Below are 230,256 nucleotides of genomic sequence, written 5' to 3'. Positions count from 1 at the left end.
TGTATCGGGGCTTGTGAAGCAAACAGGAAAAAGAGCGACCACTTCTTATTGCACGATGATCACGCGCACCGTGCCGATAAATGAATATTAGCCCTGTGGCACAGTATTATTCAGGCGCTCACTTAGGGTGATATCTAGATGGCAGAATATCGAACTACTAAGCTATGCGGCACAGCATAGCTCAGGCGCTGATTTTCGGCGACACCTAGTGGCATGAAACGGAAACCATTGAATCATGCGGCGCAGCATCCTTCAGGCGTCTTTACATGTGACATCTAGTGGTAGAATATGGAACTGTCGTGTCGTGCGGCACAGCATCCTTCAGGTGTCTACGCACGTGACATCTAGTGGCCAAATATGGAATTGTCGTGTCGTGCGGCACAGCATATTTCAGGCGTGTACGCACGTGACATCTAGTGGCAGAATATGGAACTGTTGTGTCGTGCGGCACAGCATCCTTCAGGCGTCTACGCACGTGACATCTAGTGGCAGAATATGGAACTGTCGTGTCGTGCGGCACAGCATGCCTCAGGCGCTTACTTATATGGACATTGGACATCTAGTCACTAGTGACTAAAAGCGGAAATACCTTGTCGTGCAGCACAGCATGCTCATGCGCAATGCGCATGGTCAGGGTGGCATCTAACGACGGAAAGCGGAACTGTCATGTTAAAGGTAGTGTGCCACCTTTGAAAGATTTCCCATTTTATTTTTCCTAGGATAAGAAGCTTCTGTTTTTACCTAATATCGCAAAAAAAAATCAAAAATGGGCCTGGAATAGTGCCTTTTTCGCCTAAAAGTTTATCGGTTTTTAGATATGTATAACAACTGTAGTGGGCTCACCTGCAAACAGGCGTCGGGCAACAATCGCGAATGCGGCGCACTTGTGACAATAAGCAAAGGTCATTATAGTGTTACGACCATACGACGTACGGGAATGAGTTATCAGCTGTCTAATCGTAGACAACACAATGTCGAGCCTTAAACTGTAAGCCCGTATTGGTATTGTTTCTTTTATTTGGCTGTCGAACATTATTTATGGTTTGAAATATGATTTTATGTAAAATAATTGATATGAAAAAGCCGTCTTATAAGTTATGACCCCATTTCACCACACGCAAGTGGCAGAAATGACAATGATCAGCTGACGCATTTTTCTTGGCCGAAGTCAGAGCGCGCAGCCCGACGCACCACCACCGCACCACAAAGTATGAGCAGAAGCCGCGCCCAAAGCCAGGGCCCCGGTAACGTGAGGTAGCCGAGTCGGGGCAGCGTGCGCTGACCCAAGGCGGGGCCGCAGCTTTGGGCGCGGTCTACCGCATCCCCGCGGGCAGCCCCGGGCTATCACATGACACCGGGAGGACGCGCGGCTCCGGCTTGGGTCAGCGCACGCTGCCCTGACTCGGCTACCTCACGTTACCGGGGCCCTGGATTTGGGCGTGGTCTACCGCACCACCTAACAGGCGTGTTCGAAACCGCAGGAGCTGATGATGAACGGGTTTATCGAAACTTGATTGGATGAGCATATCGGTAATAGCGATTTCAGTGTGTGCATTTATTGTTCATAGTGGTGTGAAATGTGGTTGGGGTACGACCGACAACCCGTCGGAGCGAATTTTGCACTGGGGTACTCAAAATTTGAAGAATTTAAGACGTTTCCATGAGTTTTGAAGGTATGGATAAGTTCTAAAAATCCAGTTCTCCTTATCTGGGCCATTAACTCCATACGGTCCAAGAAAGCTGGCACACTACCTTTAAGCGGCACAGTATGTAACTTTGTGCTTTTTCCGTGCAGCCGACAATGCATGGGGTGGAAATGCTGTGTGACAGTAAGAAGTACAAAACACTTCGCAGTTCCCCGCCAGGCTACTACATGCCACAAACAGCACAACGATAGATATAAGATCAGTGGGTACGCCAGGTATGTAGGTAAATGTACTTACCTTCCATGATTTCGTAGCTTGCAGCGCGGTGCGAATTACTTGTATACGTAGGTACAGATGCTTGCTAGTTCCAGTTTCACTGCTTGATTACTGAGTGAATGCCGGATCCGCTATGTGGATGGCACCAACGAATCAACACCACAATATGTCAGTACCGATGCTTGAAACAATTTGCTATTTCAATTGAGATTGCCGTTTCCATTTTCCGTTTGGGCACTTTGCCACCCATCCCTCGCACGGCGCACCAATGCTTTCAAGGTAAGGTGCTCAGTTTGCGTGAGCTGACTGCGTGAGTCGCACATTTGCTGTTTACGTGCACTGTGCAGCCATTTTCACACTCCCGGCAGAAACGACTGGCGTGTGGTGCTGGTGCAGCAGCTCCTACACATCCACCGTTACCGCCGCCTGGTGGAATTTCTCAAAAGCTGCCTGTTGAGAGAGTCAAGTTGCAGTGGTGGCGGTAAGAAAATAAACGAAGTGCGTGAGTGTGTGTAATAGCGCATTTATACACAAGCCACCGTGGATGAGTGGTTATGGATTATATGGTGCCAGGGTGTCTAAGCTTAGGGATTGAATGAGCTACCCAATGCCTTATGCTTATGATTAATTCGGGAAATTCGGGAATCGGGAAAATTGTGTCCTTGAAAGTGTACATAGAGCAGATAACCTCAGCATACACCAAAGTGAAAAAACTCAACACTGAAAAGAACATGTTACGAGCTGTGAGTCCCTTCATCGAACCCTTCATGTCAAAAAGATTCCAAGGTAATCGGGTGTGATTTATGCAACCTCAGTCACGTAAAAGTTGGCTGAGACCACCATCCGAGCGTGGGCTAAATTATTTCTTCCGGTGTAGGTCAGGAGGCCGGAGCTTTTGAGGGGCTGTATCAGTTCTATAGCCTTGGGCTGTATGGGGACATTTTCGGGACATTTTCTGATGTGATGTGCAGTCAAACAAGCCCAATACTTCCCCTATCATTCCGTAAAACGGTCCTGAAACGGTGTATACGGTACAGTCCACAGTAAATAAACCAAAAATAGTTTAGAATTGAGCTACATCAGTATAGTTATACCTTAAAATTGTGAACCATTCAAACATTTGTTTTGCTATTGGGCTATCATCAGGTAGGGACAGGCGGCATTCAGACGCAGACCATGCCCTTCCAGAAGCCAGAAGGCTATGTTATGTAAGCAATGCTGGACGGTTCCTTCGGTTGGCTACAAAGCACTGATGGTTCATGACTCAGTAGTTAGCCATGGACCATCAGTGACGTACAACGGCTTCAAACAAATGTTGCGCTCGTGGACGGGTCCATGAGAGCGTATAGTGCACCTTCAAATCAACAGTTGCCAGCCGAGCGGCTTTCAATAAATGAGGCTGCCCTGTCTAGCTTGAGCAAGATCAATCCGACTAAGTCCAGTTAAGGAGAGCAACGGTCATGTGAAATTCTCGGCTTGGTCACAGCTGTCAGAAGCTGTCCGTCTCACTCTCTCGGTGTTTACGTCGGACGGCGCCGGCGGCACGCGTCGATCAGCTGGTGGCCGCGAGGAATTCCTCGCCTGCCACATAACTGGTCCTAGCCTGATAAGACTGGTTACTTTCGGAAGTGCATTTCAGGAAGGAAGTACATTTCAGGAAGTACATTTCAGGAAGTACATTTCAGGAAGTGCTCTCATTTCATTGTTAATGTACTAGAGTGCAGTAATGACTTGCAATTATTTCTAGTGAGATATGGCTCTCCCTGGACCAACGTGTCTCAGTGTAGATGTTTTCCAGTTGCATTGCAGTTAAGTGTTGTTCCCAGGGCTGCGGAGTCGGGGTAGGAGTCGGAGTCGGTCGGTGTCGACAGTTCTTCTCGGTGTCGGGGTCGGAGTCGATTTTTTTTAAGTCGGAGTCGGAGTCAATTTTGAGTCGGAGTCGATTTTTGGAAGTCAGAGTAGGAGTCGGAATCGGAGTCACCGAAAATTCATGCATCGACTTCGCAGACCTGCCTAGTTGGAGTCGGATTCGGTCGTAGTCAACAGTTCTACCCGGAGTCGGAGTCGATTTTAGGAAGCCAGATTTGGAGTCGCAGTATAGAGTCACCAAAAATGCCGCTTTTCGCCAATAGCTTCTAAGCGCGTTGAGCCAGCAACGTCAAATATTTAGACTTTCAGTACCTTATCATACATTGCTTCGACATATTCCTTGAAAATTTGAGCAAAATCCGTAGGAAAATATTTGAAAAAATTACGGTTTAGTGACGTCACGTCACACCATTTGGGCTTCAAAAACAGCAAAACTTCAAACGCCTCTAACATCTTCAGTTTTTTTTTCTGGAATCAAGACGTAACAAAAATGTACGTGATTCTGCTTTGTGTTTCGAATGGGTATCTCGTTTTTTTGCCCCTTTAAACAACTGTTTTCTAATCATTATTAGCAGTTTTCACGACGGGCTATCCGGCGAGTGCACCTAATTTGACCAAATCTGCACCTTATCTGCACCAGATGTGCACCAAATGTGTACCATATGGTCGTCGTGAAAACGGCTATTAAGTCCAAAATTTTGAGATTATAAAAACCCGGATATATGCTAGAGAGATAGTGCGAGACGTGAGCATCATCTACATTCCAATTTTTAGAAGAATCGGCTAAAAACTGTAGGAGTTATTCAACGTTTATGACGTCAAGACAATCACATTTTTCAAAAAATAATCTTTTGGAAGTTCCATACCTTGTAACGGAACAAAAAAAGCATCATTCGATTTTCGTGAACAAAAAAAACTGCATCATATACCTAGACACCTTGTTGAGCTTTAAGAATCAACTTTGAAATTTAACCTCACTTGACCTGACCTTGACCTGACCTGGACCTGAATTTATCCAAATATGGTCAATATGCAATTGAGTATGTGCATTTAATTTTATGAATACAATGACCCATAGAATATGTATCGCACATGTCTTTTTCTATATTTCGCTTTTGGTGACCTAATCTGACCTTAACATTGACCTTTGCATGACATCGTCTGCAGCGCATCTTATGGTAGTCCAAGAACATGTTTTGCGTAAACAATCTCAATCCATTTTTTCGGCACCTGCGCTCCAAAGCCGATAAGGTATAAACTTGTATTGTGTACCCTTGACCTGACCTTGACCTGACCTCTCACCTACTAAAGTAAACACATTTTAGCGACAAAGGTCCGTCTTGAGTAGAGATTTTGAGTGCCGTTTTTCCATCTTTCTACGACCATCAGTTCGGAAGTTAGACGGGGGGCAGAATAGACCCCCTTCTCCCCCAGTAGGGAGCGTACTGCTGAATAGTGAGTAGCCCAGCGGAGCGCGGGTTAAAAACAGGTGATTTTCATTTAGCTGTACCTAAAACTCACCGCTTTGAAAATCCTGATGATTAAACCTAATCATTTTAGATGACCGAGTTTCATTTTTTCTGGAAAATGAAATTCTGTTGATTAATACGTCACCCCATGAGCATGAACTGCAGCATTGCGGTCACTGATTAGTGCCAGTTTAAACCAGCTAGCCAACCACGTGTGCCTCTTTAGCAGTGTCTCAGTCTAAACATTGGATGACCGGCGCCGTACCCACACTTCCCGCTCACATGGTGTCGGCGGAGTGCGACGGTCTCCCCGCCCCCTCCCTCCCCCGCCCCCGGCGTTTATAAGCGGTCGCGTGCCCCGAGAAAGCAGTCATTCCGCACACGTCTGTCGCTTGGACAAATCACCTTCCCGGCGTGGGTCGCTCTCGGCCACCCAGCTGAGACTTTTGGTTCAGTTGTGGGAGATCTGTAATCAACAGTCAATAGACATGGGATCGGCTCGTGAAATAGAGGCGCAGGGAAGTGGCACTTCTCATGTGAAACCACGCCTTTGGGCACAGGTGAGTTCGAGTGTGGTGCTTTGATTTTGTGCAATTGTGTCAAATACAGTTCAATCATTTTTTTGGCTACATTGTTGTCAATTACGCTTATCTTCTCACTATCGTCTCACCAAGGAACGATTTCCTTTTGATTAGCCAGTGATTGCAACAATGACATAAAATATTGTTCGATTATTTTTATTTTTATTGCATGATTTTCTCTATTCTCGCAGTTTCTGGCAGTGATTGGAGCCTCGATGGCCGTCGGTGGCTGGGCCGTCGGCATCGGAATCGGCAGTCTCTGCGTGGACCAGCTGTCTCGTGGCATCGGAGGATTCGTCCTCACCGAGGAGCAGCAAGTGTGGATAGGTGAGGTAAAACCCAGCAGGCCGTTCTAAGATTTTAAGACAACACACTATTCGTGGCTTGGTAACCTTTCACAAAGCCGATTGTTACTATTTGCGCAAAAGCTCAGATCGCTAATCGCTACCATTGATTAAAAGGTTAAAAATATTGAATAGCACCAACAAATTTCATTTCACAGGCATTTGGCACCTTTTGCCACGCCACTCAAACCTAAAACGTAAATCAACACACTTCATAACTTATCATTAAATAGCCAAACTCATTCATTTATAAGTGTCATGGCTCCTGATGCTAAGTTATTGAACATAGGCTTCGGGACTAATCCGTTGTTTCTTGTTTCCGCAGTGAGCTCAAACTTTCTGGGAACAGTAGTCGGATCAGCGGTGGCCGGGAAGCTGTCGAAACGGTTCGGAGCGCGCAACACCATGCTCTGGTGCTGCGTGCCCACCGTGGCCGGCTTCATCGTCACAGCCTTCGCCAAGTGCTACAACACACTGCTCATCGGACGCCTGATAGTCGGCCTCTTCTCCGGACCGGCCTTCGTGCTGCACGTGTTCTACATCAGCGCCGTGGCCTCGCCTCAGTACCGGGGCTTCCTGGCACTGCTGCCCGACATCGTCTACATGGTGTACGTCATCCTGAGCCTGGTTCTCGGAGTCTACTTCCCCTGGTGGTGGGCGGCGATCATCAGTGCAGCGCTGTTCGCCCTGCCCACGGCCGTGGCGCTCCTGATAGCTCCGTCAGATCCCGTGTACCTGCTGCGCACTGGTCGGCTCAGCGAGGCGAAAGAAGCAGCGCGCTTCTTCGGCCTACCTCTGCCGGATCCAGAGCCCAACACTTCAGGGGAAATTGCGCCTCGGAAGTCGACGTGGACGCTGGTGAAGCAGCCGCGCCACTACCGTCCGCTGCTGCTGTCGGCGGCGCTGCTGCTCGGCGTCGCCTTCTGCGGCTACATGGCCGTGCTCAGCTACTCGCTCGTGTTCCTGCGCACACTCGGGTCGACGCTGGACGCCACCGTGGTCAGCGTGCTTCTCTGCGTCATCCGCATCGTGGCCGTCGGCCTGGTCTCCGTCCTCATCGACCGACTGGGCCGGCGCGTGCTGCTGCTCTTCTCGGCGGCCGGCATGACCATTAGCTATCTCGGCTTGGCCGCTTATTTCTACATCCCATCGCTGGCCCCCTACACGCAAATGCCTCTTGTCATGCTCATCCTGGCCATCTCGTTCTTCTGCATGGGCGTCGGCCCGGTGCCGTGGTGCGTCATCGGCGAGATCGTGCCGGCGCGCCTGAGCGACGCCGGCGGCGCGGCGCTGGTGCTCTTCTACAACATAACCTCGCTGGCCGGCGTGCAGGTGTTCCCGGGCCTTCTGGCGGCGCTGGGCATAGGCGGTGTGTTCGCGGCGCACGCGGGCGTCACGGGCGCCATCCTGCTGCTGGTGGCGGCCGCCGTGCCGGAGACGCGCGGCCTGAGCCTGCAGCAGATCGAGGAGCTGTTCGAGGACAAAGAGGAGGGATACACACTGGTGACAGCTCTGCCGATCTCACCGGCCTACAGTACGTTTAGCAGTACCCGCGGAGGCTGACCTCACTTTAATGGCACTGGAATTAATAGGACGCTTGTCGTCTTTTGAGCGAACACTCTGTGCATAGGGTTCATCGTATTTGATGTTTTACAAAGTTGTGTGGTTGCAGAAGATTTGCCGGTTATCGACATAAGGCTTGCCAGAGAAAGGTTTGTTAGGATGGTTATATTTGTCTGGAGTGCTGTACTGATTTTTGTTGTGAACTACTTGCCGTTTCATGTCTCGTTTGCTGTGAAGGATTCGGCTCTGGGCCAGTCATTGTGATATAGGACGCATGGGAAATATTGAGGAGAATCTCATTCTGCTTCCCATTAGCATCTCTCAGGTACACATTTGTATATAGATCATTATCATTCTGTTGTGTCAAGCTCGCGGTTGCACCACAGCTTTACATTTGTCTTGTGTGTTGTGTATTTTGTAATTGATGTCTATTGTCATTGCAATGACACGTAAAATATACATCATAAGTACCTAACAAGTTTCACCTGAGGAACAGTAACTTAAGAAGTTACTTGCCAAACAAGAATAATGGTCAAAAATGCTTATGACAAACCAGATCTATCCGTTTTTTTATCCACAAACCGCTGGGGGGGGGGGGGGGGGGGCATAAAGTTGTCCCCTTTACGTTTTGTAGAATATCCCCGAAATCTGATGAGCAACGAACGTGAAACTTGGCATAGCTTAAAATGAATACCTAGACAATGTTTGGGAAATGTTTGGTGGCTGCAGCACTTGAGATGACGGTGACGTCATAAAGTTTTGTCATTTTCCGATATGGACCGTTTCTGATATTGCTGAGCATGAAACTCAACTGTAAATGAACTAGACAGCACCCGCTGTCATCCTAAAACATCTAAGCACATTTACAACTAGTTTACTGACCAATAATCGGTCCTCTATATTCGATCTCATCGTGAGGAAAACTGAGAGTCGCAAATCTATAATTTGACTTCTGACGTCACTGTGACGTCATTTTAAATCGATTAGACACCAAAGTTGAACACAACCTTGGCTAGGTATTCAGAAAGATGTGTGCAAAGTTTCGCCTTTCTAACTATCTCACCGCGTTGCCACGATATCGTCGCAGAAGTAAAGCGGGGCAACAACCCTCGCCAGGCCAGGGCCTTTCTCCTAATGCGGACGGCCAGGGACAGATGGGTCTATATAGAAGATCTCACCCCTATGCAAATTTGGTTGCTCTAGGTCAATATCTAGCGGGGTTTTGAGGGGTATAGATCAAATTAAAAAATTGCTAGAAAAGGTCAAAAGTTTTGTCGCTTATAACTTTTGATCTAGTTAAGCTAAAAAAGCACCAGTGAACTCAGCACGTCCGTGCGCAGCGCATCGAATAGTGTATCTACCTTGTTACAAGTTTAAGTGGACTTAAAGTTTTTCTAGCTTGAAGTGAACTTGAATAAATTGATTAAGTTCAAGTTAACCAAATTGCATCATATCGCGTATCATTCGATTCGGCTAATCCCAAGGATCACAATAGCCGTGTTTACATAGGGTTTCCTTAATCTTCCCCTATTTCTCCCCTATTTTCAGATCGAATTTTAGGCATCATAGCGATCGCGTGTAACGTTGCTATGGGCGCTATTGTTGTTAGAAGCATACAAAGCATCGTTTATGCTGTAAACAATATAAATTGGGCTTATTTAATACTCGAAATTCAACAATTCATATTAGCCGTTTTCACGACGGAACTTTCGCAGAGGAACTTATTTGATACCTGAAAAGTACCTACTCTTTGAGGCCTTAACATCCCTCAAACTGAAATATTTTATGTTCAAAATAATTTTAGAAGTTTAAATCCGGGCATTCTTTGCCCTCAAATCACTTATTTATTTACAAACACAGCAATTTTCGGTTCTAGTAGCCCACCTTTCGACTATGAGGTATCAAATCAGCGTGGCAACTTGCTCCCTCTCTGCTCCCTCGGGTATCTAATTCCGGAATTCTTAAAAACAATGAAAGTATTTATCGAGTTCTCTTTTATACCTATTCAGTTATGTTTTAAAGGTAGTGTGCCAGCTTTCTTGGACCGTATGGAGTTAATGGCCCAGATAAGGAGAACCGGATTTTTAGTACTTATCCATACCTTCAAAACTCATGGAAACGTCTTAAATTCTTCAAATTTTGAGTACCCCAGTGCGAAATTCGCCCCGACGGGTTGTCGGTCGTACCCCAACCACATTTCACACCACTATGAACAATAAATGCACACACTGAAATCGCTATTACCGATATGCTCATCCAATCAAGTTTCGATAAACCCGTTCATCATCAGCTCCTGCGGTTTCGAACACGCCTGTTAGGTGGTGCGGTAGACCACGCCCAAAGCCAGGGCCCCGGTAACGTGAGGTAGCCGAGTCAGGGCAGTGTGCGCTGACCCAAGCCGGAGCCACGCGTCCTCCCGGTGTCATGTGATAGCCCGGGGCTGCCCGCGGGGATGCGGTAGACCGCGCCCAAAGCTGCGGCCCCGGCTTGGGTCAGCGCACGCTGCCCCGACTCGGCTACCTCACGTTACCGGGGCCCTGGCTTTGGGCGCGGCTTCTGCTCATACTTTGTGGTGCGGTGGTGGTGCGTCGGGCTGCGCGCTCTGACTTCGGCCAAGAAAAATGCGTCAGCTGATCATTGTCATTTCTGCCACTTGCGTGTGGTGAAATGGGGTCATAACTTATAAGACGGCTTTTTCATATCAATTATTTTACATAAAATCATATTTCAAACCATAAATAATGTTCGACAGCCAAATAAAAGAAACAATACCAATACGGGCTTACAGTTTAAGGCTCGACATTGTGTTGTCTACGATTAGACAGCTGATAACTCATTCCCGTACGTCGTATGGTCGTAACACTATAATGACCTTTGCTTATTGTCACAAGTGCGCCGCATTCGCGATTGTTGCCCGACGCCTGTTTGCAGGTGAGCCCACTACAGTTGTTATACATATCTAAAAACCGATAAACTTTTAGGCGAAAAAGGCACTATTCCAGGCCCATTTTTGATTTTTTTTTTTGCGATATTAGGTAAAAACAGAAGCTTCTTATCCTAGGAAAAATAAAATGGGAAATCTTTCAAAGGTGGCACACTACCTTTAATGGTGATTAAAATATGACAAATTTTTTAATTACATTTCACATAAGAAAAACACGCAAAACAATGAAACAAAAATAACTACGGTGTAAATAACCAATCAGCACCTCAGTAGGATATGACTTCATACAAGAATGGTGTTGAAGGCCGTTTGCAGTCCCGGCCGGTAGGTCACGTGACCGCCGGGAGCCTCGGGTCACGCGGCGGTCGGGAGTCGGACGCGGGACGTGGTCGCGGGTGGACGCGCGGGGCATCATGCTTTGCTTTGCTTGCTTTGTCAACTTAACTCTAGAACGCCTAGGGGGGGGGGGTTGTATCAACCCCCCCCCCTGAGGTTTTTTCGAAGTGCACGCTAAACGGCTTGTCGTAGCGGGCTGAAATTTTCAATACCCTTTGGGGCAACCTTTGCGCATCTTTTGCCGAAAAAAAATTGATCGGGTCATGTCAGGTCACGGAGTTATGACGTCATAAGAGGTACAGCCTCCGGCCGGATTTTCACAAACTGAGTGCCAACGCCCGAGGTTTCCTGCCGGTGGTGCCGACATCGGTTGATGGATCGTGATGAAACTTCCCATGCATGTTGGGGCAAGTATTGGCTATCATATGGTATAAGAAATTTGACCGGGTCAGGTCAGGTCACGGAGCTATGACGTCACAAGAGGAACAGCGTCCGGTACTATTTTTGAAAAGCGCCCGAACCACTTTTTTGCTAATTCTTGTCACCTCAATGGGAATATGCAGCAATATTAGCTTCTATAGGGAGCAAATGGACCTCCCAAATCCAAAAATACAATCAGATTTCAAAAATTTAAATTTTGATTTTTCGAATTTCTGCCGCCGACTGTGACCTTGCCGACTTCCGGCGCTCCCAACGCGCCATTTTTAGAGCTAGGGAAACGAAATACATACCAAACGATAGAGAATTGATCAAGGAACACGATAGTGAAGGTTTCAAGTCGATATCTCCCACCGTTTTGCCGCAATCGCCGCCGAAAGTTGAAAAAAGTCTATTTTTCCGAAAATTTGACCTTTGACCGGTCAAAAGTAGGTCAAATGTTGACCTAGGACCAAAAAATATACCACCAATCGCGAGATCTCGTTGAGAGCAATCCGTTGGTTTTTTCCGCTAAGCTCTACGACCTTCCGTTTCGAAACGCCAGGGGGGGTCGTAACAACCCCCCCCTGGTCGTTCGTGTTATGAGAAATGGCCTGGTCGTGCGAGGGTTAATATAACTTACGATCGCATACGTGTGAAACCCAAACACTGCTCAGTGCCCTTAGAAATTGAGTTTTGGAAAGCTCAAGTCCCTATAGCTCCTCAGGTCGGCAACAGTTGAAGCCTCATCTGGACTAGTGAAAAAAGCGAGGGTAAGGAACCTTGTGTTGCTTTTTCTTTTACCGTTATAATTATCTCAAACCATCACAATGTTGAGTTGCCACATTGTCTGGTTCACTACATTCGTGTAAAACTTGGTGAAGGCTGGTGGCTCAAAGAAAGGTGAAGATATTTCTTTAAGTGCCTAATCCGTGAAATATCCCGGCTTTACAAATCTACACTTTTCATTTTTTCCACGATACATTTTTTAAAATTGTTAAAATTTATTCAACATTTGTTAAAATCGGGGCTTTGGTTTTGTGTAAACTAGATCATAAAGTTTACTATAGTTTTGTGCAAAACCTGGTGGCTGAAGAAAATAGTAATTTTGCTAAAATGATGTGCGGAAATTTGTTGCTTTCCAATTTCCAAATCAAATTACTCATACCTATATTTCATTCAAAATTAGGAGGCATTATTACTGTTTGTTTTTTTTGCAACATGAACTGAGTTTGGGTACAGTGCTCCGGAAACGTTGTGGAACTTTAAGCTAGCTAGAGCAGTTTCCATAAAAATTGTTTAGATAGTTGACATGGCATGTTGACAACGGTTTTGCTGTTTCTAAAAAAGTGAAAAATATTTTCCTGCATTAAACAGACAAGGCATTTTATTCTCATAAGCTATCGAATGTGTGTGCGTGTGTGTGTGTTTTTTAAGCTGTCAATTGTAACTTCAGTTACTTCACTTTAGAACATATTGCCCAGAATGCGTCACTGATCATGAGCTGGTATATCATATCATATGTAGCAAATACATAAATGGGAATAGTGTGTCATGAATTTTTGTGCATGCTTCTGGATCATCTGTAATTACATCAAAGGCTCGGCTCAAGAGTGTCCTGCCGACCAGCTTATGCCCAACCCTTTCTGTCCGCAGAACGTCTTCCGTCGCCTGCGACTCCCGCACGCCGTTTGCGCCCCGGCCGTCCGTATCGGTCTTCGCGCTGCGAGCCGCGCTGCTGGAGTTCGCGACGGCGTCGTGGAGCTCCCATCGGGACAACGTGTGATGCCCGCGTCGAGCTTATAAGCCGTGAGCTTCGATTGGCGGCTCACGCGGTCACCAGCTGTATGTACAGCCAGTGGCGCAGCCAGGGGGGGGTCAGAGGGTCAGCTGACCCCCCCCGAAATTTCTGTCAGGGGCCCGCTCGAGAGAGAGAGAGAGAGAGAGAGAGAGAGAGAGAGAGAGAGAGAGAGAGAGAGAGAGAGAGAGAGAGAGAGAGAGAGAAGAGAGAGAGAGAGAGGAGAGAGAGAGAGAGAGAGAGAGAGAGAGAGAGAGAGAGAGAGAGAGAGGAGAGAGAGGTCTTAATCTAACCGGACGAGAGAACTGGCCCGGGCCCCTGGGAGAATGGGCTCGGGCCCCCTGAGTGGATGGGTCCGGGCCCCGGGAGAACAGGCCCCGGGCCCCGGGTGGACGGGGCCCGGACCCCCGGTTGGATGGGGCCGGGCCCCCGGGAGAACGGGCCCGGGCCCCGGGAGAACTGGCCCGGGCCCCTTGGAGAACGGGCCCGGGGCCCCCGTGGATGGGTTCGGGGCCTCAGGAGAACGGGCCCCGGGTGGACGGGGCCCGTTGGATGGGGCCCGGGCCCCCGGGAAAACTGGCTCGGGCCCCTGGGAGAACGGGCCCGGACCCCCTGGGTGGATGGGGCCCGGGCCCCCGTGGATGGGTCCGGGTCCCCGGGAGAACGGGCCCGGGCCTCCCGGAGAACGGGACCAGGCCCCCGGGAGAACTGGCCCGGGCCCTCGGCCTCGGGAGAACGGGCCCGGGCCCTCGGGAGAACGGACCCGGGCCCCCGGGAGAACGGGCCCTGGGCCCCCCGTGGATGGGTCCGGGCCCCGGGAGAACGGGCCCCGGGTGGACGGGGCCCGTTGGATGGGGCCCGGGCCCCCGGGAGAACTGGCTCGGGCCCCTGGGAGAACGGGCCCGGACCCCCTGGGTGGATGGGGCCCGGGCCCCCGTGGATGGGTCCGGGTCCCCCGGAGAACGGGCCCGGGCCTCCCGGAGAACGGGCCCAGGCCCCCGGGAGAACTGGCCCGGGCCCTCGGCCTCGGGAGAACGGGCCCGGGCCCTCGGGAGAACGGACCCGGGCCCCCGGGAGAACGGGCCCCGGCCCCCCCGTGGATGGGTCCGGGCCCCGGGAGAACGGGCCCCGGGTGGACGGGGCCCGGACCCCCGGTGGGATGGGGCTCGGGCCCCCGGGAGAACTGGCTCGGGCCCCTGGGAGAACGGGCCCGGACCCCCTGGGTGGATGGGGCCCGGGCCTCCGTGGATGGGTCCGGGTCCCCGGGAGAACGGGCCCGGGCCTCCCGGAGAACGGGCCCGGGCCCCCGGGAGAACTGGCCCGGGCCCTCGGGAGAACGGGCCCGGGCCCCGCGAGAACGGGCCCCGGGCCCCCCGTGAATGGGTCCGGGGCCCCGGGAGAACGGGCCCCGGGTGGACGGGGCCCGGAGCCCCAGGTGGACGTGGCCCGGGCCCCCGTGTGGATAGGGCCCGCGCCCCCGTGTGGATAGGGCCCGGGTCCCCGGTTGAATGGGGCCTGCTAGGGTGACCCGCTTGCTCCGCAACGCGAATAAGGGGTATTTTCGATCGGTGGGCGTTTGGTTGGTCTTGTGTTCGTGGGTTATGTATCCATTTCGGTCGATTGCTTTTTGACGGCTAAGCATTTTGGTTTAGGAAAAAATATCCATTGCATCGAGGTACTGGTGTCTGATAGGTAAGCGTTCTACTATATACGTGCTATATACCATGTCATGTGTAGTTTATAACAAACGTTGACGTAGGTTATTGAAAAATGAAAGCCATCGATGAGTTACTATGTAGAGGTTTGAAACATTTATATTTTTAAGAATACTGCTGCTCGTCATGCAAAAGCGATGGTTGGATTTTGGACAAAATTGAATGCTCTTTCCAACTGCCATTTTCAACGCTCAAACGTACCAGTTTATGCAGTAAAACCTGTGTAATTAAGTAAGTCATTAACAAATACCATTTTCTCCAGCGGTTTGTTCCACCTTGTTTTTGATCAATTAGCTTTTCACAATTTTTCCATGCGAGGCTGTGCATTTCTTTTGCCAACAGGCGTTGTTAGAACCCGCTCCGTCAAACGGTCACCCGAAAATAGCATTAAGTCCCAAATCTGTCCGAAACGTCAATTTTCCAGCATAAGTGCCCTCACGGGTGCACGATGCGCGTGCCATCCCTGCACCGCACACCATTCGATAGCCCGTTCGATTCCCTACACGATACTGTGTTCCCCGTGCCGATCGGGCCCACGGTTACCGAGCCATACTGCACGGGACCGGACCAGTGTCGGGCAAATTCAGCCATTTTCGCACGATTTTGCAAGCCGATTTATGCATGCATTGTAAAGTCTATGACGCGAATTTCCACTTTTTAAGCACGCGCCATGTGCTCGCTATCGATCCGATCGAGCTGAGACCCTCAAAGGCACGTTGCCCATCCTTGATCTATAAATCGCGCAAATTTCAGCGCACTAGGTGCAACGGTCTGGCCTGTACCCCGCGCTTAGTAACACCATGCCGGGACCTCGATAGCAGACAGAATCTACGTCACCACATCACCACACCACAACAAACCCGGCCCAAGGCAATACATTTCCCATATGAGCGCGTTAACCCTCGCCGGCACAGGCCATTCCTGAGTCATTTTGCGTCCTTCGACGGCACAAGGGGAGGGTGGTACGAGCCCCCCCCGCGTTTGGCCCATGATCGAGCTAAAGCTTCGCGGAAAAAAAAACGAGCGTGTTGCCCGTGACGAGAGTAAGCCGATGATACTCAATTTTAAGGTTCTTGGTCATTGGTTGACCTTCCAGGCCAGGTCAATGACCCAAAAATCGGGAAAATCGGGACCTGTTAGAACGTCGTAAAGTGTGGCTGCTATAGGGTTTTTTCAGGATGCTGATCACGAATAGTTCTCATGTTAGTTTTGATCACAGATGATGTCTTTATGCATTTAGGTCAGGTCGGGTCAGGTCAGGTCAGGTCAACCAGTAGGCGTCGTGACGCGTATTCGTAATACGTGTCAACCACCTCTGACAGCTTCGTAACATGTTACGAAGTCATCAAAACTACTTCGTAAATGTTCAAATGGTTGCTAAATTCGGATTCAGCTCCAAAAACTAGCCTAGAAACATGTATAATTCGAAATATTACCGAGGTCATCATAGGTCAATGACCTGACCTGACCTTCAGGTGACCTTGACACCCACCCTAATGCATGGGAGCAGCATCAACTAACATGTTTGAACGCTTGAAATCACGAAAAGATTGCAAACGCGCGGCTAATGCGAGCCGGCATACGCCGAATCGCGATTCTGGCCAAACATGTCTCGGAAAGTAGGTCACAGGTCAAAGGTCATTTGAGTCAGGGTCATGCAATTTCTAGGGTAGGTGTAAAACTGATAAACGCGAGGGTACTCAATGTGTTGTCGCGATCGGCCGCTTTTTACGCGAGTTATTCGCGAAAAACTTCTTGTGAGCGAATTCACGTAATGAAGAAGGATAAAGGCACAATCTTCTACAGCAGCCAATAGATGACTTAGGTCTTGGGACAGGCACATGGAACTTCTTAAATCTTGTCCGATCGATAGAAGCAGGCAACAGCTCCGTTTGCATATATGCTATGCATATTGCGGAAGGGGCACATTTCGGCCTCGAAAGATAAGAATTCATACCTCATAGCAACATATTTCTGTCATGGTCAATTCGCGTAGAAATTGAACACCGGGTGATTACCGAGCTATTGTTTTATCAAAATTTTCCGATTCAAACTCGCTCAGGGTTGTCGTGTAGGTAAAGGGGGCCCGCTCAGCAGAATGCGTATGAAATATGGAAAGATTCTGAAAAAAATGGGTGGGGGCCCGCACACTAGGGGGCCCGCTTTGGAGGGGATGACCCCCCGAAACGAAATCCTGGCTGCGCCACTGTGTACAGCCTCGGCCCCGACGACCCCGCTAATGGCCGAGACCGGCATACCCCCTGCATGGGTCCGCTGTCCGGCGCAGCGCTGGCCGCCCGCATGTTACGTTTGGCTGTATCGCTGCCCAGCGGGAGCGCGCTCCACGCTGCGGTAGAGGTAGGGGAAGGAGGGTGAATTGCGCCACCTTAAGGAAAAACGCTAATTGTAAGAAAACCGCTGGAGATATAAGCATGCACTGGTAACCATTTCAAAGAGGAACTCATTGGCTACGATTAAGAGCCTCCCGATCAATTAAGAATGTTTCGTTTGCTTCTGACAGCTGCTTTTTCAGAAATATGCAAAAGGGCGCATTTGCCAACAACTGCTGTAAATTGCGCCAGGGGGATGGCGCAATTAGAACCCAATTGCGCCCTATACTTTAACATGGCTAAGCGAATGAGACGGAATGCATACACCCCGGCAGTCTAATGTCATTGCGGCTTACTTTAACATTCATAATGTTATTCTCGCTGGTTAAATAATAAATGTAGGTGTAAATCGCGATGTTTTTTTGCCCAGGTAGATAACTTTACATGTGTCCGTACGCTTGTAAAAGTGTAACGAAAACGTTTACTGTAACCGACTAGATATATGTGAACGTATGCGCCCATACGGTTACATTTTCAATCGTTTCTCTCAAAGTTAATAATTTTTATCGTTTCGACAGCTTTACGACATCAATTTTTACTTTTTATCATAGCTGTCACCTCTCACGCCATCTCACGAGTCCATGTTGAAAATGTCGTATTTTGTCAATTACACCACAACTTCGTAGCCTAAATGACGGCTACATTAGTTATAAGTTTGACGATAGAAATAATTTGCGGACTGACGACAGCGGTTTGCTCCCCTGCCTGACATTAAACTACTTCTTTACTGCAATCAGTTAATGATGCATTCATACTGTCGTGATACAATAGCTACACCATTAGGTATTCTATTTGCGCCCCCATGGCGCAATTGCCATGGGCGCAATTAGAATTGAGGTACTTTTTAATAAAAGCGTAGAAGTTATCATAAAGATGTTGAAGGAAGTTTACTGTTTCAGTGAAATATAATGAACAACGTTTTTTTCTATCAAAATATCACTCTGAAAATCACACAAATACCACAAATTTTTATAGCCAACGGTTCAAAATACTGCAAAAAAGCTAAGAAAACGCCGTAACATCTTTGATGGCGTAATGAGCCTTGCTGATTGGCTTCATCGGGGAGCTTGGGCCATAAAAGAAACTATCCAGGGGGGAAAATAATGTTTTCGAACACAAAATTCAAAACATGCCATTGAATCCGTGGGAATGGTGGTGGGCGCAATTGGTTAGGAGGGCGCAATACACCCACTTTCCCCTACACGTTGCGACCCGACTGAGGACCGCAACCGGATGGTGAGACGTCGGCCTCTGCGCCCTGGCCGGGGTAGGCGTGACCGACGTCACAGTGGAGGAACACCCAAACAAGACCAGCCCACCGTCGGAGCAGCATGGAAATATCATGTTCTGCCTGGACGTCGGACCCGGCGGCCGCAGAGCACCTGCACACGTGCGGAGAGGGGCGCTGGAGGCGCGGCTTCTGACATCCCGCGGCGCGGCTGCTGGCAATACCTGACAACGGCGGCAATGGAGGCGGTTGGGAACAGCTGCAGCAATGGTGATGGCGGTGATGGCGACATGGCGGTTTGGGACTTCATCTCAGCGCGGCCGCCGCCCAGGCGCCGCTGCGCCCGGCTGCTCAGCCACCTACCGGATGGCGGGGTGGCCCTTACGGCCCTCACGCCCGTTCGGTCTGCGGCCACGTTCTGGGGTGGCGGTCGCGGGGTTAGCGGCGTTGGACTTCGTCCTTTATCCAGACTGCACCGTACCATCTGAACGGATGGATCTGCCAAGAAAGATGACATCCAAGGCGGCTATGAGGCGATCACAAAGCTTCAGCAAGAGCTTCTCCTTCATGGGGCCGGCCGGCCGTTAACCCGCGCCCCACTGGGGTCTGTGTATAACACGCCCTACTGGGGGGGGGGGGGGGGGGCTATTCATAGCCCCCCCTCCTAACTCCGAAACTACTGGGCCGATCGTCAAAATTCAAACGGCGTCTGATAGCCCCGGAAAAACTGTCAAGCGAAACCTAATTTCATTGACCTCGAGGTCACCGATGACGTCACAGGTCAGGTCAAAATAAAAATTATTAGCATTTTGGCTTGTTCACATTTTGGGCTCTGGCCGCCGTCTTACAAGTCAGATCATGCTCATTTTTGGTTTCCACACTCGTGAACAGATGCTTTAGATACCTTGAGGGTACCAAACTTGTACTTTGATTTTCAGGTCAGGGTCAGGTCATCACAGGTCACGGAAATAGTATATCATGCGTCGGTCACGTGACACATGTTTTATGGTCCGTTTAGGCCATAGATTTCGAATTTGATGTCGTCTGTGTCATTTGAGGTCATTTTGAGTCGAATTTAGCTTAGGTCAGGTCACTTTCAGGTCAAAAAAAGGTCAAATTTTGAAGTTAAAATTTTTCAACAAAAAAGGTGTCTATTGGATGCAGTTTGAGCTCAGGAACACGATGGTGCCATTTATATTGGTGTACGATGTCTAATACGTACTGAAAAATTGATTTGAAAAATTAATAATTGTGAATTCTTTGCCATAATGCGTATAACTTGGCCATTTTTGAAGATATTTAGCTAAAACTTGCTATAGTTAGTCATAATCATGCGTTCTGTCACATATATTCCGGTTTTTACGAAAAGTCAAAAACTTTTTGAAAAAAATACAAAAATATAAATTTTGAATATTATTATGTGAAATTTTCGAAATTTTCGAAATTTTGAAAATCCGAGATAGCAGTTTGATAGCGCGGTCAATTCTGAGTCCTTTCATGCAAAGAAATTGGATCTAGCTTAAAAACTGAGCTCTTGGGAGCGATTGCCGTGGTTCAATGTTTTGCGTCGAAATTGGACGAACATGACGTCACTCTGACGTCATTTCCGGCCGACCTATGGTAGCTACGAAGTTCAAATTTTGACACAAGGTGTCAAATTGATGCAGCTAAGGGTACCGAAAGTTTGGCGTCGATCCGTCAAGCGGTTTGAAAGTTATTGCGGAAAAACGGGAGGGGGGGCTATAAATAGCCCCCCCCCCCAGTGGGGCGCGGGTTAAGTCGCAACACCGGCTGCCGAGTGCCAACAGCTGCGTGCGCTGGCGCCGACGCGTTGTGGGCCGCGCTGCTGACGCTCAAGCTGCGATATCAACCATCTATGAATAAGTGGCAGCGGTGGCGGCTTGTCAGTTGTTAACGTGCCTTTGCAGACGTTGTGAATAGCTCGCGTTGGAATCGCATGGTTGGCAACACCACGCAAGCTAAAATGGGCTTCCTTGATGAACCTACTTTTTAAGCATTGTAGCCTTTGTAATTTTTGATGTTTTGCAGCTTTGCTGTAGGTATCATAGGCGTAGGAACAGGGGGGGCCAGGTGGGCAGGTGCCCACCCACTTTTCGAGGTGGGGGGGCCAACCATGTGTTTTGGCCCACCCACTTTTTACTCGAGGCCCCTCGCCTCGATTTGAGAGGAAGTCGTCACCTTCCAGAATAAACAAACTCGGTAAAAGTAAGTTCCACGAATCCCCACGCACGGACTCCAAGGGGCCGTGATGGATCCAAGGAGGCCCTCTGTTCATACTTGTCAGTCGAAGCCCCTGAGACTAATGGCCTGAGAGGCCCTAGTGGATCTGAGGAGGCCCCAATATCCACACTGGAGGCCCCTGACACTGGCGGTCTGGGAGGCCCCTCTATCCACACTAGTCAGAGGTCTGAGACTGGTGGTCTGGGAGGCCCCTCCATCCACACTAGTCAGAATAGGCCCCTGACACTGGCGGTCTAGCCGAGGCCCCCTACCCTCACTAGTCAGAGGAGGCCCCTCTGTCCTCAATAGTCAGAAGAGGCCCCTGAGACTGATAGTCTGGGAGGCCTATCCATCTACACTGTAGTCAGAGGAGGCCCCTGAGACTGATGACCTGAGAGGCCCTTATAATCACACCAAGCAGAAGAGGCCCATGAGACTGATGGACTGAGAGGCCCTTCTATTCATACTGGCCACAGGAGACACCCAAAACTTTCGGTCTGGGAGGTCCCTCAATCCGGCACCAGTCAGAAGAGTCCCCTGAGACTGATGGCCTGGGAAGCCCTTATATTCACACTAGGACTAGGCAGAGGAGGCCCCTGAGACTGATGGTATGAGAGGCCCTCATATTCACACCAGTCAGAAGAGGCCCCCGAGGCTGATGGCTGTGAGGCCCTTCTGTTCATATAACTGGCCACTGCAGGCCCCTGAAACCGGTGGTCTGGGAGGGCCCTCTATCCAAACTAGTCAGAAGAGGCCCCTGAGACCGATGGTCTGAGAGGCTCTTATATTCATACTGGCCACAAGAGGCCCCTGAGACTGATAGTCAGAGAGGTCCACTCCTAATGAATCTGAGGGGGCCCTCTATCCACATTTACACTTTTCTAGGGAGGCCCCCGAGACTGATGGTCTGAGAGACCCTTTTATTTATACTGTCCACAGGAGCCCCCTGAGATTAATGGTCTGAGAGGCTCTTCTATTTATACTAACCAGAAGAGGCCCCTAGGATTGATGGTCTAACGGGCCCTTCTATTTATACTAGGGGCATTCCACGTCAAATCGAACAAAAATCGGCTGTTTTGCACCTTACCATCAGCGATTTCATTATAAATTTGTGAGCGAGTTCCTGTGTCGCCCCGGACATTACATTGATGTTTTTTGCACATTCTGACCACAGGTCTTCTAAATATAGGGCATCAAATTTTTTACAAAATGTTGCATCTTTATATTTTTGAACGACCATAACTTTGGTTGTACTTGTTTGATTTGAATGAAATAAACCTTACTGTTTAGGTAATTTCTTAAGCATTTGTTTAGAATTGCATCGACTTAAATATATGACCTTGAAATTTGCTTAACTCTGTTCTTAAGCACAAAAATTGAAATAGCAAAAAACACGCCACCTTCGATTTGGCTCATTTTCATATATTTTATTGCCTACCATATTGTTAACAAGCTGTGAAAAAATTAGAGTGGGCCATTCATAAGTTTTGAAGAAAATGGCACATATGCAAACGTATGTTAGCACGCGCAGTGGAGGGGGAAGAGTGAATTTCGCCCCACCCCTCCTGTTTTTCGCCAATATCTCATAATATTGATGCGAAATTACTTATGGCTACCTGTCCAGAATTGAATGGCACATCTCATCGTGCAAGCAATAAGAAAATCGGTTCACAACTGTTCTAGTAATAGCGGTGTAAAGTGAACATCCTGGCAGCCGGCGCCGACCGCTACGCGCCGCCTGAATTGTAGACTGTGCCGGGACGGAACGGAACGGTTCCGTCTTTACATCGCGCTCCTTACCGCTGATTACGTTCGATTCGCGTCAAATTTTGTGAGAAGACTAAGAAATGTACAGGCAATCTTATGGTGAAAAAATTCTGAAAATAGGTTGGTAAACAATTGAAATATGAACGTGTAAACACAAAATTGTGACTGCTGCGTTTCCCGCGTCGGCCGATCCCGCCTCAGCCGGCGACATGTTACTCTTAGCAGGACTCTAACTGCCATATTTATTATCGGATTAACTAGAAATTCCCCATACATACTCAAAAATGTATGTTCTTTCGTATAGTGAAGATCAGAAGACGTGAAGATATCGTTGCGTGATAATGTTTTCGTTGAATTTATGTCATGATGCATTTCCACACGGCTCAAAATTCACCGCAAAATACCGTTTGCCTGAGACACTTTTACAATGGAACGTGAATGCTTGACAACGATGACTATGCATTTCCATTCTCGCAGAGTTTGGGATATCACTAATCAGCAATCATTCATTTCAGAAAGTGTACACAAGCAAGCATGTCTTGACTCTGTCTTTCAAGGTCACGCGCGGTTGCGTGATGTTCATGCATGAAAACGGCGTTTGCCGCGAAAGTTATGAATGGCCCACTCCAATTTTTTCACAGATGGTTAGGAACATTGTGACGGACATAATATGTAAAAATTACTCAAATCGAAGGTGGCGTGTTTTTTGCTATTTAAATTTTTCTGTTTTAATTCAAGGTCAAATGCATTTCAAGGTCACTTCAATTTAATTTTATAATTAAAAATCAAAGCCTTATCAATTGCCTACAAGACCCTGTTAATATCATTTTGATACCAGAAAAGGAACCAGAGTTATAAGCATTTAAAAAAATGATGTCTGGCATTTTTGGCTATATTCGATGACCTATATCTCGGCGATACGTTATCAAATTTCGAAAATATTATACGTAACTCAGTTTTGAACCATGCCCAGTCTGCCTACAAATTTTCAGAAAAATCGAAGGGGATGACGGATTTTGGTGTTTGATTTGACGTGGAATGCCCCACTAGCCAGAGGAGGCCCATGAGACTGATTGTCTGAGAGGCCCTTCTATTCAAACTAGGCAGATGAGGCCCCTGAGAATGACAGTCCGAAGAGCCATGCGGCGGCAACTGGTCGTGGCCATATTTCGGCTCGGTAGGGCCCCACAGAGCTCATGAGAGCACCTCAAGGGCTCCTAAGTAGCCACGCTTATCCCCATAAGGGTGCCACGCCGGCTTCTGAAGGCTCCTTGTAGGCATCTAAGGGCCCTTTCCGGCCTCTAACGGCTCCACCCGCCTGTGATGGCTCCACACCAGTGTTTATGAGCGCCACACAACGGCGCCTTTGAGGGTCATACTAGTGTCTCTTAGGGCCCTATATCGGTGGCTCTGTGGGCCACCACACCTTTGCATCTCAAGGCTATATAGGTACATCTGAAGGACCCACACCGACACTCACTGCTCTCACTCAAGCTCTCACTGAGCTCTAATGTCCATGTCCCGGCCTCTGAGGGATTTAAGCCAGCGCATTCATAGCTCCACACCAGCAATTGTAAGGGCTTCACACTGAAGTATCTGAGGTTTCCACACCGGTGTCTCTAAGGGCCACATACCGGCATCTCTGAGGGCCCCATACCGGCGTCTCCGAGGGTCCACATCTGGCGGGCACCCATCAGCGACTGAAGGTCCCACACTGTCGACTCTGAGAGCCCCAACTGCGTCTGGGAGCAACATGCCGTCTTTAAGAACCACAGCGGCTCCTCCGTCGAAAGATGGGCGTCTGCATGCCAAAGGGGAGCGGTTCTGAGACAGTAGGGCACCTACGTGCAATAGAGGGGCGCCTATGAAGCCCATAGGGGCGCCTCAATGCGGAAGAGGGGTGCCTCTGAGGCCTACATAGGTATGGGCGTCCACATGCAATAGAGGTCTGCAACAATTGATCAATGCCATGGGGGTGCATTCATAAGAAACAGGGGCGCCGGCATGGCAAAGAGAGGCGCCTTCAAGTGTCCATAAAAGAGAGACGCCTATGATAAGCGCACATTGTGTGCGACAATGGGGCGACTGTGGGACATATAGGGATGTCTCTGATGACTATACATAGGGCGCTTATATGCCAAAGAGGGCGCCTATGAAGCTAATGGGGGCACCTGGGAAACGAGGAGGACATTTGTGTAAGGGTTTTCAGGGGTCATGCGCCGTTAGCGGCAAATAGATTCTAAAAAAATCGGAGGGGGAATAAGTTTTAAAAATGGTGCGGACTTTTCGCACTGTTCGCTTACGCGGTTACGCCCCTGGGTACATCTGCCCGATCTCAGAAGCTAGATTTGGAGGTCATACTTGAAAGCAGCCAGCAGGACGAGGCAAAAGTTGGAGGCCCCTGAAAATAGGAGGCCCCCTGGAAAAGGAGGCCCCTTGACTGGGTGGCCCACCCACTTCTCATGACGTTCCTACGCCCGTGGTAGGTATTATTTTCTACATATACAGGGTGATCCAAAAAATTTGGAACTCCTAACTTAAAATGTCTATAAGTCCGAAAGTATTCACTTTATTGACAAATTGCGAACTCCATTAGAAAGAGCATTAAATTCTCTATAAAATCACGTCAAATTGGTGCATGTTTGTTGTAAAGCATTGGCACACTATTAGATTTTGGAATGAGCGTCAGAAAACTGAGTGAAACGAAATCGCCAAATTTAACAATGCGCTGAAATCCGTTAGCACTCTATCTGTTGTCTTTTTGCGAATAACACCACTTCCAAATTCAATTTTATTTCATGAAAGTTAACACAGAAGCACACAGTAGAACAGATACACGCGTCCTAACTTCCGCTGTTCATCACAGCATGTGCTCAACGCGAGCTCCGGGGGCCGTCACGCAGGCCTGCAGTTGCTTGGGGACAGCTCCGACTGCGCGGGCCAGCAGTCTCTGGGACAACTGGTCCCAGCAGGCTGTCAGCCTTTCCTTTCCTTACAACAGCACGTGAATGAGCTCTTTTTATTGATGAACCTCCAACAAGCGACATGGTCAGAACAGCAAACCGTCAATCACTGATTTGCGCATAATGTTCAAAACCGTTTCACTGAGTTTCGTGACACAAATTTTATAGGCATATGTCTCGGGCAATATTTATAAAAATAAGTAAGTACAATCAACTTGGTTTTATAGAGAATTGAACGCTCTTTCTAATGGTGTTTGCAATTTAAAAATCAAGTAAAATTTCCTGACTTACAGACATTTTAAGTTAGGGGTTCCAATTTTTTTGGATCACCCTGTATACTGTATAGGCACTCACGTGCTTTGAATCGCGCAATGCAATTGAACCATGGTAAAGACAATGATAAATGAACTGAGAGCTGACATGCCCCATGCTTTTTGTGTGTGTGTGTGTTTTTTTTTTTTTTTTTTGGCGAGTCGATAAAAGTGGTTTTGGACACTGGATGAGTTTTTAGGGGTGTGATGAGGGGGAATGTAATTCCACAGACCTTTTGTCAGATTCACCAATGCAGTAGGTCTGTGCGGTATTTAGATATCAAAGCATTCTTTGAAAGTCGTGAATAGGGCAACTGAGTACCTACCTATAGCCGTGATATCCCCTCACAAAAACTTCTTTTAAATAACTGGGGATAAGTACATAAGCAGAGTAATTGCTATTACGAACACCTAGGTATCACAATGCTGAGCGAATAGGACACTGGCGGATCCAGACTTGCGTTTTGGGGGGGGCCAACTCATGCAGGAGCCAAACCTAGGGTACCCCCAAATCCTGTTTTCTCATCGGATTTAGGCCACTTATTTTTCGTCACAGCCCTGACACTATGAATATTTTTTTTTAAACTAAAAATAAAAATATATAAATGGTAGCCCACCCGACCCATGCCTTTATATTACTTTGTAAACACTTACCATTGCTTTTGTCGACCAGTTAACCCGCTTCGAGTCAGTGCTTGGGTCCCTTTGCGGGCCGGGAGGTGGTAAAACGGGAGGTGGTCTAACTCGGCTCCTGGGCCAGGCACTGATTGAACTGTGCTTCATTATCGCTTGGGGGAGGGGGCAAACGGGCCACTTTAGGCCTCTGGGAAGGGGGCATGGCCCTAAATGCCCCCTCCCTGGAGCCGCCAGTGTAAGAGACCATTGGAGCTGCAGTTGAGTACCTCAGACGTCAGGGTACGTCCTCAGATGTATAGGACTCGCATGGAGATCTCTTATGCTATAGTGGACTGAAAGGACCCAAAGGAGCCTGTCTAGGGCTCCCGGAGATAGACGTGGGCCCTCAGAAGCCCGCCAGAGCCCCCAATGAGGGATAAGTGAGGGATACCAAGTGCCTGCAATTGCATATTGCATAAGCCATAACGCCATTACAAATCAATATAATATGTACCAGTGGCAGATCCAAGGGGGGCCACATGGGTCATGACCCCCCTTGGTGCCCGGGGGCACCACAGGCCTGTCAGGGGCACCACCGGCCTAGCAGGGGCACCACCAGCCCGCCAGGGGCACCACAGGCCTAACAAGGGCACCACGGGCCTGTGAGGGGCCCCACAGGCTTGTCAGGGGCACTCCAGGTCTGTCAGGGACACCAGAGACCTGCCAGGGGCGCCGCCGGCCTCGCAGGGGCACCATGGGCCTGTCAGGGGCACCACAGTCCTGTCAGGGCCCAGGGGCACCAGCGGCCTAGCAGGGGCACCACAGGCCTGCCAGGGGCACCACCGGTCTAGCAGGGGCACCACCGGCCTCGCAGGGGCACCATGGGCCTGTCAGGGGCCCCACCGACCTCGCAGGGGTACCACCGGCCTCGCAGGTATCACGGCATCACGCAGGGGCACCTTGGGCCTGTCGGGGGCATCACGGGCCTGTTGGGGGCACTTTAGGCTTGTCAGGGGCACCACAGTCCTGCCAGGTCCCAGGGGCATCAGCAGCCTAGCAGGGGCACCCTAGGCCCGCCAGAGGCACCACAGGCCTGCCAGGGTCCAGGGGCACCACAGACCTACCAAGGGCACCACGGGTCTGTCAGGGGCACCTCAGGCTCCCGTGCCCCCCCCCCCCCCCCGGATCCGCCAGTGATGCCACACCACGCGAAACACCGCCAACTCCCAGCTACCACGCCTTAAACACGTGCCAACAAGTCTTTTTTGAAGGTCGACTCCACTCGCGCAACTTTTGACTGACCCTCACTGCTACCATATTGCTTCCATATACTGCTGTGGAAAGCTTTACTTCACCAAGTGGCTAAAAACCTCCATCAAGGTATATTTTCTTAGCAATTTTTCTTACGTTTTGGGGGGGGCCAAACAGGCCACTTTAGGCCTTTGGGGGGGGCCATGGCCCCCGTGGCCCCCCCCCCTGGATCCGCCAGTGGAATAGGAAAATCTATAGATGGAGAATTGTGCCGCGTTACGGGTGCTCGGGCGCAGCCAATCCAGCGTTACCCCAGCGGTGACCTTGACCCGCATCGTCTGTCTCGGCTCCAAAGCCAAACCGGCGTGGAATTGGGTCTTGGGAGCGCTCGAGCACTCATGGTCCAGCGCAATTCTCCACCTGAATCCATTCCTGATACACATTTGCTTGCTCATAGTCATGTAACCCCGGTAAATTCATCTAACTTTCATATTGGTCGCTCCATAGACAGATGGCCACAGATATCAACTTAAAAGGCCATTGTTGCATTCATTTAGTGGAGATCATTAAAGAGCCGTGATAGGCCACAAGTCGCGTGACATCATACGTGTAACAACCAATGACGTCGGCCTGCAAAACCCAATGGAAGCGGCTAGCAGCGTGCAGTAAAACAGGGCGCTGCTTTCTAAATGTCTGTCGTGCGCCATAAATGAATATATATTTTGGGGTGCGGTTATTTTTTCTCATCTTAGTTTGCAATTTTGGCGCGATTTCGACAATTTCTGGCGCATTCCACTTATTTACTTTAGCGGCCATAGGGCAATGGTTTACTAACGGGAGATGTTGTGAATTGCAGCAGCAATACTTGGAATATAAAGAAGAAGTGAAGCAATTATGATACCTATTATTTTTTATAATGACAGAAGGAACATGGAAGAAAAAGACATTTTTTGCAGCATGTGAAAACAAGGAAGTAGAATGAAAAAAGGGCTGCTACTTTTCATGCGCCCGAAACCAGCCACCTCATCATCATAGCATGGTAATGATAGTTTAAGTTAATGTTAAAAAAGAATAGGAGCTGCTTCAAAGGTCTTTGTGATGCCTCAAAGCCGTTAAGTCAAGTCAGGCAATAGGCATGCTCTTACAGACTGAACGTTCAAGTTACGAGACCCCATCATAGGTACCAATCCAGTGGCTGGTGCTTGAGCTTGTCAAATACCTAAATGTTTTGCTCAGAAATTGTTTGCTTTATTGGTTTCTTGAGTTTCACCAGATAAAGATACAAGGTTGGTTGATTTGGTGTTAGTTATCCATATTAAAGTGCACTGTTTGTGACAAGATTATGGAAATTGTAACCTCAATAATGAAATTTCATGCTGTCAAAGCTATGAGATGTTGCCTTGAGTTTGATATCAGACAAACATGGATTGAAGCTGTTTTCTAAAAAACTGCTTTTTGGTAACTTTCACCTCATAATTTGTATTTATTCAATCTCAGAATGGGAGCAAGGCTGAATCACAATTATCTTTTGGGAAATGCTCTACAAAACTGCATTGTTTTTATTTCTGTGGCATAATTTTGTACCTAATTCAAAGACTTTCTCTGGTGTAGTTTGTAAGATTGTTTGAACTTCTACTTTCTGACCTGTTTGGTGCTAATAAATCCTGCAACCTATTTGGCTTATTTATCCATCTCTCTTGCCATTTCTACATATTTCATGTCAGTCTTTTGCATAAATATTGTGTAGTTAACATACTTCATGATATACAAATGAATGGTACCTACCTATAGAGGCTCGATGTGGGTAAATGAGAACCAATGCACCTATATTTTTTTTTACAATGGCATCAAGTCCTCTTGTCACGGCCATGGATATCACAGAAGATTTTACTGAACTGCGCAAGAGAATCCTGTGCAAGGAAATGTTTTGCATGATTTAGCTTAACAGCATAAATTTTATTTTCCCAGTTGCATTGGAGCTCTGCTGGAGTTTGCTGATGACAGCATGCTGAAGGGCTGAAGCTGGTAGCTCTGGCAGGAGTCCAGTGTCCACCAGCTCAAGATCCGACGCCGCCGCGTCGCCGCCGTGCGGCACTCCGCGGAGACGGGGACGGCGGTCATGATTGAAGACACCGCATTTCCCGCCTGGACGGTCGGAGACTGGTAATCCCTCCGGTGAGCCGCACACCGTGGAGCTACTGCACCGCGCGTGTCCACCCGCAGCGCAGTGCCAGCAACGGTGCCGTGAGCGCGACATCTGCGTGCATATGACGCAGTGCGACTGTCACGACTCGCGGCTCAGTGTTCTGTCAGTGTGACAGTGCGGCTCGCGTTCGTTTTAGCGAGGTGCTCTGTTGTATATAACCACCTTGATGGAGATCTATGTGCTGCCGCTTGAGTTTCATTGTACAGTCTTATGCATCAAACTAGCGTAAGTAAATGGCTGTCAGAGGTCAATTTGAAGCGCAATTAGTACCCATAACCCAGCTGGGTTGAGCGAGTCATGTGACAAGTCCCGATGAACGTACTGTTTCGATGTCGTCAGTCGTAGACTTTTGTAAACCATTCGTTTCGGAGCTCTGTGTTGTGTTGTTCGGGACCGCAGTTGGTTGAGCAGTTTGCTTTATGCGTCGTACGCTGACAGAACGCTGGTCGTACACAAGTCATGTGTTTCCTTTCGCCCCTAATGGGTTACTGCGGTACCTATGCAGTTGGAATGTGTCTCGAGACACTAACTGGTTGCACTTGGTTGTGAAAATGACACTAGCTGGTCGCACTTGGTTTCAAGCTGCGCTTGGAAATCGTGCAATTTTATTTGCATTTTGCAATGCAATTTTATTGCCGTTACCGTATTGGTAGATAGTGTCAGACTCAGAAGTTGGCCATTTGATGCGTTGTCACTTGTCAGACGCTGTTGCCTTAGTACTGACAAATTGATGGGCCGCGTTTGTGTTCCTGTTAAGAAACGGATCTCAATATAAGGTGATTCAGAGGTAGGAACCTGAATGCATTCGTTCAGACTTTTCATTTTATGGGGATGCACTGTTTCATGAGGATGAGCAAGAACGAGCATGGCTCTGGTTGAGCGAAGCGCAATCGATATTTGTTATCGTGTTTGTAGACTGTGGCCACATTTACATCACTATTTAACACCACGCACCAGCATTATTTAAACTGCTTGAACCTATACTTCATTTCGCTAAAATTCGGGGTCGTCAACCTACGGTCCGTGGCCGTTACGTTTGGCCAATAACTAGATTTTATACATATTAACTGGTTCATATAATCACAGCATGATGCCCCGGACAATTTTTATTTGATTCACGGATAATGAATGTAGGTATCCCAGTACCGCACAAACTGAGACTGAAACTGGACAACTCGCTTTTCGAGGTTCAAGTATTAACTATTATCTTCAGATGTTATGGTATGGTAAGCATTTAATGTTCGAAGAAAATGGTCAGCGTTAGCAGTGCTAAGCGGGTATTATGAGCTTTCAATTATTTCAATATTTGTTTAGGCTATTATTCTTGTGGTATCTCCTGTCAATTTCACGCGGAACATATAGTATTATCTTACAATCGCGGTAACTACCTACATATTTTCTGCCGGTTACTGTTAATTATTATCATTGATTCGTAATATTTCACTACGAGCGTGGCTCGATTCACATCGTTATTATATTGGCATTCAAGATTTAAGAATGAAAATCTTACATCAAAATGTCAATATGCAAAAAAAGTTCTAAAAATTGCAGCAGTTTTGTGAATCAAAAATAGCTGTAAAATAGGCCAATATAACTTCAACAACAGTGCGCCGAGAAACGTCTAAAAACGCGTAAACAAAAACTAAGATGTAAAAAAATAACTGCACCCATATTTTGTAGTGTGGCAACTCAGTATCTTTTTTTAACTATTGTACTAGTATTTAATAATTTCATAATTTTATAATTGTGCTTACGCTTTATGTTGATGTTAGTGATAAATCCTTAGATAAAGTAAATCGATGTGATATTTAATAGAAAAATAGCAAACTAACGCGCCATTCATTCGAAAGCTGGTAAACCTACTAAAAAGAACTACTAAAATTCCTGAGGCACCAAAGGATTAAATTGGTATCAAATAGATGCCTGCTATTCCGTCGTGAAAACGGCCATTTTGAAGTATTTTTATCCTGCCCTTCAATTCCCTCTTTAAGCGACAAATAGGGGAGGATTTGGTAGCGTAGCGCCTTTCCAAAAGCTGCTACGCTACCATATCCAGTGGTTCTCAAACTACCACATCACAAAAGCGGCGTGCTGATTGGCCGGCAGTTCCGAATCGTCCGACTGGTGGTCCCCGACTCGACAAGCGCACGTGCGCCGACTGAGGATTTTTAAGTGGCATTAACGCATAAACCAGGGCATATTTTAACATACTGACTGCGTCCCATTTTGGGACGCAGCCCCCTGCCTTTGGGACGTAGCACTCGCGAAATTTGGACCACTGCGTCCCACACTGAAATGTCACGGTTTCAGCGGAAAAGTGCAAGCAATAATAATTAGCCCTCGCCGGCACAGGCCATTTTGAGTCCTTCGACGGCACAAGGGGGGGGGGGGGGTTGGTACGACCCCCCCCCCTCGCGTTTGGCCCCTGATTGAGCTAGAGCTTCGCGGAAAAAACGAGCGTGTTGCCCGTCACGAGAGGAAGCCGATGATACCCAATTTTAAGGTCCTAGGTCATCGAGTGACCTTCCAGGTCAGGTCAATGACCGGAAAACCGGGAAAATCGGGACCTGTTAGAAAGTCGTAAAGTGTGGCTGCTATGTGGTTTTCCGGGGTGCTGATCACGAATATCGTGTTAGTTTTGATCAGAGATGATGTCTTTAAGCATTTAGACCAGGTCAGGTCAGGTCAGGTCAGGTCAGGTCAACCGGTAGGGGTTGTGACGGGTATTCGTAATACGTGTCAACCGCCTCGGATAGCTTCGTTACATGTTACGAAGGCACCAAAACTACTTCGTAAATGTTCAAATGGTTGCTAAATTCGAATTCAGCTCCAAAAACTAGCCTAGAAACATGTAAAACTCGAAAAAGTGAACCGAGGTCACCCGAGGTCACCAAAGGTCAATGACCTGACCTGACCTTCAGGTGACCTTGACACCCACCCTAATGCATGGGAGCAACATCAAATCACATGTTTGAACGTTTGAAACCACGAAAAGCTTGCAAACGCGCGGCTAATGCGAGCCGACATGCGCCGAACCGCGATTTCGGCCAAACATGGTCACAGAAAAGAGGTCACAGGTCAAAGGTCATTGGGTTCAGGGTCATGAAATTTTCAGGGTAGGTGTAAAATTGATCAATGCGAGGGTACTGAAAGTTTCGTCGCGATCGGCCGCTTTTTACGCGAGTTATTCGCGAAAAACCTTAGGGGGGGGGGGTTGCATCAACCCCCCTGTGCCGGCATGCCTCGGTCTTTTACTATGCAACAGATGTTGCCTTTCTGATGGCTTTGTGCCCTGATTTACTATGCACCTAAGCACATACATGCGCTCTCCAGTCCTTGTGCCCTGCCCTATCCTAGGGTCGTACACCTTGTTATGTCCCATGCCCTACTATACCCCTAGGATATGTGACCTGCGCAGTACCCTGTCCTAAGGTCTTATACCTTACCCTGCCCTTCCTTCAGGCCTTGCGCCCTGCTCTGCATTCAGGCCCTGTGACCCTCTCTGCTCTGCCCAGTGCCCTCAAACCCGATACCCTGTTGTCTTCCCGTCTTAAGGACCCCTTCGGTGCTGCTGCTGGTTCGGTGCTGGGTCCGGATTTCGGGAAAATTGTGCATATCTAGTCCTGTTCCTTGCCCTGCCCTCAGATCCAATAATACTGATATTGATAAAAAAATCAAATGTAAGACTTCAGCTAAAGCTGGAGAAGATTATCCATCCCTGGACCTGGGCGGAACCCAGGGAGGCGAGGCGGGTTATCACAAGCAACATAAGTGTCACCTTTAATCCCCTCCGCTCCCCCTCCCCTGTGGCACCATCCGCCGCCCACCACCCATTCATGATTCACATTCGCGTAGTCGCCGTGCTGGACCTGTCGGAGCCGAGGCGGACGTGCGAGCCTGGATGTTAGGCTGGCCCGGGCGGAATCGGCGCCCGCCCTTCCGGGGATTCCCGGCCATTGAAACCAAGGCCGTATAAGAGAGGTAGAATCATCCCGCGATTTCCAATGGACCGGTCGCTAAGCATTAGCGTGACGTCACTGGTGGAGACCGGGCGGCGCCCAGCTCCAAGCTGTACGTCGGGTACATTTGGCACCGTATAGTTGCTATTACTGAACGACGAACGTAACGACAACTAATGACTCTTTTCAACCGCTGGTTTTGGTTTTGTGTTTTTTTTACTCACCTAAAGCTGATTTCCTTGCCGGTACATTGCCGACTCGAGCCCCAGGGTTGACAATCATGGGATATGGGTCGGATGGGCGACCTCGCGACGGGAGGAGGAACGATTGCAATTGTTGTGTTCCGCACCGCCGATTGCATTCTCTATCTGCACCCGGGGGGAGGGGAAGCAGGGGGCACGTGCCCCCATCGGATCAGGGGGCCTCTCGGGCCAGAGGCCCCCTGATCTGAAAAGAGGGGCCTTGCGACGCCAATTGGCGGCTGAGGGTCCACGCTGGCATCTTTCGACTCAGAAGGGCCCCACAGGGCTCGGAAGAACACCTTATGTGCTCCGAAGAGCCACACTTCTCTCCATAAGAGCCCCACACCGGCTTTTTAGTGTCCCTTGTCGGCCTTTGAGTGCCCCTTGCCGGCTTCTCAGGGCCTATTGGCGACCTCTGAGGGCCCTTACCGGCCTATCAGGGACCAGCAGCTCTAAGGGTTCCACACACGCCTGCGATGACCCCCTAAACCAGTGCAGTGGTTGAAGGCCCCCACAACGGCGCCTGCGAGGGCCCTCACCGGCGGCTGTGAATGCCCCACACCGGTGCCTAGCTGAGGGCCCAACACTGCCACCTCTGAGTGCAACCGGCACCCCTGAATGAGGTCCCGAAACCAGTGCTTCTTAAGATCATATATCGGCGGCTCTGGGGGCTCAACGCCGGAGCCGCATCGGACGGCCACTCACCGGTGACTTTTGAAGGCCCCACACCGACGACTCTGAGGGCCCCACTGGCGTCTGAGTGTACCTTGCTGGTCTCTAAGGACTCCACAGGGCTCCCGAAGGCACCACAGACCTCTTGAGAGCCCCTTGTCGGTCTCTGAGAGCCCCTGTCGGCCTGTAAAGGGTTCGAGCCAGCAGCTCTAAGGGTCCCACACCGGCCTGTGACAACCCCACACTGCAGTGTCTCTGAGGGCCCACAACAACTGTGAGGAGTGAGGACCCTCACCGGCGCCTCTGAGGGCCCACAGCGGCACCTCTGGGGGCCCGCACCAATGCCTCTGAGAGCATCACACCGGTACCTGTGAGGGCCCACACCAGTGCCTCCAAAGGCTTCATAACCGGCGGCCCTGAGGGGCCTACACGTGTGATTTTGAGGGGCGTACCGAAGGCACCACACAATCCCTTAGTCTCGCTGAGCCTCTATCCCAATGGCATACCGGCTTCTATCCCAATTCCGGCTCAACTAATTATCAGCCCCCCTCCCCCCTCCATGGGTCAGCAGCGCCGCGCCGGTGTCGGGGGCCAGCGCCATCGGGGCGGCAGTCGGCCACGCGCACTCAGTGGTTAGCGTTTAGCACCGGCGGCTAGCGCACGCCCGGTGTGTTCTCGGCCGTGAGCCACTCCAAAACGGCTGCAGTAACTGGTCGATATAGGTAGTAAGCAGATGCAGAGATGCAGCTGGATAAGGTATGTGCCCTTTCCGATCGAAGCATGTGCCCTATGCCACCTTTGGGACGCAGTAAAAAATCCTTAAAATATGCCCTGGCATAAACGGCAGAAAGTCAATGCAGAAATTCGACAGGTGCGGTGTTCTGATATTGCCGTGGATGTGATTACACCTACTTGAATAATAGCTCAGCAGTCAGCCGTTTAAAGTATGTTAAATGCCAGATAGTTTTCTGATTTTTCTTGCTTTGAGCTTTCATGTGCTATCACTTTTACCTCAGTGTCTAGTCTGGAAGCTATTTGGGAGAGCCCTAAAGGTAAGTAAAAATTGCAAACTGCTTCTAGAATGACTTAGTTGCGCCATATTTGTAGTGAAGCGAGGTAAAGGAGACAGAGGATTCCTTTATAAGGGACATTTAGGAGACAAATAGGGGAAGATTAAGGGAACCCTATGTAAACACGGTTAATGACACCATTTTTAAGCTCTAGCCTCATTGTGAGGCAAGTTGTTGACAAAAACGTAGTTTGACCTCATTTGACCTCAGATGACCCGACCTAAGTTTTTTCAGCAAGGAAACACATAAGTCATCTTCAATTGAGCTAAAAAAAAAAACACACACACAAAAACGTTGAATTGGAGCATATTTTTACAATTTGAGCTATTTGGACACATTTTCTTAGAAATTGTCGTGACCTCTAGATGACCTCAGGTCACCCGAACTTGAAAAACGTGGACGTATGCTATACAACTCGGTGAGCTTAGCCTATCCTGTCAGCTTGAATAAAATCGATGAACAACTCTAGATTTCATTGGCAAAATAGTGCATTTTCAGCGCCATTTTGACCATGTGCCGTTTTTTGTGACCTTGTGACCTGACCTGAGGTCACTGGAACACAAAACTCCTAGTATACGTGTCAAATGGCTGCCCTAAGTTGTGTCTGAAATTTGGTGGCCATAAGTTTTACGGTTCTTACGCTATAAGCGATGAACTCAGCGATTCCGTTGCCGCTAATGTAGTCCAATTTTACCCTAACATTGTATCGGTTCTGGTGACCTGGTGACCTGACCTGAAATGGCAGAGACCTGAAATGTTTATGGAAGGTGCCAAAAGGTTGCCTTTGGGGAATGCTAAATTTTACGTTACTTGCGAAAAAAACCTGAGGGGGTTGCATCACCCCGGCGAGGGTAAAAACGGTCATGTGTGCCTATATCCTTCGATATGTCACGCTTTTCTGAGTTTAATTGGTGGATTTTTCTACTCCCTAACCTAAGTTGATCAGAAGAAATGGACGCAAAATCTAAGGACCTAATGCATGACGTCACACTTGGTCAACATTCAACAATGCAACAGTTAGGCGTCAAACCGTGTAAGGAGGGTATGAAATCATGATTACATGTGCTACTCCCTTTAGATCATTTCCGACACCGTAATACCAGTTTTTGTTTCACACATTGACCTACCTAGGTTTTGCTAATGATGACTTGATGTCTGATGATGACTTGAATCAGCTGGCCTCAGGTGACTAATGAAAAATCAAAGGGATGTGCTCTGTGAATACTCGCGGGAGAATACTACGCTCCGTAAGTCTCATCTCTCCATGGAAGATTCTGTGGCATTTCAGGCTAGGGCACTTGGGGGCGAATTCGATGGATTTTCGGTTACTTCGAAACTGGCACCGACTACGGCTCCACCTGTCTTCAAAAGGTTATCAAATGTAGCATTTTGCAGGAGTCAACACGCATGGAACATGACTTTGAACCATTCAATATTCAGATTCAGGGGTTGGGGTCTGAAAAATTTTGGCGACACCAACTCCAACTCCGATTTCGGGCAAAACTATCGACTACGACAGACATCGGCTCCGTCTCCACAGCCTTGCAGTGAGGGGTCTGCGAAATTACGACATTTTAGTACCATGCACTTATGACGTCCTAGGTCAGTGATCTGACCTGACCTAAATTGTGTCACAGGATTTGGTTTGCATCAAAGATCAGGTATGCCAACTTTAAGCTTTTTGTCGCCAACGCGTTCCGAGAATAGCGCGAAAAATCCTCAGAAGTGGCAGTTGACACCAACCCACTTCCCTTTGGCCGGAGAAGTTATGACAAACTTTGCGCTCCAAGTCAAGATAATACCGGCTTGAGAATGATACTACCTATACACCGGCTTGAGAATGAGCAAATTCAACTGCTGCAATATATCACCTATGTATAATAATTTTGTGTATTCCTATGTATATTTTGTAACAACGTTGTCTCTTGACGGCAAATTTGTCTGATCGTCTTTTTTTAGCATTCTGACAGAATAAAACTCGTAAAAAATGATAAATATGACAAAGATAAGAGATGTAAATAAAAGATAGCGACGATAAACTAGACCTCGCAATTTTTACCAGGACTGGTAGTGGGCAGTGGCTAGTATCGACATTTTTCTGCCTGACAACTAATTCTGACATATGTAAGGGGATGGCCCGTGACTGTGACGTAAGTCATCATGCACCTTGAGTGGCAGAGCTCTGTCGTCAATCTCGTCGCTGCCGAGTTCCCGACAGATAATAAATGGTCGTCGGCAGATGAAGCACCCGCAGCACGCCAACAGAGGGTCTGGAGTCCGTCGCCCGCTCCGCAACTCAAGCTTGGACGTGGGTCCCGCCTAATGTTTGGACAAGAGCCGCGGAGGAATGGTCATCCACCAATCCAGCTCCAGCTGGTGCTAGTCACGGCCAATCAAATTAGTTCGCCGAAGGCGAGGTCTTAAGTCACGTGGTTGACATGTGCGATTTCAGTTCTAACCACGTGGGTGTCGGTGGTAACTAGCCGGGTCTGGTTTGGTCTTGATTGCTAGCCATCAGCTGGAATGCAGTTCTCGCGGGTATTGATGTTCTTATGTAAGAGGTTCAAAGTATTTGCACGGCTAAGGGTCAATGTACTGCGAGCGATTTGAATTGTCCATTTATTGCAATAATCAAAATGAGCAAATCGACCCAGTCAAATGTCAACTTCCTACTAAGCATTTCAGTGACTCTTATGACCGATATCGCACTCTCTTTTAACAGATGTTGGACTTAAGTGCAAAAAAAAAAGATATACAGTCACATGAAAGGAATAAAAGCTCTCTTTCTATAAACATATGTCCTCAGACACTTGAAAATAAAATGACAATGACAGGTTACACGTAAAAGGATATATTGGCTGCCTTTCACATGGTTTATAATATTGATCTCATCGTCTCACATGCATTTGTAGGCATATATTTATGCAAGAATAAGTATTAATAACTCGAAGGCAGGCAAGCCCATGATATGAAGAAGTACCTATGTATGCGTAAATGTAAGGATTCATAGATGACGATAACAGTATTTAACCCGCGCATGACTGGGGCATTTTCCATAACGCGAGTGACTGGGGGGGGGGGGCTCTGCAGGCCCCCCCCCCTCACTATCTCCGAAACTACTGGGCCGATCGTCAAAATTCAAACGGCGTCTGATAGCCCTGGAAAAACTGTCGAACGAAACCTATTTTCATTGACCTGAAGGTCACCGATGACGTCACAGGTCAGGTCAAAGTAAAAATTATCGACATTTTTGCTAGTTCACAATTTGGGCTCTGACCGCCGGCTAACAAGTCCGATCAGGCTGATTTTTTGTCTACGCACTCCTTGATAGATGCCCTAGATACCCTGAGGGTAACGAACTTTTACTTCGAATTTTTAAGGTCAAGGTCACTGGTCAGGTCATCCTAGGTCACGAAAATTGTATGTCATGTATCGGTCACGTGACGCATGTTTGATGGTCCCTTTTACTCGTATATTTCGTAAATAGTGTCGTCTGTGTCATTTGATCTCATTGTCAGCTCAATTTACCGGAAGTCAGGTCACTTTCAGGTCAGAAAAGGTCAAATCTTGAAAATGATTTTTTTTTTCAACCAAAAAGGTGCCCATCAGATGCAGTTTGAGCTCAGGAACACGATAGGGCCATTTTATATTGCTGTACAACGTCAAAAATGCACTAAAATGGATTTGAAAAATATGTTATTGTAAAGTTTTGACAATAATGCAAATAACTTGGCTATTTTTGAAGATATTGGACTAAAAATTGCTAGTGTAGTTCATCAGAGTGCATTCTATCACATATATTCTGGTTTTTGCGACAAATCGAGAACTTTTTGAAAAAAAATAAAACATATTTTTTTGTTATTGTAAAAACATTTTTTTTCAAAATTTTCAAAATTTTGAAAATTCGACATAGCATTTTGATAGATGAGTGTATTTATAGCCCACTCATGCAAAGAAAATGGATCTAGCTTTAAAACTAAGCTCTTGAGAGCGTTTGCCGTAATTCAATATTTTGCATCAAAATTGGGCGACATGACGTCACTCTGACGTCATTTTTGGCCAAATTTTGGTAGTAAGAAAATTGAAATTTGAACACAAGGTGTCAAATTAATGCCGCTGAAGGTACTGCAAGTTTCGTGCTGATCCGTCAAACGGTTCAGAAGATATTGCTGAAAAACGGGAGGGGGGCTCTGTAGAGCCCCCCCCCCCCCAGTCATGCGCGGGATAACGCATGTTTGTGTTTGTACAGTCTGTCTTAAAAGATTCTGATTCTGTCTTTCTAGATTCTGTAAGATGAATAAAATACATAGAAAGGTATATTTATCACTAACAAATCATACTCGTATCTACCTACTATAGATTTATATTGTCAATGATATTTGAGGTGCCATGTAAAATGCAAGAAACATCTAAATCATCCGCATATAGGTTATAGCATTCAAAAATAGGTTATCAGTCACCTATCACTGTTTTCAAGAATGGGTCGTCTTTGGCTGAACTGGTGAAATAAAATATGATGCAGTATCTAGCACGCATTCATCTGGAAAACTATCCCGGCCATAAATATCTCCATTTCGGCAGGACCGCCGCGCTGTTGAGTCGCTCCGTTTGACAGCTGGACACAGGACGGCCGGGAGACGCGTGTCTCCCGAGGGCGGCGCGTGCCGGCGCGGCGGGGTGTGCCGGGGATCCAGTTACAGCTGGATCCCGTCATACGGCGGGCGGCGGGCCCGACAGGTCGGCGCCGCCAGCGGACGGGCAGGGCAGTAGGGCGGGGGATGCAAGAGGTGTCTTCTTTGATATTGTTGATTGGTAAATAAAATAACTGTATTGAAGCGTTGTAACAGTATTTACAGGCTACCAGGTTCATTATTGCAGCAAAAAGTTTGCCATCGAAAGATTATAAACAAATATAGATATATTAACTGGATTTAATGAGCCGCAAAATGCGCCGAAAATAGGTTGTCTAGCCCTACTTATCTTAAGTTGCTTTGCAATATCTAAGCCATTGGATACATGCGCACCCAGCCTACCTTTATGTTTCACAGTTCCCATACATTGCGCTTCATGCAATATTAATCGTGTCTTTGCAAGCACCAACCGCATTTGACTGACCTATACCTAATTGTGGTATCACAGACAATTACACTTCAAATACAACGTATCATTCATCGAGTGAATATTGATCGAACATCACGGGTTGTAATCACCTTTGATTATCAGAAGCTATATAAAATACATCCCCATAATAACCATAAAATAATATCATGTAATACTTTGGTCGCTTTTTCTAATACACGCTGTCTTAAGTACCTGCTAGATTATTTTTACCACGACCCTCTCAAGAAAAATATTATGTTGCAAACATAATAAATCTCATGAACAAAAGGGAACGTAGTTATTTTATTGCTATCCAGCAGCACAATTTCACGACAGAAAAAATAAAAGTGCCAGCCTCTTCCATACCCACTTTTATCAAATTCTTTAAGTCTATTCTAGAATTTTACTTTTGTTTCAGAGTACGCATTTCTGGTTTAATCATTTCTCTCATTGGTACCGCATCTAGCCAACTCTTCTACAAATGATAACATCAGGTTTCTGAAAAAAAGGCTAGTGATTAAGAAAAAATCCGAAGTCTGAAAATTCAACCATTATTTTACATCACTACCTACACTTGGGGCGTTCCACGACAAATCGACAAGTGCCCTGCACCCTCATATTTTATTTTTTGCTTAAAATTGGTCTAATGGGTTGTGATGGGCGGGGAAGCCAGCTGTGGCAAGGATTTTTTTCTTCGAACAACGGTTTCCGAGATATAGCCTCGGGCAATTCCTGGAGTTCGCGCTGCAGCCCTATGTTTGGCGGCCTATAACTCAGAAACTATTGGTTTTTTACTATAAAAACTCAACATGGTTCAACTCACAATCAACCAACAAACATTTTGGCTATCTCGGATTTTCAATTTTTGAAAATTTTGATCACGTGACCTTTTGTCCTATTTTTCGAAGAGTGACCTTGATATTTTCCCCACTGAAAGTTGCCATTTTGTCTGATGACGATTGAAGCCTTATCAATTGTCATTCATATGCGATAATAAAAAAAGTGGTTATCGCCCTGCGTTGACCTCAGGTCAGGTCATTTTTATGACCTGTCCATTACTACGAGCGGGAGCGACAGCGAGATCTCGAGAATAAAGCAAGATAGCGACAAGCGGTAAACGGTGCAGGGTACACACGGATAAGGTCTATAATTTTTACTCAGGTCATTTTCAGGTCAGGTCAAAGATGACGTCACAGGAGCTAAAAGGAAGTCAAAATAGCGGCACTATACATATATATGAAGTTTTTCTCGAATAACTTTCAAGGTATCCCAGCTAGGAACAAACTAATAGCACCATCGTGATCCTCTCGTCGATCCGCATCGAAACATATGTATGTTGACCTCGAAAGGTCGAAAGGTCAAAAGTTGACATTAGGTCACGTGATCTAAGGTCAACTTTTGACCTTTCGACCTTTCGAGGTCAACATACATATGTTTCGATGCGGATCGACGAGAGGATCACGATGGTGCTATTAGTTTGCTCCTAGCTGGGATACCTTGAAAGTTATTCGAGAAAAACTTCATATATATGTATAGTGCCGCTATTTTGACTTCCTTTTAGCTCCTGTGACGTCATCTTTGACCTGACCTGAAAATGACCTGAGTAAAAATTATAGACCTTATCCGTGTGTACCCTGCACCGTTTACCGCTTGTCGCTATCTTGCTTTATTCTCGAGATCTCGCTGTCGCTCCCGCTCGTAGTAATGGACAGGTCATAAAAATGACCTGACCTGAGGTCAACGCAGGGCGATAACCACTTTTTTTATTATCGCATATGAATGACAATTGATAAGGCTTCAATCGTCATCAGACAAAATTGCAACTTTCAGTGGGGAAAATATCAAGGTCACTCTTCGAAAAATAGGACAAAAGGTCACGTGATCAAAATTTTCAAAAATTGAAAATCCGAGATAGCCAAAATGTTTGTTGGTTGATTGTGAGTTGAACCATGTTGAGTTTTTATAGTAAAAAACCAATAGATTCTGAGTTATAGGCCGCCAAACATAGGGCTGCAGCGCGAACTCCAAGAATTGCCCGAGGCTATATCTCGGAAACCGTTGTTCGAAGAAAAAAATCCTTCCCACAGCTGGCTTCCCCGCCCATCACAACCCCTTACACCAGTTTTCAACGAAGAATAAAATATGAGGGTGCAAATTTAATTTTCTATTTGTCGATTTGTCGTGGAACGCCCCACTTGTCTACTCAATCTCTGCAGATTTCGGTAAATTCCAACTTCCAAGCTCTGCTTAATCTACATTCTGAATACCATAAAACTAAATGTTTTGTTCTTAAGTTTTCCCCCAACAGAAGGAAAAGGCAGAAGTCAATGTAAATGTAATGTCAATGTCAATGTAATTCCCCCAACAGAAGTCAATGTAAGTACTATGTATGAGCATATGCTCGACTCTCCCCAGAGTAGAATTACAATTACAAAACAATTACAATTGCGCTTGCAATTACAATTACGTGAATAATTACTCTCTGCTAGTATAAAACAACACAAATCCAGCTTTAAACAGTCTTAAGCTCAGTAAACAAAAAAAGCTAACACAAATCAAAGATTGCCAAGACACACGGTTCCCAAAAACTTGAAACAATAAACACTAGTAACTGTTTTATTTTCATTTCACCCAGAAATGATAAAATGTTTGCCTGTAATCCTAAAAAAGCAATGTTGCGTTACTGAGCTAAAAGGCACTTTGTCGTCTGCCGATAACTACTTAGTCATACATAGAATAAAGTAACTGCCACCGATTACAATGTGCTTCACGGTGAAAATAAAAAATCGCCGAAAAAAATCTGAATATACCCAACACCATAACCCAACTTCGAAGAGCTCTAACTTGATCTTTTGTCTCGTACTTTATCAGGACTGATAATGCAGACAGCCGTTAGCTTTCGCTGAAGGTGCTGTACCCGACTGGGGTGCCCACGGCCGTCACTAGCGTGTACTCCTCGTCCTTGTCCTCGAACAGCTCCTCGATCTGCTGCAGGCTCAGGCCGCGCGTCTCCGGCACGGCGGCCGCCACCAGCAGCAGGATGGCGCCCGTGACGCCCGCGTGCGCCGCGAACACACCGCCGATGCCCAGCGCCGCCAGCAACGGCGGGAACACCTGCACACCGATCAGCGAGGTTATGTTGTAGAAGAGCACCAGCGCCGCGCCGCCGGCGTCGCTCAGACGCGCCGGCACGATCTCGCCGATGACGCACCACGGCACCGGGCCAACGCCCATGCAGAAGAACGAGATGGCCAGGATGAGCGCCAGCAGCGGCATGTGCGTGAACTGAGCCAGCGACGGGATGTAGAAGTAGGCGGCCAGCGCGAGGTAGCTGGCCGTCATGCCGGCCGCCGAGAAGAGCAGCAGCACGCGCCGGCCCAGTCGGTCGATGAGGACGGAGACCAGGCCGACGGCCACGATGCGGATGACGCAGAGAAGCACGCTGACCACGGTGGCGTCCAGCGTCGACCCGAGTGTGCGCAGAAACACGAGTGAGTAGCTGAGCACGGCCATGTAGCCGCAGAAGGCGACGCCGAGCAGCAGCGCCGCCGACAGCAGCAGCGGACGGTAGTGGCGCGGCTGTTTCACCAGCGTCCACGTCGACTTGTGGGACACGCCCTCTTCTGTGGTGGTCGGCGCCAGGTCTGGAAGTGGCACTCCGAAGAACTTAGCAGCCTTTTTGGCCTCTCGGAGCCGACCAGTGCGCAGCAGGTACACGGGATCTGACGGAACGATCAGGAGCGCCACGGCCGTGGGCAGGGCAAACAGTGCCGCACTGATGATCGCCGCCCACCACCAGGGGAAGTAGACTCCGAGAACCAGGCTCAGGATGACGTACACCATGTAGACGATGTCGGGCAGCAGCGCCAGGAAGCCCCGGTACTGCGGCGAGGCCACGGCGCTGATGTAGAACACGTGCAGCACGAAGGCCGGTCCGGAGAATAGGCCCACTATCAGGCGTCCGATGAGCAGTGTGTTGTAGCACTTGGCGAAGGCCGTGACGATGAAGCCGGCCACGGCGGGCACGCAGCACCAGAGCATGGTGTTGCGCGCTCCGAACCGCTTCGACAGCTTCCCGGCCACCGCCGAGCCGGCCACCGTACCGATGTAGTTGGAGGTCACTGTGAAAAAGACAGCAAGTTGTTATTTTCTGCATAGGAGCAGCCGACCCTCATAAGCCCTTAGTTTTGGAATTGCTTTTGAAGCCATCACAGCAATAAACAAAAGTGCTCGAAAGTAAAAGGCATCTCGAACAAAGCTCGCGAAAATTAAGGGCAATGTGTGTCTTTAATTAAGAAGTGCTTTCACGTAGTTCAAGCCACAAACTAACCTATCCATACTTGTTGATCTTCAGTTAGGACAAATCCTCCGATTCCACGAGACAGCTGGTCCACGCAGAGACTGCCAACTCCAATGCCGACGGCCCAACCTCCGACGGCCATCGAGGCTCCCAAAGTGGCCAGAAACTGTGAAAAAAGACAGACAGATCAGTCCTGGAAAAGCATCTGCGTCGCTTAGAAAAGGCGACCGTGGTATTGACATTGATATTGATATTGTTGCCGCATCAAAATTGACCTTACGGTTCTCAAGATATTGACGGGGACAACGGCCCCCAAGAGCTAGCGTATATTCCGCAGAGTTGACCAGTAACAGGGCTCATTGGGCAAGAACTTCACGGAAAACCAGCGTGTGCAACGCTACAAATGCAACGACTGATATCTGGTGTTAACAACGACTGTTATCTGGTGTTATCTCGGTCCTCCTCTCTGTGCTGCCCCGGAGCATGCGCATGTCCCACTTTCACAAGTGGGTCCAGGGCTTGAACGCCCCGAGACATGCCTATTTTTTTTTTATAGTTGCTGCGATGTTAAAAAAATACCGCTACTGTTGTCCGTTTGCGATAAAATCCTGTGCCAATGCTGTGTGCTTGGTTCTGTTCCCGGTGAAATATATGTCTTTAGTCTGGTGTTAATGTTTCGGGTCAAATGATAGGTCAGGTCAAGGGTCTTAATGCAAGAGTTGTGGAATATTACGGATGGCTGACGATTATAACTACATCCATGACGATGGGGTTCTTGTAGCATGTCATTACAAATAACATTTCACTCGGAGTCTAATTGCTGGGCCTTTTCCAACCCATTTACCCGCGCATGACTGGGGGAGGGGGTTCTACAGAGCCCCCTCCCGTTTTTCGGCAATATCTTCCAAACCATTTAACGTATATCAACACGACAGTTGTGGTACCTTCAGTTGCATCAACTTGACACCTTGTGTCCGAATTTCAACTTTTTAGCTGCCATAGGTGGGCCGAAAATGACGTCAGAGTGACGAAATGTCTCCCGAAATATTGAACTACAGCAATCGCTCTGAAGAGATCAGTTTTTGAGCTAGATCTAACTTCTTTGCATGAATGGACTTAAATTAAAAATATACAATTGCAAAAATATATATTCTGATTTTTTCAAAACGTTTTTGACGTTTCAAAAAAAAACTGAAATAGGTATATGTAATAGACCACCCATCGATGACTTTCTCTGGAAAGTTTTATCCCAATACCTTCAAAAATGGCGCTAAGTTATACGCAATTTAGTAAAAATTTCGCAAATGGATAATTTTCTTATCCATTTTGCAGTACGCTTTTGACACCATACAGCAATATAAGCAGCACCATCGTGTTCCTTAGCTCAACTTGCATCTGATAAACACATTTTATGTTGAAAAAAAAAATAATTTTCAAAATTTGACCTTTTTGACTTGAAAGTGACCTGACCTCATGGGAAGATTCGGCTGAAATTGAACTCAAATGACATGGACGACATTGTTTTCGAAATCCTTAAGTAAAATGGGTCATAAAACATGCGTCACCTGACAGATACATGATACACAATTTTCGTAACCTAATTAGGATGACCTGGCCTTGACCTTATAAATTCGAAGTACAAGTTCGGTACCCCCAGGGTCATTTTTTATTATTTCGCCACCACATCACACATGCACCCACACACAGTAACAAGAAGGACAATGCACATCACAATGGCACCCAGCAACATCTCTCATAAAACATATACACTCATTAACATATACCTTGTGGCCCGCCTGGCCAGGCCGGGACGGTGACACACGTCAAAACCGTCCCGGCCCCGGGGGGGGGGGTCTCTAGGCCCCCCTATGCCCCCCGGCCGGGGAGAGCTATAGGGTACATGCCTAAGATACACCCCCAGGGTATCTTAGGCATATATCAAGGAGTGCGTAAACCAAAAATGAGCCTGATCGGACTTGTTAGCCGGCGGCCAGAGCCTAAATTGTGAAGAAGCCAAAATGCTGATAGTTTTTACTTTGACTTGACCTATGACGTCATCAGTGACCTCGAGGTCAATAAAATTAGGTTCGTCTCGACAGTTTTCCAGGGCTATCAGACGCCGTTTGAATTTTGACGATCGGCCCAGTAACTATGCTTCGGAAACAGGAGGGGGGCTCTCTAGAGCCTCCCCCCCCTCAGTCACTAGCGTTATGGAAAATACCCCAGTATGAGTAATGCGCGGGTTAACTGAGTTTAGTCAAAAGCTGAGTCAGAAGTTGATTTGAGTCTAAATCCAGAAAAAAACTCAGATGAACTCAACCGACTTTAGCGAAGTTTGATAGGATGACGGCTTAAGGTTAACAATACAAAACGCATGCATCTGACCTATAAAGTCATGAACGCTTAACTGAAAACCAATGCTAAAAAATATTAGTCATGAAGATTTACTGTGAATTCTATTGTATTTCCATTGCTCAGAAGATGATCCTCCAATAAAGATCGATTAGGGGACAACATAGCCCTTTTCCGGTAAGTCAGGCTACAGATAAAAGGCAGGCTTGTAAGATGCTTTTGAAGCTTTCGACACTGTATTGTTCTTGATATCTGGATGATTGATTGGTCAAAATAGTTTTACGCTGTCATAAAAGGCTAGAATAACAAGACACATTTTTTAAAAGAACGGACGAGCAAAATGTAGCGCCATGCGTTTCTATAAGCTAGCGTTATCCGAAACATGCCATTTATGTACGGAGATATTTGTTGAAATCTACAGGTAACTGACAGACACGGTGTTTGAATCAGGTGACACCAGCCACCCATATTTTCCCATATTTGGTTTAACCAGAAATATTTGTGTCAGAAGATCGGGAGAACTGTACGTGCACGTATCTCACCTGTGCCCATAGCCGGGGCCTGAGTTCTCCGCCGCCGCTCCCATGCGCCCCCGCACCTCCACTGGAATGAGCCATGACTTTTGACGAGGATCCAGTTCGGCAAGAGGTCAATCACTTTGTGTTCACTCAATACTGTCCGTAATCGGGAGGTCCTTTCCACGGTGGTGACCTGATACGCTCTGACACGAAACGGCAGAGCGACATTGGTCCGGCAGACAGATGTCTAGCAAATGACTGCTTCCTAGGGTTACGCGTCTGCTTATAAACGTCGGCGGGCGTCGTCCAATGCGGTCAGCGCGAAGTGACGAGTTTCGACAGTCGTCGGACGGGCAGTGTTTAGACTAAGAGCCACGGGCAGGGTATGGTCGCCTATCCAGTTTGAGCTGCCGATGAGCTGCCATTAGGCGAGCTAACTAGTTAGCTAGTGGGAGGTGGAAGAGGATCATGTGAAACTCTGTTGCTGAGTGACAGATTTTCTGAGCAACACATGGCTGATGCAGCCTTGCATTTGAAGTCCTGTTGAGCTTCTTTGGAACTCGTGGGAAAAATTATTTTTGCCCAAACATATTTTTATTCTTATTCAGAGACTTCGTACTATTATTGATGAAAAATAAATGAAACATGCATTTAAATTTCATTTCTGGTATAAAAAGACATAAAAATTCTGACAGAGATGTGTTTTATGCCATGCTCACACGCGATCCAGGGTTTGTCTGATGGCATAAATTGCCTTTGTTCTAGAGCTGAATAATGCAGTAAGTCACATTTTTGCTTAACAGTGAAAATAGCAAATTACAGACGGTCTAATCCTTTTTATAGATGTTTTACACAATAGGTAATATGCAACAAATTTATGTTCAAATATAAAAGCATAGTCCTCTTATAAGCCCCATGGTTGCCGCTCAAATAATGAGCATAACTGTTTTACGTTTTTCCTAATGCGCCATATTCATCAATAAAAATTGAAATACTTATACAATATCCGAATTATCATCCTTTTATAAAGTGCAATCAACTGAAAATATCTGAATTATCCAGCGATATGTCAAACCACAAGACAAGGCGAGGAAAAATGTAACATTCATATAAAAACTTGTTCAAGTTGTTGTAGGCGAGCAATGGCATCTTTGAGCGTCATCATAAGTAGAAAAGTATGTATAAATAACCTTATGCTCATTCTTTGCACTTTTTTGTTGAAATTGAATAATTAAACAAAATCATTGATATATTTCGGCTTGCGCCATCTTCAGAATGTACAGAAACAATTGTCGACACAAACAAACAAAATTCGATTCCATCAATCAATAAATCGTGCAGCGCTTCAATCAGCTCCTTGATGAGAGAATAATTTCATATATACATGGCTCTCGAAATAACGATGCGCCGTCCATGATATCTACGATACATGTACAATATACAACACACAAGATCAATATACAATATACAAAATAACAACATAGAATCTGCATGAATCATCACATTGTTTGGCGCAGCCTAAATCAACGGCACAATCAGACAGTAGTTGTCACAATCAATTTGTGGATATGTACAATATAGTTATGTGGGGGTGTACGATGGACGCTGCAGAAGTGGCCAGGATGAAGTTTGGGTGTTCAAACATGGTTTTTGGTTCCTTATTTCCACTGATTCGGATATTTTTAAATCAGCGACGTCTTTACACACTCTTTCAATGGAGATTTTGAATGACGATGATGTGATTGTACATGATGGGTGTCTTTGGGTGACGTGATCCCCAAGAGGGGTGTTTTTTGCCTTGTTCTTAGCGTCACGAAAGTGTTCATTGAATCTGTCACGGATGCGCCTTTTTGTTTCGCCAATGTAAATAGTACTTTCATTGTCACAAAGATTACATGTAATTTTGTAGACGGCATTTTTGATGTGACAGCGGCCTGGGAGCCCTGCTTCGCATGTGGCACAGCGTTTGGCACCAGCAGGGCACGGGGGGCTTTCCAGCGCTGACCTCACGATCAAGATTTATCACCCAGAGCGTACGCAATATAGCGTATGTATTCAAGAACAACAAGACTGTAGAAAAGCGTCGCAAAAACTTCTGCAGACAACTTCTTAGCGAGTCGATCAAAGATGCCTTCCGAACTCAAGCTTTCAGACATCGAGAAGCAAGGCGTCTTGATCGGGAAGCAGCTTCACACGAGCATTACGACCTTACACGTCACCTAGCTAGACAGGTGTATGAAGACACCTCACGGACTTCAGCCAGCACTCATGGTAAGAAGTTTCTCACCTTGCGGCAAGAAATCAGCATCAGTGACACCTCCACTGTGAAACGAAGGACGAGCCCTGATCGAGAGAGAAGCGACGCCAGTGACCTCAACCGGACGGCGTACACCAACCAAAACGACGAAGATGGGACGATTGGAGCCGGCCACGAACGATCGACATCGAGAAGACCGACAAGAACCAGGAGCAAGAACTACAAGAACCAGAACCAGCGACGACCGCCAGAAGAAAACGACCGTCTGGTCAGCACTGACCTGCAAACGCCTCCGTCGACCTCACCAGTGGCCCCAGGAACCGAGGAGCTGTGGTTTGATTGCCGCAGTGACCCGATGCCACACCTGCATCCGACCTGCAGAGACACTACAGTAACATCTGCGCGTGATACCGTAACGCCTGGAGGTAAGAACTTCCCTCTGCAAAACTCCAACTCCACCCGTGATAACGTAAAACCAGCGATACTTGGCGAGATCACAAGCCTCTTGTCGACCTCCCCAGTAAACGGTTGTTCGAGTCTATTGCCCGGTGGCTGCGTGGGCACTGAACCTCTCGAAAAGTGGTATGATTGCTTGTCAGATGTGATACAGCTGCAGGCTGACCAAAGACTAGCCAGCGACTCAGGGGACGATACAAAAATGTGCGCCTTGCGTGTAGCCCCGGATGCTGACGGGGATATCTGGCATGACTGTCTTGGAGAAAGCGATTTCAATGATATCGACTGTGTGAATAGCACCCGTGACCAAACAGGACCCACCCGCAGAAAGTCTTATCCCTCCAGCACAGCCCCTGATCCATTCAGTAATCGCGATAAGTTTGTTAACATGACCGATAAGATGCTTCCCGACCAGCTGGTAGATTTGCTTAGCAAGGGCCCTAATTTCGCTCTCACACGATCAGTGAACAGGAAAGTGATCAAAGAAGTAGAGATCGGCCTTGAGAGGGGTGTTTTTGCCTTGCGTTGGAAAAAGCATATTGAAAAAAGAAAGTCAAACCTGCATCCTAGTGCCAACAGTTCTGAGTCAGATAACGGTACTGTAGCATCAAATACGGATCAGCAAGATGAAGGTGATTCAAATACCCCTGAACCAGACATCGACCTTGACCCAGACTTGACCCAGGGAGCAAAACACAAACTGAAATTGACACCAAAGTTTAGCGACACTGACACTCGGGCGGCACCTTTCGCTGACAGCAGCACAGAGAAGTCATTCAAAGTTCTCAAGCAAAAAGTCATGACCATCTACAAAAATCACAAAACTACATCAGAGCCCAACCATGGGCCTCATGACAGTAAAATGTTAAAACAGCTGGGCGAGGATCCAGATATCATAGTAAAACGTTCAGACAAGTGTAAGAGCCTGGTACTGCTATCAAAAAACGAATACTTACAAAAAGCAGAAAAAATAACCAAAGAATATGAAAGCGTGCCTAAAAATCCTACTACTAAATTGGAAGCTCAAACAAAAAGACTTATCAAAGATACGTTAGCAAACAAGGTACCCGACAAAGTCATCAAAAGCGTAATGCCCTCCGGAAGTCGTACAGCTGAGATCTATGGTCTCCCAAAAACACATAAGCCAGACGCACCACTCAGACCTATCGTCTCAGCATGCGGAGACCCCCTGGACAAGTTAGCATGGCTTCTGGAAAGGATAATTACGCAGCTACTGACCTTTGTGCCGGCCCATTTGACAAACACAGACGACTATCTAGACAGACTACGGACCCAGTTTCCCCAAGGACTGCCAAAAGATTGTATAGTGTTTTCAGTTGACGTGACCAACCTCTACGGAAATATTCCCACCCACGAGGCAATCACAGCTACCTTGAATCTTATGAACAGACACTTGGACGATATTGACACTTGTGGACTCACTGTAAAGGACATCGACTCCCTCCTTAGACATTGTCTCAGCAACAACTACATTCGATTTGGTCAAAAATACTTCAAACAGACAGAGGGAGTGGCGATGGGATCCAGGATCGCCCCACCGCTAGCCATTATGTTCATGGACGCAGTAGAATCGATGATACTCACCTCTCCAAATTCAAAGTATCAGCCTATGACGTACATGAGATATATCGACGACATTCTCGGTATTTGGACACACGGACCGGACAAACTAGACGAATACTTCCGATTCCTCAACAACTTTCACCCAGCCCTAAAGTTCACGATAGAGAGGACCGACCAAACTCCAAACAGATGCATACCATACCTTGACACCATGATCAGAGTGAAAGAAGACGGCTCTTACAGCACTGAGCTCTACATCAAACCTATGACAGCCCCCATCATCATTCACTACACGTCAGCACACCCGATGCAATGCAAACGCTCTGTACTACACTCTCAGCTTCTACGCGCCAAACGACTAGGTTCTGATAGACAAGCACAAGAACGGGGCATGGGACTCATGGAATCACTGTTCAGACACAATGGATACCCGAACAGACTCATTCAAAGCACTAAACACAAAATCATGTATCACAGACAAAGATCAAAAAGACGAAACACTAAGCAACGAGACACCGACACGACTTACATATCTCTCCCCTACATAGACGAGACCCTTGCACGACGAGTCAACGGGGTAGTGCGCTCATGTGGCGTACAGGCACGTATCGCGTGGACCAGTGGGAAAACGGTGGCCAAACACATCGTGAGGTCAGCGCTGGAAAGCCCCCCGTGCCCTGCTGGTGCCAAACGCTGTGCCACATGCGAAGCAGGGCTCCCAGGCCGCTGTCACATCAAAAATGCCGTCTACAAAATTACATGTAATCTTTGTGACAATGAAAGTACTATTTACATTGGCGAAACAAAAAGGCGCATCCGTGACAGATTCAATGAACACTTTCGTGACGCTAAGAACAAGGCAAAAAACACCCCTCTTGGGGATCACGTCACCCAAAGACACCCATCATGTACAATCACATCATCGTCATTCAAAATCTCCATTGAAAGAGTGTGTAAAGACGTCGCTGATTTAAAAATATCCGAATCAGTGGAAATAAGGAACCAAAAACCATGTTTGAACACCCAAACTTCATCCTGGCCACTTCTGCAGCGTCCATCGTACACCCCCACATAACTATATTGTACATATCCACAAATTGATTGTGACAACTACTGTCTGATTGTGCCGTTGATTTAGGCTGCGCCAAACAATGTGATGATTCATGCAGATTCTATGTTGTTATTTTGTATATTGTATATTGATCTTGTGTGTTGTATATTGTACATGTATCGTAGATATCATGGACGGCGCATCGTTATTTCGAGAGCCATGTATATATGAAATTATTCTCTCATCAAGGAGCTGATTGAAGCGCTGCACGATTTATTGATTGATGGAATCGAATTTTGTTTGTTTGTGTCGACAATTGTTTCTGTACATTCTGAAGATGGCGCAAGCCGAAATATATCAATGATTTTGTTTAATTATTCAATTTCAACAAAAAAGTGCAAAGAATGAGCATAAGGTTATTTATACATACTTTTCTTCATATAAAAATGTCGCTTAGGTATGGTTACACTCAAGTTTTTCGTGTCTCATCGTGCATTTTTATGCATTCCTCTTGATTCAAAATGTCCCATTTGCAGAACATAAGAAAAAATACGCTCACTAGGCAACTAGGCAGCAATACGTTTTATTTGTTGCGCATTATTTAAAGCATTCCCAAACTCACACAAAATTATCAGTACCTTTTTCAGTGGCCCTGTTCCAAAAGAAGCCTTGACAACCCGATCAACTGGGACCTGCGCCCGGTCTTTGCTGTCACTGGACTGAACCGGGTCCGACCGGTCCCTGGTTCTCATCACGGCTCGACAGTCGTCCCCACCATGGCCAGCAGGAGACGTACGGAGGTGACAGCGGAGAGGAGAGGAACCCTTAGATAATCCAGACGCGTCAATGTCAACAGACGACCACAAACCGTCGCTGCAGTTTGGAGGGTCGTGCGCTGCCGTGAACTGGCTTACGGTGTGTGGTCGACGCCCAACGGAGTTAAAAAGGAGTTCAGTAATGTGCGTCCGTCACCTGGCCCAACGACAAGTTGTTTCGTGAATCCTTTAGAAGGTATGTGTCAGTCTTGAAGACAGCTTCGAATGGTACGCACATCGTTCTGTTAGGGCCAAGTAAAGCTGCATATACCACGACACTGTGTATGTATTGTGCTTCCAGCGACCGAAGACCAAGCACGGACACGGCGACCCGCCGACTGACCCAGTCCGGTCACGGTCGCGCCCTTATATAACCACGGCACAGAGCGCATGCGCGGTGACCGCGCGGCGGTCAGGTGGTTCGCCGGCCGGACGGCCGGGCCGCCGACCCATCCTGTTCCACGGCCCCACACGGCCGGTCCGCGGTCACAATATCCCAACACTCCTCCCCCCATAAAAGAAACGTTTCCACTTGGTCAAGTAACAAAGAAACGCGACACACTACGCGACCGGAACGCGACCGGAAATACAAGCTGATTCAGACACTGGTGATGCGCATCGAGAGCATCCGAGGCCTAGGATTGAAAACGATCTGGGGGGAGCGACACTCTGCCAGACCTGGTCACATACGCGCCCCGCACAGATGTACCCCCATTCCCCACCTGATCTCGGGCCCGCCGGCAGAGGTAGTACAACGCCAGTGGATCCGGTCCAGTCTCCTCGGACCCCGTCTGCTTCCTGGGACGCGTTTCTGTGGCTGTGTCCGATGCGTCGTCCCTCCGGGTGCTTCCAGACGTTTCCTGTTTGTGGGACTCCCGTTCCACAGCTGGCTTTAGCTGGTTGAAGTGCAGAGCCTTTTCCTTGCCCTTGTCGTCACGGACGAGGTACGTTACTCCTCTCTCTCCTCCGAGGCGGCCGATGATGGTGCCCGGGCCTTTGTAGTACAGTCCCAGTTTCGGCTTCCCGCCGACCGAGACCCTATTATCCCGAATCCATACCCGGTCACCAGCCTCGAACCCTTTTCCGCTCGCGCGCTGGTTGAATCGGGTCGCAACCTCCGTAGCACTGGCCCGGGTTTTCCTGATAGTCGTCTGATAAGCCTCTGAAATGGCCTTTAGACGCTCTTCAAGGTAGCACCGGATATTTACCGCCCGATCCGGAGGGTTGATGACCGCATCGAGTGGCGTTTTCGGGTGGAATCCGTGCAGCAGAAAGAACGGGGAATATCCGGTGACGCTGTGCACAGAGGTGTTGTAGGCCATGCAGTACGCCTTGATGTCAGCGTCCCAGCTCGCTCCTTGAGGGTCAACGTATTTGGCGACCATGTCCTTGAGTGTTCTCATAAAACGCTCTACCATACCATCACTCTCAGGGTGATAGGGCGTTGTACGCGTTTTCTGGATGCCCAGTCGCTTGCACATGCACTGGAACAATGCAGACTCAAATTGGCCTCCTTGGTCCGAGTGAATCCTGTCTGGCACCCCCATGTCGTAAACCCAATCCAACAGCACCGTGGTTACGGTTTCGGCATCCTGCCGTCTGACTGGGTACACTCGGACGTATTTAGAAAAATAGTCCATGATGACTACTGCATATCGGTTGCCATTCTTCGACAGCGGCATCTCAGTGATGTCAATCGCAATTCTGCGGAATGGTTGACTCGTGACCTCCGTCACCAGAGGAGCCCGTTTCTTCGGTGCAGGGCGATGGCGCCGTTGGCAAAGGTCACACGTGCTGCAGTACCGACGGATGTCCGCGAACATGCCGGGCCAGAGGAAGCGCTGTCGCACTCTTTCCGTTGTTCGACTCCGTCCCAAGTGTGCGGACGTCGGATGGTCATGGGCGAGCGTCATGATTCTTGATCGCATCGAATCGGGGACCAGGGCCCGGAAGCCCCACTTCGTCCTCATGCCGAGAACGCCCTCCCGCACTTCGAGCTGCGTCCAGCTCCCACGCAGTAGCTCCCACTCGGCGACAGGGTGATCGGGCGGTGGTTCCCGACTGCCCAGACAGGCGTTCCGCATGACACTGAGGACCTCGTCCTCTTGTTGCGCCGTCTGCAACTCCGATTGTCCTGGTGCTTCGGTGATTAGGCGTCCCGCCTGGTCACCCTTCGCACTAGGTGGCGCAGTAGGCAGTGCGCAGACTTGGTCAAGTTCTGCTGCGCCTCGAGTCTTCCCCACACATTCCTCCTCTTCACCAGAAGCAGGTTCTTGGGCTCTTGTAGCTGCGGTATGCACGGGTGCTTGACCGGCTTCGGCGGGACAAGACTTGCTGCGCTTGCCCGTCCAGACATTGCCGTTGACTGGTCGCTGCCGGGACATCGCATCGGCATTGCCGTGATCACGGCCCGGCCGGACAACCACCCGGAACTGGTAAGAGCTCAGCTCGATGGCCCACCGGCCACGTCTTCCCGTCCCGTCCCGTTCCACATTGATGGACTCCGGTACACCCGTGAGTGGTTTGTGATCGGTCACGACTTCGAATTCTGCTCCAACTGTGTACTGGTTGAATCGCCGGATGGCGTGAACGATGGCCCAGAGTTCTTTATCATATGTTGGCCATCTGCGCTGTTGCATTGTCAGCACCTTACTGTCGTAGGCGATGACTCTCTCCGTGTCACCCACCCTCTCCGCGAGCACTGAACCGACTGCAGAGTCGGATGCATCCGTGTACAAGACGAATGTACCACGGAACGTAGGGAGGGCTAACACTGGAGGTGCAGTCAGCGCCTGCTTCAGACTCTCAAAAGCTGCTTCAGCTTCCGGCGTCCACGTCAGGTGGTCACCCACCACCTTGGCTTCCCTCAGCGGCTTCGTGAGATCCATGTATTGTGGGACAAAACGGCTGTAATATCCGCACAATCCGAGGAAGCTCTTCATGCCATCCTCCGTCTTCAGTGGAGCCCAGTCGAGTATCTTCTGGATGTTATGTGGGTCTGGTAGGAGTCCCTCCTTTGCGACCCGGTGACCGAGGAACGTAACTTCGCGCTTTGCGAGGCGGCACTTTTCTGGTTTGAGCTTCAGCTTCGCCGACCTCACTCGCTTGAAGACATCACGGAGCGTTGCGATGTGCTCGTCCTCGGATCTGCTTGCTATGATGATGTCATCAAGGTAGACTAAACAGCGTTTCGAGTCCAGACCTGCAAGCACCAGTTCCATGAGTCGCTGGAATGTGGCTCCAGCATTTTTGAGACCCATGGCCATCACCCTGAACTGATGGAGTCCTTTGCCCGTGGAGAACGCCGTCTTTTCTCGGTCCTCTGTGGCCAGCGGGACCTGCCAGTAACCGGTCGCCATGTCGAGCGTCGTGTACCACGTTGCCCCCGCTAGGGTATCCAACGCCTCGTCGACCCTCGGCAGAGGATGCGCACATCCGCGAGTTCGGCTGTTGATCGCGCGGAGATCGACGCAGAAGCGGAAACTACCATCTTTCTTTCTGGCCAGGACGACTGGGGAGCACCACGGACTTGTACTCTCTTCAATTATTCCATCTTTCATCATCTACGTCTTCTGCATCTCGACTTGCTCGCGGAGTTTAACTGGTACCCGCCGTGGTCTCTGCTTCACGGGAGCCTCCTCCCCTGTGTCGATGTGGTATTCGAGCGAATCTGTCTTGCCAATATCACCCGCATACTGACTGAAGATGTCTGCATATTCGCTGAGAATGGTTCTGAACTTCTCCTTTCCTTCCGCTGAGAAGTCAGATCCGTCCACATCAAGTACTTCTGTCACCGTCGTATTCTGACGCCTTTCTGTTCTGCAGCTCACATCATCAACGTCGTCATCATCACTGTCCCCAACGCCTCCGTCTGCAACCAGGCACAGCTTGTACTCGCAGTCCTTCTCGTTTGTGGCATCATAAAATGTCCCTAGGTCGCTGCCTCTGAGAACACGGACTTCTTCAGACCCAACATTTGTCAAAATGATCGAGACGCACCCGTCGTCGTCTGCAACGACCAGAGCCCTTGGAGTCAGGAGTCCCTCCCGCTCCGCTACGGTTGATGGCTCGAATATCCCGGCTGCACCCATTTCATCACTCTGCACGCCGTCCACTCTCTCCAGCTTACCAGCTACCACGCACTCTGACCGTGCTGGAATGACGACGTTCGACAGTAATCGCACTCCCGCACGTCTTGGTCGAACCTGCTCCCGGCTCGGCAGGGGAACGCTCATGGTTCCAATCTTGAATGAACCATCGTCGTCGTCAATGACCGTGCGATGCATGCACGTGAAGTCGCGACCTAGTATCACGTCGTACACGAGGTCGTCTGCCACGGTCACTACCGGGCATCGGAAGCTGACCCCATCAATGCATAATGAGAGGTTTTCCAACTCACCAACTATCTGGAGGGAGGTACCTCCCGCTCCGATAGCATTGCGCGCGCTCGGGCTGAGCCGGATTGTTCTTAGTGCTGGATTCCCCTCATAAAATCCTTTTCGCATCATGGTGAAGTCGGCACCAGTGTCCACCAGCGCCCATGTCGGAGCGCCGTGAATGACGACCCGAACGGCCGACGCCGTGAGTGGGGACGCTTTAGAGAGGACTGGGACCTGTCCCACGGCTCCAGTCCGGTTCAGTTTTCCTGATGCGCACCGGCGCCCCGCCGGGGATCAGCAGCTCTTGTCTCGGAGTGGCCTCCGCCAGTGCTGCCACCCTGGAAGTATTGGCACCCCGCCATCCAGTGGCCCTGCTGCCCACAACATAAGCAGAGCGGCAGCGCGCGCCCGTCCCTTGTCGACGGCAATGAAATGGGGCAGTGTCGCTTGAGGTGACCCAATTCTCCACAGCCGAAGCATCTGACGCTAGGTGAACCACGGCTACGCTCGGGGCAGTCTCGCTGAAAATGACCCGGCTGCTCGCAGCGGTAGCACCGGGGAAGTCGGCGAGACTTACTCGCATCAGTTGTCGTCTTCGGCGCCATTGTCATGGCCGATATCGACTCGTGTAGTCCGTGAATGTGATCTTCGATGGCTGTGAGCCGGTTGTTGTCCGTCACAGTCTTTTCTGCTTGACCCACGGTTGCTTCACCCCCGACCGGGCGGACCGCCCCGATGACGTCGATCTCATGATTTTGCACTGCCTTGATCGTCTTCCTCGTCTCCTCGAATTCTTTACTAACGCGTACCGCGTCAGTCAGTGTGGATACGTTTTGGCTGATTAACCTCTCTTGCAATTGCGTGTCACGGAGGCCACAGATGAATCGGCCGCACTGGAATCCCTCCATAGCGCTGTGATCGCTGGGCAGAGCCGGCTGGGCTAGCCCACTCAGCTCTCTGATCCTGGCTGAGAAGTCTTCAACAGACTCCGAAGGTGACTGGCAAACTCGGTTGAGTTCGGCATGAGCCTGCAACGTGCTTATTTGCCGACCGAACCGACTTTTCAGCGCTTCAACCACCCTGCCGTAGTCCTTCCGTGACTCTTCGGTGAGTGACGCGAATGTGTCCAGTGCGACTCCGTCCAAAAGACCCACCATAGCCGCCAGCCGGTCCCCGGCTTTCATGCTCGCCGTCTGAGCTTCGAATCGGCGGAACCATTTCTGCCACACTTCCCCCGCCTCTCCACTAAATTTCGAGGCTCTTGAAAGGAAAATGGTAGATAAATCCATAGTTTGTTATACTGAACTCTACTGGAGAGAACCTCTCATCACCCAAAGTCTCTACTCACCGGCTCCGTCCACTTTTCCACCGTGAGCTTGCGCAGGCCGTCACAGAACTCTCACAGCAATCTTCTTTCTTAAAAACTCATATGCAGCCCATTTACGTTATTGGTCCTACCGACCGCGCCAAAATATGTTAGGGCCAAGTAAAGCTGCATATACCACGACACTGTGTATTGTGCTTTCAGCGACCGAAGACCAAGCACGGACACGGCGACCCGCCGACTGACCCAGTACGGTCACGGTCGCGCCCTTATATAACCACGGCACAGAGCGCATGCGCGGTGACCGCGCGGCGGTCAGGTGGCTCGCCGGCCGGACGGCCGGGCCGCCGACCCATCCTGTTCCACGGCCCCACACGGCCGGTCCGCGGTCACAATATCCCAACAGTTCCTACTACATTTTGGAAAATGTTTATCTAGTAAACTGCCATTTGCCAGAAAGTGCATCGCCGATGTGGTGATGCGACATCTCACGAATCATGGCACCCATCTCTCGCGCCTAATGACTGGAATGCCGAAGCCAGACTGTGCTGCTGACTGGACACTGGACAGCGGCTGCTTCGAAAAATCGGCCGGAGGAGGTATCACCACACCTGCACTCGTTGGAACTGGTTCAAACTGTATGACGCGAGTGACAGCTTCTACGGGCGGTGGTAGGCAATGTCTCAGGGGAGGAAAATAGAACCGTGTGTGGAAGAGCAGCTTCTTCTGTTGACACTGAACATTCGTCGAATGGAAGGTTTTTCGTGAGCCAAAACGGCGAAGCACACTTTGAGGTAATAATACAGATAACTTGTGAACTGCCTGCGAAAAGGGGCACGTTGTTCACTGTGGTGGAGTGGCGCACACGCGCGACAAATCGACTCCTCTCTTGCCCGACTAACCGGGCAGTCGGGTCTTTTGCTGTCCTCATGCCCCGCGCGACAGTCGAGACTATCTGCCAAGGATCGTGGATGGGGATGCAGTATAGAACAGAGGGATTTAACCGCACACAGTTAGCCGAAGGTCCTATTACCGTGCAATGTGCATGAGTGATTTGGAATTGTGTTTGATCACACGCAATAAATTTTTATCTATTAATTATGTTAATTTGTGTGCCACCAATCAGCTTTGTTCTTATTATCGTAATTTGTTTCCGTCTTATCATAGCTTTTGGTATTTCAACCTTTTATCGAACCCCCTTAAAACGAATAACTAATTGAATAACCTGCATCACAAGAAGACAGCATTTGTACCGTAATCCTACCATCAAAATCAGCCGTAAGAAATAATTAAGGTGGCAAAAATTATTTAGCAAAATAAAAGAGAAAAGATGCAGGCTTCGGTTCAACAGTGACACGGATTGAGAAACTGTTAGTCACGGTGCAGCATTGAAGTTTCTCGTCAAACACAGAACGTAGCAGGCGACGTGTTTACAGCAATGGCAAAAGATTTCGTGATTTCGTAGATAGTTGACTCTCCGGTCTGTGAACCTCAACCTTGCTTCAAATTACAGTTTATTTGTGAAATTCGTGACAACTGTGATCAAATCCCAAAACACAAGCAAGTAAACAGCTGAGGTATCACTCGAAATGTCGCATGTGGTGTCCGCCTACCTTTATCACGCTGGTTGAAATTACGCAATAAACGATGCTGATGCTTTTTGCAAGTTCCACAGGGAATCGGTAAAACAATGCAGAACGACAGCATTCACGCAGACTCAGAAGAGTGACGGCATCTGTGAGAGGTATACAGTTATTCAGCTGATCGTGCTTTGCTGTCAGCAGTAGGGTCTGTTTAAGTTCCTTGCTTCCCTGATTCCTCTCCCTCCGTGTGACATGGTTGCTAACTACTCGTATTTAGTCAATCATACCAAAACTTTCCGAGTTTCGCTTCCAAAACGTTTTTGTATGTGTTCTATGCATTGCATATATTTATTTTCACTTGTGACACATAAACAAATCCAGAAACCACGCGTCATGACACAAAATGACATTCAGCGGATCTCAACAAAGGTGCAGGACATGCACGACAATAACAATATGTTACAAAAACGAGGATGATATGGGATGTATGCAAGGTGAGCATCACGTCAAAAATATCACGCAACAGGAAGCCACTATCATTTCACTTAAACAACCAGCTCATAAAATTCATCAAAGCAGGATTTACAAAATCGACAACGGCTCCCATACATCACAAATATAAAACACGGAAGGGTGAAACACCCTTCCCACAAACACTGTCTTTTGGATAGCAATATCAGCTAAAGGCCAAGGTATGTCTCGAAAGTTGCTAGCTTTCGCTAAAAGTGCTGTACCCGACTGGGGTGCCCACGGCCGTCACCAGCGTGTACTCCTCGTCCTTGTCCTCGAACAGCTCCTCGATCTGCTGCAGGCTCAGGCCGCGCGTCTCCGGCACGGCGGCCGCCACCAGCAGCAGGATGGCGCCCGTGACGCCCGCGTGCGCCGCGAACACACCGCCTATGCCCAGCGCCGCCAGCAACGGCGGGAACACCTGCACGCCGATCAGCGAGGTTATGTTGTAGAAGAGCACCAGCGCCGCGCCGCCGGCGTCGCTCAGACGCGCCGGCACGATCTCGCCGATGACGCACCACGGCACCGGGCCGACGCCCATGCAGAAGAACGAGATGGCCAGGATGAGCGCCAGCAGCGGCATGTGCGTGAACTGAGCCAGCGATGGGATGTAGAAGTAGGCGGCCAGCGCTAGGTAGCTGGCCGTCATGCCGGCAGCCGAGAAGAGCAGCAGCACGCGCCGGCCCAGTCGGTCGATGAGGACGGAGACCAGGCCGACGGCCACGATGCGGATGACGCAGAGAAGCACGCTGACCACGGTGGCGTCCAGCGTCGACCCGAGTGTGCGCAGAAACACGAGCGAGTAGCTGAGCACGGCCATGTAGCCGCAGAAGGCGACGCCGAGCAGCAGCGCCGCCGACAGCAGCAGCGGACGGTAGTAGCGCGGCTGCTTCACCAGCGTCCACGTCGACTTGTGGGACACGCCCTCTTCTGTGGTGGTCGGCGCCAGGTCTGGAAGTGGTACTCCGAAGAACTTAGCAGCCTTCTTGGCCTCGCTGAGCCGACCAGTGCGCAGCAGGTATACAGGATCTGACGGAGCTATCAGGAGTGCCACGGCCGTGGGTAGGGCGAACAGCGCTGCACTGATGATCGCCGCCCACCACCAGGGGAAGTAGACTCCGAGAACCAGGCTCAGGATGACGTACACCATGTAGACGATGTCGGGCAGCAGTGCCAGGAAGCCCCGGTACTGAGGCGAGGCCACGGCGCTGATGTAGAACACGTGCAGCACGAAGGCCGGTCCGGAGAAGAGGCCGACTATCAGGCGTCCGATGAGCAGTGTGTTGTAGCACTTGGCGAAGGCCGTGACGATGAAGCCGGCCACGGCGGGCACGCAGCACCAGAGCATGGTGTTGCGCGCTCCGAACCGCTTCGACAGCTTCCCGGCCACCGCCGAGCCGGCCACCGTACCGATGTAGTTCGACGTCACTGTGAAAACGAGACGGCGAGCGATATGTCAAATTCGGCAAAAGGTAAGCCACTTTTTTAAGTTTTGACGTAGCATCGAAACATTTGAATAGAAAAATCGTGGGAACTGCACTTATTGCAGAAAATTATAGAGTAATAATATTGCTGATAGGTTGACCGAACATAAGCGGCTCTGTTTGTATATAGTGTTAAGCAAAGTCGGCAGAATATTTCTCACGATGCACATAATATATTTATTAAATATTGAAATTGAATTCATTGAATTAATCTCTATATCACAAATGTAGTTCATCAATTTCAACCACGGTAACTCACCAATCCACACTTGCTGCTCCTCGGTGAGGACGAATCCTCCGATTCCCCGAGACAGCTGGTCCACGCAGAGACTGCCGATTCCGATGCCGACGGCCCACCCACCGACGGCCATCGAGGCTCCCAGAGTGGCCAAGAACTGTGGAAAACACAATCTGCTTAGACAAAAGGACACTAAATAAAGCGTAACCAATTGTTAAACGGGTGACGTTGAAGTATTCAGGGCTTTACATGAACAAAGATATATAATGTAGGTATAGTTGAGGGAAAACAGGAGCTGAAATGCAAAACAAACTACCACCGGAGTGAATAATAATAACAGTACAAGCAGGCAAAAGATGTGTACAATCTCAATGCGTATAAATGTCTCACCTGTGCCCAAAGTCGGGGTCTGATGGGAGCTCTGCTGCTTCCCTGCACCTCCTCCTCACGGACACGACCCATGACTCGCTACCGTCGTTTGCAGACTAGTGATCCTCTAAAAACAAAGGCCTCGGAGACGGTCCGGAGTGGGGTGCGACTCGTTCTCCCGCCGACTGATGACTGACGAATGGCCGCCATCTTCAGGCTCGCGACCGCTTATAAACGCCGGGGACCGTCGCCCTCCTCCGTCACTACCGGGGTGCTGAGATGGTCGGCCGATGTTTAGACTAAGATGCGGCAGAGGAGCGTGCCAATCTAGATTAAACTGGATGATACCCTAGCTCCCAGGACCTTAGGAATGAAACATTAAAAGACCATGTGTCGTTTTTGGTTATTTGACTTGCTTGATATATGATCACTACATTTTGCACGCTTGCAAGTAAAACTCGTCTGTTATTTTGGGGCCGTGCACGGTTTACATTGTGCATCCTCTTTTGTTAGACATTCATTGACCAAGTAAAATGATGGTAACTTAGTCTTGAGGCCAATTTTTAGGTCTGTGACTTTGCAATGCAAAGCCATGTTCATAGTCGTATTGCATGTGAGCAACGTCCTTTCTCATTGGGTTAACGCCCTGGCGATTTCGGTCACACATTTCATATGCTATGCTATACAGTACCTACTTTACAGTGTACATGAAGTACACTGTACACTACCTAAGGTAAATAATTATGGCAAGGTCCAGCTACGAATCACAAGGGTGGATTGGACCATTCATCTTACTGAGGCACATGCTTGCTCGCAGTATAAAAAGCAATCAAAGTTTCCAAGTTGACTGATGTTCGTTCTTTGATCAGTTTAGAGCGTCCGAACTTCATCGCCAGTCGGCAAGAGTATCGCGATTTATGTTTTTGGGATATGATACAATAATTGCGGTCTCTAGCTAAGCAGTTTCCTTATTCTCCTAAACCACACCATGGAATAAAATGGTGAGGTCTAGTTGCCAATCCGAACTCAATCATTGAAGATTTCAATCGGAGAGGTAAATTTTTATTTGATTCAGGAGCTTGCTACCACTTTTAAAATAATTCATAAACAATATAGTTATAAAATTGCAATAGCCGTCTTCACGAGTCAAAATATCTTCATACTATTAATTTTTCAGTATTTTGATCGAACATAAGATCTGATGATTTGAAAAATAAGGTTTATAAGCATTTGTGCAGCCCAAAATGACAGCTTTGCTGAAACATACTGAGCCTGATTTGACCAAAAACGCACCTAATCTGACCAAATATGCACCCAATCTGCACAAAATGTGTACCAGATGGCCGTTGTGAAAATGGCTATTAACAAATTCAATGTTTCTATCTTACATTACTAACCAATCTATTTATCTATTTCAATTATAAATTAATATCACCTTCTGAAAAGTTTCCATATAACCCTGCATAGATTCCCACTCCAGCCATTAAAGTGAAAACGTTGCTGAGCTGTGACATTTTTTTACCGTTCAGACTCAAGAGGCTCAAGTCACGACTTGGTTCGGTGACTTGCAGTAAGACCCAAGAAGTGCGAGGTGCCAAAAATCCGCATTTGATTAAAACCCTATTATCTCAAAATATCAGCTTTCTACCTTCAATGCATTTTCATCAATCACAAGGAATCCTTTTGGCGGAGGGCGTTTTGCAATTCATGGCATTCCAGCTCCTCCAACACAGACTGCATGTATTATCATGACAGTGACCTTTGAGCTGATAATATCTGCGACTATTGACATCTCTCCCCATCTGCCACATGAGCCTCTGCCCGTCCACTGGCGGCGCCGACCTGTCGGGCCCGCCGCCCGCCGTATGACGGGATCCAGCTGTAACTGGATCCCCGGCACACCCCGCCGGCACGCGCCACCCCCGGGAGACACGCGTCTCCCGGCCGTCCAGCCGCCAAAAGAACTAAAGTCGCCGCAGGTTGTTTGCAGCGGCGGCGCCAATACAGAGATAGAAAGATAAATTATACGCCGACATGACCTTGCACAAGGCTGGATATCTATTGCGCTATCGCAGCGACACCAAAGGCTGAAGGAAGCCTCTTGTTTATACACATCTGGCTAATGTCTTGATATGAAAGCGATAAGCACGATAGTGTGAGCGCACTTGCTGAAGAATATGTGTGAAAGAGACCGATCATATATCAGATTGGCACATATGACTTACAATCAAACACATTGCAATGGTGAACAAGTAGGTACCTGGGTTTGTTGATTTTAGAAGAACTAATCCGAATTTATCTACCGTCTTTTTTCTATCTTCACGACGTACCAATCTCATCGTCATCAGTCATCGCATTCAGTTAATACAGACCTTTCCCATTCTCCCCTTTCCTGAGCTGGTGGTCCAATGTCAATGTTACCTTTTTCTGACTTATATGTTATGTAAGTAGGTATAAACCGTGAGATATGATGCAATTCGCGCAAATCGCGCGAATATGATGCAAATCTATTAACTTTTCCTGGGCTCTTATTTGTGATTATCCATTCTTTGAGGCGAGCAAATAATCAGGTTCGTTCTCAATCAAATTTTGGATATGGATTGTAATGATAATTTCGCAGTTAAATTTAAAGACCTGTCGTAGCCCCCGCTCGACATTTTGTCATTTCTAATATCTTTTCTGTTCGTCATGCGAGCGTCATGCAAGTACGGCATTCATGGGGGACATGGTTGCTGCAGAACAACTAAACCGTTTAGTAATGCGTCACTGCGATTCAGATCCTAAAGCATACTGAGGTAATGCATGACATCTGTATATCCGAATGTCATGAATCATCCATGAGGTATATGCAATGTGCATGTCTGCCCTCCTTGCCAAACACCGCGGGGAACTCCTTGACTAGAGCAGTTCATCCAGTTCAAACTAGATTAGCAGTGCACGCTGCTCCGTCACGTTCTAGTCTAAACATCAGCCGACGATACTCAGCACCCGGTAGTGACGGAGGAGGGCGACGATGCCCGGCGTTTATAAGCGGTCGCGTGCCTGAAGATGGACATCCGTCTTCACCATCCTCAGAACAAACCCATCCACATCCCCCTCACGCTCTCTTTCCGGGCTGGCAGTCACCCCAACTGACAACCGGCGCGGTGGGTGAAGTTGGGTCCTCACCAGGACCTGTAAATCATCTCTGGGGTGACCATTAGGGATGCGGTTGGACTGTCCCCACGGGGCGATCAGGTCCCATCGGGATGGTTCGCCTCCACGGATCACTGCCGGTGTCGCGCAGTCCGCACAGTCCAATCTCTAGGCTCTAATAAAATAACCCTTAGTTATCTATGGGATTTATCATCACGGCTGCGGGACGCCGAACTGGTAGCCGGTTACCATTGCCTCTCTACGCAGGACCATAGCCATTATAATATTAGGTGTTCAAATTTTATACAAAATGGGTTTCCTTCTAGCTTCATAAGATCGGACCTTTTTGGTGGGAACAGAAGCGCCAAATAAAAATACACGATGATAAATCATGTTATCACGAATACGATTCACAAATCACCTGCCTTGAAGCCTGTAAGCAGCCTTCGCTCCGCCTCCTAGCATGTGCTGCACCAAGGTGTCTCATATTGTGTCTGTCAGAGCTCAATATGACGCCTAGGTTTGTGACCATAGCACGTAAACACGAAACGGCACTGCCCAATCGAACTGGTCCGTTACTGGTTTCTTGAGGGTTCTTGAACCCAGTGAGGACACTGGTACTCTGTCCCTAATTATTTATCTTCGGCATAAGCAATGAATAGTAAGCAGCGTCACACTCTTACGTAAAAAATACATGGAGTTATTGCATCAACACTCGAGGAAAAAGTACCTCATAACTCCAAACCTTCTTAAAAACACGGCGGCATTCCGCACGATAATTATTCATCGAGATTAAACCGGACCCGTCCGGTTGACACTACTGACCACATCCCGGCGCCTCGGCCTCACATGGCACCCACGTGGACCGTCCCTCCCTCCCCTCCCCATCCCCCACCATCCCCCGGCTCTATTGGCTAGCCCGGTCCAGCTCCGTCCGGATTGGTCGCCTCTGCTCCCCGCGGGATTTGTCCAGCCATTCGGGCAGGCCCAGTCCCACGTCTGGCTTCTGGCGGTGCTCGCGGCCGCCGGCGGGTCTCCGGCGTCCACAAACGGTCCCCGGGGAGCGCGGACGCGGCCATCAGTGAGTTGTGTGACGCGTGGAGTGCGCCGGTCAGTCGCCTGTTCTGCGGGCCGACCCCGGCCGCCGCGCCGCCGCCTGCGCTGACCTCTCCGACACAGTGCGGCAGGTCAGGAGCCATGGGTCGGACCACCGAGGGAGAGCCACAGGGCAGCAATGACGCCCCGCTCCAGCCTCGGCTATGGGCTCAGGTAAGTTTCGGTTTGCGATGTAGCTATTCTATGCCATTGAAGCAATTTCTAAGCATATCATACCTTACCTTTTGAAATCGATTCGTCTACAAAAGTTGGAATGCATGTGGATTGTGCACACACCGTATCTACTTCTCTAACGTATATTCCGTTTTTAATAAAGTCAAACTTTTAATTTACCTATAACACCCTCCCCCCAAAAAAAGTTAAAACATAGCCAATACTCTAAATTTTTAATCCATCTGAGATAGCAATTTGAAAGAGAAAGCAGAATCACGTAAAAGTGTTTTTTACGCCTTGATTCCTCAAAAACTGAAGATGGTACCTATGGGTGTTGGAAGTTTTACGTTTTTTCAAGCAGAAATTCCGTTATACATGACATCACTAAAACGCCCTTTTCTCAAACTTCCACTACAGATTCCGCTCAAATTTTTAGGTAACATATCAAGTTGATGTATGATAAGGTACTGAAAGTTTGACGTTACTGCTTCACGCGCTTGGAAGTAATTGGCGAAAAACCGAAGGAGGCAATTTCTACCCCCCCCCCCCCCCCCAGTATGACGCCGTTTAATAACAGATGCTGATAAGCTACCAGAGAATTTTGGTATCAGGTGAGGTGGCGGAGTTACATAGAAAAAGGTGTGGGCAATGTACTAATTAAACAAATACCAGTGAACGTAAATAGCTTTATTTTTTTCGTCGAGTGAAATCTAACGTTCCTTATAGTTCTTGGCCACTCTGGGAGCCTCGATGGCCGTCGGTGGATGGGCCGTCGGCATCGGAATCGGCAGTCTCTGCGTGGACCAGCTGTCTCGTGGCATCGGAGGATTCGTCCTAACTGCAGAACAACAAGTGTGGATAGGTGAGTTATAAAAGTGTGCTTTCTGTAGAAAAGAACCCTTGCTACACTAATAAGTGACCTTTCACATCAAAAGATTAGGTATCTATGAAGATTAACGTCTACTATCGATGAAATTGTGGATTGGACAAGAGGTGAAATGCTCTTCAGAAAACTTTGCTAACAGATACAGAAATTGACCGCTCATCATAATTTCCTTTAAAAGGAACAAGGCATTGCAATAACGCACCCTTCAAGAACTGTGTCGTACTTTTTATTTCTACGATACCTTTCATCCTTGTCGATTCTGCCACATGTTGCGGATGCAGGCAAACAAAAGGTTAAAAAAAACTCCATAATTCTTGGATGTTCAAACTAACCGTCCTCGTTTCTTCTTTTCGCAGTAACCTCAAACTTCCTGGGAACAGTAGTCGGATCAGCGGTGGCCGGGAAGCTGTCAAAGCGGTTCGGGGCGCGCAACACCATGCTCTGGTGTTGCGTGCCCGCGGTGGCCGGCTTCATCGTCACGGCCTTCGCCAAGTGCTACAACACACTGCTCATCGGACGCCTGATAGTGGGCCTCTTCTCCGGACCGGCCTTCGTGCTGCACGTGTTCTACATCAGCGCCGTGGCCTCGCCGCAGTACCGGGGCTTCCTGGCGCTGCTGCCCGACATCGTCTACATGGTGTACGTCATCCTGAGTCTGGTTCTTGGAGTCTACTTCCCCTGGTGGTGGGCGGCGATCATCAGTGCGGCGCTGTTTGCCCTGCCCACGGCCGTAGCGCTCCTGATAGCTCCGTCAGATCCCGTGTATCTGCTGCGCACTGGTCGGCTCATCGAAGCGAAAAAGGCAGCCCGTTTCTTTGGAATACGTCTGCCAAATCCTGAGCCGACCACTACAGAAGAGGGTGTTTCCCACAAGTCGACGTGGACGCTGGTGAAGCAGCCGCGCCACTACCGTCCGCTGCTGCTGTCGGCGGCGCTGCTGCTCGGCGTCGCCTTCTGCGGCTACATGGCCGTGCTCAGCTACTCGCTCGTGTTTCTGCGCACACTCGGGTCGACGCTGGACGCCACCGTGGTCAGCGTGCTTCTCTGCGTCATCCGCATCGTGGCCGTCGGCCTGGTCTCCGTCCTCATCGACCGACTGGGCCGGCGCGTGCTGCTGCTCTTCTCGGCGGCCGGCATGACGGCCAGCTACCTCGCGCTGGCCGCCTACTTCTACATCCCATCGCTGGCTCAGTTCACGCACATGCCGCTGCTGGCGCTCATCCTGGCCATCTCGTTCTTCTGCATGGGCGTCGGCCCGGTGCCGTGGTGCGTCATCGGCGAGATCGTGCCGGCGCGTCTGAGCGACGCCGGCGGCGCGGCGCTGGTGCTCTTCTACAACATAACCTCGCTGATCGGTGTGCAGGTGTTCCCGCCGTTGCTGGCGGCGCTGGGCATCGGCGGTGTGTTCGCGGCGCACGCGGGCGTCACGGGCGCCATCCTGCTGCTGGTGGCGGCCGCCGTGCCGGAGACGCGCGGCCTGAGCCTGCAGCAGATCGAGGAGCTGTTCGAGGACAAAGACGAGGAGTACACGCTGGTGACGGCCGTGGGCACCCCTGTCGGGTACAACACTTTTAGCGGTGCCTGACAATCGCCAAGACATGACGGTGATAACCCGACATTTCTGCCGTCTCCAGGACGACGACATTTGGTCTTTCAACCAGCTTTGCTCTTCTGATTGCGTGATCTCGATAATCTTTTTACAGTTTCAAAGTAACTAGGTAGAAGAATGACATTTTAGCTATCTTTCTTAAACTCATCTGTAATATGTGCCATTATCGTTGGCTGTGGAAAGCGGAGCGGATGTTTAATGAGAGGGGTTGTTTTAGCCTCATACCGCTGTGAGGACGGCTGTTCACCATTTTAGGCCATTAGCTATTGCAAGCTGCAGCATGAACATCTGTACGCCAGTTCATTGTCATCGTTTTTTTTTTTAGGTTAGTTACGCCCTAGCGATGGTATGGCGAATTTTCTTATGAATGTATGTGCCTTCTCTTATTTTGACGTGAATTGTGGACACTGAGGTTTGCTACCATTGCGTAATAAATACCAGATCATTAATAAACCTTTTCACTTATGACTTTATTTGAGGGACGATGAATACCTTGTGGAATGGATACTGAATAAAAATTATGAGTGTCCGAAAGCAGCACATTACTAGTCAAGCGTTAATCGGCCCCATCCGTGGCATGGAGGACATTAGAAGACGAATCGGCGACGACCGTGGCGCTGGCCCCGGGTGACTGATCACGCACAACGGCTCGGGTGTCGATGTCAGGGGGGCCGTCACCCACCCACGGTGAGGGTCACAGCGGGGCAGGTCGGTCTCACCCCTCCCCCCCCCCTCCTCCGATCCCCGGAAGCTGTTATTTGGTTGAGCCTGTTAGAGCTTCCGCGGGGCGGCCGTAGCTTATTATGATGTGCCCCGAGTGGAGGAATCATAAGCGATGCTCAGGGTCACAAGGGTTACTTTGGCTATATGGAATCGGGTTGAAGACACGAGCATTATATGCTTTTCTAGACTGCGACACCACGGAGTTGGAGGTCAGATGCAGACGCATGTGCAACCATTGCAACAATGTTCACAAAACCACCACGCCCCTTCCGTGGCAAACTGCAATGACATAGACCACACTCTGTCCTGCCTGTGGCGTGGAGCACTCGCCCAGAAACCAGCTAAAACAATTGAACGACCCAAATGGCCACCGAAACGCTTCGTCGACGCAGCGCCGCGACCTTGTCACGGGACCTCTGTGCCACCGACGCCGGCGATAATTGTAACGGCAGTCATGTGTAGCAGACGGTGACGGCGATGCGCTTATGAGGGCAGAGGTGCAGGACATCCTTATATGACCTCCTACATGACGCAGGTGAGACAGGTGGAGCTAAAATGCCCTTCGGAAGAAGTGTTCAGAACGCCGCTAATGGGTGTAATTTTCTTTCATGTAGGTAGTTGCTGCTTGTTGTCCAGCAGACTAACACCAAGGATTTATTTGTATTTGGTGCCTTGGCTGAATCAAAATGAGTATTTATTATCATGGGTTGTAGATTGGAGACTGAGCAGGGTCGCATGCTTTTTTCAGGTCCATTGTTCGCGTTGCTGATGGGAGAAGCTGCACGTACTCAGGCCCTGGCTATCGTCTGATAACTAGTTATTATAGATATAGTATTTCGTAGAAGAATAACCGTATGCTCACTATCTTTTCACAATCCAAAATTAGCCTAAAATGAATGAATATATTTCGGAAACGTTCCTTCTTCAGTTCAAAAGTTAACTATACAAGGCACAGAAATGTACAAATTATTGAACGTCACAAAAGCGCCGAATTAACTGATCCCACCAATCCGTTGGAATATATTTCGGAAACGTTCCTTCTTCAGTTCAAAAGTTAACTATACAAGGCACAGAAATGTACAGATTATTGAACGTCACAAAAGCGCCGAATTAACTGATCCCACCAACGGATTGGTGGGATCAGTTAATTCGGCGCTTTTGTGATGTTCAATAATTTGTACATTTCTGTGCCTTGTATATGTAGTTAACTTTTGAACTGATGAAGGAACGTTTCCGAAATATATTCATTCATTTTAGGCTAATTCTGGATTGTGAAAAGATAGTGAGCATACGGTTATTCTTCTACGATATTCAATCATGCTGCTCATTCTAGTACTTCGCCACCTTATTAGATATAGTATTGTATTGGGACCGTATTAGAGCCGGCGATAATCACGGAACATTAGTGTCGGGGCAGACTGCGGCGGGGCAGACTGCGGCGACCCCTAGGAAGAACAACTAGGGAGAACAACATTCGACAGATGGCAGCACTAGACGAGATAATCAGGCAATACTTTAATATTAATGGGAAAGAAATCATGCCAATGTTTGCCCTCACCAAGCATGTTACCACGACAATGGAAGAATGTAGTGTAGTACCCCTCCCCGGGCCCGCCGCGGGCTGGTAGCGGCGGACGGAGCCGGTCCGACCTTTGGCCGGCCGGGTCAGGTAACCGGGACGGCCGCGCCGCGGCGCCGCGCCCGGGCCGGCCGGGAGACGGAGTCGGGTGCCCGCCGGCGAGCCGTCGGCAAGGGCGCGGGGCACATTAGTCGAGTTGAATGTTCACTGTTCAGTCTTGAGTGCGAGTGATGTATGTGTGAATCGATATGTGAGCAGCAAAATCCAACAAGAAAACAAATTCGTGAAAGAAAGGCAACGCTGGCAAACATCACCACCATAGTCTTCCTACGCCGAACGAGTTCCACACCAACGTGCATCAGCGAGAGTAAAACTAGGATCCTACTGTGGTCGCGATGGCCCCTCGCCAGCGCACAAAACTGCAGGTATGTTACTGGACATTCCCTGCTACCTAACTAGGTCTGTCGACGGCTTTCACCGCGTGCATGGGGAGATTACCCCCCCCCCCGGCGCCGGGCGCCATTTTGTCTCGCCCGTTCCTCGCCGCGTCCCATAACACGCCGGTGGTGATTGCCACTTGCACCTTACTCACTCACGTGATCGCTAACGGCGATTCAATATAGCATACATGATAAGAGTTTGCCCCCATCGCGCCCCCCCCCCCTAGCCGAGGCCGGGCGCCGTGCGCCACATTACTGACCATAACGAGCCCCACACTGACTGCAATCAGGTGTCTCACCACCTGCAATGTGCCTGGGGAGCAGCTCACCCCGGTGTGATTTGCTCAGTGTATGAAACTGTGACTTTCTGTACATTTATCTTGTGCCCGGCCAACCAGGATGACCTCCTCTTCCGTACCTACAATGGTTCTTTCCACCAATGTCATTGCTTGCCTGGCCCCAGTCATTGACGTTTCTTAGCCTGCCATGCATTTTTAGCCCTATATACTCTTTGTTTGCCTGGCATCAGTATTGATGTCCATGGCCTACGCCCAATGCCCTGTCGCCCTGACGCCATCTTGGCGGGTCCGACCAGCCATAGCGTGATCGTGACGTCAGCTCTACGTGGCACTTCCAACGCTGGTAGCGCCGCGGGCGGCGGCAGCAACAATAGCTACTGATGGTCACGTGGTTGCCAGCGGCGCAGGCGCGGGCGTGTGACACTTGACCGTCCTCCGCACCGGGGGCGGCCGGGTGACTCATCCGGCGTGACGTCAGCTGCCCTTGAAAAGGCCATGACGGGCCTGCGGCCGGCGGTCGGACTGCCGTTGATCGGGGGTGTTGCCTTTCACCGGTCTGCAGCGGACCGACTGGGGGTCAGGTCACTGCTGGCAATGTGCCACACTGTGGATGCACGTATGCCTGCTGCTATGCTGCATTGCCGCCATGAGCCTGTCCACCGACCGTATACCTACACGGAACGCGCACCTACCTGACACCAGTTGGCAGCGCCAGACTGTGACGCAAAGATGCATTTCCGACCCGGCGCCAAGGCTGAGAAATAATATGGGGTCGGCAGACACCCCTTCCGGCGGCGCCTGTTTGCAGTAGTGGCCCTGTCCCATCCCCTCACCTGTCCACTTAGACTCCCCTACAGACATCAAGGGCTGTTTGTGATAGCTGCATCTACACACATGCACGGCTGTCCGCGATAGCCCCACCTACAAACAGGCACGGCTGTCCGCGATAGCCTCACCTACAAAAAGGCACGGCTGTCCGCGATAGCCTCACATGCCGACATGACATGCACGGCTGTCCGCGATAGTCTCACCCGCAGACGTGCGTGGCTGTCCGCGATAGCCTCACCTGCAGACATGGACGGCTGTCCGCGATGGCCCCACATTGTCACACGTCAGGCTGTCCGCGATAGCCTCACCTACAAAAAGGCACGGCTGTCCGCGATAGCCTCACCTGCAGACATGCACGGCTGTCCGCGATAGCCTCACATACCGACATGCACGGCTGTCCGCGATAGTCTCACCTGCAGACGTGCACGGCTGTCCGCGATAGCCTCACCTGCAGACATGCACGGCTGTCCGCGATAGCCTCACATACCGACGATAGTCTCACCTGCAGACGTGCGCGGCTGCCCGCGATAGCCTCACCTGCAGACATGGACGGCTGTCCACAATAGCCTCACATGCCGCCATCCACAGCTGTCCGCGATAGTCTCACCTACAGACGTGCGTGGCTGTCCGCGATAGCCTCACCAGCAGACATGGACGGCTGTCCGCGACGGCCCCACATTGTCACACGTCAGGCTGTCCGCGATAGCCTCACCTACAAAAAGGCACGGCTGTCCGCGATGGCCCCACATTGTAACGTCAGGCTGTCCGCGATAGCCTCACCTACAAGAAGGCGCGGCTGTCCGCGATAGCCTCACCTGCAGGCATGCACGGCTGTCCGCGATGGCCTCACCTGAAGACATGGACGGCTGTCCGCGATGGCCCCACATTGTAACCCGTCAGGCTGCCCGCGATAGCCTCACCTACAAAAAGGCACGGCTGTCCGCGATAGCCTCACCTGCAGACATGCACGGCTGTCCGCGATAGCCTCACCTGCAGACATGGACGGCTGTCCGCGTTGGTCCCACATTGTGACACGTCAGGCTGTCGGCGATAGCCTCACCTAAAAAAGGCACGGTTGTCCGCGATAGCCTCACCTGCAGACATGGCCGGCTGTCCGCGATGGCCGCACATTGTAACACGTCAGGCTGTCCGCGATAGCCCTACCTACATACATGCAAGGCTGTCCGAGACCTCACCTCCAGACATGCACGGCTGTCCGCGATAGCGAGGATAAGAAAGGCACGGCTGTCCGCGATAGCCTCACCTGCACACATGCACAGCTATCCGCGATAGTCTCACCTGCAGACGTGCACGGCTGTCCGCGATAGCCTCACCTACAAAGGCACGGCTGTCCGCGATAGCCTCACATGCCGACATGCACGACTGTCCGCGATAGTCTCACCTGCAGACGTGCTCGGCTGTCCGCGATAGCCTCACCTGCAGACATGGACGGCTGTCCGCGATAACCCCACATTGTAACACGTCAGGCTGTCCGCGATAGCCTCACATGCCGACATGCACGGCTGTCCGCGATAGTCTCACCTGCAGACATGCGTGGCTGTCCGCGATAGCCTCACCTGCAGACAAGGACGGCTGTCCACGATGGCCCCACACTGTAACACGTCAGGCTGTCCGCTATAGCCTCACCTACAAAAAGGCACGGCTGTCCGCGATAGCCTCACCTACAAAAAGGCACGGCTGTCCGCGATAGCCTCACCTGCAGACATGCACGGCTGTCCGCGATAGCCTCACCTGCAGACATGGACGGCTGTCCTCGATGGCCCCACATTGTAACACGTCAGGCTGTCCGCAATAGCCTCACCTAAAAAAAAGGCACGGTTGTCCGCGATAGCCTCACCTGCAGACATGGCCGGCTGTCCGCGATGGCCCCACATTGTGACACGTCAGGCTGTCCGCGATAGCCCTACCTACATACATGCAAGTCTGTCCGAGATAGCCCCACCTATAGACATGCCCGGCTGTCCGCGATAGCCTCACCTCCAGACATGCACGGCTGTCCGCGATAGCGAGGCTACAAAAAGGACGGCTGTCCGCGATAGCCTCACCTGCAGACATGCACGGCTGTCCGCGAGTCTCACCTGCAGACGTGCACGGCTGCCCGCGATAGCATCACATGTAGACATGGACGGCTGTCCGCGATGGCCCCACATTATGACATGTCAGGCTGTCCGCGATAGCCCTACCTACATACATGCAGGGCTGTCCGAGATAGCCCCACCTATAGACATGCCCGACTGTCCGCGATAGTCTCACCTCCAGACATGCCCGGCGTTCCGCGATAGCGAGGCTACAAGGCACGACTGTCCGCGGTAGCCTCACCTGCAGACATGCACATTGCACGGCTGTCCGCGATAGTCACACCTGCAGACGTGCACGGCTGTCCGCGATGGCCTCACCTGCAGACGTGGACGGTTGTCCGCGATGGCCCCACATTGTGACAGGTCAGGCTGTCCGCGCTACCCCCTGCCTACATACATGCAGGGCTGTCTGCGATAGCCCCACCTAAAAAATGCCCGGCTGTCCGCGATAGCCCTACCTACATACATGCAGGGCTGTCCGCGATCGCCCCACCTACGTACATGCAGGGCTGTCCGCGATAGCCCCGGGCCGTCCACGATAGCCCCACATCCATCCATGCAGGGCCGTTCGCGATAGCCCCACCTGTAGACATGCCCGGCTGTCCGCGATAGCCCCCACATTGTGCTACACCAGGCTGTCCGCGATTGCCCACTTAGACATGGAGGCTGTCCGCATAACCCACCTGGTCACCTACGGCTCTCGTGACCATTCACTGCCGTTCACTGTGATCTCACAGTCTGGCTCTCGCCAAAAAAAAAAAACTATCCGTTAGGTGCTCCACAATTAACACCCTCAGTGAGGTGGCCCGTTACACATCCTTTAGCCTGTAAGTACCAGTGCCCGATATGTACTTACGACAACTACAGAATGCCACCATACACTTCGAGTTGTGCTGCCACCAGGTGGCAGTGCACCCTGCACCTGGCCTGTCGCTGGGGCTGGGCGGTAACCTAACATAAATGTTCACTCCACAGCTAGTTCGGCCCGCCAGCCCAGCCGGCTCGCCATTCGCCACCAACTGCGACTTCCCTCTTCCCGTTTATTACCCAGGCGACAGACGGCCGCGCCCCCTCCGCCTCAACCCACTGCCAGTGAACCCGCTCTCGTGTCAAGGCCGGCTACGGCAGCCGACACCGACAGCCGTGGCTCTCCCGCCGACGCAGACATCTCGGTTAGTTCGGGCGGATGCTTCCCGAGACCCGGCCGTCGACTGTCCATCGCAGGCCGCGCCACCGCCGGGCCGGCAGGTCTCCGCCCACTGCAGTACGCACCACTAACGGACCATCCGACTCTGCAGGCGGGCGCTCCGCCGCAGCAGCACCGGCTCGACCTGAGCCGGCTCGGCTGCAGGAGGCTCAGCCACAGCCGGCTCGGCTGCAGGGGGCTCAGTCCCCGTCTGCTCCGTGGCGTGCTGCAGTGTCTCAGGCACAGCACGCACGGTCGTTCCATTGTCTACAACCGCGTCAGCGCCGTCCTCAGTTGCCTCCCAGTGACAGTCCACGTACAATGGCGGCCCGTCATCGACACTGTCACTGTCCCCGTCGCCGTCATCGACACTGTCACTGTCCCCGTCGCTGTCCTGCCGGTCACATCGGTGACGAACGTTTCTGACGTGCCATGGGACCCCATCGACCTCGACTACCTGTCGCGACACCAAGCCCGTCACCGTCCCGCGCCGTGACATATCTGTGCAGCGTGTCCCACGTCGGCGCACCCACACCCTGTCCCCCACTCTGAGACGCGCCCCGTCAGATACAAGTGGGGGTGACCCCACAGCCTCCGTGGCGTCAGATAGCGGCGGCCTAACACGACACCGGTCGTCAGACTCGGGTGAGTGCCGCTCGCTAGCTTCAGCGGCGTCAGACGGCGCGGACCGAATACAATCCCGCACGGTGTACTGATACACCCCGGATGCCGGGGCGGACTCTGCCGTCACTCCATCGCGCGGGGTCACGTTGTAAATGTGAACCGCTTCGGCCACGGTACACTGGCGCCTCGCGGCGATGACTTTGATTGTCCGATGGCACCGCTCCACCACACCATTCCCGCCTGGCTCGTGGACAGCTCGGAATCTGAGAGCCACTCTCCACCGCGCCGCGAGCACAGCCATATGACGGCCACGGAACACCGTGTCATTGTCTGTCAGGATCTCCTCAGGGGCTCCGCGCTCGAGAAATGGCTGCTCTAGGTGGCCAACGCTCTCGTTGGCGTTGGCGCGACGCAGCGAGCGCCACACGCAGAAGCGCGATGGCCCACAGTCAATGACGGTGAGGTAGTTCTGTCCGCGGTGATGGGTGACGTCGATGGATATGCGCTGCCACGGGACAGACACGCCGAGCGAGCCATGTCTCCACCGCACCGGGGCCGGGTCAATCGAGCGGCACGCGTCACAGTTCTCCACCACAGCACGAGCCATAGCCCGGGTGACGTCACGCGACACATCACGGCGGGCAAAGTACAATGTCCGACGGACACCGGGGTGGCCGGCCCGATCGTGTGACTGGCACACGGCTGCACGGAGCTCGTCCGCCGTACCGCTGTCGGCACGCCCAGCGGCGGCACCGGCCAGAGGCGGCGGCTCGGAGACGACCGCCGCACTGACTCCGGGCGATGGAGACTCGCACTCTCGAGTCACACTCACGTTACGAAGCCAGTCTTTGGGGACTCGCGTCAGTGCGTCAGCTCGGTTCTCAGCCGACCGCACGAGCGTCACCGACAGTCGTAGCCGCAGCTCACCGACCAGCTGACAGATGATCCCCACACGTCGCCGAATCATCAGCTCCCCGTGCGCCTTTGTTCTGAGGCGCGCGCGGCCGCTGATGGCGTCATCAAGCCAGCGATGAACAGTGGCCGAGTCGGTGCGGAGATCGATTGTCCGCGCTCCCCAGGCGACAGCCAGGTTGACGCCTCGGTTGGCGGCGTCCAGCTCGGCCATGTTGATGTGCGTGGCCTCATTATGTCTTAGCCAGCACGCGTCCTCGATGACGTCACCGTCCGCTGACTCCAGCACGACTCCGGTGGCCAAGGAGCTGGCGTCCGTCCAAACAGCCATGGCGTCACCCTCAACGCACCACGTGCCGCGGGCTGGGTCGTCACCATTCAAGCGGCCTGCAACATAGTCTAGCTGAGCACGCAGCGCTGCGTCATCGGTGACGTCATCCCACGCCCGAGTACATCCTTTTGGCGGTCCTTTGGCGTCTTTCAGCTACGCAAGAAGGAATCGGCAGACGCAGACACCTGGGCGAGCGAGGAGGGGAAGTCGAGACCGTGTTTCCGCCAAAAGGGAAAACAACCAAGGTAGGTGGTAGGTAACTACACCTGCGCTATCTACATCAGCTGCCCCGCATGACACTAATGGGACCGTATTAGAGCCGGCGATAATCACGGAACATTAGTGTCGGGGCAGACTGCGGCGGGGCAGACTGCGGCGACCCCTAGGAAGAACAACTAGGGAGAACAACATTCGACAGATGGCAGCACTAGACGAGATAATCAGGCAATACTTTAATATTAATGGGAAAGAAATCATGCCAATGTTTGCCCTCACCAAGCATGTTACCACGACAATGGAAGAATGTAGTGTAGTACCCCTCCCCGGGCCCGCCGCGGGCTGGTAGCGGCGGACGGAGCCGGTCCGACCTTTGGCCGGCCGGGTCAGGTAACCGGGACGGCCGCGCCGCGGCGCCGCGCCCGGGCCGGCCGGGAGACGGAGTCGGGTGCCCGCCGGCGAGCCGTCGGCAAGGGCGCGGGGCACATTAGTCGAGTTGAATGTTCACTGTTCAGTCTTGAGTGCGAGTGATGTATGTGTGAATCGATATGTGAGCAGCAAAATCCAACAAGAAAACAAATCCGTGAAAGAAAGGCAACGCTGGCAAACATCACCACCATAGTCTTCCTACGCCGAACGAGTTCCACACCAACGTGCATCAGCGAGAGTAAAACTAGGATCCTAACAGACCCACCCACCGCCCCACCGTCACCCCATTCCTTCCCAAGTCTCCTTCCCCTCCGCTCGGGGCGTCTTTCAGCTACGCAAGAAGGAATCGGCAGACGCAGACACCTGGGCGAGCGAGGAGGGGAAGTCGAGACCGTGTTTCCGCCAAAAGGGAAAACAACCAAGGTAGGTGGTAGGTAACTACACCTGCGCTATCTACATCAGCTGCCCCGCATGACACTAATAGTAGTTAAGGTATTTGTGACATAGCACGCAGTCGGTACCCGGAGCATGCTTTTAGAACCTGTTTGTGAATCCTGTTTGCAATGAGGCACACTCATTTAAGTCGCTAAATGATGCAGGTATGCATTCATATGAATTAACCACCAGCCTATTAGATAAGATAGCATGAGCATTTCTTGAAAATGGCAAAAAGAATGCTACATTAGTTCCTTTTGTAACGAAATACGTTTTTGAACCGTTATAAGTCATTACTTATTCCTGGCAATATTTGAGCCAGAACAATTGCATCAACATTTCTTTCGGAGACAGCAAAGTTTCGCTTGTGTTTTGTTTGATGAAACTGGAATATCATACAATAACAAACAGAGCATTTCCAGCTTAAACCGTTATAACCGCTTCAAATACTTATTAACCACAAAAAAGGAGCGGAAGCGTCGCGATAAATGAATGGCAGGTCTCGTCATTCCACGCTGCTGAGCACACAGACCTTGAAGTCTCGGAGAGATTCTTCGGTCAAAACCTTCCACATCGTCAAGGGTATTTTTTACAGACCGACAACGTGTTTTGTCAAACAAAAACTACAAGGCAGGGATAAGATAAGGTAAATCATACGATTAATTGCAATAGGCAATTGCGATTTACCTTTATACCTTGCTATATTATTTGCACCTTCACTAAAAAAAAACGCGAATATACCTATACACACAATGACTGACTCGGGCTGCATAATGCATTCGCTCAACACTTAACCCGCACCCTTTACCCTGTGGTTTTTCGCAAATATCTCAAAACGGCAGCGCGGAGCGCCGCCGTTTTTGCATACCTTATCATATATCTTTTCTGCATGTGTGTTGTGAAAATTTCAGACCAAGGTCGCTCAAGTCAGGTTACCCATGCACTTAAAGTGAGCTCACCTCACAAAAAGTTTCAATGTTTGTCAAAGCTACACCAAGTGACCAATCACTTTGAAACTTTCAGCGATTGATAAAAGAAACAATAACTTCTTTATGTAAAAAAAACTATCTCAAAATGTTTACATCGGTGACCTAGGGTCAGGTCAATATTGAGACCTCCCCATTACGAGTATAAGTCAACGGGTGAAAATTGAAAGTGTCTCTATTGGACGAACGTCATTCTAAACACTCTCAAACGCTGAATTACAAGTAGCAATGACACATTGAACTGAAAATGGCACCCGTGACCCCTGTTGATGCCCCTGAGGTCATCTCAGGTCACAAATAGTGTATAACAGTTTTTCGCGAATAGCTTTTGATAGAGGCATGCTAGAGCAGTAAAAATGCCTTAGGATGTGTTCGTTCAGCTCGACGATATGGGTCGACTGATATTCAACATGACCTTCCCGGTCAATTCATGACCTTGATCTGTGGTCAAATTTTCAAGTTGGCTTTCCAAGGCCAAATTATAGTTCATTCATGCGTCTTGACGAGAGGAAAACGATGCCGTAAAAGTACACTGTAAAAAATATTGACGAGCTATGTGTCAAAACAAGGGTCTCGAAACAGTCACCAGGTTGTCAATGCTTCCGGTACCTACCACTTGACTAGTTACCGCTTAGTTAGCTTACAGGCTGAGAACTATCCAGATCGTTATGATCCGGTATTGTAATGATACCCTAGGTGTACCTTTGTTTTGAAGTGCTGAATTAACTATCAAGGTTGTTTGACGTTTGTTTTCGCCTCAATCCGAAACGAGGAAGACCCTCATCAAATTATTAGGTTAAAGCCAGCCTCAGGATGATCAAAATACTAGGGGTAGTTTTGTCATAGTAATCTGTGAAGGTTGAGGAACAAGCCGTAGCAATGCACTCGTCACTCAAGGTATATAAAAACACTAGGTAACACCGAAAAATTCCTTCAACATGAAGGCAACGGGTTCAGGTCTTGACAACTAGTGCTAGCATGATTTGCAAGATACTTGCTACGTAACTACTTTACAGATTTTCCTAATACTTTGCTATTACTTATGTTTCGCGATTTAATAAAGACATATTTTTAGTTATCCTCATTAAAATTCGTTCTTGCCAAGAAATTTGTAATTTCACGGTATGACATCATGCCTTCAGGAAGCCTCGGATATCTCAGTATCTAGGCAGTGAACCTACTTAATTCTGATGTTTTTAGAAATGAAATTGATTTTTGCATTCTCTTGATATGAACTTTTTGGAAAACAACAGAAAAACATTAAATTATCGCTTTTCAAAGTGCCATTTTGTGCTTGATAAGAAGTGATGGCCCTTAGACAGAGCGTTCCTATAAAAAATCTAGAGTGAGCTGGCCTCTATAAAAATTAAAATTAGCACCAGTATTTAATTGTCTGTTAGATGTTAATTTTCATTAAGCTTAAGGTTCTACGGAAAAAGGCGAAATTCGCCCCTAAAGGCTTCAATGTCTGAATGAAAAAAGGCACTATGGTAAAGAGGTAGTTGAAAAATGGGAGGGAGCTGGCCTCTACAAGTTGTTGATTGAGATAGATTAGCGTATTGACTTTCGATTGATATACCTCATTAAGCATATGGTTTTACGGAAAATGGCTAAATTTGTCGAAAACTATCTCGTTTTTGTTATAAACCGTATATTAGAAATGGCGACGTGCGCCACTTCCGTCGCCGACGCCATTTGGACGCCATGTTGCCCGAGATTTGAGCGCTTGTACGCCTTGGCTTCTAAATTTCAAGATGAATATTGAAGGCAGAAGACGGCGTTGTGCATATGGGGGGCACGCACTGATTTCAAGTGAGTCGGAAGTGCCAAAATTGAACAAGATTGGTTCCAAGTACGTTTCGAAGTCCGTCATTCAGGCCCTGGGAATGGGTGACCCTGGCAAGCTTGCTGGACGATACCTGTGTCATAAGTGTATTTCCTATGGCAGGTCGCAGATGAAAATTGTTCAGGTGAGATTACTTGACTGATGTGTTGGCTCATAGCTGGGCTCTCCATTGATGTTTGCAGTGTGAATTTACTCTTGTGCTGTGCAGATTCACAGGAATTTGTATCAGTCTGGGAGGTTTGGTCAATCAGTCATTTTTATCATATGCTATTTTTGTCACATGTGCTAAAAATGACAACGATTCTGCTATTTTTGGGAGCGATCCAGTCTGCAAAACGTGGCAGGGTTCGACAAGATCTGGTTGGGGCAGACACATGCTGCGTTCGGATGGGCGGTTTCGTTTTTTCATCGGGGATCAGGTACTCTCTTTGCAGACGTCACCCGAGCTGCCATATCTATGTCTCACTTGCGCAACAATTGTCTTTTCATGGTTAAATATATAACAAAACATATCTAACCTGACCTTACCTTACCTACAACCTACAACCTAACCTACCAACCTACAACCTAACCTACCAACCTACAACCTACCAACCTACCTAACTGGATATGGCAGCTCGGGTGATGTCTGCTAAGAGAATCCCAGGGAATATTCCTCAGACCGTTTGGGCAGGCTTCTACGGAGAGTGCGCAAAAACTGTAGCCACTAGGTATATCTCACTCTGCATTATATCTCACTCTGCATCACGCAAAGCCCTTTGTCCTGGTATTGTATCTAGCCTTGAAATTTATTTTAATTTGATTGTTTTAATACGTCTCGCCCGAATGTGTAGCTTACTACATATCTGGGTTGTGTATATAAGTACTTTGACGGCATTTTTTCTATCCTTAAACAATAAACATTCATGGTTTACTCGTAATGAAGACATTGGTCTTTTTTATATATATTAAGTGTTACCCACTCACACTCACCTCTTTTGTGTTATAATAGACTTTAATTACCTCACTCTGATAAACTATGTTTTGTTTCACTTCTTTGATTTCACTGGGTGACCCGGTAATGGTAAAAAACAATAAATATTAGACCTGTTGTCACAGTGGTTAAGTTATACCCCGCACCTTTAATGCCCACCTAATCGACTTTTTTTTAGGTATTTTACCAACCACTGTTTCTATTTCAGTTGAGAGGCATGGGTGCGGCGAACACCAACCCCACGGCAGTGGAGGCCAAGAACCGCCTCCGCCTGCTCCTCATAGGAGCTGCGCCGACAGTGGCCGCCGCAACCCACGATGACCCGCGCGAGTCCGGGGCCTCAGTACTGCTGGAGGAGAAGGAGCCGACTTACCTGAGCGCCACGACGCTGGACCTGGACCACGAGCCGCCAGTGGAGCCAGAGGTGCCGGACGCGGACGTCACCGCGGTGGAGAACCTGGTGACCGCCCGCCAGCCGTGTCCGGGACCCGCAGCCAGCGCCGGCGCCGCCCCGCCACCTGCAAGCCTTCCCTCTGGAGCAACCGGTGTCGCCAGTCTCTCCAGGCAGGCGCTGGCGTACGTCGCGGGGTACGTGGCCGCTAAGTGCGCCACAGTGGACAGCACGCTCGGCAAGATCACGTCCGATGCCAGCGAGGTACCCCGTGACGAGCGCTACGCCTGGATTGACACCCTCAGCCGCGGCGGCCTCACGGTGCCCAGCGCGCGGTGGCTCGATGAGGTTGAGCAGCTGGAGGTGCTGTTCACCACGATGCACGGAGGAGATGTCGACCGCGGCCCCGGCGTCGTTAGGCGACTTGCCGAGGCTGCTGCGCTGAAGTTCCCGCAGCTGCATCCATACGTACTGAGGAAGTACGCTATGACTAGGACGCAGCTGCGGGTACGTGAGATCCGGCGCCTCATCGGCGACAGAGAACGTCTCCGAAAGGAGCAGCCTACCTGCAGCCGGGAGGCCAAGCGTGCGCGCCTGTACGTGCATCCTGGTGATTAGACTTCAGCGTGGCCCTGCTTTGTGTGCCGCGCCGGCTGTGGCGGAAGCCGGCGGCGGCGTGCCACAAGACTTTAGCGTGGCCTCGCTTTGTGTGCTGCGCCGCTGCGCTGGCTGTGGTTGGAGCCGGCGGCGGCGTGCCGCAAGACTTTAGCGTGGCCTCGCTTTGTGTGCTGCGCCGCTGCGCTGACTGTGGCGGGAGCCGGCGGCGGCGTGCCGCAAGACTTTAGCGTGGCCTCGCTTTGTGTGCTGCGCCGCTGCGCTGGCTGTGGTTGGAGCCGGCGGTGGCGTGCCGCAAGACTTTAGCGTGGCCCTGCTTTGTGTGCTGCGCCGCTGTGCTGGCTGTGGTTGGAGCCGGCGGCGGCGTGCCGCAAGACTTTAGCGTGGTCTCGCTTTGTGTGCTGCGCCGCTGTGCTGGCTGTGGCGGGAGCCGGCGGCGGCGTGCCGCAAGACTTTAGCGTGGCCTCGCTTTGTGTGCTGCGCCGCTGCGCTGGCTGTGGCGGGAGCCGGCGGCGGCGTGCCGCAAGACTTTAGCGTGGCCTCGCTTTGTGTGCTGCGCCCCTGCGCTGGCTGTGGCGGGAGCCGGCGGCGGCGTGCCGCAAGACTTTTATGGTATTGGTGATCAATGATCATTCACATTCGTGATCGTGGTAACCTCGGTTATTTGCCGTTTGTGAGACTGTTTGGCGCGGTGAGAACTGATATTTGCAGAGCTGAGTTCGGACCGAGCATGTTGGTTCTGCGCTGTTGGTTACTACTCTGTGCTCGTGGTAAATTCACATTATCATTTATACAATTAATGACAGCTCAAGTTTCGCCTCAGTTTTGCGTGTGAGTGGTGAAGCTTGTTTCCGTTTTAAAGTCGTTAATGTGTGTTTTGTGCGCATATTTTTAACCCGGACTTCTTGAAGCATTGAGATGAATATACGAATCGCTGGGAGGGATGCAGATTTTTGGCTCCTCATCAAACTTCCGAATGGATGGTCGAGACAGATTTTTTTGGTGCATTCTCCATCAGTAGGTCAACAAGTCACGTCGATGTCAGGTTAAGTCTGAGACAAGTCACTGCATTGGGTTTAGAGACCAGCTAACGTCATTCAATATTGGAGCGTCCGAGTTCTTAAATGTATGTGGAAACCACTGAACTCTAATGGTGGAAACCGATTTCGCTGCGTGTGGTGGGAGGGTGCTAGCAGCGGCCGTGAAACGTCGCTCACGACGACGTACAGTACGCCGGGATGTCATATAATTAAAACTTTCAGAAAGCGCGTTCTCTCGGCCTTCATTTACACTGGAGATAATAGGTGGACAACCAGCACCATTTCAGAGTTATTTTATTTACAGAAGCGGTTTTGCATCAAAGTCCCTGCCGTAAGTGTTGTGTCTATGCCTGCCGCTGGATATTCGGCATCAGGGATATATAGTTGCGGATGTAAAATAAGAAGCGATGCCAAAATTAGATCAACCAGGAAAGCGACTCTGCTAAATTCAATTCTATCCATTTTCTCACAAATACGCCTATGCTTTACTACGCGGATAATATGCTATTTCTATTTACTGGTAAAGACTCAATTTATAATTTAAGCCTTTTGATAGCTACTTGATTATACATTGAATAACACATTATAATGATTATATTTTGACACAATGTAATAATATAAAGTGTCAATTTATAATAATAGAATTTGAAACATTGGTTAATTTTTAATGTGAACGATATGTACCGTACGCAACTGTTCAAAAGCAGCACACGCATCAATCAGCTGACGCCACATTCCCGGTGGCGCTGCTCACGGTGCACGCCTGTCGTCACTAAACCAGCCTGAGATTATTCGCCAGGTAGCGGCTGCGTTTCCCTACTTGCTGAATCATGTTAGCAACTTTCCATTTCCAGACACTTTTTACGGCAAATAAATTGTTGGGTTATTTGGAAGGTGAATGACAATTTTATTTCTATAAGTCAATACATTTGTATTTCCGATTGCCCTAAAACTTTTTTTTTAATCGTTTGCGGTAGGTTTTTATTGTTCGCAATAAAGTTGCGCACCTGTGAATCCTTCACTTAATGCGTTCCCGGCTTCCCGGCGCCAGCTGTTGCGCTGTGCCGTGCCGCGTTCGGTCGGGGGTGCGCGAGTCTGTGCAGTGCGAGTGTTTATCACTGGGCAAACCTGTATCGTTTCCATTTGTGCAGTGTCTAGTTATGAAGAATTGCTTGCCGATATCAGTCGGTGACACACCAGGGAAATAAGCTAAAATTAGAGCACTCTATTTATTGCTCCCGCTACTTCACCGTCTCCCATAGGGTCCTGTGTTGAGCTGGTGTCGAGGCTCTAAAAATGACGCCGATTTTTGCACCCTTCTCACGAAAACCGCTCGGACCGCCTGGAAACCAATTGTTCCGCTCTAAAAATTTCATGATCGACGGGAAAATGAATGAGGAAAAGATTGGTCCTGAAATAATTCTGAACTCCCTGTAGAACATATCGAAATATGGCTGCAAACTAGGAGCATGTCAAAATCGACAAAACATTACAAATAAACTTACCGGGATTTTTTATTTTCCATGCATTTGTGTATGAAATCAGTCGGTTTTTCGGAAAGATCATCTTCTGTTTAATAAATAATTCCACAATTGCAATCGAGAAAAAAAAACATTTCCGCTGTGACAACAGTTTTGGCATTGTGCCAGTAGTGTGGCGTGCGCGGTGCTGCGTGGTCGTCGGGGCGGAGTTGTGAGTATTTTCGGTGTTTTAAATGGTTGATGGCCATTTGAACCAGCTTCATATTATTTCCTACAAATTTTTGCATCAAATTATTGCTTTGAAAGACCATTGAAACCCCTTATCTCTTCATGAAACACGATCATATTCATCGTCGACGAAAATGGCGCGGGACTCCATGTGCATTCCGATCGAAATAAATCGTAAATTAAATAATATTCGATGATAAGTATCATATTCTAGTGACACATTTTCATAAAATAAGGCATAAACTTTGCAAGGAAGTCAACATTGGATAATTGGATTCTTATTTTGCTCACATATCCTTGTAGTAGTCAAATGGCTCAATTGTTAGATAGATGTAAGCATATGTTTTGGCTTGATGTTTGCTGTGAAACCACCCAGCCACTTGCTGGTTGAGTGGTTTTCTGATAATTACCTGATAATCATTTCTCCTTTTCCTTAAAAGAAACTAAAATTCCTTTCAAAGTAATCCATTTTAAGGAAAGGCGGCTTGCTCATTGGCATTTCATGTTCTTGTTTTGTTATTGCAGGCAGTATTTTGATACAATAATGCAATATGAATTTTTTGCAATAATAAAACCTAAGACAAACTTAGTTAATGTGTCAATCAAACACCCAACAGAAAGATTGTGAGTCCTTGTGACGTGAAGTAGAATATTCTATGAATGTGTTATATAGAATATGCCAAATATTAAATTAATTATTATTTGATACTGGTAGCTGAGCAGGTGAATTATGCCACAATATAATTTCATTTTCTGGTTTTGAAATAGCCGGCAGTATTTTACTTCAACAAATGTAATATACATAGAATACATGTTGTTATGTTACCTATGTTAAAAGTTTAATAACAGCCAACAGAAGGAGCTGTTTCAGCAGATAATGTTTGTACCTTATGCATTACCTTTCTTTTCTGCAGGACCATGCTTCCGCTGGGTGGTCGACATTTGCCTCCTGAAGAAGTTGAGCAACATGAAGACCACCAGATGAGGTGTCTGCAGTTCATGTGGAACTCTGCAGACTACAAGTGTTATGTCAACCACAACCAAAGTGCTGTGATCATGGAGGCATGAACCTCATGACAACACTTCAGATTTGCAGTTGAACCAAAGTGTGATTCAAACCACCTGTGGCATCTCACTCAATGTGTGAACAGTGTGATTATTGTGCAGTGTTCAGCTGCAACTAAGACATTTATTAGTGACTTGTTTTGCAATTAGCCACCAAAAGCATTTTTTGGGCTGGCTGCTGTAATTTGGTTGTGCACTGTGCAATAGTGGTAGTGTTTTGTCACTTGTCAAGTTGTCAGTTGTGCATGTTGCATGTTTCTCTTCCCTCGGCCCTCATTATCAGTTAAGTGGTGAATTGGCATCACTCAGTCTCCCCAGATCTCCATTGACTGTCTGTCAACCACCTAACTTGAGATGGTATTTGCTAATAGCGTCAGAAAAGAAGTGATGGTAGACATTTTTAGGAATATGAGCTCCGTTTCATGCGTGTTCCAGTGGTCATTTTGTCACATGTCCCATAGTGTAATAAATGGAAACTGTTGTTCCCTTTTGAAGGTACTCGCGGATGCAGAAAGCGTTGGGCCTAATTATTAAACGCACCCTCCTATCAGCGACGCACGAAATCGACAAATATCATCCTTTTTAGAACAGGAGGAAACGAAAACTTGTGAACATAGCTGTACCTACAACATGAACAGTGCATAAGGAATTGAAATTCTGGGAGTTTTTGAAATTCGAAGAAACTCAAGTTGTCGACAGGTATGCCCCCTTGCACGTCAAAGACCGCCTAAAAAACAAACGTCTACAAATGAAGGCAGTATTCGTATGTTCGTTGTAATTGCAGCAGCCTAGCAACATGTATTGCGGTCCGATGGCGAATTGCACTCGTGCTCAAAAACTATGCCGGTAACTGCCAATGCACTTAGGTCATAGGTGAGGAGAGGAAGGGTTATGTCATATGTCAACATCATAGAAATGGCTTCATCTGAGCTGTGCCTATTGTACATAATTCAACCAATCTATGCATTTCGTTTCTTGCAATCTACTCATGCTTTCACTCCAGCTTCAGAGTAATCATCCCATATTGTACGTCTTAAGATATTGATTTCTATGGCGGTTTGCAATTACTAGCCACGTCTCACCTCAGTTTGGTGGCCCCGCATCGGCCCACTCGGCCGCTCTAAAATTGACTTACGGAGGAGGATGGTGGCTTTTATTTTAGCTTCTCCGCCGACTGCGGGGAGCGCCGTCGCCGAGGTAGGAGCAATAATTAGCTTATGTTTGGGACTAATTTCCACGCTTAATCAACATTTTAATGTTATTTTAATTAATTCATGTTAATCCTTGACGCATTCTCTTTCTATTGATACCATCCACCGGTCTGAGAATTACTGCCTTGCTGCGTAAGGGCCGATAAAAGATCACGCTTTTAGGGGTATCTCTTCAACATGGGGCAGGAGCAATAAATAGAGTGCTCTAATTTTAGCTTATTTCCCTGGTATGTCACCAACTGATATATGACCTGCAGTGATCGACGTTCTGATTCAATAACTTGCCATAAGCCATTATTCTCAACGAAATCGCGCAGAGACGTTTGCAAAGTTGTCGAGGGGGGGCGAAACAAGAGCGATTTTAAATGAATTGCTCTCCATGCAGTGCAATAGGACTTAGGTTTAATTTTTCGAAAGTTGTGGAGCCGCCCCCGGTGTCCGGCCTGGCCAACTCTCTCAAGAACCGACAGCTAACGGAACACTGAAGTTTCACTACGACGATTTCCGCCAAAGTTATGAAGAAAGGGCAAGTGCAAGAAGTACAAAACTTCTCTTGGTAATCAAAACTTAGGTTTGGCAAATTCCAAACCCTAAGTCACTACAACTGTGGATAAATAAGCTGGTTATTGACGGCCAAGCTCTGGCCAATCTGAGGTTCAGACCTATCATCAAGTTCATGAGGCAGCTGCGGTTGGGCGGCTCACGGGCTCCACTGCATAGGCTCAGACAGGTACTCTACAAAATGTCGTCTGTGTTCTTAGGTTCAGATCTATCGATAGGTATGTGCATGCTTCTGATTCGATTGATAACTGTAAACGGGCGCTGGAAGTGAAAGATTCGCTTGATATACGAAAGGTGCATTGCAAGAAAGCATATTATTTCAGAAATACACTTTCATTTTATCTTGAGCGTTTTTGGAATGGGCCGGATGAATTCGTCATCAAACTGGTAAGGGATTTCGTTTGAAGACCACCGATATTTAATAATATGATGGTCTTCAAACGAATTCGCTGGCAAATTCGATGACTGGATTGGGCGGCGTAGGATCTGCTGGTCATCTGACTATGGGTTGAGCAATACGTTAGTTTTGACCTAGTTTGAGCTTCATTCGTGAAGTAGGAACAAGACGATGCTTCTTTTGAGCATCGTCACTAAACAAGCCGCCCTCGTTTTGACATTGTTTTTCGTTATTATTGTTACTAGGTACTTTGTTATCATACACAGCATTAACGAGGACCTGCTTCCAAAACAAGGCAGAAACGCTCCAGCTATTTTTGGGACGTGGTAAAAACTAACCGACACCTGGTAACTGTCATCTGACGAACACAAAACAAGCCAGGGGCTCGCAGCGTGTGTCAAAAGTAGGATGCAAAACTAGTCTGTACCCCCGACATTTAGCGTTGAGAATCATTTGACGAGGGGCTAGTCAATATTTTTTACAGTGTAAGCTCGTGCAAGATTTGAGTCAAAAGTGATTGCAGAAAAAAAAACAGTTTCCGCAAAAATCGTTTATTTTGGCAGTTCTAGACCCATGCAGGCAAAACCGTTGAGCTATAAGCAAATCTTAAAGAAATATTCAGAAAGAACGATAATAGGACTATCGAATGCGCTTTTCCGGGCGCTCTATATTATTTAGGGGCCGGGAACACCGCCCTTTGGGGAACACCGCCCACCCCGATATCAGAAATATAAAAAGGTCTAGGGCGACAGTTGACTGTCTTTTACCAGCGTGACGACAACAGCAGTGCAGGTATGGGCAGTGCACCGCATTGGTTTATAGGTGATTTGCGAGAAATTCTTAATTTTACGGTTCTTAAATATGTTTTATACTATTTCTAGCATAATAAGCAAAAGAAAACTGATCTTATTTGACAGACATTAGTCCTGAAGTAGTATTTTTTTGCAATAACTAGGACTCATCCGAGCATTACGTGCTCCTGCTCGAGAGAAATTTTGGTCGTGCTGCCATATTTAAGGATTTTTAGAAAAATGCAGACACTTGGGTTACACCGCCCACATGGTATTTTTTTTTTTTTAGTACATTGTGACACCTAACCAAGGAGTGGCGCATTTCAAATAAAGAAAGAACGTTGTTGCTATGTTTTCTTTTTAGAGGATAATTAAGAATTTCGAGGAAAAGGAAATTTTGGGACTTTTAGTCGTCTAATTACATAAATAAGTACATTGTACTTACATACCAGGGATATGATAAAATCGTTTCCACTGTATTTCATAAATATACCAAAACGACTCAAATTTGCGATAAGGAGAACCACTTAATAGTCCAGCGATCTGCACATTTCGTTGCCTGCTGAGCTTGGGCGGTGTTACCCAACGGTCGGTGCTACCCCGAAAATTGTAGACATTTACTAAATGTGGAATAATGCAATTATGAACGACAGTACAAGAAAACAATTGGTTGAAATGTACCTATGTAGAATTGATGCGACAATCCAATGAAACTGAGAGATTGATCATTTGGCCAAAAATTACGTGACTAGACCCCAAATGGTTAAGGGGGTCGGTGTTCCCCCGTCTTCCCTACCTATATAGCTTTTGTGTTTCCGAGATATGCGCCGGTCTGTTGAAAATTGTCGACATTCGGCCTGAAAATCGGCGAAATTTGACCTTTAATGATCTCTAGTGACCTGACCTTTGACCTGACCAGAAAATTCACCTAAGTAATTTCGCCATTATTTTTGACGCGCTTTTGAACGCCGCCTTCCCTGTATTGTTACGTGGCCCAAGAGCCGAGTTAGAAGGGAGGGGTGTTCAAACACCCCCTCCCCTCAGCAGGGCGTGGAAATCCAGTAACCCCAGCAGGGCGCGGGTTATGACCTCATGGCATCACGCAAAAGAAAACTGCGTCGCTCTGTTCTTCGCTGACACACACCAAGATCTCCGGCTTGGTCATCATATTTCAAGCAGAAAACCACACCTATGACCTAATGGCACAGCAGAAGAAATGCGTTGTAGCCTTACGAGTTTGTGGTGATCATTTGACGCGGATGACGGCTGTATACATAATTGCACTAACAAGAAGCCATCAATGACACCCGCAGAGTCGGCAGAATCATTATCGCGTGCAACAAATCCGGGTTCAATGCGTTGACGGCTTTATGCTCTTCCTTCATTACCTTCATTATCTTCGTATTTGAATAATCCTCAGTGTTTTTATGCCTAGGCCAAGCTTCACTTTGTTTTAACCCGATGGAAGGCACAATTTTAACAAGATGGTGCGTAGTAAGAAAAGGTTTAAGTGATTGCAAGGCAGTTACGTGTCAGTTGGAATCGCTTTCGCGAAGCTATCAAATATTGTCATGTGCTACACTACACGACAGCATGGCTGCATTTGTGTGAGCGTTATTCTAGATCCCCCTATATATACGTGTTGATCAAGACCTAAGCCTGCACCCTGACCCACCCTGCGTAGTTAGCACGCTGAATCATCATCATTATCCCGCGCCCCGTTGGGCTCTGCCGAGCAACGCGCCCGGTTGGGGGGGCCATTTTGGCCCCCCCCTAAGATCTCGAGAACCAAGCAACATAGCGACAAGCGGTAAACGGCGTTGGATAGCCCCAACGGGGAACTACCTTGTGACCCAATTTTATTGACCTAGGTCAAACCGATGACGTCACAGGTCAGGTCAAAGGTCCAATTTTCACCGTTTACAGGCACTTCAAGAAATGCGTTGTAAAATCGAGTAAAATGCATTTCATTGAAAATCATCGATGGGGAAATGTTCTTCAAACACATAGGGGAGATCCGTGTAAGACGCCCAGGGTCGGTAAGAGGCCCCATCGCTTTTTTTACCAAACCAATAATGTTATTTATTTTTTAATGTTCTTGTAAAGCAGAAGCCCTCTTGAAACAACAACTCACGAAACCTGAGGTATCAGGTGCGTCGCAGCGACTTTTGGTAAGCCTGTTTCTGTTTTTGCCCCTTTACTTGCTAGATATATGCATCTTTATCACCCTTATATATCTGAAAAAACAATGGCTATCAAATGCAATCTTATCTCATCGAAATTGTCACATGTTAGCTTCAAAATAGACCATGTTCTGGTGCGCTGCAAATGTCTCATAAACCATAAATATTGTGACGTTAAAACACTGCATTTTTTTAAGAGGCCCTCCCTTCGAGGATTATAAAACGCCCCCCGATAAAAAACGCCCCCGATGCTAAAACGCCTGCACCTGCGGCAGGCGTGCAGCATTCTTTTTTCAAGGAGTTTGTTTTTGTTTCCTTTTTTCTGTTTCTTTTTCTAGAGGTAATAGGTACAATTTTCGTTGGTCATCAGCGTTTGGTTGTGCTAGTTTTCGCATTGTTCGAGCGCTTTGGAAGTGTTATTGGTTTCGATAACACCGTATTTGCTTAGCTTTTCGAAATAAAAGGCCTTGCAGCTGTGTTCGCAAAACGTCTTTTACAAGTCGACTTGCCTTGTTAAACGCCCGAGGGGGGGGGGCGTCTTACCATACCCATAGTGTAAGAGGCCCTTTTGCAACTTTTTCCAAAATGTTAAAGTTTACGGTTTGTGTACCCCCTAGATTCATTTTGAATGCAAATATGTATGGGAAAATGATGCATGCTCACAGCGCATGCACACGTTAGCTCTTAAATATTATCAGTTGTCTAAAAATAGCAACTGAGCTTAAGGGGGGGCCTCCTGCACCACTCTCCCCTATTTTGCTATTTGAGGTCACTGATACCAGGTCAGGTCACAGAGGTCAGGTCACGGGAGGGTCACAATATGAAAGTGTCGTGTGATACATGTTTTATGGTCCATTTTACATGACAAATGCGATTATATGGGTCAGGCAGCCTTTGGGGCCAGCTTAGATCACGTTTTGGTCAAGGTCAGGTCAAGGTCAGGTCAAGGTCAGGTCAAATTAGGTCAAATTTCAAAGTTAATATTTTTGCATAAAATGGGTATCGAATCGATGCAGCTCGTCACGGGGAGTTCAATGGTGGTCTTTGTTTTGCCGTACGAGCTCTAGAATTGCTAAAAATTGAGTTCAAAAATTTGACGTCATCATTTTTGAACAGTTTTTTCGCTATAACTTGGCCAAAAAACGAGATATCGATCTGAAATTTGGTATGTATATAGAAGAGCGCTGGGACTATCACATATATTCCGGTTTTTTAGAAATTCGGAAAATTTTTGGATTTTTTCAAAGTTTTTCTAAAAAAAACAATTTTTTGATTTTTTTTGGGTCAAAAACCAAAAATTTTGAAAATCCGAGATAGCAGTTTTGTAGCGCCGCCTTTTGTCTACTAGACCATATAAAGAACTTTGAAATTGCTTGATAACTGTAGATTTGGTGAGCGTTTCAAGATTGCATGTTTTTTGCTCATTTTTGCTCGAACATGACCTCAGTTTGACCTCAATAACTCCTGACCTAAGGTGACCTAAGACTTGAAATTTGGTGTGAAGGTGTCAAATTGATGCCCGGGAAGGTACTGAAAATTTGGCGGCGCTGCGCGCCGCCGTTTTCTTGCTATTCAGGAAAAACCACAGGGGGGGGCCAAAATGGCCCCCCCCCAACGGGGCGAGGGTTATCACGCACCCTCACAGCTTCCCAATAACCCACCTATAACCCGCGTCACTCTCCATTTTACGATCGAGTTCCTGTGTATGCCCACGCGGCTCGTAGCGTGCTTCTCCACTAGTGGCACCCTGAGGCGCAGCAGAGCGCGCAGTGGGCCTTCGCCGAGCCCGACACGACCTGTCGACACGGTGGCTGCCCCAGCCGGGGGCGGCGAGCCCCGATCGCCCGCGGCGGCGGCGCTCCGGAGTCACCGGCGCATAAGAGCGCTGTGTGCGTCCTTCGGCGTGAAGAGCTGTGACGACGGGCGCAGGATGCGGGTCCTATCCACGGTGCTGCTGGTGCTTGGAGCGGTGGGGTGTGTGCTGGGCACGGAGGTGATCTGCTACTGGGCCTCATGGACCTCCTACCGGACAGGTCAGTCGGGACGGCGATCGCATTAATAAAGGTGTAATTAATTATGTTCAAGGGTTAATGTGATGAGTGATGACGCAGGTAAATATCTGCGTTTGACTAATTACGCAATTCATAAATGCAACAACCTACATGTAAAATTATATCTATTCTTGAGGCATATTCAGACCACAATTGAATGGGAAAGGCGCTTAATTTAGACGGCGCCGTGCTGGAGAATGTGCCCAACCGACTAATCCCCGTCGCCCGACTTAAAAACATTTGAGATGTCAACTTGGAAATTTTCAGCACTTCATCCAGCATCAGTTGGAGATTGGATTGCTTACTTTTACTGGTTTAATTTTTATTTTAAGTTTTTTTTTTGTATGTCATATCTTCCTAAAGTCGGCAATTTCGACAGATATTGGCTAAAAGTTAACGCAATAGATTAATGAATTGATTTCAAAAATCCAAAATCAATGAGATCGCCTAAACTCAGGTTTTGAAGACGAGTGGTTAATACAAGCAAATACCAACTGAACTTTTGATTAAAAATTGAAGCAGGTACTCAAATGGTCAAATAAGCGACTTCAACTTCTTGCGGTCGCACTTCGGATTGGCCGTTCCGCCCCGCATCACCCGGCGGCCGGCTGCGTACCTACTTTTCTTGCGGTGCCTCACGAAAGAGTAGAAATCGTGAAAACGGGCATGTCCTGTAGGCTTCCCAGGGTGATGAACGAGATTTTGCAGCGATGTGATGAGGTCGACATAGTTCATGATTCTTTATCTCGCGTCAGGTCTTGTGTTTTAAGATGTGTTATAAAAAAGGCACGATGAGGCACTGGACGTCGACCGATAACAAATGAAATGAAGACTTGCCTGAGCAGGACAGAACGTTACGCTCTGGCCCAAGATATCATCCAATTATCGTCATTAGCGTATCTACTTCAGCACAATGAAACGTCAGCTATGGAATGCTTATTATTGAAAACGCAAAGCCATGTCTAATGCTAATTATCATGAACATAAATAGGGAGGTACTTGTAGGTGTTCCATAAGCAAAAGACGTAACATACTGCCATTTGTACAGGGCACGGTAAGGTGACCGTGGATGACCTGGACCCCACCAAATGCACCATCTACATCTACGCGTTCGCCACGCTGGACGAGCGGACGCTGACCATGCAGCCGTTTGACATACACCTGGATATCGACCAGAGGGTGAGATGCTCACCAAGAGGGACGGGTTAACTCCCGTCGCGGGCTCGGTTATAAAATAAATAGCTTTGCTGAATGGTCGATGTTATGTACTTAGTCAGAAGCGTGTCGCCTTCTGTATGTGACATGTTCTCACGTTTCCAAAATAGAGACCTTAGGGCTAGGGCAAGAGAAATCACGAAACCCAGTGAACAATGTAATGTTTGCAACCAGTCACTATGCTCGAAGTCAATTAGCCTCATTTTGTGAGACATTATATTCATTATAAACCCGTTCAAACTTCGATTACCTTCAGATATGTCGGTAGATGTTTCCGTCACCGAAAGAAAAAGTACCTAACATTCGCTTATGAAGACTGACTTCCAGTAATTAACCCGCGCCCCAGTGGCGGTTTCAGCCAACTTCGCCCTAGTGGGGGGGGGGGGGGCATATGTTACCATCCACCTCTCACTCAAAAACTAAGAGGGCTAGAAAGACGCAGTAAAAAGCAGTCGATAGCTCTCAATGCGTACGTTTGAAAGTATTTCAGTCATTTTTTCACCTTAGAGCAATATTGGGGTCACCAGAGGTCATCAAAGGTCAAATTTGCCAATTGTCATTATATTTTTCAGAAAACATGCCGCCATCTCAGGAACTACGGTAGCTAGAAAAACGCATGGAAAAGCAATCGATAGCTTTTGAACTCTTCTTTTGAAAAGGTCATTATCAATATTGACCTCAGGTCAACGGTTTAGCCTCCAGAGGGCAAAAACTCCAAAAATAGCTGTTTTTACGAAAAGTGTTTTTCGACAATAACTTTCGACTACAAAAGGCCACGACATTTCTATTGCCAGAATCGTGTTACCCTCGCCGAGACGCGTCGAATGAGTTATAATTTGACCTTGAAAGGTCAACTTAAAAATTTGACCTCAGGTCAAGGTCATGACCTGACCGGAAAAGGTCATGTTGCATATCAGTCGATGCGTCTCAACAAGACAAACACAATGAGACCATCCCCAGCGTTCTATCTCTTTCTAATCGCGAGTTATTGGCAAAAATCTGTTTGTAGCCTCAAATGACCTCGGATGACCTTTCTAGAGGCTATCAGCAAAAATGACACTTTGGTCATCACGAGTGGACTAAATCATTGTGATTCTGAAATATTTGGACTGTTCCTATGCGTACACACGGATGTAGAGGCATTTTCATTTTTCTCCATTGACTTGTAATGGAAAGGTCACGCCACTGACCTGACTAGGTCACGGATATAAAAAATCCGAGATATACAAATTGTAGGCGCCCATAACAGCATGCAATCCACCAAGTTTAAAACCTTTCTGACAAACACTGCAGGCTGGACATGATTGCAAACTTTTTTAGGCTTGGTCAGTTAACTTGACCTGGTGACCTGACCTGACATGACCTGGGGTCAAAAATTTCACACAATGTCCAAAATTGATGTACCAAAAGCTACCGCAGGCGGCGCGGCGCTACGCGCCGCGGATTTTTATTCACACGCAAAAAAAACGCGACAGGGTGGTAACATATGCCCCCCCCCCCCACTGGGGCGAAGGTTAATTAATCTATCATGTTACCTAGATCCAAACCACCTGCAGGGATATGAGCGGTTCGTGGCTCTCAAGGAGCGCAACCCTCGCCTGCGAGTGCTGCTCGCTCTGGGAGGCTACAACGACTCTGGTCCCAAATACTCGCGAATGCTGGCCAGCCGCGAGCGGCGCAACAAATTCGTGCGTCGTGCCGTCGCCCTTCTCCGTCAGTACGGCTTTGACGGGCTGGACCTCGACTACGAATACCCCACGGCAGCCGACAAGCCGCACTTCGCCAAACTGGTGGCGGAGCTGAAGCGCGCCTTCCGGCCTTACGACATGTGGCTTTCCACCGCCACACCAGCCACCAGAGAGCGAATCGACGAGGGCTTCGACGTGCCGGCCATCGCCTCTGAGATTGACATGATTCACGTAATGGCATACGACTTCCATGGCAGCTGGGAAAGCACCGCTGACCACCACTCGCCGCTGCTGCCCCGTGCGTCCGACAACGGCCGTGGATTCGACGTGGAGACTACCGTCCACCACTGGCTCCGACGCGGCGCTCCGGCGGCCAAACTGGCGCTGGGCGTGCCGCTCTACGGCCGCTCGTGGACCGTGCCCGGCCCGGATAAGAGGCCGTCTGTGGCGGCGGGCACGGGGCCCGGCCGGGCGGGGCCGTATAGCCGAGAGCCTGGTACATTGACCTATCTGGAGATCTGCGAGAAAATCCACGACGGCTGGAACGCCGTGCAGGTGAGGGATACATAATCAGATGGTTTAACTTTCAAAGCCGATTGCTATAAAACAATAATATCGCTCTTGGCTAGCTCACAGGCCACAGTGCATTTGAGCATTCATGCACAACATGGCCTGTAACATGAAAATAGGCAGGTAACTTAAATCGATCGATAAAACTGAAGAGAAAGGTCAGACTCGCGCACAAACATTTCCATTACCTACACTTTATTTTTTATCTCCCCTTCCTCTCTCTCTCTCTCTCTCCTCTCTCTCTCTCTCTCTCTCTCTCTCTCTCTCTCTCTCTCTCTCTCTCTCTCTCGCTCTCTCCCTCGTCGACCATCTGACACCCCCCCTTCCGCTCACAGGACCCCAGCGGCCGGGCAGGACCTCACGCCTTCTCCGGCGACCAGTGGGTGGGATTCGACGATCCCTCCACAGCTGCCAGGAAGACCCTGTTCGCGCTCAGCCTGGGCCTCGGCGGGATGATGGTCTGGGACGTCGGATCGGAAGACGTCAGGTGAGTAGACTGCGACTTGCGAGCCCCTATTTAACGCTGAACGTTGAACGTTCATTGAATGATGCGTGACTTTTAGTGACGCTTGTTTATTATCTGTGTCGGCCGTTTACTAAGTACCTAAACGGCTCGCCACATTCTTAACCTAAGACTGGCAGCATTTTACGAAAACTGGCAGTTATTCCTCATGGCTCATTTGAATATTGATGCAATTTTAACTAAGATAATCGCGTTATACCGCCCATTGTCCATCCGCAGGGACGTGTGTGGCGGCGGACCGTGGCCCATGCTGACAGCCATTAACGCCTATCTGGAGCTGGCTGGGAGTGCGACCGCAGTGAGCCCTACACAGCGACCGGCAGTGACGGCCAGACCGACCCAGGTCACCACTGTCGTCAATACGGGAGCGGGTGCCGGCAGATGTGAGTGCAGGGACGCATAAAGAGAAGTACAAGCACCTACCTAAGCTGTGACAACTGTCAACTAAATACATAGGTACCTGCAATAGGAGCCGCCGACTCCTGACTATAGTGAAGCATTGCGTTGGCTAGAGGGGTCGAAATGATTATTTAGTGATTATAAAAACATCCCGTCTTAAATTATTGGGGGTTTAAAATGACAGTGGCAATGCATGTTTCCTCCTTCGCGGCTTTCACATATAAGTTCGGTCGTTCGGTACAAACTACAAGTCACAAATCTTGTGATAGCAGATCTTTGAGAGAAGAACGTGAGCAGTGGGCACCCAGCCTTTTCAGTCCTGGGTCAGAGCGATTGTCACTGGTCACTACCCTAAGACTTCGATCAAAGGTGTAAAAAAGTGAAAGGTTCTAATAACCCCCTCTTCCCCAATAGTCAGCTGTCCCCGTGACGGCGTGTTCGCCGACCCGGCCGACTGCACACGTTTCTACGTGTGCTCCTCTGAGAGACGCAGCTGCCCCGCGGGCACGGCGTTCAGTAGTCGCTCAGGGACCTGTCAGAGAACGGTGCCAGAGTGTCCGACGGTGGCGAGCGCCGGGCCGCCCGCCACCACCACGACGACTACCAGGAGACCAGCGGGCAGATGTGAGTGCACGGGTGATTCTTGATCATGTAGCTAAAAGTTAGAAGTTGGGTATATATCGATGTGTTGACGTAACGGAAAAAATACATTGGGATATGACGGGCAACAATTCGCTTGGTACGGTATCCAGCCACAATGCGCTGGAGTGCTCGTATGCGGTTGTCAACTATCGCCTCATTTTCAAGTGACCCTATTCATATCCTCGGGGAAGGGTATCCCGAACGTTAGCTGTAAAACCAATGTATTTGTTCCTAAACAAAAAAGGGTGCTAATCACCTAATCTCGCACCGTAAATCCATAGATCGATGGAACTGCTTGGAGGTCGCATTATTCAGCTTGGGGGCACCAAAATCCAAATGTATCGAAAGCTACACCTGGCGGTCACAGTCGTAACTACTACTCCCTTACTTGATCGCAAAAGAACTTGCGGCGCTACATTCGGGCAGATGACATCTCGGAACCCAGTCATGAGTCAACAAAATACAACCAAAGTTGCTTGGTCCTCATTTTCAACTGGTTTGAACGCCCATTCGAGTTACTTTCGGCTACCAGTACGATATTCACACCTGAACAATGTATATTTCTGGAAGGCGTTTGGTTCTAATTGCACACACAAGCCTGTGACATTTATGAATGACCGTTTTCATCCGTTATTGTTTCAGTCACCTGCCCGCGGCCCAACGGCCTGTACCCGGACCCCTACAGCTGCCGTCGGTTCTTCTTCTGCCAGAACGGCAAGGCCGAGTCGACTGCGTGCCCGGCCAACACCGGCTGGGACAGCCAGATCGGCGCCTGCAACTGGCTCTACAACATCGACTGCCAGGACTAGGCCGGCGTCGGACGGACGGCGTCAGGGGGGCCGAGAAGGAGTGAGACGACTTGATGTGGATGTGTTCGGGCTGTAATATTGCAGCGAAGTGTGTCGATTCGTGAGAATAAATCACATCGAACGGTAACATCGTAAATAACTATCATCGCTATTCAAGTGCGGATCATGTGACGAAGTAGACTAATTGTTTATGACAGACTGTCTTGTCACCGGCGTGCTGCTGTCAGACAACCGCATCCTCCATGTGTGTGAATGCGTCATTTGCAAATATAGGTACTTCAGATTCATCTTGTGTGGGAAGTTGAGCTATCATCTTCAACCATTGCCAGTTCAGAACTCAGTCACATGTGAATTTCCACAAACAAGATCAATTGAGACAAATGTATTTTAAATAAATAAATATGACGATGGAGAGTTCTCAACTTCTAGATATAACGATGCTTCACATGACAGTGACCTCAGCGAATGGTGGAATGATTATCCAGAAAATATCATTTGTCATATTAGTTGCTTTAAGACTTCCTATAAGATTCCACACATTTTTTGGAGGTGGACAATCGAAGCTGATGAATGATCCACTTAGGAGATTGTTAATTCGGGCAATCGCCAGGTAGGCAACGCACTTGACCTACTCCAGGTCAATATTATTATCAAACACTTGTGACTATTAAACCCGCAAAGCGATAGAGAGCATTGGCAGGGACAAACTACAAACAGTCCTATCGGCGCTTCGAGTGACATTTCTAGATTAAAATACCCCTGCCAAAGCAGGTACCGGGCAGGTGCAAGTGGCAAATGCTCTCAGCATATTCAAATCTACGCACTCCTGAGGATTTATTCCACGACCTACAGGGCATAAAACTGCTCGCTGTCTTCTGCTCGAGCACCTTGCTTGAACTGTGACCTAACCGCATCTCTTTCCGTGACGTTCTAATGCGTCCTAGACGTTTGCCCTAGCGGCGGAAGGCGCCGCAACTTCGGCCTCATCAACTGGTGCTGAATCCTTCCTGTTCGAAGATGAGCTGGATGGCGTCATGCACATCCCTGCAGTCGAAGTCGGGCTGGAGCAGACGCTGGTCCACCGGCAGAAAGTCTCGCGGCGAGTGGTCGCTCTCCCACTTTCGCTCGCCGCCGGGACCGAAATGGACGCCAGTCTGGACGAGCACGCTGTAGCAGCGCTCGGCATGGCTGCGGTGCTCCTTGAGCGTTCCGTCCCGGTTGAGCAGGCTGTAGTTTCGCTGCTGTGGTACCGGCTCCGGAGTGAACCGATTCTCCAGGAACTGGTTGTAGAGATTGGCGCCGAATACGTCGGCGTTGACGTTGTCGCCGATGCAGTAGATGTGGCGGATGGGGTTGCTGTTGCCGGCCTTCTCCGCCTGCGCCTCTACCTTGCTGACGGCGTAGTGGTAGGTGATCTCACACGGCTTTCCGACCAGGGCCGAGTAGGTTAGGGTGTGGCCGGTGATCTTACGATACAGCGCCTCCAGACAGGTGAGGAACGCACCGTGACCGAAGCGCGGCATGGGCGCGCCGGCCATCCACTGCAGGTCCATGTTGCACGCCAGCACGGGCAGGTGGGGCAGCGGTGGCTGGTCGACTCTGTACAGCGGCAGGCCGTCCGACATGAGCACATCCACCAGCAGCTGGAGGGAGGTCTCCCAGCGCACCGGCTCTCCCAGCAGCACCACGGCCTCGATCGGCGGGAAGCTCGCGTTGGACGGTACCGTCATCCAGGTGCGCCGCGAGTGATCCACCACGTCCAGCGCCGGGAACTGACGGCGGAACGAGTCGATCGTGCACACGTTGGTGAAGCCCAGGTTGAGCGCGATCGCCTCGACGGGGCCCTGCCCGGAGACGAGAACGTGCTTGTGGTGGTACTGAGTAAACCATTTGAGTGGCGAGTGAGCCATCACCACCTGGTCGGACGAGATGGGCAGGCCCAGCCACTCCGACAGCTGCTCCGCCTTGTGGTACTTGAGGTTGTTACTAGCGTTCGTGACGAACGTGGTCGGCACGCGGAAGTTACCAGACGAGTCCACCAGCTCGCGGAACGCGTGCACCGCAGCGGGGATCACATCTCTACCGCGAGCGATAACGCCGTCAATGTCGAACACGAGACCGAACGTGGGCTTTGCCGGGTCGGCCTTGGCCACGGGTGCCTCGCTGGGGGCGCTGGTGCTGCATAGTTTGGCCAGCAGAGAGCGGTGCTGGCAGACAGTGGGGTGAAGCGGTCTTAGTCTGCTCCACATATTGACTTACTGTGAGTTGACACTTGGCAGTGATAGTTTGAATGTCTCCTGGTGCTGGCAGCACTGATGGACAAAATATATCCTGAGCTGAGACTTCTTGATTTATGAAGAATAAAATTTCTCTTTACTTGAAGAACTATTGCATGTAGAGAAACACCCAACTTGTCTTGTAAAACAGGCACACTTGGCCAATCATTTTCTGCAAAAAGAACAGGTTTCATTCAATCATACATACCTATCTGGAATATAATTTCTAATACAAAAAAATGTCAGCATGGATGAACTAGCAATGATGGGCCCAGGCCCCAGGTGACCCACTATGCAATGCTTGATGTAAATGCACCATTGCTGAATGCACCAAGCCAAGGAATCAGAAAAGGTAAGATGTCTGGTGGCAGGTGGCCTCAGATCAAGATCAGATCAGCATAACACCTCAGCTTACAACAGTGAGCAGATCCTTTTAAATTTATAACTTAAGACTGATGTGAAACAAAACAAAAATAAAAAAGGTATCATGAGGCAAATATGCATACAGCAGGTCAATATACAGGTCAATTTATCAGCATGGCAGCATGGCTAACAGCAGTGAGCAAGTAGCTTGGTGATTAACTCCTTTTGCACCCTTTACAAACTGAAGAAATTCACAAAAAAAATGGACAAAAGGACACATTCTTCTGAGGTTGAAACATGAAACCACACATAAAAAAGCTATGATACTTTTTACAAAAAAATTATAAGTTAAGCCCAATCACATGTTTAGTCAGCCAGGTGGTGTTACTTTTGGTAGGTAAGGTTAGGTCCTGGTCAGGTTGGTCAGGTTAGAATTTAGATTAGATTTCGTTATTTCTGCTTGTAGTGTATCTGGCTCATTTAGCATTAAATAATCATATGAAAAATCATATCATATGTGATTGAAATATGGTTTTTGACAATATCAGTCGGGGGAGGTTTGGTCAATCGTTGTCATTTTTAGCACGTGCTATTTTTGTCACACGTGCTAAAAATGACAACGATTCTGCTATTTTTGACAACGATGAGGCCGATTTCACTCCTCAGCGAGGAAATCAAGATTTTGGAAAGATAAACACTGATTTTGGAAAAGAAGTGCTGCCACCTGGTGCAAGACGAAGAAGCCAGCTATAATATGCCCGTTATTTGTATGGTAGTTTGTTTTGTGGCCTGAAGTTGGAACTTAAAATTGAAGCATCCGAAAATGATCGATATTGATCGAAAACATGATGTTGATGAAAAAAATAATATTTTAAGTTGAGAGAGGAGGCCATTTTATCCAGATGCAGTAGTTTACTTCTTGAAATTATTTTTGCTAATGACGGCTGCTAATTATCCCTCATTACATGGCAGTCGTCGTAAGCAAAAATAATTTCAAGAAGTAAACCACCGCATCTGGATAAAATGGCCTCCTCTCTCAACTTAATAAATTATTTTTTTCATCAACATCATGATTTCGATCAATATCGATCATTTTCGGATGCTTCAATTTAAAGTTCCAACTTAAGGCCACAAAAAAGGGTATACTTCAACGTTGGACTACCATACAAACAACGGCCATATTAAAGCTGGTTTCTTCTTCTTGCACCAGGTGGCAGCACTTCTTTTCCAAAATCAGTGCTTGTATTTCCAAAATCGTGATTTCCTCGCTGAGGAGTGAAATCGGCTTCATCGTTGCTAAAAATAGCTGATAGCGTTGTCATTTTTAGCACATGGTTGCCAAAAATGGCATGTGCTGAAAATGACAACGATTGACCAAACCTCCCCCGACTGATATGGGTGGTTTTAATTCCATTTTGAGCCTAGGGTGCAAAAGGGCAATTGCACTACGTTTCTTTTGAATTTATAGCTTAAGACTGATGTGAAACAAAATACAAAAAAAAGGCAACATGAGGCAAATACCTATGCATTACCGCAGGTTGCTTGACATACACAAATACTTTTTTACAAAGGTGTCTGACAAATTGTTTGTCTATTAAAAATGATTGAAAAACAACTGCAGTAGTTGAATTGACAGGCATTAGGTATTCATTAGAATTCTTAAGATTTAAGAATAGATTTAGTCTATGGAAAACGATTTAAAAACAAATGGAACAGTCCTCACTTGGGGGTGTTTAGCATACTGCAGCAAAATTTATGAGTCAAATATAGGTTGGGCTTGGAAAATCTTAAAAAAAGCAATAATGGGGAACTTCAATTCAAATCATCATTATGAACTTAACTATGCCAATTCAATTGCCACTGCTGTGGATGGCGATTAAAATGTATGTTGCATTAAATAAAATGTATTGAATTGCCAATGCCAATGCTGTGGATTGTGATTAAAATGTATGCTAGCAAAAGCTGAAACAGGGCGCCGGTTATCCAACTGTGATACTCTTGCTAAAAATGTTAATCGAAAAACACAAATTAGCAAGAAAATTAATATAAAAACCAAAACACCCACACAACTATCACCTAAGCCATCCACAGGCGGCCAGGCCCAAAGAGAACTAACCAATTTATGGCAATTTGTATATAAAATTCAATCTTGTCTCAGATGCGCAGCGAACGACACTTTTCTGCCCAAGATAGTTGCAATAATGCTACGTCATTGAAATTGAAGTCTGCCCTAAAAATTTTTGGTAACACATTAGTTTTGTGCCTGAAAAAACTCAAAATATTGTTTTATATTAAATTTAATTCGTTTTTTTTCTTTTTGAAACCTTAAAACATTTAAAATCACTTCCTGACCATTTTTATTCAAATACCGATGATGTCATATTCAGTTTAGTAATCGATGCTTGGTATTTGTTCCACTGACATCAAATATTGAACCTTGATGCTTCATCAGAAAATTGCGTCGTCGATGGTGAAAACTGCTGAAAATACGCGAGAATCGTTGTGCTGGTGTGTTATCAACATCTGAATTATCGTATGGTATTCAAATTTCGATAGTGGCACGTCATTTTGATCAATTTTGCCAACCACGTCTATCGTGTATTGATAGGATTGATCCGCATCCCGCATGATGAAAATTGAAATGAGCTTTGTTGGATGAAACGGCCTCTTGATCACACAGATCACTATTGGTCTGATGTGAATCATTGTCAATTCTGATGCTAGATCATTAGTTCAATGATGAATCGCTGAACTGAACAATGAGAAATCGCTGTTCGATCATTTGATCTTTACAATTATCAATTCAGTCCCAAATCTTGTTCGAGATGGCGCTATAGGTACCGGTTTGCGTACCTATTTTTAATATAGATGTCGCGTCGGTCGCTACCGGTCGTCACTGGCCTCTGTCCGGTACACCGCATACCAAGGCTATATAAACCAGGTAGAACGTTCCCGACGAAAAAGTGGTGACAAGCGATAATTAGTAGCCGCGACCCTCACTTGTTCAAAACTATATCCGCAAGCAGCATTTACAGGCTAGCGGAAATCGACCAATCGGCGTTCGGCAATACTCGACGCTGATTGGCCCGATGCTCGTGACGAAATTGCGGGGGACTGTAGCTATTCCCCTATGGCGTTTAATAGACTTACGGCTTTTGAAGGGGATTTATACCAGTTTTTGTTGGGTTTGAGGCCATTTTTGAGCTTGGATATTCTTTCTGTGACTTTTGACTGTGTAATAACGACATTTAATCATGACATTCTATATACTACCGGTGTCACATCGGCCAAAAAGACCGTAAGTACATGGGATAGACGGACCACTGCTGATGGGGCCACACATGTCGGCGTGTGGTCATCGGAGGTCCGTGAGGGTTCGACATAGACCCTTCATGGGTCGGTATAGGCCCGGTGGGTCCAGTGTGCAAGCCTATCGGGGGCCGGTGCTGACCCAACAGGGCCCAGTGGCATATAATGTAAGGCTGTCTAGGCCGACGTTGAGGGCTCATGGGGGCCATATAGGACCAATAGGGACCACATCAGTCAATCAGGGGCCATTTAGGCCAATAAAGGCACTTCAGGGGACTTGAAAAGGTCATTCAAGAGCTGTGGTGGGCCCATGAGGGGACGGCATTGGTCCAGCAGGTGCAGTCAGGGGATGTTGTACGGGTTTCTCAGTGGCCCATTTGGGCATATCAGTGACCAATTTGGACCCAGCAGAGGGCTTTGTAGACCTATCAGGGGCTGGTGATGGTTCATCAGGGGCCAGCGTTAGTCCATCGGGGCACGGCACATGCCCATCAGAGGTAATTGCGAGCCCACGCTGAACAATGATGGCCCTTCAACGGCCCCTAATGGATCTACATTGACCCATGGGCCATGATGTGTCATGTATGCCCCTATGACAGGCCTACTCAGACCCCTGATGGACATTCCCGGCCTCTGATGACCCTATACTGAATGCTAAAGGGGCTCTAAGTTTCTCCAATAACCCTTCGTCAACCCATTATTACCATACGCTGGCACTAGGGGCCCCACATCAGCCGCAGGGCAGTCCGTGCCATGACAGCATGTCTTTTCGGCCGATATTACATCGGTAATATTTATTAAAATCATGATTTTATGGTGTCATTATATAGCTAACAGTCATAAGAAATATATTTCAACTCGAAAACAGCTCCAAACAGCATATAATTTTAAAGAAACTCCTCCGAAATCCAAAAGCCTATTCGGGTCCATAGAGAATAACTGCGGTCCCCCGCAATTTCGTCACGAGCGTCGGACCAATCAGCGTCGAGTACTGCCGAGCGCTGATTGGTGAATTTTCCGCTAGCGTGTAAGTACTGCTCGCGGAACAAGAGTTCGTCGACAATCCTCCACAAACGTCTGTCACCATTTTTCGTAATGCTAAACAGCCGGAGCGTACCGCATATTTACGTCTGGACAACGAGTTGCGTTGGAGAGGCCGAAAATAGTGGCGATTTCAGGACCGCAAGAATGGACCGTCATTGGAATGATTCTTTTTTAAACCGTGCACTGTTTTCGGCCGGAATTTAATAGTTACTACAAAATATTTTGTAATTACGTTTCCACCAAGAATGAATGCCATCAGGGCTAAATTTTTAATACTATTGCATTTTGTCAAGAAGCATATAGTGCTGTTATATTGCAGTTTTAGCGCGTTTGTTACAAAATATGAAGCGAATAATCGTCAGTGTAATTCATCAACAGTGCCAGAAGACTATATATGGCCTTGGCCAGAAGTTAACTTGAGGGAAAGCTATGCTAATTGCTCTTGTCCATCCACTAAAATTTGCTTTAAAATTTGCTTTATTTTGCTTTGTGTATTCCTAAAGGAGAGGGAACTATTTCATTTGTGCCTTCATGTCAGAATTGAAGGTGGATCATTCATCATTATATTTTCAACGCAGTTTACAAACAAGCATTTGGTCTTTCTCGTTTATAAGCAGTGGCTAAGAAAAGGTTGATCAATCCTGAAATTCAGTCATCGTACCTCAACTTGGCAGCAAGATCCCCCAAGGACAGAGGATATATTGTATACATGTCCTGTAAATCAAAACAAACAAGCATTTGGTCTTTCTCATATATAAGCAGTGGCTAAGAAAAGGTTGATCAATCCTGAAATTCAGTCATCATACCTCAACTTGGCAGCAAGATCCCCCAAGGACAGAGGATATATTGTAAACCTGTCCTGTTAATCAAAACATTTTTGTGCCTTCAAAGGCTTAAGTAATCTGTGGTGTGTTCGGAGTTAGGCTATATGGCCGTTTTTGTTGTATGTTTATGTGGAGATTGAATATAACTGTGACCCTGTGCTTGTTTGTATACTTACGGTCAAACAGGGAACAGCACATTCACATAACATACTCTACTCACCTAGCACCTAACTCATAGCTGTACCCTGCAGGATCTGTACTTGTTCATGTCTCGAGCATTATAACAAAGCACTAAAGTAGCTTAGTAATCATTTCCCACATTTTCTGAGCATCTAACATGACATACAGCAGTGCAGAGCAGCTTCAGAGAAGAAACACTTTAAATGCACAGACTCACACCAGCCACCCAATTAGCCAGTTCCTCTGTTTCTGACTGTTTCCCTGGACACAGCTTGGCAATGTGAGCTAACTTTTGGCAAGTTGAAGGTTAGCAGGTAAGATTGAGTTAGGGTGAGTACCTACCTATAACTGGGTGCTACTGCCATGCAGGTCTTGGGTAGGCTGCAAATATGTGTGATGATTGAGGTTAGGTCAGCTGTCAGGTTAGTCAGGTTCAGGTATGCTCATTGCTCAGGTCACATTTTTATGGACATTTGGCAATTTAAAAAACTAACAATCTGATCTAATCTAACCCAACTAAACATACACAACTACTGACTATAGGAACTGAGCACCTACCTACTTGTGCCTACATCTCATACCATGTCAAAGTAGAGTTCATTGGTGGAAGATTACCCTCAGTACTTTTTATCCCAGCCCTGTGAAGAAAACTAATACTTCTAAGCTCTGAGTCACTGCTGGCCATCCACAGGAAGAAATGCTGAGACTGAGAGCTTTGCAATTGTATATTGGACCAATAATGACTAGACTATCACGAATGACTAGGAACACATAATATGATCACATCGTTGCATGGATTGTCACATTGACAATTTTACTACAATCCTTTTTTAAAGGGACCCTCCCACCTTAACATTAGATTTGAGTTGAGATAGCCAAATTGGTGGCCATGGCCTGAAAATACCGGTTTGGGCACTCACAACATCGAAAAATGCTTTAATTCGGAGATATCGAATTTCAAACTTGCAGTTTTCGGATTCTAAGGGGCTAATGCATTGGTATGCCCCCTTAGAATTTGTGACGTCAGCGGAGATCTAACTATTTTAAATCTTTTACTAAAACGTTTGGTAGCACGCGGTGGTATATGCTGCTTTGCGCGCAACAAATGCCGCACTTTCAAATAAAGTCGCTAGGAACAGCAGAGATCCCAAAAAGTAAACAAAAGTAAAAGTCTAATATCTTGAAAACCGGTGAATATTTTTCGATGAAATTTGGTAGATATTCGTTTTTGCTCTTTCTGAACCGAGCGACATCACTTTCATGCCAATTCATTAACTTTTTTGAAGGTGGGAGGGTCCCTTTAAAGAAATACAGTGATGATGATTAACATCAAAATCAACATAAAGTGGATTTAGTGATCCAAGCTTTCTCCTGGCCAGTAGCAATGGAATGATCGCATGTTTCATTTGCCAGACACTGAGTACCTGATGCACATTACAATCTGCATAGCAACTAAGCATAGTAAAACTGCCCAAGTCCATTCATTCTAGATTTTAACTTGATAGTTAGCACTAATTTATCTTGCTGTTGTAAGTTATCATTCAATATTCATACCAATACATCAATATGCGCTCATCAGTCAACATTTTCTGGCATGATCCTGCTCAGCGTGCCCTTCAGTATTGCTCCAAGGTCTGCAATATTATAGCTTGTTTTTGGACAATAAGCTCTTTTAATTTTACTTTTCCTTGCTGATATATGAGCCCGATCAACTTACGTTTATCAATCAAAATTTCATAACTTGTTCAACTTGATATTGATATTGCTCAGTAGTCAGGACCTCTGTCAGCCTCCTGGATACTTCAGATTGTTTTCAGTCAACATGCTTCTTAAATATGATATAAGTCAATCTTAAGGGATTCAAAACATCCAACAAAACGACGTACAAGAGCAAGAAAACCACCAGATAAACTAAAAAATGGCCTTGGAACAGAGCCAAGTTGTGTGCTCCATTTGTTTGTTTACAATGATTGTAGTGCTGGATGTATTTTTAGGACTCTGAACGTCGGCTTACAAAAAAATGAAACGTTTTTACAAAAGTTGTAAGGCAAGTAATATTTATCTGAAAGAACTAAAATATTCAAAAGCCAAACACTATGAAATACATGAATCGGAACGAAAAAGTAACCAAAAAATCCAGCCTAATCACCGGCTCCTAAAACTGCAACACAATCAGCACTTTTCCCCGCAACTCGTTGTCCAGACGTAAATATGCGAGCGTACCCCCCTGCCGCATACCAAGGCCCGCATTGGCCCGCATACACAACCATCAGTCCCACGCACAAGGGGGAAAAGCTCAAATTATTGAGCGCTCAAAAAATTGAGCGGGCCCCATTATGAAGGAATAGGCGAAGCGATGGTATTTTACAATGCCTCTAGCGTCACACTACGGGAAATATCGTATCCAAATAAGGTATCAATGGCAAGAGAGAGCAACAAGGTTTCTTCTCGAACACTCGCCGTGATAATTTATATCGGTGTTTTTGGAAAGAAAATGCCCTAAAGACGCTCAACTTTTTGAGCGCCACTTGTCGTTCGGGACCGCGATACTCAATAAATTGAGCGCCACGACAGACGACAGTCAGCTGGCGCTCAAAAAATTGAGTGCCGGCCAGCATCTACACTCAATTTATTGAGCCTTCTCCGTGACAGGTGAAGCCGGTACTGGATGCCATTTTTGATGTTATGTTCGTTGAAATACGTTAAACTGAGTTGAAACAGAAATGCAGGAAGTTTAATGCTACGTGGTACCTAAACAGGGGCGTAGGCAGGGGGGGGGGGCCACTGGGCCATGGCCCCCCCCTTGGGCGCCGAAGGCGCCCTTTGCGATTGGAGGGCGCCGAAGGCGCCCTCCAATCGCAAATGCAATTGTGATATAATCGAATCGAAAAACAATCGCGACTGGAGGGCGCCCTCCAATCGCGAATGTGTTTACAGGGAAAATACGGATGGAGGGCGCCCTCGGAGGACGCCCATTCCAAATACGCCCTCCAAATACGGTTGGAGGGCTCCCTCGGGCGCCCTCCAACCACATTTGTAGGCTGTAGCTCTCTAAGCGTAACGGTGGTCGCCTATGTAAGCCGCTGTCCTGTAAATAAGCGCCCTCTCACCCGAAGGCGCCCTCCTGTAGGTCGCCACCCTGCTACATATTGCCGCCCTTCTGCTGATCGGCGTCCTCATAATTATTGGCGCTCTCCTACCTATTGCGCCCTCATGTGAAATTTTGAAGGCCGCCTTTCTCCCTTTTGGCACCCTCTTGTTCAGTGCCGCCCTCCTACCTATTGGTTCCCTAGTCCTTCCTGTTGAATGTTAATCGGGGCCCTTCTCCTATTGGCGCCCTCGTGTAGATCGCCGCCCTCCTAACCACTGGCACCCTCCTGTTGATCACCGCCCTCCTATCCACTGGCACCTTCCTGTTGACTAGCGCCCTCCGCACAGACGCCCTCCTGTTCGTGTCATCCTCTTGAGCAAAGGCGCCCTCCTCACCATTGCCACCCCCATTTTAATCGTCACCCTTCCGCTCATTGGCGACTTCCAGTTGATGACCGCCCTCCCACCTATTGGCGACCTCTTGTTGATCGCCACCCTCCTATTGGTGCTCTCCTGTTCCTCGCCACCCTCTTACCTGGTGGCGCCCTCCTGTTGATTGTTGATCGGCGCCCTCCTACCTATTGGTGCCCTCCTGTTGATCGCTGCCCTTCTATCCATTGGCGCCCTCCTGCTGCTCGCCAACTTCCTACCTATCGGTGCCCTACTGTCGAAACTCGGGATGTTGATCGGGGCTCTTCTACCTATTAGTGCCCTCCTGTGGATCGCAGCCCTTCTACCTATTGGCAACATCCGTTGATCGCTGCCCTCCTATCATTTATTTACTCCTTTGGCATATTTTTCAACTTAGTCGTTCTATTGCACATAGTTGATGTCTTGCCTGTGAAAACTGCCACAAATGAACGTGCATTCAGCACAATGAATGAAGTATCTATACCTACCAAAACTATCTACGCTCTACGATGCATAAAACACGTCTTTGGTCTTAACGGATTGATCCTACTTTACGTGCATCATGGCATCTATATGGATTACGATTAAGTATTGTCAACAGGTTCGGGCGCAACAGCAGGCATCTGAAGTTTCGGTGATTGAAACTGGTTATGTGGGTACACTGTATGCATCTGTGAGAAGGCTATGAAGGCTGGTCTGAGGTAATTTGGATGATGTTTACGCATCTCGCGCTCCGGTATCAATCCGATACGGTGATCTGGTGCGTAGATATGCCACCGCCAATAAACTTTTATACATCGACACCCATGAGCCAAGCTTTCTGTACAGTTTGTGTGGCAGCGGCCCGACCAAACCTTAGGTATTTTTTACACCTTCAAATTTGGTAAAAGAGCGAGAGGAGCTTTGAACAGTGATCGTATAAAAGGCGTGCCTAAAAAGCGGAGGAAAAGGTTGTTTTCAAAAATTTCGCGCGCCTTCGGCGCAGCATTTCAAGAACACTTGACCTTTTGTGACCTGGAGTATAAAGAATACACACGATGCAAAATCAATGCAGCACGACCTATACGAGGTTACGCAAAAAAAAAACTGGTGGCATGGTAAAAAACGCCTCCCAGCCCCCCAACCCCCACTGAGCGATTTTTTATCTCGCGACCGTATGGCGCCCTCCTTGGGTGAGGTGGCGCCCTCCAAACCCTTGGCCCCCCCCTTCGCGATTTTCTAAATACGCCGCTGTACCTAAACTTCTCACAAACCCATGGCATCATGTCACATTTTCCGCTAGTAGTTTTATCGGTCGCCTTTCGGATTCGGCACACCTCAAATAATTATACAGGGCTTGAATAATCCGTATGAATACTGTATTGATATTTTCTGACTGTACTGGGAGAAGGGAATACGTGATTACAGAAAGATATCCACCCACGCTTGAATATTGGAGAATTATACAGGAAAAACTGTATTGCCACGGTTACAACTTACAAGGCCATCGGCCGCAAACAAACAAAAATACTATACAATGTGGGTTAGATTCACAAACATCATCAAGTGTGGAACACAGAGACGAGCAAAACAACATCACATTATCGCATGCCAGCCCGACCACATTGGAACCGGGTGACCTTCGACCGGAACCTGCGTCTTGCCAGCATACATCACAAAAGCAGGAGGCAGTGTCGTACTGCTTTGATCCAAAATATGCCATATAACAAATGATATAAACGACCTAAGCTCGGACTAAGCTTATCATTATCAAATCCTTAACATGTAAAAGACGAATGGAAACATCGAGTCTCAGACCAGCAGTAGCAACCATCACAGTAGCAACATCACAAAGAACACGCGGCATTATCAGACAGCCGTTTTGTTATCGGGCTACAGGCGGCGACGGCGTGGTTGCAGACCAGCTGCGAGGTAGCGGCGTGCGGGCAAAAGGCGCGGGCACACCTCCATGTGGCCGTGCGGACAGTGCGCGGTCGGCGTCGCATAGTGGGCGCCGGGCGGCATCGGGCTGTCCCGGGGCCGTCGAAGCCGCACAGGTTGTCGGCGCATGTGGGCGCGCGCGGTCACCACGGCCAGCTGCTCACCACCAGCACAGACTGCGCAGCGTCGCCGCTCCGCCGGCCAGAACACGCAGACAACCCTTCTTGCAGTCGCACAAAACGTCGCCAAACTCATTCACCTGCTCCACCATGTTGTTGATGTCACCGAGTCGTTCAAGTTGTGGCTCGTGCCGTCGAGCATGACCTGCCCGATCGGACACGGGTCAGCGGCTTCTGCTCCAGCGAAGTCTTCATCTTGGTGACGTCTTGCTGATCTCCACAAAGGCTGAGCAGATGACCTTACCCACAGGGATGGCCGACGTCCTCGCCAGCCACCGCTTGGTTGTGCAGACCTGCCAGAAAAAGAAAAGCTGTTTGGTGATCTCAAACGATTTTTTTCTTTATGCAGTGGAACAAAATGGAAAATATGTCATACAACAGGAACTAAAAAAAGATGCAGCCTAGGTCGTCTAAGAAATGGGTGCAACATTGATAAAATTCTTCCTTGAATGAATTCTACAAATGCTTTTGATAAAATGCGTGGTGATTATAAGGAGACCACTTTACTATAAAATTGCTCAGGATTCCCTATCTGGACCTATCAAAAAATCCTGACTGCACACCAACAATGAGCATTAAATCCGAAACCTCTACCAGGTACTTAGGGATAATTAAATTCTGATTCAGGAAAATATTTCACATCATACAAATAAAAACCTTTACTATATTGAAACTGAAAATGTGATGCCGATCCAGTGACCTAAGGGTCTCAAAGTATAATAATGAATTAATCTATTATAAATTTGGTGGTGACTGCCAACTGGCGTCTGGCAGCCTAGACCTTGAGGCTTGAAAGTGGCCTTCCTTTTCCGTTGACTCCGATCCTCCAGATGGAAATGATATATAGGATCATTTTTATCTTATTTCAAATGAGCCAGTCAGCAAAGTGGCTATCCTGTTTCAGCATTCACACACACAATAGTTGACTGTCAGTCTGTCATGCTGTCAGTGTTGTGAAGTAATGAAGGAGTTGAGTTTTGTTGATTATAAATTGTGATGTTATGTAAAGGACTGGAAAATGAATGTGAAAACTATGGACACATATTGGCAGAGTATTGTCACTTACTATCAGGACATATGGATAGAGAATACATTCAAATTAATAAGAAATGCCAAATATCAAGGTACTCAATCACTGATAGCAGTGGACTATCATATGTTTTAATGTCAATTATATGAAAGTTAAGACTGAAACTACCTTTTACTTCATCATACCTAATGAAAAATTGTGTGAAGAAAACATTCACAGCCTCTTTGAAGCACTTAGACCACTAAAAAACAAAAATTTTCACGTAAATATGTTGTGTCTCTTTCCCTCAAAACATCATATCGGATGGCGCCACTTTCGTCGACAGTTACTTATCTGCACGCAAATCGAGGAAAACGTGAATTGATTGACGTTTACGTGTTTCCAAATTTAAAATCACAGCATATTCAAACTTTTCAGTGTACCTTTTAACATCTAAATATAACTAAAACGATAAAAACTTACCTTCAACACAAGGACGACGACAACCACCCGACCGGAGACGTCGCGACGAAATAAACAAACGGCGCCGCCAAATGAAAAATATTCTCCAATATGGGTGATGTGAAATTGAGTCGCAATCATTTTGGGTAGTATGAAAAATGCTCTTTCCAACAGAACCCTAGTAAAAAACGTGAATGGACAAAAAATAACTTTTATTTCGACATAAATATTGGCCTGTTTTTAAGGCATCCTGGTATGCCGTAAGATTTCGACCTAGAAATTGGTGTTCCCCCAATCATTGAAGCTTGAGCAGTGAAAAATATGAAAGCCTAATCTGTTTTGCATCATTAGTGATTCTCCTAGGGTGTTGCCATTTCTCCCTAGGTGTTGCGAGTTGCTTTTGCAAAACGTGTTCCTGAAACGGCTCAATTTTTTGAGCCCTCAGCATTACGCCTATGGGGGCCTCTGACGTCACACGCTCAATATTTTGAGCGCTCAATAATTTGAGCTTTTCCCCCTTGTGCGTGGGACTGCCATTGCCTTGCCCTTGAGGCATCGACGCAGAAGCATTACCAAAATAAACACCCGAACCCAAACACAGACCATGAACCTTGTATAGCATAAGGTGTGGCTTACTCCACCGGAGCACAACTCATATCTTCCACTCACCACTCACCAGTCACCAATACACAAGGTAGGTACCCGCACTCCATTTCAGACGAGCAAACTCGGCGGTGACTCTCAAGTCTCAAGTCTCACATCCTCACACCCCTGTAATCACTCGACCTCCACTCGCGCAGTTTGGCGCAGTGCCCTCACCGGAGCCATGGGCGTGTTTGTGGGTGTGGACGTGGGCACGGGCAGCGTCCGTGCGGCCGTGTTCGAGGCGGACGGCCGACTTCTGGCCTCGCACTCGCTGCCCATCGCCACCTGGAGTCCCCAGCCTGACCTGTACCAGCAGGACTCGGAGGCAATATGGAACGCCTGCTGCACCTCGGTCAAGGTAAACGCGGTGGCTTAGATCGCGATTATTGTAGAATAGTAGGTAGGTACGTTTGTTATTAGTGTATGACCGAGGACGGCTTTTGCGCTCGACCGCGATATTGTTTTATCAATTGTTTCGCATGGATAATGGAAGGATTCTGTCTAAAATCTGAATCATTTATTATCGCAGATCGTCATGTTATTTGACCCTAACGGGATTCCCGACTCGCCGCCCGTTATGTGTTCTATCCGGCCTGATCGTGTCACCGTGTGCTTGTATCGTATCTCTCCCGATCTTGGGCTCGTATCCCCGCCCGGTCTGAGTGTTCGTATCCCTCCCGACGGTGTTTTCTTATCCTGTCCAGCCTTCGCTCATATCCGCCCGTTCTTTGTATTCGCATCACTCCGGTCCGTGTATTCGTGTCCCGCCCCAAAATTTTTACATCTCGCCCGGTCTGTGTTCGTATCCGGCCCGATCGTGTGTTCGAATCCCGCCCGGTCTCTGTTTTCAGACAGCTCTGTCGGAGAGCGGCGCCGACCCGGCCACGGTGCTCGGTATCGGGTTCGACGCCACCTGCTCGCTGGTTGTTCTCGACACTGATCTGCGACCGCTCACCGTCAGCCCTCAGGGTACCTACGTTTTTTTCGGTGGCGATTAGCGACACTTGCCGGCTCTCACTCGCTCATTAGGATTCATGATGGTCGATGGATGTTGATATTTACACACAAACGCAGATTTGGGACCATAACCCTCGCCGGCACAGGCCATTTTGCGTCCTTCGACGGCACAAGGAGAGGGGGGGGGGGGTGGCACGACCCCCCCCTCGCGTTTGGTCCCTGATCGAGCTAGAGCTTCGCAGAAAAAAACGAGCGTGTTGCCCGTCATGAGAGGAAGCCGATGATATCCAATTTTAAGTTCCTAGGTCATCGGGTGACCTTCCAGGTCAGGTCAATGACATGAAAATCGGGAAAATCGGGACCTGTCAGAAAGTCGTTAAGTGAGGCTGCTATGGGGTTTTCCGGGGTGCTGATCACGAATATCGTGTTAGTTTTGATCAGAGATGACATGTTTTTAAGCATTTAGATCAGGTCGGGTCAGGTCAGGTCAACCGGTAGGGGTCGTGACGGGTATTCGTAATACGTGTCAACCGCCTCTGACAGCTTCGTAACATATTACGAAGGCACCAAAACTACTTCGTAAATGTTCAAATGGCTGCTAAATTCGAAATCAGCTCCAAAAACTAGCCTAGAAACATGTAAACTCGAAAAAGTGAACCGAGGTCACCAAAGGTCAATGACCTGACCTGACCTTCAGGTGACCTTGACATCGACCCTTATGCATGGGAGCAACATCGAATCACATGTTTGAACGCTTGAAACCTCGAAAAGCTTGCAAACGCGCGGCTAATGCGACCTGACATGCGCCGAATCGCGATTCCGGCCAAACATCGTCTCGGAAAGTAGGTTACAGGTCAAAGATCATTTGAGTCAGGGTCATGAAATTTTCAGGTTAGGTGTAAAATTGATCAATGTGAGGGTGCTGAAAGTTTCGTCGCGATCGGCCGCTTTTTACGCGAGTTATTTGCGAAAAAAATCCTAGCCCCCCCTCCCCCCCGCGCCGGCGAGGGATAATGGAAATAGCCGTATTCCATGAAATGTGTAAGTAACGTGCTACATTGGTGATTTTAAGTATTATGATGCCATGTTTTTTTCTAACCGTATGTTTTGGCGTTAATTAGATCCTTACTTTAGTCAGTAATCTGTCCGTCGCCGTTTTCTTATATTTACGTCAACACTGCAGTGCAGTGCACTGCACGACTACGCCAACACTGCCAACACTGTCCACTACCGCACAGGCGAGCCGGACCAGAATATCATCGTCTGGATGGACCACCGGGCGGTGGAGGAGGCCAAACTCATCAACAGCCTCGGCCACCCGGTGCTGAAGTCGGTCGGGGGCACCATCTCGCCCGAGATGCAGACGCCCAAGCTGCTGTGGCTGCAGCAGCACATGCCCGACACCTGGCATCGGGCCGGCATGTTCTTCGACCTGCCCGACTTCCTGACGTGGAAGGCCACCGGATCGCTCACCAGGTGCGATAACGTTGATGTTAACACGTGGTTATCCGTTTCTCTCGTTATTTCATTATCATTTTACATACATCAACAGTACTCTAACTGTAACCTTTCATCTGATTTCCTCTCCGGTTAATCCGTACTGTTGATCGTTTTTTTTTAAGCAATTTCGATTGCGCGAAACGCCTTGTGATTAAATTGACTCGTGAACGCGTGGTAAAGAGGTGAGATACCGTGTTTTACGTTTTTGAGATACCAATCTACGCCGATTCATACCCCCCATTTTTTCACACTTACCTATCCACATTTGAGGCACTTTTTGACATCCCAGAATTCTTACCTCGCAGGTCCCTCTGCACCGTCGTGTGTAAATGGACGTACCAGGCCGGTGACAAGGAGACGGAGGGATGGGACAGGACCTACTTTGAACAGATCGGGCTCGGCGGCCTAGCGGAGGAGGGATGGAAACGTATCGGTACGTATGATGAAGCTTAGCATTCCCGAAAGACAGATTGTAACGTAAATTTTGTAACTTGAAGTTCGAGAAGTATGTAGTAGCGTTCGTAATTGTCTTGCATGCGACATTGTATTCTGCTTTAGTGTGGGTAGGTATGCTTTGTAGAAGTTGAATTCCCTATGCTCTTAGCACCTTGTTTTGCTATTCTTTTCCGATCGGTTGTTGTATTACTGAAGCATTGCTGAATTATTATATGAGATGATTACGCAAACCAAATTCAGCCCATATTTACCGACCACGCCCGCTGTATCCCGGTCAGGCACGGAGGTGGCGGCGCCGGGCTCACCCCTAGGTGAAGGTGTAACTGAGGAGGCCGCCGAGCGTCTGGGAGTGCCGGCCGGTACCCCTGTGGGTGCGGCGCTCATTGACGCGCACGCCGGCGGCCTTGGCCTGATGGCTATCAGAGACCAGTTCGAGGACCCCTGCACCAGACTCGGTGAGTGTAGAGTCGGGAGAGGTAAGGGTTGCGACTTGAGACTCTCCTGCCGTAGGAAGCGTGTGCCTAGTTCACGGCCAATATCAAAACCACACGCTGCCATTCGAGTATCCGTGAATGTTGCATAGAACTGGATAATGTCGACTTGTCACAATATTTTCTTACGTAAAAATCGTTTAGTGGCACGGGCTCAGATTTACATGCTCATCGTGTCTATATTGTAAAGTGAGCGCTGCAAAATTGTCTCATTTCATCTCACACCCAGTCTGTATTCTTTCCCTAGTCCTGACCAAACACTTTGAGCGGCTGATCCTCACACCCATTCGTTCCACCGCAGGCATCATCGCCGGCACATCCTCGTGCTTCATGGCGGTGAGCCGGGAGCCCTGTCCGGTCTCCGGTGTGTGGGGTCCCTACTGGAGCGCCATGCTGCCCGGTCTATGGCTCAGCGAGGGAGGTCAGAGCGCCTCGGGACGCCTGCTGGAGTATGTCATCAACAGCCACCCGCTGGGCCAGGCGGCGACTGAGAACAACAGGTGGGTGTTTGGATAGGAGGCTGAGGCCGAGGTATCTCGGTATGACAGTTTGATCGCTTGAATGAATAGTTGCGACTTGGCGCTTGGGCTATGCAATATGTATGTGTACAAGGGCATAGGCCTGGTAAACGACTATGCGACGATATAACGGCGATACTTCCGTCAGATACTCTTCGATTTTCAACCTTTTCCCAAGAAATTGATAACGACGCCTAATCATGCTGTCATGTAAAAATTTCAATAAAATACGTCTTGTCTAATCTTATTGTCCAATGTGTCCCACGACAGGCCTGTTCAGGAAGACCTGGAGGAACTGCTGTCGACTATGGCCAAAGATCGGGGACTCTCGGACGTAACGCTGCTCACCAGTGATCTCCACGTGTACCCGGATCACCATGGCAACCGGTCACCGCACGCCGACACCACTCTTCGGGGAATGGTGGGCAGGCTGACATTTTGCGCTAAATTCTCCGCGAAAACGTCATACGACACAATGAGAAAGGTTCAATACCTACCAGTAAAACGCCTTTTGGGCGAAGAACGAGCGAGCGAGATAGTGAGCCCTGCACGTGCAGAAGGGCGAGAGGGTTCTTCCAACGGGCTTGTGCAAAGCACCCTTCTAACCGGTCGCTAGCGGTGTACCAAATTTGAACGCAATCGGCCCAGCCGTTCCTGAGATCTGGAAGCGGCATTCTGCACGTGCGCACGTGCAAACGGGGTCCAAAATGACTTTTGCACGGCACCCTACTAACCGGTCCCAAACCGTGTACCAAATTTGAGCGCAATCGGCCCAGCCGTTCTCGAGATCTGGAAACGCCCCCTGCACGTGCGCACGTGCAGTAGCACCCTAACCACAACACATGGGAATGCATTGCCTGGTGGGTGCCTACTAGTGGTGCCAATTTCATGAAATTTCAATTCCAATTCCGATCCAATTCCAAGAAATTGCCAAGTATATTTCCAATTTTGTCCAAAGCGGGGGCTATTCCAATTTTTAACGATTTTTGCATTTTTTTGCGTAAATTTTAAAAGTGTTTAAAAGCGTTTTAAAGGCCTCCGTTTTAAAATTTTAAATTTTAAAGGCCTTGTGTTCCGATTAATTTCCAAAAAATGTTAAGAATTCCGTCCAAATTCCAAATTGGAATTGGACAAAAATTGGAATTCCAAGAAAAGAAATTCCGATTGGCACCAATAGTGCCTACCTGTATGCCAAGTTTCAGCGAAATCGCCCCAGTAATTACCGAGTTACTGAAATGGGAACAAATTTGGCACCTCTTATTGTTGTATTTTGCACGTGCAGTGGGGGTCACTCACATAGATGAAGAGTATCCGACCTTTGGTAGAAGGGATGCAGCTACCCTATAAAAATGACCGCAAGACAATCGCTCAAGCCGCTGCTGAGATATGGGCCTCTCAAAATCATTACTTTTGCAAAACTGCTTGAACACCCTCGACTTTTCACGTGGCACGTGCCACTGCGGTCACTGAGATGTATCAAAAGTAGTCAATTACGGGGTAGAAGGGATGGGGCTACCCAGCAAAAAAGACCGCAGGCCATTCGGTCCAGCGGTTGCTGAGATATAAGCCTCTCAAAAGCGTTACAGGCCGGGCCGGGCCGGGCCGCTCATACTGAGATTTTTCCGTTATATTGAAAAGACTTCGCTTCGCTCGCTGCGCTCGCTCGCTCGTAATAACAGTCGATCGAATCCAGAATCCTCTTCGACTTTTCGGTTGCACCGTCCAAAATTAAAGTTTTATTATGCATGCTAAAAGTACAGTAAAATTGTTGTGGGAGATAGGTGGTAGACCTTCGATGACATCGGATATTCCTTTTACTCGATGGATCCACTCTGAACATTCGATTCCCCGTTCCCCGATTCCCGTTTAGGCACTAACGGACAACGCTATGCCATGTTTCGATTAGGATGAGGTTTATTTTGTTTCTTCCTCAGGTCAGCGGTTTGACGCTGGATACGGGCCGACAGAGCCTGGCCAAATACTATCTCGCCCACCTACAGGCCATCTGCGTACGTATCTGAAATCTGAATCAAACATAACATACAAGCCATAGTAATATGAATAACTAGTTATGTAATGTAATTCAAAACCTAGGCCACACATGAAATCGCTACATCGAGCTGAAGTTCGAAATAAAACACATTCAGCTCTAAGAAAGTATCTAGCTTTTCATAACTTACTCGATTTTAGCTTTGTTTTCTTTCTTTGTCGTTTGTACCAACCTGACTACGATTGTAAAACTCTGCCCCAAAAGTCAAACCCTGACGCACCGAATCATCCCCTGTCTGCAGTACGGCTCTCGGTCTATCGTGGAAGCTCTGAGTTCGGGTGGCCACCGGATCGAGGCGGTCTACATCTGCGGAGGAATCGCCAAGTCGTCCCTGTTCGTTCAGACGCTGGCCGACGTTCTCGGTACGTCTATGGAGGGGGGAGGAGGGGGGGGGGGAGATCTGGAGTGCTGTGATAGCGTGAGTAAGAGGCGAAATTATAAATAGGACGGTGGATGCCTGGTTTGCTGTCTGTGGGGCTGGCTATCGCCGGTTGGTGCATATTATACCGTGAGAGGTCTCGAACAAATCTGTCGATTTCGTTTCGTCCTTTTTTCGTTTGGGGAAATATGTAGAGTCGCAGGAGATGTAGCGTGCGATCGTAGAGTCGCACGTGTAAAGGATATTACTTTCCCGTGACCTGTGACTCTTCCCGATGACCTGTCCCTCTATGTAGGACGTGTTCTCGTGACCCAGACCCGATGTTCCCCTCTTCAGGTGTTCCCGTGACCTGTCCCTCTATGTAGGTGTTCTCGTGACCCCGATGTACCCCTCCCCAGGTGTTCCCGTGACCTGCCCCTCCCAGCCGGAGGCGGTGCTACTCGGAGCGGCAATGCTCGGCGCCGTCGCCTCAGGGCTGACCCTGGACGATGTCAGAGGTCAAATCTGCCGTACAAAGGAAGAAAGCCGTAAGCGCCACTTTTACCGAAAATGAGTTATTGGTATCATTGGAATCGTCATGTTATTCTGCATCTAACCATATACATTACACAGATATTAAATGATTTTATACCAAGTTATACAAGAATAAAATATTTCAAAATAACCTTATGTCACATAAAGCATTTTATAATACTGGCAAATAAACGTATCTTTGACAAAAAAACGTATGATCAACGAAAAATCGGCTAAAACTCGGAGTAACCATGGATAAAAGACGCAAGTGCTCAGTTACGTTTATTTGCCACCATACATTGTCAACATGGTACAACGGAAAATAAACTTACAGATGGATATACGTTTATTTGCCTTGGTAGAAACCGAAAAAATGCACTTACGTTTATCTTCCATTCTGGAAAGGATTGTCCGACAATTTCGGCCAGCCGTATGTGGGCGTATACGTTTATTTTCCTGGTCACCCTGCCGAATTTCTAATGGCAAAAAGACGTACGATGGACTTACGGTTTTTATCCATTGTCAGTATACCCGTCCCCAAGCAAAATGGCAAGCTCGATGGACATACGTTTATTTGCCATAGCACCTGGAGGTTCCTGGAGGCCGGTGCCGGTGCTGGCCCCCGCGGCCGAGGCACCGTCCGTGCCGGGGCTGGCCCCTGTGGCAGGACCGCCGCCCGTGCCGGTGCTGGTCCCTGTGTCAGGACCGCCGCCCGTGCCGGTGCTGGCCCACACGGACGAGGCACCGTCCGTGCCGGGGCTGGCCCCTGTGACAGGACCGCCGCCCGTGCCGGTGCTGGCCCCCGCGGCCGAGGCGCCGCCCGTGCCGGGGCTGGATCCCGTGTCAGGACCGCCGCCCGTGCCGGGGCTGGCCCCTGTGACAGGACCGCCGCCCGTGTCGGTGCTGGCCCCCGCGGCCGAGGAGCCGCTCGTGCCGGGGCTGGCCCCTGTGTCAGGACCGCCGCCCGTGCCGGTGCTGGTCCCCGCGGCCGAGGCGCCGCCCGTGCCGGGGCTGGAGCCGGTGCTGGCCCCCACGGCCGAGGCGCCGTCCGTGCCGGTGACTGCGGTGCTGCCGGCGTTGGCGGTAACACTTCCCACTGGCATTGACGGTAGCGGAGACCACGCGGGAATGGGCTCCATCCAGGGAGCAGAGACAAGCATGGACACATCCTGGGGCATCGTCTTGGATGATTCAGCGGTGGAACTGGACGATATCAATATGCTGTGCGCCATTGGCTCCAGCATGGACATGGACGCAGGTGAAACGTCCATCACTGGCGATGCAACGAACGGGGACTATGAACCTGAGCGATATTCCCAGAACGATGCCGGAGCTAGCAGTGCACCAGTACCGACCACACCAGACGACCAGACGCACACACCTGACGACCCGGCGCACACATCCCCGAGGAGACCTCGGACAATGGAACAACAGATACATGCATATGCTGCGAAACATGCTGTATTATCCCCGCCGCCTGCGTGCGCTGATGGACGCTGTCCCAACGGTTGTGCCGAAAAGGTCAGTGAAACTGACAGGCGCAGGATAAACAAAGAGGTAAACAACATGCCAACTGAGGTAAGAAGAGAGTGGATCTGTGCCCACGTGATGGAACTAGATGTAAAGCGCTGCCGGAAGCGTAAGGCAGAAGAGGGTGGTGACACTGGAGGCTCTAGGCGGAAGAGGACGAGGGAATGGTATCTCCCGTCAGACCGGAGGAAAATCAAGGTGTGCAAGGGATATTTCCTTACCTCACTGGGGATGAAACCTACCAACGACACGCCGGTGCGGAATGCGCTGGAAAGGGAAGACATGACGGCGGTTGCACCCAAGGACAGACGAGGTGACAGCGCAGCAGCCAACAAGTGTGACCGCGAGGCCATAAAGGAGCATATCATGTCCTTCGAGCCCGCAGTGCCGCATTATAGATACCTCCATGCGCCGAACAGAAGGTATCTTCCGCCCGAACTGTCTGTATGCAAGATGTACAGGGACTTTAAAGCCAGTCGTGAGAGTGCATGTTCTTTTGAAACGTACCGGAAGGTCCTCAAGGACCTCAACATCGGCTTTACGCACCTGTCCGGGGAGGAATGTGAGACCTGCAAGCTTGAAGCTGCACGCGGTACACAAAGGAGAGTGCAGCGAGACGGAAGGCGACGGCGGATGCGAGGTCTGCACAAGACACAGAGGTCACATGGCACAGGCTCGACGAGCAAGACAGGAATATCGCTATGATGCCGAACGCGACTGGGACGACAACGAGCTGGTGCTGAGTGCGGATATGATGAAAGTTTGCATGCTTCCAATCCTGCCGCACAAGACCTGTCTCTTCACCAGACGCATCGTGGCGTACAACGAGACATTCAGCTTGATCCAGTCTACTGACAAGAGGAGGAGCAGGGCAAACAAGGAGAGAGGCCTGGCGGTGCTTTGGCACGAGGGGGTCTCAGAGCGAAAGGCGGGTGACGTAGCAAGCTCCTATCTGGCCCTCATCAAGGCCAACCGAGACACGAAGCAGTTCACCATCTTCTGCGACAACTGCTCTTCGCAAAATAAGTGCTGGGTGGTGCTGTCAGTTCTCCTGCATGCTGTGCAGTCAAGTGACCTGGCTGTTCAGCAAATCACGCTGAAATCTCACCACCGGACATACGGCGATGTCAGCAGACGCCGATCATCAAGTCATAAACAAAAGCATAAAGCGAAAGAAGTCAATCGAGGATTTCAATGACTTCGTTGAGACTGTCGCAAGCACGGGCCTGCGGGTGAAGAACATGAGCGGCACAGACTTCGTCGAGGCGGAGAACGTGTTCAGTGAGGCGAAGATTCGCTTACTCCAGGGCATAGAGGCACGCCCGTATCTCCGAGACTTCCAGGTGGTGCAAGTGAGGAAAGGGTCAGGACTGCTCTACACAAAGAGCAGCTTCGACCAGAGTGACTGGAAGACGTACAACCTGCTCAAAGCCAAAGTCAGCATCGACCGTCCCCTGAAGATGCGGGAGAAGGAGCGGTGTGTCAACAAGCAGAAGATCGACCAGCTGTGCGACAACCTGCTCAGCTTGATCAGCAGCCACAAGCGGTCCTTCTGGGTGACTCTGAAGGAAAACGCCAAGACGAGTGTGCGGGATCTGATTGGCTAGGCAGACGAGAAAGCAATACACAGGCTTGCAGACTCGCAACGCATCGAGGACCACACAAATGATTCAGTTAGTCGCGAAGGACTTGTCGAGTCCGTTTTTCTATTATCCCGCATTCGATTGCGGTACACGAGTTTCAGTTGTTCGCGGGTGAATTGTTAGGCCCGTTGTTGTTACCCCGCATTCGATTGCGGCACACAACATTCAGTGGGTCGCGGATGGATTTTTAAATCAATTTTATTGTTACCCTGTATTTGACTGTTCTCTGCCAGTGAGTACTCAGTCTGGCTGTTCTGTGCAATGACAGCCGTCACTGTGACTGTCACTGTCACTGTGACAGCTCTGACTGTGCAGTGTTTAATACACATATTGTTATATTCAATATCACCCAAAGTTCACAGCACCCTGTTGTTTTACAGCTGTGCCTGAATACACGCCATTGTGTGATTTTCAATACATCTTCATTCATTCATTCATTCATTTCTTTCACTTCCGGTGGAGCATACGTCTTTTTTATGGTCGTTTTGGCGAAGCGTGGACAATATCGACAAAGGGCAGAAAATCGGACAGTGGACTTACGTTTCTGATATAGTCAGTAAGATTGCAATAGCCAGGAAGCACCCAAAATAGAAAACGTATGTTGTTAGATACGGTTTTATGCGCGTAGATTATTAGTCATGGTGACCAAGGCAAGAAAACGTATAGGAACCGTATCCGCCACCTTCCGTGTCGGCTGTGACTTACGTTTTTTTGCCTCGACATTTTTCTCGAGATTGGGTTAATACGCAAAGGCAATTAAACTTTTTCGAATTATCTCGATAGGTTTATATTTTTAAAAATAAAATCATATACCAATGTCATGCCCGTTCAAAGGCGGTTATTTTGATACCCAATTTACACAAAAGAATGCAGCAAGTTTTCATGTGTTGCGCAAAACACGAAAAAATGCTCTCCTGTAAAATTTGTTCAATGGCGCTTACGGTTTTCTTCCTTTGCACGGCAGAAATAAGCGGCGCGGGCACCAGCGTGTCACCCCGACCGGAACTGGAGATGTGAGTAACTTAGTTGCGCTGTACTGGGCGCACTGCAGGAATTGGGCGGGATTCGGGGATCAGCTCACAGTGAAAATGTTCTGAGCAATCGTTACATGTTTCGGCAGCTGGGTGACGATGAAGTTACTATCTTCATGCAGGTTGTTCTTTTGATTTACAACTATGTGTTGTAATAGGGAATGGGTCAATGATCGTTTAGCGTTCTGAAGTAGTAAATCGTTTTATTTCCTGTATTTTCAGTTTTTTTCTTCAATTCTCTGTGAAACCTATCGTTAATGGTATGGCATTTTCGTTTCATGTTTGATATTTGTATTTCTCGTGTCCCGAAAATCATAGCTAAAGTCGATATTTTTCCGTTTTAAAATATGTTGATGCACAACACAACCCAGAAGCAAAGGAAACAGAGTTAATTAACGGAAAACTTATTGCATTGTCGATTAAAGCCTCGATAGTTGTGTTGACGCTGTTGTTTCTTTCAGGTTCCATTTGAAGAAGTACAAAGTTTTCCAGAAGATGCACCGCGATCAGCTGACTTATAAGGAGATCATGGAAGGGTCTATGAAGTAAAAACTCAGGCCTGGCGGAATATAACTAAACTACCGCATCTGGTGGGTTTTTGTGTGAGTTGAGCTCACTGCTTATATGCTATGGTGCATATATTTTTGATATTTTTGCCTTTCAAAGGTTGATCATGACGACCTAATTATGCAATGTGCAATTTAAGGCTACGAGCTTACGACCAAGCCGTTTCGCAGGAACGGTATGTGGATTGTGGGGGTATGGGGATAGGACGAGTCGCGGGCTCGAATCTATAGTTCACAGGTGAAACGTGAGCGTTACATAAGTATGTGTTTGAGGGTGACAACATTTTATGTGACTAATTGTCCGAATGATTTCATTGAATGGGAAATAAACGATATAATAAATAAATAAACGATGATAGCTGCATTTGAAACGGATGCGTAATTTTTATCCATACTTACCCATATAAGGTATCCGATCCGATATCACCGTGGATAGCTTGAACTGCTGTGTCGTGTTTCAGCTTGGTATCTGCTTTTAATCGTAGAAGCTAAGCTGGAGTATGCTATGCACTTATATGCAGTGCATACCGCAGATCATATGCGTGCACACTGCACAGGGCATACTATGCACGCTCGTCTAGGGTCGTGCACAAGCTAAAAACTGGGCGCGGACAAGCCGACTGCGACTGCATTTCTTCTGTCTTCCGTGAATGACTGTTGTGGAGGGCGGATGGTCTGTGTAGTGCTACGCAGAAGTCCCTTTCACCAGGCTGTAATTCTACTACTCAAAGAACAGAGGCCAGAGGGGCGTTTGTTTTGATGAAACTGATGCGGTCACAGAGTAGGAGGAAATGAGCTGGTCGAGAAGTGGAGTAATTGCACTCGGACGTAACAACAAACACGTGGTAGCATCCTTTGCAGTTTGTGCTAATTTTCAACCAGCACGTCGCAACTCGCCGGACGCCGATGCCGGCCAAATACTCGCCCAGCTGCGGCAGGAGCCGCCCTAACAAGAGCGCCTGGACAGTGGACAGCCGGTTGCTGGTTTGTCCGGTAAAACGGCAGCCGGCCAACATCGTGGTACCGGGGGCGAACCGTGGTTGTGTTTGCAGCAGAGCTAGGACTAGAGGGAGATGTGTAAAAAATATATAAGCATATTTTAGCTCGGACCACGCGTTACTGGCTACCAAAGTGCGTTAGAAATCAAGTAAAATTACCTTTGTTTGGCAGCGCATATGGCTGCAAAAAAATAGCGACAGATCTGGTATCTGAGTTTCGTTCAAAACATATTCAATTAGATGTATCATCTGCGAACGGTGACAATTCGTGACATGTATGGAATCTTGAACGCGAGCCATACCAGCGTGCATGAGCAGAGTTCTGAACATATTTTTGTGCTTCATAAAACCTACATTATTTGTTGTGGGACATGCCATGGCAATGTGCTTTTGATGCTCGTGCATAGAAACTTAGATGGGATTAGGCATCAATATATGGTAGATTTTTATTGCAATTTATTGCTACCGATCGTTTCATCACTAGCTCGTACAAATAGCCATGGTCATGGAGAGAATAGTAAAAACGGCGGTCGTTCTAAGGAATAATTGGAAAAAGTCCGTCTTTGCTTCCCTATGTGCACTGTATGGTGGTAACTATGCTGTTGGAAAATATCGGTAAGTGTTATGCGCTGGATGGAGCCATCACACATATATCAAAGCTCCTTGCCTGCAGATAAAGCTATCGGATATGATTTCCTGTGTAGTCTAGTTTTTGTCGACTGTCGGGTCTCCACGTGTCATAGCAGTGTGGTGGCTTGGTTTCTACAGTGCCCTAGTTTCTACCTACTGTCTATATTCTAATGCTCAAGTGACACACTCACCAGTAAGCTTTTGTTGCACATACCTGTGGGGATTTTTCGTAGCAAATTGTGTGCAATTTGTCAGTTTTTTATTTCTCTAGTGGTATTGGAATTGCAAATGTCTGATTCAAACCAGTTAATGTCTCTTTATGTCTTAATATGAATATTCTCAATCAAATCATCTGTCTTTTTCAGGGAAGCATTGTATATGCATGAGATATGTTTGGAAGCAAAGGCTTTTGGAGATGCTCCTCTCCCAACAACTGCTAAGCCACGCCATGTGACAGTCATTTTGAACCCGGCTGCCAATGATGGGTGAGTCCAGCTGTGACACCATGCTACACCAACAGCTTATGAATCAATTATCATGCTTATTTCTCAATAGTCCACATTGACATGAAATATGAATCATTTTTTTTCTTCAAAAAGATGGTGCATGCACACAAAAAAATGAACCAAGTAAGCCAGATACAGATTTGCTGTTGTTACTATAGCTGTTATAGCTTTGCCTGAGGAAATAATGGCCATTTGAAGTTTAAGGTGTGGTTTCATAAGGAGCTGTGGTAGCTGCAAATGGAATCTCCCAACCTGTTTTCTCATCAGCATATTACAGCAGGCTGAATGCAGTGGTCCTTAAGCTGTCCTTAGGCTCATTTTCATATGACCACACTGTTTGATAACCCTGCATCTCATTAAAGGAAGTGCCGTGCGATGTTCGACAAATACTGTGGACCACTGCTCAACCTGGCTGGCCTGAAGGTTGGCATCATCAAAACGGAGAAGGAAGGGCAGGCTAAGGACATCATGGAGATAATGGACAACACAGATGCAGTGATTGTGGCTGGCGGCGATGGCACTGTGGCCGAGGTGGGTGCTGAGTCTGCGCTGGCCGCTGGCATTGCAGTTGTTGTGATGGCAGGGCTGTAAGTTGTTAATTCTTAGTTGCTGAAACATGCTAGACTCACAAGTATATGAATAAGAAAATGAAATAGTTGATGTTTGGCTTCATGATAGAACTTTGGTTTTCACTTGGTTGAATGTCACAGAAAGAAATTATCCTGGATCTCGATATCATTTTGTTTTTTGTCTTACTAAGAAATCTCAGTTTCTAGTTTCTAAGCATCACTGATGGCACCCACACCACCCCTAGGTGGTGACGGGTCTGCTGCGCCGCGCGGACCGCGCCCAGGCCGTACAGCGCCTGCCCCTGGCGCTGATCCCGCTGGGCGACACGAGCGGCTCGGCGACGGCGCTGCTGCCGCCCGGGGAGGACAGCCCGGCGCGGCGCATCACGCAGGCCACCATGGCGCTGGTACGGGACACGGTCCGTCCGCTGGACGCCATGGAGGTGCAGGCTCTCGAGGTGAGGAGACGTTGATCATTGAATCGAAACGTTTGAGAGTTGGATTATAAGCATCGTTGCAGTTCGAGAAGAAAATTCCGGAGATCTGTGCCTATCATCGTTGTACTTTTCGATACATAATATGTTTCTATCGGCTACCTTATCCTAATCCACCGTCATAACTATTGTAATTTTAAGTGTTTACATGCATGGAACATAAAAATATGATTAGGTTTGTGATTCTGTTTTCCATTGATGATGGTGCTCCAGACGGAGGCGGAGGTTCCGGGCAGGCCGGTGTACCTGCTCTCAAACATCACCTGGGGCGCCTTCCGCGACGTGCAGGCCCGCGTCAGCAAGTACTGGTACTGGGGCGGCCTCAAGGAACGCATGGCCTACGTCTTCGCCGTCTTCAAAAGTGAGCAACTGCTCTGGATTATTTAGTTACCCCCCGGTTATTGGATCTCTTGAGATGTCCAGGTGCGTTTCACCCATCAGACAGTTGGTATTCGTTAGTTTTATTTTTCATGTTGCATCAACCGAGGTGTGTACTGTGTAGTAGTGAGTTTTTTCATCGATGGGCCTTTGTTGACCTGATTCCGTCACTGACTTCAGACCTCACCTGGAGTTGTAACGGCGACATGGAGTACACGGCCTACTGCGCCGGCTGCAGCCGCTGTTACGCGGAGCAGAAACAGCAGCAGCAGGAGCGGGCGGCAGCCGAGCAGCAGCAGCAGCAGCAGGCCAGGGCCGGCCGCTGGTGGTCTCGCTTCATCCCGCAGCCCAAGCCGACAGCGCCGCCGCAGCCCGGTAAGCAACATGTCCATTTTGTTCGCAGCAATAGGTCCATTTTGTCCAACCTTGAAGCATATGGAATCCGAAATCAAGTGAGCATTCTTCCGTCGTACGAGTGCCGCGCACCTGATATTGTATTCTAGGCTGCTTATGATCTCTCGTCGTAATTCCTGCCAGTCCGCACTCAAGTGTACCTTTCCTCCTTTTCGCAGAAAGCGCCGTGTCTGAGGACTTTTCGTCGGTGGATAACCCGGACTGCGGCGTGTGGCACCGCAGACCGGTGTCCACCATCGACTGGAGTCTGCGCACCAGACACGCGGCCGCGGAAGGCGCCGGACCCGGGCTCCATCTTCGGCTAGGTGAGAGCTGATGGTGCTCGGGGAGACATGGGACATCTGGTGCTTCTGAGTGATCATCAGAATTCGTTTTCTTTACTAATTGAAAAGTGGCAGTCAGTAATGTCTCGAAACGTGTGATATTGGTCAGCTATTCTAGCATTACGGCACTATCAATATGTTAAATAATGTTAAATAATGTTCTGTTAAATAACGCTCACTGTTCTTAGCACTATTTGGCAATGAATTTCATCTGAACCTCTTTGCGCAGGTCCGTCTGAGATGTCATCCTCCGAGTTCATCTCGGAAGGCTGGAGCCGGATGGGAGGCTCCGAGCCGTCCGGTACTGAGCGGCTGACCGTGGACCAGGTGCGGCTGGTGCCCACTCCGGAGGTTAGTGACACTGGGGACGGTGGTCTGTTTCGGAATGCGTGGTTGGGTGTCAATGACGTGAGAGACACTGCACTGCGGGTGGATCATGTCTTGGTTGGGGTGGATCAGGATCGCAGGGTCAGTGCCATGAATTTCAATGCAGCACTTGACTGCTTGGATGCGGTGATTTGAAGTACGAGGGCGCTTTGATTTCGCGAGCTTTCAGGTTTTGATGTTTTATTTTGCTGTATCGGCCATGCTCGCTGGTAATCATCGAACTCCAGGCACTGCTTGACTATTCTCGCAGTATCACAACGTCTTTAATCCGCTGACCACACCTCCCCCACTACACCAGGAGCGGAGCGCCAGTGTCACCGCGCCAACCACTACCGACTCCACCTCCACACCCGCCGAGCCGCCAGCCAACACGCGCTGGTTCGGTTTCGACGGTGAGGAGTTCGAGGTCCGACCGGTACTGATCCGGCTACTGCCTCGGGCCGTACGCGTCTTCACAGAGAGGGATACGGAACAGACGGCGCCGGTCCCCAGCTAGCGACCACCCAGGTACTGGGGAGGCGGTGAGCTAGGGTAATACCGAGTGGGTCCGGGCGTTCTGTGGATGAGGGTGTGTGGAAAGTGATAGTGATTGATCGGTGAATATGTTTGTGCGAGTGGTTCCTGATGTACAGTGTACTTTGTTATGCGGAAATGTTGACCGGCCATTTCGTAATTGCCGGGGTGGATTTCAGACGTTGCGTTGTTGAAAGGACATTGCCGTAGGGTTGATTGACACAGACTATTTTGTAGGCAATTATGTGTCTTCAGGAAAATAATACAATACTGCGTTTTATTGTAAATCATATTGTACTTTTGGTAATTTTTAGTTTCATATTGATAAAAATACAAGCGAATAAACTTTTTTAATTTGACGCGATTGCTCATTATCTAGGAACGTAATATAATCCCGATAAAAATAAACGTGGGGTTTTCCGGTTTTCCACAAACCCTGAACAACATCGTCCTCAATCCACTGATTCGAGGTACCTTCAAATTGGCGCTCAAACACAAGCTCTTCTTTCAAATATATTACTACACATTTCAAGCGTCGCGTGCGCTTGACACCGAACCAGTGATTGTGCCATTTGGTACATACACTTAACGAACACAGTGACTGGCCAAGGTTGTACTATACTCGCGTGTCATTGGTTAATGGGCCCATGGTTATAACATTGTTACCCGCACCTCGGCAGCCGCGGTTAAAATGGCAGTGAAGCGGGCTAGCAGAAAGCATAAAGTAGCGTAACGCAGATAACCAAGTACGTGACTTGCCTAACACGCAACTGATGTGCAAACATACATAGCGAGAGTGACCTACCCTGTTAAAATGAGTTTAAACGTTTACGACAAAAATGAGGCAAGAATCAACGCACACAAAACAAAAACCCGCAACGGGAACAAAATGAACACAATTCGTATGCACCATTGGACGGTGTGATATCCGACGATTAACATCACAGACATGTTCAGTGAGCATTGTAGCACAAAGAACCTACAAATTACACAAATTCCACACACACACACGATCTACATAGTGCCTCCTATCTACTTCTGAGTGACTTTGAACACATGATTGTCTGACCATCAGACACTGAGGCAATTATTCAAATATACCAACTGTAAAGACGGGTAAGACACTTGGTGATTATCCCATGTGTAAAGGAGTAAAACATCGCGACAAATGGCAAACCCCTTGCTCGTGCATCCGTGAATGACCACACGGGTGAGTTGGACACCCACGGTTATAGCGTTATTGACTGATGGTGGTGGTGGAATCAGGAATCAGAGATAACCAACGCACAATGTTCACAAATAAAATTTGACAATAACAAACGAGAAAAATACACGAACCACTACTAAAAATAACAACTACCTACTTCGAAACAATCTTTGGTTTTTAAGTATTCTCGTCCCAAAAACACTCGAATGAGAACTCAGCAATAATTATAGCATTCAACCAAACGAATCCATAGTTCGGAGCGTCAGTTGGCCCCTAAGTTTAGAATTTGTGGTTGAAACTTTTAAGGTTCACGTTGAGTTTCTTGTTCGAATGTAGGATATATTGCATAAAAAGAAACGTACCCTAGGCGGTAATTCGATGTCCAGATGTCCATTTGCGTGCTAACATTGATTTGCCTATACCAATCAAGGCCCTATATACCTAGCCTAGCAGGTCCAAAATCAAGTAAAAATGCAATGCATAAAATAGCAAAGCCATACAAGCAAAGCAGAAAGCAAGGCAAGGTACATATGTATAAGAAAAACAAAACGGTTCAAATGAGACTTATCAACTATGTTGTTGAGGTGCAGGGCCCTCTAGTCACCTATGCGAAATGTAAATGAGTGACAGAAAGTAGATAGTAATTATGCGAAACGTATGTTCATTAAAAATGATTTGAACAGAAGCCTTAATTGCACACATCAGTATTGATTGGAATGTTAATGAAAGGCAACCCTAAGTAAACATCAGGTTTCACTGGAAGTTGTGTTACACACAGATCTCTAATGCTCGATAAGTCGATGACTCAATAATGACTCGTCGTCTGCAAATGGTCCAGAAATACGCTGTGTTCAGTCGTATTGTCATCAAGCTCGATGTTTCAGTTTTTCAGATCCCTTCTCATTCCCAGTCCCTTTGAACAGTATCAAAGGTCTCTATAAAATCCGTCTGTCCAGCCCATCACATGCCTATCATTGTTCCTTGCGTTGTTTCCTCTGCAGAACGTACGCCCTGAGGTAGAAGTTGCCGAAGAGGCCGATCATGGTGAGCGCATAGAAGACGCTGTACGCGCAGAAGCCGTGTCGCAGGTAGCCGACACCGGCGTGTGCCAGGCCAATACCGAACTGGGCGATCTGCAGCTGCGTCATCCGCTTCTTCCAGGCCACAGGAATGGATACAGACGCAGAGGTGAGCCTGCGTTGGCGCGGTGGGAAAACAGGGTGTGATAATAAGAGAGGCAGAGTAACAGAAACAGAACGCCGATAGATAAACTCACTTCAATCATGAAGTGGTCAGAAGACCTCAAATCCTGAAACCAGTATAACGCCTTTTGGGGCGACTAACGGAGCGAGCGAGAGGGTGGGCCTTGCACGTGCGAAATTGCGAGGGGGCACCTCCAACTGACTTGTGCACGGCACCCTTCTAACCGGTCTCTAGCGATGTGCCAAATTTGGGCACAATCGGCCCAGCCGTTCTCGAGATCTGGAAGCGGCACCCTGCACGTGCGCACGTGCAAAATGGGTCCCAACTGACTTGTGCACGGCACCCTACTAACCGGTCCCTAACTGTGTACCAAATTTGAGCGCAATCGGTCGAGCCTTTCTCGAGATCTGGAAACGACCCCTGCACGTGCGCACGTGCAGCAGCGCCCCAACTCTGACACATGGATATGCAGTGCCTAGTGGGTGCCTACCTACATGCCAACTTTCAGCGCAATCGGCCAAGTAGTTACCGAGATATTGCAACAATTACAAAACGGACACCTCTTCGTTTTGCACGTGGCACGTGCATAAGGGGTCACCCACATGCATCAGGAATAGTCCAATACTTGGTAGAAGGAATGAAGCTACCCTACAAAAATTACCGCGTGTAAATCGGTCAAGTGGTTGCTGAGATATAAGCCTCGCAAAAGCGTGACCACGGCCGGCCGGCCGGCCGGCCGCTCATACTCAGAAATTTCCGCTAATCTAAGGAAAGACTACGCTCGCTTCGCTCGCTCCGTAACAACGTTACCTAACGACTTTTCCTTCCGGGTAAGCCACCAGACCTATCAGTACCCTTTTTTAAGCAACATGATGAAACAGCGGCGCGCTTGATCTAGACTATACGCATTGTGTCTGTTATAATCAAATTATTATGTGGCTGCATTATGCATATCGAGGGACAAATCATATCCCAAGACCACTAGGAACATTGACAACTCGTAAATCGCACTTCAGGTCACCACTCACCATGCATCTCACACGCCCTTTGAAGAGGTCGTTACTTACCCGTAATAGGCGTACAAGCAGACATGTACGAAGGCGTTGATCATCACCGGGAACGAGATGGCCGGCCACGGCGCCAGGTGGTAGAAGTAGTCGGTCAGCAGCACCATGCTGGCGTGGTGGTACACGTGCAGGAACGTGATCTGGCCAGTCTTGTGACGCAGCATCATGAACGCCTGAAAATGTATGAAATTTAATATCTAACGAAGGATGTCTGTTGATGATAAGAAAACGAGGCATGAAAGAGGACATAGTTATTTGAGAAATGATACGCACAGTACGAAGTAATTTTTACACCTTCGGCCAACTGAAAATTAACTGGGGAGTTTCCACATGGCACAGCAAGGCACGATCAGTGCGTGCGGTGATGAGCACGTACCGTGTCCAGTAGCTCTGCCACCTTGAGCAGCCAGTAGAGCAGAGCAGCAGCTTCGATGCGCCGTTCCCGCTCCTTGCTGTAGAAACGGTCACAGCGCAGCAGAGCCAGCGCAAACATGAGGCAGCAGGCACCGTTTGCAGCAGACATGGAGTAGTTGTAGACGACCATCAACTGAGAAAAATATAGGATGCATAGGTAATTATCATCTCATTATCCTCTCTCATTTTTATTTCTAATTCGGTGCTTAGAGGTCAGGAAAATGCTGGTTGACACTATCATGATGGCTGACGTTCATGTAGAGTGTAGGCCTAAGCAGTTTCAACCAATGCGATAAGTCACAAACCTACTACGTAGAACAACATGTAACTATTGCTATGTTAGCATTGTAATGGAGGGAAAGGAAGCAGTACATACTCACATTGTTTAGTTGTATTGGCTTCACATGTTGTTTCCATTTCTTGGATAATGCCACCATTAATAGGTATACCACAGTGAACTTGAATGAAACAGAGGCAAGTGTATATCTGGCAAAAGCTTCAACACTATAGTTGGTGACAGCCATTTTCAGTGAAATCTGAAAGATATACAGGGTGTTTAAATGATGGATGACATATATAAATGAATGAACAGAAGATCTGCCCCACCAACTCTACTCAAGGCAATTTTCTGAGGGAAATTCAACATATTTGTTAATATGTACCTATTGTAGGTATTTAAAATAGCGAAATCATGTGTGGTTCAGTAAATGGCATAAGATCGCCAATGACCACTATAGACCGGGCGCCCAACACCCCCCAAATGGCATAAGATAGTTCACAAAGATATTTATACAGTTTGCTTAAACCTCGGAACATGATAACATGCTAGATAGTCATGCAAGCCTGCACAGCTCCCTGTAGGTCCAGCTACTTCATAAAAAATCACTGAAAAGTGGCATTTTTTGTATCCCTCTCCTTGGTTGAAAACCTTCCTGTGATGTCTGCTCTACTATAGTCTCTTCCATGTCAATTGCCAAGCTTGCGGCCAAAGTGCTCAGCCGAAAGCAGTGCGTGATTTCTGTAAATACAGTTTTTACATTAAAATACGCAAATTATTGATTGAAGGAGCAAACTGCTGATGGAACTCTGGCTGCAAGCTTGATATGGAACAGGCTATAAGGTTGTATGCTGAGACCTGCTCATTCCAATTCTTTTCATTAATCGGTTGTCAAGTTCTTGCTAAACACTGCATTTTCATGCCTGAGTGGATAATTAATTGAGACTACCTTTTCCAATAACTTAGGCAGGTTCGACTTCAAATGACAAGGCAGTATTTAGAAAACAATGAAGTGTTTAGACTTTAGAAACCAACTAATCCAGGTTGAGATAGGAAGGGTAGGTATTTCTCAACCCTGGTTTGAATTTTCCTCTAATGAAACATGCATTTAAATAAAAGCTTAATAGCTTAAAAAGTAGAATAGCTTACTGGATATGAGGATCTTTAATCAATACTCGAAGTCAAAGCGATTTTCAACTAAAAACTAAAAAATAACATTTGCATGCCATGGGGCCCCCATCACAGGGTAGCATTTCGTCGCTGCAGCTGTTCAGCTTTTGCTGACTCTAGCTACCGTTTCCGACATCTCTGTTGTCTGAATGGATGGACGACTGCTGACGTCTTTTGTGCTGACTTTTGAGTGGTCCATTTCATCTGCAAACGTACACATTTTTACCATTCGAACATGTTGGAAACATTTCGTAAATGAATCAGCTGCGCATTGTTTACATTCGTGATGTGCTTCCATATTATCTTTACGTCACTACCATATGACGTTTTCTTTGAAACGGCTTTATATGAGGTAGAGGAGCCTCAACAAGATTGAGAATTGAGATGCTTCCCGAGATGCTTGTTCACATCGTCCGGACTCTCTAGTCATCTACATTACAGCCATGTGATCATGACTGCAGACAACTAAATGCAACTGTTAGTAATACCACAGTGTATATAAATACAGTGGCGGCCACAGTGTATAGTAATACCAGTAGCGGCGGAACACCTTCAATTAAAGGGGGGCACTGCCGACTTTTGGTCCCATTCTTTCCATGCAACGCCCATAGGGCTAATGTTAAAATGCCAAAATCAAAGGGGGGCACGGTGCCCTGGTGCCCTCCCCGTTCCGCCGCCTGTGAGTAATACTAGGTACCGGTTGTCGGCTCTATCAATTTATCAATCGCTATTCGCCTGCCCGCAGTTGACGAGACTCGAGACCTTCGATTTTCGAATGATCCAGTCTCTACAGTCGATTACGGCTGCCCGCGTCGTTCACGGGATGCGACATGAAACCGCAGACCACGCAGGCCACACCACAGTCGGCTATGCGGCTATGTAATTGTATAGGTATCCGTCGGTCGGATACATGACCCCGTTCGAATTATTAGTGCTTGTCTTTTCCCGATGATCGTTGCTCGATGATCTGAATTTACGGTTAACTGAATTTCAGAATACGGTTGCTCGATGATCTGAACTGTGGGATAACTAACTCGGGTCGAAGTGAGCTGTTACACAGGTCACAACTTCACCGTGCTAGGATAAATCAATCATGCATACACTTGTATTAGCGCTCACATTTTGAACCCAAAGTTATATTAGTCTCGAATGTTTTGAATTTACTCAAAATTTTGCGAATTGAATTGACCACGTCCCACGAGCCATCCATCTCTCGTTGAGCTAGTGGGCATAAAAGCAAAGCGAAACATTGATCCTCTTCCAATTTCCGAATTTTGTGACTATAGGTACATACCTACTAATCCTCTCTTGGACATATAGAAGATATGGAACCATGGAAGAATATCTAATGTATATTAGTCAGTCTTCGATTAATAGAAACAGGAGTTAAAAAAAAAAATAGTTCGTTCTAATAGGCCTACACTTGGCCTGAAACTTCCGTGAATTTCTAAGGTAAGGTAAAGTGAGGTATTAATCCGCGCCCTGCTGGGGGGGGGGAGGTTGTTTGAACCCCCCCCCCCTCTGTGGTTTTTCGCGAATATCTCAGCGCGAAGCGCCGCCGTTTTTGGTACACCTTATCATAATCAACTCTACACATGTTGTGAAACTTTCAGACCAAGGTCGTTCAAGGTCAGGTCACCAGGTCACTTTAAGTGACCTCACCTAATAAAAGTTTCAATGTCTGCCATAGCTACACCGAGTGACCGATCGTGTTGAAACTTTCAGCGATTGCTGAGAGCAATAGCATGCACAAAATGCCTATCTCAGAATTTTGATATCGATGACCTAAGGTCAGGTTAATTTTGCGACCTCCCTATTACTTACCTATAAGTCAATGGGAGAAAACTGAAATGCGCCGCTTTTGGACGAACGCCATTACAAATACTCCTTAACCCTATTACTGGTGGGGGGTGGGGGTGGGGGGGGGGGGGAATCGGCCCCCACCTGTAGTTTTTTTGCTCTCGACGGAAAACCACTCTAGCTAGGGGCTTGAAATTTGGTGACTTTTCCTTGCCATTCATTGGACACATTGTGTCATTTTTTTTAGTTTTTAGCCAGGGTTTGGTGTTTGTTTAATTTTTCAAATAAACAAACATAAACAAACTGTTCACGAACAAATGTGTTCGCGAACAAGTGACGTCATCGGTCAAATTTTGGTAAGCAAACAACGAACAGTTCGCGAACGTTCATGAACTGTTCGCGAACACGGTAAAGAGGGGGCAGATAAGACCCCCTCCTTAGCCATTTCGCTCCTAATTGACCTAATTGACTCCTAAAAATTTGACAGTGTCAAATTTTCAAGTCTACCGTTTAAGGTCAAGTTATAGTTCATTCGATGCGTCTTGACAAGAGGAACGCGATGCCGGTAAAAGTAACCTCATGCATGGCTTGGGTCAAAAGTTATTGCAGAAAAACTGTTTCCGAAAAACAGGCTATTTTGCAGTTTTTGCCCCCTGCAGGCAAAACCGTTGACGTTAGGTCAAATCTGAGATGATTACCCAGAAAGGGCGTTTATAGGGCTATCGAATGCGCTTTTCTGCGGTACTGCAGCTCTATTGGTTTCCGAGTTATGCGTTGGCTTCTTGGAAATTGTCGACACTTGACCTGAAAATCGTCGAAATTTCGCCTTCAATGACCTGTGGTGACCTGACCTCTGGCTTGACCAAAAAAGTGAACGAAGTGCTTTTGTCATTATTTTTGGCGCTCTTTCGAACGTCGCCTTTTGCGTATCGCTACGTGGCCCAGGAGCCGAGTTAGAAAGGGAGTGTTAAAAAACTCCCCCCAGCAGGGCGTGGAATCCAGGACCCCCAGTAGGGCGCGGATTAATAACAAACGATTTATTTTTAATTGGAAGTGAGGAGGACCACGGCCAGGTCCCACACCCTGATAAGTGGCTAACTACGCTGGACCTGCTGTGGGTCAGAGGCGGAGCCCGGCGCATTCTCCCCTCCTCTGTCGCTCCAGGCCTCTGTCCAGAAACACCAGACACATCCGGGAACGCAGACACTGGCCGCCAGACTCCCCGCGCGCCCTCCTGCGCGCCCCTTGACCTGTCGGACAAGACGCAGATGCTGGAAAGACCTCCGCAGCGCCAGTGGCGGTCCCAGCAATCCCCAGTGAGAGTCCATCAACACCAGTGGGCCTGGTCTTTATGTAACTTAGCCCTGGATCCGACGGGCATTAAGCTGATTTCTGCAATAGACTCAAGTTGATGGTGATATTTGAAAGCTATGAATTATACCCTCAGTGAAGTTTTATCCATAATGTCGCGTCATTTATGTCATAGTCGGCGCTCGGCTACACAAACCCCACCGGACGGTGTCCGCCTGGGGCGTCTCGTCGGCTCCGCAGCCGTCGGTTCACGCCCCCTGGCGGCGCCTCTGGTGTGCTGTATATGTTATCGTCAGACCTCGGGACTGACCGGCGGCCGCTGTCCTCTCCGGTCCGCGGCGCGGCGCGTCGACAGGCGACGAGTGTCGCTCGACGCTCTGTGACCGACGGGCGACAGTGACACGTCCGTGACGCTGTCCGTGACGGTGTCCGTGACGGTATTCGTGAGTCCCGTGACACGGCGGACTCGCGGTGCCCGTGTCGTGTAACGAGGTGTTTGTTGGGGCATTGAGCCTCATCTCGGCTGGACCGAGGACTGGAGGCACCATGGGGCCTCCCGGGGTGCTGGGGGTGCTAGCACTTCTGCTGGTGCTGCAGCTCGCGGCATGCCAAAGTAAGTACTGCCGTCACATGGGGATGGTAAGAAGGGCTTAGAGCTTAGCGGCTAAGAAGGGGCTTATTGACAATATTCTTGACCAGGACTGCACGAATGTGGCAGCACGTTTAGGTCTACGAATGATGCTTAGTAGTCGGTGTTCGATGATGCGACTGAGGTGATCGATGCAATGCTGCGCTTTCCTCTCCCTTTTTGCCCTAAAACAGATATAAACGGCGCATTTTCACTCGTGTAGCGTCATACGTATATGCGTAATTATGCGTTACATAAGATCTCATCGTTGCCTGTGCGATGCTGCTGCCCTAGGGTGCCCTAATGTGCCAATTCCCATGCACCTTGCACCTTGGATATCATTCGAGATAAGATTCCGTAATACCAGGCAAAGTGAAATAAATATGTCGAAATAAACGCCCATCTCTGGGAAAGACACGGGTGAAATCAATTATTATTGAGCGAGAAGAGCCCAGTTTTCCCCAAGTTCGACCGCCTCCGGCATACGCTAATATATAGTCACATATAGTCATTACATATATAGTCATTATATAGTTATGGTCACATCCATCGGTAGTTACTCAAGTGACAAAAGTCACGCCACAGGTCAGGTGAAGTGGGTGATCGGGTCGGTCCGTGACGAGGGCTCGTTACACCGTACACGCTCGGCTTTCAATCCGGTCGTCTTCCCGGAATTCCCCATGAATGGAACTGGGCTCTCGAACTGCTCAACAAGTCTAGGATGGCATAGGTTTGTAGCTACGATCCGGACTGCGCAGTCATTGAAAATCTGAACGTTATAATTACAAATGATAATTTTGAGTTACCTTATGTTAACTTTATCAATTCATGGCTGTATTTCGCAATGTAGGCGTTGAGGCCGGCGTCCGTCAAACGGTAAGCAAACTGATTTTTACACATTTTTTTCAGTCAGCACTTCTTTTAAAAAACACACTTTGCCCCTTTGTTATGGATCATGACTAACACAGCCACGTGCATAGGTTCACTCCAGTGGACTTTGTAAAGGCGGCAGCTACTTCTGCGAAGGTAACTTATGTGTGTCGTTTGTAAATATAACATAGACCATAAAGTGGTTCTCAAGAGGCAATTTACCCTGACTCACACATCGTATTATTTACAGATAGGCACGTGTATGCTGTTGTTAGGTACGAATAAAACCAAAACGTAAAATTAACTTCAAAACATAGATTTACCCGCGCCCCACTGGGGGGGGGGGGGGGTGGCTATTCATAGCCTCCCTCCCGTTTTCTGCAATAACTTCCAAGCCGCTTGACGTTTCGACGCCAAACTTTCAGTACCTTCGGCTGCATCAATTTGACACCTTGTGTCAAAATATGAACTTAGCTACCATAGGTCGGCCGGAAATGACGTCAGAGTGACGTCATGTTCGGTCGATTTCGACGCAAAACATTGAACCACGGCAATCGCTCCCAAGGGCCAAGACCTCAGTTTTTAAGCTAGATCCAATATCTTTGCATGAAAAGACTCAGAATAGACTGCGCTATCAAACTGCTATCTCGGATTTTCAAAATTTTGAAAATTTCGAAAATATTAGAAAATAAAATTCAAAATTTATATTTTTATATTTTTTCAAAAAGTTTTTGGCATTTCGAAAAAAACGGAAAATTTGTGATAGAACGCATGCTTATAACTTACTCTAGCAAGTTTTAGCTAAATATTTTCAAAAATGGCCAAGTTATAGGTACGCATTATTGCAAAAATTCACAATTATTTATTTTCCAAATCAATTTTTCCGTCCGTATTTGACATCGTACACCAATATAAATAGCACCATCGTGTTCCTGAGCTCAAACTGCATTTAATAGACACCTTTTTTGTTGAAAAATTTCAACTTCAAAATTTGACCTGTTTTGACCTGAAAGTGACCTGACCTAAGCTGAATTCGACTCAAAATGACCTCGAATGACTCAGACGACATCAAATTCGAAATATATAGCCTACATGGACCATAAAACATGTGTCACGTGACCGACGTATGATATAATATTTCTATGACCTGTGATGACCTGACTTTGACCTGAAAGTCAAAGTACAAGTTTGGTACCCTCAGGGTATCTAAAGCATCTGTTCACGAGTGTGTAAACCAAAAATGAGCTTGATCTGACTTGTAAGACGGCAGCCGCCGGCCAGAGCCCAAAATGTGAACAAGCCAAAATGTTAATAGTTTTTACTTTGACCTGACCTATGACGTCATCGATGACCTCGAGGTCAATGAAATTAGGTTTCGTTCGACAGTTTTTCCGGGGCTATCAGACGCCGTTTGAATTTTGACGATCGGCCCAGTAGTTTCGAAGTTAGGAGGGGGGCTATGAAGAGCCCCCCCCCCCCCCCCAGTAGGGCGTGTTATACGCAGACCCCAGTGGGGTGCGATATATCTTGATCATTTTTCGCTGCACAAAGCCCTGATCTCATCGATGGACAGTGGAGCATGACTTGAGACATCTAACCAGCTCAGCATTTCGTGGTAGATACTGGCCTCTGTTTATACATACAAACGCCGAGTGATTGAGATTGCCGAGTCCGCACGTGTTAAACCGCAGAGCTTCGCTGTCTGAGGCTCAGGGTCACCATGGGTCGTTTAAATTAAACAATATCACGGCTTTCGTCATATCCAGGCCAGGCCAGCTATGCCTCTATCAGAGTGACGGCTGTGTCCACTGGCGGATCCAGGGGGGGGGGGCCACGGGGGCCATGGCCCCCCCCCCAAAGGCCTAAAGTGGCCTGTTTGGCCCCCCCCCCAAAACGCCAGAAAAATTGTTAAGAAAATATACCTTGATGGAGGTTTTTAGCCACTTGGTGAAGTAAAGCTTTCCACAGCATAATATGGAAGCAATATAGTAGCAGTGAGGGTCAGTCAAAAGTTGCGCGAGCGGAGTCGACCTTAAAAAAAAAGACTGTTGTTGGCACGTGTTTATGGCGCGGCAGCTGGTAGTTGGCGGTGTTTCGCGTGGTGTGGCATCACTGGCGGATCTGGGGGGGGGGGGCACGGGAGCCTGAGGTGCCCCTGACAGGCCCGTGGTGCCCTTGCTAGGCCTGTGGTGCCCCTGGACCCTGGCAGGCCTGTGGTACAGTCCACAGCAGAAGTAATGTGGGGTTTCAGTCATGGGTATGTTCTGCTTCTGAAGCTTAGGAACGATTAGCCAGACTACAATGAAACTTTGAATGTAGCTTATATGTATCGTCACCCTTGCAGCTGCAACTTTAGCTATTGACATCTTCTTTTCAATCACTTCGCATTAAACAATCGCCAGTCAAAGCCAACCGTTGAGTTTGGTAAAACCCTACATTACTTTAGCGGTGGGCTGTACCTCTGGCGGGCCTAGGGTGCCCCTGCTAGGCTGCTGATGCCCCTGGGACCTGACAGGACTGTGGTGCCCCTGACAAGCCTAAAGTGCCCCCAACAGGCCCGTGATGCCCCCGACAGGCCCAAGGTGCCCCTGCGTGATGCCGTGATGCCTGCGAGGCCGGTGGTGCCCCCTGCGAGGCCGGTGGGGCCCCTGACAGGCCCATGGTGCCCCTGCTAGACCGGTGGTGCCCCTGGCAGGCCTGTGGTGCCCCTGCTAGGCCGCTGGTGCCCCTGCTAGGCCGCTGGTGCCCCTGGGCCCTGACAGGACTGTGGTGCCCCTGACAGGCCCAAGGTGCCCCTGCAAGGCCGGTGGTGCCCCTGTAAGGCCTGTGGTACCCCTGCTAGGCCTCTGGTGTCCCTGACAGGCCCATGGTGCCCCTGCGAGGGCCGGCGGCGCCCCTGGCAGGTCTCTGGTGTCCCTGACAGACCTGGGGTGCCCCTGACAAGCCTGTGGGGCCCCTCACAGGCCCGTGGTGCCCTTGCTAGGCCTGTGGTGCCCCTGGCGGGCTGGTGGTGCCCCTACTAGGCCGGTGGTGCCCCTGACAGGCCTGTGGTGCCCCCGGGCACCAAGGGGGTCATGACCCATGTGCCCCCCTTGGATCTGCCACTGATGCATAATATATTGATTTATAAAGGCGTTATGGCTTATGCAATATGCAATTGCAGGCACTTGGTATCCCTCACTTATCCCTCATTGGGGCTCTGGCGGGCTCCTGAGGGCCCACGTCTATCTCCGGGAGCCCATATAGACAGGCTCCTTTGGGTCCTTTCAGTACACTATAGCATAAGAGGTCTCCATGCGAGTCCTATACATACATCTGAGGGCGTACCCTGATGTCTGAGGTACCCAACTGCAGCTCCAATGGTCTCTTCTTACACTGGCGGATCCAGGGAGGGGGCATTTAGGGCCATGCCCCCTTCCCAGAGGCCTAAAGTGGCCCGTTTTCCCCCTCCCCCAAACGATAATGAAACATAGTTCAATCAGGGCGTGGCCCAGGAGCCGAGTTAGACAGGGCTGTTTTACCACCTCCCGGCCCGCAAAGGGACCCAAGCACTGACTCGAAGCGGGTTAAAGAGACCCTCCCACCTTCAAAAAAGTTAATGAATTGGCATGAAAGTGATGTCGCTAGGTTCAGAAAGGGCGAAAACGAATATCCACCAAATTTTATCGAAAAATATTCACCGGTTTTCAAGAGACTTTTATTTTTGTTTACTTTTTGGGATATCCGCTGCTGTTCCTAGCGACTTTATTTGAAAGTGCGGCATTTGTTGCGCGCAAAGCAGCCTATACCACCGCATGCTACCAAACGTTTTAGTAAAATATTAAAAAATCATTAGATCTCCGCTGACGTCACACATTCAGAGGGGTATCCAAAAGCATTAGCCCCTCTGAATCAAAATGCTGCAATTTTGAAATTCAATATTTCCGATTTAAGGCATTTCTCGATGTTGTGAGTGCGTGCCGAAACCGGTAATTGTGAGCCAGGGACCCCATTTTGGCTATCTCAGCTCAAATCTAATGTTAAGGTGGGAGGGTCCCTTTAACTGGTCGATAAAAACAATGGTAAGTGTTTACAAAGTAATATAAAGGCATGGGTCGGGTGGGCTACCATTTATATATTTTTCTTTTTAGTTAAAAAAAAATTCATCGTGTCAGGGCTGTGACGAAAAATAAGTGGCCTAAATCCGATGAGAAAACAGGATTTGGGGGTACCCTAGGTTTGGCTCCTGCATGAGTTGGCCCCCCCCCCCCCCAAAACGCAAGCCTGGATCCGCCAGTGGCTGTGTCATCGTTTTTTTTTTTTGCATCAATCCAATCCTGCAGAATTATCAGCATTGTAGCACTTGTGCTGGGGTGACTAAATAGGGCTTCTGCATTTGCAGTCCTATGATGGTTTGCCTAGGGCCTAAGGGGAATACCTCTCGATACACATCCTTGCAATCTGCAACTTTGCACCGTCTGTATGTATATCATTGTATGTTTTCCTTTGACTAGAGCTGGCCATTCCAACGCGGTAGTAGTTCTCTAGCTTTTAAATAACTTTGGGATACATTTTAGACGCTTGAACCATGTAAGGTATCTGCCAGACGCTTAAGCACGTAAGACAGAAGAAAAACATATTTCATGCATTTGGATTATTGGACTAGGTGTGTCCTGTGTGATGACAAATGGTATCTGTGTATATAGTGTGACTTTAAATGTAAGGTTGCATTTACATTCTATGCACGGTCTCAAGACTCAGCTGTTCTTTACACTGTAAACTCATTTTAACAAACGTTTGTTACTTTTACAAGGAAAATTATTTAGCGCAAATCCCCGCACCCTTTGCCATGTCATCGAACGACCCTATTGTTTGTCATGGTAGTTGTTCTTACAACCCACTCCCATGTAGTTCGTTAGACTAGCGACCAAAGTTTGCTTTGTCATTGTTGTGTGAACGACTGTGTTCCTAGTTATAATCATGCGGCTACTAGGTAAAGACCTGCGCATGTTTGCATTTAACAGGGCTGAGCCGTGTACTTGTTCAGTCAAATCAATGCAAATCTTAGTTAGCATAGTAATGTCTACGTGCAGCAAACCTGTACTTGTAAGCAATCTACTAGTCTCAGGCTTGTAACGTTTTACAAAGACCTCCCTTGTATTCGTCAGTTTTCTCCACAAATCGCAGGTCGCCGCTCTGCAGTCTCATTATTACAGCAAAACAGCATTACTGAAAGTAGGTCATGTATTTAAAATGGTACATACACATTACACACACAATGGTGATGACACTGATGACCCAAGGGGCAAGGGCAATAACGCATGCGAAAAGGCAATGAGCGTCATCACTTACGAGTACACTGTAGAATCACACGTTTACATGCATTAGGTTTGAGTTAAGATAGTCATCTTGGGTTCCCTGCCTCGCAATAACTGGTTTGGGGACTCGCAACATCGAGGAATGCCTTGATTCGGAAATATGTTATTTCTAAGTCTGCGGAACACGAATTTTAAGGGGCAAACCCATTCGAATCTAAGGGGCATTCAAATTCATTACCCCCTTGGAATTCAGGTGCTTTTTCATTTTTAGACTGCTTGAGTTTCTGCAGTTTGCTGTCTTCAGTGTAGCGACCCTTGCTTTGCAAGCTGGAGCTTTCGCTCCTGATGAACGCCTGAAAGAAAGCATCGCTATATTATAGCACATGCAGAACAATATGGCCTGGAGCAGAACACATTGTGCTTACTTCCATACATTAACATCACGCACTTATTCAGCAAATTTCTGATTAAATCTGCATTACTATCAGTTGGAAGACATACATTTCATTAAAAAATGACAAAAACGACCGAACACTGTTATCACCTACCATTTTTCACGGAAGTGAGCAGGAGGCCACATCACTGCACGGCGGTTGGTGCGCAACTGAAACTTTCAAATTGAAACGGCCGGAAACGTTTTTGGCGCCACCTATATAACAAGTAACAGCTTTGTGTATGTTACTACTAACACGTCTAACTAGCGTAACTAAGTCCGTGTTGCAAAGGTGTAGCTGATACCTTCGACAAGGACATAGATAACATAAGTATGTATCAGTATTTTTGCAATGGTGTAGCTGGTTCTTTCGACAAGGATATACATTACAAATCATAAGCAAATCTATGTTCCATATTACGAATAAGACCCTGGTAGTTTTCACAATAGCCTCCATAATCCTTGTCAATTTTATGAATGGTCGACTAGGTGCTGGGGCTGATACTTATATTTGCCCTGTTGATTCAACCAACTATGACAAGATATTCGTTGTTCGACATAACCTTTATTAGTATTTTTGACAAACGCTCGTCGTTGTACGACAACCCCTTGTCAAAATGAGTTTACAGTGTAGCTCATGATGTGTGATGCATAGAATGGCGGGTCTCTTCATATCCTCGGTTGCCTAGCATCCTTTGATAGTAAATGGAATTGATTATAATTGTGAGCCCAACCACAAATTTTGGGGAATGCCGCTCCCCTCGTCCTCGCCTGAGTCGCTATCTATATTCACTACAATAATTATGGCTGTCATCAGGCTTTGTTTGGGCTTGTGCAACCCCAACCTTGATTCATGTTCGAATGACACACCCACTAACGTTCCACACGTCTTAAGAGTTTGTATTCCTTAAACTCAACTCCAAAGTCCCACTTCAAAGTTCAACAGCTCAATTCTTCTGAAGTGGCGTCGCAGGTGCCCTGTTATCGTTTCATTTCTCAGTACGTCACATGGGTTGTATTGACTTGTCTTCGTGACGTGTGACCGCCGGGTCAGTTGATTGTTTGTCATACCGATGTGGTGACGGTCTGACCCCTGTGGCTCCTGAGACACCGATCGGGCTCGGCTAGCCGTGTGGTCACTGATTGATTATGGCGCACCTGTGGAGCGAGCACCTGGCCTGATAACGTGTCCGTCGGGCGGTGACCGGGCAGTGGCGTTACCTTTGTAAACACTACGATCATACAATCTAAATTTATATGTCAACTTCGCATCCCTGCTCTTTTGTTCTGGTTTCAACATCAGATCAGGCACTTATGGGTACGAATCAAGGTGTAGTGCGATATTTTTTAACTTTGGTATTTTGTATATCGGTTTCGTATGCAACTATAGATCTAAGTGACGTTTTCAAATAGTACCTATCGATAGCTTGGAGTGACGTGAAACTTTGTTTTGTTTCAGATCCATTTATTCCTGTAACTGATACGTGCTCCATTCAAAGATGCGAAGGTAAGAAAATGCGGGATTTTCCATCCTGATTTCGGATAAAAAGTTTTATAAACCTGTCACATAATTAGCGTGAATTTAGGCTGGTAATCGTCCATACACCCACTTTTCATGGGCTTGCAAATTGATTTCTTGTTAGGTTAACGAGCTTATACATGCGTACTGCGCATTTATCCTGTAAATTGTAATAAAAAGACTGCAAAACTTCAAAATAAAACGCCTGTCGTTTTCCCAACTTTTTATTAAATCGAGGTCGCTTTTCGCCCGACAATTATTTCTTCACTCTGACGACGCCGTATTACTGCATTATACCCGCTATTCTAGAGCCTACAAAATTCAAGTACACAGTGGGAGAGTCGTACCGGTACAAGTACTCGGCGAGTACTGCCAGCACGGTACTGGGCGTCACCAGGAAAAGTACCAACCTCACTCTGGAGTGTGACGTCATCGTGCACGTCATCACGCCCTGCGAACACGCCATCACGGTAAGCGTGTGACATGTGCTGCTTCGACTTACTCGAGTATGCGAATGAATATGCAGGAACAACCGTTCTATTCCAACACAGCCGTTGCTGTTATAGGTGTGTGTTGTGTTTTGCACCGTTTCTTGATGCATTTCTTTTTTTTTTTGTCAAATTTGCCGAGCTTGGTTCTCTCGGGCTATTTGATCGAGAACCTTTCTGACATGAAGTCATCATAAGTCATCATATTGGGATGGGATGATAAGAGGTCGAGGAGACATTGGGGTAGGTAGGCATACCAGAGACTCCTGGCGTTTTGCCATTTGTCAAACCATGACAGGATCAGGTACAGCCTTTTCAGCCATCATTGTACGAATTTTTAATTTACTTGGCATTTATGTCAGGAACAGGCAGTTTTTAGACCAACATATTCCTATTTTGTTTTCCCAGTGCACCTCGGCGCCGGCCGTAAACGCCGTGTCAGTTAGGCTAACCCGCCGGACACGCGTGTCATGCGGTGCAGTATCACCCACAGCATACAGCGTCAGGACATCGAGAAGCGAACGGCTCATTACACTGTGCGCTCACGTCGTAACCTTTTACCTTCACACCCCCATGTGTCTATCATCCACAGATTGAGAACGTGCAGCTGAACACAGTCGCCGAAGACCAGGGATCGACAGTGGACAGGAACATTGAGAGCGACAGCTTCTCATCGCCGCTGGAGTCCTACCACTTGAGGTAATGAAAACACAGCTTTTACGAAAAATAGCGGTACTGACTACTGTAATTACGTTTTTAATAATTTGTCTTTCTAAAAATCATACCTTGAAATTCACTCGTTAGTCGTTCATTGCACGCCAGTTGTTGAAAATGTAATTAGTATGTACTAATTTGTCCACTGCTTTCGCTGCCACAATCGTACCGAATTATCGAATCAAGGCCATGCAGTGAGGTCCATCTCGGTTCACTCCTAGCTCAGCTCTGACTCATTCCTACACTCCCCCGACCGGCCGGATAAAGCCTATTGCAGTACTGATTGAAACCATTCGCTGACGGCACCGGCGGATTCCCTTCTGTCCACACCCTCTACCAGCTGAAACAGCACGTGCTGTTCAACGCCGCGACACGTGTTTTGCGCCTTTCCTCCCTCTCCCCCCTCTCTCTCTCTCTCTCTCTCTCTCTCTCTTTCTCTCTCTCCCCCTCTCTCTCCCTCTCTCTCTATCTCCATCTTTATCTCTATCTCTATCTCTATCTCTCTCTCGCTCCCTTCCTCTGACGTCCTCATACGACACATGTCTTTCATGACATATGACACTTTTTATCTCTCGTTGCTTGTAGGTATGGCTTCCACGACGGTGTTGTGGATGCGATATGCCCGGAGAATGGAGACCCAACCTGGTCCGTCAACGTCAAAAGGGGAATCGTCTCGACGCTGCAGAACTCGATGGACAGAATCGACCTTGACTACAGCGATGTCGAGGTAAGGATCAGTGACAGAAAACTGGATCCGTAATCAGCCCAGCTACATTCAAAGGTCCGGGAGGAACTATTGCTAAAAATCAGGATATTTCACGCTTTCGCGACTCAATGCATTTCTTGTTATCTTGTAGCATAATTCTACTATGCAAATTGCAAACAACCCATTTCCCAGGTCATGCATCCTGTTTTCTGTAAATTTATCCCATCATTTTTTAAGTGTTACAGCATTATTGTTTTAGCACTTCAGTGGCAAATCTCATGAAAGCACAGTCAGGTTTTCTCTCTTCCTAGTTCCTTATGACCATAGTCTTCAACGGTAGTGCGCTGCAATCGGTGATTCTCGGACCTTTTCAGGGGCAACCTCACTGGCTTTCATCGTGACGATCGTGACGTCACCGGTTACTGTCTATTACTACGTGACGTCACTGGATTCTGTTTGTTACAGCGTGACGTCACTGGTGACTGCCCGGTGTCGTACGCTGTGGAGGGAACCGACGGCGCGGCGCTGGTCATCTCCAAGAAGCGTGACCTGAACGCGTGTGTGGGCCGGTTCGCGCACACCTCGCATATCCAGGGAGTCGGGTACAGCATCAAATCGGTAGGTGGAGCGATCAGACTGATAGCATTCAACAATCACAACTAGTCTGTAGAGTAGGTATACCATAAACTTTTGACATTACGATAGTTAGTTCATTGTTAGAGCTGAGTAGAACATGAACAAAATTGTGTTTAATTTTCACTCCATTTCACCTAATGTGTGATGATACTCACACAGCAATTTACTCATCTTCCCTCGACCACAATATCTGACACCCCCCCCCCCCCCTACCTCATCTGCCCTCCAGCCGGTGCAGAACATCCCCGTAGTGGCGAGTACCAGCACGTGCCGTCAGAAGGTGCTGACCAACCGCCTGACGAGCGTCATCTGCGAGGAACGTCACCTGCTGAAACCGTTCTCCAACGACGAGTCGGGAGCCGTCACCATCACCTCACAGAACCTGACCCTGGTGCCGGAAGACACTGCCAATGCCGGGGTTTCTGAATGTGAGTTGGTGTAGGGGAGGGAAAGAAGGGAAGAGAGAGAGAGAGCGAGAGAGAGAGAGAGAGGGGGGGCGGGAGGGAGGGAGAGACGCTACCGCTAGAGAGAGGGAGAGAGGGGGAAGAGAGAGAAATGTGTTTTGCGCGATTGGGAGAAAAAAATTCGTAGACTCATTAGAATGTGGACACGCTTTATGTCGATATAAGGCTTGCAAATATTTATGCAGTCTGAATGTATTTTATAATACTTTGGCTTATTTTGTATAAGAAATACATGCGACGAAGGGCTGTGTTCTCTGTTTTTTAGACGTGATTAAGAACCGTGACACGCTGCTATATAACCACCTGCCAGCCAAGTCGGCCTCCCACACCCGGGAGAAGTCGCTGGCTGACGCCAAGGCGCTCGTCGAGGAGCTGTGTGAAAACGTGAGAGCCATACTGAGGCGTCAGACGATTCAAAGCGGATGGAGCGACACACATGCGATTAGCTCAGTCACAGACTTCTCTCTATATATAGAGAGAGAAGAAGATCTCTATATATAGAGAAGTCTGTGGCTCAGTCATCAGCTGGCTGCTGCCTTGGGGTTTTGTGTCATGAATTTATATTTGTCATCTCAAAACCTTAACATTAAATTGTTTATTCTATTTACGGATACGTTTTGAATTGACTTCCTAAGGAGTAAGGTTTCACCTGTTTTTTTTTTTTTTTAGATAAAAATCCTTCAAATACTAGAAAATATCGCGCCGTAACAATCTTCAAATCAATATCGTGTTGTTGACAGGACTCTGAGGTGCGTGTGGAGTCGACCACCAAGTTTTCTCAGCTGATTGACGACCTGCGGGGGATGACGCACGCTGAGATCAGGGCCCTGCACCAGCACAGCCCGAGCATCTGCCGACACGGACAGTGAGTTGGAGACAAATGGAGACTTAGAGAGACAGAGGCGAGCAGGGCTCACTCGGGGGTGCGTTATAGCATGTGGCTGATGATCTCAAGCTATGTAATGCTTTTAGTAGAAGAAAATGACTGTCTGCCTTGCGTTGTGACGGAATTTCCTTCTCGTTGCGGCATATTTGAATAAACGACGATCTCATGCATCAGAGTATGCCTAGATTAGGCTACCAACCGTAGCCAATATTATATTTTGTTGAACCTCTCTGTTACTCGTTGCCTCACTCCACCGTTCATCCCTCGCGTGTCTCGCTCTCACAGGCAGCTGATCGAGGACGCGCTACCGGTGGTATCCACGGCCGGATCGCTGAACCTGATGACCGACCTCATTGTCGACGGCAAGGTCACCGACCGGGTCGCCAACACCTGGCTGCTGGCGCTCAACTTCATACCCAGGTGCGGAGAACATTGTGTGGTGATTGATACTTTGTTTAAAAGTATAAATGCATAGTCTCCTGTAAAGGTCAATTACTGAGCAGTTTTGCATTGGTAACCCGTGCGTCTTAGTAGTTGCGCTGCTACGAATTATATCTACGCCATTGATATGCATTATATGCAAACGATTTTTTTTTTCGAGAACACTTGGCACATATAGTTAATATGGTAGCTGCCGAAGGTGTGTTTAAATGTCACCATCTCGTTCTCAGTGTCGACCAGGAGATGCTTCGTATCGCCTCCGGCCTTTTGGAGGTTCGGAACCCGGCCGTGGCGACCCGCGCGCGGCTGGCAGCGGGCGCAGTGCTCTACCAGTACTGCCGTCAGCACGAAAAGTGCGACAGAGACAGTGTGGCTCTGGAGACGATGGAGCAGCTGGTTCGACCGCTCGGTGCCGACTGTCGGGCGAACAGTGAGGAGGAGGAAAGGAAGGTAAGGAGCGTGAGAGGGCTGTCTTCTGTTGGACGTGGTGTGGGGAAGACGTGGTATGATTTTCTGCATGACATTAATTATTGTCTCCATACGTGAAATATGTCGAGTTTGATAATCGACTTATGCCTCCTATCAACCTTGTAACTGATCTATCGGTACGTCATTATGCATTTATTTTACATGGATTGATGTGCCTTGCTAAACATGGAACTGGATTTGAAATAGTCTGAAGTTACCTATTTTATTTATTATAAATTGCTGGTTCCGGTTGTGACGCTTGTATCCGTTCCTATTCAAGTATTCAACTTTAATCTTAGTTATTCCAATGAGCTGCATTGTACGTTTCATTCCTTTACATCTTTCCGCAATCTTGATCTCCCTGCACTAACATCTACCCCCATCCCACTCCTTACCTTCGGTCAGGTGCTGCTGACGCTGCGAGCGGCCGGTAATGCCGGTCTCTCCCCGCCGTCCGTGGTCGACACGCTCAACGAGTGCTTCATGAGCCGCGACAACCCGGCCAGGATCAAGGTGGCTGCCATCGAGGCGTTCAGGTGAGAGGATGGGCTGTGGCTGCGAACTTTGGAGGTGGACGTAAATGGTCCTGCTGGTTTATGATTTGTTTCATTCTCTTTTTGTGAAACTCCAGTGGCTGAGCTTTGACGCACTCGTGATCCGGATCAGCAACTTTAAATCGTATAATATTTCTCGAACTCTTCGTTACAGGTTATAATTCAGAGTGGATTAGGCTATATTATCAGTTAATCTCTTATTCTAATTTTCATATATTGGCCAACTTTCATGGATTAGCTCATACACTTTTGCTGATCCGGATCACAGGTGCCCATGGAAACCGGGCTGTTGTCATCATTGCCCTTACAACTCCCAAAATGATAATGATTTACTTACCAGTATAACGCCTTTTGGGGCGACTAACGGAGCGAGCGAGAGGGTGAGCCTTGCACGTGCGAAATTTCGAGGGGGTACCTCCAGCTGACTTATGCACGGCACCCTACTAACCGGTCTCTAGCGATGTGCCAAATTTGAGCACAATCGGCCCAGCCGTTCTCGAGATCTGGAAGCGGCACCCTGCACCTGCGCACGTGCAAAATGGGTCCCAACTGACTTTTGCACGGCACCCTACTAACCGGTCCCTAACCATGTGCCAAATTTGAGCGCTATCGGTCCAGCCGTTCTCGAGATCTGGAATCGACCCCTGCACGTGCGCACGTGCAGCAGCACCCCAACTCTGGCACATGGATATGCATTGCCTAGTGGGTGCCTACCTACATGCCAACTTTCAGCGCAATCGGCCAAGTAGTTACCGAGATATTGCAACAATTACAAAAGTGACACCTCTTCGTTTTGCACGTTGCACGTGCATAAGGGGTCACCCACATCCATTGGGAATAGTCCAATACTTGGTAGAAGGAATGAAGCTACCCTACAAAAATTACCGCATGTAAATCGGTCAAGTGGTTGCTGAGATATAAGCGTCGCAGAATCGTAACCACGGCCGGCCGGCCCGGCCGGCCGCTCATACTCAGAAATTTCCGTTATTCTACGTAAGACTCCGCTCGCTTCGCTCGCTCCGTAACCAGTATAGCGCCTTTTGGGGCGACTAACGGAGCGAGCGAGAGGGTGAGCCTTGCACGTGCGAAATTTTGAGGGGGTACCTCCAGCTGACTTGTGCACGGCACCCTACTAACCGGTCTCTAGCGATGTGCCAAATTTGAGCACAATCGGCCCAGCCGTTCTCGAGATCTGGAAGCGGCACCCTGCACGTGCGCACGTGCAAAATGGGTCCCAACTGACTTTTGCACGGCACCCTACTAACCGGTCCCTAACCATGTACCAAATTTGAGCGCCATCGGTCCAACCGTTCTCGAGATCTGGAAACGACCCCTGCACGTGCGCACGTGCAGCAGCACCCCAACTCTGGCACATGGATATGCAGTGCCTAGTGGGTGCCTACCTACATGCCAACTTTCAGCGCAATCGGCCAAGTAGTTACCGAGATATTGCAACAATTACAAAAGTGACACCTCTTCGTTTTGCACGTGGCACGTGCATAAGGGGTCACCCACATGCATCGGGAATAGTCCAATACTTGGTAGAAGGAATGAAGCTACCCCACAAAAATTACCGCATGTAAATCGGTCAAGTGATTGCTGAGATATAAGCCTCGCAAAAGCGTGACCACGGCCGGCCGGCCGCTCATACTCAGAAATTTCCGTTATTCTACGTAAGACTCCGCTCGCTTCGCTCGCTCCGTAATAAATACCTACTCCAAACCTTGTTCAAAACTCAAAGAACATACGAGCAATGAACCCCGTCACCAGTTTTGCTAAACATTGGTCCATTTTAAAGGAGGTCTTTTTGACAACTCTCCCTCGATCGTCCTATCTTCTGACGTGACTTCCCCCTCTCCCCACAGACGGTTCAGCTGCACGGTGCGCCGCGATTTCATGCGGGCCGTGTTCAGAGACATGGCTGAAGACAGCGAGGTGCGAATCGCCGCCTATCTGGGCCTGATGCGGTGCCCGTCGCACCAGGAAGTGGGCCTGGTACGCGCCGCCCTCGAGCGGGAACAGGTCAACCAAGGTGGGTACTGGGGTGCAGTGGTGGTAGATGTGATGCACGGAGTGAGCAGTCTCGGCAGTCTAATACAGGATTACAAGACGTGTTCGCTATAGCAACTGAGGTGTTCCCTATCGCGATTTCATTCAGACCAGCTGGACTTCACGTAAAAGAAGTAGACTACGGAAATGCGTAATACGATAGGCTGCCGCCGCAATGGGTTTGAGCTTTGTAAGTGCTTGGTCTTTCCATTCAAAACATCGTTCAGACGATATTTTGCCTCGTTTTATAAATGCAATCTCAACATTTTTTGATCCTGCTAATCGCCTCTTGCAGTGGGCTCGTTCGTGTGGACCCACCTGATGAACCTGCAGGAGACGGCCTCCCCCTACCAGCTGGAGGTCCAGGGACTTCTCGCCGATCTCCACCTGCAGAACAAGTTCAGCATCGACACACGCAAGTACTCGAGGAACTTTGAGATCTCCGGCTTCAACTCCGAGTACCACGTGGGCGCGTCGCTGGACTCGAACCTCGTCTACAGCTCCAAAAGCTACATCCCACGCTCGCTCAACTCCAACCTGACGCTGCAGATGTTTGGCGAGAGCGTGAACCTGCTGGAGGTAAGACTTGGGCTTTCGGGTACATGAGATGGCCTAATGAAGCACGGTGATTTGCTTTTAAAGCAGCCAGGGACTGTCATAAATGATAAAATGCGTACACATATGTACTTGTTGCACGTATTTTGAACGTACCGATATTTGTATGATGCGTATATATTTTGTATGATGCGTACTTACCCTGGGATATACTTTGAAAATAAATGGGAAGCTTCATGGCTCATGGTGCTTGATGTAACTGAGTATGAATCGTCATTCGGTCGCCAGTTATATTCACAATGCGCAAACCAACCAGGAGCTGGCTGGATGTTGGTCAATTCAGCATTTCTTTCCCGTTAAGGAAAGGTAGGTATGGGACCATCGCGAAAGTTGCCGAGCCAGGCTAGCCAGGAGACTGACCACGCCGCCATTCTATTTCAGGTCGGAGCCCGAGTCGAGGGCATGGAGCGTCTCGTGGAGTCGGTGTTTGCGCCCGGCGGAGGGCTCCATAACGCCGCGCCCGAGCCGCTCTTCCGGAGTCGCCGCGACGCCACCCAGCGGGAGAAACTGGAGAAGATAAAGGCCGACTTTGACGCAGCAGGCAGGATGGGCGACCCGCAGGCATTCTTCCACATGAAGGTATAAATGGCAACGTGTAGAGTTCATCTTTGTTACCTTTTTTGTGAGGTGCTTCGTTTCGTTTCGTGTGTAAGTGTTTGTTATGATTATTTAGAGAATAGCTCAGCAGCTAAGAATTTACGGGAACCGACTCATATTACGGGAGCCTTGTGGAACTGCTTTTATTATCAATGCACAAGCATATGCATGTGCTCATTTTGATATTCAGGCTGCCCCATCTGCTTGTGCTATTCCACGATCAACCAGAACTAGAAGAGACAGTTTTCCACACTTTTGCTAAATTTGGGTAAGCAATAAGCATGCTACCCAGTGTTTGGGCGCGTTGGTGTTTGTCATTGGGTGTTTGGACACGTTTGTTGTTTGTTTCGCCAGGTGTTTGGACATGAGGTGGACGGCGTGGATCTGCGGAGCTCGGACGCTAACAGAGTGACCGGGTGGCTGACCGAAAACGGTCCGGGGGAGTGGATCAAGTGGCTGGGAAGCACAGAGGTGGGTGAGATTGGCGGTCGGTAACCTGTCAGTGGCGGTAATGATACGAGTCGCTAGGTGTTGCAGTTTATCTATCAATAATTAGGAAAAACTCCAAAGATATATATTGTCGCCGTTCAATAGACATAAAACAGCCAGAATCGCAAGGTAAATACTTATGTACGACCTCGGTGTTTTGCTGCCGAAATAGTTGCAGTGCCAAAGATATGACGCCTAACGGAGTTTAACCCTATTCCTGGCGGGGGGGGGGGGGCCTCAGGAGCCCCCCCCCCTGAGGTTTTTTGGTAATTTCTCCCAAACGCGTTGAGCTAGGAAGCTCAAATTTTCTGACTTTTCCTAAAAGGCTTCTACGCAACATGTCTAAAAATTTTGAGTTGATCTGACCTCAGGTCAGGTCACCAGAGGCGGTTTGGTGACCCTACCTCAGAAAAGTTTGCAATCACGCCAGAGCTAGAGTTTTTGACCGATCAATTTCTTCTCTTCAGGGTTTAGTTAGGGTACCAGTATGTGCAATTTGTATATCTCGGAATTTTGATATCGGTGACCTAAGGTCAGGTCAATTTCGCGACCTCCCCATTATAAGTCAATGGGGGAAAAATCAACTCCCTGTTTTTACCACTAAAACGGGTCGGAATGGCCCCATATACCATACATGACTTCATATACGATCAACCTTCACTACCTTGAGGTCTGTTTTGCTGTTGGGCAGCTGTGAGGTCATGTGACGTCATCAAAGGTCACCAAAGGTTTTTGGCCAATAACTCCGTACAGGAACAAGATACAGACGCGTGGATGGTCTCATTGTGTTCAGCTCGTCAAGACGCATCGAATGATATACATGATGACCTCGAGGTCACGTGACCTGAGGTCAACCTTTGACCTTGACCTTTCGAGGTCAACATATATATCTTTCGATGCGGATTGACGAGAGGATCACGACGATGCCCTTAGTTTGTTCCTATCTTGACTAATTCGAAAGTTATCCGAGAAAAACTCTCTCCATATCTAGCGCCGCCATTTTGTCTTTTTCGACCCCTGTGACGTCATCTTTGACCTGACCTGAAAATGACCTTTGTAAAAATTGTAGATCTTGGCCGTGCGTATCCGATGCCGTTTACCGCTTGTCGCTATCTTGCTTCGTTCTCGAGATCTCAGGGGGGGGGCCGAATCGGCCCCCCCCCCCGCCAGTTTCTTGTCCCGGCGGAGCCCGCCAGGAATAGGGTTAATATTATTTCATATCTTATCAGTTTGCAGTCATGTACTTTAAAACGGCCATTTTTACATATACGACTGACCATCCCTTTTTCCACTTAGCCAGTAACCTACCGTATGTTCGATCGAGGACGCATGATCCCGATCTGACCCCTATCTGCCTCCCTGCGCAGAGTCTGGACATCAGTCGCTCGGTGAAGTTTCTGGAGGGCACCTACATCGTGCCGACCGGAGTCGGTTTGCCTATGAACCTCACCGTCTCTGCCGTGGCCGCTGTCAATGTCCAGATGTCCGGTAACGCCCAGCTGGAGAGGCTGTTCAGCAGCCAGGAGCTGGATCTGGCCTTCCGACTGAGGCCCAGGTCAGTCACTGGTGGGCGCCCAATGATGCAAAATCAGTTAATGCAGAGCATCAGACTAACGGCATTGGTCACTTTTGGGACACCAAGCTATGTATACGTGGCCATATTTTGCGTTCCTATTTCTCCTAAAAATGCGTCTCACAAATTTGCTCAAGTTCGAAATGCTAGTTATGTAATTTATTATTATTATTATCATGACGATTCATGCTATCTATGATATATTATTCATGTCAAGTTCTTTCTTCCAACGCAGTTCACGTATAAGATGAGATCGCTGTAATATCGTGACCTCAGCGATACTGATCACAGCTGCGGTAAGTTCAGTGCAGCTGTGGCCGCCTGATTATTAACCACTCCATTCCACTCCAGCGGCGCGGTGACGTGCGACATGACGATGATGGTGGACGGAATGGCCGTCCAGCTCGGAATGGGCATGAAGGCCACCGTCCACTCTTCCACCCTCGTGGACGCCAGCCTCAGAATGGAGGGCTTCAGGCTCGTCAACGCCCAGGTCAACATGCCCAAAGAGAGGATGGACGTCTACAATTTCGAGTAAGAATACATGCGATAGGTACAGAGGCTGAAGAGGGAAGCGTAGATGGTTCATTTAAGTCGCGATGTCGCTCTGGCTATTTTCACAGATCAGTGTGGATGGAACGATTGTTTAATTTCCGGGCATCAAAGTTCGTTCAGAGAGCTGGCGAATCGCTCAAACAATTATGTAGTAAAGCAGGCTGAGATTATCGTCCCTGCGATTCCCTCGTACAATTGTATTTTCTCCTCTCTTACAGGTCTTCGATGGAGTTTATTCATCAGGACCAACAGACAACGCTGACATCAGAGATCACCATGGAAGGGGACAAACACCAACAAGTCTCCTTCGTGTCCTGCTCAGGAAATGAACGCGTCCTGGTAAATATGAGACGCCGTCACTGCCCGCGTGACGTTTCAGTGGCTGGGTTAAGTCTTTTTAACGTAGAATCAAAGCTCATGTGGGGCCCAATTACAGATTAAGTCATGAATAAAACATTGCTTGTTGTCCAGCTGTATGATCGTTGACACGTATAATGTCGCCACATGCTTATCCAACCGATGGCACCTATTCCACTGACCCGAGTTTGTCTTTCTTCCAGGGCTGGAAGCTGTGCGCCCAGCTGCATTACGTGAACGCCTCGGATAACGAGATGGCGCCTCATTTTCCTCTCACCGGGCCCACCAAGATCGCCCTCTCCGTGGAGAAGACCGACAAAACGATGCAGGGCTACAAACTCGAATGGGGCATCACCGATAACAATGTAATTAGTTATTACAGATTAGCGGGTGTGCATAAAGCGTGCTGTCGTTGTTAATGTGCATTCAGTGGCCGTATTCACAATCACGGGTTAAGGGTAGGGGTAGGAGTAACGGTTAACGGGTTATTTTTGTGGCCGTATTCACAATCGAAGTTTACCCCTGATAGTCGCCCGGCGCCATGCAGACGGCACCTGGCCTGCCAGGTGTTGAAGATGGTGTTGAAGATGATATTCAGAGTATCAGAGACGTGGCGAAATTGCGTGGTGCTGGTAGATAAATCATGATGCACTGACGATGTTGATAATTATGGGTAGGGACAGGAACGAAGACATTTAAGTAATGAAATCCAGCAATCGTTCGATATGTTGACGTATTCGATCGTCTCCCACAGTTCGAACACAACTTGATCGTGACGCTCGACACTCCGGAGTCCACGATAGATCGGCGAGTCCAACTGAAACTGAAGAGGTCTAAAAAGCACGGCAGAATCGGCTTCATATTCACCTATCCCGGTGAAAAGCTCAGTGGAAACGGTAAGTGTGCTTTCAAAAATATAGCATGATAGCTTAACATGCACAAAAATATCCTGATTGTACAAAAGGGCAAAATATGTATGCTCCCTGAGTAGAAATATCTGTTCGATGGCGAAATAGGTATACTCGTACTATCGTTAAATCAGATCGCTTGTTTTCACTTGAACAAGTTCCGTGCATACATTCTATGCACAATGCACATTCATTAATCTGGAGGCGTTTTTCTTGTAACACATCTCCCTGTTCTAATATCTCCCTGCCAAACCTATAACCCTGCTACACTGCCGTCAGGTGAAACCGCCTGGGAGATGAACAGGAAGAAGCTAGCGCTGCAGGTGTCTCGCAGAGGGGTGCAGGTGCTCGACCTGACGGCACAGCTAGTGACCGACCAGACTGCCACCGGCGTCATGTACCGACACACGTTCATACTCAACCTCGTGCAGAACCCGTACGCCAATCTACAGGGTAGGTCAGTGGGACTTTATTTTCAGTCGGATGAACAGCTGAAAGCGATTGTTTTTTATATTTCCCTAGTCCAATGATTTATGCGACGATGTACGTTGTTTTGAAATTTGTGTTTACATCTCTGCATACCGTGTGTAATGAAACAATATATATTTTCAGGATTTGTCAAGATATCTCAGGACGAGAGCGCAATGCAGCGGGAGATCGACCTTGGTCTCACGTTGCCGTCGATTACGCTGGGGCTGGTCTCCAACGCCACAGAGTCTCCGGAGCTGTATAAATCGAAAATCGCCATCAAACATACATTGCGGGTAAGGCTTCCAGTGTGTGATCTTCAGGTATAAGATATGCGTTTCTTGTGGTATGTGGTAGGAGTGCCTCACCCTGACGTTTCTTTTTGTGATGTTTGATGACCCCGATCGCCAGTAATGGAATGACTGTGTTGGTAGGAGCGCAATACAGACAACCCACTGTGTCGATGCTGCTGAAGGCACAAAATGAATTGCGTGACAATTCATGTGTGTCTTTCTGTGATGGTCAGGGCGGGTCGCAGAAGGAGCTCTCCTTACTACTGGAGGTATGAAAGGGACACAGTGTAACCGTGTGTCTATCTGTGACCGTGTGTCTGTCTGTTGTGTCTGTGACTGTCTGTCTGTCTGTCTGTCTGTCTGTCTGTCTGGCTATCTGTCTGTCTGTCTGTGTCTGTATGTGACTGTGTGTCTGGTGTGACCGTCTGTGTGTGTCTGCAACTGTGTGTCTGTCTGTGTAACCCTGTGTCTGTCTGTAACTGTGTGCCTGTCTGTGGTGGCCAGGGCGGCCCTCAGCGCGAGCTCTTGCTACTGCTGGAGGCACGATAGAGGCGCAGTGTGACCGTGTCTGTAAAACTGTGTGTCTGGTGTGACTCCGGTGTCTGGTGTGACCGTCTGTCTGTGATTGTATGTCTATCTGTGGTGGCAGGGCGGCCCTCAGCGCGAGCTCTCGCTACTGCTGGAGGCACGGGACGGTGAGGACGGCGACGGTGGAAGAGTCGGACACTGGATGATGGCCACAGATGTCGACCTGACCGAACACATCCGATTCGCCTGGGCGGGACGCTGGGACAGCAAGGTGAGAACAAACCCGAACTTACATGGTGGCGGTTATTGGAGAAGGCGAATAATTAAGAAGCGCAGATATGTTGGTCATTGCCCTTTGCCGTGGGAACTGGAATGGAGAAATACTCATTTTAAATTAGTTTGCAACAACATTGTTGTGTCGATAAAAGGACATGAATGGAAATTAATTGCGATTTCCTTTCAAAAGACTAATGTTAAGTCAACTAAATATTTTTGGGATCATTTCAGAAATTATATCATCCGTGCGGTATTAGGAAAATGCAATATTGTGAGGTAGGTGATCTAAAGATCTTCAAATCTTGAAACTGATTGTTTTGCCATGCACAAATGCTTCTTTAGCATGTTGTTTGGCATGACATTTAGTGCGCCTTGCTGTGACAATGGCATTGTGATCAAATTGAGCAAGTTACAAAATACCAGCCTGTGGTCGTCGGGTTTTACGTTGTAACTGTGACTATTTCTCTTTGTGACAGAACTCTCGAGCCAGCACGATGAATAAAATCCAGACGGCTCTCAGGCCTGAACAGTTCGACACGAGTCCCACCTTTTCGGTCGGGTATCGGTTCGATTACATGTCCACCGAAGAATCGAGCAAGGTAAGCATGTCCCACTGCAGCTGTTTTACAGTAACTGTAAGCGTGACGTTTTTATTCTTGAGCGGATTTATTCTTTTAATTGCTGGAGAATATCAGTCAATTCGCTTACTCTTCAAAGACTAAAGCTTAGCTAAACCAACATATGCAGGACGGTTTCGCCTCTACGTGATTAACTATAGCAACCCATGGTTTGCATATCAGCTCTGTCCGGCCCCGCCATCAGCCACTTTTTTTTATAAATTTAGTCCGAACCTTTTGATGGGAAGGATTCACAAGGACAGAGCCACCGCTAAGCGAAGCTTGTTGCGATGACCCTGCCCTCTACCCTCCGATCGCGCAATTCCGATTCTATGGCAGAATTTTAGAGTCCAAAGTTTAACGTGCGCACAAAGCCGCGCACGGCCGGTCCCCTCGCTGACTTCGCCTGGCTACGGTCTGCCACCAACCGCAACCATACCTGTCAGGAGGCCCATAAATGTCGAGCGCCCTTCGCGCTTCGAACCCGGACTGTCATAACCGGGAATGCGTGCTCTCACCACGCGGAGTCCAACGCTCTAACCAACTGAGCTACGGGACCGGCTACTTCTGTCTGTTTTTAACGTCAGCTCCGTTGAACGAGGGGCCACACTTTCCGGTCCGCTCTAACCTATGCTCTGCTCTCTCCCAGGTGAGGGGTAGCGTCCATCTCAAGTACCCGTCAGCGCGTCTGGACCTGATGCTCCTGGGAGAGCACGCCAACATCTACCGTGGTTTGGTGAACAAGATCACGCTGCGCTATGCGCCAGGTGAGAGGGCCAAATGCGAGATACGGGACCTTGATGCGGTGGTATGGGATACGGTATGACATTATGGCAGTACGATGATACGGGTACCGAACCGCAATGTGATGATGCAGGATTTGGGAATCGTGATACGAACAGATACGGAATACCGCTATGCGATGCAGCCATGCTTAGAACGGACTGTGGTTCTGTGACAACTGACAATAGATGCGGGATCGTAGTTAACTCAGCGGAAGAAGGAATAGCCAATGGAAGTATTGCAGGGAAGCGCACCTCCGTGCTTAGAAGCATGCAATCTGTCATTAGGTGCCGACTTATCTTGAAGGCCGCACAAAGAATAAGCAAACTCGACAGACCTCTCTTTGCCTAACAATTGGCATGTCTCACCTCCCCTTTCCTGCCTTTCTCAGGTCGTGAGCTGCACTCCCGTCTGAACCTGACCGGACTCCCGGTGGGCCGCACCGACAAACTCGAGGGCTACTGGGAGCTGGAGGTGCCGGGCTACCCGTATTCGATCCAACTCGCTGGCGACATCCGCAGGGATCTCGAGGCCGCTACACCCAGCCAATATAAGGTACGGCTCAGACGGGTCCTGAAGTGAGTAAAGAGTGTCTGTTTAAAGGGACCCTCCCACCTTCAAAAAAGTTAATGAATTGGCATGAAAGTGATGTCCCTTGGTTCAGAAAGAGCGAAAACGAATATCTACCAAATTTCACCGAAAAATATTCACTGGTTTTCAAGATATTAGGCTTTTACTTTTGTTTACTTTTTGGGATCTCCCCTGTTACTAGCGACTTTATTTGGAAGCAATAATTTGGCAGCCCTAAAGTGCGGCAGACGTTGCGCGCAAAGCAGCGTATACCACCACGTGTTAATGATGGTTTTGGTCTAAGATTTAAACATCGTTAGATCTCCGCTGACGTCACAAATTCTAAGGGGGCATTCCAATGCATTAGCCCCTTAGAATCCGAAAACTGCAAGTTTGAAATTCCATATCTTCGAATTAAAGCATTTTTCGATGTTGTGAGTGTCCAAACCGGTATTTGCAGGTCATGGCCACCAATTTGGCTATCTCAACTCAAAACTAATGTTAAGGTGGGAGGGTCCCTTTAAGCGTTTTTGTTGGTAACCGAAGGTTTGTTGTCAATAGTTAAAATATGAATGAGAACATGCTGTCTAAAGTCTCTCACACCTGTTCCAGTACACGTCCAGTCCAGTCCAATCATTATCAGTGCATATTCAGTCCAATGCCTCTGTTTAACCCGCGCCCTGCTGGGGGGGGGGGGGGGGTGTTTGAACACCCCCCCCTTGTGGTTTTTCGCGAATATATCACGTTTTTGGTACACCTTATCATGCATCAATTCTACACATGTTGTAAAAATTTCAGACCAAGGTCATTCAAGGTCAGGTCACCAGGTCACTTGAAGTGACCTCACCTCATAAAAAGTTTCAATGTCTGTTATAGCTACACCGAGTGACCGATCGCTTTGAAACTTTCAGCGATTGCTAAGAGCAATAGCATGAACAAAATGTTTATATCAGAATTTTGATATCGATGACCTAAGGTCAGGTCAATTTTGCGACCTCCCCATTATAAGTCAATGGGAGAAAATTGAAATGCGCCTCTTTTGGACGAAAGACATTATAAACACTTCCAAACACCGAATTACAAGTGGTTTAGACACACTGAACATGAAAATGGTGTCCGTGACCCTTGTTTGTGCCCTGAGGTCATCTTAGGTCACGAATGGTATCTAACAGTTTTTCGCAAATAACTTTTGATAGAGGCATGCTAGAGCGATGAAAACGCCTTATATGTGTTCAGCTCGACGATACGGATCAACTGATATGCAACATGACCCTTTCCGGTCAGGTCATGACCTTGACCTGAGGTCAAATTTTCAAGTTGACCTTTCAAGGTCAAGTTATAGTTCATTCAATGCGTCTTGACCAGAGGAACACGATGCCGGTGAAAGTAAGCTCGTACAAGGCTTAGGTCAAAAGTTATTGCAGAAAAACTGTTTCCGAAAAATCGGCTATTTTTGCAGTTTTTTCCCCCTGCAGGCAAAATCATTAACGTTAGGTCAAATTTAAGAGAATTACTCAGAAAGGGCGTTAATAGGGCTATCGAATGCACTTTTCCGCGGCGCTGTAGCTCTATTGGTTCCCGAGTTATGCGTTGGCTTCTTGGAAGTTTCGACATTCGACCTGGAAATCGGCGAAATTTTGCCTTCAATGACCTCTGGTAACCTGACCTTTGACCTGACCAAAAAATTGACCGAAGTGGTTTCGTCATTATTTTTTACGCTCTTTCGAACGCCGCCTTCCGCGTATCGCTACGTGGCCCAGGAGCCGAGTTACAAGGGGGGTGTTCAAACACCCCCCCCCCCCAGCAGGGCGTGGAAATCCAGGACCCCCAGCCTGGCGCGGGTTAACTTGTATCTCTCCCTCCCCATCCGCTAGTACCGTCTGGAGTCCCAGCTTGTCTCCGGCGGCTCTTTGTCTCTCATGTCTCTTATGTGTCACATATCTCACATGCCCCTCTCCCCTCCCACCCAGTACCGTATGGAGGGCCGGTGGCTCTCTGGCGGCTCGGCGCTGGCCACCGGTATCTACCGTCTTCAGCTGAACGAGCAGGCCATGAGCGTCGACCACCGGCTGGAGCTAGATCTGGCCGTGGAGGGCAGGTCCCTGCTCAACGGCTCGGTAGAACTCGGGATCTCCCCGACGGTGGTCGCTGTCGGAACGCAGGTTTGTTACGGCCGGTGAAGAACGGAGATTATGGGCTAGGGAAAGAGCACAAGTGGGGACCGGTATTGATTTGTTTCATCAATTTCAGAGATGTTCTATCAACAGCAGTGGATTCTATTTGGGTTTTTAGTGAAGATAACTGTAGTATAGTGAAATGATAAGTCGTAGGTGGGTTTCTTTTTATTTTATCTTATTTTTTTCTCATGACGTGATTTTTACAAGCGTACCGAATCCAAGTAGAAGGTTTGTGTCTAGCACACCAAGCTCCCACTTCTCTCACCCACAACACATTACCAAGCAGACATGTGCATGGATCCGAGAAATTGGATCTGGGATCTGATCCCACGGATCCTGATCCCGGATACGACGGGATCATAGATCCAGCTCTGTAATTTATTGAGAGATCCGTAGGGATCACAGATCCGAGTCTCATTTTTTGCTTGAGATCCAGTGAGATCATAGATCCTCGCTTATTTTTTGCGAACACATATATCCCCAAAAAACGCTTGTTTCAACTCACAAACATACTGTTTTAGTGATTTTATGTGATCGCGCGTCATAATCCATAGTTTTGTGGCATTTATTGACATAGAAACCCCATAAAACATGGTTTCAAATGTGCATGGTGGGATCCACTCAGATCATAGATCCATGTTCTTAATTTATCGTCAGATCATATGAGATCATAGATCCAAGATGTATTTTTCTCGCCGGATCTGGTGGGATCATAGATCCCAACCTGTACTTTGCTTCGAGATCCACTGAGATCATAGATCCATCACTCGGATCCATGCACATGTCTGTTACCAAGCACCATTCGGTCTGCAACCAGACTGCTAAATCCACGTCCTTGTAACCACCCTCCCCCACCCTCCTTCAGGTGACCTACTCGGGCTCCGACTACGGCGTGGAGGCGCGCTACTGGCTGGCTCCAGTCGAGTCGGACATACAGCGGTCGGTGCGACTGGGTCTCACCTACCCCGGCTCGGCCTACAGTGTCACCGGCACTCTCAGACTCGGGGAGGTGTTCCGAACCACCCTGGAGCTCTCACTGCCCGCGCTCTCGCGACACCAGCGGTAGGTGGAATGAGGGATGAGGGTGGTGAGGGTAGTGTTTGAGCTTTTCAGAGTAATGTGTGAGCTTTGCAGCGCCCACATCGCGATGGGCTAGGCACGGTGAATTTGTAGGCATTCTACATATACTCGGGCAGGCCTCTACGAGCTTAACTGCAGAACGAGTTCTTTGTCGTTGGTAATAAATGGTGCTGGCTGACGTCAGGCTTTGCGTCATTCAAACCGCTCGCCCAGCTATCTTTTTTTCGCTAGACACTATTGACGCCATATTTTCAGCTTTCCGAAAGCAATACGAGTACATAGCAAAACACCAAAATGTTGTCAACCAACCCTTACCGTGCGTTTTCAGTCAGCGCGACGTCCAGCTGATCGTTGGCGGTTCCCACACGGACTCCCTACTCGCCTGGGTGGTGGATCTCAAATGGGACGCCAACTGGGACCCGACGCAGCGGCTCATGATGGATTTCCGTGCGGAGGAGCCGTCGGATGGCACGAGGAACGTCACAGTTCGGATGGTGTATCCGGTGAATACGATACAGCTGACCATGGACCGAACGATGACTGGTGAGTGAATATGGTGTTTTATGTATCATGGAGGTTTTAGCAACGACTCTGATCTCTTTTCTTGAATTCAGGGTTGTGAACTTGAAAATGCGTGAAAGAAGGCGATGACTAACGTCAGACTTTAAGTCGATTTTTACCGATTTGGCTTGTGATAAATAAAGACTGATCCAATTATACCAATATGCAGCTATAAGTATTATGTTAGGCTATACATAGTCTGCTTCCCTCACTCCCTATCCCTATGCTACTTTGCCTGTCACTTACATACACGGTCAACTCACGGTGCCCGCGCCACCTTTCAGTAACCTCGTCTGTGTCCGCAGGCGGCTGGACCCGCCTGCAGTACCACAACCACGTCCTGCTGGCGTTCGGCGAGCTCGAGCCAGTCGAGATGACCGTCTCTGCCAGTACCGCTCTGGACGTACCCACCAAGAGGGTTTCGGTGGACGCCACACTCACCTCGCCCTTCCCCCACTGGGCCAGGAACTCACTCAAACTCAGGTGAGTTGCTGCTAACTCTTAGCTCAGGTGCCACGCTTAGGTCAGTTACCAAGGTCAGTGGCTTTCAGTGAGAGCCGTTAAAAAGACAATGATGTGCGGGTAGGAAGGTGGAGGTAGTTTGCAAGTAGATCGGTATTGTAATTTAAGGCTTAATATCTGTTTATTTCACTTTCCACCCCAAACACCTCCTAGCCATGGATGAGGAGATATACTAGTCATGACCTCTCCTCCCCCCTCCCGCAGTCACGCGCGCTCGGCCAGCAGTCTGCAGTCTCGACTGGAGGTACTGGCCGGTGGAGAACGGTTCATCGGCTCCCTGGACGGGCAGCGCCGAGGACCGGGCAGTGTAACACTCGCCGCTACTGTTACCTCTACCATGGAGCGGCTGAGGAGGGTGGAGGCCCGTCTGGACCATCAGCGGCACGCCCAGGGCATCACGTCGTCCTTGGTGCTGGTGAGGGCATGGTGAAAGAGGACGGCGTTAGTATGTACTGCTCAGCTCAGGACTTGTAGCATCGTAATTTGACCTTTGGTGGTTATGGAACTTGGAAGGCATTTCATGAACAGAAGTGATGGAGAAGTGGTTCCCAAGGTTAAGCTCGCCGCTAGCCTGTGGATGCCTCAGGCAGCCTGTGGATGCCTGATATTCATTCAAAGTTAAACCAAATTTAATGTGCTGTATTGGTGCGCCAACGTTTTTTTATCTTGGCCAGGGCTCATTTTCTTTTTTTCCTTTCCGAATCATGGTTTGGGTTGTTTTTGATAGTTTATAGCAGTTCACTACATACTGACGAATGTTTCGCGTTATTTCTGTCTATTATAGGAGACTCCTGAGAACCGTATATCGGGCGATCTGGCCCTGCGTGACCTGAGTGGCGGTGGCGAGATGCGCTACCGAGCGGAACTCAACGTCACCACGCCCTTCCAGGTAAGGAATCATGTCTGTAGTGTCCTGGCGTTCGAAGGGGAATGTGGAGTAAGGAATGGCGTGTTGTCGGAATCGGTCATTTAACCCGCGCGGGGCTGGGGTCTCCAGCCGAACGCGCGGGGCTGGGGGGGGGGGGGTAAATTTTACACCCCCTCCCCTGTTATCTCCCGAACTAATGGTCCGATTTGGAAAATTCAAACGCCAATCGAAAGCTCTCATCACGAACTACTAAAAACATGTACTTAATTTAAAGTTTGAGGTCAAGGTCAAGGTCAGGTCAAGGGTACAAATTGCAAGTTTCTACAGTATCGGCCTTGCACCGTAGTTGCCGAAGAATGGAGTCATGGACTGAGACTGATCGCCCAAAACGTGTTCTTAGGCTACCAAGACAATATTCGTTGCATACAATATCATTCAGAGGTCAAGGTCAAGGTCAGGTCAGGTCAGGTCAGGTCACCAAAAAACAAAATATAGAAAAGGGCATGTGCGACACATGTTTTATGGGTCATTTTACTCATAGAATTCAATAGGCACACTCAATAAGTGATATGGACCACCTCTGGATGAATTTCAGGTCGAGGTCAGGTCAAGGTCAGGTCAAGTGAGGTCAAATTTTGAAGTTGGTTGTTAAGGCCTAAAAAGGTGTCTATCTGATGCAGTTTTTCACGGCGAATCGAATGGTGCTATTTTTCTTTCCGTACGAGGTCTAGAACTTCCAAAAAAGTCATTTTTTTCAAAAATTTTGTGTGTCGTGACGTCATAAACTTTTGAATAACTCCCACATTTTTGAACCGATTCTTCTAAAATTTGGTATGTAGGTGCACATAGACCAATTATCTGACATATATTCCGCTTTTTTCGATAGACTCAAAATTTTGGATTTTATAATGATTTTCCCAAAAAAGTCAGTTTTTTAAAAAAATTTAGGCCAAAATCCAAAATTTTCAAAAAACCGAGATAGCCATTTGATAGACAAAGTAAAATTACGTATAACCTTTTTGTTACGTCTTGATTCCTTTAAAAATGAAGATGTTAGCGGCGTTTGAACTTTTGCCGTTTTTGAGGCGAAAATGGCGAACATGACGTCACTAAAACGTCAATTTCTCAAAAATTTTCCGACGGATTTCGCTCAAATTTTCAGGGAACGTGTCAAATTGATGTAAGAAAAGGTACTGAAAGTTTGGCGGCGCTGCGCGCCGCCGTTTTTGAGATATCGCAAAAATTCGCGAGGGGGGGTAAAATTTACCCCCCCCCCCAGCCCCGCGCGGGTTACCTGACGACCACTGGATAGATTGAAAGGAGATGCGTGCCATCATAATATGAGATGCTTTCTTTATCATCAGAACGTTGATCGCGAGCTCGCTGTTAAACCCAAAGAGGTTAAAATGAAGAAACTTGTTACGCGGCTGACCAGGTTACAAACCACACCAAATTGCAAACTAACCTAGTGTTTTAGCTAACCCAATGCCCACTGGTGACATGGTCGGGTATTTCAGGGAATGCATGACGCCACCTACATGCTCGACGCCAGACGGTCGGCTGAAAGCTTTATTCTGACGGGAGAGAGCAGAGTGGAAAACATCGGGCACAACCTGGTATTCAAGGGTGAGTACTGGATTACTGCGATTGGAGCACGATTTCGAAGATGGTCACCGATCCGATAACTTCATACGACGCCCTGTGGTGTATGGTATTAATGCTTTTAAGCAGTGGACAACAACTTAAATACGAAGAAACTTGTGGCAAACAATAGATGAAATTTGTTTTGAAGAGTTTGTTGAAGATCAGGCGATTCGAATGTGTAACATATTGGATTGATCTCCTTGACATTGATCTTTCTCATGTCTCGCAGGTGAGGAGTCTGACCGGATAGAGGGCTCGCTGATACTGGATCAGATCCACCCTCAGCTGAACCTGTTCACCGCCGAAATGCTGCTCGATCCCTCCGAGGCGGGACGGGCGTTCAAGGTAAGAGACCCATGGCGAATTGAAACGAGGGTGATTTTGGTTTTTACCGTGTTATTTACTCCTGAACATGTGAGCGTTGAAAAAATCAGTGCCTTCGCTGTTACATCTATCCTTCGTTAATATACCTTTGTACTCTTTTGCAGACCTCACTGAAATGGCCGGATAACCGTGCTGAGCTGGAAGGGAACATGCACTTCCGGGCGTGGAACGACTTCGGGGCTGGCCTGCAGTTCATCTCTCCTCTGGAGGCCATCAGAGACGTCGGCCTGATGGTGAAAACTAAGCAGACCGGACCGTACGCCTTTCAGGTCAGTGTTGTGTGAGTGGTCTTTCCTGCTAGTATTTGTCGGAACGCATAAAACAAACTAAGCAAGCAGGGTCATCTTCAGTTCAGTGCTGGATAGGTTATCAATTTACTCAACGAATTGAATGAATATGACTATTTGCAAATTCCCATCAAACTAAATGACTTCTAGTCTGCTTCGGTCTCTCTTCTTACTTTACCCCGTCACCACCCCCTCATATCCGCAGTCTGAGGCCCGCGTGGCGTGGCTGGGAGAGAACCCACTCGGTCTGATGGTCGATTTCGACCTGGAGCCGCCCGGCCTGGACCCCTCCAAGGTCGGGCTGACCCTGAAGTCGGAGCTGCGGCTGCCGCTGCGGTTCGGGAGCCGCATCGCGCTCGGTCTGAAGGGAGTCGTCGACCGGACCACCCGAACCCTGTCTGCCGGCATCGACGGCGCGCTCGATCAGTACAAGGTGAGGCTGGCGTTTTTCTATGCGTAAGATTATAGCGTTATGATGTCAACTTATACAGATGTTTGAGTGGTATGAAAATATGTTGTGATATGTTGGAGATCTGCTCTTCCTGCTCGCTCATAGAAATTGCTGTTTGTATTCGTTCGAGGAATTCTGCCGTCATCGGTACTGTGCATCTACAGTCAACTCTATTCAGCGATTCACCACGGTTCCTTCTCAGTTCTCATCACCACGCACAATTAAGGCCTGCTTGTGCTCTGTTTATAGCTCACTACATAATAAGCCATACGAACCTTATTTATTGCCGTTTACTCCGTCGTCCGTCCTCCAGACCTGTGCATCTCTCACCATTTATCCTTCTCTACCGGACAGGTGGCTCTGACGGCTGACGGGTCGCTCGGCTCAGCGGCACTGGACAAACGCTACGGCACCATATCTGTAACACTGCCCGCCGGGCCGGTCCGTCAACTGACCGTGGCCGCCAGTGTGCTTCCTTCGGCCGACAGGAAGTATGAGCTGTTCTTCTCACCCGTCTGGAAAATGGAGGATGGATCCATGCAGCAGGTGCGCTGTGGGAGGGTGGTGTATGGGCTGGGAGCGGGAGGAGACGAGCGAGTTTTTATTCCTGAATGTGTGGAATGAGCGGCAGAGGCTGTAATGTAGCCAAGATGTCAATGAAAGAGAGTGATAGATCGGGTAGATGTCTTGGTTGGTCATATAATTCGGTAAACCTGATATGCAAGTGCTCATTTCCTTGTTGCTCTATCGCTAAATGCAATGTCATGATTGCCTCTGCCGCTGACATGACTCGCCACTACCATGACAACAATCACAAACCTCAAATATTAACTACTCACCACTCATTTTTTTCTTCGTCCCGACAGATTCGCGTGACGAGCGTCATCGACATCAGCCAAATGGCGGTGACGGGATCGGTTCACGCCAACCTGCGCGTGCTGACTCCGTGGACGGAGATGCTGTTCCTGGACATGCAGCACTCCCGGACGCCGCAGGGAGAGATTGACACACGCCTGGTTGGCTCCATGGGCAGACACAACGCCGAGGTCAAGCTGAAGATAGTTGTGGTCATGGTAGGTGGTTCGTTGGTGCGACGAGCCTTGTGGTTTGAGGAACGCGGTGAGAGAGTCGGACTTCGTAGGGATTATTAGTGAATTGTATGTTATGTCGTTTTCGGCCCGTGCGTTGATACAAAAAAGAGCAACCTCAAATAACTTGGAATGTTCAAGTTCATTGTTCAGTCCATTAGAAGTTGATATTATTGCGGAGCTTTATCTTGTAGGTTTATCATGCCGAACTGCAGCTGAGACTGGTCAGCTCAATTATGCATCTGTTGTTGCACTTTGTTTTTCCTGATCGCGTGTTCATGTTGCTTTCAGAGGGGCCCGGAGCAGGGCGTGAAGGCGTTTTTGAGCTCGACCTCCAACATCCCGGCCTTCCCCGTGGTGGAGGCCTCTGCCGTGTACACGTTCAACCCTAACCAGCTGACCGTAACTCTCCTAACGCCGTATGAAGTGAGTGCTCAGGTCTAACTCGGTTTCATTGTGTTACTGTTGTGATTAGACCGACTGCACCGTTCCGTGCTTCTATCCTCAGGATACTGAAATCCTTCTCCTCCACGCCGCAACGCCCCTCCGGGCTGGACAGGCAACTTTATCTCATGCGGGCTGCTCCCTTGGAGCGGCACCGCTGCTCCCGAGGGAGCGCACCCCGTAGCCGGGTGCAGTGAGTACCTTGGGGCTGGGTGGCCTGTCCTCTGGACGGGCTCAGCCCCGGTGACTCACTAGGGTGCCTGCCCAGACCAATGTCTCCCCCTATATCCTATCATCCTCCCGGCTCTGAAATGGTCTAATTGGACCGAAAGGGCCTAACCCAACAAAACAGAAACAGACCGACTGCAAACAAGGTTCGTAGTTATTTAATGGATTTTATTTATGATATGCCGGAATTGTAACATTTTGTTCTCAAACATTTTTAAAGCGCGTCAAAACACTAACCGGGTTATTACATAAAGTCAACGATCTTTTCAAATAAAAAGCCTGACATCTACTCTTATGTATCCGATTACCTTGCAACATTTAACTATTGCAAGGCCATAAACTGACTGATTTTTTTCGCAGTACCGGGTGCGACTGGCGGCCGACTGGAAATCTGCTGACCGAAAGTCGGCAGCGTTCGAGCTGCTTACTCCTCTGGATGGACTGGATAGGGTGGCGGCCAAGTGAGTCTGTTCTTCAACTTCGGTAGTCAAGTTCTACTCAACATGTTGAACTCGTATTCATTGTAACACGTTATAAATAACGTAATCTCGTCATACGTTGCAATAAGTAAGATTAGTTCATACACCTCGCATAGACCACATCACGCATATTCCGCATAGCTGCGATCAAAACTAGAGTCCTATAATAGTACTGCTAGATGCCCTTATTATTTTGAAGTCACCCTAAGTTTTTTAATTGCAATGATGTGCTTGGATAGCTGCTTGCTTGTCTTTTGCGTGTATGTCTATGCTCATAACCAAAGTCCATTGCATTGTTCCGATCTGCTGACATTGTGGCCTCACCCCCGCAGTCTGGAGCTGGTCCGCAATGACGGCGCTATGGACCTGGCCGGCACGCTGACACTGCCCGGCTACCAGCGTCCGGTGGCTGTCAGTGGCACCTACCGACCGCTCGACCTGAGGCTCACCTTCTCGACGCCTTTCGAGGGAGTCACGTGAGTGGAGAACAGAGGCTGACTGGTGCATTTTTGTCATCAGGCTGTCATGCCCCTCGTTTTATTGTCGACTTATAAATAAAATAAGTAAACAGTTTCTAAGAACTAGGATTTCCAGGTATATTTTGCATTGACAAAAAAAAAGGAAAAAGACGAATAGAAACAACGTTAATCAATTTTCTGACTTTTCTCTCGTTGGTCCTTAGACCGTTTACACAAAGGATCTTTTCTCTCATCACTCCCGACATTATTAACCTCTCCCCACCACTACACGCCGTTCCGTTCCCTCCAGGTCGGGCTCGGTGCGTCTGTCGGCCGCTGTGGGAGGTCGCGGTCCCTCAGACGTGGTCCTGCGGGTGGCCTGGGAGCGCTACAAGGTGGAGCTGACCGGTACTGCCACCGTCGGACGGGGTGGCGTGCCCCAGCAGGTAACCGACACTGAATCACGCCGCGGCAGTGATGGTGAAGGGATTGGTGTATTTTACCATACATTCCTGTTGATATTAGCCGGTTTTACGAATTGCTTGGCTCTAATGTTTTACTTGGATCATCTTTTTCATCTTTTTGTCTACACAAAGAGATTGAACATAGAGTGGCGGGATGTTCACCGATATACCACCGTTCTGAGTAGGACGTACGTCGTCTTCTCGAGACGTTGCTAACGTAACCCTTGACAGTATTATAGCTGTGCTGTATTATGGCAGAGCTTGTTCCATTTTACATCCCCACGCCCATCTCTCCGGCGCAGGTGACGGGTACTCTGATAGTGAACCTGCCCGTCGGGCCGCGAGTGAACGGCCGATTCCAGCTGGCCGCCCGACCGGGAGAGCAACTCGTCTATGATCTGTCGGTGACTTCCAGCGTCGATGAGGCCAACTACCAGCTCAAGGGCGAGATATTCACCGGTCCCAGCCAGTTCGGAGTGGTCGTCAAGGTAAGGAATTCTTAATGGGCTGTATCCTGTATTCTTTCAATGATCAAAGAAAATCAATAAGCTGTTATGCGATGAAATTATGAACATGGAATGTCGCCTATTTAGTGTCAAGTTTATCGATATATTTGCGCTCATACTTACTATATATCATACTACTTACAGGTTCATCATCATCATACTACTTACATCATACTCATACTTACTCATACATCTTTAAACGCGTTTGATATACCTAATAGCTTTTGTAGCTAGTTTCTCCTGCGTTTTTTCTCGTGAAAGTCCATCCAAGGTGTTGACTGATCTATATCGTTAATCCTCCTAGAATACTATCACAGTGTTAATTATTCTGTCATCTATGTCCTACAGACCAGTTCAAACGGTGGTGCAGCCCAGGTATCTGCCGAGGCCTTGCTGATTCTGAGTGAGGCCGTGGCCAAGGTGCGGATGAGTCTGGACACGCCACACGAGGCGCTCCGAAACGTGTCGCTAACCGCCGAGTACAGGTACGATTTCCTCCCAGATGGTATCAAGTATCGACGCGCGCCTCGCCGACCCTTGTCTTTCACTGATCGGAATGGCTACGATCTATTAATTGTAGCACGCCATCCTGCAAAAGGGTTTCCTTCTTGTTAGCCGCTAACTAACGATTATGCACTTTTACCAAAACATAGACTTGAAAGTAGTTCTTGTTTCCGTAAGTACGTGAGCTGGAGTTCTTTACGTTACTGATGGCCCCCTGCCTCCTCCCGCAGAAACTCGCCAACCGAGGGTTACAAGCTGAGCTACAAGCTGCGTCACCCGAGAATCCAGGTGGAGGCTTCCACTCGCGTATCGGTCCACCTCTGGCCGGTCTTCTACATCGGCGTCAACGGGAAGGTGGCCATGGGACGCATGGTCCTAGAGAGATCCGCACGGTAAGCCATTCTTATTAACGGCGCTTATATATCTCTTTTCTGATACCAGTTTGGGAATAAACTGGCGAATTAGAAAACAGAACTCGGCGAAACATTCGTTGGTGGAACAGAGACTACATGATATCGGTTTGTCAAGATGTATCGAGTTATTGGTATATAATACCGGTTACTTATTTGCTGATTGTATGACTGTTTTCGTTTTTTTCCCCTCAAGAGTAGATCTTACAATACTTGATCATTTAAAAACTCCACTCTGCAGCGTGTTCCACGAGCCGGGCCGCGGCGGGAAGACGGAGCTGGGGGTGGCCTGGGACGTGTCCGCGGACCGGAACCGGCTGGCCGGCTGGGGACGCTACGCCGTGCTGGCCGACTACGCGCTGAGCGGCGCCGGCTTCGACGGCCAGCTGCTGGCGGGCAGGGACGCCGACCGCGACCGCACCGCCCCCACCGACCTCCGACTGGGTGCCGATGTCGACTGGCAGCGCAGTGCCGCTATGGGACGGGCCGTGCTGACGGCGCACATCAGAGACGCGCTGTACACACTGGATACCGATGTGAGTCCTCTGTGAGGTCATTAGGAGATACGGTATTTCATATGATCTTCGTCTGTCAACACTACAGTGGACGTGTGTTTTCTTTAGAGTTTATGTGAAATCAAAACAAAGTGGAGTTTTTATGCTATTTTTAGAGTGCTCGTATAGACACTTTGGTACAGCTTTTTACGTTTCTATGCAATATGTTGTTTTTGACCTTATCTTTTTCTTCGCAAACATTTTTCTGTAAGATTGGTAATTATCTGGAAATGCCATTATTTCGCATGACACAGCCACTGATCGTAGCAGATTCCTGGTTAACCCATTACTGTCCGGTTTCAGTACTCTGGAGCGGACGCCCACACCGGTTCGGTGCGGTTCGTGCGACGGATGCGCGGCTCAGAGCTCGAGGTGACGGCTCGCGGCCACCTCACCAAGGACTCCGTCACCGACAGATACATGGCCTCCCTCAACCTCACCATGCCCGTAGACGGCTACAAGGCCGTCAACACCGTCTGGCAGGTCAAGCACATGCCCAAGACCTTAGAGTTCGAGTGAGTTCGGAGTTGGTGATTAACACCAGGGAAGTGTCCTGGCTTCTACAAAGAGTCTCGATAACGATCATCCGGGGAAACTCCGCCGCTATCCTCCGCCGCTATCCTGAAGCTGGTCCCCATCACGTTGGGTGCGTCGCAGGACGCACGTCTAGCCCGGCAGAAGAGTCTGACTCAGCCGTGGACGGCGAAGTAGCTCCACCGGCTTCTTCATCAAAATCCAGCGTATTTGGCCAGCTCATCGAGAATGGGAGAAAGCTAGCCCCAAGCGACTTCTTTTGCAGTGTCGTTGCTTTCTCGTTTGATAAGCATCTACTATGGGGCCATTTATTTGTTATTTTCTTGACATGCATATAATCTGGAAGTTCGAATACTTGCTTTTTCGCAAAAGTAGCTAGCTTAGATTTGGCTTTGGTCGTATATGATGCTCCCCAAATAAATTGGTGTGTATTTCATACCGTAACTATGGCGCGCTTCATTGGCCGATGAAGTTTATATCATGAAATGTCGTCTTTTCAGATCGACGATTGAGATCGACCCCAAGTCCAGTTTCTACCAGCACACGAAGCATCACCTTGAACTCAACTACGACGGGCAACAGCAGGTGGATTACAATGGTAATGGTCAGTCGGTCTGCGACATGGGAGGTTGACGATGCCTACACTCGCCCCGCAATGTTTCTCACGCTTTGTGATTTTTGTGCACATTCTTCATGTTTATACCTTAGCCAACAGTTCTTTTGCATGACACCATCCGACTGAAGCGGTTTTCCATTTCAGCCAAGGGAGACTTCAGCTACGTGCATCATGACCTTGATGATGATCTGGATGTAACGAAGGTCAACGGAAAAGTCAACTTCATTAACAATGAGTAAGTTATACATTTTTTTTTTTTGGAATTTGGAAACGTGTGCACGAACATAGCTGTGCGTCAATTTTCTATGAGAATACCCTTCAAATTTGGATTTTTGTTTGTTTGTTTTGTTGGGTTAGGCCCTTTCGGTCCAATGGGACCATTTCAGAGCCGGGAGGATGATAGGATATAGGGGGAGACATTGGTCTGGGCAGGCACCCTAGTGAGTCACCGGGGCTGACCCCGTCCAGAGGACAGGCCACCTAGCCCCAAGGTACTCAGTACTCACTGCACCCGGCTACGGGGTGCGCTCCCTCGGGAGCAGCGGTGCCGCTCCAAGGGAGCAGCCCGCATGAGATAAAGTTGCCTGTCCAGCCCGGAGGGGGGTTGCGGCGTGGAGAAGGATTTCAGTATCCTGAGGATAGAAGCACGGAACGGGGTGTCAAATTTGGAACTATAAAGTACTAAGTAGATTGATCTAAAAATGTACTTTAATTTCACTTTCAATTTCATTCAAACAGAGGCCAAATGGGAGCGAGCGCGGAGGGTGAGCTGAACGATGGACGGTACGCTCTGGAGCTGATGAAAACCCAGTCTCAGGAGCTCGGCAACACCGGCAAACTGAACATCACATCGACATTCGAGTCCCTGCAGGAGTTCGTCGCCAACTACAAAGTAACGGTCAGTAGCTTGGTCCCTAACCACATCGCATTACATAGTCTACATATTTAGCGTAAGCAGCAACTGTTTCCCCAAGTTGAACTTTTCTTAATCTTTTTTTGTTTCAGCTCCTACACTAATGATTTTGTATTCCGAACTTAAGAAATTGGAAACCCTTACACCTAACAAAACGCCTGATTTTTCAGCGAGACCGGGCCAACCAGAACGCTCTTACGAGCACATTCGGCGCCGTGTATAACGGAAACCAGCTGGTGGACGGTACCTATCAATTCATGAGCGACGGCCTCACTCAGCGGCACACCCTGAACCTGGAGAACCCGCTGCATCCCTTCGACGCGGATGTCACCTTCATGGGCACAGTCGATCAGGTGATATATGGGAGAAGGGAGGTTGAAAGGAGACTTTCGGCGTTAGCGGAGAGCGGCTGGTACGATAGTGAGAGAAGGGCTGTCTTCACAGATGGATACCATAGGCAGGATCCATTTTGTTCATCAGTATATTTTCATATATTCTTAGTATGTGCTGATATCGTCTCTTCTGGTGTTCGAGGATTTTGTACTCTCCTAAGCTATTTTCAGTTCATTAAGTCTACATAATAACATGAGACTTCATCGGGACCCATTTTAATCAAACCTCGCCATAGGTATCTTGTCCCACATGACTTCTTACCAGCCTCCGTCTCTCCCCACCGCCAGCGTCGTGCCGAGTTTACCATCAACAGTCACCGCGACAACCGTACCGTATCCGGCTGGGCTCAGCGGATCTTTAACGCGACCGGCTACTCCCTGGAGGCGAAGCTCACCCTACCTGAGCGCCAGCTGGGACTGAAGTACAGCGGCGACAATCAGGGAGACTCCTACACCCGCGCCGCCCGCCTTTCCCTGTCGTCAGAGGCGTTTGTTGGGTATCATTACAGCGTCAGCGATGAAATGGAAATGGTAAGAAAACAGGCATGACGGTACAAATATCGGGAAGGTGAAGGCCAGTTAGGTTCAAAGTGCACATAATTTTTGTACGATTACTTCAGCTTCAACTGCTTTTTAAACCATGATACTACATGGACCAGTTGCTGTTAAGCGGTTTCATGGCATATGTGCAAGTCCGGGTTTACAAATTGCTTTAAATTCTTAGTGAGGATTTTGCAACCCATCGATTGTACCTACGGTTATTAGTGTGCCCACTGCTCTGGAGAAGTACTTGGGAAAGTCTCTGCCGTTTTCACTTTTTCGTGCTGACTCACCGGTGTCTCCCTTTACCACAGCACCTGGAGGAGGGCTCCGTGGTGCGCCTGCAGCTCGATTTCCCTGCCCGCTCTCTGGCCGGAACCATGGAACTGGCTCGGACTCCGACACGGAGGAATGACGCCCACTCCAGCGGCCGGGCCAAGCTGAAGTTCCAGTGGGATGCCGAGAGACAGCCGTGAGTAGACCCAAGTGTCGGTACTCTATGACGGAGAGTGAATGATAAGGCTAGTTTGTTGGCGCTGATGGTCTCTTAGATTTGTGGATGATGACCGAGAGGGATTGGGGGAGGTGCCTGTTGCTTGGCTGCAATACTATTTGAAAATGTGTTTTTGTGAAATCGGTTATGCGCACTGAAAGAAAGAGAAAACATTAGGATAAGCCCAGGATCAACTGTACTGTATAAAGTAGGCGCCACTTTTTAGTGGATTATTTTACTTGGAGTTTATCCATATGAGAATTTATAGGTAATATTTTGGTTTATGCATCCACAGAGAGCGGCAGGTGGCAGCGACGTTCAACGTGGCTGACCTCAGCACCGCCGACAACAGGCACTACAATTTCAGCGTCAACCTCGATCTCGTCGGAAAGGTAGACGCTGCTACGTAGTTGTCAGACATAGCATGGTGCCAATTAAGCCGATCGGTGTTCACTAATGACTGAAGTCTGAACGGTTCTCTGCATAGGACCTATGATGCATGCTCGTACCAATAGTGAATATCTCCGCTGAAGACGTGCAGCGGCAATTAATCTTTGTTGCATTTTACACTTCATCTTTGATGGAACCCACCCCTGACCTGCCCCGCTGTCCTCCCTAGCCGGTGACGCTGGACACCAGCGTTCAGACGAGCAGCGGGACCCCTCTGCAGCTGGACGCCGCGTTCCGCTACTCTACCGACCCCGACTCCCACCTGACCATGTCGTACAGCGTCGTAGACCAGAGCCGCGGCAGCAAGCTGGTGCTCAAGTCGACACTCTTCGTCAGCCACCCCATCTCCAGGTCAGAAGACAGAGAAGTGCGATAGCTGAATATGACAGAGACTTGAGTATGGGCGTTTTAAATAACGAAATTGTTAATTGAGTTAATGGAAGAAGAGGTCATATCCCTCATTCTCAGCTCCAAGTGACCAATGCAAAGCAGACTGTGTTTCATTCGGAAATACTTTGACGTTATTGTACTTCTATGGGATATTCTAAAATAAGCACGTAGACCTATGCACGCCGTCTATGGAGGTGTATAGACTTACAGAGGTCTATGATAAGCACATATAATCACTGACTCACTTTCTTCGTTTGTCACCCCAGGCTGTCTGTGACCGGTAAGGGGCTGCTGGAGGTGGCCCGGGGAACGCTGAAGGTATCAGGAGCCTACACCTACCTGGACATCGAAGACAGGAGACTCGAGTCCAAGGTGCTCCTCGAACTCGACAGAAAACTCGGCGAATTCAAGGCGGAGGTGAGTTCGCTGTTTTTTTATACGTCTGACACCACTGCAGTAACAAGATGATGTAGCTTATACGGGATATTATCCCACTTCGCGAACGTACTACCAGTTTGTTTCGCATGGTTCGACAACTGTGCGTTTCACGCCGCATGACTAAATCGATGTGGTGTCGCGTAGCGTGTTCTCTACTAATAAGCTGTTAGCTCTTAAGCATTATCAACAAAAACCATGAACCTTTCCAACGTTCCGTCATTGCCAGGTCACTCTACCATCCATGATCTACGAACTGAAGTCGACCGTCGGTCTGAAGGAGTACCGTATAAACGGCGCTGCCATCCCCACGGAGCTGGGCAGTCCGCAGACGCTGCTGGCTACCATGGACAGGGAGCGGCCCCTGGTCAGACTGGAGATTCTATACGATCCCGGTGAGCCAATGTATCGGGTTATGGTGGTGGGTTATGGTGGTGTCAGTGTGTGTCGTCAGAGTGAAACATTTTAAAGAACCACATAAAAAGTGGACTTTGAGCCGTGTATCCTGACGAATTTCCATACGTTTTGCGCAGGACTGATTGAGAGAACAAGCGTAAGTCCTAGCGATAAGCTCTAATTGTCCTTGTCGCGCACATAAGTTATGTGCTGAGATGACTCCTTAGCCCCATTTATCACCATCTAAGTTTTTATTCTTCCGGTTATATTATCGGCATCCTAGCTGAAATCACCAGTAACCATCACCCACGCCCAATCATCCCCACCTACTGACAGTGCCCCTGTGACGTTTCCAGAGCAGGCAAAGCGTCTGTACGTCACGGGCGGCATGGTGAACAACAGGACAGTGCGTCTGGAGGCGTACCGACAGGCGGGCCAGTACCGGGTCGACGACATGGTGTTCTTCCTGCGTCTGAACCACTCACACCTGCTGACCTCGCAGGCCCGCTGGCGCACAGAGCTTGGTTATGAGCTGGCCGTGAGTTTGGGGCAAGGATATTTGTTGAAACCCGTGTGAAGCATAGAGCTCGGATACGAGCTGGCTGTGAGCAATGAAGATGTATATGATTGAGGGGGAGCTCAGAGGTAAAGATGGAGTAGTTGAACAGGTCTTCAGGGCTCATGTACCGCGCGCTGGAGCTAGAGCTCGAATGCGAACTGGCCGTAAATGGGGAGGGAGTCGTTATTGGATCTAACTAGAGAGTTGAGACGAGGATGGCTGATGGATACGTGATGGACGTACGAATCGAGTTGGGTGATGGCTGATGACACCAATTCGCTCTAGAGTCTTATATCATAAACTACATCGGATTTCTATACTCCGGCCTTTACTCACTGTCACATCTATGCATTTATATCTTACTGACCCCTCGCCTCTCGGGATCTCCTTTTGACCAGGAGTGGGCCCGGTCCACGGTACTCCTGTCCCGCGACGCGCTCCTGGACGCCTGTGCCAGCGAGTGGGAGGTGAAGGCGGGAGCCATGGAGTCCAGTCTGGAAGACATGCTTGGACAGGAGATTGACCTGCTCGTGTGAGTAGACTGTGGATTCGGGGAAGAGACAGAGTGTGTGGTGTTGGGAGGCATATTGAATTAAATTAAAGGTACTTAGTCAGGGGATGCGTGGACTGGAGAGGCTGCGTGAGCGTAGAAAACGTTGAGTCGCGGTGGAGTTGGGAAGATGTGCTGATCATAAGTTCCGTATCTCCGTATGGTTCTAAGAGGTATTTTCTGCATTACCCGTCACGCTTCTCATTTTTTCAGTGAGGAGTTTACATCGGAGTCTAGCGGAACGGTGCGCGGCGACTTTGAAGATATTCGATACGCTATCTCAGAGAGCTACGAAAATAACGCGTTCTACATGAACACGATAATATCCTATGTATACGGCGACGAAGACTCGTAAGTATGATGTAACAGGTCCGCACATTTTGTTTACCAACCAATCACTGAACTGATTGTTGATTGCTTGATTGATTTGCATTTACATGAGGAAGTTGATGCATAATAACCGATGGCAAGTAACCTACAAGGTTTTCAATGCTTGATGTCTGTCTGCCCCGTTTATGCCTTTTCACTTGCATTTTTCCTTTTCTTCTCTTCTAGCGTGGTGAGTTTCGTTCTGAACAAGCTCGGCACGTGGACTGAGGAACTCCGAGAGGACCTCGGTGTCATCAACGAGGCAGTCTACGTTCGGCTGAACGAAATCATCGAATACGTGAGTGTGATTTTACCCTTTGCTTGCTATGTAATGAACGACCATGATGGATGCTCAGTGGCCTAGCGCTGTTACTGCCCAAGCTTCTTGTGACAAGTTAAAGTGATACTTTTGACACAACCCTGATGAAGCACCCACTGCGCCATCTTGTGCTGTGCTTTACTCTCGCCCTGCTCTCCGTCAGCTGCGGCGTCTGGTGTCCTCGTCTGGATCGGGTGAACGCAGCATGACTGACACTCTGCGGGAGGTGCTGGCAGAAATGGCGGAGGCCTACAATCAGGTGAGCTAGCAGAGAACTGAGAAGGGGCTTATGACAGACACTCTGCGAGAGGTGCTGACTGCTGGCAAAAAAAAAAAAAGATGCCAGAGGCCTACAAACAGGTGAGACAACAAAGAAGTGACTTTTGACCGACTCTGCGAGAGGTGATTACAGAAGTGGCTGGGGCATACAATCAGGTGAGTAAAAGATCCATGATATTCTGGTAATTTAACTTGTATTTGTTGGGAAGCCCAGCAACATTGCCAGGCGGGACAAGTATTCGTTTCATAAGAGGCGCGAAGCTGGGTAGTATCGCGTCCTTTTTTTTTGACTTGCAGAAGCTTCTATCGATCAGAAGTTCCATGAAGTTGTATCCCGTTTCTCTACCTTGTTGCTCATGGGACCGAACCTCCCATCAGCTCATCTCCAATCCTCACCCTCCCCATTTCCCTCCACAGTGGGCCAAGGCGGTGTACGCACGCACCAGCCTCCGTTTGCGTCAGGTGTACACCACGGTGACGGGCTACATCCGCCACCGAATGATGCAGCTGGGTCAGCAGTACAAGCCGCAGCTGCTGCTGCTCTACCACCACTTTGAGGAGAACGTGGTGGCCGTGGTGCGCGACACAGTCAGTAAGTTAACCCGCGAGTTGCTGGGGGGGCGTTAAACGCCCCCACTTTTTCGCCGGGCCATAGCATAAAAACGGCGCGCCTGCGCGCGCCAAATTCTGGGTACCTGTAGGGAATTGATTGAAGTGTATGGTGACAAAGTTTCAAAAAAATCGGTCCGAAAATTTTTGAGGTATCGAGGTTTTAGTGACGTCATGATTTCTGAGTTTTCGACCAAAAACGCCATATGTTCAAAAAAATCATATAAAATCACAGAATAGACATACAGACATGCCGTAAACGCCATTAGACTGCCAATACCATGACCAATCAAATGGCTATCTTCGACTATTGATTATCGCTCCGCATTCTCCAAAATCTTGAACTAAATCTTGGCAATTTCTCGTGACTACTTCACGACCATGATACATGCATTTCTTAAATTGAACTTTTTGAGCCAAACACGTACACATATGGTAAAATGAATTGTCACCATCGTGTTCTACGCCCCAAATTACCCTTAAAATATGTGTCACAGGATGCGGATATCAGTTTTGATTTTCGGGGATATGTGCCTACCCGGTTGACCTGACCTTGACCCTGACCTATGCTTGACTGACCCCAACATGGAGCTGACACTCTTGTAGGCCTTATATGATGGATTGTGCACCGTTCTGTCAGAGTTTTTGACGAGAGGCGCCCATTGCGAAGTCCTAAAGTCCATGCTACTGAAAGCCCAATTTCAGGTGTTTGACCTGACCTTGACCCGACCTGTGACCTCAAAATCCAACTTCAAAGTACTCATCTGAAGCGTCTCGTCGCGTTCTTTCGTTTGCCGCCTCGTGCGTTTCGCTGCGCTTATTGGTTCTCGAGTTATCGGCTGGAGGCGTTTAACGCCCCCCCCCCCCCCAGCAAACGGTGGGTGGCGAAATACCCCAGCAACTGCCGGGTTAAATTGGTTACCTCATCGAACTTCAGTGAATATGTAGCTCTGATGAAAACTGTTGATTCCCAGTTGGTTGATGCTTATAAGAATCTTATCATACCTGTGTCGCGGATGGAATGGTTTCTGTTGTATGAGATATTGCGAGGATAAAATGGCAGCTTCGTAACGAGCTGACAGGCAACGATTTTCATTTCAGTGAACATCAGCGCTCATTATGTCCATTATCCCCATTCAAGCCTAACAGTAACCATGAACTTTATCACCCTCCCTCAGACTGGTTCTACGGCGAGTTTACCGAATCAGAGCTCTACGCTGCCATCGTTTCACTGGAGGGAGTTATTGACGAAATTTACCGCGACCTCTCCGACCGAGACACGGTCACAAACATCTTCGACTACACCAAGAAATTTGCCCGCTGGCTGTATACCAAGTTCGGACTCGGTAGGTGGCGGTGGACTTGGGTCGTTTCGTGAGAGCTTTGTGAAAACACTAAAACGGTGATCTAGTTTGCGGTCTGCAGAAGGCTACTTACAAATACGATTTAACGTTTGAAGGGATACCCTGATTCATTACACCGCTTGATCTGGAATAAGTTGGCTTTATTATGTTGTATGTAAATGTTGTTAATTCTTCAACATCTCCTGCAACACGTTATGTGTTCCCGTCTCTCCCAGAGGATGTGCTAGGGGAGCCGGGTCTCTGGCTGAAGGACATGTGGGACAATCCTCCGCCGGCGCTGGTCAGGGTCAAACAGTTCATCATGGTCGCCTACGTCAAGGTACGGTGAATGTTGTGCAGTGAATCGTCGTTTTTGCCTGATAGCTTACACTGTCATGATCATTTTATTTTATGTGATATGGGTGTGTACGTGATAGAAAGACCTTTTTCCCGTAAGAGGAAGCCGCTATGATTTCATTGTTTTCAATAAATGATCCCGTTTTTCACTCATTACCGTACCTTCATCGCTCAAGTTTCGCCAGAATAGAAATGTTTACGAATCCTATTACCAAGTGCAAGGCTCTATTTAAGGGTCTCATTCAACTATCTCACATAACTTAACTATCTCGGTTGAGCTTGTTAGCTCAAGGCGAATCTGTAAACTGATAGCGGTGAGACTGAACTTCGGTATAAATGTATACAAACATCTTATGCAACGAGCGGCGAGCTTTCCTGTTTCGCGAATTTTGAACCGTGTTCGTCTGAGCTAATTCGTGGAAAAGTGTCACCCAATCGCGTGGTTTGTGATAAAAAAACAAATTCCGTTCCCGGCTGTGTAGGGAGGGGTTTTAGCTATCGAGTTTGGGTTTAGTTCAGCACATGCCATATGTGATTGAAAGAATTGACACTTCTTAATTACTTTGTAACAGAGATGATCGAGTCTATTTGGTTGCAATACAAATTCCCACCAGGCCTTCCCTAATAAACTTGATATTCTGTACTGATTCGCCGTTTTCTATACTCGTACCTTTACAGGTGTCGCCGATATTAGAAGACATCTCTGATGTCATGCAGAATCTATTCTCCAAGATTTACAGAGACGGCGATAAGTTTTGGACTCAGACGGCTATCCAAGGCGCTCAGAGGTAAATACCGAGAACAAGCCATTTTTCATTACAGGCCTCCATTGTACATATGCATATACATATGATCTATGATATCCTCTATGATACATATGCATTATGCATATGTAGCATGTGTTCAGTGCTCTGCGCCTTGTATGCACGTACAGGTCTCGCGGGTTTTAGCGGTAGTTTTTGCACCTATAAAATTTAGTGTACTTCAGGTTATATCTTCGTCGTCTTAAGGTTTTAAGTGTTGAAGATGCGATCGACTCGTTGGTTCACAAGCCGACCATGATCGTGTAAAATGGCTTCATCCTAGATCGATTAGTTTCTGAGATAAAACCGCCTACTGCTTAATCTCGCGAGACCTGTACGTACGTAGTGTACAAGTTTGATGCATGATGCATGCTTCTTGATGCGTTTAATTCTCATCAAAATGCATCCGTTTCAGGTACTTTGAAGGCAAATCCATTATGGAGATGAATCCCGACCGCGGCTACATTTCTTTTATTCAGATCCTGCCGATGCCTTGGTACGGGCTAAACCAGTCGCCAGTCTGGGAGGTAAGTGAAGCGCTATTTTTACGGCAGCCTAACCTACCCAGCACACTTTTAGAAAATCTCTACAAAACTGTTTCCGTGTTTCCGTAATAGCACTTCATTCAAAATCCACAGACATACCATTTTAAAACGACAGTAAGCTGTCGAGGACGGCTTTTTAGAAGCTAGTCAGAATCACTTACAATTCAGTCATTCTAACCGCATCTGTTCTCTGTATGGCCAGGAGCTGCCGGAGCTGCAGCAGCTGCGCTACCTGCAGTCGTTCACTGAGGACAGCTCGGCAGAGAGCGGCGGCGTCTACGACTTCATCTACGACTACTGGCCCGGCAGCAACCCCACCGAGTGGATGCCGCCTTTCGCAGGTGGGTGCCGAGGCGACTCTTTTACAAAAATATTATGTAAGGTCTTTTAGATAATATCAATCTTATTCCGTAGGGAAGATTGTCGACTCTCCGCCCTTCACAGGTGGGTGGACGGTTGGCGATTCTCCGCCCCTCACACGTGGGTAGTTGGGCGATTCTCCATCTTCAAAGTTATTTAGCTGGTCGATTCTCCGCTCCTTTGTCCTTTTTTGTTCCGTGACAGGTTCTGCCAAAATCGCTTGGTTGACGGGGTGCTGGAGAACTGAAGACATTCCTGAAGACATTATCAGATGTCGGCTATGATGATGGTTGACGTTACCCTGGTGTTGGAAGTTCTTATTCGAGCTCACGTTCGAGTCTCGCGAGAAGATGAAAGTTTGCTCCAACTTTTGAATAGCTTTAATCAGCTTTGCTTAAAAAAAAAATTGCTTTCAGGCCGAGTTAGAATGTTAATAAAGTCGTGGGCATGTTTAATGCGGTAAAAGCATTATCCGTGATTTCGGTTTCGGGAATGTATAACTGAATGAAACACTTGCGGGGATATGTTCAAAAATGTATTCGCTAGCATCGGCATTAACTTTCTTTCGTAAATATCGCTGTGATATTACATGGTACAACATCGGTAAATGTGATTTAAAAAAAATGCCTTCACCTTACGATATTCGTAAAGTTTTCATTTGCTATACATCGCTTCCTTGCCACTGGCTAATACACACACCGTTTAACGCTGGACACAAGATGCAAGATGTGTTACAACCGTCAAGACATGCCATACTCCTCAGCCACAAAGGGAAGAACGTCATTTGCAACGTTTTCTGTCTTAAAAAAGCACTGTAATTCACCGTGACCAGCGAAAAGAGAAAAGGAGCTCGGGTCCTACATCAAAACACGAATAACTGCGTTACCACCAGTCATATCCGTCTTCTTGCCCTTCGCTCCGGACGCGCAATCCACCACCTCACTCCAGCTGGCCCCTCAGGCTGCCTAATTCGACGCTGCCTTGTCGTACGCCGCCATAATAACAGCCTCGTGTTTGGGGAACTCAGCCACCAGCTCAACTGGATTAGCCAGGTCGTAATCCAGCCTGCTGAACGAGGGCACTGCCGATCCGCTCATCAGAACATACTCGGTGTCAGAGAGCACCTCTGTCGACACCCAGGTCATGTAGGGCATCGCCAGCTGGAACTGAGCCCCGGGGTGGCGCAGGGGATCTCCGAGCACCTCGCGCGTGTACTCCCCGCTCGGTAGCAGGGCGTGAATGGCCAGCGCCGCGCCGCGGTGGTGCCACAGGAACAGCTGAGTGGCCACGTTGGTTCGCAGCCAGGGGATGCGGGTTCCGGCCGGCTGCAGCTCCATGATGGTGTTGGTGACGGGCTGGCCGTCGGCGTTCAGCTGGCTGGAGGAGAAGACTGGCGCGAAGTAGGTGTTGGCCTGCGGACGAGAGGAGGGGTTAGAGGTGCGTCAGAGTGGTCGCTTAATGTATCGAACTGAAAAAGACAACTGAACAACATCCTCTCATTCTGACATCTGAGTCCTCACCACAAGAGAACTGTGACAAGCAAAAGGAAGATAAGAGAACTTTAGACAAAGTAATCCAAGATACCCTGAATAGCCCTTTAGAAATAAAGTTAACACTTAACGCAAAGCAAAGATCAAACAGGCGTTGAGCATTCCCGTTTGCGTCCCCGGCTTATATTTACCGGCGTTCTGGTCATGTTGAACCTCTGCACGAGATACTCGAACTCGGCCTCACAAGTGGCGTGGCTGTGGGCGGTGGCCGACTCGCAAACTGGCGCCTCTTCCGCCATGACCTCTGGTGCCACAGCCGCTCCAGACACCAGCACCAGGCTCTCCAGCACCAGCAGCGGCAGCAGCGCCCGCGCGGCGGCCGTCCTCCTCGGCTCCATGGCTGTCTCTGCGCTCCGCGCCGCCGCGCCGGCCACCGCCGTTTATTTGTCGAGTAGCCCTCTGTCGGCTAGCACACGGCTCTCGGTGGTTGATCTAGCTGCACAAACGGCTGAGGCTGCTGCAGGGTTCAGAGATGATAACTCGGTCGACAGCTGATTGGATGTGACCTCGACTGGAATCTCCGAGTCGGGAAGGCCAGTTCAATAACGTCCCAGTCTCAGCGAGTTCCGCCCTGGACTGCGTGGGTGTTTCTTCTGAAACGTGTCGCATATTTTACTATAAACGTTCGCGGCGGTTTTCCTTCAAGCGTTCTTACTGTAGTGCGTTCTGCAAAATGGCGACTTTGTGCTATGAAAAGGCACACTTTTGCAGAGCACTTACTGCTGAATCATGCATCGGCTCCAATGTTTATAGCGGACGCAAATGTTTGGGCTGGTTTTGATAGAGATATCGTAGACGGCTCAGATCAACTGACCTGCAGCGATCACTGATATCAGCTTTGTGGGGAAATTCTGCCGTTACCTACTCGTATGATTCGTGTCTTTTTTAGATAAGAGAATCTTCCGTCTTCGGTGAAAAGAATCTGCCTATATACTGTACGATTTGCCGTTAAAAAGAGTAATAAGAAAAAGACAACAAACTACTGATCCTCCAGTAATTCCCCAGTTCTTCCAGAGTCTCCGTAAACCCAGCTCGTCATATATGATATGCAGTGCCCGATAGCATTTGCCACTATCGCTCTCTATCCACTCCAGGGTGACCCCCGTTCCTGTAACCCACGAGACGGCCTCCCAGTGTCATTCGCCACCGCTCTGTTATTGCTTTGGCCATTGCCGAGCTCGGGTGACCTCTGCTGGTTTCTTTGTGGACCGATTGAGTGCACCAGTTAACGGCTGCAATTGCCGCCATTCTGTTCCCATCTAGCGCGGCGTCTCCGCTCTGCAGAAAGTGACATTGGGGACGAGCGAGATAGGACGGTGTTGAAGAGAGCATTAAACCAAACAGCTCGTGCGCGTATTGGGAGCAAGAGAGACAGGAATGTATTAAAGCGGCACCAAATAGGGCAACACGTGTTTAGACCAGATAGGGGGTTTTGGGAAAGGCAACAGGGAAAGGTGGGCCGCTGCTGTCTCAGACTGCGAAGCGATGAGCCTCTGTGCTTCAGTTGCATTCTAGGTATTGAACCCAACATGACTGGTTGATCTTGGTATCAACCAGTCATTATTATGTCATTATTATTATGTCATTAATTATCATTATTATCCCGCGCCCAGATGGGGTCTGCCGAGCAACGCGGTCTGATGGGGGGGGGGCATTTTGGCCCCCCCCCCTCAGATCTCGAGAACCACGCAACATAGCGACAAGCGGTAAACGGTGTTGGATAGCCCCAACGGGTAACTACCTTGTGACCCAATTTCATTGACCTCGGTCAAACCGATGACGTCACAGGTCAGGTCAAAGGTCGAATTTTCACCGTTTACAGGCATTTCAAGAAATGCGTTGTAAAATCGAGTAAAATGCATTTCATTGAAAATCATCGGTGGAGAAATGTTCTTCAAACACATATTTTGCTATTTGAGGTCACTGATACCAGGTCAGGTCACAGAGGTCAGGTCACTGGGGGGTCACAATATGAAAGTGTCGTGTGATGCATGTTTTATGGTCCATTTTACATGACAAATGCGATTATGTGGGTTAGACAGACTTTAGGGCCAGCTTAGGTCACGTTTTGGCCAAGGTCAGGTCAAGGTCAGGTCAAATTAGGTCAAATTTCAAAGTTGATATTTTTGCATAAAATGGGTATCGATTCGATGCAGCTCGTCACGGGGAGTTCAATGGTGGTCTCCGTTTTGCGCTACGAGGTCTAGAATTGCTAAAAATTGAGTTCAAAAATTTGACGTCATCAATTTTTAACAGTTTTTTTTGCTATAACTTGGCCAAAAAAAGAGGTATCGATCTAAAATTTGGTATGTATATCGAAGAGCGTAGGGACTATCACATATATTCCGGTTTTTTTTCGAAATTCGAAAAAAAAATTGGAAATTTTTTGAGTTTTTCTAAAAAAATCAATTTTTTATTTTTGGGGGTCAAAATCCCAAAATTTCGAAAATCCGACATAGCAGTTTTGTAGCGCCGTCTTTTCTCTACACAACCACATAAAGAACTTTAAAATTGCTTGTTAACTGTAGAATTGGTGAGCGTTTCAAGATGTCATGTTTTTTGCTCATTTTTGCTCGAACATGACCTCAGTTTGACCTCAATAACTCCTGACCTGAGGTGACCTGTGACTTGAAATTTTGTGTGAAGGTGTCAAATTGATGCCCGGAAAGGTACTGAAAATTTGGCGGCGCTGCGCGCCGCCGTTTTCTTGCTATTCAGGAAAAACCACAGGGGGGGGGCCAAAATGGCCCCCCCCCCCATCAGGGCGCGGGTTATGAGAAAAAATGGTTTGTTCAGAAATACTAACTCGGCGATACATGACCGCCCTCCCTCCGTTCGCCGCAGGCCACGCCGTCCTCTCGGGTTCCTCGACGATTGTGACGTTCGACGGTCGTCTGTACACGTTCCGCAGCGACTGTACCTACCTACTGGCCGCCGACCTGCTCCACGGCAGGTAAGATTGAACGCGACTGCTGGGGAGAAGGCAAACCTTCTCGCCGTTGACCTGCTGCATGGCAGGTAAGATTGAACTGAGCACCTGCTGTAAAGAAGGTAATCATCTGCTGGCCACCGACCTGCAGCACGACAGGTATGATGGGAGTGGTAACCTGCTGCAGGGCAGTTAATTACCCGCTGGCCGCCGATCTGCTGCACGCCAGGTTAGACGGGCTGCTGGTCTTTTACACTGTTTGTAAGACAGCCTGCTGGCCTAATCTGCCGCAAGGCAGAGGAGGTATGAGATTCCTGATGGTTTTGATGGTTTTGAAACGATCGCCGGTGTCTCATTTATGTATGGCGAGCTCACTGGCATCATCACATGGACGGTTGGCGTCGTAATTTTAGTGATTCCATAAACCTAGGTTCAGTGGCTGTAGATGCTAGCGCTGTTTTTATAGCCAGGTTACAGCTCCGGTCCCATGTTTCGTTTTATCGCCTCCGTGTTGACAACAGTCACAACGTAACGCGAATTACGTACACAGTGGCGCCGATATTGAGGCATAAAATGCTATACTGACGAACATAAGCCGCCTTTACGAGCTGCAACAAATGCTGCTGGTAGCTCTAAAGTGGAATATTGCCGTGGCACGTATCAGAATTTATGTGTTCTATCGCGTAAATTTTCAACTCGAGTTTTCTCGCCCAGCATTCGATGCTCTTGGTCTGGCCTCGCTGTCCAAACGAAAATATGCTGGCCTGGCAGCCTACCAGTCTGGTGCCGCCATCTAGCTGAATAGACGTCGCTTCAGTGCCATCTTGTGACCAATAGTGAAAATACGTCTCTACCCCTGCTATCGCCGGATTGGCTGTTGAACTAACTAGATTGCAAACGACGGATTTGGACATTGCATTCGTCCAAAGACAGTGACAAAGGTGTCACTTTATGAAATGTTAAAACCGAATTGTCGGTTCAGGGTGTTCAGTTCACGAATGTACGGAATCGAATAAATGGTTTTTCTAGCGCTATGACGTTTTAGCTCTGACTAAATCTGACTTATGCTATTCTTAACCGCAGGTTTTCGGTTGAGGCCACGTTCAGGAGACGTGGCAGGGCCTCCAAGACACTGTCTGTTACTGCTGGGGCTCATACCATCGAGCTGGGAGGCTCCGACGGATACAAGGTGAGTCAGGTCAGGGTGGCCGGGATCGGGATTAGTCGTAAATCAGAGTTATCTCACCCATCTTACACGTAAGCTGGCACGGGGGTCTCAGGGTGACACAACATAAAGTTTAACTCGCGTTGTCCTAAGCTTACTTGGACAATTACTACACTTGTTTGGTGATAGTTATTGTTTGCCCACTGTTTTGAATTATGCCTCTCCTTGATCACGATCTAGCGGTTTGAATCAAAACTCAAAAGCCTGCACAAATATGAGCGATTTCCAGCAAACCATTCGGAAATGGGTCAAAATCATCCTGTTCCGCCCAGTGTCGAGCTAATGCATGCATATTATTGGCTTCACGTAGGTGTCCCAATTGACCTACATTTCCTATTCACCACCTGATGGTCTACCATTAGCCACATTCCACCTATAAATGCTGCATACTATCCAGCTTGGTTTGACATTTAGTGCGGGCTAACGGTAACACAACCACGCCCAGCCCACACATTGACGCACTTTCCACGGCTGAATAGAATATGCACTCCAACGTGCCAGCCGAACATGAGTGCTTTGTGGAGTGGATAATATAACGATGTAGGAAGTGTTCTAGGCTGTTTCGTTACCTGCGTAAATTCTGTGCGATATGCGAACTCCTAGTTTTGATTTGATTTGGTATGCAGCTCTTAGAGTTGTTCGAACAATTGGTATGCTAACGCGGCTGCATGCCACTGCTTATGTTGTCCATAATCCAACAGAAATGTAGAATCCGGATAACTTCTGAAAATTTAGGAGGCGTTTCTCATCCTAACCGACCATTTGGGCGCAAACTTTTACTTTCCAGGTATTTTCCATCATTTTGGACGAGCAATTGTGTACACATCCGGAAAACCATTAGCCTCCGCACTTGGCACATTTGCATCTTACATAAGCCTGCCACACCACAGAGTTCCTTTGATTGTTCTAATATATCGTTCTTCTGACGTCATAAGATCGTTTTGTTGACGTCACAATGCGTATGTGATCAGATTACGGCCGACGGCCGGCCGGCGGACGCTCCGCTGGAGCTGGGCGATCTGAGGGCGGTTCGCTCCGGTGACTTGATCACTGTCAGCCTGCCCGGCTGGCTGGAGCTGAAGTGTAACCAGCGATCGGATGTCTGCGCACTGGAGATCAGCCGTAAGTTGGTGTGCAAATTTGCTGACGATAATTTGGGAACCCAAATCGGTTATGCAATTGATGACTGTTAATGTTGAAAGGATTTAGCGTATTGGTTTGATTTGTGAGCATCGTGTGAGGGAGACGTGCGTTTCTTTTATGTGCCTATCTATGTGTCCCGTTCAACGAATGCGACTGCGTCTGTCCAATTGTGACAAGTTTGCTTTTGTATGCATTCGAGTGCGCTCACTAAGTGAGCGCCTTCCGCGGTGGCGTGCGGCGTGACTCTGATCAGGATCGACAAGCTGCTGGCCGTGACACCCACGGTCACATCCATTATTTCTGTGCCCGTGAGCCCATGTATCACAACTTTCTCACGTGTCAGGAAGCGGTGACTCATGCATACGATCGGCCGTCGGACGAGGCTGCTTTACATGATAAATGCATGAAATCGTGCCTTTTCACTCCGCCAGCCACGAAATAATGCAATAAGATTCGTCTGAAGAGCGAAACGCGGAAAGTGGCAGACCCTTGTTGGCTATTCAATGTGTTGCTTCCTCTAGTACTCTATCCAAATTGCTTCTTTGCTACTGGAAAGGTCCCGGACGTTTAATTCTCGTATCTTCGGGGTATATCCGCTTATCTTCACTCAGATTTATTACAATGCTGAAACGCGGCCAGGGCATCGTTTCATAAAGCGAGTCCGTAACTTACGCCGGTTTTTGGGCTTGTATTGCAAGCGCATGTGAAGGTATACATTTATTTCCCCTTCTCCCTTCTGTTCTTGCTTGCAAGATGAATAAATTCAACGATTCAAACTGTCGTCATCGCCTCACATGCAATTGCAATACAAGACCAAAAACCGGCGTAAGTTACGGACTCGCTTTATGAAACGAGGCCCAGGATTGTGTATTGACATAGACCTTATTGAATAATGTACACGACCCATCTCATATTACCGGTAGACTCAATGTATCATTGTTCTACGGTGCTGTTTGCGAGAATCGCCGTTGTGATTTTATCATGTCTGTTGATAAAAGAACAATTAGATACTGTATCTCCGCTTCTGACGGATCTCTCTCCCTCTCTCTCTCTCTCTCTCTCTCTCTCTCTCTCTCTCTCTCTCTCTCTCTCTCTCTCTCTCTCTCTCTCTCTCTCTCTCTCTCTCTCTCTCTCTCTCTCTCTCTCCCCCTCTCCTTCTCCCCCCCCCACAGGCTGGATGTTCGGCCGAACCGGAGGTCTGTTCGGCACACTGGACAATGAACAGTTTACGGACCTGCAGACGCCCGATCACCACAGTGCCAACGGACCGCTGTTCGCTGCCGGGTGGGCACTACAGCACTGTCGGCGACCAGCTGATATCACTGAGCCCGGAAAGCAGGAGGCGGACACCGACGGGTAAGGAGAGGATGGGAAATTAGGAGTTTGTAAGGTAGTAACTACATATAGGTAGTAACTGGTTGGTTAATCGTCCTTGCTGCTTCCCTGGGCCTGTTCAAGGCACACATGGATGCTCACGGGAATTGCATCCGATACCAAATTCCCGATTGATCTACGTTCTGCTCTATGAGAATTCAGAACGGGACCATCAGGTCAAGTGGCCTACAAATTCTCGAATACGTTACGGTATGGTATCATGGTTAATAACTGGCTGGTTGTTGCTAGTTGGTTGCTTTGGTTGATAATTTAGCATTGTGCTCTGAACGCTAACCGTTCATGCTCTCTGGCTGGTTCGAGGGACTAAGGAACGGCGAAACTCCAAGCTGGTGATGCGCAGAAGTATTGAAGGTCTCTGCGTAGATGAAGTACTTTGGGGCCCAGGAGAATGTTTACTTCTGAATATCAACAGAAGCTAATTTTGTATGGATAGTCAGATGACCCATTGACCCTAAGGACTGGTCTGACTCAGACCGGTCCTTAGGGTCAATGGGTCAATGGGACGGGACGTCGGTCATGATATTAGTAGCAATAGAACATGGTCATCAATCCTGTGACCGCTTTTGATAGTGTATGTACCCATCCTGAAAGGCAGGCTCCTAATGTCATGCTGACCTTTTCAGTGCACCGTAGCGGCTATTGACTCAGCTAGCACGGTTTCGTTGATAACGATGCCGTGGAGAAATGAAGTGAAAAAAAAACCCGGATCCCAAGGTGCCAGGCATTAGACTGAGTATTACCAAATACACGCTGAACGTTGCTACTGATTGTCACCAGAGCGTCACAAAAAAACAGCGAATAACCCTATATGTATCATGTCATAGTATTGGCTGGAATCGAGCTACACAACGGTATCTGGTACGGCGAACTTTGTTGGTTGGCAGCACTCACAACTTAATCACAATGATGGCGACTTCAGAAAGATGTTATGGCCAACGCAATGGTGTTTTAATTTGTAATAAACACAAACTCAGTACCTCCCACACGAGAGAACAGGGATCAATCAACTCTATCTAATACGATTGGCTTCTAACTTGGTGTTTAGAATGGAAGACGATGAGCTATTCGGAAAGCTCGTTTGCATATCATTTAGTTTAATGACTTGGCGCGTGAAACGAGAATAGACCTTTAATGTCATCCTAGTCTGAAGTTGAAATAGACCGGTAATGAACGTTTGTATTATCCCATTTCATGATTTTGATGGCCTCCAGTGCGCTTATATCGTGCCTACACAGAGCCGCGCTTGCATAACATTTCCACTGTTTCGTCCATATTTGTTAACCCTATTAGTGGCAGGGGGGGTTGTTTTTATCCACCCCTAAGGTTTTTCGGGAATATCTCCGAAACCGCGAAAGCTACGATGCTGAAATTTTCTGACTTTTCCTAAAACTAAATTGAGCACATTCCCTGAAAATTTCAAGTTCATAACTTTACCAGGGGCGGCTCCAGAGCACTGGGAATTGGGGGGTCCTATTCGTGAAGCGAGTCATTTGGGCAAAGATCACGATGCTGCACCAGTTTTACGAACAGTGAATGAGGTATCATGTGATAACATATACAAAGTTATTGTGCATCCTCTTTTGACACGTTTTTGCTATAATAGGCGGATCCAGGCGTCCAAAAAGGGGGGTTATTTTTTACCTCCCAACATAGGTGCCCTGACACCGCCTATGCATGACCAATACAATTTTAGTCGTTCTCTCATAAGAAAATTGTAACATAACAAGACCATTGCCACCCTTTTTAGAAACAGTACCAACAAAAACCTTATTTACTATACTTTTTGTGTACCCCCAATCTCAATGATCTGTATCCGCCTATGATTGTTGAAAATGCATATTTTTAGGATCCATGTGAATTCCTGGTTCATTCTCTATCGATCGGCAAAAGTTGCGTTAAGATTGGTTCAGAAACCTGGCCGTGATAAACAGTCTAAAATGTATCTGCAATTTGCCCGTTTTTACCCCCCTCTACCCCCCTATTGACATTTTTTAATTTTATTTTTTTTTAGAAATGTAGATCTCGTTGAGCCAAATCGAATGCCGTTTGAATTTTGAAAATCGGCCGGTTAGATCTCGAGATATCAAGGGGGGGTCGTAAACAGCCCCCCCCCCCCTGCCACTAATATGGGGTAGCCAGGAGCCTGCCACTAATAGGGTTAAATGAACTGGTACCGAAGGATATGGCCTTTGGTTATTTCATGCAACTTGCAAACCCAATGATTTGCAATTTGACACGTTTCTATTTAACTTTTAACGTATATTTTTAACACGAGTGCGTATAAAGTGTCATTAGAATGCATAATGCATATTTGTACATTATCCACAGTTAAACAAATGTGTTTATTAATACGTAAGACCTTCTGAAAGTCGTAGGCCGAATCGTGCATGAATAAAATGCACTGAAGCAAAAGAGGCATTTTATAATTTAATCAAACGGACACTGCTTATGCGTGCAGTATGTTGATTTCTCGTGGACTGCAAAGATGACAGTTGTACGAATCAGTTCCGTGGCTTCAGGACACGTATCCGGAAGTTATGACGGGCCTGTCATCCTTTGCCATCAAAGCTCGTGCGTTTTATGTAAAATATTTTGAAGTTACGCCGTTCTACTGCGCACTTGCAGTGACATTGCTGCTGTGCCGTGTATGGAATCATGTGCTTATGTTAGGGCGTGATCGGTATGCGTTTTGCGTTATATCATGCTCATGTGATATTGAATGGTCAATGACACTGAATGACATCGACAATTATATTCGATGGTAGACTTCCCGATGTATTTATAATTTGGGGTGGATCGAGAATTCTTCCATTGCTCTGAAATCAGTGTGGGTAACTTTCCTCAGCGACTGTGCATTACGTTCACAGTGATAAAGGAGACTGGACAATTTAATATCATAAGATATGTTTAATGTTACCTACAAATAAGAGCTATTTGTCGAGCTACATATTATCGTAGCAGCCCCAGCTTTTTCCAAATCAGTACCTATAGCAGTTAGCAGTTATAGTCTTAGCAGTTAGCCATTAGCATAGGACTCAAATGATTGACACACTCATGACACAGACGGGCTTACGTACTTAAGAGTGAACTCTCAGCGATGCATCCTGACGCTTCAGGATGGCATATATGTTATTAAGTCATATTTGTTTAATAACCTTGTCGTGTTCTCTGCTGTCAATTTTTTTTTTTATTAACCAAAATCACATCGGCCTACATGAGCTTCGTTAACCCTCGCCGGCCGAGGGGGGGGGCGAGTGCCGCCCCCCCCCCCCCATACGGTTTTTTCGCGATAGCTCCGAACACGCTGGCGATAGAGAGCTGAAACTTGGCATACCTGGCCTTTGATTCAAGCCGGATCTTTTGACACCAACCGCATTTTTGGGTCAGGTCAGGTCACTGACCTATGACGTCATAAGTGAACCTCTGCATTGTCTTCAGATGTCGCAACTTCGCAACGCCCTCACTGCCAGAGGAGATGTCACAGGGAAATGAAACTTGCAGGATCTAGTATCCATTATGAGTCTCACAACTTGTGTATCTCGGATTTTTCTTAAAGGTCATATGAGGTCAGGTCATTTTCGTGACCTCACCATTATAAGTCAATGGGGAAAAATGAAAACTGCTATTCTGGCGCCGGGAACGATCTCCAGCTATCTCAAGCACACAGAATCGTGATTTGATGCACACCTTGCAAGGATAGATGCGTCGCTTTTGCAATGTTGACCTTGCGTGACGTCATTTATGACGTCATCAAGGTCATATTAGTTTTTCGTCAATAACTCCTGATCAAATTGAGCTAGCGAGTCGGGGAAGCCACCAATAGACTCAGGAGGACCTGCCGAATCGAGTGATATGCGACATGACCTCTTTCGACCAACTTCATGACCTGGGGGTGCTGACCTGACCTTGACCTGAGGTCAACACCCCAATTTGACCTGACCCGAACAAAAAGTATATCATTCGACGCGCCTGAGCGAGGCGAACACGATGCTGCCAAAATCGCGGCTTTGCGGCCGTTTTTTTCGAAGTTATTTACCAAAAACTGAACCGTACCTTGGGGCACTTGACCTGACCTCAGAGGTCACCAGTTGACCTAGGACCTTAAAATCGGATACCAATCTCTGCGTCTCGTAACGGCGCACACGCTCGTTTTTTTCTGCGTCGCGCTAGCTCCACCAGGGGCGAAACGGCGAGGGGGGTCGTACCCGCCCCCCCCCCCCCCCCGGCCGGCGCGTATGTAGAAACTAGAAAACCAATAGGTCCGGCGAGGGTTAAATAGCACAGGGTCATAATGCAGGTTATATGACCACAGCTGTAAATCTGCGAAGATCTTTTGAGTTCAATCGTCACTGGCCTGTTGTCTTTCATCGTCCTTTTTAAGCGTCATTGATGATTGCCTGACAGAAAAGACTTCTAGCAAGAGACCTACGCATCAGAATGCATATAATTCAGCGACAGACAGCAATAAATCACGGACCGATGAGGCCGCCATTCCGCGGCGTTACAGGATCGATCACGCTCGTCAAATTGCTGGCGCCGCTCTGCGCTGGCCGAGCGCCCAATGACGTCATCAAACAGAGGCCGTTAGCGAGTCAGATGACCCGGGGATGGGCCGTAGCGTCACCGGCGGACGCCTCAGCCCGTCGCCCGTCCCGCCTGTGTTATATGTCAGGAGCCATTGACACCGAATGCTGACTTCCTGGCAAGGGCGTCGCGTTGTCACGCCCTATCTGTGCCGGTGTCACATGGAAAAGTACCGACTCGACTGTTTGGTCGTTGGCCCTTGGTGATATCACCGGCCAGATGGCGGTTGGTTTTTGTGGTGATGCTAATTGTTGTTTGGATAAGGCGGCGAGACATTATGTGATGATATGGTGTATCCAGTCGGTAGCTTGGCTCTCTTCATGGTGGCTAACCCTGACCGCATGCGTAACTTCTGAGCCAGACGGTTGGTCATTCAGTGTCAGACAGACCTCCCCAACAGGCGACATAAAACCGTGACGTTATGCAACAACATGATCACGGCGCTGTAGGATGGGTAGGGGAAGTTGGGGCAATGCCGGAGTTGGGGCAAAGCCGAAATTCGAGATATTTCGAAAACCGTAAGGCGTGGATGCCACCTGTCAGTGATGCTCTGAAGCTTAAGTGACTACAATTATCGCATGTTTGTTACGAGTCGTCATTCGGAATACTTCGACTGTGAGGGCGCCAAGAGCGTTTTCAAGGTACGTTTCCCTTGTACTACATGCGCCTTTGAAGCTGCATTTCTCACTCATTATGCTACCGTTTGTCTGGCCAATTCGGTCAAGCAATCTTTAGCATGTCTTTGCATAAGTGTGCTGCCTATTTGAAATTTATACAGCACGTTGAAAAGTTATGGGCCTGCAAATGAAAGTATGGCAGGCTGGGGTAATGCCGAAAACGTGCGATTACGCACGTGTTGAAAGCACGCTACGTGGACTTTACTGCTGTAGAATAGCAACGCGTATTTTTAGTCACACAAATTACACTTTCAACCGACACAACGGCCTGTTACCTATAAGGAATGATTTACCTGGCATGTTCTTATTATATCACACAATTATAACTTCCAGTGTGCACCGCGTCCTCAAGCTCTTAAAACGCGTGTCAGCTTTGATCAATTCTGGATAAAGTTTGAGATAAAATGGCAAAACATCAATGTCGGCATTCCTCGTAGATCATTTCTCCCATTTTCGGCTTTCCCCGCAGTCCGGGGCAACGCCGAAAAAGTCACTTCTTTGATATTTTTAGTTTGTGCGCTTAACGGTATGCGAATTCATCAAATGCGCCTGGTATGTTTGAAAGGCAAAAGACTGGCCTCTCGAATGACGCCAACAAGAATAGCTTATGTTGTCTACCTTGCGTGCTACGGGCGTCAGAAAAAAAGTCTTCGGCGTTCCCCCAACTTCCCCTAACACACGGCAATAGCTGTGGTCTTCAGCTGGTTTAGTGTTTTTCCGTTCTAGCTTTCAACCAGTGCGTCCTGAGAAAAGTGCAGTTCATCCAGCACTGTTTTATTTGCGATACTGCTATTTATATTGTGACTGATGTCCTTTTTTACTTCATTGGACTTGTCCCTGAAAAATGTCAACACTATGGCAAGCGTAGTGCGTACTTTCATTAGTTTCTTTAACTTGTTTTTCAACGTAGTTTTTCTCCGCAAGACCATTGTGCCGGTCGATAGGAGATTTGGTGTGGTCTGTTGTCCGTTAAGCCGACCTCTGACGACTGATGTCCCTTTTGCACGCTAGCCATGTCAGGTCACTAATTATGTCGCTGTACCGGGGAGGATAATCAATGCAACTGTCGAACAAGGGGTAGACAAGCCAATGGTACCATTTTGCTCGTCATCAGTTATTTTGATCTTTACCATTACCGAAAACGAATTATTTATTTTCGCTTCACCTCTCAATATACCAGTTTGTCTAGCTGCCTTATATTTTGGTTGTATTTGGATCGGCTTTTAGTGGACAGCAGTCAGCACGCTCGATTTATCGCCATTAAAGACCCGACGTAGTGGTCAGTTGATCCAACTAGCCGCCACCCTGACCCGAAGCCCCTCGCCCTGTCATTAACCCATCCCTCTCTCGCTCCTTAGCGTGAGAGCGGTAGCGAAGCGCACGGACGGGTTCTGCCGCGGCCTGCTGGAGTCGCCGAGCTCAGAGTACCGGGTCTGCCACCGGCTGGTGGACCCGCGTCCGTTCCTGGCCGCCTGCGAGGCGCAGCAGGACGAGCAGCGCTGCGTGGCCGTGCGAGCCTACGTGGAGGCGTGCCAGCAGCTCGGATGGCCCCTGAAGATGCCCAACAAATGCGTACAGTACGTGCCGGGGGAGGGGCGGGGGGTGATGGGGGTCGGAGGGAGATACGGGCTGAGGTGGGTGGACGAGGATAGGGTGTGGAAGAGCGAAAGTGGGTGGGGTAGAAGGAAGGTAAAGTGAAAGGCATGCGAAGGCGAGGAGGGAATGAGTAGGGAATAGGGATGCAGGTTGGTCGTAGAAAGCTGGTAGTCATTCTGCATGTGAAGTAGAGCCCTTTCGAATTCCTGTCAGATATTCTACCTTGTATTTGCAAAGTTTCAGGTGTCGTAGCTTCTAGCAGTTGCTTTAAAAATAGACCATGATAAGCTGATAGGGCGTCATTTGGCTAGCCGTCTGTGAAGTCAAATGCACAACCTCTCAACGAAATGCCATAACTTTACCCGTTAACGTTAGTTTCCCACGCGTCGGCCTGTAACGTTGACTTCATTATTTTATGCCGCCAGATTTACAGGGTGGGGCAGCGTAATCGGGAATGCTTTTTGGGCTCTAATCATGAGTAGGCATGACATTATTTTGATAAATTATAGCATGGCAATGAAACGCCCAAAAGTTGTGCATCATCTAACATGACTACATCCATGAGCATGCAACCTCCTGGAAAAGAGCAGCAAAATAGTTCGACGGTGCTCCAAGTGCTTTGCGCGCGCCCATAGACACTAATGTTAAAGGGACCCTCCCACCTTCAAAAAAGTTAATGAATTGGCATGAAAGTGATGTCGCTCGGTTCAGAAAGAGCAAAAACGCATATCTACCAAATTTCATCGAAAAATATTCACCGGTTTTCAAGATATTAGACTTATACTTTTGTTTACTTTTTGGGATCTCCGCTGTTCCTAGCGACTTTATTTGAAAGTGCGGCATTTGTTGCGCGCAAAGCAGCATATACCACCGCGTGCTACAAAACGTTTTAGTCAAACATTTAACGGACGTTCGAAAGCCTGATGACGTCATCAGATTCCCGTAATGGTTAAGAGATAGGGACCACGCTGGTCCCACCCTGCAAGTAAAGGGAAGAAATTTCTTGAACACCATAAAGCTGCGGGGGTTGCGACCAGGATAAATGGTGGTTTCTGAGCCTGGCCGCAAACTTGGCTATCTCAACTCAAAACTAATGTTAAGGTGGGAGGGTCCCTTTAAACGAGTAAAACAAGAACATTTTGTTGAAACCCCTGCAATTCCACGTAAAGGTTGCTGGACAGGTCAACGTGTTATCACGGACAATAAGGATTGTGTGGGAATACTTAGGACAAAAGGTTAACGTAATCGTCGTAAAATAACTCTTAGCAGAGGACATACAGATGACTCACTTGAATATAAGGAAGACGCTCTTGAGCATATTAAAAAGAAACAATGTTCAAAACTTCAGCGACCAAAAATCTCACCACCGACTGGAATACGACAAAAAAGAATGGCAAGCCATATAGGGGATTGTATCGAGAATATTCCAGCGGTCATGCAAAGTAAACATCCTGTTGGGGTGATGGACCTATGGGTGGTCTTCAAGGGAGGTGCACGTGGTGCACCCTACTTCATCGAGCCCAGATAAAATGAGCACCTCTGGTAAATACATCCGCACTGTGGCAGACTCATGTGGAGCCGTCGGAACAGAGGATCACTGACGGTCCAGATCACGTCTTACGAGGACTCTGTCCGTGCTGGTACTGCAGTGAGGACGACATGTTATTGTGTAGGGCACCTCCACCTGAGATGAACCAAAAACTTCTGGTCCTTCAACTCCGCCGATTTAAATCCGACCAAATTCTTTACATGGAGCGTTTTTTGGTAGAAGGTTAATGAACAACTTATCATCAGTAAAGACGGTCTTCAGTGCAAGGTACGATGCTGATGGGCGATCATGGACAAGCAGGAGGTTGCACGTGCATGCGCGTGCTTTTGGACCCGCCTTGAGAAGGTCATCGACGCCGAGGGCGGTCACATAGGATGAGAGATAGGTAAAAGGTGACCAATTGATGGGATGTTGCTAAAATAGTGCTTGGAGCTGTATTTTTAAATTCATGACCAAATAATCCCGTTTGATATTTATTCCCGATTATGCTGCCCCACCCTGTAGTCAAAGCATAAACCTTCTCCTACAAAGGGAAACAATCGATTTGCGCGCTACTCTGTTGATAGCAGTCTCTTGTCAGACCTTTTGAAAGTAGTTGGGTAGGCTGGCGCCGCCACTGCGTCAATAGCGTGACGAGTATCATTTGGTGGCCGCGACCCCCACACCCGACGTGTGGCGATGAATAGAGGTCAGTCAGTTGTTGACTGGAACAAAGGGGTGCTGATCGGGTGGGACGGCTGGCACGGATGCTGTTGATGAATAGCCCGTATCGATATTAAATCTGGTAGATGGAGGCCGCAGTGAAAGACTGAATTTCTCGGTATGTACTGACGTCAGTACGTCGTACGTCATTATTCTAAGTGTGGTGTGTTCCTCCTAATCTGTACTACGCAGTTAAGACAGTGCAAACTACGCAGTTCTGTCAACATGGCATGCAAGAGAAAGTTAATCACATGACCAGGCCAGTTGACAAACACTGGTGACAAAACATACTACGCTTCTCGGGCACATGTACTGGGTATTCCAGAGAACGTCTGAAGTGATGTCGCCATCACTGAGTGGTGTGGGCAGAGGCCGGCCCATATCATGATCGCCCAGCAATGCTACCGCTTAATATGTCAGTCAATTTAGGTGTTTGTTATTCGTACAACTATACACGATTTGCGTGCGATATAGGTATATGTTTTACTCAGCCATAGGTGATGACGCTTTCTACGTCGCCGTTTCAGGTGTAGCATCGCCGGCCAGTCTGTGTTTGAGGGCAAAACGGTTAAAGTTCGTATGGAGAAGCCGGCCACGGAGGTTGTGTTCATCGTGGAGGCCAAGCAGTGTAATGCCAACGCCACCCATGAGCGTAGCCTCAACTACATGGCCCGTTCGCTCAACATGAACCTGCGCAGAGAGGGATTCGCCACCACAAGGTAAGAGTTTATTGAAGGTTTACGGGCTCTTTGTTACAATTGGTTTGTGTGGCTGCTGTATTTTGGTTTTCGCTTGGTCTGGTAACTTTGTAGACGCGTTTTGTGAGTGCAATTCTCTTGCTTGTTTTTGACTAATGGTTTGGTTCGATTTGATTTTTCTCATTGAAGTGAGCTTCATGTGTGTATATTCGAATTTCGAATGGTACATACTTCGCTGCATAGCGATTAGCTTTCTCTTACCAGCGAGATTATTTGATCGTTCATGACTTGCTGATTTTGGTAGCGAAATAGCATTTCACTCGATCTAAACCAATGTCCTGTTCGGTAGCATTCGTTGTTGATATCACCACAACATGATCTCATGGAAGGCTTCTCTTCACGGAACAAATTACTGTCAAGTGCTGTGGGCAGACATGCATTCCTTAGGAGGGTCCCGTGGATTTTTCCGCTGTTCCTCGAACTCCCATGTCATGTCTGCCTCTCTCCGAGTAAGTGCCCGTGTTTATTGTGATGTGCACTGCAAGCTGTCGCTGGCCACTCGCTCATGTTCACATGAGCTGTGACAGCGCGGAGCCGCTCAAACACCGGCTGGGCGTCGGCAGTTAGTGCTCTGTGTCATGGTCAACTAGCACTGGCTTATCAGCCTGATGGGGTTACATAATGACCGCAAAACAAACAAACCCCTGACCGCGGCGACGAACTGAGAATAGCCTCTGGTCTCGTAGTAGTACACACAGTCTGTGTGCATAGTGGCATGTCGACTCAGGTTGGTACCAGAGGCCGCCACTCGGCTCAGTTTGTTACCACGACATTCGCGACGGCCATGCTTCCACAAATAATCACCGGAGGGGGGATATGCTCTCTGTTTGAAAACTGCGCTTGTCGAACGCAGTTGTACTTGGAATATTTTGTTAGTTAATGGGGCTTCACTCCCACTGCGTCAGAGAGATTAATGAGCACATCTTAAGTTCTCGTGAATTATCGGCTATGTGTATGCTTAAGTGCAGTGCTCGTTCTTTGTATTTATGATGCCGCTGTGGCCAGGGTGTATCGTTCAACTAAGAGCAATGGCGCAGATATACGCTGCAATATTTCTCTATGATCATTTTCACAATCAAACTTATGGGAATTCCTTTAGCAGAAATGGCTTTCTCAATGTGTGGGCTTAGCTCAGACGGATGTTGGCTAGATCTCATTCCCGATTTGAGCTTTCGTCGTACGATTGTTCGATTTTTGCTAACGCCGCAGTAGAGTCATGATATGGACCCTGGGAAATTTCCACCCATTTGTGGGAATGGATGGCCAAACTGGGTCACAGCTTGGTAGACAAATGACCCGGCAATATGGCTTTGTTGTCATGATAAAGCTGACCAGTCCGTCGTCGTCATTATTGTCACTAATTTGCTCCTAACTTTGCTACATTTACGACTGACTGGCTGTGGCTGGCCTTATAATTGCCAGCGTCAAGTATTGTAATTTGATATTCGTTAGCATTTTTCAACATCTATGAGTGTGTTTGGCGACCCGATCGATGCGCAACATCTGCCTCGATACGTTCTGTGCATGTGATAGACCGATGACGGGTACAAATCGTGACCATGCTCGCCAGGCCTGTCATCAGTTATGCGATCCTTCCGCTCCAGAGGCGCGACTGATTGACTGTGATTGTGACTGAGTGTTGCGACTGATTGTGACTGACCAACAGGTTCGCTGTGATTGCTTTCGGCGGCTCCGGCGTTCTGAATGAGCCGCGTGTTATGACCGTCGACGGACACATTTTCAACTCGGCAAAGAAGGTGCCGGAGGCATTTGATCAGATCAAGCCCGGTAAGTATCGTTGAAATTTACTAAGTCTGTGTGCTCGAACATCTGGCCATTTTTAGGTGATTTTATCAGGTAGTTCACCCCAAGCTACAAGTCGAAATGTGCCTTGCCTACTGAACACTCGGGCTCAGCAGTCACCACTGTTCAACAGTGCTCATCCGTAATCTGAGATAGTTACAAAACAGCTGTCTTCATATGTGTGGTTGTGTTTGTAAGTACCCATTGATGATCAAGCGTATCCTAAATCCTACCTATTGCCAGGCTCTGCCCATTTGGAGAGCATTGTGTGATGTGTCACTTATCTTTGGTCATGAACAAGCTGTGTCCATTGGTCGATGGCTTTTAGCTTGCGTTCTCTTGGTCAAGATCTCCCTCGATCGAGCACCTGATACTACACCGGAACTGATGACCGGTCAGTCAGGTGTAAAATCGCTTCGACTGGTCACGTGGCCCGGAAACTGGTGTAATCGACACTGTAATTGATCGTATCCTACGCTCACACTGGGGATTTCCGCTGGTGTGGTGCGCAGTTGCGGGCTAAAGCCTAAATCTGCCGTCGTGATCTGACTTCAAACACCGGGCCGGGCCGGATCCGTGAATCCCCTAGGATCGGTGCAATTCGTTTCGCTGTTGAGCTGGGACAAAGACCGTCGTAACGTAACGCAGAGGAAGATACTCTCATGCATAATCGTAGACAGCTTGACTCGACAAAGACTCCTCGTACTTAGATACGGAGTATGAAGTACTGAAGCGATGCAGTGTGCCTTCCAAATCACAGCTGGATCATGGCTGCAGGCTGTTTCCAGTTCTACCTTGATCTACACCTTTTTAGGTGCAATTTCGAAAAGTTGAAAGTCAAACTCAAAAAGTTTACGTTCGAAATGCACGCGAACGTTTTGGGCTATAACTTTTTGAAATTGCGCCTGAAATTAAGGTGTAGAGCTACACCTACAGCTGAAGGTGTACAGCTGTACACCTACAGTACACCTACCTGAACAGCTCTGTTCAGCTGAGGAGCGGAAACCCTGCGCTGCACTTCCATTGCGACACGCAGTAAACGAAAGCGTTATGTTACACGCCTCCGCTGTATTGAACCTGGTCGGCCTAGCTCCGATGACAATGGGGGCGCCGGTAGCATCGGTTGGGCTCGGAAGCGGGCGGCTCGGATCACGACACTAATTGCCGTGGACATGCAGTCACGGAAGAGTACCAGCTGTGACTGGTTTATTCCAGGACCTAGAACCGTGTAGCGGTGGCTTGCAAACCTGTTGTCATAGTAATATGGAGATAATCATCGTGCAGTGATTCTATGCGTCTTAATTTCTAATTTTCGATAGCAAAAACTCTCAGGCCTGCACCTGATTTACAATGTCAAAGAAGTCGCAATGCAACAAGGCCGAAAATTGGAATCAAAATGCTAATAAGTGAACGAAAGATCTAAATGTATAGCTCTCATTCTTATTGTTTCCCAGTCTTATCCCTACGTTCCTCCCTTGCTCTGCAACCTCCTCCCTCATTTCTTCCCCACCCGCACAATAAGCATACACTCACTGAGCACTTCCGCCCTACCTCAGGCTCCGGCGGCCGGGACGTATTCGGCGCCCTCCGGCGCGCCGCCATGCTACCGTTCACCCCGGGTGTGTCACGCACGTTCATCCTGCTGCCCTGCTCGCCGTGCGAGGCCACCGAAATGAGCATCGACTACACGACGCTGGCCAACGCGTTCGCTGAGCAGCAGGTCACCCTGCACGTTGTAATGGATGGGGACATCAAGGTGTCCAAGCAGCAGAACCGGCTCGTTGGTGAGTGGCGAGGGGATGTGTCACGTGCCAGATCACGCTGTGGGAGCGTGGTGGGGCAGGGGTCGCGGTCACGCGGTCAAGAGGGGGTGGGAGTTATGAGGGGTGTTAATCAAGGGGTGAACGACAGGGAATGGACGGGGTCACGGGTAGATGGGTAGGTCTGGACCGTGTGTGCTTGTGATATATTGCAAGTGATGTTATAATCTAACGCTTGATGCAGATGGTGTCCTGTTTGTAATTAATGTGCTTTGTATGGTATCATGTTTTCCATCAGTTGCACCTCATTTAGTATCAATTATACTATTACTGAAATCGAAGCAATCTTCACGCATCCCTTATCATTTCAGTTATTTTTGTGTGGGATTCGGTGGTTGGGCAATACATCATTCGCTATTATCCAGTAATGTAAGCAGAACAGGATGTTATTCTACCAAGCCGCAGTGTTTTTGTTACATGAATGATGTTTCCAGCATTGGAAACGTATGTGTATAACTATGTGTATGATGTGTTTTAATACGATACCAAGATGCGTTTCTGAAGGTAATGTTTCCCTCCTAACCCAGGTATTGACAAAAGCAAGGCGTATACCATGAAGGATGCTAAGCGGCTGCGTGGTGACTCCGCCCTTCTGAAGCATGTGAAGAGGCCCAAATCGGAGCTGCGTTTGTGCGAGCCGCTGGCTATCGAGCAGACCAACGGTTAGTCCAGGGCTACTAGAAAATATTGCTCAACTGCTGGGTACGCGGCCATAGTTCCACGAGTACGTGAAGTCTACGCGAAGGGCTGTTTTCTGTAACGCTCAATAGCAATGACGTCATAAAATGAGCAAAGCCTTATCTACGTTTCTTTGTATGCGGTTATAATTGAATCATGTGTCTTGCTCAAACACATGGCTACATTTTCTGGGCATGCTAATGACCTATCTTTTTAATATGGGAAATTCCCGTACTGGGCGGCATCCCGGGGCCAACTCGACGGCAAAGTTATCAAGTAACAACGCCCGTCTGGAACTAGGACATGAGTGTTCCCCTCTTTCCACAATATTAGGTATGTTAGTGTTACACAATGGTTCATATATGCTGGGTTTGTCTGAATACTCTGGACAGACACCAAGCTGGACGTGGTAAGTTGTTATAACCAGGGCTGCGGAGTCGGAGTCGGAGTCGGAGTCGGAGTCGGTCGGAGTCGACAGTTGTGACCGGAGTCGGAGTCGGAGTCGGAGTCGATTTTAGAAACCCGAGCCGGAGTCGGAGTCGGAGTCACCGAAAATCTGTCGACTCCGCAGCCCTGCTAGGTCTGCGGAGTCGGAGTCGGGAGTTGGAGTCGATCGGAGTCGACAATTCTGCCCGGAGTCGGAGTCGGAGTCGGAACTGGTTTTTGAAAGCCGGAGTCGGAGTCGAAGTCGGAGTCGCCGAAAATCCATCGACTCCGCAGCCCTGGTTATAACACCCGTCCCTTCTCTCCCTGCCCCCAGGTGCCATCTTCTCATCGTCCAAGCTCAAGCCGCAGCCGAGGAAGGCTAAGCTGAAGCGCTTCCTGACTGTGTTCGGCCGCCGCGTAGCGCAGACGGCCCGACCGGAGGGCTGTCAGAGCTGCGAGTGCGCCACAGATGTGGAGGGCACAGTGCGACCCGTCTGCATGTCCTGCCGGTCGGACCTGCTACTGCCGCTTGACCCGGTCAGTGGGGAGGGTTGGAAACTGAATGTATGTACGTGAGAGTGTCTTTGCGTGCGTGTGTGTTTGAGTGTGCGCGTGTCTGTTAGGTACGTTTAATATTTAGCTGTAGCATGCTGTTAAATGGAGTTTGCGGTGGCATTATTGACCGATACCAACACTTATGTTACGTTAAACGGACCGAAGACAATGGGGCATTCGCCGACTGTTATAATATTACAACGATATTCCGAGCATCGAATGCAATTCACCTTTGTCCAGGCACAATTTAGGACAATTCTACGGAACTGCCGCCGGAGACATGCCCTGTAATCTCTCCCTTACTTCGAGCAGCGCTAACCAATCAAGAACTTCTCTTCCCCCGGGTGTTGTTCCCTTAATAACCTGTCCATCCCGACCCGTCCCGCTCCACCGGCACTGCTCAGCGGGTTGTCCAGCGAGTCTGACCGCCGGGAGGCACTAACGGGGCCGGTATTTCCGCCGTACGTCTGCTGGAGCCGCCCCGAACATGTCCGCCGGGCCCCCGAATGCTTCCAATGACGCACTTAGTGTGTCTGCTCCGCTGGGGCCGGCCCGGGGGGCTTGTCCTTGAAAATTGAGCCAGTCCGATCGGGTGGGGATGCAATGGTGCTGAGTCTTGAGAGGTACTCGCGTCAGGCGCCATGCTTGTTAATGTGAAAACTGTCGGCTGGCTGGCTTGCGGAACTAGTTTAAAGGGACCCTCCCACCTTCAAAAAAGTTTATGAATTGGCATGAAAGTGATGTCGCTCGGTTCAGAAAGAGCAAAAACGAATATCTACCAAATTTCATCGAAAAATATTCACCGGTTTTCAAGATATTAGACTTTTACTTTTGTTTACTTTTTGGGATCTCCGCTGTTCCTAGCGACTTTATTTGAAAGTGCGGCATTTGTTGCGCGCAAAGCAGCATATACCACCGCGTGCTGCAAAACGTTTTAGTCAAACATTTAACGGACGTTCGAAAGCCTGACGACGTCATAAGATTCCCGTAATGGTTAAGAGATAGGGACCACGCTGGTCCCACCCTGCAAGTAAAGGGAAGAAATTTCTTGAACACCAGGTCCCACCCTGCAAGTAAAGGGAAGAAATTTCTTGAACACCATAAACCTGCGGGGGTTGCGACCAGGATAAATGGTGGTTTCTGAGCCTGGCCGCAAACTTGGCTATCTCAACTCAAAACTAATGTTAAGGTGGGAGGGTCCCTTTAAATGCAAACAGCATGTGATCGCAATGCTCGCAGCTCCCAAGAATGTGACGTTCGCTCATTAGCGTCGGCAGAACGTCGTTTTGGGAAATGATCAGGGAACGATTTACCTCTGATAAATGTCAAAACGTAATTGCTTATAAACAAGATCCTATCGCTGGGCGGTCTTATCTTGTAACAGAAATGTGACACCCATTCTGAATATAAGATGACGTTTCACACAGTGGGTGGGTGTCTCTGTACCGGTTAAATCAACGAGCGACACCAGACGTCAATATCGGGTATTTGACACACACCCTTCAGTTGACCAGATGTCGAGCTGAGCAGCTGCCGACACGTTTGTTAGGAGTTCCCCAGGGATGGTGGGCTGCATACTGCCCACCAAAAGAGTGGGCTGCAAAAAGCCCACCCATCCGCGCAGTTCCAGGAATTCAACGCCAGTTCAGGTCCGCTCAGGTCATGTTTCCTCGAGCGCTATTAGTTTCCAGAACGCGAACAGAAGCGACAAATGTTCAATAAAATGCGTCGCACAGCATCGCATGCGTCGTTTCTGTATCGCCCCTCTATCTATGCTTTGGCTAGGGCAAACAGAGAGTCGCAGTGGAAAGCACTCGCCATGGCCCTGAGCCAACACGGAGCTGGACAACAATGGGGATACATTCGATTGGACGTCATGCCACTGCTACCTTTGGGTTTGTCTTTGTGAGTGTATGAGCATTGTCTCTGTGCATGGGTATGTGAATGCATTTATTTTAGAGTTGCAAAGTTTCCCCCAAAGGCTGCTACCGGCACCGCCCCGCCCCACAAAAATTTTCTGGGATACCGGCATGCTACCACGCCCCAAGCAAAAACACCACCAAATTACCGGCATACTAAAAAACCTGCATTGTTGATTCCAGCTTACCCCTACAAGAGATGCCACATTTTGACAATTTCAGTAGGTACCCATCCCACCCAGTAGCCACCCATTGTCCAACCACAACTACGAGCAGGCTGATTTTTACTCAGTTGGCCCTACAAATACCCACAATTTTGAAACCCAACTCCATCTATAACTGTTGAAATATAACCTGTAATCAAAGAGGTATTGCCTACAAAAAGCATTAAACTATCATCAAAAAGCAAGGACAAAAAGAACTTGAATTACTGAAATGTGTTTCTGAAGACTGGACAGTTAGCAGTAATCACATTTATATTTCACAGGTCACAGGTGTTCTATTATTCCACATTCTCCTAAAATGTTTCAGGCATCAACCAAATGTTCAAAATATAGATGACCACAACATAAAAACTACCTACCGATTCCAATTCGGCCATGTTCCTAACTGAGGAAGCGAGATCAACATCTGTTTTTTTCCTATTCGCCATGGCTTGCTGCTTCGTGAATAATATACGAATCATGTAAAAATATATGTTAATAACTCACTTGTCCTGAGAACAGTCACCAAATAATATGTATAAAAACGGTATGATGCCCCCATCGAATCTCACGATACTCTCCAAACACAAGGTTTCGAAACAGATGCGCCATAACAGTGGCTTTTAACCAGCTGATAAAACTGCTGCAAAAAAAAGTTTTTGGACTGCAACACACTGCCTTGTGAATGACTTTATAGATGTAAATGATCCAACGATATTTTTTTCTAATGAAATTAATATTTTGAGTGCAATTAACTACAAGAAAATTCATTTCCCCTCAGTAATTCAACCAAAAGGGCATATGAATAATTGTTACGTCATCATCTCACATCATTTCATTAGGGGAGAGAGGATCTTAAAAGTCAATCCTTGGTTCTCTAAGCTCTTATTATTTTGCACCACTTCAACTTTGTATTAATTTTGTCTGCGTATTGTGTTTTCTTGTAGAGATAAGGCAAACTGCCAGTTTCATTAATTTTCATTTCATTTTTGGGACCAAAGTCAGGCTCAGGGCTACCTAATACCTGCCTTTTCAGATGGATTTTCAGTTTCAACTTCTTTGTAGCGTATCTCAGACCACATCTCATGACTCAAGGCCAGTTTCCAAACAATGTGTTTTGTGGTGTTTTGATTCTGCCTTTTCCCCTATGAAATGTTGTCATGAACATTTATTTATTTTATTGTATTATACCTATTACCTACCATTAGACTTACTTATTGATCGTGCTTTTGCAACATGAATGTGTGTTCTTCCTTTTATAGACCACAGTAGGTTCTTGACAATTATAATTATAACCAAACCTGTGAAATGCTGAGGTCCATATGTACCCCTACCCTTAGCAATGTGTTTTCTACCACAAAATGTATTTTGCAGTGGCAAAGATTGCTGTTGTTACAATTTGATAACCTCTTAGTGTCCAAAGTTTGAATCGTATGCTAACAATTTTTTGTGAGTGCAAAACCAAAAATACCGGCATGCTACCGGCAAGACATGCCAGATACCACGAAAAAACCTGCGGTAGTGAAAAATTACCGGCATGCCGGTAGTGCGGTAGGGAAACTTTGCAACTCTAATTTATTTGCTATATTGATATTTTCATTTCTATCTGAAGACTGAATGTGTGCGTTTTTGTTCGCGCGCTGATCTAAGGTCGCAAATAGGTAATGTTATACTTATGTGCCATTCATTTTTTCTGAGCTCTTGTGGGAGGGTGTGCAAATTCCATACACGCCTCATGGCAACACCGTCACACATGGGTGTTACATAGCCTGTTTACCAGGCCGCGTGACCATCCATCCGCCGCGACAAATGAGGCTTCCTTCTCCATTAGCGGCGGACGCATGACGCTTAGGTCACGTGACAGTGTGGCAGCAACCGAAGCCACTCTTTCCATTAGCGGCCATACACTGGCTCTCATATCACGTGACCATGTGCGGCAGCAACTGAGCCTTCGTTTCCATTACCGCTTGTCTCCGACGTCCAGGTCATGTGACATCTGTAACCCAGGCAACTAAACCCTCCGTCTCCATTTGAGATTGTCATAACTCGTATGGACCGGTGACACGTGACCGACTGCAGTAACACTGGTCCAATCACTGATGGGATCACGTGGTCACCCCTCCTGACATTGACCTGGTGACTTACATGCGACCGGCCACAATATGCTCGCGGGGGTGACAGTGGCGAGCGGCCAGCATAGGCAGTCAGCGCTCCTCCTCTCTCCCCTCTTCTCCCTCTTTCTCACTCACTGACTCTGCCTGGCTCTCTTTCAGGATGACGATATCTTCATTGAGGAGTGAGGACGCCAATTCAGCACCGGTGGCTCCTTACTCAGCAACTAGAGACGATGCCGAGTCGTCTCCAGTTACTGACGGTCCAGCAGCAACCCGAGATCGGCGATACCAGCAGCACCGGCCGGTTGCTGGTGCTGGTAAAATGTACTCAGCGGTGCTGCCCCGGACTGGTGCGCGGTTTGGTTCTGTGCTGCCCAGTGCTGAGCGCTGTTGTAGGCAAAAGGCAGGACTCAGAACTTCTCATGGCATGTGACAAGTGACTGTAAAGCTGCCTTTTTGGTCCAAGCGCAGTAGCCAAAGTAAAAGGGGGGTGATGATTTCTAACCTTCGCCGGCCTCGGCTCGGGTACTCGCGAAACTCGGGGTTTGGTACGTAGTGGTGATCATAAGTGCCTTCTTTGTCTTCCGTTTCGGCAGCGCCCTGTACTCGATTTATGACGCGGTATTTGGTATGTTTCTATTGAAAATGTCACTTATTCTGTCGTTCTTGATGAAGTGTAGCGTAAGAGAACATCAGGAATGCATTTATTGTCGTAGTTAGTAATTTTGCGACGAGCATTGCATTTTCTTACTGGAAGATGCCGGTTTAAGATCTGTCTTAGCTAATTGTAACCTAATCATTGCTTTGCGTCATGTGCCATTTACAATAGTATATGCGAGTGAACGACATTTTTTATCGGTGGCACGATGTGTTGAATGTTGATGCATTCCACGTTCTACCGGAGCGCAATACAAATAACGGGAATTTCCAGCACGATGTGTTAGTGTTTGTGATCGAACAAGAAGCGCGACACGTTATTAAAATACCAAGACAGAATCAATCGCCATGTTTGGTTTTAACGGTTTAGCCAGGCGGATAATGCTATACGAAAACGAAGAGCCCAAATTAGAGAAGTCGAAGCGCGTGCTCCCAGCCCATCGTAAAAAGTTTGTAGGGTTAAACTGAAATAATTTTTTAACTCCAGTCTTTCCTGACATACAATGCGGAACAAATTTGTTCCTGATCAAAATACTGGTTCTTGTACATTCGCTGTTCACCACGTTGCATAATATGCACGTGTGTCAGAAACACAATATGGAAATAATAAGTACCACCGGTATCAAAAGGGACGACTAACGCCAGACACATCAAACTCGGCGAGCGAGTATACGCCCGTTCGATGAGCTGCCGGGCAGGGTAGACTGTGCCGCACGACAAGGGTGCTATGCGGTACAGCCTACCTGCAGGCTGCCGCCCGTTCGCCCATGCTTCACGCAAAATGAGATAACGTGTGTGGCTAAAAACGACTTGACTATATTTTTATTAGTGGGGTAGCTGATTCATGAGGATTGCGGTATGAAGGACGCCGGTAATTACTCTGGCAATCACCAGGACTGTCATTCCGTGGGAGTGATCGGCTGCTCGTGTCTCGGGCCGTCGGACTTCTCTCTATCTTCCACGGTTGTCGTTCATAATTGCGTCAAAATATAACGGACTAATTGTTTGTTTTAAATGTTGCCTGATAGTTTCTAATGTTAATTTATTATTGACTTTTTCGATCCTCTACGGAATCGAATCGATCGATCCTTTATCCTTTACTCCACCCCTCTACGGAGGGGTGGAGTAAAAAGGATGAAATAGTTGAACAGAGGTGACCGCGCTCTATGGTTTATAGACGGAACGTTTGACCAGTGGTCTGTTACAAGCAGAAGAGACGGCATAATTCTAGGTAAGATGGGCTGAGAACAACTATAAATGCATGCATTACATATACACACACTGATTTGATTTATCCGACAACGGTCAGGGTCATAAGTCGTTCATCAGTGTTATTCCTCCGTCCAGGGTCAAGGCGTCAGTGCAGCGGGTTCTCTGCCAGACAAAGATCCCCCGCCTCCGATCCTGGCACGTGTTCCGGCGTCCCGGCGCGGAGGCGTCATCGCCGGCGTCGCCCCGTGTCTGCGTGAGCCTTCGGGCGGTGGTGGTGGGGGTCCAAGACGGGGCAGGGCGAAGGCGTGGCGCCGACCGCGCCGGCGCCGGGCTCCGGTGGCCGTCGGAATTTTCCACCGGGATATCGACCGTCGGCGGGCGCTCCTACGTCAGCTGTCGGGAGGGGGGAGGGCCGGGACGAGCCGGCTGACCCGACGGTCAGAGCCCGGAGTGCCTCAGACGACACCCGGAGGCTGGCCAGAGAGGAATCGTGACCCGACAGCTCCCGACACCTCCCGACATCCGGTCACGGACTAGCCGCCCTGCCAGTGGGACGCCGCTGTAGACGAGGTCACAGCCGCAGAAGTGGCCAACATGGTCATCAAGGAGACAGCGCCTAACCTGGTGAGTACTGCTCGAACTTCTCAGTTTGATTTTTCGTCACATGATTCGTGGATTGGGCTATTCTTAAATATTTTAGTCTATTATTGGGAGCCTTTTTGAACTCAACCGAGAATGCAATGTGCTTGCATGACAGACGATGTTGAATTAACCATTCAGGTCGCCATCTGACATAACGATGTCAATTTTACAACGGCCCGCAGTGATGTAATGTGGCTTGCAACTCGTGTGTCATAAAGCTCTGCATGCAATCATTATGCATTGAACAGCTAAGTCATGGCGGCTATATGGACGATTGGGTACTTATATCTTCGTATCGTCTGTGTGAATGTTAACCAGTGTTCGCCACGGGCCCCAAAATCCCCAGCCCAGCCCGGCCCGGGCCCATGGGTTCAGAGCCCGGCCCAGCCCGTAGCCCGCTCTTGGCAAATATTCCAAGCCCAGCCCGGCCCGGCCCGTCAAAAATAGCAATCTAGTTATTGTCTTAGTCTATTGCTATAATAAGCATGATTGATTACACTATTTTGAGAACAATTCAAACTGCATGAATATTAACATGGCAATCATGACTCCCTTCTTTTCAATGAATATAATCATTTCAAGCACCTATGGCACAAATTTTAACAGTAACAGCAAGCACCTCAGTCAATTAGGTCATGATTACACACATATAAAAAGTTTACATGATTATATTAACTACATTCTATGAGTAAAGTTATCTTGCAAGCTGATGTGGGCGCGTATATTCGGATGCAGTATGAGTAGAGCATGGGTCCCGAAAAATTCTTCAGAAACTAGAGAAATTCTCACGGCCACCGGCATTTAGGCGATCTGCTCGTGCTTTTGTCACTGGAGCGCTTCTTTCACGGAGATTGCGCCGGCCGCCTGCAACGGACGAAAAATACACGGCTTTGCAATCCGGCTGATCGTGGGAAAATACAGCCGGAGGTCTCGGCTCTATGCAGGTATACCACCGGGAGAGATGTATTTATTGTATAGTATATACCACTGGCTCGATGTATAGCCTGCAAGTTGGCTTTGGTGCAAACATGTCAAACAGGGTATAGGGCGGATCGATGTAAGCAAATAAGACGTTCAATTGACAATTTCCGATTCTTATTCGATAATTACGACCAATTATATTTTATTTTGGGAAGTGTTATTGGGACCGGGAGCAATAAAATCTCATTTTCCCCTGTCTCCTTACCTATCTCCCAAACCCCTTGCTCACGATCATCTTTCCTCTCTTTAGGTATCAGTCTCCTTCCCGTCCTCCCCGAGTCTCTGACAAGTAATATCCATATCTCTAAGTCTTTTCCTTCATCTGATCCTCCTTTCTCTCACCACCCTTCTCTCTCTCTCTCTCTCTCTCTCTCTCTCTCTCTCTCTCTCTCTCTCTCTCCTCTCTCTCTCTCTCTCTCTCTCTCTCTCTCTCTCTCTCTCTCTCTCTCTCTCTCTCTCTCTCTCTCTCTCTCTCTCTCTCTCTCTCTCTCTCTCTCTCTCTCTCTCTCTCTCTCTCTCTCTCTCTCTCTCTCTCTCGTCCGTCCATCTCTTTGTCCGTCTCTCCGTCCGTTCGCCCGCCCTTCCGTCTCTCAGTCCGTCCATCCGTCCGTCCGTTTCTCCATCAGTCTGTCCATCAGTCACTCTCTCCGTCCGTCCGTCATCAGTCTCTTCGTCCGTCCATCCGTCCCTCCGTCGGCCGTCCGTCCGTCCGTATCTCCGGAGGTGCAACTTTTCCCAAATAGTTCTTGGAACGTCACACAGTATATCGAACCCACATATTACATAGAGGTGCAACTTTTTCAGGTCCCACGTTCACCACGTCCAACGTTCTAACAGGTCCCAATTTTCCTGCCTTTTGGGTCATTGACCTGACCTGGAAGGTCAACCGATGACCTAGGACCTTAAAATTGGGTATCATCGGCTTCCTCTCGTCACGGGCAACACGCTGGTTTTTTCCGCGAAGCTCTAGCTTGATCAGGAGCGAAACGACAAGGGGTTATACCTTATACGTTCGCGGCTGGAAAAAAACACCTATACGGGCGAGGGTCAAGTTAAAAGTATTAATTTGGTTCAAAACGATGATGTAGATAAGTTAGTTATTTAAATCTAAATATCCTATGACGAGAGCGATGGACATTTTTGGTATGCAGTGTTATCCATTGAAAACAGGTCAAAGCTATTGAGTTTTTAATTTAGTGGTCGCCGCTTACTAATCATGCGGCATACACGCCGCACATAACCGCCAATGCCGCAACGCAGCTTAAATTTCGAAGTAAGCATTTAGTCTCACCCGCATTCATATGGTACCCGTCGTGTGTGTCCGAGAATTTCTCTAGTTTCTGAGGAATTTTTCGGGACCCATGCTCTGCTCATACTGCATCCGAATATACGCTGTGTGAACATTATCATTCATAATTGGTGACTCTAATGCATACTTGAAGGAAGTATTTGCAACATACTCTATGCTTCCCAGCACTTACCAGCAGAAAAAAAGCTTGACTTATGGGAATTGATGAATCTGTCTGGGATTGACCTTGCTGTTAAATTCACTCCATAGATGCTGCAATATCAAAAGCCTGAGAAAGCATACAAAATAGGTGACACTCACTTTAGCACTGTCTTCCAAAAAAAGAGAAAATCCATCCATTTATCAGAAAAACTGATTTAATCTATTTTCAATTCATGCCCACGTGTCAACCGAATCTCTGTGGACAACTATCTGCTACTTTCCTTGCTATTTTATGTTAGGCTCTTTTCAAGATATGGATATCGCTAGCAGCGTAAGCAGAAAACATGGTAAGCTTGAAATGTCATTGGGTACTTTTGCCACTTTTACGCATCATCATCATCAATCGAAAATGAGCGAACACTTCTTGATTGTCGCAGCTGCGGCAGGTAGCGATCCTGACCAACTGTATAATAAAACATATATGATCAAGTTTTTGTTTTGTTTTTCGTTCGAGTTTTCAGACTTCTTGATTGAGGTTTTATTTTTTATTTGTTTAATTTTGTTTTTCACCTTGATACTTACTTAAAAAACGTATTTATTTGATATACTGTTGTGTATACTACCTAGATGCCGCCACATAAACATAGCGCCGCCGCCATGATTGCAAGTTTTGTTGAGAAGGCGCTGGTTTGTTGTGATTTATTTTGACAAATTTATGGACATTTAAAGAAGCTTTCATCGCAAAATACTCTGTAGAGTTCCTCGTTACGTACAGTGTGTTTTGTGAGTATCCTTTTAAGGTTCTGTTCGTTAAAAAGCCGTCGGTGAAGGAAAAAAGACTGTTGGAATTGTCTCACTATCGCCATATATAAGTGTTAAACTTAATGTAGCCCTGTAGCCCATCATTGTTGAGTGGCTTCTTAGTTTTTGGAGTTTTAGTGCTAAGTAAGTTATTCTGATGACTACATTTTAACTTTTATTAACAAACTAATGATGCTAGAGATTCTCTGATCTTTTTGGTTGCGGAATTTGTATGAAAACCCTCCTATGTGTGACATGATGTGATATTGGATAATTCTCAAGATTCCCAAAATTCAATATCAAGTAGGTTTTCTTTCACATTGCTTAAATTTGGTTTAGTTTTTGTATTTTCCCAGTGGGTTTTGTTTGCATCAGTTTCCAAATTTTCTTAAATTGACATTAGTCGCAAAACCCATAGTGCACAAAGCTCTTGGCCCGGCCCGTCCATAGCCCGTTAACTAATGATATTTGGGGGCCCGGCCCAGCCCGTAGCCCAGCCCGGCCCATGGCCCGTTGGGCTGGCCCGGCCCGTGGCGAACACTGATGTTAACAAAGGCAACTGCCAACTGTTTTGCCAAAAATGTTACATATGTATCGGTAAAGATATGTGATCGAAACTGCTTTTCCAATTTTCATCATCATTCATTCTCCAGCGCTTTGCTAATGTGGCTGCTCTAAAAGCTTTTTACCATTCTTCTTCAAATAAATTTAATATAATAATATGGATGCATTGTAAGGTCATCATATTGGCCACTGTCAAGCCCTCGTGTTGTTCGCCGCCGTCTCGATCTGGCTTGAGCCGACCTATTCTGTGATCAATAGTTGGTGTGGCACGCGTGCGCAGCCCCGGCGGGTGTGAGCCGCGCTCGCCGTGAGTTTCCCCGGGGCTCACCGGCGGCCGGTCCATACCGACCGACCCCGACTCTGAGTCACTGGGTGACTCCACCCGGCCCAGACCTGAGTGGGTCGATGTTGAATATTGGTGTCGGCGCCGTGCAGGTGACTGCTGCGTGCTCGCCGGTCGATACACTGCTGCCGACTGCCGATTAGCATGCAAGATCTTTCGAAACTCTGACAAACAACCAAGAATAAAGGTCATGATATTGTGCCGTTTTGCAAAACAACGCGATTTTATATATTTGAAGAAAACCTATTTGATCTGTATCTATGATAACGAGCTTTCGAAAAATAAGCGTGCATATTAGGTAAAAGGTTGAAAGAGTAGAAAATTAATATATCCTCAAGATTATCACTTTTCATCGGAGCCGTTTCAGTCACGGATACCTATGACGTTTATGGACGATCTCCTTGCCTTACCTTGAAGTTCATCGGGATAGAAAAGGCCACTTGGCCATCTCATTTTTAAAGCTACAGGACCACGAAGACGAAAATCGTTTGGAAGACCCCAAACCGCAAACGATGTGATCAAAAATTGCAAATGCATCACTACCCGGTCATGAATATAATACAAATCAAAATGTATCAACAGATAGGGTTAGCGAGCAGAAAATTTGTTGTTTATTTCGCACGATTCGCCTTGATCGTGTGGTTCGTTCAAGGGTGAATTTGAGGTTAACTCGCATAATATCCCACCGTTAACTGTCACCCAAAGTTACAGTTTCCGCTCTTGTAGGTATATCAAAAGCGAACTATTTGTTATTTCACACGCGAATGGTTCTGATCACTTGTTTCCATGCGCGACGGGTTCAAAGTTCATCCTCAGTTATATAATTTATTTTCTGTGTGCTCCAACTGGAAACACTCCTATGTAATTCCACTGACGCATGACCGCACTCATCACCCAAACTGTCCCAGGGAGGCGGGTTGGTCCGGGGCCAGCCGTTCCAAGAACCATGATTCGTCGGAAACGGCACGTGCTAGTGCCAGTGACGTCATAGCAATGCGTTGTGCGTCATGACCGCCAGCAGGGGTGTTTATTGGCGCGACGCCTCTACTGACCTCGTGTACCACCTCATGTGAACGCAGCTTAGGCCAATGCCCGATGCCTAGGCGATGAGTCCCTGTTGATCGACTGCGTTAATGAAAGCCCCGACAGGCCCCTGCGTTAAAGGAAATAGTTCACTTTCACGAAATTATTTTTTTTTTTGCAATGGATTTATGATTTTTTATGTTCAAAATGATCAGCAAAGAAAATAAAACCTATTTATAACAAAAGATTATTTTCTATATTTTGATATAAGAAGAACTTTTCAGTTTCTGTAAGGCACAGGCGATCCAGTATGAAAAGAGCATGGGTTCCGAAAATTCTTCAGAAACTAGAGAAATTATCGCGGCCACCGGCATTTGGGCGATCTGCTGCTGCTGAATGTCCTTATTGATCAGTACGAGAATTTCTCTTGAGTTCTCGTAGATAATTTCACTAGTTTCTGAAGAATTTTCGGGACCCATGCTCTTTTCATACTGGATGCGAATATATGCAAGGCACACATCCTCAACGCAATACACCTTTTTCGGGACGAGAAATAGAATATCTTTGCCTAGGGTGATCGTTGGGCTGTAAAAGCTCCTGATTTATGCTCGTCTCAGCCCGAGCTACGGAACTGCTATTCCAGTTCAAAACCCATGTTAAAAAGTGAACTATTTCCTTTAATGAAATATCTGCATTTTTGATGAGGCTATGAGTACCGATATGGGATGCATTGATCGTTCGCTCGATGGCCGTCCCCCGCTATAGTCCGGCCGCTGTAGAAGCTGCAGCGGCTGCCGACTGCTCAGACGCTTGGCCACCTGTCTCGGCCGCCGGGCTGGTCTAGCCGGTCGATAGCGTAATATGCCCCAGTCGCATTGGGATCGATGTGTCGTCCGATAATCGATCTTTCCTCGTCAATTAGTCCATTATTTTGTCTTCCTGTTCCCACGTTTAGTATCGTTTAGCATATACAGTTCCTGGTCTACTTTCCGTCATATGTCCTACTCTCGTCACCTTCATCATTATTCTTAACCCTCGCCCGCACATGCCATTTTCCCATCCTAGAACGCACATGGGGGGGGGGGTGGTTGCCACCCCCCGCGCCATTTCGTTCCTGTTGGAGATAGAGCTTAGCAGTAAAGACCAAAAAGATTCTTTGGGAAGAGACGAATCTAATGATACCCAGTTTTACCTTCTCAGGTCAGTCATTGACCTTCCAGGTCAGGTCAAACTAAAAAATATTGCTGTTTTGGGTCACCGTTGGATATCAAGTGCGCTGCTTATCAAATACCGATGACGATGCTGTTTTCTGGTGCCAAGCCAGCTAGAACCTCTTTGTCACACTACCCGACCAGAATTTTGCTGCTGAGGTCATTTCAGGTCAAGTTAGGTCAAGGTCAATTATATGTGTTTGTATGTCTGTGTGTGTCTGTGTGTATACTGATGTGCGCACCGATGTTTTTGGGTCCATATTACATGAATCATGATCTGAGAAGCTTTTACCAAAAATGCAGTCAAAAAACTTCACAAAAAGTAATTCAACTTGCCTAAAACGCAATTATCTTAGAAAAGCTCCATTGGTGTGACCAGAAAGGCGGTCATGGACGCTGCGGAGGAGGGGACATTCCGCGGAAAAGTTTGTCCTAGTTCCCATAACTCCTCGAATTTCGATCATATGCTTGTGCACCATTGTGCAGTTTCAAACAAACTATTTCCAGTAAAAGTTGTTCGGTTTCCTTTCCTTCCAAGAACAACGGTTAATTTTCGTCGATTTCAGGAGCTATGGGAGAAGGAATTTGGGCAAATGCGTCCTAGATGCGCCAGTGAAAACTTCAACGTCAATGTTTCGTACGGTGAAATTGTGCTGGTAATTGGATGACCTTAAAATATGATGGATCTTGGATGATGTTGGTGTTATCTCAACTGTTATCTGATGTATATTTTGAAAT

General features: G+C 48.2%; 11 protein-coding genes and 1 long non-coding RNA gene across 30 annotated transcripts; 7 read left to right on the top strand and 5 right to left on the bottom strand.

The window, feature by feature from the left end:
- Positions 1–6,045: 6,045 nt before the first annotated feature.
- Positions 6,046–8,146, top strand: LOC122382589 (facilitated trehalose transporter Tret1-like). Its single transcript, XM_043368124.1, has 2 exons — positions 6,046–6,168; positions 6,511–8,146. The coding sequence occupies exons 1-2, from the start codon at positions 6,057–6,059 to the stop codon at positions 7,746–7,748; spliced, it is 1,350 nt and encodes a 449-aa protein (XP_043224059.1). The 5' UTR covers positions 6,046–6,056; the 3' UTR covers positions 7,749–8,146.
- A 20,400-nt stretch (positions 8,147–28,546) lies between these two features.
- LOC122382588 lies at positions 28,547–30,716 on the top strand. Its single transcript, XR_006256700.1, has 2 exons — positions 28,547–28,763; positions 29,693–30,716. It is a non-coding gene; the product is annotated as an uncharacterized LOC122382588 (long non-coding RNA).
- Positions 30,717–43,560: 12,844 nt separating this feature from the next.
- On the bottom strand, positions 43,561–64,401 carry LOC122382587 (facilitated trehalose transporter Tret1-like). Of its 3 annotated transcripts, none has more exons than XM_043368121.1 (3): positions 48,168–48,424; positions 45,304–45,439; positions 43,561–45,094 (listed from the first exon to the last, which is right to left on the bottom strand). In XM_043368121.1, the coding sequence occupies exons 1-3, from the start codon at positions 48,240–48,242 to the stop codon at positions 43,866–43,868; spliced, it is 1,440 nt and encodes a 479-aa protein (XP_043224056.1). In that variant the 5' UTR covers positions 48,243–48,424; the 3' UTR covers positions 43,561–43,865. The 3 variants fall into 3 exon arrangements, with proteins under 3 accessions (XP_043224056.1, XP_043224057.1, XP_043224058.1); XM_043368122.1 differs by lacking the exons at positions 45,304–45,439; positions 48,168–48,424 and adding exons at positions 63,846–63,981; positions 64,215–64,382 and having other exon boundaries at positions 43,582–45,094; XM_043368123.1 differs by lacking the exons at positions 43,561–45,094; positions 45,304–45,439; positions 48,168–48,424 and adding exons at positions 61,910–63,530; positions 63,846–63,981; positions 64,215–64,401.
- Positions 64,402–68,240: 3,839 nt separating this feature from the next.
- LOC122382586 (facilitated trehalose transporter Tret1-like) lies at positions 68,241–71,557 on the top strand. The gene is made up of 3 exons (XM_043368119.1): positions 68,241–68,597; positions 69,324–69,459; positions 69,840–71,557. Exons 1-3 carry the CDS (start codon positions 68,526–68,528, stop codon positions 71,066–71,068), a joined length of 1,437 nt encoding a protein of 478 aa, XP_043224054.1. The 5' UTR covers positions 68,241–68,525; the 3' UTR covers positions 71,069–71,557.
- Positions 71,558–78,334: 6,777 nt separating this feature from the next.
- On the bottom strand, positions 78,335–80,113 carry LOC122382615. Its single transcript, XM_043368173.1, has one exon. The coding sequence runs from the start codon at positions 80,111–80,113 to the stop codon at positions 78,335–78,337; it is 1,779 nt and encodes a 592-aa protein (XP_043224108.1).
- Positions 80,114–88,085: 7,972 nt separating this feature from the next.
- LOC122382583 (probable chitinase 10) lies at positions 88,086–103,145 on the top strand. Its single transcript, XM_043368112.1, has 8 exons — positions 88,086–88,129; positions 96,686–96,994; positions 98,061–98,191; positions 99,784–100,470; positions 100,821–100,972; positions 101,228–101,391; positions 101,822–102,031; positions 102,692–103,145. Exons 2-8 carry the CDS (start codon positions 96,892–96,894, stop codon positions 102,856–102,858), a joined length of 1,614 nt encoding a protein of 537 aa, XP_043224047.1. The 5' UTR covers positions 88,086–88,129; positions 96,686–96,891; the 3' UTR covers positions 102,859–103,145.
- Positions 103,146–103,225: 80 nt separating this feature from the next.
- Positions 103,226–118,755, bottom strand: LOC122382584 (haloacid dehalogenase-like hydrolase domain-containing 5). 6 transcript variants are annotated; one of them, XM_043368115.1, is made up of 2 exons: positions 118,602–118,755; positions 103,226–105,306 (listed from the first exon to the last, which is right to left on the bottom strand). In XM_043368115.1, exon 2 carries the CDS (start codon positions 105,105–105,107, stop codon positions 103,845–103,847), a length of 1,263 nt encoding a protein of 420 aa, XP_043224050.1. In that variant the 5' UTR covers positions 105,108–105,306; positions 118,602–118,755; the 3' UTR covers positions 103,226–103,844. The 6 variants fall into 6 exon arrangements, with proteins under 6 accessions (XP_043224050.1, XP_043224052.1, XP_043224053.1 ...); XM_043368117.1 differs by lacking the exon at positions 118,602–118,755 and adding an exon at positions 108,351–108,454; XM_043368118.1 differs by lacking the exon at positions 118,602–118,755 and adding an exon at positions 107,614–107,683.
- LOC122382582 (FGGY carbohydrate kinase domain-containing protein-like) lies at positions 105,244–130,560 on the top strand. Of its 9 annotated transcripts, XM_043368102.1 has the most exons (14): positions 107,961–107,967; positions 118,527–118,538; positions 118,644–118,928; positions 119,422–119,539; positions 120,766–121,003; positions 121,333–121,460; positions 121,762–121,938; positions 122,276–122,474; positions 122,763–122,913; positions 124,427–124,501; positions 124,784–124,904; positions 125,320–125,423; positions 129,574–129,620; positions 130,100–130,560. In XM_043368102.1, exons 1-14 carry the CDS (start codon positions 107,965–107,967, stop codon positions 130,185–130,187), a joined length of 1,746 nt encoding a protein of 581 aa, XP_043224037.1. In that variant the 5' UTR covers positions 107,961–107,964; the 3' UTR covers positions 130,188–130,560. The 9 variants fall into 9 exon arrangements, with proteins under 9 accessions (XP_043224046.1, XP_043224042.1, XP_043224045.1 ...); XM_043368111.1 differs by lacking the exons at positions 107,961–107,967; positions 118,527–118,538 and adding an exon at positions 105,244–105,306 and having other exon boundaries at positions 118,602–118,928; XM_043368107.1 differs by lacking the exon at positions 118,527–118,538 and having other exon boundaries at positions 107,940–107,967; positions 118,726–118,928.
- A 994-nt stretch (positions 130,561–131,554) lies between these two features.
- On the top strand, positions 131,555–135,703 carry LOC122382580 (acylglycerol kinase, mitochondrial-like). The gene is made up of 9 exons (XM_043368099.1): positions 131,555–131,817; positions 132,198–132,317; positions 132,701–132,869; positions 133,153–133,365; positions 133,615–133,762; positions 133,960–134,154; positions 134,352–134,498; positions 134,746–134,867; positions 135,202–135,703. Exons 1-9 carry the CDS (start codon positions 131,702–131,704, stop codon positions 135,397–135,399), a joined length of 1,428 nt encoding a protein of 475 aa, XP_043224034.1. The 5' UTR covers positions 131,555–131,701; the 3' UTR covers positions 135,400–135,703.
- Positions 135,704–135,916: 213 nt separating this feature from the next.
- LOC122382581 (elongation of very long chain fatty acids protein 2-like) lies at positions 135,917–140,843 on the bottom strand. 2 transcript variants are annotated; one of them, XM_043368100.1, is made up of 5 exons: positions 140,734–140,843; positions 139,688–139,843; positions 139,270–139,440; positions 138,894–139,066; positions 135,917–137,817 (listed from the first exon to the last, which is right to left on the bottom strand). In XM_043368100.1, the coding sequence occupies exons 2-5, from the start codon at positions 139,829–139,831 to the stop codon at positions 137,595–137,597; spliced, it is 711 nt and encodes a 236-aa protein (XP_043224035.1). In that variant the 5' UTR covers positions 139,832–139,843; positions 140,734–140,843; the 3' UTR covers positions 135,917–137,594. The 2 variants fall into 2 exon arrangements, with proteins under 2 accessions (XP_043224035.1, XP_043224036.1); XM_043368101.1 differs by lacking the exon at positions 140,734–140,843 and adding an exon at positions 140,534–140,644.
- Positions 140,844–144,172: 3,329 nt separating this feature from the next.
- On the top strand, positions 144,173–221,564 carry LOC122382611. 3 transcript variants are annotated; one of them, XM_043368168.1, is made up of 81 exons: positions 144,173–144,478; positions 152,553–152,600; positions 152,922–153,082; positions 153,693–153,799; positions 154,400–154,541; positions 154,986–155,138; positions 155,386–155,584; positions 155,886–156,004; positions 156,361–156,485; positions 156,792–156,926; positions 157,178–157,397; positions 157,821–157,951; positions 159,835–160,001; positions 160,314–160,597; positions 161,015–161,212; positions 161,585–161,701; positions 163,087–163,274; positions 163,644–163,826; positions 164,066–164,186; positions 164,408–164,569; positions 164,959–165,100; positions 165,392–165,565; positions 165,725–165,876; positions 166,523–166,672; positions 166,909–166,953; positions 167,154–167,276; positions 167,944–168,061; positions 168,469–168,632; positions 170,618–170,809; positions 171,690–171,886; positions 172,233–172,447; positions 172,771–172,948; positions 173,192–173,402; positions 173,772–173,876; positions 175,373–175,481; positions 175,729–175,844; positions 175,988–176,152; positions 176,376–176,603; positions 176,976–177,167; positions 177,488–177,694; positions 178,001–178,135; positions 178,742–178,842; positions 179,193–179,336; positions 179,629–179,764; positions 180,085–180,270; positions 180,637–180,773; positions 181,023–181,184; positions 181,444–181,738; positions 182,060–182,271; positions 182,791–182,894; positions 183,051–183,141; positions 183,645–183,804; positions 183,990–184,172; positions 184,500–184,742; positions 185,066–185,223; positions 185,540–185,636; positions 185,864–186,045; positions 186,351–186,501; positions 186,749–186,914; positions 187,272–187,453; positions 187,873–188,006; positions 188,238–188,375; positions 188,580–188,691; positions 188,876–188,971; positions 189,409–189,583; positions 190,779–190,946; positions 191,180–191,283; positions 191,979–192,088; positions 192,519–192,630; positions 192,851–192,989; positions 197,403–197,511; positions 198,571–198,676; positions 199,684–199,834; positions 201,028–201,211; positions 207,870–208,088; positions 210,886–211,077; positions 212,783–212,904; positions 214,476–214,703; positions 215,267–215,401; positions 216,178–216,380; positions 220,794–221,564. In XM_043368168.1, exons 1-81 carry the CDS (start codon positions 144,412–144,414, stop codon positions 220,818–220,820), a joined length of 12,399 nt encoding a protein of 4,132 aa, XP_043224103.1. In that variant the 5' UTR covers positions 144,173–144,411; the 3' UTR covers positions 220,821–221,564. The 3 variants fall into 3 exon arrangements, with proteins under 3 accessions (XP_043224103.1, XP_043224104.1, XP_043224105.1); XM_043368169.1 differs by having other exon boundaries at positions 144,189–144,478; positions 182,791–182,888; XM_043368170.1 differs by lacking the exon at positions 166,909–166,953 and having other exon boundaries at positions 144,189–144,478.
- Positions 193,531–195,174, bottom strand: LOC122382613. The gene is made up of 2 exons (XM_043368171.1): positions 194,690–195,174; positions 193,531–194,420 (listed from the first exon to the last, which is right to left on the bottom strand). The coding sequence occupies exons 1-2, from the start codon at positions 194,894–194,896 to the stop codon at positions 193,974–193,976; spliced, it is 654 nt and encodes a 217-aa protein (XP_043224106.1). The 5' UTR covers positions 194,897–195,174; the 3' UTR covers positions 193,531–193,973.
- Positions 221,565–230,256: the final 8,692 nt, after the last annotated feature.

This window comes from Amphibalanus amphitrite, unplaced genomic scaffold (assembly GCF_019059575.1).
Source record: "Amphibalanus amphitrite isolate SeventyFive unplaced genomic scaffold, NRLGWU_Aamphi_draft 000143F_arrow, whole genome shotgun sequence".
Lineage (NCBI taxonomy): Eukaryota > Metazoa > Arthropoda > Thecostraca > Balanomorpha > Balanidae > Amphibalanus > Amphibalanus amphitrite.
Note: the sequence above shows the minus strand (reverse complement) of the source record. Positions and strands in the feature narration are given on the sequence as shown.

Coding starts and splice junctions, on each gene's coding strand:
- LOC122382589 (XM_043368124.1), top strand. CDS start 6,057: ATGGCCGTCGGTGGCTGGGCCGTCGGCATCGGAATCGGCAGTCTCTGC. Junction 6,169..6,510: donor GGAGCAGCAAGTGTGGATAG/GTGAGGTAAAAC, acceptor TTGTTTCCGCAG/TGAGCTCAAACTTTCTGGGA.
- LOC122382586 (XM_043368119.1), top strand. CDS start 68,526: ATGGGTCGGACCACCGAGGGAGAGCCACAGGGCAGCAATGACGCCCCG. Junction 68,598..69,323: donor AGCCTCGGCTATGGGCTCAG/GTAAGTTTCGGT, acceptor CGTTCCTTATAG/TTCTTGGCCACTCTGGGAGC. Junction 69,460..69,839: donor AGAACAACAAGTGTGGATAG/GTGAGTTATAAA, acceptor TTCTTTTCGCAG/TAACCTCAAACTTCCTGGGA.
- LOC122382584 (XM_043368115.1), bottom strand. CDS start 105,107: ATGTGGAGCAGACTAAGACCGCTTCACCCCACTGTCTGCCAGCACCGC.
- LOC122382587 (XM_043368121.1), bottom strand. CDS start 48,242: ATGGCTCATTCCAGTGGAGGTGCGGGGGCGCATGGGAGCGGCGGCGGA. Junction 45,440..48,167: donor GGCCCCGGCTATGGGCACAG/GTGAGATACGTG, acceptor CTTTTTTCACAG/TTTCTGGCCACTTTGGGAGC. Junction 45,095..45,303: donor AGATCAACAAGTATGGATAG/GTTAGTTTGTGG, acceptor TCTTTTTCACAG/TGACCTCCAACTACATCGGT.
- LOC122382580 (XM_043368099.1), top strand. CDS start 131,702: ATGGTCATGGAGAGAATAGTAAAAACGGCGGTCGTTCTAAGGAATAAT. Junction 132,870..133,152: donor GCGATGGCACTGTGGCCGAG/GTGGGTGCTGAG, acceptor CACCACCCCTAG/GTGGTGACGGGTCTGCTGCG. Junction 134,868..135,201: donor GGCTGGTGCCCACTCCGGAG/GTTAGTGACACT, acceptor CCACTACACCAG/GAGCGGAGCGCCAGTGTCAC.
- LOC122382615 (XM_043368173.1), bottom strand. CDS start 80,113: ATGGCTGTTTGGACGGACGCCAGCTCCTTGGCCACCGGAGTCGTGCTG.
- LOC122382581 (XM_043368100.1), bottom strand. CDS start 139,831: ATGGCTGTCACCAACTATAGTGTTGAAGCTTTTGCCAGATATACACTT. Junction 139,067..139,269: donor TGGCAGAGCTACTGGACACG/GTACGTGCTCAT, acceptor ATACATTTTCAG/GCGTTCATGATGCTGCGTCA. Junction 137,818..138,893: donor TGCTTGTACGCCTATTACGG/GTAAGTAACGAC, acceptor GCGCCAACGCAG/GCTCACCTCTGCGTCTGTAT.
- LOC122382582 (XM_043368102.1), top strand. Junction 121,004..121,332: donor GCCACCGGATCGCTCACCAG/GTGCGATAACGT, acceptor CTTACCTCGCAG/GTCCCTCTGCACCGTCGTGT. Junction 124,905..125,319: donor GACGCTGGCCGACGTTCTCG/GTACGTCTATGG, acceptor ACCCCTCCCCAG/GTGTTCCCGTGACCTGCCCC.
- LOC122382611 (XM_043368168.1), top strand. CDS start 144,412: ATGGGGCCTCCCGGGGTGCTGGGGGTGCTAGCACTTCTGCTGGTGCTG. Junction 155,139..155,385: donor TCGGGTACAGCATCAAATCG/GTAGGTGGAGCG, acceptor TCTGCCCTCCAG/CCGGTGCAGAACATCCCCGT. Junction 171,887..172,232: donor GCGCTCTCGCGACACCAGCG/GTAGGTGGAATG, acceptor GTGCGTTTTCAG/TCAGCGCGACGTCCAGCTGA.
- LOC122382613 (XM_043368171.1), bottom strand. CDS start 194,896: ATGGAGCCGAGGAGGACGGCCGCCGCGCGGGCGCTGCTGCCGCTGCTG. Junction 194,421..194,689: donor TCAACATGACCAGAACGCCG/GTAAATATAAGC, acceptor TCTCGTCCGCAG/GCCAACACCTACTTCGCGCC.
- LOC122382583 (XM_043368112.1), top strand. CDS start 96,892: ATGCGGGTCCTATCCACGGTGCTGCTGGTGCTTGGAGCGGTGGGGTGT. Junction 100,471..100,820: donor ACGGCTGGAACGCCGTGCAG/GTGAGGGATACA, acceptor TTCCGCTCACAG/GACCCCAGCGGCCGGGCAGG. Junction 100,973..101,227: donor GTCGGATCGGAAGACGTCAG/GTGAGTAGACTG, acceptor GTCCATCCGCAG/GGACGTGTGTGGCGGCGGAC.